The sequence below is a fragment of the Plecotus auritus genome (assembly GCF_963455305.1).
Source record: "Plecotus auritus genome assembly, chromosome: 5".
Taxonomy (NCBI): Eukaryota; Metazoa; Chordata; class Mammalia; order Chiroptera; family Vespertilionidae; genus Plecotus; species Plecotus auritus.
Genome location: NC_137776.1, coordinates 175,921,380 through 176,150,444, shown reverse-complemented (window position 1 = coordinate 176,150,444; position 229,065 = coordinate 175,921,380). Strand labels below are relative to the sequence as shown.

The 229,065-nt window shown below is 55.2% G+C and overlaps 4 protein-coding genes across 8 annotated transcripts; 3 read left to right on the top strand and 1 right to left on the bottom strand.

Annotated features, from left to right (window-relative positions):
- Window positions 1-26,658: 26,658 nt before the first annotated feature.
- Window positions 26,659-153,944, top strand: COL27A1 (collagen type XXVII alpha 1 chain). Of its 3 annotated transcripts, none has more exons than XM_080669168.1 (61): window positions 26,659-26,861; window positions 33,608-33,678; window positions 36,928-38,648; window positions 46,350-46,403; window positions 50,517-50,570; window positions 57,383-57,436; window positions 59,004-59,057; window positions 67,421-67,465; window positions 68,071-68,124; window positions 68,493-68,537; window positions 70,387-70,440; window positions 71,335-71,379; window positions 78,783-78,836; window positions 80,970-81,014; window positions 88,715-88,768; window positions 89,321-89,365; window positions 92,581-92,634; window positions 93,845-93,898; window positions 94,480-94,533; window positions 97,228-97,281; window positions 97,436-97,489; window positions 99,103-99,147; window positions 100,315-100,368; window positions 102,092-102,136; window positions 106,099-106,152; window positions 107,907-107,960; window positions 108,195-108,248; window positions 112,651-112,704; window positions 118,130-118,183; window positions 118,705-118,749; window positions 118,832-118,876; window positions 119,163-119,216; window positions 120,169-120,222; window positions 121,048-121,101; window positions 122,465-122,518; window positions 123,412-123,465; window positions 127,261-127,368; window positions 131,786-131,839; window positions 131,946-132,053; window positions 133,064-133,117; window positions 133,977-134,030; window positions 137,734-137,790; window positions 137,982-138,035; window positions 138,590-138,643; window positions 138,923-138,976; window positions 139,793-139,846; window positions 139,929-140,036; window positions 140,454-140,561; window positions 141,408-141,515; window positions 143,193-143,246; window positions 143,690-143,752; window positions 144,125-144,178; window positions 144,336-144,371; window positions 144,488-144,505; window positions 144,710-144,745; window positions 145,051-145,077; window positions 146,838-146,903; window positions 147,846-148,014; window positions 149,734-149,843; window positions 151,407-151,625; window positions 152,919-153,944. In XM_080669168.1, exons 1-61 carry the CDS (start codon window positions 26,806-26,808, stop codon window positions 153,063-153,065), a joined length of 5,523 nt encoding a protein of 1,840 aa, XP_080525294.1. In that variant the 5' UTR covers window positions 26,659-26,805; the 3' UTR covers window positions 153,066-153,944. The 3 variants fall into 3 exon arrangements, with proteins under 3 accessions (XP_080525294.1, XP_080525295.1, XP_080525293.1); XM_080669169.1 differs by lacking the exon at window positions 26,659-26,861 and adding an exon at window positions 28,286-28,484 and having other exon boundaries at window positions 138,853-138,976; window positions 139,793-139,811; window positions 140,015-140,036; XM_080669167.1 differs by lacking the exon at window positions 26,659-26,861 and adding an exon at window positions 28,287-28,484.
- An 8,235-nt stretch (window positions 153,945-162,179) lies between these two features.
- LOC308248825 (alpha-1-acid glycoprotein-like) lies at window positions 162,180-166,150 on the top strand. Its single transcript, XM_080669170.1, has 6 exons — window positions 162,180-162,687; window positions 163,075-163,217; window positions 163,457-163,527; window positions 164,542-164,649; window positions 164,813-164,916; window positions 165,178-166,150. The coding sequence occupies exons 1-6, from the start codon at window positions 162,577-162,579 to the stop codon at window positions 165,262-165,264; spliced, it is 624 nt and encodes a 207-aa protein (XP_080525296.1). The 5' UTR covers window positions 162,180-162,576; the 3' UTR covers window positions 165,265-166,150.
- A 5,154-nt stretch (window positions 166,151-171,304) lies between these two features.
- Window positions 171,305-174,201, top strand: LOC308248878 (alpha-1-acid glycoprotein-like). Its single transcript, XM_080669328.1, has 6 exons — window positions 171,305-171,531; window positions 171,911-172,053; window positions 172,300-172,370; window positions 173,367-173,474; window positions 173,642-173,745; window positions 174,009-174,201. The coding sequence occupies exons 1-6, from the start codon at window positions 171,421-171,423 to the stop codon at window positions 174,093-174,095; spliced, it is 624 nt and encodes a 207-aa protein (XP_080525454.1). The 5' UTR covers window positions 171,305-171,420; the 3' UTR covers window positions 174,096-174,201.
- A 673-nt stretch (window positions 174,202-174,874) lies between these two features.
- On the bottom strand, window positions 174,875-220,038 carry AKNA (AT-hook transcription factor). Of its 3 annotated transcripts, none has more exons than XM_080669370.1 (23): window positions 219,947-220,038; window positions 219,233-219,314; window positions 213,224-213,627; window positions 209,417-210,471; window positions 207,624-207,698; window positions 202,105-202,261; window positions 201,226-201,380; window positions 198,794-198,853; window positions 196,691-196,818; window positions 195,887-196,094; window positions 193,771-193,925; window positions 193,486-193,668; window positions 192,437-192,680; window positions 191,404-191,510; window positions 190,473-190,684; window positions 188,787-188,946; window positions 185,308-185,484; window positions 184,351-184,466; window positions 183,686-183,832; window positions 180,759-180,854; window positions 179,022-179,147; window positions 178,562-178,757; window positions 174,875-175,989 (listed from the first exon to the last, which is right to left on the bottom strand). In XM_080669370.1, the coding sequence occupies exons 3-23, from the start codon at window positions 213,501-213,503 to the stop codon at window positions 175,716-175,718; spliced, it is 4,311 nt and encodes a 1,436-aa protein (XP_080525496.1). In that variant the 5' UTR covers window positions 213,504-213,627; window positions 219,233-219,314; window positions 219,947-220,038; the 3' UTR covers window positions 174,875-175,715. The 3 variants fall into 3 exon arrangements, with proteins under 3 accessions (XP_080525496.1, XP_080525495.1, XP_080525497.1); XM_080669369.1 differs by having other exon boundaries at window positions 219,960-220,013; XM_080669371.1 differs by lacking the exons at window positions 219,233-219,314; window positions 219,947-220,038 and adding an exon at window positions 218,407-218,470.
- Window positions 220,039-229,065: the final 9,027 nt, after the last annotated feature.

Genomic DNA, 229,065 nt, shown 5'->3' with positions numbered 1-229,065 from the left:
CAGTCCTTCTGTAACTTCTCTCCCAGGTCCTCTGGCTTCTGCTTGCCTATCTCCAGAGCACAGGCTGCTCACCTCACGGTCCACTGCAATAGTAGAAGGTTCTGCCCCGCCCCGGCCCTGTGGCTCAGTGGTTGAGTGTTGATCCATGAACCAGGAGGTCCCTGGTTGATTACCAGTCAGGGCACATGCCTGGGTTGCAGTCCCAATCCCCAGGAGGGGGCGTGCAGGAGGCAGCCAATCGATGGTATTTCTCTCTCATTGATGTTTCTATCTCTCCCTCTCCCTCTCTCTCTCAAAATCAATAAAAACATAATAAAAAAAAGAACACCTCTCTCTCTCTCTCTCTCTCTCTCTCTCTCTCTCTCTATATATATATATATATATATATATATATATATATATATATATATATATATATATATATATATATATATATATATATTAGAATGTTCCTGATGCCAAGCGACCTTCCGAACGACAGAACAGGCTGTTCTTCACCATTCTCACATGCTGAAGAGGAAGAGTTTAAACTGTGACAATGTATTTTTCTGTTTATTTCCTGAGCCCCAGCCCTAGGCTAGGCCTCTGGTCCCAACGTCGAGAGCAAAATAGCCTTGGAGGAGGCCTTTGCGATGACATTGAAGGTCTGTGATGGCCTTGGAGCCGCAGCGCGGCCCGGTGCTGGCGGAGGGGCACGTGCTGTAGACCCGAGGGCTCTGAAATCGCATCGGGCATGCGCATCACCTGGGCGCTAAGACACAGACTCAAGTACCAAAACCTGGACGGAGCGCCCGCGTCCTACAAGCTCTCAGGTGAAGCTGCTGCTGCGGCGCGGACCACGCTTGGAGGAGCGGGTGTAGACCCAACTGACCACGGAGGACAGTGCGGCCCAGAGTGAGTAAGGGGCTGGCCCGGGTCACCTGGCCAGGCGGCAGGGGCCGGGCGGGACCGCCGACTCCCGGGGCCAGGCCTCCCGGGGCCAGGACTCAGGAATTCGCCGTGCAGGCCGCTCAGTGTGCCTTTGTGCGCGGCATACCTGAGCTCACCGGCCGCCCGCCCGCCCCGGCCATGAATAGCGGCCTCTTTCCTTCCTGCACCAGGCGGCGGCGTGCGCCCATGGCCGCCCCTCCCCTGCACACACTCACACACCCCGGCCGGCCCGGCTGCTCTCCCTGTTTGGGGAAAGTCAACAAGAGCATTTGAAAAGTCTTTCTGTGTGGAGAATCTGTTTGTATAGGGGGAGGAAACGGCGAGCTGGCCAATAGGTAGAAATATTAATGAAGCTTGTTATAAAGGGCCCATTCACGGCTCTCCGGGTAAATAGGGCTCTTGTCGGGCTGCCACGTTATCTGCCAAGTTCAAGAATGTGGTTTGAAAAAATAGAATTTAAAGGGGGTGAGGTGGAGCCTTAAATGGCCGGCCTGCTGGCGCTGGAGCCAAATACAGAGGAACCTCGGCTGGGGCTGGGGGCGCTGGGCGCTGGGTCCTGGTGAGGGGCTGCCAGGGCAGGGCCGGGGCGAGGGCCGCCGAAGAGGTGGGCTCAGAGAGTCCTGGCATGGACACTGTGCAGAAGGCCTGGTGCAGTCTCTTCCTCCCCTTGGTGTCTGGCCCAGGGCTTGCAGCTCTATTCAGCCCCCGACCCGGTGGTGGTGGTGCGGGTCAGCAGTGGGGAAAGGCTGCGGGGGGCATTTCAACCTGAGCGCCTCCAGGAATCTTGCCCGGTGGGGTGTGGGTAATGGAGGCTCTAGGTGGCAGGATGAGGGCTTTTTAGTAACTCTCAGTCATCACGCACTGCTACTCCACAAACCTCGGCCATCATCTCTCACCCACCATGTTCTGCTTTGCAAATTGTTACCCAAACAAGACGTGAGAAAGAGCATAGAAGACTGAGACATTCAACCCGCTCACTTCCCATAGGGCAAATTCTGGGCTCAGAGAAGGAGAGTAACCAACTCAAGGTCACCCAGCAAGGCTTTAGCAGAATGGGGCCTTGCTTCCACCAGTTTCCTGTTGGGCCAGGTCCCCAGGACTGAGGATGGTGCCTGGCCCAGGGGCGTGGCTTGGTCACGTCACATGCACGATGTCTTATTTTTAGTCCTGGGCTTAAAGCAACTTATAAGCAAGGGTCCTGTCTTATCCCCAGCTTGCCCCTGGCCAGCAGTGGGGACTTGGGCAGGTGATTTTGCCTCTCTGAGCCCCAGCTTTTCTTTCCATTGTAAAATGGGGTCACCAAGACCTGCTCCTCCCTTTTAGAAGAGGCAGTCAGAGGATGTTGGTGAGGTGCCCAGCGCTGTGCCAGGCTCTCGGTGGGTGGCCCAGGAACAGTGGCTATGGGCATTTCTTTTTCTGTCCCAGCCTGTGGCACAAGGTAGTGTCTCCAGGAGGCCTGGGCTCTAAGCTTCAGGGGGTGGTTCCATTTGGGTCATGGAAGGCTGCCTTGTGCTGAGGGTCACAGAAACTGGTGATCGGGAGTCAGGGGCTCGCCCCGGAGGACAGTAGGCAGCACAGCCACACTGTTGTGTGAACTATCGCGAGGGTCTGCGAAGAGGCCCTGCAGGAGCTGTGGCCAGCAGCTGACCTTCCATCTCCTCCCCAAATAGCTGCTCACATCCACCTCTGACAGACAAGGGTTAACCTGTGTGTGGGGAGAACATTTACGTTGGCTTTTCTTTGCAAATAAAAGGGGGGAAATTCCTATAAAGCAAAAAGGAAATAATCAATGCAAAAACTAAATGGAAACACTTTCTAAAAGGCTTTGCCAGGAGCTTGCTGTGTAACCTTGAACAGTGGGGACTTGGAGATTTGGAAAGCAGGAAGTCGGCAGCATCCCTTTAAGGGGAGGTGATGGGGGTATTGTCACAACCACAGGCTTTGGGACTCACAGACCAGGGCCTCACTGGACCCTGCTCCTCACTGGCTGTGTGACATTGGGCAGTAGAAGGACCTCTCTGGGCTTCCATTCTTGGATCTGTACAAGAGAAGAGAGGGTTAAAGCGTGTGAAGGTCCTGGCACATCGTGGATGCTCATTAAATGTCAATTTCCTTTTCTTTCTGGGCCTCTTGGCAGGCCGAGGGGAAGTGTCTGACAGGTCTCACCAGCCAGACCTGAGAGAGACACAGCTCTGCAGGCCTCGGCGCCTACACAGCAGCTAGGGCAGCCCAATGCTGACTATGTCTTCACAGCCCTTTACAGTTTGCAAAGCACTTGCCTCCTCACCATCAGAACCTCCCAAGAAACCTGTGAGGTGAGCAGGGCAGTGTTTACCACCCAACGCATGGAGACTGGGAGAGGGAAAGGCACTCAGACCCAGAGTTCTTGGACAGGGCCCAACTCTATCCCCATCTCTTCATTTCTTCAGCAAATACTGGCTCACAGCTTGTTATGTGCCAGGCTCTAGCTTGAGCATGGAGGATACAAGAGCGAATAAAACCAGACACAGATGGATGATGGACTGGATGGGTGGATGGATGGATGGATGAGTGGATGAAGAAAGAATGACAAGTTTCTTGAGGGCAACCTCCTTGTCTATTTTTTCCACCACGGGGCCCCCAACAATGAGGATGGCGCCTTGCACAGAGGAGGTACTCACACTTGCCATACAAAGTTATGGGCTCCAACACCAGGCAGCCTTTCTACACAATTTCCTAGCTACTTGATTGGGGGGAAGTTAATTAACCTCTGACTACCTCAGTTTCATCCTCTGTAAAACAGGGATGACCATATTTTATAGGCTGTCATGATAACTACATGAGTTCATATGTGAAAAGCCTGTAGAACAGAACCGTGCCTGGTGCATAAGTAGCAACGAAGCATCAATGATTACTGTTTTTCTGGTTTCCCTTCTAAACTCCTTCCGGTCTCCTAAAGAGGGTGGTAAACCCTCTAAAGGCAGGGCTCTGGGAATTCTGCGGGGGGTACCTCCTAGTAGATGTATCGTCTCAGAGATGTGACAGTCCTGAATCCAAACCGAGGTCAGAGAATCAGGGTGCATGTTCCAATCGGGCCAAAGGCAGAGCCGGCCCTGGCTGAGGGAGGCAGGATGGCAAAACGGTCAGAGCTTTGGGCTGGGCAGTGAAAGGTCACATTGCTATTCTGGCCCTGCCAGGGCCCTCCTCTCGGAGCCCAGCTTCCTTTGAGCCTGGGTCTCCCCAGGGAGACATCAAGGGAGATGGTCTTCTGTGAACCCTTCAAGTCACAGACTAAGACCACATTAATCAGGCAATCTTCGGCTCCTCATCCTCAATTTTCCCTGCTTTGAACGGATTTTTCCGAATCGGAAAAACTGAGTCTTTGCTAGCCTTGGAACACACACGCGCGCTCTCTCCTCTCTGAAATGCTGTGTCAGCGTCAGCTCGTGGTTGAGGATGGCACCAGATGGAGCGCTCATTAACGCCCGCCCCCGAGGAGCGGCCCAGGGTCCCCCCGGGTCACCTCCCCAGAGCACACAGGCTGAGCTTTCTCTCCAGGGCCGCTGGCGGTCCCACCTTGTCCCAGCCCTGCGATTTATAGGAGCCAGTGGTTGACACAAGTTCCCGCCCGGCGTGGGCTCGTGGGCCCGTGGGCTCCATCAGATGCCAAGAGCCACAGAGACAGCTCCCGCCCGCTTGCCCCTCACTCGTAAGTGAGTCACTGGGGTTTGGAGTGGGCCACTCTGGGGGTGGTTCCCTGTTGGAATAAGACAGTCACCCTCAAACAGAGCAGGCAAAGATGGCATGCCAAACCCTTAGCTTGGCAGTGCTTCTGCCCAGAGGGCATAAGACATCTCCCTTCAGCCAAGGAATTGCAGGCACTCGGGCTGGCATAGCCCTCTGGGAGTCAGGAGCCCAACTCCTGCAGGTTGAGAGGGGAAGACAGAGGCACAACCAGAGGGGGCAGTTGACGAGGCCACGGTCACACAGCAAGTCAATGGCAGAGCTAGAGCCCCGGAGACCGGGTTCATGGACCTCTGATGCTAAAGGAAAGGCAGCAGCTGAGGCCCCCTGGCTGCTAAAGCTGACCCCGACCTGGTCTCATGGGAGCCAGGTGGGTGCCTGAACATCTCGTTTTGGGGACAGATTCCTGGGTCTCCAGTTTGATGCCCCTTTTGTGTGACAGAAAGAGAAAGGGACGTGGTATAGGAGAAAGGTCCAGACTTGGCAGTTGGATACACCTGGGTACTAACCTTGGCTCTGTCAGTTACTAACACGGTGATCGCAGGCAAGTTACTTGACCCCTCTGAGCCTCAACTTACTCATCTACACAATAGGCTAACATACCACCTACAATCAGGGGTCCTCAAACTTTTTAAACAGGGGGCCAGTTCACTGTCCCTCAAACCGTTGGAGGGCCGGACTATAGTTTAAAAAAAAAAAAACTATGAACAAATTCCTATGCGCACTGCAGACCCGGGACGAGTCGGCTGCTAAGCAGGACAGGCAGCGGCACCCAGCGGGCCAGATAAATGTCCTCGGCGGCCGCATGTGGCCCGCGGGCCATAGTTTGAGGACGCCTGACCTACATGGTGGGCCATTGGGAGGATTGCATGATATATCAAGTGACTGGCATACGATAGGCGCTTAATAAATGGTAACTACCACATAGCAATGAGTTCTGCCCCAACTGGCTAGGGCAGCATGAGTAGAGGGTGTGGCTGGGGCAGGACCCAGGCATTTTAGGTGACAGGGTCACGTGCAGGGCCACCCTTGACGCACAGGCGGAAGAACCGGAGCTGAGAGCCTGGTGGCCTGCCTGAGTCACCAACTTGTTGGAGAATTACTGGGAAGGTCTCACCACTCTCCAGGACTTCCCATCTGTGCAATGGGCATTGAACCAGAGGACTGAGGTTACTGCAGCAGACTCCAAGCTGTCTCTGCTGTCGGGGCGAGGGCAGCCCCCACATTGGAGCTGTTTCCTGCCTACAGGACATTGTCTGAGGAGGGAGAGACTCAGTGCAGGGCATGTGGGACAGAAGTGGGTGAGTGAGTGGGTGCGAAGGAGGAACCAGGCTGGGCTGGACCTGGCAGGGCACGGCTACTGTCTCAGGCACCCAGGCTGGTCACCCAAAAGGTTGGGAGTGCCCAGTCCTCTTGGGCCAGGTATCCTGAAACGACGTATCCACCCAGCATCAAGAAGAGGGCCCCAGCCCCTCCCTCTGTGCCTGGGTGTCCTAGGCTGCAGCCATCCGTCTGCGTTCCTAGAGCCTCAGGGTTTCCAAGAAGCAGGTGCACTTGGAGAGGCCCTGGGCCTGGTGGGCCAGGCAGCTAGAGGTGTCTCTGCCCAACCACTAAGGCCACACCTCCAGATTCACCCTCCTGACCTGCAGCTCCCAGTCTGCCGTCTCCTCAGCTCAAAAACCCTCAATGGCTCCCCAGGGCCTGGAACCCGCTTCATCTCCTGGGGTATCTGTGGCTCATGGAAGAACTTCCGAGGGTCCCAGAAGCCTCGACATGGGTGCCAAACATTGGGCATACACACTGGTCAGGGGAGAATTCTGGAGTTTCATCAGATTCACATAAAAAGCCACCGCTCCGTGAGCTGAAGTCCAGGCTCTTGGTCAGCATTCAAGGCTTTCCCCACGTTGTCCCGGCCTAGGCTCAGTTCTCAGCATACGCCCTCTTGTCCGCATCAGTCCGTCCACCCATCCCCGTCAGGCCTGCGTTTCCGCCTAAAGGATCCCCTCGACATGCTCGTGCTAGGTCCCTTCCTCCTCTTTCTCCCGGATGTTTTCCCAACTGCTGGCCCTTCTCCCCATCGAGGAGCCTGGAGTCTGCTCCCTCGAGTCTCCCTCCTTTGCAGTCTTTCTCCCCGCCGCCCCTCCTCTCCACCTCGTAGCTTTCACAGGGCTCAGATCTTGCCACCTCCTCCCTGGACCTTTGTAGTGGCCTCTTGTCATCTGCCCTGCTCTCCCCTCCTCCAGGCCTCTTGGCCGACCTCCCCACCCTGTGTGTCACTCTCCTCCCCAGATCCCTTATCTCCTCCCCAGAGAGTGGGATACTAGGGCAGAGGGGAGACAGAGAGGAGGCAGAGCAGGGGGAGGAGGAGAGGCAGAAAGAAGGGAGAAATGGAGGGAAAGAGAGACGTAGACAGAGCAGAAGACAGGCAGAAACAGGAAGAGATACGTGGAGAGAGACTGACAGGAAAAGAAAGGGGAGGGCACAGGGAGGCAGGATACAGAGACAAAAGGACCAGAGAGAGACGGAAACAGAAAAGACTGGGAGAGGCAGAGAAATAGAGCCCACAAGGCAGCGCGGGCCAGAGAGAAGCAAGACAGAGAGAAAATGAGATGAGGCAGGTGCTAGAGAAATGGCTTTCCAGTGCCTTCCATCCCTGGCATCCTGGCCTTCCTCCCCTCCTCCAAGCAACTGATCCTCCCCAGGGAGCCAAGGAGCAGGGCCTGGCACCCGATCCTGCTGCCTGGTGCTCACCCCCCGCCCCGCACTGGAGGCTCTGGCCTGGCTTCCCGTCCAAGCCCCATGTGAAAAGCGCCAAGAAGCCTCACCATCGCCCCCCCATTCCCCAAGAAGTGACCTTAGGCTGAGCCGAGGTGGGAGTGTCGCGGAGTTTTAGAATTGGGGGCTTCCAGGATCAGGAAGTCCATCAGGCTTTCAGATAAACTGTGTGGTACTGGCCCAGAACCTTAACCTCTCTGGGCCTCTGGGGAAGTCAAAGGGCAGATTCAGTGTTGTCTGGGAGGGACATCGAGAGGACTTGTGTTACACCTCCTCAACCTGCCCGCTCCCAGCACCCTCCCAACCCCAGTCTCACTTGAGGCGGATCTTGTTTCGCCATATCTATGACCACTGCTCTGGAAGGCGGGAGAAGAAAGGCTCGGGGTGAGAGCTCTGGCCATTTCGCTAGGGAGCACGCGGCCCAGGGCCAATCTCGAATTCCGGCCTCACCTCTGCGTTGGCCTTCGCCTCTGCATCTGAGATGGGAGTTAAGTTACCCGTCACTAGAAAGAGTCTGGTTAACTGTTCTTTGCCCGGGAGGGTGTGGCCCGGTCCCATGAAGCCGGGGTGCGATGGGGAAGCCTGGCTGAAGTAAATAATGATGGTGATGACGGCGAACCTTCATTCAGCTCTTGCCTACTGCTCTGCCCAGCATTGTGCAATCTGATCTCAGTCACACGACCACGTGACGTGGGCACTCTCATTCTTCCCCTGACAGTTAGGGAAACTGAGGCTCGGGGCCAATAAATGGTGGTGCCAGGATTCAACTCCAGGCAGCCTGACTTCAGAACACCCTTATCCCATTAAAGGACTCAACAAGAGTGCACCTTTGTTGGGCCACGCCCATCCAGGCAACAGTCTTAGGGGCTCAGCCCAGTGCTAGGAACCCAGAGGCAGGGACCACAGCCCCTGCCCTTGGTGCTTGCCACCCAGTGCAGAGAAGACAGTTGCCCAGTGGGCAGCGGACGTGCCCTCCCCTCCTTCCCTTCCCCTCCCCTCTCCTCTCCTCTCTATTCAAGGAGTATTTATTGAGCATCTTCCATCTGCCAAGTTCTGTGCTCAGGCTGGAATCCTGTAACCCCTATGCTGACCCCCGGGGACCAGAGGAAGGTTTCCCGGGCTCCCTCCTGACCGTCTGGACCTGGGGCCTCCTCCCACTTCCCCAGCTGCATCTGCAGAGGGAAGAAAGCATTGATTAGGCCCAGAAAAGTGGGTGGCTGGGCAGGCCTGGAGGGTATCCGCTCAGCTCCAGAGGCCGGTGCCCTGCCTCCCCGCTGTTCCCACTGGCTCTCTTCACCTCAGTGAGAAAGTGCTCTTGGTAGCCCTCAGTTAATTAGGTAAAACGTTATCTAGTGAGGTCTGTGAAAGGACATTGGACAAAAAGTGCAGGCCACGGGGGTCCAGAAAGAAAGCTGATGTGAGGCCCAGGGAGCAGAGGCCTTTGCCAAGTTCTGCTTGGGCCTGTGTGTGTGTGTGTGGGGGGGGGGGGAGGGTCCCAGTACCCAGTGGGGACAGATTGAGCAGTGCATGGGCCAGTCCTCATTCCTGCGGGGGCTGGAGGTATAGGAGAGGGGTTGCCAAGTTCTCCAATATGGGCCCTCTTTTTTTTTTTTTAAATATATTTTATTGATATTTTACAGAGAGGAAGGGAGAGGGATAGAGAGTTAGAAACATCGATGAGAGAGAAACATCGATCAGCTGCCTCCTGCACACCTCCCACTGGGGATGTGCCCGCAACCAAGGTACATGCCCTTGACCGGAATTGAACCCGGGACCCTTCAGTCCGCAGGCCGACGCTCTATCCACTGAGCCAAACCGGTTTTGGCAATATGGGCCCTCTTGACTCCAATCATCTCTGCTCGCTCATCCCGTCCTTCTGGAACCTTTTCAGGCTGGGTTCAGGATTCTCGGCTGGGTTCTCAGATGTGGGTCACTTGTCACAGGGATGGGAATTTCCTAGTCATCTGCCTGCCTCATTCTCACCTCTGGGCTCCCCGCTTCTGTTCCTTTGAAGCCCTCTGCTCCGCCTCCTCCCTCACCTCCTCCGGGTTCTTTTTAAATGTTACCTGCTCAGAGGGCCTTCCCTGACCGCCCCCTCTAAACGAGCCTCGAGCCTCGTGGTAATTTAATAACACGGCTGCAAATGTAATGACACGGCTGACCCCCCAGCCGAGGTGGGGGTCTCCATCCCTCCCTTTGAATCTGGCCGGGTTTGTGCCTGCTTTGAGCAGTAGTGTGCCGTGGGACTTCTGGAGCTGGGTAGCAAAAGGCCGTGGCGCTCCTGCCATTTTTGCTTGTTTCAGAGCCCCGATCTGCTACCGGAAGTGCCCGTGCTGTGAGGAGCTCCATCCACAGGGAGGGGTCCGGCTCTGGTTTTTGTCATCTCAGCCAAGGCACCAGGCATGTTGCATGAGCTTCCTAATGCTGCAAGGACCACAAACCCAGTGGCTGAAACAGTTTATTCCCTTACATTTCTGGGGGTCAAGTCCAAAATGCATCTGATGGGCTAAAGTTAAGGTGCAGGCTGGGGTGCTTTCCTTCTGGAGGCTCTGGGGGAGAGGCTCTGGCCTTTCCCAGCTTCCAAAGCTGCATTTGTTGGCTCCTGGCCCCTTTCTCCATCTTCAGAGTCAACAGAGCCGCATCTTCTAAACTCTCCATGATCATGATCCCCGCTTCCATCGGCGCATCCCTTTCTCCGACTTTCCTGCCCCCCTCTTTCCCTTACAAAGACTCTCATGATTGCATTGGCCCCATCCAGACAGTCCAGGATGCTATCCCCACTTCAAAACCTTCCATTTAACCACACCAGCAACTCCTTTCACCGTGTAAGATAGGATCGTCACAGGTCCCGGGGATTAGGACGGGGGCATCTGGGGGCGTTATTCTACCTACCACCTGGGAACGAAGGTACTTCCAGATGATTTTGGGCCTCAGCTGTTCAAGTCACCCACAGCCACATAAGTCTTCCCAGCTGAGGCCCCAGACTCACCATGATCTGCCCAGACCCCTGACCCACAGAATCCAGGAGCACAAACATGGTGGCTGTGTTGTGCCTCCAAGCTTGCTGTTGTCCTTTAGACAGCGCTTGATCACTTCAGCATCTTTCTCATCGTGTTCAGACCACTTTGCGGCTTCTTGTTTCTTCCCAGGACTTACCGTACATTTATGGGCTTTCTCGTTTGTTTTCTGTCTCCCCCAACTCGAATGCAGGGCCAGAGGAATCAGAGTTTGCCTACCAATATTTTTCTCACCAAATAAATGCATGTCTCCCCCATAGACTATAAGCTCCCAGAGGTTAAAAACAGGTCTTGATAATCACTGGGTCCCCAGAACCCCAGCTGGGCCGCAGCACTGAGCAGGGCCTCAGGGCATGTTGAACAAGTGACCTCTTCTCATCATCTAGGTCTCTGAGAGTCACAAAGTCAAGGGGGGGGGGGGGCGGCTAGAAGGCACCTCAGAGTTTATCTCTCCGGGGCTCACAAACTCCAATGGCCACAGAGCTGGGACTATGTACACACGGGGCCAGTTGAACTCTAAGGCAGTTGGGAGTGCTGAGCCTGTGGCCAAGTGGAAATGGCATGCCTTACCACCCCAGGCATTTTTTTTAAAGGTGGACATATTTGGACAAGCAGTCACAACACACCTTCTCTTCTTCTCCTCCTCTCGGGTCCCCCCAAGTACTCTCTGCCTTTCCTTGTCTGTGCCCCAGGAGGCTACCTCTAGAGGCTGAGGGCCTCACCTCACTTCTGAGTGGCTTTGGTCTGTGGGAGGCACCAGCTGATTGGAAGGCCGGAGGGGAGACAGGCTGGGGTCCGCTCCCTCTCTGCCCTGCCCTAGTTCTGGCAGTGTCGGCTTTCCTAAGGCCGCAGCTCCTGCCTGGCTCCACCAGCTCATCCCCTCGCCCTGGTCCCTTCAAGCTGGGGTGACATGGCTCCTCATGGCAGCCAGCCCCAGGGTGCTTCACCTGCCACGGCTGGTTCCCATCACCCCACCCACTCGAGTGTGGATGCCTTGCTTTGACTATTTCCATTGAGAACTTCCATTCCAATCTTGTATGTTTTATCATTATCAGTAGCAGTGGTATCATTATTTATAAGCCACTTGGCCCGTTTGCCCGGAGCGTTCGATGCTCTCTCAGTTGACCCCTTTGGCGTGGTACTGCCTCATGCCGGGATTCTGAGTGTGACAACATCTGTAGACCTCATTTGGCCCTGGATTCTGACCCAGTCCCCTGACTGGGCCAGAAGTTTCCCTCAGGCCTCTGCCAAGGAGCCACTGATTTCTGCGTGAGCTGCCCCTTCCCCTCCTCTGTCCCCTCTGTCCCCGGACTGGTTGTTAATCCCATCCCATTCTCACCCCACCGGTTGTTTGAACATCAAGTTTCTTTTCAGCATGAGCTGAACTCTCCCCTGGCCCTTCCCCCCGAGACCCCCCGGACCCCATGGATGGTCTTACACAGGACACCCTGTCATGTCCTGGGCCCCAGAGGCCCTCCTATCTCTCGCTGCCCCAGCGCCCCACCTAGACGCACACTGATTTGTCACCCCTGTTGATTTTGTTCCTGGGCCTGGAGACCAGGACGGGGATGGGACATTTCCCTCTTGCAGCTGGATTGGATTTTTTTGTAATATTAACTGAGTCATGTTTCCATTAACAGACAGATTTACTGAGCTTTGGAGATAACTTTCCCATACACTTGGCTTTGATCAATGGTGATCAGTGAGTTCCCTATATCCCGGTCTTATCTACCTATTCCCCCAAGATCAAGGGTAAGGCTGCCAGAATCTCATGATTGTCTATACTGCTCTGCCATGGCCCAGCCCAAATGGGTGGGTATAGCTCTGGCTTTGGTACCCTTTCTGGGTACCTAGGCATCTCTGTCTCTCTCTCTCTCTCTCTCTCTCTCTCTCTCTCTCTCTCTCTCTCTCGGACTGTTCTTCTTTTGAAACAAGACCTTTAGATTGGATAGTTTAAAAAAAAAAGCCAGCCAAAACTGGTTTGGCTCAGTGGATAGAACATCGGCCTGTGGACTGAAGGGTCCCGGGTTCGATCCTGGTCAGGGGCATGTACCTTGGTTGCGGGCACATCCCCAGTGGGGGGTGTGCAGGAGGCAGCTGATCGATGTCTCTCTCTCATCGATGTTTCTAGCTCTCTATCCCTCTCCCTTCCTCTCTGTGAAATATCAATAAAATATATTTAAAAAAATAAAAATAAAAATAAAATAAAATAAAAATTAAAAAAAAAGCCAAAGTCTACCATTGTAATCTACACTGGGCCTCCTTTTCCCTAGCACGTTGTCATAGTGGCAAGTGTCCTTCACACGTGCCATTGTCTCACAGCCACCTCCCTGCTAGACCGTGGCCTGCACGGGGGTAGAAACCTTTGTTTCCTCTAGGTCAGGGGTCCTCACACTTTTTAAACAGGGGGCCAGTTCACTGTCCCTCAGACCGTTGGAGGGCCGGACTATAGTTTAAAAAAAAACCACTATGAACAAATTCCTATGCGCCCTGCAGGCCTGGGACGCGTCGGCTGCTAAGCAGGACAGGCAGCGGCACCCGGCGGGCCGCGGGCCGTAGTTTGAGGACGCCTGCCTAGGTGTTGTGCATCATCTGACAATTGGAGGTGCTCTGTAAATGTTGGTTAAATGAGTGACTGCCTGGTTGAATTTTAAAATACTGTCTTCAGCTCAGCGTGAGTAGAGCCCAGCTCAGCTCTGCAGATCACCAGGGGACTCCAGGCTGGCCCCCAGACTAAAACGAGACACTCGAGAGCTTCCTTGAAAATTGTTAAAGAAAATAAAGACTATTCTTTCTTCCTTGTGGCCCGCTTGGCTGCCAGGCCCCTTTAAATGCCCCAGGAATATTCCTCAGAGGCGGCCCTGGTGGAACAGCCCAGGACTCTGTGAGGAGCTGCATTGGGCTGCCTTCTTTTCCTGCTGCCTCCTAATATTAACCTGGCGCTGGGCCCCTGGCCCCCACGCAGTGATGGGAGGCCCTGGATGGAGCCAGAAAACAGATCCATCTGGAAATAGAAAAATAATCCCAACACTGGCAGTTTTGTCTGGCCTCCCCAGTGGGGTGTGGAGCAGGCCCATGAAAGGGGCTTTGAGGGCCGGTGGGTGAGGGCCGTGGGAGGGAACGCCTCTGTACCCAGCACCCGCTGGGTACCTGTGCCAGGGTCCCCAGGGCAAGAGGCAAATCCGCAGGGCCTGAAGGGTGTGTCACAGCTGACCCTGTGAGCAGCCAGGACTCCACAGTGTGTCCGTCTGAACTTGAATCTATGTGACCTTGAGTGAGTTGTTCAGCCTTTTTTAGGCCTCATTGCCCCAGTAATTCAAAGGGGGTGATAAGACCTACACCTAGGAATTGATCCCATGGCCAGAGCACCCAGCACAGTGCCTGGGGTAGAGCAAGGGCCGGACGAATGGCAGCTATCACAGTGGCTGTTATTTCTGACTTCAGAAGATATGTTGAGCAAAACACTGTGCCAACCCGTGGGGTGACTGTGGACAAGCCCACCGTGCCCCCATCTTCCCATCTGGGCAATGGGAAGTGGCCCAGTGCCCTCCAGTCCTGGATCCCAGTGAGGTGAATTTCAGCAGGACAGAGGTAATGCCTGCCCCCCACCCCCGCCCCCTGTAGAGCACCTCCCAGCATGCCCAGGGCCTGGGCAGATTACTCAGAAGGAGCCACAATCTCCCCACAGCTGTCCCCAGCACCCTAGGGGAGCCTCGGAGTGCTCTTGGGCCTCGGCTGGTGCTGATCACTATTTCTGTAATTCGGGGGCTGGATGCTGGCAGAAAGGTGCTGGTCCCAGAGACTCGAAGGCAAGGTGGAGGTGCGAGTACTGGCAGGTCCTCAGCTTGGTGGGAAACAGATAAAGCCCCCAAAGGGATGTTCCACAGTATCCACAGGGAGGCTGGACCCAGCACATTGGTGTCCCAGCTTCCTATGTCCGAAGTATGCTACCAGGTCAAGAGCCATCTGGTACAGGTAGCCATGGCCACGTGGCCAAAGATGGAAGCAGAAGGACAGAAAGACCTCCCGGAATATGTTATTCTACAGAAGACCCAGGGCCTTGGCATGACCAGAAGAAGGAGAGGAAGAAGTGAAGCGGGGGGTGGGGGGTGGGGGGGCTTGGTAATGACCAACACTGAGCTTCCTGCCCGCACAGAGATACACGTGCTGGAAGCTGGATTTTCGTTTAGTCAAAGAAAAGACAAGAAGGTCACCTTTCTTGTGCCCCGAGTTGTAGGCCGAAATTCCGCCTCTGTGGGTGTTGAATAAATGAGTAAGATGGGACAGAGGCACGAAGGGTCCCCCTTCCCCTCCAGCTGTCATTCCAAGACCTTTATGCAAAGGCCCACCCACAGATGGCATTTCCACAGGGGCGGGCTGTGGAAGAATCTATTGGGAGGCTTATGGACCTTTTAATCACCCAGACGTGGCCGCTCTGGTGCCGGCCAGGTAAATCAGGATGGAACAAGTTAGGACCAGGGCCAGGGACAAGCCTATCTTCTCTGGCTTCTCCAATGCTGAGTCCCTGGAGGACATGCTGCCTGAGGAAACAGAGTTGCTGCCTCCCTTTCTCTCTGCCTCTGGGAATGGATGCTGTGGGTATGGGGGGCGCGGTGGGGAGGGGCATTGGAGCCAGCGGCGGCTGTGGCTGCGGCAGCATCCTTGCCCACACCTGGTGACGCGGGGAGGGGCAGGGCAGGATTTCGTGGGAGCCAAGTGAGGATATGGCCGAGGAAAGGTCAGAAGGCAAGTTGGGCTCAGGGAGCTTCTGGACCATGGAATGCTGCCCATCGCAGACAGAGGAGCGCGCTCATCAGCCGGCCCCACGGGGCTTCTCCGCACGTAATCCCTGCTGGGAATGAATGCCCCCTTGTGTGGTCCTTGTCCGCCCTGAAGTAGGTCACAGAGTTGAAGGATCACAGAAATCAGCCTCAGAAGCACAGAATCATAGAAGCCGAAAGTCGTTGCCAGGTAGGATTCCAGGATTTTAGAGCCTCGGTGCTGGCATCAACAGGCATTAGAAGTCTAGCACTTTGGCCATAACATTTTATGGCTTTGGGGATCTAGGAACCACAGAGCTAGAGGACCTGCACTTGGGACCCTCTGGGGTTCTCATGTCTCATATACATCGAGATGCCGTGTTTCCTTCTAGAAAGTTTCAGAAAGGAACAGTCTTCTTTAGTTAGGCAAGGAGGTTAGTTCCTGCAGGGAAGGGCAGGGCACAGGAGCTTTCTCTGAGGGATGCGCTTAGGAGTCCTGGGTTGGAATCCCAGGCCCCAGTGCCTTTGTCTGTAGCTATCCCAGAGCCCGAAATGTCACCGTTAGCCGTGTTTTCCTTGGATCTTGAAAGTCCTTTGACCTCCGAGCCTCTGCTTTGCCGTAAACCACTTCGCAGTCAGTGATGTTCTCAGGCCTCCTCCACCCGAGCCCTGATAAGCAAGGCCACTCCAGATCCAGATGGCGACCTTGGGCCTCTCTCTGCCCCAGCCCTGGGCCCTCTCCCCACCCCGAACACCATCTCTGGGTCCTCCCTTCCCTGCCTGACCACCCAGCTCCGGCAGGAAACCAGCTGGCTGGGAGATGCAATTTCCCAGCCCCGAGGCTAGCCCTGGTGTACATGCGGTCCCACTTCGCAGCCCACCGCCTCCTGGGGGCCAGCGGCGTGGGCAGCAGCCTGTAATTTGGGGGTGGGAGATGGGACGCCCGGGTCAGCTTTGACCACCCAGTCCCCAGAGGAAGGGAGTGGGCTGGGGGCTTGGAGAATCAAAGCCTTCCTCTCAGCTGCCTTGGTGACCATGAAGATAAAAATATTTACGGACAATTTTCCTCCCTCTGGGGATGGCTGGGCACAGAACAGGGCTGTTTTTCTCCCTTGGCTATGACTGACCCTCAGGATGAAGAGAGCCGGGACAAACACAGGTTGTTTACGACATCCAGAGCGGCCCCAGAGAGACACGGCCACATACAGTTTCCCCTTTTCAACAGGGACGCGCACTTCTGGAAGGATGCCCAAAGGAACAAGGGTGGGTTTCTGTCCTCTGTTAGCTTAGTTCTTGGTGGGGTTCAAGATATTTTTTTTTTCCTCCCTGAGAGATGGGGTGAGTGTGTTATGGTGAATAACATGTTTCCCATAATTTGCCTTTTGAAAACACAAGGAAATTTGCATATGTGGCTGAAGCAGCCCGGGCAGAGAGCCTTCTGGAGAAGCCGGGCCCTCATTTCCCCACCGTGTCGGGCAGCTCGAACTCAATAAACACTTGTTGACTGAATGAATGGGTCATAGAAATGGCAGGCTGAGGCTGGAAGGAAGGCCCCATGGAGACCCTCTGGGCCAGACCGCTCAGGTTTCAGGCAGGGAAACTGAGGCCCAGAGAGGGGGGAGAGGTGGAGGCCGCCTTCAAGGATAGATTTCATAGCTGATGATGATGGTGGTGGTGATAATAATAATAATAAATCGTCTTTTCTGAGCATTGGGTGTTTTTTTCAGCTTACCAAAAGCCTTCCCACTGGCCAGATTCCCAGCAAGTCCATGGAGAAGGCAGAAAAAGATTAGAGTTCCCTGTAACGTGTTTGCGCAACTTGCCCATTTACCCAGAAAGGGGTGAGGTGGGGTCAGCAAGAAATGTGGCTGTGTTCTGTCATTCCGCTGAGTCCCCTGCTCAGAAAGGAGGGACCCGCCTCAGCCTGGGTTTAAATCCCAGCCCTCCCATTTACAAGCTGTTGAAACAGCTCACTGCACTCAGCCGAGCCTCAGTTTCCCTATCTGTTATTTGGGGTTTACACTCTCCATTGACTATGCTGGCCTCCCAAACTGGTAGGAGAATGGCATCAGAGAACGGATATGAAGCCGTCTTGGAAGCTGTCAGCCGGAGTGAGGTCCTGATGCTGGAATTGGATGTATCAGTGCATCCTCCCATCCATCCATGGGAGACAGTGTTCTGATTCCAGCTCCTGAGATAAAAATAGCTGTGAGGGGAGGGGGGCAGCTCCCCGGGATATCTGGGCAGGATAAAAATAGCCCTCAAGAACAGCTGGCTCCTTTTCTCCACTTTGGTATTCACCCACAGTCTTCTGATCTCTTATTTGGTTTCCCAAGTCAACCTACCATTCCAGGCAAACAATCCTCCTTGTTCTGGGGCCAGGTGGTGGCAAATTTATTCCAGGCTCTGGGAGTAGAGGCTTTGGAAGCGAGAAATATGGGTCCCATCCCAGTTCTGTTTACAACTCGCTGTGTGGCTCCAAAGCAAGTCATCCTCAGAGTCCTCATTCTTCCTCCACGCAGCGCTGTCCAATAGAACTTTCTTCAAGAATGGAAATGTTCTATTTGGGCATGCATTGTCCAACACAGTAGCCACTAGCTGCATGTGGCTATGGAACACTTGAAATGGGGCTAATGTGACTGGGGAGCTTAATTTTTAAAATAAATTTAAGAAATGTAAATAGCCACATGTGGCTAGTGGCTGCCATATAGAAGGTTACAAGCTTTGAACATGGAGAAAGCACCTGCTCCTAGTCCTGGGGTGAGGAGGACGGGAAATGTGTGGCAGAGCCCGGCACGTGAGAGATGCCCACGGCCTGTTCTCTTCCTCCCCCTCCAAATGGGGATTTACATGTATCTTTGAGCTGAAGAGTCCTCTTTAGAGAACATGAGCTCCTCTTTGGAGACTGGTGGGAAGGGGCTGTGGTGGTGGGTGGGAAAGAGCCATCGGGGCTTCAGTGGTGAGTGGGCTGGGAGAGCAGGGAGCATGTCTGAAGCAGATGACAAGACGTGGTCAGAAGGACCAAAAGAGCTATAGCTGCTCCTTCCCACCCCCATTTTTTAAATTTCACAGTCAATAATGCTCCAAGGGGCGGGTCTTTCTTAGAAATTCCCTTTGTTGCATCGATGTGGGTAAGCTCATAGACTTTTAGAATCAGGTGGTTGGTTCTAGGTTACAGTTTCAGTTCCATCAATTACCAGCTATGTGACTTTGGGCAAGTTGCTCTCTGATTCCTATCTGTAAAATGGGTAGATTAAGTGAGGATCTTGTGGGTATTAATGAGCTAATGTGTGCATGAAGCTCTTTGCCATGGGTACAACATTATCACGTGCTTAAAAATGGAAGCCATGGACAATCTCCTAGACACAGATCCCTTCGACTCCCACCCGCACCCTGACTGGAGCCCAGTGAGATGCCCATGAGGGGCATCTCCAGAGAAGCTCCTTTGTGGAGGTCCTCAGGGTGAGAAGCGACCGGGCATGGGAATAAGTCCTGGGGCCCTCAGCTGGCGGATGACCCATCACATTGTTGAGTTGGAAGTCATCCTGAAGTTTTTACTGCTTGCATCTCCTTTCCATTGACCCTGCCAAACGACAGTCTCCTGGGACCCATCCAGAGATAGGAACTCTGTTACCTCTTGAGGGAGCTGATGCAGACTGTTAGAAAGTCTTTCCTGGGATCTAAGGAGCAGCTGCCTCTCTGTGACTTCCCACCCTGGTCCTAATACAGTCTCCACTTTCCAGATTCAACTTCCTTCTATCGCTACCCCAGGCTGGAGGCATCTGCAGATTGGCCCTGGTAAAGATACCCAGTGCAGGGGCTGGCTTACCCGGGTCAAGGGCAGGGTTAATCTTTGTTGAGTTGGAAGAGCTGAAACCCAAAACCTACGCCTAATCAAGAGCAGAGGATGTATTTTATCAGCATGTCATTTTGTTGGCAAAGAAACTGAGCGACTGGTCCATCCATCTATTCATTCATTCTCTCACTGGACCCTAGTTATTGAGCACCTACTGTATGCCACGTCCTAGAAATGAATTCCTGGCCCCATGATTCACAACCTGGTAGGGGAGGCAGCTATATCAATGGTAATTATTACAGTGCAACATGGGCTATTACGTCAGGGCCAGGACCAGAGTGAGGTGAGTGAGGCACTTATCTCAGGAACAAAATTTAATGTGGTGCTAAAATTCACTATCGAGATAAATAACAATTGATTGCAATGTTTTTAAAACCAAAAGTAATGCAAAAAATAATGGGTGAACAAAAGATAAAACTTGTAAATGAAGACAGGGTCCATATGACAGATTTTCCTTTTGCCTCAGCCTCTGATATGGCCAGGCCTGGCACTGTATTATTGGGGGCTGCCGTAGGACAGAAACCGCAGGCAGCTGACCCAGCCAGTGGTGGCTGGAATCGATTCCCATCGGCTCGCACATCTCTTCCCAACTTCACACGCAAGGGTAGCATGTCTGTACCTTGAAACTGGTCGTGATGAGGAGGATATCTACATCATGGCCACTGGCAGATGCTAAAAGTCAGGGCTTCCCCCTCCTTTCTTTAGAGAGCTGGATGTTACATATTTACCAGCACACCACAGCTGGATGTTAAATATTGACAGCACTGGTGGGGGTGGTACAAGAAAGGTTTCCCAGACAAGGAGATACCTTCTGAATTTTGCAGACTAAGAACCCAGAAAAGGAGAGCAAGAACATTTCTCCAAACAAGGAACTCAGTGTGCAAAGCACCAGAGGAATGGATAAAAGTGTGCGCGAGGTCTTTACATAACATTTCATTCAACATCGTTTCGATATCACGTTGATGAGATGCCGTAGGAGCTGAACTCTTGTTTTTATCAATTAGCATCTCAATAATATCTTTATGGACCCGGCTTCTTTCTGCCTTTCCTCTCTGTCATCTTCATTCTGTTGGCCATGGACCTAGGGCTTGTTACCTCATTGTGGCAAAATGGCCATAGCCTCTTCAAGCAGCACATCTTCACCCAACAGTGTTCAAAGAGAAGAAAGGGTTATGTCACTGGTCTGTGTCCACTTATAAAGTGAGAAAAACCCCCTCCTCCTCGTCCTCCTCGTCCTCGTCCTCCTCCTCCTCCTCCTCCTCTCCTTCTCCTCCTCCTCCTCCTCCTCCTTTCCTTCTCCTTCTCCTCCTCCTCCTCCTCCTCCTCCTCCTCCTCCTCCTCTCCTTCTCCTCCTCCTCCTCCTCCTCCTCCTTTCCTTCTCCTTCTCCTCCTCCTTCTCCTTCTCCTCCTCCTCCTCCTCCTCCTCCTCCTCCTCCTCCTCCCCTTCTCCTCCTCCTCCTCCTCCTCTCCTTCTCCTCCTTCTCCTTCTCCTTCTCCTCCTCCTCCTCCTCCTCCTCCTCTTCTTCTCCTCCTCCTCCTTTCCTTCTCCTTCTCCTCCTCCTTCTCCTTCTCCTCCTCCTCCTCCTCCTCCCCTTCTCCTCCTCCTCCTCCTCCTCTCCTTCTCCTCCTTCTCCTTCTCCTCCTCCTCCTCCTCTCCTTCTCCTCCTCCTCCTTTCCTTCTCCTTCTCCTCCTCCTTCTCCTTCTCCTCCTCCTCCTCCTCCTCCTCCCCTTCTCCTCCTCCTCCTCCTCCTCTCCTTCTCTTCCTTCTCCTTCTCCTCCTCCTTCTCCTCCTCCTCCTCCTCCTTCTCCTCCTCTCCCTCCTCCTCTTCCTTCTCTCCCTCCTCCTCCTCCTTTTCAGATATATAACTCCTCTCACATCTCAGTGGCTCAACTGTATCTTATGTTCATACCCAAACTCCTCTCTAGCCAGATAAAGGAAACCACCATGGTGGGTTTAGTCCAAGTAGGATTCAGTCATTGAGGCTTGGGAGGGACACAGTCTCTGCTAAAGGATGAGGCCCCTTAGAAGATGATGAGCAGAGCTAGAATTCTGTTAGCAAGGCTGAAACAATCGTGTCTGCCCCTAGGATGATGGCCAACCAGCCCCCAGCTCTGCCTCTTCTCCCTCCCTTCTTCCCCTCTGTCCCTTGCCCACCCCCCACCCCCTTCTTCCTCATTCATCCACCACTTGCCACATTGTGGACCAGTAGTTTTTTTGTTTTTTTTTAATTTTTTAAATATATTTTATTGATATTTTACAGAGAGGAAGGGAGAGGGATAGAGAGCTAGAAACATTGATGAGAGAGAAACATCGAGCAGCTGCCTCCTGCACACCTCCCACTGGGGATGTGCCCGCAACCAACGTACATGCCCTTGACCGGAATCGAACCCGGGACTCTTCAGTCCGCAGGCCGACGCTCTATCCACTGAGCCAAACCGGTTTCGGCATGGACCAGTAGTTTTATTGCTAGCTTCACCCAGTGGCCAGATAAGTTTCTATTGAACGAGTACAAAAAAATGTTTTACATAAATGTTAAAGGTACGCTTTAAAATTAAATACCCATTGCATTTTGAAGTTATTTATTACATGTTCTTACAAGCTAATGTCTTTTTAATATCGTGATTGGCCACAAGCCTTAGAACAAAAAACAGAATTCTCATGATCCGTCCGCAATGTGTTCCTGAGGGCCTACTGTAGACTACCACTGAGTACGTGCCAGGATGGAGTCGTGGCTTTGCGGACCTCTAGTTGAGTATGTATATGAGATATACATATACCCCGGTTGAAATGGTGTGCTGAGTACCAGGCAGGGGGCTGGGTGTGGTACAACTATGGGAACCCAAGGGGAAATCCAGTGAAGAACGACATTCCAGAAAGAGGTGGTCATAGGAGTGATGGCTTGAAACTCTCTCAGGTCATCAACTGCTCTGTCTCCACTCTCAGCTGTGGGGGCGGCCAGAACTCCTCACGGATGGCCTGTTTAGTACAGCCAATGGTTCCAGACACATCATCAGTGAGAGTCCAGAGAGCTTAATGCGCCACAGCTCTCACATCTGGAAAATGGGTCTAACTCTTCCGAGGTCAGCCGAGTGACTTGAAGGATGAGGAGATGGGTTTGACTCTCTCCAGTTAGACATCAACCCGGGAGGCCCAGCTTCTCACTCTAGCCCCTGCACTGCCTGTGTGTGTTTCTGAGCCTCTGTTTTCCCACCTGCAAAATGAAGAAATTGGGCCAGGTGGCTCTGAATTTCTTGTAGGGCCTGAATTTCTTGTAGGGCCCCCACATCTTGGTCTCCAGGCCTGAATTTCTTGTAGGGCCCCCACATCTTGGTCAGTATCGGTGTGCACAAAGTGTGCTTTGGTTATCTCACAGCCCTGGACGCCCTGGCCTAGCCCTGGAGAAATAGCACTAGACTGGGGAGGAGGGGAGAAGGCCCTGGGGAGATGATCTGGGATGCCCAGACAATGGGATCATGTGTCCAGAGGATGCGCCCTCCTGAGTAAGTGGCTCAGGAGCTTCCCCGGCCTCACCCCTTGTTCCTCTTGGTGGAATGATTGTTCTGGGGGTCTCTGCAGCTGCCAGGCCAGAGGGAAGTGGCCCCACAGGCAAAGCCCAAGCCCTAGGAGACAGGTGAACCATGAAAACAGGCAGCGCTGTCTCCAGCCGCCTGCCCTGGAGAAAAGGGCTGGACTGGCATTGCCCGGAGGGGCAGAGGAGAGGACACTATTGGAGGCTGCCTCTCTCTGCAGCCTGGACTTCCATTCGGTTCCCTCTACTGAAATGCTTTATCCCAGGTGCTGGGAACCCAGCCGTGAGTGGGGGGGAGTGTGGTGAGGGCACCTGCAGCACCTGAAGTTGGGCCTGCCACACAGCAGGTGCCCAACTAATGTGTTCGTGGGTGAGGGTCATGATAAAGGAAAGGGAACAGGTGGCAGGGGGAGCCAGCCTGCTCTAACCTGGCAAACTTTACTCTCATTCATGTATTCGTCCCTTCATTCCTTCCTTCCATCTTGCGCTCAGCATTTATGGAGTACTTCCATGTGCTAGGCACTGTGCTTCTCTGGTGCCGGAGCATCAATACAGCAACCGCTCACAGCAGGGACCACAGCTTACATTTGCCTGTGACCAGTGCCACGCTCAGGGTCTGATGCACGGCAGCATCTCTCCAAGTGACCAGGGGATGAATGACTCTATTATTAGACATGTATCATGTGCACACATCCTATGCCCCATGCCATGTAGGGCCCACATATGAAAGGAAGACCCGCCCTAACCGGTTTGGCTCAGTGGATAGAGCGTCGGCTTGCGGACTGAAAGGTCCCAGGTTCGATTCCGGTCAAGGGTATGTACCTTGGTTGTGGGCACATCCCCAGTAGGAGGTGTGCAGGAGGCAGCTGATCGATGTTTCTCTCTCATTGATGTTTCTAACTCTCTATCCCACTCCCTTCCTCTCTGTAAAAAAGCAATAAAATATATTTTAAAAAAAGAAAAGAAAGGAAGACCCATCTTGGTGTGCCCAGCAGCACAGAGCATGGGGAAGAATGGGGACTGGTCTGAGACTAAATCTAAGGTGGTGAAGACTAAGGCTGGGGACCTGAGTTCTTGTCCCAGTTCTGCAGCACCAGTTAAACAAGCGCGATTTGAGGCGGGACTTCCTGACCTGCCGAATCTGTCTGTCTCCCTGCCGGCCTCTGGCAGGGGACCATCGCACCCTGAGGGCAGGAAGCACAGCCTGGTGCACAGTGCATTCTCAGAAAAAGCTTGGTGGAGAAATCGATGGGTATTGATACCTGGGCTGTGTGCAACCCTCTGTTCTGCTGGCTAAGACTTCACGAGTGATTCATCATGAACATTTATTGAGCAGTTACTATTTAGGTGTCCACCATTTAGGCCAGGGGTCCTCAAACTTTTTAAACAGGGGGCCAGTTCACTGTCCCTCAGACCGTTGGAGGGCCGGACTATAGTTTAGAAAAAAAACAAAACTATGAACAAATTCCTATGCGCACTGCGGGCCCGGGACGAGTTGGCTGCTAAGCAGGACAGGCAGCGGCATCTGGCGGGCCGGATAAATGTCTTCGGCAGGCCGCATGTGGCCCACGGGCCGTAGTTTGAGGACCCCTGATTTAGGCTATTGAGATTAACAGTCTCTCTCAAGGCAGATGTGCCTCAGAGAGCAGTGGTCCATGGCTGATCTGTTTGGGCAGGGCATAAACTACACTGAGTGGCCAGATTATTATGATCTCTGAACGCATAATAATCTGGCCACTCAGTGTATGTGGCCCTTGAATCTCCACCAGGCCAGGAACTCCTATGCAGAACTGTCTGTGTCCAGTCACTGGGGCTGTGCCAGGAACCTCCTTAGCAGGAAGGTCGAGTGTAAAGCAGCAGCAGAGGCAGGAAATAAGGTCTCTTCCCAAGATTTCTTATCAGTGTCCATGTCTCCTCCTCCCAGCGAACCATGAGCTCCTTGAAGCACATAAGCCTCCTTTTTTTCCGCACAACCTAGCAAAATGCAGCTAGCTCTCCAAAAGCATCTACTGAGTTGGGTTTATTGTTAAACCACAGTCTCATCTTCCTGAGTTCGAAGGGCCCATAAAGATGATCATTTGATGCACCTATTTTACAGATGGAGAAAGCAAGGCTCTTGAAAGGGACACCATCCATGTTTATGGGCTCTGAGGGGTCTCGCATGAGCCTTTGGGCGGTCCATGATGAAACAGGGCTCCCTGGGGCTCCCCATTGCATTCTCAGGCTTGGAGTGAGATTTGGGAAGGTCTTGGTGCTCAGCCACTGACCTGCTGCCTGACGGTTGAGGAAATGCATCTCTTGCCTGGAAATGGCTCTGTGGCCAGTGAGTCACAGGACATCACCCACACCGGGCAGTGGGGAGAATTAGTTTGCTTCTCCACCGTGCTCACTCCTCTTGCAAAACCTGCCTGGAAGTAAATTTCCTGACCTTTTTGTGACTCTTCCACCTGAGCTGTCTTCCTCCATAGCTGCATGTGTAACCAGCACATCCTTTAGAAGCCAAAGGCCACCTCCTCCTGGGAGCCTTCCTTGGTTGCTCTCGATCCCTTGGTCTGCTTGACGGTTCCATTCATCTGTATCTCCCCGGTAACATCTATCAGATTCTCCCTGTTATCCTTATGTGATTGCAGGAGGTTCCTTGTGGCATGGCTGTGTCTAATGTCTCTCATATAGGCCCTCTTTCCTGCCCCACGTTGCTGTACATGTGTTTGGTCCACATTACAAATATGTGTGTGCTCAGAAAGCATGTGTACATTTATCTGCCTTCACTCCCACAGTGGTGGACCCTCTTCTTCCTGCTTTGCACAGGGGTTTGCACACTGTAGGAGTTGAAAGAGAATCATTGAAATCATCGATGGTTTGAACCTCTTTTGTGCCCCAGGCTCCCCACTAGGTGTGGGGGTCTAACAATGACAATGTGGTATGGTGTGCACTACAATAAGGTGTGAGGCAGAGCTTTGAGCTCCACCTGGAAGGACAGTGAGGCTGTGAACAGGCAGAAAGGGTGGTTGGAGGGAGGGAGAGCCTGGGAGGAAACAGCAGTGACAAGGCCTTGAAGTATCCCAGCTTGTCCAGAGCCTGGGCCCAGGCATCAGAGGGAGTGGCACCCGGGGCAGGGCATGAAGCTGGGGAGGCTGGCAGGGATCTTCTCAGACCCTCTCAAAGGCTGAGATTTGGATCTTCATGCTCAGCTGCAGGAGACAGGAATCAGACGACCTCAGTTCACATCTCATCTCCTCCCTCAGCCAGTCAGTGGTCTCAGGAGAGTTACTTAACCTTTCAGAATCTCCCTTTCTCATCTGTAAATAGAGATAACAGGCCTCCCATAAAGTGACACTTAGCACAGGGCTGCACTTGGCTAGGGTGAGGTTGATGATGCAAAATACTAGGCAATACAAACAAACAAAAACCCCAACCCCTCAATATTAATGCAATACTCTAAAAATGTCAAAATTAATGAAAAAAATCCACGATTAACAAAATGTCAAAAAAATGTAAATAAGGACAGGATCCACCTAGCACAAAGCATTATGCAGCTCAAAAAATGTTAACTATGATCGGACTAGGAGTTCTCAACCTTCCAGAGCTGTGGGCTTCGGAAAACCTGAGGAAAACCCATGGCCCCTCTCCCCCAGAGGAATCCTTAATTCGGTCCACGTGGAGGTTTAGAACTCTGGCTGAAGGTGGGGGTGGTTCCACGCGCCATCCTGCCGCCTGTGGGTTCTTCAGGCCTCCCTCCTGGCAGCCGTGGGCGCTCTGCCCCCTGCAGGAAGCAGAGCACAGCTCTGTGGCTTCTTTTTCTTTCTTGCTTGCTCCCCCCGCCCCCCCCCCCACCCCCCTTCAGCTTGGGACTTTTCCTAAAGTTTGCTGAAACCAGACACCTTGCTCCACCGAGCCCGCGTGCAGCCACGGTTTAAAAGGCCGCCTTCAGCGCACCCTCCCCGCCCCCAGCGGAGACTTCAAAAGGCCCGGCGGGCGCCGCAGCCCCAGCACCTATGAGCCGCCCCCTGCGCCCAGAGCCCGCGACGGAGTCCGAGGACGCAGAGCGGCCGAAGTCCCAGCGCAGGCGGACCGGGCAGGCGGTGCAGCCCCTTGCGCCCATGCCCCTCCCGGTGCCGCTGCGCTCCGAGCGCCCGCGCCCAGTTTAGGGAAGGGGACTCCGCACCCCCGCCCCCGCGCCCGCGCCCGGGGCTGCGGGGACCCATGAATACAAATGCCGTTAGGCGCACGAGGAAGGACCGACCGTCCAGCCTCGCACCTAGGGACTCAGTAAGTGCCCCAGTGCTCCCGGAGTGCTGGGGGTACCGGTGTGTGTGTGTAAAGGTGTGGGGAGGGGGGTGCATATTCGGGGAATGATTGTGTTTGTGCCCACATGCGGTGGGCACTGGCGGAGAACTGTGTGTAAATGGGGGTGTGCCCTTATATGTGCACTAGGGGGTGTGTACATGGGGTGTGTGTGCACGTGAAGGTGTGTGCGCGAGGGTGTACTTAAGAGGATCTGGCTCGGCTAGTGTGCATTGGTGCGCGTGTAAGCACTAGCGTGCATGTGTCTGCGTGTGTGGAGTCTGGTGTGTGTGTCTTTGCACGCCCCCGGTGTGTGTGTCTTTGCACGCCCCCGGTGTGTGTGTGTGTAAGAGGAGCGTGTGGCTGTGTTGCATGTGAATGAGTGGGAGCGTGTCTGAGTGTGGGTCCGTGTGGATGTGCGTGTGCGCACCAGTGAACAAGTCGTGGAGGTGGAAGCAGAGGCAGATGGGGCTTCTGATGCCAGGGCTACGACTGGGGTTGTGGGTATGCGAATTTGCTGGGTGTTTGCCAGGGAACTGAGGTGTGCAGTTCTGTGCTCCAGTGTGGGATCTCAGGGAGCCTCTTTGATAGACTGCGGAGGGGCGGGGGGCGGGGGCGGCGTGTTAAGCTCATTTCTTACCGAATGGAGAGGGAAGAGTGAGCAGGTTGACCAACATTTAACAAGCACACCCACTGCACGCCCGGGAGTCTGTTCTCCAGGGAGTTCTGAATCTGGGAGGAAAAGTGTGTGTGGTAGGAGTTGTCGTGGGAGTCTGGACACTGAGTCCTGGTCCCACATCTGTCCTTGGAACTCCGGGTTTCCTTCAGCATTTTCTGTCCCGTTTCTGCCTCTATCTCCTTCTCCCAACTCACAAACCAGAAGTCCCAAATCTCTGAACTGTGATCAGGCCGGTGAATAGCCTGGGTCAGTGCATTCATCTCCGTGAATCTCAGTTTCCCCATCTTTATAGGGGGCAGTTGTCCCAGCTGGGCTGCAGTGGGCTGGTCCGGGGTGTGTCCCCGGCTGCGGCCGGCAGGGGGCAGCAGGGGGCAGCAGAGGGCGGCCCAGCTTTGGGAGGAGAGAAGGTGGAGAGCCACCGCGGGCCGAGACTTTAAATCGCCTTCATTTCCCCCAAATCCTTCCTTTTCCTCTCCTCCCCCAGGCCGGCGGGGAGGCTGCTTCCACCGCCCTCCGCGCGCTCTCGCCCGGCCTTGCTCTGTCTCCGGGGACCGCCAGCAGCCCGCCTCCAAAAGTTTGATCATCTCTCTCTCTTTTTTTTTTTCTGCTTCTTTTCGGTGGAAGCAGAAAAAGAGTGAGGCAGGGGCAAGCGCAGCGCCGGGACTCCTGGGACCATGGGCCTGGCGCGGGCGCTCTCGGGGCCCCGGCCGCTCTGCCTGGCTGCCCTGGCGCCCCTTGGCGCGGGGCTGTGCTGCGGGTGCGGGGGCCGCGCGCTCTGAGCCGGCCTGGCTTGGTGGGGCGGGGGGTTGGCGGCCCCATGGGGCGCGCCCACACTTGCCCCCCGGGCTCGGGAGCATGAAGTAGGGGCCCGCCATGGGAGCGGGAGCGGCGCGGGGGGCCCGAGGCACAGCGGCGGCGGCACGCGGGGGGTGAGTATGAGCTTGGGGACGCCCCCTCCCCATCTTCCTGCTGCCCCAGCCTGGGGAAGAACTGGGGTTTCCTCCTGCGCCAGCCGCTTCCAATGAAACGTCACCTTCCTCTCCCTTCCTGCGCCCCTTGGAGGCGGGCGGCCAAGGGTTAATGCAGGCTGCGCCCCCGGCCCCAGGGTTGGCGGCCCCAGGGTTGGCGAGCGCTGCCTGCTCTGCGCTGCCTGGCCGGCTCCATCACGCTGGGGCGGGGGCCGAGCCGGGAGGGTCCATGAAGAGCCAGCCCGGGGTCGGGATTGGGGGTGGGTCGTGGCGCCTGGAGGGGGGCTTTTTGGATGCTTCGGGGCGGAGGGGTCTCCAATTCCGCTGTCTTGGTGTGTTCCGTTGTCAGTGTCCTCGGGTCCCCAGCCTGCAAGTCTCGGTTTCTGGCTGTTCTTGGGAAACTGCCCCCAAGTTTCTAGGTTTCCATGTCTCGGCTTCTGCTCCTGTCTGTGTGTGTGTCTTTGCACGTCCCCGGTTTCTGGAAATCTTCGCGTGGGTGTCAAGTCTGTTTGGGTTTGTGTCTCAGTGTTTCCCTGCTTCTCTGGGGTGGGGGGTGGGGTCTCCGTTCCTGTTGCTTTCCCGCGTGTGAGAGAGAGAAAGTGAGAGCCAGCATGTCCGAGCGGAAAGGGCCCTGGGAGAGCACCCAGTGGAAGCCCTCGTTGTACATGCAGATGCGGAGACTGGAGGAGGGAGGGCCGGGGAGGAACAGGGAATTCCTAGGAGGGGCTAGTAGAGCTGGGACCCAGGGGCTCTGAGTCCCGGCCTGTGGAGTAGGAGTTGTGAGAGAGGAAGCGCCAGGAAGAGCCAGTCACTGCCCTGTGGGTAAGTGTGGCGGGGAGTTAGCCTGGAAGGGAGCAGCCCCTGGGGCTTTGTGGACTGTGGCTCATGCTCACGGCCCAGGGAAGCACAGAACTTGCTGGTTGTCTGTCCTGCCCCCAGGACCAGAGGACACTCCCAAGAGGCTGGTCCAGGCTGTAGCTCCGCCCCCCTCCATGCCCTGCCCCTCTGAGCTGGAATGGAGGAGGATGGCCCCCCTTCTTTCCCATGTCTTGGAAAAAGAAGGCTGGCTGAGATCCCCCGCCCCCCACAGCACCACACACACACACACACACACACACACACACACACACACAAGCACACACACACGGCACCAGTAAGCACACTGCTGACTCATTTTCTCCAGAAGACCCCGTGCCAGGGCAGATGCCAGCGGTTGGGTAGAAAAGTGGTGCCAGGCGAGCACCCTATAGTGGGGCCCAAGCTTTGGGCAAGTGGGCAGTCATGCTGCATGGAGGCCCAGCCTCTGCTTGCTCCTGTCTTTTTGCCTCCCTCACCACTTACAGCGCCCCAGATCCTGTGCCCCCTGGTCCCGTGTGCCTTCCAGCTTTGCTCCTCCACACCTCTCCCCAGACCACGGAAGTGCCATGTTAGTGGGTGGTGGAGGACTCACACCGGCGGGAGGCAGGCTGCAGGGCAGAGAGAGGACTGCCACCAGGGACTGTGACAGAATCCTGACACGGCCCTGGGAGCTTGGGCAAGCCTTTCTGCTTCTTGTTCTTCTCATCCACAATAGGGGCATCTTAATTCCCAGCTAGCAGCTGGGGGGCGGGGGGTTGTGAGGATCACTGGGACTGTGCTTGTACAAGGTGTAGAACAGTGCCTGGCGTATCGGAAGTGCTCAGTACACGGCAGCTGTTATTGGTATTAGTATCCACCTCATCTTCAATGGATGTGTGAGTCAACTGGAAAATCCCGGGCTTCATCCTGTCCAGACAGATGACCCATCTGTGTTCCCATGGGAGAGGTAGAAGGTGTGAAGGAAGGAGCCTGGTTTGGGACTGTCTGGCCCCATGGGGCCTGGCTTAGTCCATGGAGGCAGGCGGAACAGGCCCATCGCCCTTTGCTGCTCTGTGTCCTCTGAGCAGCTTCCTTCCCATCTTACCCCTGGAGAGCACAGCCAAGCCCAGGGTCCTCGGGACCCCCTTCCTTGTGTGTTTCAGGGTCCCAGCACCCTGGGTCTCAGCTCTGAGCTTTCTGTGGGTGGGTGTGCAAGCTGGTATGGGTCTCCAAGATCCTGTATGCTCCCAGGTAACGAGGATGGAGGAAAACCATGCAAACCAGCTACACGTTCCAGCAGCCTAGTGGTCCAGGAGTAGCCACATTTGATGTACTGGCAGAGGGCTTTTCTCAGGGGAAATGAACGCCTGGGTTTCCTGAGTGGAGGGCCGTGTGGCCAGGCTGTGTCTCCAAGGTCAGGCACCTAACCCGTGGCTCCAGTTTCGGCTGCCTCCTGCCCTCTCTGGCCCCTATGCTCTGGTTTTCCCGACATGCTGGAGCCCTGGCTTCACCGAGCCAAGGCCCACGAGTCCGTGGTGAAAATAGAAGTCTAGAAGAACAAAGCCCTGAGCCAGCGCAGGCACAAAACATCACTAGCAGTAGCCTACGCAGGATTGGAACGGGAGCAAAAGGATCGGCAGGGCCTCCCTCCGGGAGCCAACTTTCCAGGCCTGGAGCTCACTTAGAGGGCTGTTGGCTCCCCGGGCTGCATCTCTGTTCCTGTTGGTGAAGGCTGGGACTCTGGTCTCTGACAAGTCCCTGTAAGTCTCCGCCTTCTCCATGGGAGGCAAGTCCAGGGAAAAGGACTGTTCCTTGAGCCGTGGAGTCCGATGATATGGTCACTGACGTGCTGTGTAGCTTTGGGCAAGTCACTTCCCCTCTCTGGGCCTCAGCTGTCCATCTCTACAATAAAGGGATGGGACTAGAATTTGGGCTCTAGAAGAACTCGAAGGGCCTTCTCCCACTCTGTATTCCTGCATTATGCTTTGGAAGTTTATGGGTCAAGGGCATACAGAATCCAGGTCTGACGTGGTCAGTGGCATTTGTCAAGGTGAAGGGATCTGGGGGTGGGGGTGGGGGGGAACAAATACTTTTTGTAACAGATTCTGATCCTAGCTGCCCTCTCTCCCCTGCGAGCCTTCTTTCTCTTGAACTTTGGAGATTAAAAACATTCCCTCCTAATTTACCCTCTTACCCTCTGCAGAGCAGTCACCTTGGCATCACCCACAGCAGAAGTGCTGACCGGCGATGCCTTGTGTGCTTGCTGCACCTTCTCTCTGATCATTGGCAAATGCTCTCTGGCCTCGCTTGAGCAGCTTGGGAAACATGCTAATACAGGTGTTAGACTTAACGCAGTGAGACTCGAGGAGCGAGTGCTGGTGCCTGGGAAAAGCTGGGAAGAGAGGGGGCTAGAAGGAAATGGAATGGAAACTGGTGAGGTTCCAGGAACACTGGAAGGTGAGGGGCAGCGTCTTCTGAGGGAGCTTTCTCAGAAAAACAACAACAACACGAGTTCCGTGGTCTGCTGAGAGACAAAATGTGCAGTCCGTTCATTTCAGGACTTCTCAGAGCCTTTGGTGTACAGTGGTGCTGTGGGAACTGCCAAGACAGGGATACAGGAGACAGTTCTTCCCCAATGTATCTGGCCAGCTTCCTGTAACGTCCACCTGGTGGATGGAGGAAAGAGTGCTAGAGAATGATGACCTCAGAGCCTGCCCAGGGTGACCTTGAGGAAGTACCTGCCCTCCCTAAGCCTCAGTTTTGGTCAAACAAAGATGCCTATTATTTCTTTTCAGGATTGATGGAGCTGCCATTTGATTCAAGTGGGCAGATCATACCAGAAGGCCAGCCTGTGCCCTTCTCTCCCGGGCAGCTAGGCACTCTGACCTTTAGTCATTGCTGGAGATGAGTGGATCCCAGCCTGTGTGTCCCAGCCTTGGCCTCCCCTCTTTTCTCCCCACCGCCCGCCCCCCTCCCCCCGCCCCATCACAACTCTCCTGGCCTGCATCCTGGCCAGCCATCTCTGCTTGGCCTGCATCCTGGCCCACCATCTCTGGCCACGTGCCGCCCTCCCCTTTGCCTGCTCGAGGATCAGATGCCCCAGGTAGCTTCGGGTATCACCAGTGGCTGCTCCCACAGGAAGGTGAAATCAGATCACTGCCTCTGCCCATCTTGGCAGGAGCCACTGAACCGAGCGTTAACCCTTCCAGTCCCCGGAGTGCAAGGGCAGCAGAGACCGTCTAAGGCCATGGTCGGCAAACTGCGGCTCGCGAGCCACATGCGGCTCTTTGGCCCCTTGAGTGTGGCTCTTCCACAAAATACCATGGCCTGGGCGAGTCTATTTTGAAGAAGTTTAAGTTTAAAAAATTGGCTCTCCAAAGAAATTTCAATCGTTGTACTGTTGATATTTGGCTCTGTTGACTAATGAGTTTGCCGACCACTGGTCTAAGGGGCACTGGCGTGGCTGGTGGCAGGCCAGGCCCCTGACATGCATGAGCTCATTTAATCCTCATGCCTGGCCGTGCCAGCCATGTTTCAGAGGAGACAGGCTCAGGGAGGCTGAGTGACTGGTCCAGGGTCACACAGCTGGTACGCAAGGGGGCCGGTTGCACCTGAGTCTGCCTGACTCCCCACCGTCTCCTCTCTTTCCTCCTCCCATGTTCTATCAGCGGAAAGCCAGCTGGGCAGCTTCCTTAGCACAATTCTGCTCCTTGCCGTGGGCCTGGTTTTTATCTCTCTAGCCCTTTGAGGATGATGGCCATCCAAACAGACCAGTCTGGTCTTCCTGTTGAACTTTCCGCCCTGGCTGTACTACCCGTTGGGCCTCAGGATCATAGGGCCATCGTACCATGGGGAGACGGATGCCCAGAAAGGGGGAAGGGCAGGGGCCGGCTCCTTGTCCCACAGTGAGTGGGCAGCAGATTTTGAGCTGGACCCTGGGTCTCCTGACACCCAGGGCAGAGCTTCCTGTCCACTGTTTTCTGCCAGTGACCTTGGTTTATCATTCTGTAAAAAAGCAGGGTTGTATGTGTACCATATAAGCAGTTCCTGTCCCAAGAGGCTGTACCTAGAGACCCAGGAGCGTGGATTATTCTGATGGGGTCCTAGTGCCGGCACCTTGCCTCCCAGCCCCCCTGGGCGACACTGGGGTGGGACGGGGCTGGACGATCCACTCCCAACTCCCCAGCCGGATCTGGGCCGAGGGGTGGAAGCTGATGCCGCCTCTGCTTGTGTCTCCTGGTCTCTAGGGGGTTTCTCTTCACCTGGATCTTAGTCTCGTTTGCCTGTCACCTGGCCTCCACCCAAGGAGCTCCTGAAGGTAACTCTCTCTTCTCTTTGTCCAGGGGAAGATGGGGGGACAGAAGGGTTGGGAGAATGCAGGGGTAGGAGACCCTAATTGGAACTCGATGCCTCGGTTTTCTCATCAGTAGAATGGAGTTGATCATTGGCACATTCTCTCTGGTCATGAAAGAATCATGTTTGATGTTTTGTAAGGGGTAGGAAGGGCTCAGTGCAGAAACGTGGAGGGGGGAGCCTTTCGTTCCTCTCCGGGGCACAATTTGGGCCAGCCACTTTGGGCCAGTCAGCCTCCGTTGTCCCTATTTGTCCTGGGACAACTGCGGAAAGGAGACATGGAGGCCACGGCTATGATTGCCCGAGCCTGTAGCCGGCCCGCCCCCTCCTGTGAGATCCTGCTTTTCCCAGCGATCCCTGAGGAGCTGTCCAGGGGGCCAGGGCGGCACTGGACTGGCTACACAGCTGCCCCTTGAAACTGAAACCTCTCCCACATCTGTTTGTCAAGCAGCCACAAGGCCTCTTAAAATAGCAGCCCTTCCCCCTTCCCCACACCCGCCGTGTGCGGGGCAGGCCGCCGGGCACTCCCAGCGCCCCTGTGGCCTGACCTGGCCGCCCGGGCAGGGATTGGGCCCCTGGGAGGGGAGGGCCATGCCCGGAAGAGACTCCTGCTGCTGCCCGGCAACATTTTGTGCAAATGTCATATTTTCCGAGCTTGCTGTTTCCCCCACAAAGTAGGTGAACAGCTGTCCAGAGTCCTGAGTCAGGCACTGGGGGTTGGGGAGAGGCTGGAGCTGTGTGGAGCCAGGTTTATGTAATAAAGGGATCTTGCAGCGGCCAGCTGGCTGGGCCCTTCCATCTTGGCGTTGGGCTGCATTCATTCCCCTGTCCCCTAGCTCCTCAAGCTCTGATGGGATTCTGGATGTGTCTCCACCCTGCGTTCCAACCTGTCTGAGGGCCTCCAGCACAGGATAGCATCGTGGCTAAGAACAAAGACCCCGGAGCCAAGTGGTCAGGGTTCCAGCTTCAGCGGGGCCTTTTATGATACGCTACATGACCTTGGGCAAGTTATTATAGCTAACTTTCCTGACCCTCATCTATAGAGTGGGGAAAACAAACAGTGCCTGCTCCATAGATGATTGAGAGAATCAATCGAGATAAGGCATGTAAAGCACTTGGTACATAGTAAGTGCTCAATAAGTGTTAGTTATTATTAACGACATTGTTTACCCAAAAGTTCGGGCAAGAACAGCCCTCTCTCTCCTCGGTGGAGCCCACAGTGACCAGAGGCTCCGGAAGCTCAGCGGTGACCACCTCTGCCCCAGTGGGAGTTCGGGGCTCCGCCCATCGGGGAGGCGTGGAGACTGGTTGGTGTCAGTGCTGAAACCGACCTTGGCAGGATGATAAGGGAAACCTCATCAGTGCCACCTGGCCTGGCCAGTTGTCATTTTCCCTGGGCGAGTGCAGGTGGCTGTAAGCTGCGGTATTCGGGGGGAGATGTGTGCAGGCCCGGGGGCCTCCTGGGGCTGCTGAGGGGGAGCAAGTGGCTCCCCAACAAGTGGCTCCTCCACTTTAAGTTGTTTATAGTGAACAATACTTCGTGATAATGAAGCGGTTTTCAGTGATTAAAATGTAAAATATGCTGCTACTCAGAGAATCCTTAGCAGTTTGATTTAGCTTAGGACCTGGGGGCAAACAGAGGTGGGAGAAAGGAGGAGTGTGAAGTGAAATGAAGGCCCTCAGGTCCCAGGGAGGAACAGAGGTCTTCGATGCAAGTGACTGAAGCAGCAGCCTGAAGCTACGGAGCTCTTAGAACAGGGCCATCTCCAGGTCTCGTTTCCCATGTCTAACAGGAAGGGAAACTGAGGCCTGGGAATGAGGAAGAGACTGGGCCAGAGTTTCCTGGTGCAGGGCGAGGCGAGGGGGAGGAGATGGGGAAGACTACCTTTTCATCTCCCAGCAGCCCTATGATGGAGGCACTTGTAGCCCCTCTTTACAGAGGGGGAAGCTGAGACTCAGTCCAGACTCATGGTGGTCTTGCCTGGCTTTAAGGTCTGGCCTTCTGCCTCCAGAGCCTGCTGTGCAGCCATTATGCTGCCCTGTTGCCAGCACCCAGGTTCTCCGTTTCTCCCAACCTGTCTAGCTGCCCATCTACCCATCCACCTGTTCATCCGCCTCAGTTGTCAATTGAGAGCCTACTAAGCGCTGAGTGCAGCATTCAGCCCAATGTATACCCGTCCCACTGGGTAGTGAGAGAGAGAGCATTCCACACTCAGGGGCTAGGTGCTGAGCTCAGGGGAGGGGCCCTGAGGACTGACCCAGACCCCAATTCCGAGCGCGGCCTCTCTGCCGGCCAAGACAGCTCAGAGCCAGAGTCTGCAGACACTGGCAACCCAGCTGACTGAAAGCGGCTGAATGGCTCGTGAGAGGCAAGTTCAGGTCGCCTTTCCATAAACACCCTGGAAGCCTCCTCTTGCTCTGGCTAGCCCCGCTGCCGTAATTACTGGGCGGATGTGACCTGGCCAGACCGCGGTCTGCCCGAGGACAGAGGCTGCAGGAGTGCCTCGATGACTTCCCGGCTCCCTCCAGAGCCACACAGCGAGGGCGGTGGCACTGGAACTGTCCTCTCCCTTCCGTGCTGAGAGAACCCCCTCGGAGCCTGCTCCAGCCAGACAGAGACCTCGGGCGTGGGAAGGGACTCAGTAGGTTCCTAAAGATGGACATCCTGACCAAACTCCAGTGGCATGTCCATTCCTGTCACCCTGCTCCCTCACTGATGGGCCTGCTTCCTGGAGGAGACGGCTTTTGAGGCAGAGAGAAAGGGAAACAGGTCTCTGATACTTAGCGCTAGCATTTATTTGGAGCTGATCATTATTTTTAATATTAATAGCTATTGTTTGAAAATGCTTATTTTGTGCCAGGCACTTTTTTTCAAGTGTATTAGCTCATTTAATCCTCACAGCATCCTGCTGCGTGTATTATTGCTGTTATCCCATTTAACAGATGGGAAGACCAAGGCACTAGAGTCACAGGGCTAGTAATGATGGAGCTGGTATTTGAACTCAGGACGTTTGGCTCCAGAGGCTGTGTTTTCTGCCACTATGTGCAAGATCATGCAGCCAGACAAGGAACTGGTTCCAACTCCGCACTCTCAGCCACACCCATGGGGCAGCAGGCAGTGGAGGCCGATGGTCCTCACTGCCCGCGCACCTGCAGGGGTCTGGGCTGGAGCAGGTCCTGACCGTGCCCTCTCCCCTCCGCCCTCCCTCTCCAGATGTGGACGTCCTCCAGCGGCTGGGCCTCAGCTGGACCAAGGCAGCGGGCGGCCGGAGCCCCCCACCCCCAGGGGTCATCCCATTCCAGTCGGGCTTCATTGTTACGCAGCGGGCCCGGCTCCAGGCCCCCACGACTGCCATCATCCCTGCGGCCCTGGGCACAGAGCTGGCGCTGGTGCTGAGCCTCTGCTCCCATCGGGTGAACCATGCCTTCCTCTTCGCCGTCCGCAGCCGGAAGCACAAGCTGCAGCTGGGCCTGCAGTTCCTCCCCGGCAAGACGGTCGTCCACCTGGGACCCCGGCGTTCCGTGGCCTTCGACCTGGACGTGCACGACGGGCGCTGGCACCACCTGGCCCTGGAGCTCCGTGGCCGCACGGTCACCCTGGTGACGGCCTGCGGGCAGCGCCGGGTGCCTGTCCCGCTGGCTTTCCACAGGGACCCAGCACTCGACCCTGAGGGCTCCTTCCTCTTTGGGAGGATGAGCCCGCATGCGGTCCAGTTCGAAGGTGCCCTGTGCCAGTTCAGTATCTACCCTGTGACGCAGGTCGCTCACAATTACTGCACCCACCTGAGGAGGCCGTGTGGACAGGCCGACATGTACCGGCCCCACCTGGGACCCCTCCTCCCCCGGGCCTCGGGCGCACCCTTTGCCTTCCAGACTGACCTAGCCCTGCTCGGCCTGGGGAACCTGACCACTGCCATGCCAGCCCTGGGCTCGCGGCCAGCAGGCAAGGGACTCAGAGGGACGGTGGTGTCCCCCATGCCTACCAAGCCCCTAAGGACTAGCACCACAGACCCTCACAAGCGTGTCTCAGTGGGAGACCCAGCCTGGACCCCACTGCCACCTGCCAAGCTGTCAGCGAGCCAAGAGCTTCCTCCCGTGCCCCGAGCCCCTCCTGCCAGCTCCCCCACACCTGTCCAGTCCTTGCCAAAGAGCACAGCCACCAAAACCCCCAGGAGCCACCCAACCAGGCCTGCAGCCCCTTCTTCTCCCATTGCCCCTGTCAAAAGCCCCCGCCCCACCCAGAAGGCAGCTCTCCCTTCCTCCAGAAAGCCAGCCCCTCCCACCAAGAAGCCAGTGCCACCCACTCTCCACCCAGTCCCTGCCCAAGTGTCCCGTCCCACAGGGAAGCCGATCCAGAGGAACCTTGTAACGCCCCGACCCCCACCGCCCAGCGCCCGGCCCCTGCCCCCCACTGCTAGTGCCTCTAAAAAGCCCTTCCGCCCAGTTGTCCAGACAGAGGCCAAGATGAGCAGCCGTGCCAGTGAGCTGGCTCCCGCCCGCACCAGCACACACAGACCTCCCCAACCCACTGTTTTGCCCCCATCACCTGCCCCCAGTCCTGGCTCTACCAGGACCACTCGGCCTCTAGCCACAGCAATGCCTCCCACCCTCACTCCTGGTTCAGTTCCCACTGGAAGCAAGAAACCCACTGGATCAGAAGCCACAAAGAAAGCCAGACCCAAGAAGCCCGCCCCCCTCAAACCCAGGAAGGCAGCCAGGGATGTCCCCATCCGTGATCCAACCACGGGGCCCAGCCCCAGACAGCCCCGGCCCGGCCAGCAGACCACCCCGGCCCCAGCGTTGGCCCCGGCGCGATTCCTGTCCTCCAGCCCCTGGCCCACGAGCAGTGGCTATTCGTTCTTTCATCTGGTGGGACCCACATCGTTCCCGCTGCTGATGGGATCTCCGGGGCCGAAGGGAGACTGTGGTTTTCCGGTAAGAACGGGGGAGGTGTGCATGTTGCCAGGAGCTTGAGTGGGTAGCTGGGGCAGTTGGGTCCAGTGCTTGTTCCTCAAGGGCGGAGGAACAGAAGCGGCTTAGAGCAGGAAGCTGGTGATGAGCCGTCTTGATGCGAAGTGGGGGGCCCCACTCCTCCACCTCGGCCGTGTTCACGGGTATAAGTCCTGCTCTGGATTCGTGACCCACTGAGCCAGATTCTGGTCAGGTGGAGAGCACCCTTGGGCTTTGGTTGGCCCAGGCCCCAGGCCATTCTTTGCTATGCCAGCGATAAAGGTCAAGCGGCTTAAGGAGAGCCATGAACTGCCTGGCCTGGGTCGTGCAGCCTCCAAGGCAGCTCCTGACTCGGAGCAGAGCTCCTCGGGCCACCAGCCTGCCTGGGAGTCCCACGTGGGTAGCCCTCATGTTTTGTTTGGCACATGCGACATGGCTTAAGCATTTTAACTAAGTTACTCCTATTTTAAAACTGAGAGATTTCTTAGAAAAGACCCAGTGACCAGCTTCTCTTGGAAGGGGTAGAGATGCCGGGGCCCAGGGCCGCAGCCAGAGCAGGGTGGCCCTTTAGGCAGGCCCGGCCCGCTCTTGTCTGCGCCCGTCCCCACGTCTCCCGATTGGGTCTTCCAACCCCGTCCTTTCACCTGTGTGTGTTACTTGCCTGAATCCTGTAGACATTTGATGTGTGGCCCCTAGTAGAGGAGTTTGGGGTGAGGAGGGTCAGTGTGGACCCAAGCAGGAGAAAGAACATGCCCCGTGCAAGAGGCATTCTCAGGGTCAATGCCTCTGGCTTGCCTGGGACTGTCTCCAGGGGCAACGACCTTTCTGCTACGGGAGGCCAATTCCTACAGGCAGGGAATGATGGGATGGAGTTTCCAGGAAGTCTGGGCCTCGGCTCTGTTCTCCTGCCTTGGTGAGGAGCACCATGTGGTTTCCTCCTTCTGGGCTCTGTATTTGATATTAGGGATTATAATGCGGAGACAGTGGCAGATGCTGGGAGTTCCCGGGCCTTCCCAACACACTTGATTATTTTTCATAATCATTAGGAATAATATTTACTCAGCCTCTCTGCAAGAGGACCGAGGGCCCACTTTTATTATAACCATATTGTGGAATGTATGGAAATGGCATGCATTGCTTTGTGATTATGTCAACATTCTGCTCAAGTCCCCGAGTTCTGCAGTCGGCAGGGTAGAGAGTTGGGAGCTGAGGAAATGAGGGATTCTCCAGGTGACCCAGTCTGACTCAGGCCTCACGTGCCTGGGGCCCTGTCAGCTCAGCTCCCAAGCTGCAGGGGGTGCTGGCTCACTGGCTCTGAGGTTGAAAGGGGGTGAATTGTCTCCCTCTGACAGAGGGCAGTGAGGCTCAGGGTGTTTACTCTGCCTAGTGGAGGAAGAACCCTGCCTCCCGAGCTGTGTATGGTGTGGAGAGAGGCCGTGTCCAAGCCAGCAGAACTGCGGCAGGAATGGACTTGTCGGGTGTAGCATCTGCCTTTGGGTCCGGTGGATGCCCGAGCCACACACTTCCCTCCTGGGTCTGGTGATGTGGGTCAGCAGGAGGTGAGGCCTCCTTCCAGATCGCCTGGAGCTTCCCTGTGATCACAGAAGGTGCAGGAGTTGTCCTGTGCAGTGGATGGGTGCTAAGGCCTCATTCTAGTTCACCCCTCCTCAGTGGTCAGGGGAAGAGCCTGGAGACTGTGCCCAGAGAGGGCCAGGACTTACCCAAGGACACACAGCACGTAGGAGGTAGAGTTGAAGTTTATGCCTCAGCTCCAGACTCCAGGGCATCACATCCCCCCTCCTGAATGTCCACTCTAAGACCCCAGGGCCTAGAGCTGGGAGGCTAGGGGTTGCAGAAGATGTGTCAGGCCCTGTCCTTGGCCTCCAAGGAAGAGCTCAATGCTGAGACGTCTGTTTCTATGCCCGCCATGTGTATGAGTTACTTCCACATGCGTGCATTTCCCTTTAGCATCTCACAGGGACTGGTTCAGGATGTGTGTGCTAATCCTGCTCTACTGATGAGGACACAAGGGGGAGAGGGACAAAAGACTTGGCCAAGGGCTCTCGGCATGTTCTCACAGGGGCCGGGATGCCATGGCCCTTCCTGCTCCTCCAGCCCCGAACGGATGAGGGCAAGAGGGAGGACGGCAGGCTGCCCAGGTGCCATCCCGCCTCCGGCCCCATGCTCTCCCTAATCCCACCCTCCCCATCTTGGAATCTAGCCTCACTCCAATAGGAACCCAGTCCTCTGTGTAGCAGGGAGCAGACTGGTCATTTGTATTTCACCAGATGCCAGAAATTATGAAATCAAAGTGGAGACCCGACTGAGTCATGACAGGAACTACTGTACCTTCTGTCCTCTCTTCTCTGCCCCCAACCTCCCTATGCATTCAGAATCAAATCTCAGCAGAGCAGAAGCTGTGCTGCCTGGGACATGGGGCTTAATTGTCCCCAGACGGGATCATGCAGACCTGGGTTCGAATCCCGGCCCCACCCCTTACTAGTTCTGTGGCCCTGACTCCCCTCAGCCTCAGTTTCTGCAGAATGTCAGATAGAGCTCCCAGCTCCTGTGAGGAAGCAGGCTGGATGCTCTCCAGGGCCGCCTTGGAGATCTAGTTTGCTGGGTGACTTGGGAAACCGCTCTCCTCTCTCTGGAACTGTCTCCTCCTGTGACACGACATTGGAAGAGCTTCCTCCTTAGAAATGATTGCGGGACCTTTCAGAGCCCGAGAGGGTGTGTGGGACTGGTTCTGCGTGGTTCCCCAGGGACGTGGGACGGGCTGATGGAGGCTGGGACAGAGCTCTAGGCCTGGGCCTGCCAGGAGTTGTAGCCACTGAGCGAGGAAGCTCTGTGGGAGCCCCAGGAGCGGGGGGAGCATGGAAAAGCTGACTGGGCTGGAGAGGGGTGGGGAGGCTGTGGTTCAGAGGCTGCACAGAAGCTGCACAGAAGCCCCACGCCTGGGAGGAGGCGAGTCAAGGCCTTATTTATTCACTCGCGGGCCGCTGGCATTTGCACGCGCATGCACTTTTTGCAGGCGTCACCTCGGGTAGACCCGGCTGAGGACCTGGCCCACAGCAGATGCTCCATGACTATCTGTAAAGGAAGGAATGTGATCCTTGCAAAAAAAAACAACAGGTTGTCTTGACTCACGGGCTGGGTTGCTTGAGGTTACCCAGATCTTTGCTGGTGGTGGGATAAGGAGGCCGCACGGAAAGTAAAGGCCTACAGACTAGATTTGGAACGACCTGGGTTTGAACCATCCCCTTATCCAGCCATCCTTTCCTTCTTTCAACGAACATTGATCGAGTGCCTTCTTGGTGTCTGGTGCTGTGTGACCTTTGGCAAGTCACTTAGCCTCTCTGAGCTTCAGTCTCTGCCTCTGTACAATGTGAGTCTGGTACCACGTACCTGTCCGGGGTGGTTGTGTGGATGGAGTGCGATGCACCCAGCACTAGAGTCGCAGTCCCAGTGGATTGCTGTGGCCGAGGTGCTGACTGGTGCGGTGGGGGCATTGTTGCACTAAGAGAACCGGGAGGGTTTGGGCACAGGAGGACCTTCCTACTGTTGACGGTTAGGAACTGGAACTAGACCTTGAGAAATTCAGCCCTGACGCCAGTATCGCCTAGCACCCAGGAGAATGGAGGGGTGTTCTGCTGTCTTCACCATATTCCGTTGGAGCGCCTACTGTGTGCCTAGCTCTGTGCTAAGCAATCTGCTTGGTGTACCCTGCGACTCCGGGAGGGGAAGAGCGTCACTGAGGGGAGTTTCAGGAAGGGGCTATTTGCAGAGCTATGGGCAGCATCAAAGGAACCTAAAGAGGCTGGCATCGCACAGGAATCCAACCTGAAGGTACAAGGGGAGGGGCAGGCGATACCAGAACCCAGGAGCGTTAAAACACGACCAGGGTTCTTTGACGGGAGTTGGGACCAAATCAGCACAGCAGGGAGGGAGCAGGGAGAGAAACACCCTGCCCACTCTCTCCTTCTGCGGTGGCCTCCTCTCGGCCAAACCCAGCCAGAGCAGAGAGCAAGGAAGCCTGTGGGTGCAGCCTGCGGGAGCAGCTTCCCAGGGCACAGAGTGGATCTTGGGAGCAAATGGAGAATGACCAGCACACACACCTGATTTTGGAAGATGAGTATCATGCCCCCATTTTACAGCTGGACAAACTGAGGCCTGAAGGCATAAGGAGATAACTTGCTCAAGGCTACACAGAGAAGCCCTGTCGCAGTAGGCCCTTCCCTAGGACAGAGACTGGGCACCCTGTGCACCATTCTTGGGAATAGCCATGAGCTCAGATAGAGATAAGAAGGCCCTTTGAGATCCCCTGACTTCTTCCCCTCAGGCTCTAGGCACTGAGCAGAGGTCCAGAGACAGAGTTCATTGCTAAGGGTCTCCCAGCAGTTAGCAGCACACAGGATAGGACTCAGGTCTCCCAGATCCCAGGCCTGTGAAACCTCTCCTTGCTTGACGCCAGGGGCCATGCCAGTCAGAACTTACTTCTTTCTGCAAGGCTTGGCAGGCGGGCCCTTGCAGCTGGACACAAGGGTGGACTTGTTCCATTGGATGGGGTTCCCCTAGGTCTGGCTGTTGGAGGCCAGGACCCTTGGGGAAAGCCCAGAGTGGGCGCTAGCTTGTTTCCATGGCTCTGTTTGCATGAGCCCTGAGCCCAGGCCTGTCCACCTCCCGCAGATAGGCCAGCGGCCCCCGCTCCCCTCCCCCCAGCTCTGGGCCCTCTCAGAGGCCCCGTTGTTTGCATCGTGGAGTGGAAAATCCCACCCCGGCCTTGTGAATCATCCCAGAGTCACCCGCTCAGGCTTCAGGCCCTGGAAAGAAATGGCAGCGTTTTTCCACTGCATGGAGAACAGGCAGGGTCTCGGATCAGGAGAGAGGGGCGCCCCCCTCACTCGCCCCGCTAACAAAGTGATCGCTAAGTGGGGGAGGGCTAGGCCTGTGGCTGTAGCTGGGCGCGGAGCGGCCCAGGTGGGTAGAGCAGGGCTGGCCGGGCTTGCCGCTGGGGGCTGGGCTGCCATGTCAAGGAGTCAGGCTGTGGACTGACATCACCAGGCCGGCCATGGGTCCCAGCTGGCACTTAGAGTCTGCTGTGCAGATGTTGTGAGTGAGGTCAGGTCCCAGCCTGGATGCCCCCGTTTCTGGGGCAGAATAAACGCCAAGAGGGAGTGTCCAGGCCCTCGGCAGTGGCGGCCCTCCAGGGTCATGAGGGAACTCCACCCACAGATTGTCCCGTCCTGGGGCCCTGCACAAGCCCTTCACCCCTCTGGGCCTTGCCTCCTTCTCTGTGAGATGGGCATGGTCTCACTTTTCCTCTTCTGCTAGATAACCCAGAGGAGGAAATCACCACCCTGTAATGCAGGAAGTGCCAGCGTTGGGAAGCCTGCGGAATGTTCATTTGACTCATGCCCACGGAAGGGAGGGGAATTATCCACGTTTGCACGGCTAGTCAGAACACCTGGCCAAGGTTTTCTGCGTGGAAGTTGCGCAGGGGAGGAGAACACGTCAAGTGGTTTGGGGCGGAATGCAGGTTCTGCCTGTTAGCTGTGCAGCCATCTGTTAAAGGGGCTTGGTGATGATAACAACACCTACAGTAATGCTTAGCCTTAGCCTCTGCATTTCCCTTTAATTCCGGGTTGCATGAGAGAATAGGGCCAAGGAGGGCCTTCTAGGAAGGGAAATCTTTCGCTCTTCCTGAAAAACAGATGTCGAGGAGGGTGGCTTAAAATTTCACGCTGGGGCGGTTCCAGCAGCTTGCTTAGCAGAAACAACAGCTAACTTTTGGGGCATTCACTGTGTGCCAGCCACCAGGATTAGCATTTTTTATAGATTATCTGTCAGCTAGATGCTGTTATATCCTATTTTATCGTTAAAGCATGAAGCATTGGAGACTGGAAGTTGCTTGCCCCGAGCCACACAGCTAGTAAGTGAGGATGCTCAGTGTGAACCCAGGGCCCCAGTCTTACACTGGGGAGCAGCAGGGAGTAGACTGGCCCTGGATCTCAAACCCACAGAACTGGACCTAGGACTGGAGACCGTCCCTTCAACCCCCAGGCTCTGCATGGGAGACTGTCGCCAACTTGGAGGCTCAGAGATGGCTGGAACTTGCCTGAGATCACACACGAGTCCCCCTCTCTCCACCCTGGGGGGACTCTTGTGTGACCTCCGGCAAGTGCTAGCTCTTGTCAGTGACCCTGGGGCCCTGGGGCCCACGTCTGCCTGTCTGGATCTCTCTTCTGATTTTCATTCATGGATGAGCAAGCACGTGGTGTTCACAGGCCAGCGCTGTGAACTGAGGCTGCCCAGCGTGAGGTCTGGATTAATTACCAGCCAAACCGGACTGGGTTTTCAACACTGATTTTAACTCTGGGCAGGAAACCTGGAATCTCTGCTGTTGATGGTTATTTGAAACAAATGAATTCCCCAGGCCTCACACATCCTCGAAAGCCTGGCTTCCTCCGAAGGCTCCGTGTTCAGCTCTTCAGAGCAGGCACTCGGTTAATCCTCACTTGCTCCTTCGGGGCAGACGGGACAGTAACCATTGAGAGCTTTGAAAAGGGGAGCAGCGGAGAGCTGACAGGCTGCAGGGCTTGCACAAAGGCCCCGGTATCAAGTGGCAACACCAGGATTTACACAAAGGCCAGCCCGTGGTTTAGTAAATCTGCTCGGCTGTCCCCCTTCCTGTGTGAAGGAAAGAGGGGTGAGGCCACACAGGTGCTCCCTGAGTACCGTGTGGCAGGGTTAGGCCATTCTCTTAGAGGAAATGGGGAGCTATTAAGTGTTGTTGAGCAGGGGAGTACTGTGGGAAGGTGAACCAGGCTGTGTGGAGGGCTGGAGAGGGGAGAAGGTAGAGGCAGGGAGAAGGCAGAAGGCAGAAGGGGCTGTGATGAAGGCTGGGCCAGGCTGTGGCCACTGAAATATATGAGACATTTTAGTGGTGATGGCTTACAATAATACTCTACTCACACATTTACTGTCTTGCATTTCATCCTCAAGATAATACTGTGAGGAGGGTATTATTGTCCCCCTTTTATAGGCATAGGCTGGTTAAGGAACTTGCCCAAACCTACCCGGTAAGTGGCAGGGCTGGGATTTGAACCCAGGCCTGTCTGATGTGTATGCCCTCTATGCTCCACTGCATCTCCGTGGCGTGAAGATGCTTGGTGTGACTTTGGGCAAGTCCCTTCTCTGCTCTGCCTCTGCAGACAACTTGGCTGAGCTCAGCGGTCTGTTGCTGTATTATTTTATCAAACATTTGGCTGAGCCCTGGGCAGAGAGAGAAGACTCATATCCCATTAGTTCCTTTGAGGAGACTCTGGTCTGGTGGGAGAAAGAGGCTTCTACGCAGACAATTCCTTGAATGATATAGTGGCCTTTAAAATAGAGCGAGAGAGGGAACCGTGGCCCAAATTGGAGGAGGGATCAGGGAAGGTTTCCTGGAGCAGGTGACACCCTAACTAAGTTAGCTGAATAATAAAAGCTGAGAGTGTAAAAGACTGAGAACTCACAGCTGCAAAGGCCTGGAAGCTCCAAAGAGCAGGAGTTCCTCAGGCAGGGGCCTCAGGGAACCACGCTCCTTAGCCGTGGGCAGAGTTCTGGGGCAGGTTTGTTGAATGAATGCTTGCACCCATTCTCTCATCATGCCACTCGGCACTGATGCTATTGCTTTCTCTTCAGGGTCCCCCTGGGCTGCCTGGGCTCCCTGGACCCCCCGGTGCACGGGGACCTCGGGTAAGTGATCGCACACCATCCTGTGGAGCCCTGGTTGGCTCTCTGGCCTGCATGCCCCTGAAATCCAAGCTCTGCTGTGTGTCCTCAGGCTATTCCCCACCCTTCCCTGGCACCCATTTTCCACTTTGTCCAGTGGAATGGACCTGGGGCTCTTAGGGGGCACTATGTGGACAGACATGGCATGGGACAGACATGGCATGGGACAGGGTCTCAGGTCTATTGTAGGTATGACTCTTGCAGCCTGGGGTGGAGAAGGGGTTTCCCCTGAGTCGATGGGCTTTGGTGTTTGTCCAGGAAGAAAGCTGACTTGGGAGGACACGGCCCTTACATCCATCTTCCTATAGCTACAGGACCATCCTGGGGGAGGGATGCTGACATGGGCAGCTAGATGGGCCATGCCAGGGAGTAGGTGAGCTCCAGTGCTGAGAGGTTCAACCGGAGGCTGGAGGATGGCTTGGCAGGGCCGAGGTGGCTGATATGAGCTAGCCCGAGCCTCTGAATAAAAATAGCTCCTATGTGCCTGGCACGTCACTTAATGCTGCCTTATTTGATCCCTTCTTCCCCAGGAACCCCATGGGTCAGTAGGGTCACTCTCATTTTAGGAATGAAGAAACCAAGCATCTAATCAATGGCAGAGCCGGGACTAGAACCCATAGGCTGGGCCCTCCCTCTTGGAGGGGAATCTGTCCCCTTCCCAAGAGGACTCAGACGCATGGCGCCTGGCATCTGTGCCCAGGCTGAATCAACCTTTCCCACGCTGGGTGCCTGGCGAAGCCCAGGCAGAGGTAGCTGCCTGGGGCATATTTTTAGCTCTGAGCCCAGCGGATGGTTCTGGTTATGCAATTACTCGAGCGAGCCCTAGTTCCCTCTAGACCTGGCCCTGTGCTCCCGGGCCCAGGGCTCTGGAATCTGCTGTCAGCAGCAGTGTTTCCTCCTGGATTTGGAGTCTCCATGGAGCACGTGCCCAGAGCTGAGGACCACAGGGGTGTCATGGACACTGCTGGCCTTGATCTTGCAGCCTGGGCCCAGGATGAGGCCCTCTGACCTAGCATTCCAGGCCCAGGCAGTCTGCCCATGCGCCATACTCCTCCTGAGCCCTCCGGCCTCTGAGCTATTGCTCGGGCTGTGCTCTCCGCCTGACACACCCTCTTCTGCAAACTCCTCCTCCATCCATGGCTCAGATGGAATGGCAGCTCCTTTGCTGATGGCCACCCTTCTGGGAGCTCCCGCAGCACTTTATCAGGCCCACTGGACGGCACGGATCACTTTCCAAAACTCCCATCGACGGCTGAACTCCCTTTACTGAGCTGCATATGCGTGATCTCATTGCATCTTCCCAGCCACCCTGAGAAATAGGTTCCCATTTACCCACATTTCAGAGGTAAGGAAACCGGGGTTCAGAAAGGTTCAGTGACTTTGGATAAAGTCAAACATAAAGTAAATCCAGAACCGGGACTTAACCCAGATAGTCTGACTCCAGAGCCTGTGGTTTTAACCATCTAGGTGCTAATTTTCTATCTATTCGGCTGAGCCCCTCTGGGCCGGAGACAGCCTGCTGACCTCTTTTCCTTCCATGACCCCTCGCAGAGTGCCCTGCGTGCAGCAGGTGCTGGGAAATGGTTGCTGATGAGTTCTCGTCTGGGAGTTGAGAACATTTCCACGAAGAAGTTGTGTGACCTTAGCCAAGTCCTTTCCCTTCTCTGGGCCTTAGCTGTCCCAGCTATAAAACATGGGATCATAGTAAGGCATTCCTAAGGTTCCTCCCAGCTCTGAAATTCCACGAGTGAGTGAATGACTCTCCTGACATCCTTCTGTCTCTCGTATGCCCCAGCACCCCTCCCCCAACACACCCCTCATCATTCTGTTTCTAGACTACAAATTCCATAGATCGTAAAATTCCAAAGATAATAGAATGCTGGGATTAAACAATCCCAGCTCCTCACACAGATGGTGGCTCTGGGGTTTAGGGAAGGGTGGGGCCTCATCTGAGGTCAGTGGCATGCCCCTTCCCACCTTCACATAGTCCTGCAGCCCATCAGCCCATCCGCCCATCCAGGGAGGGACGTTGGGGAATCCCTGGGCCCTGCCCCCACCCGCCTTTCTGGGCTGCAGCATTTATAGAATCGGTCTGCTTGGCTCCCACTCAACTATGTGCTTCGTTTCTAGCAAGGCCGTGGCTGGAGAGGGGTGGGGAGTGGGGGCAGGGAAGCAGGAAGCCCCCACCTTCACGAGCTGCAGAGGGGGGTAGCTGAGTGCTCCAACCCACCATCTTTGGAGCAGCTAAGAGCACAGCTGGGGAGAAGTAGCCACCCCTTGACCTCACATGGCTCATGCCTGGTTCTGGGGTACTGGTCAGGGGCCCCTCCTAAAACATTCCCCCGACCCAACCGTTGCCAAGTTCAGGCTGAGCTTGGAGGTTAGACTTCAGGAGCCTGGGCTGGGATGAACATCTGAGATCTTCCAGATTCCTTAGAGACCGCTGGGTCCCAGTCATTGATAGAACAGACGGGAGCCTGAGGCTGGGGGAGGGGAGGCTCAGAGTGGTTTTGGGTCTCAACACTTCCCAGTCCTAGCCTGTGCCAGCAGACAGTATTAGGTAGGATGCTGGGAGGGACTGATTTGTTCTACGGAGGCTCACCCGTGACACCGTGATAAGCCCCCCAGGCTTAGTGAGGTTCTAAACAACGTTCTTTCTAGATGTTTTCAGAGACGGGGAGAGTTCCAGTTCAGACATCGAGGAAGAGGGAGGTGCCTCGGTTGGAATGTGACAGGCTGCAGCTGGGAAGTTGGCCTTGGACAGGGAGGAAGGCAGCGAGTTCATGCACAGCCAGCCAGATGGGTCAAGAGGGGGCAGGGACAGGGCAGTGTGTCTGGAGGCTGGTGTGGTGGGGGGCACGGTGGGGCCTCTTGAGGTGCCTCTCCCCACCCCCAACGTCCCAGAGTATGCCTCCCGGACGAAGACCCTCAGGAATTACCCGACGCCCGGGGCCCTGTTTTTATCATGGGGCTGCAAGGCTGTAGTCCAGGGCGCTTGCTGGAGAAAGTGGATGTAACTGGACCCAGCTGCTGCAGCGGATTTGGATATGGCCTGGGAAAATCCAGTGCCATGAATAAGCCCTGGACTTGAGGCCAGCGGGCCTGGTTCCGGCCCTCGCTTGGCCACGACTCTACTGTGTGACATTGGCCAAGACTCTTTGACTCTCTGGGCCCAGGCTTCCCAGCTGTTCCGTGGACCCTGGGAGACGCCGTAAGCTCAGAGCCTGTAGGAATCCAAGGGGGAACGCTGACTGTGTGGCCACAGGAGGGCTGTGCCTTTGGTCCAGAGAGGCCAAGGATGCCCTTCATTGAACCCTCAACTCCCAGGGCTCATACAACAGTCCAGCGGAGGCTGAGGGTGGACGTATCCTTTAGGCAGGACGAGTCCCCGAGGCTCCTGGGAGGAGGTGGCGTTTGAGCCAGGTCTTGAGGGATGGGTTGGGTTTCGGCTGGAGGGGTTGGATGGCATAGGCATGCCAGATGATGGGAACGACATGGCAAAGGCGGTGAGGGGAGAAAGTACCGGGCTCAGAGCAGGGAAGCAAACAGCTGAGTGTGCTTTGAGCCCGAGGAAGCCAGCTGGGAAGGGCTGAGGCAGCCAGCTGGAGAGAAAAAGGGGGTAAAATTCAGCTGTTAAGGGCTTGTCCACTGAAGTCACATCTGAGGTTGAGATCTAGCTCTTGTCCCTGAGCAGCTGGGTGACCTGGGAAAGTTATAAACCTCTGAACACCAGCTTCCTCATCTCCAAAATAGGAATAATGATAGCACCGATCCGGTGGGTGAGTGGATAAAATGGGAGAGTGAATGGAAAGGGCTTAGCACAGGGCCAGGCATCCAGGCGGCCCTTCGCAATACTGCTCAGACTTGGTGAAGAGAGAAGACGAAGGGGCCCCTCTAAAACATTCTCCCTGCCCAGCCTTTGCCCAGTTCAGGCCGAGCTCTGAGGTTAGACCCCAGGAGCAATACTGCTCAGACGTGGTGAGGGAGAAGGCGCAGGGGCAGAAGGAACCTACAGCACTGCTGTAGGAAGTGGGATGGCCCCTATTCCCCTCACCTCTGTGTTTCTTTCCCTTTTAGGGTCCTCCTGGGCCTCACGGAAATCCAGGCCTCCCCGGCCCTCCCGGAGCCAAAGTGAGTATTTGCTGTGGGATCTGGAGACCGGGCCATGGAGTGGGTGCTGGAATGAGGGCCACATTGGAGTGTTTCCTAGGGGCTCCTGGTGGGAGGTTCTCAGGTCCACCGGGCCCCAGGTGCTCCCTGAGCGCCAGGCCTTGTGCCAGGCTGGGGACACAGTGAGGCTTTAGGAGTTTAGCCTCTGGTTGGGAGGGACTTTGGAGGGGAGGACCACTGGAACCTAGAGCCCTCAAAGGGAGTCGGAGGAAAGATCATTTGATGCTCAAGAGGGAGGGCCTGGCATGTCTGACCAGGGGACTCAGGTCCACTTTGAGCTGGGGAGGGGTGTGGGAAGATCGTGTGTGAGGAAGATCACTGGATGACATGTGGAAGATGGACTGGGATGGGGACCAGAGCAGAGAGACCTGGGTGGTCCAGGGGAGAGAGGAGGCTAGCCTGGGCCAGCGTGGGGCTGTGGGAGGAGGGGGAGTGTGTGTATTCACAATGTGGAAACAGGGTAGGGAGGGCTTGGTGTAGATGAGAGGTGAGAGGCTCCCTGGTGTTAGAGACGGAACCTGGGAACCAGGGAGGAGGACTAAGATGATGATGTGTTTGGACCCTGTAGTCCAGGCAGGTGGAGACAATTCATGGACAAACACTGTAAGACTCAGCAAAGTTCTGAGCTGGAGATAGGACCTTGGGAGATGGCTGGCACACAGATGCCACCCTCCCCAGGGAGCTGCTTGAAATGGCCCAGTTAACGTCCAGATGAGCCCACAGAGACCAGAGCGACTGGTGCTCTGAGGACTGTGGGGAATTCCAGCCTGGAGAGCCTGGGTCCATTCCTGGGGTGTGGTGAGAGAACAGGGTTGTCAGGGCGGTGGGTGGAGTGAGAAGCGAGGGCGCCAAGGGGAGTGCCAGACCAGTGAAATTTAGGTCACAGGGAGAAGTGTGGAGGAATGGCTGGGGACATGGGCGGAGCGGGAGGAAGATGCAAGGCCAGGGAAGCCAAGAGCTCAGCGACCGGGCTGAAGGAGCTCGGGGCAGGCTGGGAAGGGCAGAGGGACTCCTGGTTAGGACGCCGCTCAGCCCAGACCCGTGGCTGGCAAACTGCATCTCGAGCCCCATGCGGCTCTTTGGCCCCTTGAGTGTGGCTCTTCCACAAAATACCATGGCCTGGGTGAGTCTATTTTGAAGAAGTGGCGTTAGAAGAAGTTTAAGTTTAAAAAATTTGGCTCTCAAAAGAAATTTCAATCGTTGTACTGTTGATATTTGGCTCTGTTGACTAATGAGTTTGCCGACCACTGGCCCAGACTATCATGTAAGGGGCAGCCAGGTGAAGAACCTCTCTGAGCTTTGCTTGGCCCAGGCGCAAGGTCATTCTTTGTTAACCCCACTGTCAAGGTTGAGTGGCTTAAGTAAGCCATTAACTGATTAACCCAGGTTGGGCAGTGAGTGACAGCTGGCAGCCTCCGGAGGCCAGTCCTGACTCCTGAACCAGAACTCCTCTGGCTCCCAGCTTGTTGGGGAGTTGGGGACAAAGGTCATACACAGGTAGACCTGGATATATGAGCATATGGCACCAGAATGCTGGTGCAGGAGCACCAGCCTCAGCCCCTGTAGGTCCATGACTCTATGGCCAGGGCAGGGCTGGGGTCCTTCCTTTGAAGGTGTGCATGGAAGCATCAGATGCCCAGTACCTAGCAGCTGCCCAGAGGGGCTCTGGTTTTTAACAAGGCAAACACTGAGGATAATATCTACCATATATTGGACCCTTACTGTGCACTGGACACTATGCACACTCTTTATGTAGCTTATCTCAATTGATCCCCACAAAGATCTATGAGGTGGGTGGAGATACTGTACCCATTTACAGATGGGGAAACTGAGGCTCCAGCAGATGAAGACACTGTTCCCTGGGAGGACCTGCTTCTCTGCTCCAGAAGGGACCTCCTTGGAAGACTTCTGCTTTGTAGCAGCCTCAGGTCTCCCAGGGCATGGGGTACACCAGGATGCTGAGATCAGCAGCTGTTTTGAATGGCCAGGTTTGCTCAGGAATATCCCTGTCTGGTCTGGGAGGTGAGACAGGTCTTCCCAGAGGATGGGAACGTTGAACCGAGGTCTGAAGTGCTGCAGGTAACTAGGCAAAGGGGCAGGAGAAGGCTGCGGAGGGCAGCAGGCCCGTAGGTGGTGGTAAGACTTTTGGACTTTATCCAAAGAGCAGCAGGAAGCCATGCAAAGGTTTGCAGCAAAGGTTTGATCAGATGAGGTTTGCAAAGGCTACTCAGGGTTTGTAAAAATTATTTATGTTTATATATTAAGGTTGTTAAGAGTTCATCTACCTTATAAATATTTTCTAATTTACTGTTTGCCTGCTAAGAGTATTCATGATGATTTTCACAAATCGAAGTGTTACCTAATATATATATATATATTTTTTACTAACAATAATCGCTAACACTGATTAGGAACTTAAAACATGTCGGTTTGGAGAGGGCTCCATCCATATGTGAAATGTATGGTTATTTATTTTTATACTTACACATTTCTTTCCCATCCTAAGATCAGATAGGTACTCACTTATATTTCTAGTCATTTCATAATATCATTTGTACTAAAAAAGTTTAAACCATCTGGAATTAATTTTCAATAAGGGGACAATATGAGGTAGGGCTCTAACTTTATTTTCCCTCCAATAGTTAACCATTTATTAAATAAACTTTCCTCCACTGATTACTGTATGATAGATCAGAGTCTATTTCAGTCCATTGAAGTATGTTTCATTGCTATTTATATTTTTTATGTTAGTTCAAGTACTATTTTATATTATGACATTTACTATCTTTATACTGTGTGTCTTCCCGCCCCTGTTCTTTTAAAATATTTCTGGCTATTTATTCTGTCAGATGTACTTTAGTATGCTCATCTTAATAATTTCCTTATAAAACCCTCTTGGGGTTTTATTGGAATTGTATTAAATGTGCATATTAATTTATGAAGAATCAACATCTTTAAAATATTAAGTCTTCCCATTTAGTTGAGTTTTTTAAATGTCTCTTAGTAACTTTTATTGTTTTTATTGCATAAGCCCTGCATAATTCTTATTAAGTTTATAGTTGGAAATTTTATATTTTGTTGTTGTTATGAATGGAATATTTTCCTCATTATATTTTCTAGCTTGGCTCTCAGCTATTGAAGAGAACTGTTGACATTTGTATTTTTGTACTCTGTTTATTTTATAAACATGCTCTTTACTGAATTATCTTATTAATTCTAACAGTATTTCAGTTAGTTCGCCTAGGTTTTTCTAGACAGGCACTTATCTTTTTTTTTTTTTTTTTTTTTGCAAAGAAGGAAATATTTTTGTCTCCTTTTCCTCAAAGGTTAGTAGTCTTATTTGCTTTTCCTGCTTTATTGCATTGGTCAGAACTTCTAAACACACGCAATAGTAGTAGTGATAGCAGAAAGTCCAGTGAATCTTCAGAGGAGGTTCCAGGCCTGGGGCTAGATCAGATCTCTTCACCTCCCACCCTACCCAGAGGACAGGAGCTCAACATAGTTCCCATTCCTACTATGTTTGGAGCATTTACAGTATGCCTTCCCATCCATCTTCTAGTTGTTCAAGGCTCTGTTCACAAGCCCAGGCAGTTCCCTACACAGAGAAGCAAAGGAGTTTGTCCAAGGTCACACAGGCTCTGGGGCTGGAGAGCAGGCTTTGGTGACCAGGTTCCTGTCCTCACCGGAGTGTAAACAATGAATTAACGTTTACAGAATCCTTATATCTCTTCCTGGGGAATTTGCAGGCGTGTGGCTGGGAAGATGTATAGCCTTTTCCATCATGGAAGTCACACCTTCCCCTGACCAAGGTGCCTGGAGCATCTCTTGAGCTTTAACTTCATTGGCCGCACCCCCCCACTCCCTTGTCTTCCTCCTGCCTTAGCTTAGCTGTAACTCCAGTTAGGGATTTACCCCTCAGTTCTCAACTTCCTCCTGGACTCCACTTGTTATCTGCAGAACATTGAAATGTTAAGAGCGTGAGCTCTGAAACCAGGGTGCCTGCGTCTAAGTCCCACTTACTGATTGTGTGACCTTAGACAAGTCACTTACCTTCTCTGTGCCTTAGTTTCCTCCTCTGTGAAATCGGGAGAGGGGTAGTTGCCAACGCATAGATTTATGTGTGGAGAGCTTAGACCTGTATTCGGTAGATGCTAGGCTTATTATTACCATTACCCGTCTCTCTGGCTTCTCCCTCAAGAGTGTCCCATGGGCGATCCCTGTGTCTCGTCCCCCACTGTGGTGTTCCCTGCAGTCATTGCCGGACTTGGCTCACAGTAGATGGTCCGTAAGGATCAGTACCTGTGGATGCTGTCCTCAGGCCAGGATTACATCCCAAGCGCTGTGCTGCTGCTGACAACCCACAGAGAATCCCATCCATAACTAAAATGCCCCCAGGCAAGAGCCCCCGGCAAGAGAGCAGGGTTATCATCTCTTTGGGCCTCAGTTTCCCCTTTTATAAAATGACAGAGTAGGATACATGGAGGCCACTCGGAAAGCTTTTCCAGCCCAGCTCCTTTACCAGCTGTAGACTGAGGTGGGCAAGGGCGGGTGGGGAGAGGAACTGCCCTTTTTTGGCCATTGGAAACCCAGGGAGCCCTGGGCCTGGCCTTGCATCATGGACATAAAAGGTAGTGGAGTCGGGCTTGTGAGCAGCAGAGGGTGGGAGAGTGTCAGTGAGGGGCAGCCGCCGTGTGAGATCCCAGAGGGCAGGTTCTGCAGAAGTGACTGGAGGGGCCCAGGTGAACAGAGACTTGGGGTCCTAGCAGGGAGGGGCTGCCCTTCAGCCTGGGGCAGCTGAAGGGTGTGGGAGAAGTACCCAGGCTTCCCATTTATAAACAAGAGCTGAAAACTCAGACAGACGGGGGATGAGTCAGACCTAGTAAGACCTTGCCTCTTACCTGCGTGTCACCCCAGGCTGTGACTCAGCCTCTCTGACCCTGGTTCTGCTTCTGAGTTGCATCACAGGGTGGGTGTGAAGAGGACTAATGGAGCTGCTGCATAGGGGGGCCTGGCAGTGTTGGGCACAGAGTGGGTGGGCAGTAGAAGGCTGCTCCCTTCCCTCTGTAGAGCCCTATCCAGTCTGGAATGCAATGATTTCTTGAGAAGAGTGATTGAGTCAGAATTTGGAAGGTCTGGGTTCTGACAAAGAACAGAACCACATGGGAATTAATTGAACTTGGCCAAACCACCCCTCCCATGTGTCACATTCATTATCTCACTGGCTCCTTGCCAAGAAACCTGGAAAGCCGGCAGGTGTACGTGCGTGTGTACAAGTGTGTGTATGTGCATGCACCCATGTGCACATGTGAGGGTGTGTGCAAGTGCCAAGTGCACATACATGTACCTGTGTGTAGGTGTGTGAGCATGTGTGCACAAGCCTGTGGGCATGCATGAGCCTTCGTGTAACTGTGTGCATGCATCTGAGTGCATGCGTGTGCATATATGAGTGTGCAGCCGTGTGTGCCCTTGTGCATGTGTGTGTGCTGTGTGTGCATGCCTCTGTGTGTGTGTGTGTGTGTGTGTGTGTGTGTGTGTGCGCGCGCGTGCGCGCGCTGCGCAGCCCCCATTTTAAAGGTGAGGAGACGGCCTAGAGAAGTGAAGTGACTTGCCTGAGTTCCCACTGTGAGACCCTGGCTTCACCCCAGGACTTCTGACTCAGGGTCCAGCTGGGAGCGGGAGCGTGGGAGTGAGGGTGAGGGACAGGCTCAGGGGCTCTTGGAAGGTGACATCAGGGTGGACCGACTTTCCAAAGGGCTGTTTGCTGAGTAATTTAGCCAGGTTGGGCCAAATGAGCGGGCCCACAGCCAGGAGCGCTCTTTCCAGCCTGTAGGAGACACAGCTGGTGCACTGGCCCGGGGCCCTTTCTCTGAGCCCCATGCTCTCGGGAGCCAGACTCTGCAATGGGGACACTCCCAGATGCTCAACACAAAGGGTGCTTGTCTCTGACGGAGGACCCGCTGCTGGTCTGTTTCTCCCTGAAATACTACCTGTTCTAACTCATCTTCAGGGTTCTCACCTTAGCAGGCCAGCACCTCATCCTGGGGCCTGGCCTGTCTCTTTCTTCTCTCTTGGCCTCCATTTTCCCGAATATGTTATGGGGGTGATAACACTTCCCCTGCTCACTGCATTGGGCTAGCGTTAGAATCTAGTGAGGTGAGGGATATGGCGAACTCTGAAGGGCTATGCACAGATGCAAGTGGGTATTACGGCACCGCCCTGGATAATTAGAGTGCTGAGGAGGCGAACTGGAAATGGAACCAGGGGCGCTTCTTGTCTGTGTCTCAGAAGCTCTCTGAGAGCCCAGGGGGACCACCTGGGAGGCATTCCTAGCAATTCTCAGGTACAAGGTCGTGTGACCCGTACGCAGGCCCAGACTGAGGAAGACGCACTCAAGCTGCATCTTGAAGAATGTTTATGTTTCGCTAATGAGGCCTGTGGCAGGGTTTCCTAGGTGGGAGAGGCCACCTGGGCGAGGGCCTGGCCGCTGGGAAGTGCAGAGCATGGCTGAGGAATGGGCTGTGGTCTGGGGAAGGCAGAGACGACCCTGTCTGTGTGTTTGGCTGGTGAAGGAGAGTCACATCTGGGTAGGATGATTGGGACCAGAGGACACAAGACTTGGGCTTTGTCATCACGCAATCAGTGGGGAGCTATGGGAGGTGTTAGAGTCTGGAGTAATGGAGCGTGTGGGTGAGGGTGGATGGGAGGGTGTTTAAGCGGGGGACAGGGCTTAGAGTAGCGTGTGGGAGACATCCGCGGAATTGTTTTTGTTTCAGGGACAGAAAGGGGACCCGGGGCTCTCACCAGGAAAGGCCCACGATGGGACAAAGGTAGGTTTGGAGGGACCCCAAGCTCAGGGAAGGGGGAGTGAGCAGCAGGGAAACCGCCGGGCCCTGGGGGGAGCCCTCCTGGGCTGCTGCCGGACAAGTCTGGAAAGGTCAATGCTGGTTTGGTTTTCACCGTGAGGTCCTTCCGCCTTTCCCCACACCAAACCCAGAGCCATTTCCTATTGTATTCTGGGGTTGCAGCCAACAAAACCCACAGATTTCCCCAAGGACATTCTTGGTGAATGTCCTTTTGCCTAAAACCCTGCATGGCTTTCTGTAGGGCCTTCTAGGTGTCCCTCGGCATCCATTAGCTTCTTGGTTGCACATGCCCAGGAAGCTTCCGAAAGACATTCAAAGTCCTCTCCGAGGTTAATAGACAGGTGTGTGCTCTAGGCGGTGGGAAGGGAACGGGCCAGGGGGTCAGGGCTCCTTAACTTAGAAGGGCGATGAGACCAGAGGTTTCCCCATGGAAGAGAAAGCACAAGCATTCTTCCCTGGTGTATCCACCCGTCCACTAACCAAGGGACCTGGAGGGAGTGCAGGGCACTTGGGAACAGGGGAACCCAGAACTCCAGGTAAGACCCCCCCCCACCCCAGCATCTCAGAGCTCCAAATCCTGGATGGAACACACCAGTCTGTCTGCCTTCCCCTGGACTCAGCCTAGGAGCCCTCCTGACAGGCAGGACCCTGCTTCCCACCCTGGCCTCCTGTGCTTGGGCACATACAAGTGGCCGCTCCCTTTGATTTCCCCGAGTGACAGGAGGCTTATCCCTTCACATCCTTGCTGATGCGTTTTCTTCATTCATTACACCGGGTGTAGATGTTCACATGCACTCCCATCCGCTCCTCGCTGGAACCTGATAAGCCAGGGCAGGTGGGCCCAGCTTGCAGATGAGGAAACAGAGGCCCCGGAGGCAGGCGGCTGCTGGCGCTCACACAGCGGCCGGGTGCTGAGCCGGATTGGTACCAGGTCTTGTCTCTTGCTCCTGGGTTGTCTGTTCTCGGGTCTCGTGGTGGCAGAAATGCCTCCTCCGGTGACCATCATGCCCGGCAAGGATGAGGAACGCAGAGAGAGAGAGAGAGAGAGAGAGAGAGAGAGAGAGAGAGAGAGAGAGAGAGAGAGCCGATTGGATTGGGGCCGATGAATTACATGCCCCCTGGGGCAGTGATTCTCAAATACTTAGCATAGGACCTATTTCCCACATGGTATTCTATACCAAAGTCCACTATAGGAAATATAGGGTTTCCCCCCAAAATGTATACACACACTTTGAATAATGATAAAGGCAGTGCTTATTAAGATACAGCTGAGCTCTCAGCTGTTAAAGTACGTCTGCATTTTGGGGGACACACTGTAGATTGAATGGAGTGACTGGGTTGTGTGGAGAGGGGCTGGACATCCTGCCCACTGGGCTGCCCTCCCTCCGCTCAGAGGCCCCCAGTCTCTCCTGAGGCCTCCGGGCCTCCTTGAGTCCTGTTTACCAACAACGGGCCGTGAGCGCTCACACTTTGACTTAACACACATCTCTGCTCCCATCCCCCCAGCTCACCCCTTGTCTCTGTTTTGCAGGGCGACATGGGCTTGCCCGGGCTCCCTGGGAATCCAGGACCTCTTGGACGAAAGGTACACCTCGTTTTCGATGCTTTGCCTTGCTCAGGGGGCTTCCCAGCAAGCAGGGTCATCTGGCAGGAGCTGGGAACACCTGCCCTCAACCCCCCGCCCCCCCCCATCCCCGCCTGCCTCTCTTAGCCCCAGCCTAGCTCCCTGGGCACAGGGAACATTGGCGGGAGGTGAGAGAGGTTTGCCCGGGTCTGTGCTTGCCTGGGGCGGGCAGCACCTTGGCTTGGAATCGGCTTCCCCTAACCATGGTTAGTGAGGTGTGACAGGAAGTGGCCCTGGTTCGCTGTCCTTCCTCTAGGGCTGCAGCTATTCCTGGGAGGCCTTTCTGAGGAATACCCAGGTGGTGGGAGGAATATTGTCAGAGCCAGGAGGGTCTGCATTGGCCCAGGGCTCCACCTCCAACCTGCTGAGTGGCCTTAGGCCTGCGTATTACCTCCCCAGCCTCAGCTGCCTCCCACCTGGATAGCCGCAATAACCCCCTCTCCCTTGACCCCCTACTGCCTGGGGCTGTCGGCCTGCAGCAGAGAAATTGGGAGAGTGGACTCTGGGGTCTGTCAGACCTGGGATCTATTCCTGCTACACTGTCTCCCAGCTGTGTGACCTTGGGCAAGTCTAGAATCTCTCTGAGTCTAACCTTCGTCCCTCCCTGGTATGCTGCAGGGAACGCAGATGCTCTGTGAAGGCAATGCGTGCTCTGTGCCTTCTGAGCTGTTGTCATGCTGCTCCCAACCTTGTCCCTGCTTCAGCCAAGCTGGGGGCATTACTTCTCTAAATGCCCTCTCAGGAAAGTCTACCGTTTTCCTAGATGGTGGGTCCCTGGCTCACAGTGTCCCTGGATTTCTCCCCAGCTTCCCAGCCAGGATCCCTCATCCTTCAGACTCAACTCTAGCTGTGCCCCCTCCAGGAAGCGCCCCCGGGGGCCCCAGCCTTCAGGCCAGGAGCCTCCACTCTGCTCAGGGACCCCTGGCCCATCTTAGCTTAGTTATTTTTACCCCGTCCAGCCTTATCAACCGGGTCGTGCAAATCTCGTTTGTCACCTTCCCTACTGAGCCTAGCATGGGACTGCACATAGTAGGTGTCCAGGAAACAGGAGGAGGACAATGCAGGCCAAGGGTCAACTGCTTTTTTGCAGGGAAATCTCCCACTGCTGATGGGTTTTCCAGTAGATACATCGGCATAGATACCCATGTCTTAAGCTTCTACCCTGGCTGGCTGTGAGCTGGGGAAACATGGAATTTTCTGGCTCAGAGAACACAGGGGGACTCCCTCTCCCCACTCACTTCCCCTCGGGCTCCAGCGCTTTCTGATGGATGAGGTGTGAGTGGAAAGTCTCCTTCCAGTCCTGGCTCATAAAGCAGCCCGTGGTGGTCTCACTCTGCATGGCGGTGGGAGTCTAGCAGAGGTGGCAGGAGATGGGAAAGCAGACGGCCCGGCTCCTGCCTGGGCTCCAGGGCTCCCTGCTCTCGGCAGATGTCCAGCGAGGCCAAGAGCCCCCAATCAAGATGGACCAGCTCACCTGAGCAGGGAGGGGTGTCTTTTGTAAATTAAGGAAGAGCTTCCATGTGGTGAAAAAACTATTTGGCAAAGCCATTTGCACCCCTGGGCCAGCCCAGGCAAACAGAGAGGAGTTTGGTGTGTGGCAACCCTGTGTCACCTGCTCACGGAGGGTGGTAGGCAGGGAATGGGGGAGCTCGGGTCCCCAGGGTGGGGAAGGAGGACAGACAGACAGGGTGGGCAACTGCCTGGGATCATCACTGTTTGTAGGTAGTTTCTCCTCCACAAGTATCTTTGGTCACAAATGTGGCCACTTTGTCTGGTCCTGTTGGGGGCTTTTCTCCTTCATCTCACGTGGGAGAAAGCAGACGTCCGGAGTAAAGGGGGAGGTCAGCATGCTCTTTGCCCATCAGCATGTTGAATCTCGGTGTCACCTCAGAGTGACACCAAGAATCCTATTCATTCTTTTATTCGACAGAATTGATTGAATGCCAGGCACTGAGCTGAATAAATAGACAAAATTCTTGTCCCCCAGAGCTTTTATTCTTGTGGGGGAAGGCAGACAATGAAAAGAAAAACCAGTAAAAATATAAGGTGTGTTAGAAGATGAAAAGGCCTATGAGATGAAACAGACAGAGAGAGGAGCGTGGGTTGGGAGGGCTCCCATATTAAATAGTGTGGCAAAGTAGAGGTGGCATGAAGAATTACTGTTCCTCATCACATTGTTCCCTCAAAATAGCCTCCAAGAGCTAAGGCAGTATTATGCCTCTTTAGAGCTGAGGAACCCAAGGCCCAACTACGTCTCATTCATTCATTCATTCATTCATTCATTCATATGTGTTCATTCATTCCTTTGTTCATTCATTTATTCATATGCGTTCATTCATTCCTTTGCTCATTCACTCATTCATTCATTCCACCAATCATTCACTCCACCAGTCATTCATTCAGCAAACATGTACCTGTATACCAGGCCATGTGCCAGCAGTGGCATTGAATGCATTGAGATCATCGAGAGGCCTCGAGGAGCAGTGCTTCCCAGCCGCACCCTGCATTAGAACCCCTGGGGACCTCGCCCACCACAGGGATCCTGGTTCTCCTGGTCTGAGTGGGACCCTGGCACAAGCTTCTCAGGTGCAGCCAAAACAGAGTTAATGGTTTAATGGAAATTAAACCATCAGGGTCACTAAGCGGCAGAGCTGGGATTTGAACCTAGGTCTCTGACCCTCAGGCCCTTCCTCCCTCCCCTACGTGGAATGAAACCACTTCTCAAATAAGAGTGGGCCCACCAAGTAAAAGAGGCTCCCGCCGGAGGCGTGTTTCTCTGCATCCACTGGCGATGCTTGCTGAGGAGCTTTGCTGAGCCGATTCCCGAGAGCTGGACAGGTGCATGGACCACGTCAGACACCTGGATGGAAGCCAGCTCTGTCCCTTTCCTGAGGGTGAGCTTGGGCACGTGGCCTCACTGCACGGAGCCTCGGTTGCTTCCTAGGCTGGTTGGGAGGGTTCCGTGAGCTGTTACATCCCCGGGACCTAACACGGGGTTGGCACGTGGGAGGCACTGCATCCCTATTTGTTAAACGAGTGAGTGAATGATCCCGATGACCTTGAAGGAGAAGCGCTGAAGGTCACCAGAACACCACCTGCACCCTGGGAGGGCGGAGTCCCGTGCTGTCCCTAGTCTGACCCTCCTCCCTTCTCTTCTGTGGATGAGTGCTTCTCAACCGGGGGCGATTTTGCACCCCAGGGAACAGTTAGCAATGTCTGGAGACATTTTTGGTCATCACAGCTGGGAGGGGGTTGCTACGAGCTTCTAATGAGTAGAAGCCAGCGATGCTGTTAAATGTCCTACAGAGCACAGGCCTGCTGTGCCACCCCAGCCCTGAGCCAGCCCACAGGGCAGCGGTACTGGGGCACCTGCTGAGGAGAAATCCTCACTCCATCCAACCCTACATGCCCTCTGGCACTCCTTCCTCCGGGCGCCCCCCTACAGCCCTCACCCTGCCCATGAGCCCTCCGTCTGCCACCGGAGTTGACCACCATCTGTGAGAAGCTGTAATAAATGGGAGGGCAGACGGGCCATCTGGGAATGCTTTGGGGGAGTGTGATTGAGGCTGCCAGAGGCGGCCTCCTGCCTTTCTGCAGACCTACCGCTCTCCCTGCACGTAGCACCCCCAGTTCCATGCAGAGTCCCTACCGGGACCGTTCTTGAGGCTTCCCTGCTGTGGGGCTGCTGTGGGCCTCGGGGCCCACGCCCACTGCCATTTCTGAGGTTCAGTTCCCCTCTGCTCTCCAACCCGCTCTTCCTTCCAACCTCCATGTACAGTGCCGCCTGCTGCTATTGGGCTGTCTACACTCTCCGAGCCTCAGAGAGTGTATTACTGTGTATTTAATACTCAGAACCGCTTCTCGGAGGTGTGGAGTGAGTTTGTTTGGTTCACCAGTGTATTCTTAGTGCCTAACACAGCTGAATGAATGAGCCCTCCAGAAACTGTGCCCGCCCTGATGTCTCAAGTGCCCACTGAGCAGATGTGGTGTCGGAGACCTGGCTGTGCCGTGGTGGACTGTGCTTTTGGAAAAGCCCCACCTTCAGCATCCTGTCATTTCTGAGCCAACAGGATGCTTTGAGAGAGCAGCAGGGGAAACGGAGGTCCGGGAGGCGCGGGGACTTGCCCAGCATCATGCCATGGGCCCCCCACCTCTCGGCATGTTTGTTCCTTGCTGATTCTTTCTGTGAAGTGTCCTGCTGATTGCCCCCGTGTGGCGGGTGGGCTGTGAGGTGGTAGGGAAATGCTAAGCTGTAAAGTGTGGTGAGTTCCACTTCGCTACAGGAGAAGCCAGGACCTTCTGCAGGCTGAGGTGGAGCCTGGGTGAACATGTTGGTCCCCAGGACCCCTGGGCAAGGACAGGACCCCCTCCTCTCCCTGCCCAAAGCTCAAATAGCATCCCAGCCGGCAGGGAGACTGTCTGCAGCAACAGTGAGGTGATGTCTGGTTTCTCCTCGTGCATTGTAAGCAATGATTAATCTGGCTCCCAAATCAAAATATAGACCGCACTGTATTATAAACACGGGTCCTGTGGAGACCCGCCTGCCGGGCAGCTGGAGGCCCTGCAGACTCCGTGGTCCCTGGAGCATCCTGTGGCATCCGCTCTCCCCTTCTGCCGGTCAGGCACCGCTCACACGTGGGGAAATCACTGCCCGTGGGTCCACCTTGCGGTCGGCGCCTGCCCCGTAATTGCTGGGCCCTGGAAAAGATAATGGTTTAGATTGTTGCAGGTCCCAGGGCCCTGTCATTTGAAGCTATTTAGCTGGCCCAGCTTGGTAAACACGGTCAAGGTACTTTCAGGGAGCATACGGCCTCCCACCCACTCCGTCCCCATGCATGGCTGTGCTCCGTCCGCCGCTCCCATCCAGCCAGGAGAAATGGATATCCATGGCAAAGTTCAGGGCCCCTCAGGATCCACTGTTTGGGACAGGTCTGGGAATCGCGGCCTTCTGAACAAAGCCCAGCCCAGCCGGTCCGGAGCCTGGGGCACAGTCCAGGCTTGGTGTAACTTGCTAACGGATCTTGGGGGGCACATCCCTTGCCCTCTCTGGGGCAGTTTCTCAGCCTGCCCAGTGAGAAAGGAGGCTGTGAAATTGATGCCTTAGTCCCTTCCAACTCAGATACTCCAGGGTTCTGTGACTGTCCTCTGGCCCAGCAATGCTGCAGTGATCTGTCCTGGGAGGTGGGTGTCTAAGGGGGTCTTTTCCGGGTGGCCCTGTGGACCTCCGGCCTCGGTAAGTGTGTCGATTAGAGTCACAGGCTAGCACTGCCCTTGGGAAGCTGTGTGGCCCCAGGAAAGTCACTTTGCCTCTCTGAGCCTCACTTTGCTCATCTGGCAAGTGTGCACAGTAATTTCTCCCTCCCAGGCATGATGTCCAGGAGCTGATGAGCTGATGTATTTAAGGCGTTAGTGCCAGCCAGGCCTAGGGCAGACCACGGTCCACGTCCCTGATGGTCATTCATTTCCTTGTAGCTGTGTCCCAGGGGAAGGGTTTACTTAAAATCTCCTCCTGGGATTACGCGGGCTGCGCTTCTCTGATAAAGCATTGGTTTCCAGAAGGTTCCTTTTGGCTTCAGAGGAAGCACCTTTCATGCTTCTCTTGGGATCTTTGCCCTGTTATTGCACTGGGTCTTTGCAGCAACCCCTCAGAGTAGGCAGAGGATGACAGAGTGAGGCTCAGAGAGGGCAATCACCTGTGCCAAGTCACACAACCTAGAGCTCGAGGCTCAGTGCAGAAGTTTTGCTTTTTCTTTCTTCTCTGCAAGCTCCAAATGGAGAAGGATAATAACGGTGATTATATGGATTATATATATATGGATTATATAAAACCACCTCCATGGTTTCTCATCATATTACCCCCCACACACACATGCTCTGGCTTCCTGCTTCGCTGACCACTCCTTCCCCTCTACCTCTCACCCCTTTCTCATTCTGCTCCAGTCACGTGGACCTCATTCTTCCTCAAACCCACCTGCGAGCGTTCTTGCCTCAGGGCTTCTGCACCTGCTGTTCCCTCTGCCTGAAACGCCTTTCCTCTGAGAGCCAGACCCATGTCCAGCGCTCTCACCTCATTCATCTCCTCAGAGCGGCTTCCCTGCCTGCCCGCCTGAGCCATGCCCTCCCCAACATCGCCACTCTGTCCTCTTACCCTGTTCATTTTTCTTCAAGGCACTGGTCACTACACCATTATCTCTTTTTAAAGTTTTATTCTGAATTATGGTTTTAAAAAAACATAAAATGTAGCATCTTAACCATATTTAAGGTTATAATTGCGTTAAATATATTCACATTGTTGTGCAACGGTCACCAGAACGCTTGTAAACCTGCAACTCTGCACTCTTGAAAACTACTCCCCATTTTCCCCTCCCCCCGACATTATCCTTTATGTTTACTTATTTTTATATCTCCTTAATTGGACTGTAAACCCCATTACAGCAAAGGATGTTGTATTCTCATGCACCCCAGGTGTAGAACGGTACTGGCCCATAAAACTTCAGATAGTGTTGGTTTAATGAATAAATGAGACAGGGAGATCATGATGATAACACCAGCCAGTCTTTACCGGGCCCTGGAATTAATGCCAGATACTGTGCTCAGCGCTTTACACACGTTGTTCATGCAATCCATGAGCCACCCGGCATAGCCCAGCTTACAGAAGTGGAAACCAGAGAGGTGACATCAGTGGCCCCAGGTCACACAGCCAGCCCGCAGGGAAGCAGAGCCCAAGGGGTCTTAGCCGTGCTGCATGCCCGCTACGAGCTGTGGCCTGTGCCTCAGTTTGCCCTCTCGGGGAAAGCACGCACACCCATGTGGAAGACTCTTAGCCAGCCGTGTTGTCTCCACCTCCTGGGCCCCGGGTTGAGATGCAATCACATCACTGAGCAGTCTGAGGCATGAGTAGGTGCAGGAGGAATGCTTGTAAACTCCCCAAGCCTCCTGGGTCAGACCGACTCTGCTGTTTATAATTAAGAGTCCCACTTCCTGGGGGCGTGCGGGGCTGCTAAGTTATTTGTGTGTGTGTGCGCTTGTGCGTGTGCGTGTGCATGCCCGGGATGTCTGCAAGGTTCTCTGTGTGGCCTCTGGTGTCGGAAGGACACAGGTTGAGTGTGAACTTGCTGGTCCTTAGCAATGAAACTTGGGGTGAGTGGCTTCCGTTCTCTGAGTCTCCGTTTTTTCTTCTGTAAAATGGAGGTGATAATCTCTACTTACGGCTGCTATAAGGGCTAGAGGAGGTCATGTAGGTGCTGTCCTGGTAAACAGCCATGCATGAAGGAGTCTGCAGGCGTCGTGTGTGTGTGTGTGTGTGTGTACTTTACAGTCTTGTGTAGCACCCTCTGGGGGACCCCAACACCTCCAGATCTCAAATGCCAGAGCAGAAGGGGCCTCAGTTCAAACTCCCTCATGTGAGGTCCAGAGAAAGAAGGCGGTAACCCACCCAGAGTTGCCCAGTGAGTGAGGAACTGTCTGAGCCAAGGCCAGGGCTCCCCGTGTGAAGGGCTCTAATGGAGCGCAGGGCACCCGCCCTGTCTGCCCTGGAAGCCCCTGCTCCCATTGCACAGCAGCCCTAAGCTGATGGAAGCCGGACATCTGGGTTTCCCTTTGGAGAGCTCCCAACTCTTATGAAGTGACTGAGGGTCACCCCCAGCGCCGCCTGAAACACACACTCATTTTGATTCTCTTGACCCTGAGACCTGGCCTTGAACCCTGGCAGTTGGACCCTGGGGACAGGGGGTCAAGGCTGGTGCTGGGATGTTGCCAGACTCCTTCTCCATCAGGCATTTGGGTGCCCTGTGTCCCCTTGGAATAGTTACTAGAACCAACAGGAGGAAGGCAGGTGGCTATTTTGGTGAATATACTTGGTCAGTGTGTGTGAAACCTTTTCATGCTCACGAGAAGGGGCAGGTCCTGACAGAAGGTTCCAGCATCACGGGGTGGTTGGGCGTATCCCAGACCTGAAGGTCCTAATCAGCCCGCCCACCCGTTGAGAAACCCCTCTACCCTGGCTTCTGAGGGTCTCGCCCTCTCTGGATTTGGAGAGAATGGCTGGGGTGCAGCATCACTCTGTCAGTTCAGCTCACAAACCTGCCCAAGGAGTGAACAGTCCCTCGATGCTTCTGGTTGAAGAACTGTTCGTAGCAGAGACGAAAACGTTAGGCACCTGCTAACCCTGATGTACATGGTCCGTTCGGCAAGTGTTTATTGAACACATACTACATCCCCGCCGTGGTGCATGTGGTGCTGAAAAGGCAGGTAGGGAGGCTGGGCTGCTGCCATCCACAGGCCCAGATGTGTCTCCCAGCCTGATGTGGCTTCTTCCCCCACAGGGATACAAGGGCTATCCTGGACCTGCTGGGCACCCCGGAGAACAGGTGAGGACCACGGCCTCAGCCCCACCCTGCCGGCTCCTGTGCTCCAGCCCCTGCCTGTCCCTGGCCTCCTCCCTGGGCCCTGAGCCCTAGAGCCAGGCGGCTGAGCCTCCCGTCCTGCTGGGGCCTCCACCCCACCCCACCCCACCTCTCCCCCAGCCACATCTGCCTGAAAGAGCTGGAGTCCACGCCAGCCTGGCGCTGGCACGAGCTGCTGCACTCGGTTAGAGCCATGAATAGCTGGCCTGTTCCGGGCGATGTTAGGGGATATTATACGCACCGCCATGGGGTTTGCAGGAATTTTGGCTGCCTGGGCCCAAATCAAACAGCAGCGGCTGCCAGCGTGGGGGCCAGCCAGGCCTCCTCAGTGCTGTCTTAGGCCTGGGCGGCCGGCACAGGGGGTTTTGTCCCTCCGAGCTGGTCTGACCGGTTTCGCAGAGCGGTGGGCTTGGGAGCCGGTGGCTTCCCCTTCCTCCCCTTCCTCCCATTTCGTCTCACATTCCCGCCCTTTTCTTTGTCCATTGTGAGCCCCAGGGCCCCACTGCCCCTCAGACCTGGAGCCGGGCAGGGTCTCTCCTTTCCTCATGTTTCTCTCCATTCCTTTGCAGGGGCGGCCGGGACCCGAGGGCAGCCCAGGGGCCAAAGGTTACCCTGGCAGGCAGGTGCAGTATATGGCTTCTGGAAGCTCTGGCCATGGTGGTGTGGAGATGGCCATGGGCCCCCAGGCAGAGAGCGGTGGGGGCTGGGGGCTAAGGAGCTGCACCTCCTGGGTAGGCCCCAAGAGCAGGGATGCTCAGTGAGAGAACAGAAGAGACGAGTTCCGGGTGCAGTGGGGGTAGGTCTCCAGAGGCTCCCCCCACCAGTCTCCCCTTGAGCCACTTCCCTGGGACCCTGAGGTAGCTGGGGCTCAGTTTGAAGACCACAAATCTAACCCATTCCCATTCTACAGAGAGAGCAGCTGAGGCCTGGGTTGTTGGCAGCAAGTAGACTGTCTCCATATGTCCTTGCCCCTCTGTCTTTTATGTTTCAGGGGTTACCTGGACCTGTAGGAGACCCTGGTCCCAAAGGCAGCCGGGTAAGTGGGCCCTGGCAAGTGCCATACAGGGGGGCCCTGGATGGGCATTACCTGTCCCTCCAGTGGGCCTGAGAGAGATCAGGGCTGGGAGGCCTCCACCCAGTGACTGTCGGGCTGCAGCTTCCCTCCTGAGTGCTCTCTGGAGAGCAGAGGGACAGCAGGATGGCCTGGTGATGGGAGACTCTTGAGCCAAGCCTGCGCCACGGCTGGGCAGCCCGGGCAGCAGAGAGTAGCTGGGGGCTCGGCCACAGTCCAGCTGCTACAATGCCCAGCATGTCCCAAGTGATGGGAACAAAGGCCAGGCCACTTTGCCTGCAGTTGGAGTCCTCAGAGGCTTCTCTCCTGCTCCTGACTGAGGCGAGGGGACCACCCTTTTGGGGGCCAGTGGTGGCTGATGGGTGAATGCTGCCCAGGCCTAGAGGCTGATAAAGTATCTATTGTCCTCTTCAAGGAGGAGCAAACCCTGACTGGCCAGCAGTCTCAGTTTACCCATCTTTACAATGGGCGTGATGTCCATTCTGCCTCTTGCATGGTTATGGAGATACCAGGAATTTGGAAGCAAGCCGTGTTTAGGGGGAGCCACCAGGTGTAGGCTCCCGGGTGAGCTGTGGGCTGTAGAGAAGGTTCTGGGGGAATTGAATGGAAGTAAATGGAGTTTGGAAGACGAAGAGATGAACTGGTGGAACCTTCTCTGTACCTCCAAGGAAACTGGGTTCACAGTAGAGACCCCGTGGCCCTTGTTTGCACTGCACAGTGAAGGTGGAGCTAAGATGAGGAACCAGAGGTCCACAGGGCTGGGCTCGCTGCCTCTCAAAGGACGCTCAGCATGTGGGTCACACAGTTCAAGGTCAGGCTAGGTTGGTGTGAGGTGTCTTCCTCTCCTGAGCCACAGTCGGGCCCTAATCCCAGGCCCTAATTATGGCCACGGTCTCGGCCCTAATCCCAGGAACTGACAGGCAGCTGTTAGGAGAGCATCTGGGAGGTGGGCAGGGGGTGGGTGGGCAAGTTCCCCAGGACGTGGTGGTGATGACGACGACGACGATGATGATGATCGTAGTAATGGTGGTGATATGCAGGGGCTGAGGAGGCTCCTGTCCTATGATGTTGGACCTCCCTTAATCCAGCTGTTCCCACAAGCTGTGACCCCAGAGGGTCCCTCTGAACCCAGAGAGGTCTTCTCAGTTCTGCCAGGGTCCCTAATCTGCCAGGAGGTCAGGAGGAAAGAGACAGGCATCTGGGCTGCTTGGTGTTTGCCATGCTAGAGGCATCTTGGGGCCACATATATATAGAGAGAGAGCTGGTCTGGTTCCAGCTCAACCCTGTCCCGGGTCACAAGGCCCTGAGCAGCCTGGGTGAGCCGGGCCATTCCAGCTGCCCTCCCAACCCTGCCATCACTGGCCTCGTATTTATGAAGTAGGCAGAGGGCAAGCTTTGGGGTCAGGGCACCTTTGAGGCCTAGGAGGAGGCACTATCGAAGCCACAGGTGCCCAGCAGGGTCCCTGGGGGTGGGGAGGACCTGGTGACACTCCAGCATCTAACCCAGCTGAGAGCTTCCTTCCTGCAGGTCCTGGAGCCCCGGCTCGGGGCGGGCCTCCCCCCGAGAGCGCCCGCGCCCTTCCCTGGCGTGAGGGTATGTGCCTTTGGACTACATCGTGGAAGCCAGCACCATGCAGTCCATGGGCATATACACTTGCCTCAAGGCCTATGTCGTCGAGGAGCCGCCGGAGCCACCACTGCCGCCAGCCAGGAAGAAGAGCCAGGCGTGGGAGGGCAGTGAGGGGGCTGGGATGGGTCGGGCCAGCCACACCCCACCACTCGGCCCTCTGACCCCCCACCTGCTCTTTCCTAGGGCTACATTGGACTCCCAGGGCTCTTCGGCCTGCCAGGGTCGGATGGAGAGCGTGTGAGTATGCTTTCTCTGTTTACCTCTTACCCACCCCACCCACCCCTCTGCCAGGTGCCAGCCTGGAGCAGTCGTGGAATCCCTTTTCCACAGGTGCTCTCGGTCCATTCTGCCTCTTGCATGGTTATGGAGATACCAGGAGTCCACTAAGGGACAAGGCAAGGCAGGTGCCTTCCAGACATAGGGACCAGATTGTGCAGGGTCAGGGCGTATGAGAACTTGGCAAGTTTAAGAGTCATTCCAGTCCAAGCGCTGAGTGTGAGGTGGGAAGGTGGGGCAGCGGGGAGACAAGGCTGGAGGGAGCGCCTGGGCCACGTTATACGTTACTCAGAGGCCAAGGTCTGGAAAGGGCCTCTGCTCTGAGAGCTCTGGGAGCTTCTGAAGGGCTTTCAGCAAAGGAGAAATTGGTCCATTTTGTATTTCAGACCAAGTGTCTGCAAACCACGGCCTGGACTCGGCCACACTCATGTGTTTAGGCATCACCTGTGGCTGCTCTGCTCTTGGCACAGAGATGAGTAATTATGACAGAGACTGTTCGGTCCACAGGCCTCTGGACCGTCCACTCCATCCCCTCCCTGCCTGAGCCCATATATGGGAACTCAAATGTAACCTCAGCAACAAGAGAACCTTAGACACGCAGAAGGAGCATTTAGCGAGCACCAGCCGAATACCAGGAACATTGGGTACTTTGGGGGGCCAAATCCCCAGTTCAGATCCATGCAGACCCCAACTCTATGGAGTGCAAGGGCCATCCATCCTCTGTGCAAAGCTGGTATCTACTGTGGATGTGGTCTGGATGCTAGGCTCTCGGTGACTTCCTCTTGTGGGTGCTCTGGGGCTGGTGTCCCCTGCTGGAATCCTGTCCTGACCTCTTCCCTGTCTCTTCCTCTACAGGGCCTGCCTGGTGTTCCTGGCAAGAGGGGCAAGATGGGTAGGCCGGTAAAGATTTTCCGTGTCTATTACGCAGACTCTATGGGGGAACTTGACCTCCCACTGGCCATGCTGCCCTGTCCATCCGCGGCCTGGACATTCTCTGCTTGCTTCTCTGCTCAGCCATCGCTGTGCTTTGAGTGTGTGGGCCGGCACGTAGGGCTGTCTGGGCCTCATGTCCTGCTGCCAGAACACGAGTGGCTGCTTCCTGGCTGGGGCTGGGGGCGGGGCTCCTGTGGGCTCTGGGTCCACTCTAGAAGGGAGCCTGTGTGTGTGTGTGTGTGTGTGTGTGTGTGTGTGTGTGTGTGTGTGTGTGTTGCTCTGCCATGCAGTTCTGTGTCTGTGGGTGGGGGCAGGGCGGTCTGCTGTCTGGGTCATTAGTGTCCGTGCTCGGGGACCTGCTGGGACTGGGGGATCTTGGCCTGGCCAGGTGTCGGTGCTCCTAACTCGGAGAACACTCAGTCTCCGTGTTGTCTTGGTGTCACCTGTTTCACCCGTGCACACACAAGGCCAGAGGGCAGTGGGATGCTGGGCAGGTGGACCACAAGGGGGGCTCGGCAGTAATGCCCAATCTGTCAGCTTTGCCTGTGATTCTCCATCGTGGTAGGAAATTGTTTTTCCCCTTGTTTGGGCATCTGTGGGACAGGAAGAAAAAGCCAAGGCTCAGAGAGATTCAGTAATTTGTCCGAAGTTTCACACTGAGTCAACAGCAGAGCCGGGATTCTAACTCGGTTTGTCTCCAGGGCCTCTGATCTCCATGATGGCCCAGGCCCACTGGTTGGAGATAAAATTGTAGAAGTGGATTCCCTCGAACTTTTGCCTGGAGAAAAGTCATTCATCCCAATGCTTTGCTATTCACAAGGGGAAACTGAGGCTCCGAGAGGCAGAGTGTTGTGTCCAGGGTCCCACGGCTAGGCTGAGGGAGACCCAGGACTGTAACTGAGGCATCTTTCTCTCGGGCCCTGCCCCATTGCTGGCTTAAGGCTCCCTGCCTGTGCCTTGCAGGGTAAGGCCTAGACTTGGAACCATCATCAGCTCTGGGTCTGTACCTCCCTTTGCTTGTGATTGATGGTGATGGGATTGTGAGTTAGAACTCGAGAGTCAGCTGGAAGGGAGCCAGGAGCACTCCAGATGGCCAGAAGGGGCTGTCTGTGATTCTGGGGTTGATGGTATGGTCACAGGCACTGACCTTGCCTATGGCAGTATATGGACTTGGGTCCTCTGGGGCCAAGCGGGGAATACAAAGAAAAGCAAGATCCAGGTCGTGGCTGTAAGGAGCTGACAGAGGAGCACCTCACCCTCAGACCTGGCCCCCTCAGTGTCTGAGGTCTGACACCTGACACCCCGATCTGAGCAAGGAACAGCACCTGATGCTCCTGGCTTCGGTCAACGATGTGGAGTCTGCGAGGGCTGGGCTGGCATTTGGATCTGTTCCTCAAGCCAGGTGGCTGGGACAAGGAGACTACTTCATTCATCATTCATTCATTCATTTGTTCATTTATTCATTCATGTATTCATTCAATGAATTCTGAGTGTGCACTATGGTCCAGGCACTGTACTTGGTGCTGGGCAGTGGACAAGATAAAGCTCCCATTCTCATGGACAGACAATGATTGTTTGAGGGAATGAAGAATGCATGATTGATTGTCAGATGGTGCTGAGTATTCAGATAGAGTAGGAAGGGGGGCAGTGAGTACCTGGTGTATAGGCTGTTGGAGAAATTGGTCAGGGAAGTCCTCCTCACTTTTTGAGAAAGCTGAATGAGGTAAGAATGGAGCCCTGTGGCTATCCGAGGAAGAGCACTCCAGGTCGAGGCCACCTCCAGAGCCCCCGTGGGGGCATTGCTCTGACTCCATCCTGGGAGCCTTTCAGAGGGCCAGGCATTGCCACTGTACAGATGAGAAGACCAGTGAATGACGTGGCCAAGATCGTGTGGCTTCTGGGGGTCAGAGCTATTAGAATGCAGCAGCCAGTGGCTTCTTCACCTGCTGCAACCAGGACCGTCAACAGAGCCATGCTTCCGCTGTCCTCTTCCACCCCCTCCTCTACAGCCTCCCCATCCCTTTCCTACTTCCCAGCAGCCCCTTCGTCTGCCTCCTCCTGGAACTTACTTTCTTTTCTTGGAGCTGAAAACCTCCTGCTCACGGCTGGGAAGGCAGCACCAGGTCTGTAAGTGAGATGAGGCCTCTCAACTCATTTCTCAGTTCAAACATTTATTGAGCACCTACTGTGTGCCAGGTAGTAGGGATAGCACTGTAGCCAAAACTGACCCCCTCAAAAGCAACATTTATTGAGGCCCCGTTACCTGCATGGGATTTGAACTGCGTGTGATTCTCCCACTGATTCTTTGGGGTGAGATTGATTTTTCAGGTGAGGAAACAGAGGCTTCCACAGCCAACGCCATTGGCCCCAAGACCTCCAAGGCCTTGCCGACTTGAACCCTTGTAGCCGTTAACTCAGGCCGGCTTCCTCGCTCCGTGCCATTGACTTCCTCAGATTCCATGCTCCACGATGGGGTTGTGCCCTGGCGCTGGGGTGTCAGGTGTGGGTGGGAGAAAGCCCCTTCCCTCCAGTCAAACCGCCCTATGGTCATGCACTATGCCTGAGGCCTATGAAAGCCCCTGAATGCTAGCCCAGCCGCCATGGCCACCAAACAGGCAGGGTCTGCTTTGGCTGTGATAGAATATGCATGGAATAGGACTTCGTATCACCCAGTCTTTTAGCCTTTGTCTCTGCCTTGCTGAGCCTCTAGTCCCTCCGTGCCCTCAGCCCACACTCTCCCGAGTGGTCTTACGGGCCATCCCCTGTTGCCAGGGCTCCCTAGCCCTTGATCTGGCTGCTGGGGTTGGGGATTCTTTTGTGAATGGGTTTTCCTCTTGTCCAAGCCTTGGGCCAGGCAGTTTCTAGGCACTTATTAACAAGAGGAAATGTCAAGGGAATGAGCTGAGTTCCCTCATGCCAGATCGCAGCTGGCCTCATTTCTGGCGGGCCTGGCGGTGATCTTGCTGTAGTCCATCTCTCTCCAGCCAGCAAAACCTCAGGCCCATGCATGTGGCCTCCATGGCGTTGGGTTTGGAAGGAGAATGTGAGAGTCTTCAAATGGGAGCCGAGAAAGAGACAGTGGAGGTCGGATCCCATCAGAGCTGCAGGAACCTTAGTGATGAGCTGGCCCAACCTCTTTGTCAGACCGATAAGCATAGTTTAGAGAGGCCTGGAACTCCCTAAGGTCATACAATAAGGTGGTGACAGAATCAAGACTCGAACCCAGGACTCTTGCTTGCTAGTAAGAATGCTAGTAAGAATCACTTCTCCTGTGCTCACATCTTCAACCTCCAAAGGAAGACTTAGTCTATAGCTCTCATCTTCTCCTCACCCCACCTGCTAGAAAGAGAAATGCATTGTGGTTTCTGAGGGGTCCAGGTATAAGATGTTACAAACTTGGCTGGAACTATGAGCTCTAGGGGGTTTCTTCTGGACTGTCCTGGCTTGTTCGGGGCACGGCCCAGGGACACGCATGGCTGGGGTCCGAGCATTGCCTCTCAGCCACAGGTCTCTCCCCAGGGCTGGGAAGATGCTACAGTGAATCCTGTAGTCAGACACTCTGTGAATTCACCATCAGCGGCTGGAATGCCTGGCCCGGCCAGCCGCCACTCACAGCTCCTCTTGTGGTCTCTGGCCAGGCCTGCCAAGGCGGGTCTTGTGTAGTGAGTCAGGCAGGCAGACCCTAGGACTGAGAGCTGGAAAGGCCCAGCCCTGGCCTCCACTCCCTTGGTGTGTGTGGCTCAAGGACAAGTGGGATTTGCCCAAGGCCACACGCCATCCAGGGCGGGCAGGGCTCTAACTCGGTCGTTTTGGTTTCAAGCTCAGGGCTCTTTCCGGTTCTCCGACTGTGGGGAGAAGGGAGCAAAGTGAGAGGGATCTCATGTTTCCACGTGGGGAAACTGAGGCCAAAGATGAGAGTTTTTAGCTGTGGTCATGCTGTGGGCTGGGGATGTGGTCCTCAGTGTCCCCAACTTGAGTGAGAGCTGTCCCAGAGCTACCAGTGGCTCTGGAATCCTGGTGAGAACTCTACCTGCCTACCTCCTTCTTATTCCCTGGGGTCACTTTTGGGGGGTCTTCCCGAGTGGATTTCAAAAGGGCCGGGTTTAAACATGCTCAGCATCGTGAGAAAGAGTGCTGGGGGCCTCCGGTCTCTCCATGCGGGTGCACATCTGAAAAGAACGCGGTGCTTTGAGATGCAGGTTAGACTTACGCGGGAACTTCCGACTTTGGAAAATCGAAGCATTGCAAAGAGGTCTCCAAGATCCTTCTGCAGGCTCTTCCTAGAGATCATTAAGTATTCCCACTGTTGATGCAAACCCTAACCAGCATGTGGTGATGGCACATTAGAGTTTGCCAGGGGCTGGATTACAAACATCTGGCCTCTTCTTCAGCCCAACTCTGCCAGGTGAGTTGGGCAGGGCTGACCATTTTTCAGGCCAGGGAGCTGAGCCTTCAAGACCTTGGCAGGACTGCAGATCTTCAAGCTGCACACTCCCACTGCCCTTACAGCCCACCTTCTGGAACAGACCATTTGGGTAGACACTGTGGGGAAGTAGGGCCTCCTCAGCCCTCAACATCTTGCCATGGATGTGGCCACGAGGACTGTCCCTGTTTTCATGTCTATCGTCTCATCCCAGAGCCAGCTTCTGTCTTCTCCTGGGCCTTGTTCTGCTCAAAGTACGAGGCGTTCAGTTCCCCAGGGAGGCCTGACCTGGGGAAGTGGAGAAACCATGTGGCTAAGGCCCCGGCAGGGTGCCAAGCTCATTGCTTGGGCCTCGGGCCAGCCTGCTGCAGCCAGGAGCTCCAGCCTGTGGAGGAAGGTCCTGCTGCTGGCCAGGCTGGGAGTGCACGCCATGCACGAGCAGATGCAGCCAGACAGGGAAGCAGGCCATCAGGGGCCCTAGGGCGAGTGTCAGAAATGGGCTGTCACTCAATGGTGGGGGGATGCTGGGGCCTTGGGCATGTGCTGGGCCTCAGTCTTCCCATTGAGGCAATGAAGTGCTGAATGTCAGGAATCAGGGTCTTTTTGTCTCGGGTCATCCGTGATTGTTCCAATCAAAGATTGGTTCCAGCACTTTTTGTTGTTGTTGTTAATCCTCACCCGGGGATATTTTTTCCTGTTTTGACTTTTTTAGAGAATGGAAGGGAGGAGAGGAGGGAAAGAGAGAGAGAGAAACATTGATGTGAGAGAGACACATTAATTGGTTGCCTCCTGCAAGCGCCCCAACCTCGGCCGGGGATCGAACCTGCAACTCAAGTATGTGCCCTTGACTGGGAATCGAACCCATGACTCTTTGGTGCGAGGGTGGATGCTCTAATGTCCAGGGATGTTCCAGCACTTTTAAAGCTCCAGTCTTTCCCCCCAACCATTGTGCTCTTAATTACAAGCCCTAGATTCCTAAAGGTCATCTGCTGGACTCCTCCGAAGGGAGGGAGACTGAAGATGGAGACAGGCTGGGTATTGCAGCCACCAAGCATGCACAAGCAGAACCAGTCCGCAGCATCAGTCATGCCACTCCCACTTGTGCATCAGGCAGGGTTCTCCTGAGCCCTTGAAGAGACCCAGGCTTGTAGTCCTGTCCCTGTATTCAGTGTCCAGTCATAGCCAAGAGAGCGGGCACTGGAGTCAGACTGCCTGGATTCAGATCCCAGCCCTGCTATTCCATAGCTGTGTCACTTTGAACAAGTGATCTAGCCTCTCTGGACCTCAGTTTCCTCATCTCTAAAATGGGCCAGTAATAGGACCTATCTTCTTGGGCTGTTGGAGTTTGCTATTCCTGTCATTGCTGTCCTCTCACTGTCACCTCCCACTGGCTATACTCTGGCTGCATTTCGTCTGCCTCCCTTTGGGATGTGACCATTCTGATGGTCTCTGCCTTGCTCGTGCCTCAGAGACGTGCCCTCACATTGCCGCTGCCTCCGTGTGGCAGCCAGGGCTCGCCCTCCGTGTGACATCTCAGCTCACCCCCTCGGGACTCCTCATTGCACAGCAGAGAGTGCTGAGGCTCGGGCGGCCCGTGGGCGGTGTAGCCAGGACTGGCATCGGGTTTCTCTGGCTGCAAAGCCTCACCTGTCAGCCGGCCTGACACATGGGGCGGAGAGGAGTCCTTGAGCCAGCCTGCAGGGGCTTCTGAGAGAGACCCATGGGTTTGAGACCTTCCTGGGGCCTGCTGGGTGCAAATGTATTGGACGTGGCAGCCAGGATCAGTGCCTGGAATGCTGTCAGGCTCTCCATCCTGCTCCAGGCTCCCTCCTCGAGGCTTCATCTAGCAGGCGTCCTCAAACTACGGCCCGCGGGCCACATGCGGCCCGCCGAGGACATTTATCCGGCCCGCTGGGTGCCGCTGCCTGTCCTACTTAGCAGCCGACTCGTCCCGGGCCCACAGTGTGCATAGGAATTTGTTCATAGTTTTTTTTTTTTAAACTATAGTCCAGCCCTCCAACGGTCTGAGGGACAGTGAACTGGCCCCCTGTTTAAAAAGTTTGAGGAGCCCTGGTCTATGGGTTGGGAAGGGTTCTTAGTGATCACGCACTCCAGCCTGAGCATGGTCAGAAAAACATGAAATTTCCCTGAAAAAACTATGACTTGAATTCAAGGAGAGGGGAGAACAGGCTTCTCTAAGCTCCAAGCTTGCGGGCTTTCTTTTCCTTTTGAAGTGGAATGGAGTTATCCCCTGCCATGCCAGGAACATCCCCACAGCTGGTGTTTGTCCAGGTGCCCGTCTCCCCAGAGAGCATGGAGTAGGGTCAGGGAGGGGGCGGGAGGCCAGGTCTGCCTGGGGTGGCCAAAATGACCTCTCTCTCAGCTGCCGAAACTCACCTGTGACAATGGGCTGCTGTTCACCGCAGTATAACCTTGACACTTACCCTCTCGGAGTCTCTCTATCTGTAAAGTAGGGATCATGATTCCACAGGGTGACTTTTGAAGAGCATGTCACCATCCTACAAGGTCTGAGCTGGGAAATGCCGCACAGGCCGCCCCTTTGAACAGTGGGGAAACTGAGGCCTACAGGGGAAAGGGAGGCTTTTATAACTCAGCATGTCAGCAGCCGGTCTCCAGGCCTAGACCCAGATTCCTGGCCCCCCACTGCATCGGGACCATGCTGCGGAGCCAGGCCCCAGTTTCTTTCCAGAGGCTCTGGGGACATAAGAAGAGGCTCAACGTCCCTGGACCCCACCTGAGAAATTCTCTAGGTGGAGTGTTTGTTGAGGGCTTGGGGTGATCCGGGACCCCACTGGTTGCCCAGATCTCAGAACCAAGGAGTGAGACTGCATGGACATGTCCTGTGTCCCCCCAGGGGGTCTGGATTGCAGCCACTCAGAAGTAAAAACACTAATTCATAGATGTTTGTTCTCTCTTGTGCCCTCAGGGGTTTCCTGGAGACTTTGGGGAAAGAGGCCCACCCGGACTCGATGGAAACCCCGTAAGTATCTCAAGTCTTTGGGACCAGGAGAAAGATTCGGAGGGAACTCACATAGGTTTTAGGAACCCAACTTTGGGGTTGAATGACTGTCAAACCCTAGCCCTGCTACCTACTCGCTGGTGTTCTTGGACAAATTGCCTGCCTCTTCTGAACCCCAGGCTCCTGTCTACTGTGGGTGCCCTGTGACCCCACCCCGCCAGAGAGCCCCCAGCCCTGAGCCTCTGGTCCCAAAGCCCCAGGCCGTGCTCCATCCTCAAGGACTTAGGGAGGCTCTCAGGTCACTCCGCACGGGGGAAGCCAGGGCTACTGCCACCTTACAAAGCACCGGAAATGTTTATGAGATGGCAGCAGCCCCAGGAGCAGAGTTTGCAGGCCCCATGTGAGAGGAGAGCGAGTTCGAAGGAAATCGCCGGCACAGGCCTGTTCATGGGGTTTGTAAATAATCAGAGAAGCCAGGTCAGCTTGCCCTGCGGAGCTGAGCCCTGCCTTCCCCGTCCTGTCCCAGCCTCAGGCTTGGCGGGAGAGCAGGCCTGGGTGGGGGGGCAGGCCATGTTCAGAGCTCCTTAGAGCATCTACCCTGCTCCCCCCTACCTCTCCATGGGGCTTCCCTCGGGAGCCGCTGTGCCAGCTGTGCTTTCTGCAGAGGTGGCTGCTGGATCCGTCCTCAGCACCTGATTCTGTTCTCCTTTCAGTTCCACAAATGCTCCCTGGCCTCAGAGCCAGGTGGACCTGGGTTTGAATCCCGCCCCACCACTTGCCAGCGTGGCACTTGGACAAACCAGTTGCCCTCTCTGGCTCTCAGTTTCCTTGTCTGTAAAACAGGGGGGTCAGAATGCCGGCCTCAGAGGGCTGCTGTGAGAATGAAATGAGAGGGAAGGGGTTTGGCCCATGACCAGTGTTCACCGGTGTTCCTAGTCGGGGTGTGCACAGTTCCTGCCCTCGAGGAGCTCATGGCTGTCTCCCCGTTATCGCATGAAGCAGAGAGTAGATTGGTAGGATCAAGGAGGTGCTGTGGAGGAAGGAGAGGAGGAGGGAAGACTCTTGGGAAAGGTGACATTAGAACTGGGTTGAAGAAAGAGGTGAGGAGACATTCCAGGTGGAGGAAGGAGTACCAGCAAAGGCACAGAGGGGAGGAGCCAGAGCCTTTCCTTCAGTGGATCTGTCCTTGGGCCAACGGTTATAATGTGTGGTGCCATGCCAGGCCCCCTGGGGAGGGGCGGGGTGTCTTTATACTCATGGCCCCGGAGCAGGAAGAGGACCGGAAGTGTGGTCCCAGTTCTGCCACACAGTTGTTGCGTGTCCTTGGACAAGTCACGTCCCTTCCCTGAGCCTCGGTTCTCTCATTTGAAAGCCAAGGCTGTTTCTCGCCTCCTCCTCTTCTCCGTGGTGGCTGGAGTCATGACCTCCGTCTGAGCAGCCCTGGGTGGCACAGATGATGGCAGGCAAACCCCCGGATGGTGTGGGCAATTCTCATGGATAATCACCATTTCTAAAGCCCCCTATTTTTATTGGCATCTTTGCATTTTGAACTTGATCCAAATCCCTCTACCGCCTTCTCTGGGGCAAGCAATTGAAGGTCCATTGATAGAGAAGAGGAAGGAGAAACTTGCCCACGGCTGCACCCAGACACATCTCACTCCTGGGCAAGAGCTCCCCCAGCGTCTTGGAGGCTTGGGAGGCAGAAACCTGTGAGCCTGTGGGGGTCCAGGGCCCCGGGCACCTCCTGGCTGAGAGAGCCGGGAGCTAGCCTGGTGGCTCTCTGCTTGCAGCCCTTGCCGCTGTTATTTTCTTGCACTTGACCTTGAGTAAATCACTTAACTCTCGAGCCTCAGTTTTGCCATCCATAGAGTGAGGGTGAAATGAGACCTGGCTCGAGCACCCTGCACATCCTTATAACCGTGATCAGGATTCGGCGCAGTCCTTCATACTTAACAATCTGAAGCTGCCAGACTTGGAAATCCAACCTCCCCATTTTACAGATGCGGAAAGCTGATGCCAGAGGGGGCCAAGGGTCTTGTTCAAACCTTAGACCAGGCTCTGGAGAATCACCAGTCAGGGATGAGGAATGGTGAGGAGGGGGTGGCCCAGGAGGGAGAAGGGCAACTAACCACCTTGGTCTCTCTTCATTTGCAGGGAGAACTGGGCCTGCCAGGGCCCCCAGGAGTCCCCGGCCTCATTGTAAGTACACAGATGCCTGGGAAGGGGAGAGGCAGGGCACAGGGTGTGGGGGACAAGCGACAAGACCCGCTCTCAAACCCAGGAGGAGCTGGTGTAGCAGGACAGACCAGTCTGGGCAGGGGCCTGAGGAAGGACAGTCATACTGTGTGGCCTCAGGTGCATTACCTACCTTCTCTGAGCCCCTTACTTGCTGCCTGCCCATCGCTCTGGAAGGTGGTGTAGACAGGTGATAGCATGGCCATTTGACAGACAAGGTGCTTCAGGCCCAGAGAAGGAAGTGACTGGCAGAGGAGCTGAGGCTCTGCGCCACATGGGCTGTTGTCTTCATTCTTTTCTTCAGAACACTGACGTTGGAGCCAGACCACCTGAGTTCAAGTCCCAGCTCTGCCACATCCTGGCTGTGTGCCCTGGGCCAAGTTACTTACCCTCTCTGAGCCTTAGTTCCTCATCTTTAAAATAGGGATGGTAGTAGAATCTTCTTGGGGTGGTTGTGAGGATTAAATGAGGCATTGCATGCACAGTCCTTGGCATGGGGTCTACCACTCAGTTAATGTGCAATTAGTGGGAAATATTGTTGCATTAATTACCATTATTACCTCCTGATGTGCCTGGGACTGAGCGAGACCTGTACATAGGGAGGTGGAAGGCAGTCTGACCTCTTTCTCCATGTCGAGGTAGGCCTTCTGGAGTGAGTGGTCCTGTTAGCCAGAACCAGGGCCACCTCTTCAAGGGTGAGCCTTGGCCTTGGGCCTGGCCCCAAGGGCCAATGAGAGACCTGAGTCTGGGAAAAGACTGTAGGAACTTCCCCAGGGTTTGATGCCCCCTCTGTTCTATCCTCAGAGTCATTTTTTGTGGGGTTTGAGTCTGGGGGCCCTTGGGGGTCACCGTAGACTGTTCCTTAGTGCTTCGGCCACTCCAGCAATTTTGCTGAGAAATTCTGTTCAGAGGGAGGCCAGCGCCCCAGCCAGTTTTCCTCAGTGGTTAGAGCGACAGCCTGCAGACTGAAGGGTTTGATTTTGATCAAGGGCATGTACCTCGGTTGCAGGTTTAGTCCCTGCCCCTGTTCAGGGAGCATGCAGGAGGCAACCAGTAGATGTGCTTCTATTGATGTTTCTCTCTCTGTCTCTCCTCCTTCCTTCCATTCTCTCTAAATAACAATGGGAAAAATGTTTTCTGGTGAGGATTAGCAGAGGGAAGCTGGAGAAGGCCCTGGGGAGGGGAGGGGTCTGTAGAGCCTTATTGTTTTGGGGAGGCCAGTCCTGTGAGGAGGGCCCAGTCCTGTGCGCCTGCTCAGATAGGTGGGGTGGGGTGGGGTGGAGGCTCAGATCAACCTGTGTCCAAATCCTGGCCTCCCCTCCCCCGGCTCTGTGGTCTTCTGTTATGGCCTTGCTTCCTTAAACCCCAGGGACCCCGTCTGTAAGGTGGGATCGCTGTGCCCACTCTTGTGAGGACCACAGATACACACATCCAGTCTAGTCCCATGGCTGAGAAGGAACCAGATCGCTTAGGTTCAAATCCTAGCTCTACATTTCATTTAATTGCAATTCTGAGTATATTTTTTCACCTCCTTGAGTCTTAATGTCTTCATCTGTAAAATAAGGATAATATTTGTACCTAACTTGGAGGATTATTTAAAGAAACTAGTACATATAAGATGCCTAGTATATAGTAAGCACTCAAGGAGCACTAGTTATAATAATAGTGGGTGATGATGATGATGATTGTACACCCATACATAGGCATTTTGTCCCTGGTAGCAGCTGTCTAGACTGCTGCACTGAACAAGATTTCAGAGTCACGTTGGAACTTAGTGAGAGAGGATGCTGAGATTGACTGGTGATGCCTGCCTGGCCTGGGATGAGGACGTGGCAACCCTTGAGTCATACATTTGTCACCCGCGCTGTCCTTTGCCGGGCACCTTGGTTGGCACAGGGCACTGACCTAGATGCTTTGGAAAAATAAATCTGTGCGCCGCGCGTTAGAGAACCTGATTCATGGGGACTTTCCAAGGGTCCGAGTCCAACCTGCATGCTAGGCAGAGGTCTCTGGAGCATCTTGGTCATACGGTCATTACACTCCAAGGTGAACACCCTGGTGTTAGACGCGCCCTCCTGTGGGAGCCCCACCACTTCCACAGAGCTCTCATTGTACAGACGTTCCTGAGTACTGAGCCAGGGCCCGGGCCTGCCCCGGGAGAGGCTGCTGGGGATGTAAAGGCGGTCATTGTCTGTTCTTCCCCAGGCTCCTTCCTCAGGCTATATGATCCAGGCCCCTAAAGCTTTCCTGAGGGGATGTTTATGTATCCTGGCTGTCATCCTTGGCACACATTCCTGTTTGTCCTTGTCCTGGCGTCCACTAGATGGACTCCTCAGAGGGGCAAGAACAGTGCCTGGCCGAATACCCACGGATTCGGGAGATGGAGACTCTGCCATCACAGCCCCGGGCCCTCCTGACTCTTTACAGAGCTCGTGGCCACCTGTGCTCCCTTTCTCTCCACAGTTAGCTGCCAGATTAAATACAAGACGCCCAGGGAAATCTGAATGTCAGCTGCAACATTTAGAACACGTTTATGCTAAAATATCCCTCACTGTTTACCTGACATTCCAATTTAACTGGGCAGTCTATGTTTTTATTTGTTCCGTCTGGCAACTCTATTCGCATGGTTTCTTAGGTGAATCCCATTTGACAGATGGGAAAACTGAGGTCCTTGGTCAAGGTCACATAAAAGGCAGGAGAGGATGGAGGCATAATCGGAGGCCATGTCTCCCAACTCCTAATTCAGGGCACTCCTCTCCCTGCTCCCTTCTGAGGGGTCTTAGTTGGGGGTGAGCCCTGGGCATCCCAGCATTTCTCCGATGATGCACCCCTTCATGATAACCCTTTCCAAAGAGCTGATGAGTTTTTCCTTGTGCCTCTGCTGTTTTTAAATTCCCTTTCTGCCACGGTGATGGTCCCTTTCTCCTTGTGGATCACAGGGCTGGATCTGAAACCACTAAGTCACTGCTGCCCGCCCCCCTCCACCCTCCCACCCCCCCAAGCAGAGCCCCCTGCAACCCAAGGTTTCCCAAAGAGTGGGAAACAAAGGAATTTTCTAACCAGGGTTAGAAGGGGAGATGGACTGTGAGTCACCTTCGGTTTCCTAGAGGATGTGGGTTTTCAGCTGAGCACATGGGAATTCCACGTACTGGTATCATTTCAGTGGAGATTCAGATTTATTCAAGGCCTTCTGTCCGGTCAGCTGAAGCCATTTGCATGCAGACTGAAGCCTAAACTTGCCCTGTCCCCCGGGTCTTTGCAGCCGGGAGGAAGGAGAGGAGAGAACAGACAAACATTCACGGGATGCCTGTCAGCTGTGCGTGCTGGGCATACCTTAGGCTGCGGGAGCCTTGAGCTACTTGAGGTGCTGGTCACCCGGATGGGGAGGCTGGGGCCTGGGGTCACCACTAGGGACTTGCAGCCCAGGCCCGTGTGGCCCCCTGCGGCCTCTGAGGTGACACTGCCTCGAAACAGCCTCCTTTGAGTAATTGAAACCCTTTGGCTGGGCCTCAAGAAAAGTGTGCCTGGTTCCAGAATCTGCCCGGCAAAGAAGATTCCTGTCTTTTGCATTCTGAGTGACACAGAAGGGATTTTGGCTCCTCCATTTAATGAGACCCAAAGAATATGTGACCTGGCCAAAACCCAGAATGTGGGGGATAGTAGACAAGTCCACCATATTCTGTCACTAACCCATCATCGGGGTTTGTTTTCTTGTCTATAAAGTGAGGCCAGGAACCCCAATAACTGATATTTGCCAAACCCTGCGCCAAGTACTTAATTATCACAGCAAGCCTCTGAGGGTAGGGGGTGGGATTACCATTGTGCAGGTAAGGAAGCCGAGGCTCAGAGAGGCTGGAGCCCCTGCCCAAGGTCACACAGCTGAGAGGCAGGACAGGGCCTGTGTGCACAGCTCATGCTCTTCACATTACACCCCACAGCCAGCTCCGCACGACTTCTGTGCTGAATGGGGACAGCGGAGGCGTCAGAGCATGCCCTGGGAGTGCCCGGGGCTGTTTTGGGTGAGAGATGGTGCTTATGAAGGTCACCCAGGAGCCAGGACTGGCCACAGCCTCAGGTCCCTGTCCCCAAGCTGGGAGCCCTCAATCAGCGTTTCTGGAAAAGAGGCCTTGTCGCCTTTAAGGCAGTTCCAGGGAACGCTGCTGCAAGATTTTTTCCCTAGGGGTTTTGTAAATAAGAGTTTGAAGGGTTTTTTTGTTTGTTTGTTTTTTCATCCATTTACTAGGCTGCTTTTAGTGGCTCCTTTGGGGCACGGGGTGGGGCGGGGGGGCGGGCGCCGAGTAGTGGCCACATAGGCACACACATTGATGGCCATCAGCGTGGAATTGGCTTGGAGTGAAAGCCATGTCAGGTTCTGAGACCGACAGCAGGGGCCTGACCTGCCTACGGAGTCTGGTCGCCCAGAAGGACAAGTGAGTGTTAACAGCGTGAGCACACGGTATAGGAAACAGTGGCCGAGGGTGTCACAGCTAGAGAGACAGCAGGGCAGACAGGTGCGAGGTGTGTGAGGGAGGGAGGCTCAGCCAGCACCTCACCATGAAGGGCGGGCGTCGGAAGCACCCTGGGTTGTGTCTTCAGGGGTCCCTGGCAAACCCCACGGCGTGCTGCGGGGGGAGCGGAACTCATGCCTGTTTCGCAGCTGAAGCCTGTCCCCAGGCCCTGTCACTTAAGGGTGATGGCGATGAGAAAGGCATCCTTGGACCCGCATGGAGTGAACAGTCAATCGAGGGCTAGTGAGCATGGCCCGTGGGGCAGACAGACAGACAGACCAGGGTTCCGGTTCTGCCTCTGCCCCCTACTCCTGGTTTAGTCCTTGTGCAAATTGCTTCACCTCCCTCATAGCCTCGGGTTTCTCCTCTGTAAAGTGGAATGGGACTGAGACGGGTGTTGACCTCCTGGGGTTACTGTCACCGGGGTTCCTGGCACAGCGTAAGCGCTTGCTAACGAGGATCTGATGAGACTGGAAGTGTCGAGCGTGGAGTCTGGCACACAGTAGGAGCTCTGTAAGTGGTTACAGATGTGGTTGGCTGTGCTCTTGGTGGGAGCCAGCGAGATGAGGGCAAAGTGTGTAAAGCCATGTCTGGGAGCTTAGGCAAAGTGGAAACAGGATCCAAATTAAGGGTATTACTCATTGTTCTTTCCTGTGGGGACACGACATTGTGTGCTGCTCAGCCAGGCTGCCCGTGAGGGTGTCTAGCGCACAGCAGACGGGTGTTCTTCAGGCTGTTCTGGAGAGGAAGTGGTCTTCTCTGTTGCTCCCCCAAATGCGTTGATATCCCAGCATGGGGGTCCCATCGACAGGAGGAAGACCTGCCCTAAGCGAGCGCCACCTCCTCCCCACGTCCCCTGCAGCCAGAGTCCAGTTTCCATGACTCCTTGCCCCTGGGGGGGGAAGCCCACGCTGGGCCCCGCCCCACCACACACAGACCCCTTTGGAGAGGCCTGCAGGGCGGAGGTGCGGTGCTGCGGTGGCTCCCGTGGGCCCACACGGGCGGGCGTCACTCAGGCCTGTGTTGAACCCGGTCCCCTCACAACAGGCCACTTTCAGCCTGGAGCGGGGAAGAAGGAGCCTGTGTTCCTGGAGCTGCCGTTGGTCCTGTGCCCGCCGGGGCCGCGTCGGAGCCAGCGTGCCAGCAGAGCCCGCTGTTTATTTGTGCAGCATGGGGAACGTGGGGCGGGCCACCCCGCTCTTCCTTCATCCAGGATAAGAGAGCGAGAGGAGCCAGAGCGGCCTGCCCAAGTGCCTTTGGCCAGGGATCCGGGCTTCACTCCCCCTCCCCAAAGGGTACTTCAGAATTACCTAGCAGCTCTGGAGACCGACTGACTGCCTGGTGTAGATCCCCGCTCTGATTGGCTCAAGCCCTAACCTCTCAGGGCCTCAGTTTCCCCCTCTGTGTAGTGGGGACTGTAGCAGAAGGGGTCTTTAAGGGCTGGAGTGAGGAACAATTGAATTGAGACAGTCAGGTGTTGAGCACAGGACCTAGCCACAGTGCCGCTTGTGTTACTATTACACCTGTGACTCTGACACCCGCTCCCTCAACAACAAGATTTCTAGGTGGGAACTGAAAGCAGGTTTTCTTCGCAAAGGCTCCACTGGAAGGCCTGGTTTGACCCAATCAGGTGAGGATCTTGAGGGCCAGAGAGGGAAGGTGTTTTGCCCAAGATCACACAGCAGGACCACAGCCAGACTCCAGCATCTGCCTCAGCTAATAAGTCATTCGGGGGAGGGGTCTGGGGTGGCGATTGAGAATCAGCATGGCCTCAGCCAGGCCGAGCCCAGGCTGAGGCTCTGCACCTCCCTCCCTCTCCCCTCGGGGTGCTCCACTGCACGCCCCTGGGCCCTGCTGCAGGAGCCAGGCAGGAATGTGATTTTTCATTCTCTGCCCCGCCTCCCTCCGAGATGTCTCCAGGCAGCTCGGGCAGGAACCGCTTCGCAGCCTGGCTACCTGGGGCAGCCTTTGTTCCTCCAGTGTTTCCAGGGGCTTCCATGGAGCCTGACCCAGGGATGTGGGACACTGAGGCCCAGAGAGGTCAGACACATTGATTGGCTCACGCAGCAGCCAGACATTTAGATCTGTCACAGACGATAGAAAAGGGGGAGAAGGGGGGCTCCCTTTCTCTGGCGTGGGCTTAATATTATGGCTGTGGTTGGTTGACAGTAGTGACAAGGGTGGATGGGAAGTGAGGAGATTTGAGAGAAAGATGGGCCTGTTTAGAGAAAATACAGTCACTCCATGAACCATGGTTTCTCGCCAGACAATTCTTTTTGTGGGGCTGGCCTGTACAGTGTAGAATATTTAGCGCATGCGCGTGCGTACACACACACACACACACACACACACACACACACACACCGCCTCTATCCACTGGAGGCCAGTAGCCCTCCTTTGAATGGTTAGCGCCTCCCCCCACCCCCCACCCCAAATCAATGTGTGGGCAGCAGAGGAGAGATGAAACCAGGTGATCTCCAGCTTATACGGAGGCGCTGCCTCCCAGCTCTCCAGGGTCCAGGGACTTGGCTGTTCCCACTGGGGACAGTCTCATCCGATCTGCAGCGGGGTCTCCAGCCTGGGGCTCAGGATCTTAGGGTTCTCCTGGGTCTTGTCTTCAGCTCTGGGGTGTCTGAGATCGACAGCCCCACACCTTCCTGGCTGCCCTCCCAAGGAGATGGCCCGGTGAGATTCTGGGAAACAGGACGCACCGCCCCCTCACTACGCGAGAGGAATGGAAGCCCCTGTTTGCAGACTTGACCCTTCTGGCAGCTGGCTCAAGGAGAAGGATCCCGGTCCCTATTCCACAACTATTTATGTAGATGGAGGTCCAAAGAAATCAGAGGAAATGCTCCGAGTCCCTGAGCTAGTAAGGGATGCAAAGAATCTAATACGGGAGAGAAAGGTCTGACATCTAAAGCGAAATGGAAAGACGTGGTGGGGAGGGGCAGCAATCAAGAAATGTGTTGGGAGTGGGCCTGTGTGAGATGTGTTCCAGCAATGACCCCAGCGGCGCAAACAGACTGGAGAGCGTTCTTCACTCGAGAGCAGCCCAGCGGGGCCGCATCCTTGGAAAACGAGCCCTGGGGACCTGGGGAACCCAGGCCAGCCTCCTGGGGCACCTCTCACAGCGTCCTCTTCTCTTTCTCTTCCCAGGGTGACATGGGAACATTGGGTCCGATTGGCTACCCAGGACCTAAAGGCATGAAGGTAAACAGGGCCATTCCCTATCCCAGGCTGAGAGGGGGGCAGGGGGGAGTGAGCAGAGAGCCAGTTATCTGTAGGCCCCTCATGCCAGACGTCTTTCTTGGACAGCAGTCCTGGAGCTGAGCATGAGTCTGATCTGCTTCCAGACCTCAGGACACTGAACGTCCAGTGGGGACATCCCTGCGGACACAGGAGCTATAATGGCAAACCACAGAGCTTCATACATCCTGAGGGGCCGAGCGTGCAGGAGAAAGATGGGCCAACACTGGTGGGAGATGTTAGGGGCGACCCTGTTGCCAGTGTGTGTGACACGGCCCATGGAGCCACCCCTCCCCGTCAGCACCCTTTCCCCCTGGACCTCTCCAGTGCGGTGGTTCCTGAGCCCCTTCTCATGCTCCCTCAGTCCACACCACTGCTGTAGGAGCTGGGGCCATCGCCCCTTTTACAGATGAGAAAACCGAGCAAGCGGGCTACCGCAGGTCCCTGGTATAAGCCCGGGCTCCTGACGCCAGCGGCTTTGAGCCGCCCTCAAGCCCGACCGCCTTTGTCTTGCAGGGGCTGATGGGAAACGTGGGGGAGCCCGGACTGAAAGGTGATAAGGTGATCTGAATACTCCCTTATTGCACTGTGTTTTATCTGCATGCAACCCCCCTCCGCCTCGGCTGCTGCTGACCTCTCCAGGTCCACTCCCCTGCACTCCTCCTGCCTCCCCTCTGCGCCCCCCGCCCCCCGCCTAATTCTGTGCTCCCCAGCTTCTCCCTTGTAACTCTGGGTGGGGCTCAGACAGGTGGTTCTGGGGGCATGCAGACCTTGGCAGATAGAGCATGGAGGACAGTTGAGGCACGGGCTGGGAGTAAAGCAAGGCAGGTGTCTGAATTCAGAGTGCAAAGCTGAGGCCAGGGTCCGGCTTTGAGGCCAAAGCCATGGAACGAAGAGGGTGGGGGTGAGGGATAGAGAGGAGTGTTGCTGTGATGATGGGTCCCAGCGCAGGTATGACGTGGGATCCAGACCTCTCCAGGCACAGGAAGAAACAAATTTACATAAACTGTCCCATTGGAACTGGGAACCCATCCCAGAGCCCACATGGTCTGAAAACACAACAGAAAAGCCGGGATGGGCCCCCCTGAGCCCCTGCCCCACTTTTCCCCAGTTGCCACAGGGACGCCACCATTGCCACTTGTCCTTTGCACAGCCCTGCCGCCGAGCTCTCACCGTCTCCCCTGTGTCCAAGCAGAGCTGGGAGTGGGTAGATGGGTCCCCAGGGCCCAGGTGGACAGTACCTGGCCTGGGTCATGCAGGACCTGAGTGACAAGGACATGGGGGCTGTTCTGCTCTGCCCTGTGGCCATCTGCCTCCCTCCTCCCCCTACCAGTCCCTTGACCAACCAGGCACTCCAAAGGGAGTGTGGGCGGGCTTTCGGCAGCATACATGGTCCTAGGAGCCTGAGTGGAGGAGAGAGGCCAGGCTCCTTCTGTACCTGTCTGCAGATGGCTGCTCCTCCTACACCTGGGAAACAGGAACAGGGACCAGTGCAGGGCACATCTGGGTGCTCTGTGGGCATCAACCCATCCATCCTCCAAACCGCCCCCCCCACCCCCCACCCCGTGAGATAGGAAGCTTGCCTGAGGCCATGCAGCTGGTAAGTAGTGTCAGGATTCAAATCCAGGCACCTGCCCCCAGACACCTGAACCAGGAGCATGACTGAGGTCAGAAGGGCACAGCGGATACAGTCCTCAGAGGCCACCTCCTCCAGCACCTGCATTTCACAGCAGGGAGAGCAGATCCAAAGAGCAGAGATTTGTCGAAGGGCACTCGATGGTCTAGTGGGCCCCTGGACTCCTAGGAAGTCGGAACTGCCGAGCTGTAATGGGCATACCCACATTGTCTTACCAGCGTCCCTCCCAGCCCCCACTTACAGGTCACCAGGCGTGTGATGCTAACCCCAGTCCTGTCTCCATCTGTTTCCTCCTCCTCTGTCCCCCACTGCCATACCCAAGCTTCCAGCTGCACCCCCAGCTCCACCCTCTGACACTGCCCTGCTGCCTGCTGACCCTCTCTCCCCCATGGCCCTCCCCCTCGAGATGGGGGAGCTTTCTGTTGGAGACGGGGCCTCCTACAGCTACCTGTTTACCCTGAGGTTGGAGACATGAGCAGCCTGGGGGAAATGGGAATGTGGGCAGTAAGCTTTTTATAGGCAGCGCTGGCCTCCGGCTCACTGTTTCTTCAGGAACATGGAAATAAATGTGTTACGTACAATTCGGCTGGCCTTCTAACTGCTGGTGCCCGAGATGTTTGGAGATGTGAAAGCTCTGGGGGGAAGAAGAGGAGGAAGAAATGATTTTTCTGCCTATCATGTTCAGGACAATTAAATAAATCTTTAGGGTTGAAAAAAGATGGAGAAGAAGAAAAGACAAAGAAGTCTCTTTTCTGCCCCCTTGGCCGGGGAGGGGCTTTAATGTTGGGAGAAGCGGGTTATGATCAGCCCCTCTTCCCCGCACCCGCCACCCTGGCCCTTCCCGAGGATGGTGGAGCCATCACCTCATGTTCCGTGGTCGTCCTGCCTGGAATATTAGATTTTCCATGATCCAGCCTGGCCTCCGTCCCACTTACAACCACTTGGCTCCGTCCGCCTGCGTGGAGGCACTTTCTGGATCCAAGACTCCCGCTCCAGGTCCAGCTTTCTCCAAATCCATTGTCCTGATTCCTTAGGTGCCTTTGCAAATACGCTGTGACCCCCTCACGCCTCCTCTGGATATTAAAGAAAAAAAAAATGTTCCTTGGTTCCTACGACTCTGGGATGCTATACAGGGTTTTCCAAGTTGGAAAAACTAAAGCTAAGTTTAAAAAAAAAATTTTTTTTTTTTTAATTCTGGCTTTTGTTCTACCAAGGAAGTTCTGCTGGAGGTCACAGCCCTAGCTGCATGGCATGGGTCCTGGGAGACTCTCCGTTCTTCCACCTGCTCGCAGGCTGGGCTTGTTTTCTGAGCCTAGGGCCAGCGCACCGCTGGGAATGCCCACCACCACCACGGAGAGCTAGAAAGGGTGAGGGCCGTGCGAGGTGGTTCCGGCTCTAAGGAGCCATCTCCTGATTGGGTTCCTGGATAGCCCGTTTCCCAGGACGTGGCTGAATACAGGGAGCGAGCAGAAGAGACGCCCACAGCCAGAATCAGGGCCACCTCGCCCAGGCAACATACTGTCTTAGAAAAGAAACACAGACCTAACTGGAGACCAGTTGACTCTCTGCAAATGGTCTTAACCAGCCAGGCGCGCTGGTTTCTCAGCCTGGTAGGCTGGTTTAAAGCAGCTCATTAGAAGTAGACGGAAGCGGATTCCTGGCATAGAAACTTCCACAGAAGGAAGAAGTGACAGCTCCCAGCCTGGCGGCGAGGAATCTGGAGCAACAGATGCCAGCACTCGGAAACCACGAAGTGGGCGCCATCGTACAGGCTGCGCTCGCCGCTGTGTGACGTCAGTTGATGAAGAGGCTCAAGGGTCCAGAAACGGTTCCTTGCACCTGCAGGTGTCAGTTCTGCGGGGAAGGCCAGGTGGCACTGGGCAGTTTAGCTCCCATTGATAGAGTTTTCGGCCACCCAAGCAACCCCAGGCAGGTCTGCAACTAGGCCGGCTGGGTCCCCCCAGGGCCTGCCTTCCCCACCCGGGGGCCTGCCTTTTCCTCTAACAAGGCTGCTGCTGGTCAGATGGACTTTGGGAACAGTCTCGGCAAAGCTGTACCTTGCCAGCGGGCTGCAGGTGGGGGAGGCTTCCAGAACCCACTGTGGTCTCCATCGTAACCTTCTTTGCTGGTGTGTATTTAGGGCGAACAAGGGGTTCCAGGTGTGTCAGGAGATGCCGGATTCCAAGGAGACAAGGTAATGGCAGCAGATTCTCGCCCCCCCACCCCCACCCCGCAATCCTGCTCCTCTCTTCCTGCTTCCTGCCCCAGGGCCCATCACAGCCCAGGACCTACCTCGAGATCATTTCCTTCCAAACAGCCCTGTATTCCCTGCCCTCACCCACCCTCAGCATCCCTTCCCTGGACTTTACAGGCCTCCTGAATTATTCCCGCCCCTGCCCCTCCCCTGCCTGCCTGCCTCACTGTGCTCACAAACTCTCCGTGGCTCCCTATGGCTCCCAGAGTGAAGGCCTGGCTCCCCACCCTGGCACCCAGGACCCCAGTGAGTGGGCCCCCCTGACACTTTCATATCCCTCATCCTTATAGCCCTGTGCTCGGCCCCACTGAACGTCCCACTGCCTCTCTAGGCTTTGCACACACTGCTGCCTCGCCTGGCACACCCTCTGCCCGGCCTCTGCTCTCCCAGCCCTGCCCCCTCCCTCAGGACCTGCTCTGATGCCATTCTCTCCATCTGCTGGAGGTGCGGCCGCTTCATTTTCTCAGTGGCCTGAGCAGCCTGTCTGCCCCTAACCGGCGGCAGCGCCTTTCTCCCCTGGTTGATGGGACGTGTGCTCGGCCCCCTGGCAGCCAGTATGTCCCCGGGCTGCCCCGGCACAGCTGGGCCCAGGCTCCTGCCCAGAAGAGTGGACACTGAGGGCATGTTTGAGTGAGTGAGTGAGTAACTGGCCTTCTAACTGATGAACTGAGGCGGCCTGCCCAGGCCAGCTCCTCTTTGCCTGTGTCCCGTACCATGTGGCCACATCTGGACCTCACCCTGTCACTCAATGAGGCCCAGATGTTGGCCAGCTCTCCCTCTTCCCCTTCCCTCTCTCCTGGCTGGCCTATCCTGACCCAGCCTGGATGTCTCTGGGTTGCCAGACACGCAGGCCTGGCTGCTTCTCCTGCTGGGCTCCAGTCCTCAGACTTCCCTGCTGGAGCCCCAGGGTCCCAAGGTCCAGGAAGACTGGTGAGGACGGGCTGCTGTCCCACCTTTGCATGCCTGGGGCCCCACCCTCAGGGGTGCAGAGCTAGTACATTTCCCTGTGTGGAGGGAACGTGAGGGCAAAGCCTATCTTCCTCAAAGGCGGCTGTTCTCCCGGCCTCAGCCTGGCCAGGAGGACCCAGCAGCTGTTCATCTGGCTATTTCTGGTCCTCACTAACCCCAGCCTGCTTTGGGTCTTTTCCAGGGGAGCCAGGGATTGCCAGGGTTCCCGGGTGCACGGGGGAAGCCAGGGCCTCTGGTAAGTACCTTCTATTCTGAGACCCCCCAAACCTCACACCCTCCAAGAGGTCATCCAGGACCTCACTTCCTCCTGCGGCAGCCCTGGGTGATGAGCAGGGCAAAGCAGGAATGGAGATTCTCCCACGTCACAGATGAGGACACGGAGGCCCAGAGGGTAGGAACTTACCCAACATCATAGATAGGCCTCAGTCACTGGCAAGCATCTCGGGCTTCAGATACCTTGTAAATAATAGTAACATAATTAATAATAGCAGTAGGTGTCATTTATTTATTGAATATCACTGAGTGTCAGATACTTCTAATAACCCCAGGGGTTATAGAATTCTTGCTCCCATTTTACAGATGGGTAAACTGAGGTGAAATGACTTGCCCAGGATCCCATGGCTAGTAAGTGTAGGAGGCGGGGTTTGAACCATAATAGCTCCTTCTAATTATCTAGGCAGATGTCATTTGTATACTCCTGAGCTTTCCAACCCACCACAGCCAGGGGGATAGATAACACAAGGGGTCAGGAAAAGGTGAGCCCTCACTTACCCCTGCCTGCCCACCCCCCTTCCCATAATCTCTTCTCTTCCACAGGGCAAAGTTGGAGATAAAGGATCCCTTGGGTTTCCTGGCCCCCCTGGGCCTGAGGTATGTGATACCCTATTTCTCTATATCTGACTGCAAGTGGGACTGGATATTGTCCTTGGTAAACCAAAACCCAGAGGCAGGGAGATATTTGTCTGAGGTCACACAGCAAATGAGAGGTGGGGCGGAGAAGGGAAATTCCGAGGTAGGCGATCTTTTCCGCCTCTGCTCTCGGTCAGTGGCAAGTGGGACAGAAGCTGGCCTCAGGGACCCTCCCTCGCTTTGTGGCCACCTTTACAGTTTTCGGGAAAAATACCAGGTGCGTCCTCTGAGCTCTGCTGCCTCCACCCTTAATAGGAGCTCTGCACAGTCTCTCCCGTCCGCGCCCTGGGACTTTCCAGACACCCTGCACAAGTTCAGGGCTCAGAGCTCCCAGGTCTGAGGAGAGAGAAGCCACTGTTACATTCTGGCATTTGAGTGGAGAATGAGAAACAATGCAGGATGGTTTAGCTATTAACATAATAATTCCAGTCCTGGAAGCAGAACCCCATGGGTGTCCCTCCGATCCCTGTGAGAATTAGCATAGGTATGCTAGACATTCCTCATGAGATGGAGTGAGGCAGCTGGGTGAGCTCTGCTTGCCCCCCTCTCTCTACTTTGGGGACTCGCTCTGGAGAGCAGGGTGAGCAGTGCCAGAGCCGTTGTCTGTTCAGGATCAGCAGCACCCAAGTCCTCTGCTGGTCTCCACCAACCCCGGCCGGAGTCCCACCCGCCCTCCCACCTTGCTCCTCTGCCAGGTCTCAGAGACAAAAGTCTGGCTCTGCCCGGTTCCCCAGACCCTTCCAAAGATCACTCCCAGTAACGCCGGATGGAGGAGGGAGTGTTTCCTGAAAGCTACACGTTCTGACTTTCCACTGTTTTGACTTTGGCCGTCACACCGTCCTATCTTTAGACAAATGGAGTTGGCCTCCCTTCGTGGCCCCGATTCCTTCCCCTGGTCACGGTGGAAAAAGACTCTTCCGCGAGCCCTGGTTTTCCCAGCAGCCCGGCCAGTGCGGGTGGAAAGCGAGCTCCCCGCCGTTACTAGGCTCCGCCTCGTGCCAGGAGGCTGTGTAGCATCTCTGGAGTGAGAACTTGTTGATGTGCCACCATGACCTGCGGGAGGCATTCCTACCACCGGGCTCCACCGGAGGACAGGGAGTCCCAGAGCAGGGAGGGGACTTCCTCCGTGTCCCTGCTTCTGCAGCAAGGAAGGTCTACCTTGGCTCCCTCGCAGGGCCCTGGAAGCCGGCGGGGTCTGCCTCTCCGGCGTTGGGTTCTGTTTGGATTGGCTGACTCCGAAGATGGCTCTGCTCCGCCGAAGACAGGAGCGGATGAGCCTGTCGGCGCCTCCCTGGGCCTCTCCTCCTTCCCCAGGGACCACGGTGGGAGCTGCAGCTCCCCAGCCCCCATCAGTGATCTCTTTCACTCGTTAGTGGGCCCGATCCTTGTGGGTACCGGAACCTAGTCTGTGTCCCCATGGCCAAGTTCCCGATCCTTGTGGGTACCGGAACCTAGTCTGTGTCCCCATGGCCAAGTTCTCCCTGGATACGGCCCACCTCAGGCAGACTTGTTTTCCTGGGAATTGGGACCCCACATCCTTTTGGATGCAGATTTGTATTGAGAGCGTACCAGGCAGCAGGCTGAGCGAAGCCTTGCGTACATTATTACTTCGGGGCTCAGAACAGCCCTGTAGGGCCGGCGTTAGTGGTCACCATTTTGCAGATTAGGAAGCTGAGGCCCAGAGCGGCTCAGGAACTGGCCTGGTCACACAGTGCGTGGAGTTGGTGGCAAAGGAGGATTTTGAGCCCCTCATTTTGAAGGAAAAAAAAAAAACGTGGGGCTTCGGCTACCTATGTTAGCTGCAAATTCAAGACCATTCTTGCCTTGGCCGGCGACAAGGGTGGTGATAGGATGTTTGAGCTGCAATTTAACAGGAATTGCCAAAACGTCAAAGGAAGGAGGAAAAGAAAAGCCACCTTATGAAGGCAAGATGGGAGGAGGCATTTTGGCTGCAGGGATTCATATGAAAAAGGCTTTCTTTGGTTTCTCGCTGGCAGGAAAGTGAGAGAGGAGTGAGGCTGCCCCGGAAGTGAATGGGGTCCTAAGCTGAATTAACAGAGGTATTACACCTAAAACAAAGGAGGAGGAAAGGAGGGGATCCTGCTCCATGTCAGAGAGAAACTTCCACTGCCCAGTCATCCCTCTGGAAGGACTGGTCTGGGAGCAGTGAGCCCCCATTGAGGGTGTGGGAGTCTGACAAGCCTGGCCAGGATGTAGTGGGAGGAGCCAAGAGCAATTAGATCAGTGCCTTTCAAGCTGTTCAAAGTCACAGCAACCCCAGAACATACTCACACCTGCAGGATCCCTGCAATCAGAGATGACACTTCTCAGAGCAGGAGGGGGCTGGCTCTAGGCCCCGGCTCATTCAGGCTCAGGACTTGAGAAATTCTGGGGTAGACACCCTGTGTGTGCTTGTTCCTGTGCTGCGTACATTCCTGCATTGTTTCATTTCCTTTTCTCAGCAACCTTCTGAGGCGTAGGGCTGGTACCGCCATCCCTGTTTTAGAATCAAAATCAGGGCAGTGAACTGCGCTGCCCCGGGTCACGCCCACACAGGGTGGCATGGAAACCCAGGTCGGCACCCCCAGGACGTATGCTCTTAGCACTTCTCTTCACAGTCCCCATGGGTGACCCCTGCTCTCTGCCTCCCCCCAGGGATTCCCCGGAGACATCGGCCCCCCTGGGGACAACGGCCCAGAAGGTGTGAAGGTGAGTCCCTGCCTCGGGCAGCTCCACTGAGGAAGCTGACAGTTCTGTGGAAACCACAGGCCTCCTCGGCTGGCCGCCTACAGGGGAGTCTTGCCAGCCTGTGATGGGGATGGAGGTGCCACCTCAGTGACCTCTTTTTGTTCTCTTCTCACAGGGGAAGCCTGGAGCTCGAGGCCTGCCGGGACCCCCTGGGCAGCTGGGGCCCGAGGTAAGACCATCTGTCCCTGCCCCTGCCCCTGCCCATCCTCCCCGAACCCCCAGCCCACTCTGTCCTGTGTCCTGCAGGCCTTGGGCGCACCCTTCAGCTCATTCCTGACAGCCCTGCTCTGCGGCCTGTCCAGGTGCCCTCTCTGCCCTGGCCTGCCCAGTGGGCCACTCCCTCACTCCGCTACACCCCCCTGCACCCGCCTGTCCTGGGGTTTCTTCCTCGGAGCCACTGCCACTGAGCCTGCTCAAGGTGGCACAGTTTCTTGGGCATTGATATGGGAGGGTAGGAATTGTCAGCTCCATCTTACACGTGAGGCCTAATGACTCACAGGAGTGAAGAGACTGTCCGGTCCTGTGGTTAGTGGCAGGCAGGGCTGGGATTCAAAGCCAGGTCTGCTGGCGCCCAAGCCCAGGGTACCATGACATAGACCCTGTGCTGCTAACTTCCTGCTCCTGGGAGCCGCCTGGGGCGTCCTCAGAGAAGCACGTGACTGGCACACTAGTAAGTGGCAGAGATCTGCTGTTTACTCACACGTGATGAAGGGGATTGACAAGGTCACTGTAAGTCCATTGGAGCACCAGCTGGGCACTGTGCACACTCAGGCAGGCCCCACATTTTGCCCGAGGACCCCGGGACACAGCCCTGGTAGGGGTGCAGGAGGCCAGACTCAGCGCGCCCACAGGCAGGCATCCAGCGGGCCCTGGGTCTGGCGGGTCCCAGCGCTGGCTTTGGGAGCGGCCACATGAGGCTGCTTTCCTGGAAGTTGTGACGGGGCGGGGGTGGGGGGGGGATTGGGGGGCGGAGCTCTGAAGAGGGGCCCTTGGTCAGGCCTGGCAGGCCAGAGGGATGGGTTTGGAGGCTGCCTGTGCCTGCGGGAAGGCCTGGAGAGTCTCCACGGGCCACAAGTGGGAAGCGGGGGTGGGCAGAGAAGAGAAAAATGGCCCCGCCATGTGCTTCCATCTACACTCACGTTAGCGCTCAAGAAAACCCCGGATATGCCTGCCACTTGCTCACTCTTCATCAATTCATTCATCCACTCATACAGTTCCTCTCGTGGCCTCTTCCTCCTTCCGTTCACATCCATGAGACACTGCGCACCCCCATCCAGAGCGATATTGGGGGTGGCTTCACTAAAGCCTAAAAGATTATCGCTGTCCTCCAGGAACGTAATTTAAGCCAGTCATTATACTTGGGGATGATGCACCATTTTACAGATGGGGAAACTGAGGCACCGTGAGGCTAAGGTCTGCCAGCAAGTAAATGGCAGAGCTCAGAACAGAACCCAAAGCTCTGAGCTGCAGGCAGGGCTCTGCTCCCACAGCACAGGATGGGGTTTCACTTTCCTACCCACACGGCCCTGAACCCAGGCGATCACATCAGAGGACACCGAGGGCCCCATCCACGTGGAAGTCCCTGTTGACCCGGCCTCTAGGCCATGACCGGTGGTGCCCCTGCCCGGGGTGGGCCAGGCAGGGCGCCCGGGTGGGCCATTTCTCTTGGGTCCACAAGGACTCTCTTCTGTCCACCCCTTTCCCTTCTTATAGGACAGGTTTTCCAGGAGTCCTCCTGGATTAATTTTCTCCTTTTCCCTCTCTCTTGCCTCCCGACCCCAGGGAGATGAGGGACCCATGGGACCACCTGGCGCCCCTGGCTTGGAGGTGAGTGTTGCTGGCGGGGGTTTTGTTGGCGTTGAGCCTGCTATGCACAGTTGGGCAACATTTGGGTAGCGATCCGAGAGAAGTCATGGGTGGGGGCCTGGGCCAGCCAGAGGGGGGACTAGGACAGACCTTAAAGGAGAGAGACGAGAGGCGGGACACCGACCTCCGTCCTCGCCCACCTGCTGGGTGCTGGTGCTTTTCGCCCATTTTCTCATTCGAGTCTCCCATGAGAGAGGCACCAACCACTTTTCTTAGTTTCACTGGAGGCCGGTGAGGCTCAGAGACTGAGGGTTTAGCGTCTCATAGCCAGGAAGCAGATGCCCTGCCTGGAACCTAACCCTGCATCCCCTGTCCTCGCCACTGCTCACAGCGGCCTTCCGGAAGGTGCTTGTCCCGCCCCTCCTCCTTCCCGCCCCCCATCCCTGCAAGTGATCAATCAGCAGTTCACAAATGCTTTGGTCTAGGACCTCTTGACACTCTTAAACTCTGTGGAGGACCCACAATGCTTTTCTTTCTGTGGGTCACATCTAGCAATATTGGCCATCAAAACTGAGAAATTTGAAATGTGTTACTCCATTTAAAATTAATAATGAACCCACTTCATGTTCACAGAAATACTACTTTAACGAAAAATAGCTATATTTTTTCCAAATCAAAATAATCTCATGGAAAGAGTGTCATCATTTTACTATCTTTAGTATCTTTGCATTCAATCTGCTGACCATCCCACATGTCACGTAGCCTCTGGAAACCTCCGCGGACACTCGTGAGAGCGCGAGCGACGCAGGCAGATGACATCTTAGTCCTGTTATGAAAACGGTTTAACCACACGGATCGCTGAGAGGGTCTCAGGGACCGCAGGCGCCCCCAGACACACTGGCAGGACCCATCCCCCTGGGCCCTTTATCTCCCGTTCAGTCCCCTCCCTTTCCTCGCTCCTGGAAGCAGGTGTCATCTCCTCATTTATAAACTAGGTCAGCCAGGGAAGGGGGCCTTTTCCAAGGTCACACAGCTGCAGACCTTCCCTGCGTCCCCCGAACAGCCCGCTGACATGGGGCTCTGCATCCCTGCCCCGACCCCGGGCACCGTGGCCCTCCCCTGTGCCAGGTCCTGGGACCAGCAGTGCTGCCCCACCAGGCTCCTATCATTCATCTCTTTCTGTTGCAGGGTCAACCTGGCAGGAAAGGGTTTCCTGGGAGGCCCGGCCCTGATGGCTTGAAGGTGAGGGGACTTGGAAGTGAGTAGGCTGAGGAACGGGATGGGGAAACGCCTGGGGAGAAGAGGAGAGAGAGGAAGTCAACATACGAAGATCCAGGGCGAACCCTGGACTCCATGGCCAGTTGTGACGTGGGGATGGGGGTGGGGAATAGTCCTCATTTATCACCAAGTGTTGGTAACCCAAGGAAAAGGGACATAATCTGAAGGTCCTGCGGTGGGATACTAGAGTAATGGGATACAGCGCAGCCACCACAGATGGAGTGGTGGCATTTTACATACAGGAAGTGCCTGTGGGTGTGGTGGTGGGAGGCAGGTATGAATTGGCGCCTTACAGTCTGAGCCTGTGGCAGGGGCCGGGTGCACCGTGCTCCTGGGTACTCAGAGCAGAGGCTGGCATGTGGGCAGGTTATCTCTGGGTGCTGGGATTCTAGATTTCCTCCTCCTCCTCTGGGCCCCTGTATGTCCCCATATGTGCAATAAATGTGTAATACATTTGCTTATGGTTTTCTTTTAAGTTATGAAGAAAGAATTAGCCTGGGTAGGACAGTGATGACCCTCACTCCGCAGAGGGGCAGCCTTACTCCACGGCTTTCCAGGGACTCACCTTGGGGCTGGGTTGTCCTAGCCAACAGGAACAGGGATTGTGGGGCCAAGTTTACAGCTGGGCACATTTACAGGGGATTAGCGCAGAGCGGAGACCGGGGTGGGCGGCAGGCAGGTTGTCCACATTCTCTCCCCTTGTCCTCTCCCCGCAGGGGGAAAATGGCCCACATGTCCGCCTGGTTCCTCTGGTGTCATGAGCTGAGGTCTGAGGGAGGAGCTGGGGGAGGATGAGGCTGGGCCCCGGATTGCAATGAGCCACATGCATCTGTGAGCCACATGCATCTGTGAGCCAAAGTCCTGCCCTCTGAGGTCTCGACCTAGCTCCCTCTGATACCAGTTGGGTTTCTGTGGTGGGAGCGATGACATAGGCCGGGTGGATTTATCCCATGAGTCTGCTCGCCTCTGTCCATCCAGCTCACACTGGGGGGAGGCCAGGGTGGCTGTCGCTGCCTAAGGAGGAGGAGCCACCCCGGCATGGGATCAAGCTGACAGATGAGGCTGTGAGAGACCACCAAGCTGGAGAGCTAGCAACAGCCTTGGAGATAAATGAGTCTGATCTCCTTCATTTTTAGCTGAGGAGGCTGAGCCCGAGCAGAGATGAGACTCACCAAGGTCACCCTGCAGCTGGAGGCAGAGCTCTGGTGGGGTCAGCGTCTAGGACCCAGGGCCCTGGCTCCCTAGACCATCCTCGTCCTGCCGTGAGGGGGCCTGGTGCCGGAGGAATGGGGGTTTCAATCAGTCAGACTTTCCTTCCAGCTCTAGCCCTACCTCCTGCTGGCTGTGCGACCTCCAGCAGCTCACTTCCCCAAGCTTCAGTTTCCACCCCCACAAAATGCAATGGGCTGACCAAGGGCCCACATGCGATGTAGACATCAGCGTGCCCAGTAAGCCGCCAAGGGCCACTCCGAGGACACGGGTGACTCGGGTCATCTCCAGGGCCACAGGGTCTGTCCCAGTGTCCCTTTGTCCCGGCCATTTGTTTGGAGTCTCCAAGGCCAGGCTCTGGTGATGAGGCTGCCCGTGCATCCCCACCAGCAGGGACTAAGGCGGGTCGGGGGGGTGCTCTCAGGAGGCCTGGACTCCTGCTGCTCGTCCCAAGTGATCCTCCTCTGTTTCTTCGCAGGGGGAGCCGGGCAACCCTGGACGGCCGGGGCCCGTGGGTGAGCAGGTAAGTCCGCCCCGATCTCTGAGTAGAACGGCTCTGTATTGAGCACTTACGCTGTGCCAAGCCCTTTGGGAAGTACTCCACATGCACCCCACATTCAGTCCCTTCCCAGCTGCAGAGGTGGGTTCGCTCGTCTCCCTCTTTCATTGATGTGGACGCTGATTCTCAGGGAGGGGGAGTCTGACTGACAGAGCCGTGAGTCACAGTCACAATGGCCATTCCTCAGGCCTGCCTCTGCGGATGTCTCTGGGGCATTTGCCCAAAGGGGTGACGTGACATGGCTCCCAGAACATTAAACCTGGAAGAGGCCTTCAACAGTTCCTGCCTGCACTCGACTTACAGATGACCAGAGAAGCGTAGCCACTTGCCAGGGGTTCTTGGTCAGGCACCCCTAAATCCTAGAGCAAGTGAAATTCAAACCAGGGGCTTTGGCTAGTTGGGAAGCCAGGCCAAGCAAGGTCTAAAGAAGGAGGTTCGAGGACCACGACCTTCATTCACTATCAAGGTCTTGGGCCTTGGCACTGGAGAGGCGCAGCTCTGAGTGCTGGGTGAGCGGACAGGGGGGAAGGTAGCAGTCCCCTCCAGTCCTTTAAGGAAGGGCCCGTCCCCCACACCCTGTAAGGAGGAATGATGTGGGGACCCAGAAGAATCTGTCTCCACCGAGCACCATCGATGGATGGCGTGAGAGTTGGGCACCATGGGCTCCCTCATGCAACATCTGTGGGGGGCGGGGGGGAGAAATTGGAGCAGGGGGAGGACTGGGGTTTTTTAAACTCTTCCAGTGTCATTTGAGCGCATTCTGCGGAAAGCCCGGGAGTTTGGAAGGGCTGCTGCGGCCTGGACGTATTTCCTGGTTGGACAAAAAAAAAAAAAGGCAATCCGATCAGCAAATTTAATTTCATAGATATGCTGATGGTAGGGCCCTCGGGAAATAGATACTCAGAACCCTAGAATGTCAGTGTTCTTTGTGCCTCGGACCTGTTTAGCAGGCTGGTGACGCTCATAGTCCTCTTCTCTGAGTAGAATGTTTAAATGCAGAAAACACAAGGCAAAGGATTCCAAGGAAAATCGATTCTATCCAACGACAGCTATGAAAATATGTCCAAATGTGATCTACTCATAGATATGCTTCTTTATTAATAACGAGATCTAGCATCAGGTCTAATAATGACCTCAATTTCGAAGGGGTGACAAGACTTAAAGATACATCTTGAAGCTTCTGCAGTAATATGTCATGTCAATGTCTGTGACAGTTTCAGCCTCGTAGAGTCACAGCATTGGCTACATTTATTGGGCACCTGTTCGGTGCAAGGCTCTAAGCCAAACACTTTCTACACCATCACCTGCAATTCCGCCAGCAGCCCTATGGGGGGAGGTGTTATCGCCCCATTTTGTGCATGAGGCTCTGAGGAATAACTTGCCCAAGATCTCCCAGGCAGTAACATTACCGTCCGAGCCAGGGCCCACACTCAGGCCTGCGGATTCCCGAGACCTGCGTGCGAGAGAGACTGGAAAACCCTTGGACCTCTGGCCTTCTAACAGCTACTTAGAGGGCAGCCGGCTTGCCAGGCCCTGTCCTAGGTACTGGGGACACCCAGCTGATTCCAAGGCATGGGCCTTGCCTTAGAGAAGCTGGGCGGGGGGGCGGTGGTGGGAGGCAGGCATGGAAACACCTAACTCTGCGATGCCTGGTCCAGCAGAGGACCCACAGCTGTCTCTCCTAGTTGCCTCCCCAGCATGTAGCGGAATGTCACGTGAGAGGGGGGAGGGAAGCAGAAAAACTCCCGTAGCAGACAGTGGCCCTTCATCTGTAGACACTGAGGACCAGGCCAGCTCCTCCCCCAAATCAAGGACTCGGATCCTGCCTGTGCAGTGCCCACTGTAGGTGACAATGCTGCCTCCTCCCCGGTGCCCTCCCCTCCGCCAGCCCGAGAGGAGCCGGCGTGCCCGTGCTGTCAGAGCCGCTTCTCCACCCGGCCCGCCAGGTGGAAGCCCTGGGCCTCTGGCACTGGCCCCCGCCCCCCCCCCAGCCTCAGCCCCAGCCACAGGACGGGCCTGCCAGATGTTCTGGACAGTGCCCCAGGAAGGTCGCAGAGGTGGGGCAGGGGAATGGGGCGCTTGCTGTAAGGCCCTTATTCATTAGGATCCTGTTTGGCTTCTTGTTTGAGGTTTATGACCTGCCTGCCTTCCAGGGCCCAACAACCCATAAATTTAAAGTAGCTATGAAATTTCTCTTTCCCTGGGCCAGTCGGGCAGAGGCCTCCGAACAAAGCCGCTTTTCTTCCCTGTACTCCGCATCCTCTAAATGTCTGACTGCTCCCTTGTGGGGCGCTCAGGCCTCTGTCTTAACCCCGTGCCCTTTTAAAACAAGTTAGAATGGGATCGGGGGGGAACTCATATGTACTGAGTGCCAGTGTGCGCCAGGCATTATCTCCAGGACTCAGAACAACCCCGGGGAAGTGGGCGGGACCTTTATTTAAAGTCCTCCATTCTGTAGAGGAGACTCAGAGAGGCTCTGTGGTTCGCCGGGGCCCACAACCCTGAAGATTCAATGACAATGACATCGATAGTGCTAGGTGCCAGCCATTGTTATTAATATTGCTATCACCTGAAAATGCTCTGATTTATTATTTTTTTTTAAGTACCTTGTTGCAAAAGTCAAATACTCAGTTCTTTTCTACGGCTTATTAGCTATGACCTCATACCTTGTACCTCACTCTCTCACCTCCTGCTTCAACCCCGAAGGGTCTCTGAGCCCCGGGAACCAGGGCCCTTCCTGAGTAGTGATGGTGTCTGTGTGTGGGGGGCGGGGGTGGGGCGGGGGGAGATCCATGCCCTGCTCACAGCCACATGCTTTGGAGGCCCCGATGGAGGGACAGGTGCTGGGCGTTGGAACCACTCGGCCCCAGGCTGCAGCAGCAAGACTCACGTGGTCCTGGCCCGAGGGGCCACTTTGAAACTGGCTCTGAGACCCACAGAGCTAACCCTTTGGAACCGGGTGTCATTCTGTCACTTTACTGGCTGAGGGCATAACTTCTGGCCTATTTCTGATCAGGTTCAAGGTCTCCTCTCTGCATATGCTTTGGGGACAGGGAGCAGACGTTATGGGACAAACCCACTCACCCCTCAGTCTTCCCTAATGCTCCCAGAAACTCAACTCCTGGCTGCAAACCTGGTTCTTCCCAGGGCATTTTGACACCCCCAACCACACAGTTTGAATTTTCCTTAACAGAGAGGAGTGCAGGGTCTGGACAAGGGCGTGTCCCCCTTCCTGGGTGACCCCTCTAGGCGGTTCCCCCTGCTGTGTGCCTGCTCAGGGCAGCAGCCCAGCACGGCCCGCAGCCTCCATGAGGAGCCACTGGAACTCGGAGGCGAGTTATCACCCAGCGGAGTTAAAAGAGCAGCGGGAACCAGTGTGTGTGTGTGTGTGTGTGTGTGTGTGTGTGTGTGCGCCCTTTCAGAGCGCAGAGGAAGCCTTTCACAAGACAGTGAAAAGGCCTCCGCTTCCCAGATTTCAATCGGGTCTCTTGGCAGAGGCTGCTGTGGTATTTCTATCCTGGCCAGCGAGTTGGTTTCTCTCTTTGAAACAGCCCCGGAGCCCCGAAAGATGGGGACAGATTCCTCACAGACAGGCCTCTTCCCAGCACAGCCTCAGGCCTCCCCACCATCGCCGCTCGCGGCCTGATTCTGGCGCGGGGAAGAATGTGCGCGCTCCCAGGGATGCTGGCAGCGGCCCCACCGCTTGGCTCCCAAATGAGAACCATCTGGCGGGGCGAGGGAAGTCAGGACAGAGCCGGGAGAGGTGGCTCGCTCCGCTCGGTGGCAGCCCCAGGCTGGCAGGGTTACCAGGCGCGGGGCAGGGGACTCCGGAGGGAGACAGCCCCAGCGGAGGGATGCCGCGGGAGGTTGCCTTGGAACTCACGTTGCTCCCTCCTGTCCTTTGCTTTCGTAAATGTTTCTTACAGGGGCTCCTGGGCTTCGTTGGTCTGGTCGGGGAGCCAGGAATCGTGGGAGAAAAGGTAAGCTGTGTTGCAGGGAACATCTAAACACACAGAGCTTGTGCTGTGCAATTTTGAAAAGATGAAGGGGCTGGTTGACTGGGGGGGCGGGGGGTTCAGACTTCTTTCTCCTGGGCTGTCCTCGTTGCCCTGGCATCTGGGCCTTCAAAGAACCTTTGTCCCTTTTGCAACAGAGGCTCAAATTGAGGAGGTGACTTGCTCAAGGTCACCCAGATAGGAAGTGGCAGAGCTGGCATTTGAACCAGGTTCAATATCCAAGGCCACGCTTGCCTACTAAGTCACTCTGCCTCGGGCTGGCCCAGGTGGCCCACAGCCTGTGGCTTCCCATTCCCACCCCCCCCGCCACGCCCCCCGCCCCCTGGACCCTGGAGGGCACCCACTTTCCTTCCTGGAGCTTATCTCATCCTCAGGCAGGTCCTCGGAGGAGCTGATGTTACTCCTATTGGGCAGATGGAGAAACTGAGGTCCAGAGAGGGGAAGCATCTACCTTCATCTGACCCCACCTGACCCCAGGCTTATCCTGAGCCGCCCTCCTCAGCACTCCCTGTGTCCAAGACCCACTGGCCGCCACGTTTTCCTCCTCCTCCCCTTCCCCCTCTTTCTCCTCACCCTCTTTTTATTTTAACTTTTGATTTTGAAATAATTATAGATTCACAAGAAGTTGCACAAAAAGAGTACAGAAAGGTCCAGGGCGCCCTTTCCCCTGTTGCCTTCAGCGGTGATGTCTTGCATCACTGTAGTGCAATGTCAAGGCCAGCTCTGCCCTCTTATTGCTCAAATGTCCCACACCCCTCCTCGCCCACAGACCATTGCCCATGCTGTTCCCACGCCAGGTACCCTCTTCCCACTCTCATCCCTCCACCCTTTGTCTAAATGACTCAATTACCCTTTAGCTCTCAGGTCAAGCTGTACTTCCTCAGGGACCTTTTCCCCACCACACCCCTGCACCCAGTGGGTCAAACCCCCTGTCGAAAGGCCTTGGCGCCGAGACCCTCTCCGTCACTGCTCGGCCCCACTTCACATCCATTTTGGCAATGGGTGTCCGTCTCCTCACCACACTGGGTCTCGCTCCATTTGAGCAGGATCTGCCTACGTCTACTCACCCTTTGTCTTCTGGGTCTAGCATATCGTGCTGGTCACATAGTAGATGCTCAATAAATGTTTGATGGCTGGGAGGGTGGACACAAGAAACAGGGCCTCACAAAAACAGCCAGGATTCGAACCCAGAACCCCTGCCTTCCGGCCATAGCTCCGTCTGCTACACTCACCCTCTTTGCCAGTCTGTCAGGATGGGTCAAGAGGACAGCGTTCCCGGCATCTCATCTAGGTTTGGGCAGCGGGTGGGGAGAATGAAAAATGCTTCCATTGCCATCTCCACCTCAGCAATGCAGCTAGGGGATGCCAGGCCTAATGAGGACCACATGGCGTGGGCCCAGACCAAAGGGGACGTGCAATTAGCATATCCTTGATCAGGACGATCCTTGCCTGAGGGAAGCCACCGTGTAGCATGCTGCAGTGGAGCTGAGGCCTCCCTGGACTTGCCAAGAGTCTTCACTTCTGCTGGGTGAAATCCCAGACCCCCACCCCTCCCCTGTCAGCACCCTCTGAGTGATGTGGCCATGAGCTGGACAAGGACTCTCTATAGACCTTGGGCAAGTCCCTGCCCCTGTTTGGCCTCTGGAAAGCCCTTTGCACCTGCACCCTCCAGAGCCACCCACAGCTGTGACCTCCCTGAATTGTTGTCTCCATCACAGGGTGACCGGGGCATGATGGGACCCCCAGGAGCGCCTGGACCCAAGGGGTCAATGGTAAGGAGCAAGTCTGCATCCCTCAGCCCTCTCCGGTCACAGCCATGGTGGCAGCTCTGCTCTCTGCCGCCTCTACCTCCTCCAGACACTCAGGATGGTTTGCTCCTCCCTCCGGGAGGCCTGGCTGCTGCTCTGTGTCCCTGGGCCGGGGCCGAGCCGGCCGAGGCGGGAGGGACTGAAGGAGGAAGAGACACCTTCCACCACCTAGTCCTTCCTTTTCTTCTCTCTGCGTAGGGTCATCCTGGAACGCCCGGTGGTGTTGGGACCCCCGGAGAGCCTGGACCCCCGGTAAGCAGAGCTCTCGTGTTCCTGAGCTCAAACCCACTGTCAGGTGAGGATGAGGCATCCAAGCCTCAGAGTCAGACAGACCTGGGTTCGCATCCCAGCTCCACTGCTCCCTGACTGTCTTGCCAGGGCAGATCACTGAACTCTGAGCCTAAATGGTGCTCAGCTGCAAAATAGAGAAAATAACTGTGGTCACGATAGTGTGATTGCACAGTTAAATGAAACCATGCGGCCAATGTTCATTCATGCCACAGCGATGTTCATTCCATAGTGATGTTTATTACACGGGGGCATCTTGATCATTAGCATCATTATGGCTTTGTTCATTTACTCGGGGAAATACTGTGAAATTTATGCCTGGGGCCTGGCCAGGAGCGGGGATGCAGCCATTAACAAGGCAGAAAGCAGTCCCTGTCTGTCCTTTAGGAGATTCTATGCTGGCGTGAGGGAGAGAGGGAGAACCCAATAAATAAGAAACTATGGGGAAAGGAGGGAAGAAATGGGAAACGCTGGGGACAAATGGGCTGGGGATCAGAGCCGAGGAGGCAGGGGTCCTGGGCTTCTTGTGATGACTGAGGAACCCGGAATATTCCTGAGGATCCCAAGGCAGGGAGGGATGGGAGAGGCAGGAGGGCTGGGGGAGGGGTGTGGTAGGAGCACCCAAATCCAGAGGCCCCTTCTGCTCCTCCTGGGGAGATGTGGGGGTAGGGAGGGCTGGCTTTCACCTAGAACATGGACCTTCTGGTCCCTCTGCCTCTGCTGATGGACAATGTGGAGACTGGCAAGGGTACCCACTTCAAGGCCAGGGCTCGGGGCTAGGGGTCCATCTGGGAGATGGAGGGATGGGCTCCAGACAGGTGGAAAGGGTTGGAGGGAAGCGCCCAGCCCAGTCAGGACCCCCGGGCAGGGCAGGGGGATAACTTCAGGCTGCCCAAGTTCCTCCAAAGGCTGGATTGAGGGGCTCCCTAGGGTCTGATGAAGGAGGCCACGGGAGCCTTTGGAGATTTGAACCCAAGGAAAGTGTGCACACACCAGATCTCTGCGCCAATTAGGGAAGCAAGGCCGGCTCAGTTCTCAAACATTTGCGTGCACCTACTGTGTGCGGAGCCTATGCCCAACTCCAGGGGTGCAAAATGGTAAGAAATAGCTCTGCTCTTAAGATTCTCACTGTCTAGTGGGGATGCCGATTATAATCGTTCTCTCACTCATTAACAGATCTTTACTGAGCACCTACTATGTGGCAGGCAGTGCTAGGTGTGAGAAACCTGGCCACAAGTGACCATCATCCAAACATGATGACGGGCATCTGCGAGTTCTGCCTGCCCCCACAGTCCTTTTGATGAGGTAGAAAGCTCTCAGAGTGCAGAGCTGAGGTCAGACGCCAGCACTCTGGGCCCCCAATGGCATGTTTTTTCCCGGATCGTGGGGAGGAGGAAAAGCCACATTTGGAGGGGCTGTTTGCAGGCTAAGGCACCCAGCTTGGAATCCAAGGGCCCAGCCATCCAACCAAAGGCTACGTCCCACCTCCCTCCCCAGTGTTCACAGGACCTGAGCACCAGGGCCCAGGAAACACTCCTGGAAACAGTGATTCGAACCCATCAGCGTGGGAGGTGCCCAGGGTCAGAGACGAAGTACCAGGATGCTGGGGACCATGATCAGATCCTCACTCTGGCACCCCTGGACTCCGGCCTCCCTGGGCCTCCGTCTCCCCATCTGTCCCGTGGGAAGAAGAAAGCCTTGAAGGAGTTGCTGGGACAAAATGGGAGGCCAGTGGGAGGTGGGCAAACAGTGGGGACATCCAGGGCAGCGCACAGAAGGAAGGTGCTGGCCTCCTCGGAATTCTCCACCTCCGTAGCTCAACGGACCTCCTCCCGCCCCATTTCCTCAGTGCTTCCATCTGTTCAATGGGTTGGCCCAGACTGAGTGAAATCAGATCCCAAGGTTGCCAGTGACCCTTCACTGCTGCAGTCTGGGGCTATCCCTTGGATCTCGTGGGGCCCCTCTGCCAGCCGGCTGCCCCTAGTGCCCCTGGGGAAGCCGGAGAGCACGGAGGTCAGAAAACCGACTGTAGAATCAGACACATGTGAGTCAAATCCTGGGCCCCCACCTACTAGCTGTGTGTTTGTTGGCAACACCCACGGCTTCCCTGAGCCTCAGTTTCCCCATCTGTAAGCCAGCATAATACGACCTTCATTACGAGATTGTTGTCAGACAAATGATTTAGTGCATGACGTAACTGCTCAGCAAACAACGTGCATATACTAAGTGCTTATGAATGGTCTTAGTAATAATAATTACTACTTGTTAGCTACACTAATTACCACGATTATTAATACGACGATTACTAGTAAAGGGATATTTCTGGCAATATTGTTCCCATCTGATTGGCATTTTCTCACTTTTCCAAACACTTTAACACCCATGTTTTTCCGCAGTCCCTGAGATCAGTCAAGATTATACTCCCCATGGCTGGGGGAGGGGACACAGTCAGGTCCTGAGAGCTCCAGTTTCTGGCCTTCTCCTTTAAGAGAGCTGGTAGCTACTCTTTCCTGGGGACCAGCCAGGTCACTGCGTCTTCTCAGCAGCTCTAGAAGCAGAGGCTCTTCTTATCTAAACTTTTTAGTTGACGAAACTGAGGCCAAAGAGTTTAAGTCACTTGCCAAACTGACGGAATGAGTAAGTGGCAGAGCCAGGATTTGAACCTCTGTCTCTGGTGGAGCAGTTGGCCCATGTAAGCACTTGGCTCTACTGCCGCTAAGTCGGAGACTTGGCTCCTGCGATTTCCCAGTGACGCATCGCATGCCTTCTGCTGTCTGAGCTCCCTTCTCACCCAGTCCTCGTGGTCTCCACCGTCCGGGAGTCGGACCTGCCTCTCTGTTGGGCCAAGCTGGTTTCACACCCTGCTTGCTCTGCTGGCCAGGGGTCAGTTGGGACCCAGCCCCTCACATTAGTTCTTCAGCAGCAGCAGCCGGAGGGTCCGCACCCCTCGAGGCCATAGGGAGAGAGAGATGGGAGCTGGAGGAGTTTTTGCTGAGGCCACAAATGGAGCTGGGGCTCTCTGGTATTTGGAGGGGGCTGAGGCCACCCCCTCTTCCTTGTACAAGGAGCACGCCAGTCTGAGACTGGCCGCTGAACTGCTCTATCCTTTTATCCCCATTTTTTAGTTTATGAAACTGGGGCCAAAGAGTTTAAGTCACTTGTCAAAGCGACAGAATAAGTAAGTGGCGGAGCTGGGATTTGCACGTAGCTGTGGAGGGGTCCTGGCCGGCCAGAGGGTGCAGTTGCTGCCTGATGGGTATAGCTGGGGCTGGAACCTGGGAAGAGAAATTGGGCAGTGAGACCGCCTGCTCCCTCTCTTTGCCTCCTTTCTCTCCCTCCCGACCGTCTTCTGTTCTCTTCAGTTGTTTGCGTATTCATCATTCCTTCAACAGATTGCTACCTCCATGCCATCGGCCTGTGCAGGGCCGGGTGCTAGGAACAAAGCCAGCCCTGTTGTCTGTCCCTCCTCCCTGTCTCTATCTCCCGTGCGCCTCTTCTTGTCATTCCAACGTCAAACCAGGATAACTGGCATCCTCCTCAGGACAGTGCCCTTCTCTTTGCACCCCTTCACTACCCCCTTCCCTACCCAGCCTCCCCCGCCCTTGACCCTCCCTTCCCCATGTAAGCCTCCATTCCCCTCCCTCTCCTTGGGGCTGTGGTCTGATTCTCCCCTCTCTCCCCCCAGGGTTCTTTCTAGGCTGTCAGGGAGCTCTCACGTGATAGTTGGGGTCAGGTTGGGGACAGAACTTGGGTTGCCACATTCTCCTTGCTGATAGGGGGAGAAAGAGGAAATGGGCCCTGACTGGTAGCTCAATGGTTAGAGCATCGGCCCATGCATCAAAGGGTCAGGGGTTTGATTCCTGGTCAAGGGCCCATACCTCGGTTGCCGGTTTGCTCCCTGCCCCCTATCGGGGCATATGGGGGAGGCAACCCACCCATGTTTCTCTCTCTCTCTCCTTTCCACACTCTCTCTGAAAAGCAATGGAAAAAATATCCTTGGGTGAGGATTAACAACAACAAAAAGAGGAAATGGGAATTTAAGGAGATCCTTTTTTCAGAAATGTCATGTAGCTTCTGCTTGTTGATTTTGAGATAAGGGAGGAAATGGCTCGTGCAGGGAGGCCTCCCCGAGAAGGAGAGGAAGGGTTGAGGCCCAGGAACCAGACCGAGTCCTGCTTAGCGTTGCAGCTTCTCCTCTGCTTCTCCTAGTGGGACAGGTTTTCCCACGGGACCACAGCCTTTAACATGAAGGCTGCTGAGCCTGGGCAGGGGCTGCTCCCGAGGCCAGGCTTTGCCCCTTGCTGCTCACCCTCAGTGCCGGACTCACTCCCTGACAAAGGGCTTCTCCCAACTCTTCTCCCCACAGGGCCCTCCAGGATCTCGAGGCCCGCTGGGCATGAGGGGAGCCAAGGGACGCCGGGTAAGTGAGGCCCTGCCCCCGGGAGCTGGCACTGGTCCCCTGCTGGGGAGACCACCTCCTGTACCTGGCCCCCCGCCCCCTGCTGAGGTCTTTGACTTTCCCAGCACCAGGCAGGGTTCCAGGCTCACTGTGGGACCCCACCCATTTTCCAACCCATTTCTGAGCACCAGGCCTTGCCATCCAGTGGGCACGGATGGGCTCTGTGGTACCAATGCTTTGTGCGTTCATTTGTTCGTTCAACCACCTTTTGTGTACACCTACTCTGTGCCGGCCCCTCAGACTAGGTCAGGCATGACACCTGCTTGCCTTTTGATTCCGTCAAGTTGGTCAAACAGCCAGTTTAGGGTCATTAGCGTGTAGTTGGCGGAAGCATGGGGCAGCTTGGGAGCCTGGAGGAGGCACCTCACCTGGACAGGGTACCAGGGAAGCTTCAGGGAGAGGGCAGTGCTGGAGCTGGTGCCAGATTCCAGGCCGAGGGAAAGCCCACAGGCAAGAGAATGGTGGCATGTTTAGGGATCCCCAACCGAGGGACAGGGGAAAGGGATGGGACCAAGAATTAGCAGATGCCACGCCAAGCAGGGCCTCAAACACCAGAGCTAGGCTTATGGGCTATGCTCCAAGGATAGTGGGGAGCCATAGAGAGTTTTAAGCAAGGGCTGGTCTGATTACGGTAGCCAGAGATAATCACTAGTACTTCCTGTGTGCCAGACATACATTAAATCATTTAATCTTCAATGCTACCCTATCAAGTAGGTGTTATTCTTAATTCCATTTTACAGACAAGGAAACTAAAGCACAGAGAGGTTAAGTCACTTGCCTCAGGGTGCAGAGCTAGAAAGTGGCAGAGCTGGGATTTGAACCCAGTGGATATGGCTCTTTTGCACACTGAATGCAGCCTGACTTTCAGTCATGCAGGGAGGGCTGATGGAGTGGTTTCCCGCACCCACTGGCGTCCAGGTGCCAGGCCATGCAGCCTGTAAAAAGGAAATGAGATGGCGCAGGTAGTGCAGGCAGCCCGGGCCTGCTATCCACGCGCCATACTGGGGATCGGTGATGATTATGCTTCCCTTGGCTGAATTTCAAGTGGTTTTAAATTTTCCCCTGAACCAGATGGCCTGAGCAGTCAGCCTAGGAAAGGGGAGATTAAGAGGCATTCCTCGGGCCGGCAGGGCCCCTCCCAGCAGCATGTCCTGGGTCTCTGCACATGGACCGAGGCCCATTGACAGCCCACCTGACCTGTGTACCTTGCCTCCTGGAGGCCACAGTAGCTGGAGGCTGAGCTACATTGGCGCAGGCCCTGCCCCCTCGCTCCAGAGGAAGACTCAGGCCCCCTCAGCTCACTGCGCTCCCCCAGCCCGCTCCAGCACCCCTCCCCAGCAGTGGCTGGAAGAATGCATCTCCTGCTTGAGGAAGCCCAGGCTCCCAGCCACATCAAAGTCTCTGGCTGGGAGGGGAGCTTCAGGAACTCCAGTCCCTTCCCCCGCTGGGTTTGGCAGGAATGCAAAACCTGGGGGATCTGACAAGATTCAAAGTCAAACCATTTAAACGTACATCTAAAGGTTTATATAATTCTAATGTAGGTAACATGTCTTATGTGGGACATGGAAGAATGACTCGTTTATTTTAAAATACCTAAGAGCAAATGTAAAGCCCTTTTTAACAGTGAATTAGCAAATCCTGGCCTATTATCTATTTCTAATCTAAAGTCTCATCTTTTCATAGGTGCCTCAAGCTTCTCTTCTGAGGAGCATTTTAATAAAAAATAGTTTATAAAAAACCCTGTGGGGTCTGCCCCCTGTGTCCCCTGCCTAACAGGCCACTGTTGCCCACTTCACAGATGGGGTAGTTGCGGAGGTGGGGGACCTAGAGAGGCACCCGCTGGGCTGCTAAAAAGCTCAGTTCTGAGCAGCTCCCATCCCCAGCCCCTCCCTACGGCTCCGGGTTGGCTCTGTGACCTTGGCAAGGCCTTGCTGCTCTCGGGGCCCCAGTTTCCCCATATGCACCATGGAGAATGGACTTGGAGGTTTGCAAGGCCCTGCTGCTTCCCTGCCCGTGTGCAGATGGGCCCGGCTGCCCACCCCAGTCCTCCACCCTCCTGCCCTGGGAAACATGACCGCTAAGGGATTGAGGCCAGAGGCCGGATGAGGCCCCAGACCTCATCCTGTTCTTGGTAGAATTGCTGACGGAGTTTGGGTCCACGGGGCCCCAGTTGAAAGAGCAGAGGCTCTGGGGTCAGACAGGTAGGTATAGGGGCAAGTCTCAGTCTTCCCAGTTATCAGCTCTGGGACCTCAGTCCCGTGTCTTAACCTCTCTAAGGGGTGGTGGGTGATGTTAGGAGGAAGTTGTAAGGAGCCAGAATTGGAACTCAAGTCAGCTTGATGCCCACTTTTACTCTCCACTACCGGTCACTGTTGATCAGTGTGGGAGTGAGCTCCCCATCACAGGAGTGTGCAGGTCTGGCCTACGGGAGCCTGCCGGGAAGCTGCGTGCTGGGGCAGGGTGCTAGGAGAAGACAGTGGCAGATTCCACTCTCCCTCCACACATCCACTTTGAGGGTGTTGGAGGCTCCTGAGATTCAGGAGCTCTGCTCCGGTGAGTGAGGCTTAGCGGTCAGCAGACCTGAATCCTGACTTCCCCTCTGTGGGCCTCCACTTTTCCCTCTGTAAAATGGGTAGCAGCAGCACCAACCGTGGGGATTACATCCCTTCATCAGTGCCTCACACAGGTCAGCTCCTGGCAGGCAGTAGTGTGTAGCATGTGCTTGGCACTTATTCATTCCCTCTCTATCATCCATCCCTTTTACACAAGAGCTGCGATTGGCCAGCTTTTCTGTCCCAGGCAGGGGCTCCTCCCCACCAAGCCCCAGCTGTGACTTCAAACATCTTCCTGGGAAGTGAGTCCCAGAGAACAGACATGTGGCTTCGATAGAATCCCGGGCCTGCCTCCAGTGGGGTGGGTCAGTCATGCTCACTTGGGGAAGGAGGGTCAGGACGGGGGACCTGTAGGACACAGGACAACCTGCTGAGTGGCCAGAGCAAGGGTGCGGGTATGAGCTGCACAGTGAAGCTGGGGAGGGAGGGCAGCGGGCCCCGTTGCCTCCTCCCTCCTTCTCCCTCCGGACAGGAAGCTTGGTCCTCTTTCTCCCGAGCCAGCCCCGGCTCTGGAGCTCTCTGGTGCTCCCAGGGGATAGCAGAGTCCCCTGGGGAACAGGGGTTTTAGACGGTGTCTTCTCTAACACCCTGCCCCAGTGCAGAGCCTTCCTGGGAGGCTCTTCAAGGCCCTGACTTGCACACCTGCTGTGATGGGGAGCTCACTCTCACACTGATACACAGTGACAGATAGTGGTGGGGAAAATGGGCAACTGGCTGACTTGGGTTCAAATTCTAGCTCCTCTACTTCCCAGCTGGGTGACTAAGGCTGTTTCCTTACTTGTGAAATGAAGACAACAGCTCTCACTGCCATGGCTGCAACTGCTATTGTTGTTACTGTTATTACAGATCGCATAACCTTTCTCCCAGAAAGGCTTCGATTCCTAGGATAAGCAGGGTGCTGTGTGATTCAGGCCCAGCCCTCGGCACTTCTGGGCCTCTGCTCCACTCCCGGAGCTCTCCCTTTCCAGGGAGGTTTATGCCTCAGCGAGAGACAGGCCAGCAGCCAGAAGATATCTCTCAGAAAGGTCCAGATGCCCACCCTTCTGCCCAGCCTCTGTCCTGGCTTCCATGACCCAGGATGCCCCACCCCAATCTGGCTTCATCTCCACTGGAGCCTTCTCCACGAGTCAGGTTAACACATGGTCTGGCAGTGTCCACCTGACGCTGAGGCCCAGAGAGGGAAAGGGGCTTTCCTGGGGTTGCACAGCAAGCTGGTAGCAAAACCAGAACTTGCACCACACACCCTGCAATCAAACGTTGTCTTGAACCTGTGAAAACTCGCAGCCAGTTCTCCACAGCAGGATATAAGCTGCCTATTCTGAGGAAGGGACTGTATGCAGATTCACTGAGCCATCCCTCTGTGCCCTGGCCCTTGGGAGCCTGCCGCTTCCTCTGGCAGAACCAGGTTTTATTGAGCACTTACTACATAGACCGTCTGCGGGGCTGCCTGTGGGCATTACCCCTGCCTTGCCGCAAAGGTTTCTCATCCCCATTTCTGAGATGAGAAAACTGAGGCTGAGCGAGGAGCAGCCCTTTGTCTCTAAGACATAACATTTCCTGAGCACCCTGTGTGGAGCACTGGACCCCCCTGGGCTCTAAGCCTGGAGACGCTGGGAACAACGGCTCCCAGCCAAACCACCCAGCTGCAACCCCCCACCACCCCGTGACCTCCCATTCCAGTTCACTTGGCCCGTGAGACACTATCTAAGGCTGTGGTGTGGAGCTGAAGCATCCGGAACGCCGGGCAGCTGATAAGAGGAATCGTCACTTTTTCCAGCTCAGTTAGTAATTGAAAATTTCCTTGTTCCGTTTTTAAGTAATTTCTTCTTGTTCAGTTTTCTCATCTGTCACCCTCCCTCCACCCAGACACTTCCCCAGCCCTGTTTTGTGGCCAGTCCCCAAGCTCCCAGGCTGGGTGGGCCAGCCTCCTTCATAGGGTCCTCTGTGTCTCCCCAACACAGCCTCTCTGACCCCTGCAGAACAGACACCACAGTTTCTCCATGGGGACCTTTTCCATCTGTGTCCCAACCCATGGAGGGGGACACGGGCAGTGGGTGGCATCCTGGAAGGAATACCAGTTGCTAATGTGCTAAGGGACCTTAGACAAGTCACTTCCCTTGGCCTCAGTGTTCCCATCTGTGCAGTGGGTGCAAGGGGGAATTCCGCCTGCTCTCAAAAGACCAAGAATTTTGTCTCGAGGCTCAGCCCTGAGCCCAGAACTCCAGGGAACAACCGCCTGCCCCCTGTCCTGCTCATGCCCTTCCGCGTGTGAGCTAGGCCACATTAGCTTGTACTTCTGGCTGGGGCGGGAGCTGCCAGGTCCTTCTCTGTCAGTTTCCCCAAGGACTGTGGTTCATATGTTTATGCCCAAGTGCACTCTGGGAAAAGCATGAGACAGCAGAGTCTGAAGACCTATCTGTGGAGACTTGGCCATGTGTTCCTTGGCTCTGGCCCTCAGTCTCCACGTCTGTGAAATGGGTTGGCTGGCTGACCGCCCAAGGTCTCCTTAAAGGGTTTAAATGTACCACCAAGCCCATTCTGGAATGGCAAGGCCTCTAGCTGAGTCCACCCAGGCGAGCCCTCCGCAGAGCCCTCTCTGCAGGCGCACGGCACAGGGGTCGCCCACCTCAGGGTGGGAATGAGCGGGAAATGGGAGGAGGGCACCTCAGGGTCCAGCAGTGAAAAGCCCAAGGCTCTAGGCAGCCCCACCCTCCTGGTTCCCAGCCCGAGGGAGACCCCTGCTGTCCACTGCTAGCCCCTTTTCTCTGTTTCAGGGCCCCCGAGGACCAGATGGACCAGCTGGGGAGCAGGGGTCCCGGGGTCTGAAGGTACGGACCCCTATGGCCTTCCCTTCCTCTCACCTCCAGGAACCTGAGTTCACACCCTCCTCAGCACCAGACCCCTTGCCTTGGGGACAGCCAGGGGCCCCTGAGAGGCTGGGGGGTCGTTCCTGAGAGCTCTCCGGCCACTCGTCCAGCCCCCTCTCCCCAGCGCTGGCACGGGTCAGGGAAATGGAGAAGGAGCTTTGAGGCTGAGAGTGAGAGTGAGAAAGCATGTGAATGAGAGAGAGTGCAGAAGCATGTGAGTGAGGAGGAGTCACACGTGGCCTCTGGCCCCTTCCCTAGGACCCCAAACCCCTCCAGGGCCCCTGAGAGCCCAGGATGCTTCTGTTCCCTTCAGGAGCACCTGGTCCTTGCTTCTGGACCCAGGCACCTACGGCAAGCCAATCCCCTTAGTGTCCCCACTGCACCCTGGGAGTGGGGTGGATCCCATGGAAGGGAATGCGGTCCCTCCTCTGGGAAGGGCCTCCCAGTGCCCTCTCCACCTCCGAGTGCTTTGCTTCCCGCAGGGCCCCCCAGGACCGCAGGGCAGACTGGGCCAGCCTGGGCAGCAGGTACGTCAGGCCGCGGCTGCCAGCCCCTCCCCGCTCCCTGCTTTGTGACACGTGCCTTTAATGAACCCAAATATGCTTCCAGGGTGCAGCCGGTGAGCGAGGGCACTTGGGCGCACGAGGCTTTCCTGTAAGTATCACCAGTTCTTGAAACTTCATGAGCTGGGCGGGAGGAGAGCAGCCCCTTTAGCCAAGGTCCCATCCTGCTGTGGAAGCTCCAGAGGTTCTAGGTGCCCACTCCCTGCCCTGGAGACCCTCCAGCCTGCCTTCCCCTGGGGCTGGGTGTCCCCATCCATCACCCAGCAGAGAGTGGGGGTAGGACCCTCATAAGCTGTGATGGCTTGACTGAGGCAAGGGGACAGGCAGGGTAGAGAAGGCCACCGAGGGACTAAAGTCACCTTTGCTTATCTCTGCAGGGCATCCCCGGCCCCTCGGGCCCGCCAGGCACCAAGGGCCTCCCAGGAGAACCAGTAAGTGCCCTCCCCTCCCCGATCTGCATCCCTGCTCAGGCAGGTGGCATGGGCCAGGGGTCACACTGGAGAGAAGTCGGAGAGGGACAGTGCTGGGCTGACGGGGCAGCCTCGGTTGGTGGAGAGAGCACTGGCTGGGGACCTCGGGGGCTCTGGGTGGGGTCTAAGCCTCCAGCCTCCGTTTTCTTGCTAGTAACATGGGAATAGTGGCTCCTCATGCCTTTGCCATCCTGCCGTAAAGATGACAGGAGAAAATGTGTGTAGGGTGCTCAGCACAGTGAAAAGCCAAAGGAGGGCGGGAGGGTGAGGTTAAACTAACAAGCTGCCTGGGAACTGCAGAGCCCAGTGCGGCTGGAGGGGGAGAGCCAGACACGGGGGAGGGGGAGGGGGAGACAAGGCGGGGAGGGACAGCCAGAGTGTCTGGGACCCACGAGGAGGCTGTGCAGGGGTGCTGCCGGGATGGAGAGGAGAGGACAGAGCCTCCAGGGGCTCAGGAGGAAGAGTCCCCACTGGGGCAGGGGGAGCACAGGTGGCTCCTGTCCCCCAGGCCACACTGCAACCCCACATCTTGAGGGCCAAGCAGATGCCCTTTGGAACAGTGAGTTGGCCAGGGCCTGGGTGGGGGTTTCCAGAAGTGGATCTGAGGTGGAAGGGCATCCAGACAGAGGGAACAGAGTGCGCAAGGCCCCAGAGCTGGGAGGTTTCTGAGCAGGGAGGGCACCCTGGGCTTCAGACAGGTGAACAGGAGTGTGCAGACGGATGGGAGGGGGTGCACTGGAGACACCTGGACCCTCAGTGTGATCCATGGTGGGGCGTGGGCTGCCGAGTTGCAAGTTTTGTGGGTGCTCACCCTCACCTACTCCTCCAGACTGCGTTATCAAGCCTCCAGTCCCAAAGAGGGCCCAGGCTGGCTTCTCCCAACTGTCTGTGTGTCTGTCCATCTGTCTTCTAGGGCCCTCAGGGACCCCAGGGACCAATTGGCCCTCCAGGAGAGATGGGACCCAAGGTGAGTGCTGAGGGACCCTTTTTGTCCCATGATGCTGCTAAGGAGGTGTCAGCCCCTCCAAGCCTACCTCCTTAGGGGTCGCTGCAGAGACTGAAGGGTAGGACCCTGGCAGAGGGCAGGTGCCCTCTAATGGCATCGGGTGCAGAGCTGGACTCCCGGGGGCAGTGGGTGGGATGCAGGGTGCCAAGACACTCGTGGGATGGGGGTTGGCAGTGCCTCTTTTTGGCACCAGAGAAAGCAGCGGTGCCCCACCCCCATCCTGCTGGGACTGCGACCCAGCTTAGGTTTGACTGCAGAGCCAGCCTTCTTAAGGTCACGCAGCAGGAGCTCAGAAGGAGCCTCAGACACCGCTGCCTTATCCAGAGGAGAAGACTGAGCCCCAGGGTTTATGCGAGGGCTGCAGCCATGCCAATGGCGATAACTCAGGGCCGCTTCCCGCCCTGGTCCTCCTGGCCGGCTGCAGCGAGAAGGGCTGGAATCACTCAGCCCTGAGCACAGCAGTTGCTGGCTTCCTCCCCTGGCCTTATGTGAATCATGAAATTTTCCTCCTCGTGCTTGCCAAGGGGCTCCTAATGTGGTAAACCACACTCTTGGAGAGGGAGAGGGCTCAGCATCCTCTGGGTAGCCCCAGCTCAGCGGCCTGAGCCCAATCACCTCCATTCCCCTAGTCCCAGCTCCAAGCTCCCAGACCCCTCTGACTCTCACGCTGTGTGACGTTCAGCACGTCCCTTGCCCTCTCTGAGCCTCCTTCAGTATCGCCTCCCTTACAGCCAGAGGGAGGCATGGCCTTTTCCTCTAGAAGGGACCAATAGCATTTTCTTGCAGGGGCCGCCGGGGGCAGTGGGAGAACCGGGCCTTCCTGGGGAAGCCGGAATGAAGGTGAGGAGGAATGACTCGTTGAAACCAGCTTCCAATCGGTGGCCACGTCCTTCCCCCCGGAGAGAAATGGACCTTTCTTGTGCTCAGGATAATGGGTTCTCCATGCACCTGGCTGGGGATTGGGCCTGACCGTGACCACGGCAGAGGGCCCAGCCGGCCCAGAGCCCCCGCCCTGCAAAGGTTTCTCTGGCACCTGCCTCTACCCCCTCGGTGGGGCAGCCCTGCCTCCTGGCCCCCGATACCTTCTGCATTTCAGCACTGATGCTCCTCATCACCTGCTGGCAAATAAGCGCCCATGGATACCTAGGCTCCGGGGAGAGCTGCCTCCCCGCTCCAGTGCTGGAAGAGGACGCTGCCCCTCAGCAGGCCCCCAGCTGAGGAGCGATACGATGCTGGTGGCCTGAGGGCATTGTGGAGGCAGGGCCTGGGGGGGTCCTCCAGCGGCTGTGGGACCCCCATCTGTGCTTGCACCTCCCAGCCATTCAGAGGGAGTCGGACCAGGCCTGGGACTGTCCGTCTTAGCTCGAACAATGCAGAAAACCACCCCGTCAATAAAACAGATAGATGTGGGACCGTTTGGGTAGGGCTGAGGGCTCAGAGCTGGCTTCCTCCTTGTACCCCAGACACCAGCAGGGAGAGAGTTATAGGCAGGGAGCTTGGAAATCACTGCAGGAGAGAGACCCTTTTGGGGTCCCTTAGAGGGGGTGACATTGACTCTGGCTTACGTAGGGCCTCTTCCTTGTTGGGGTGCTCTTCAAGGCTCTGGGGGAGAGTTAACGCGGTGGCCATCCAGAGTTGCCATCTCCGAGCTGTTACTCCCTGGAGCCAGACTACCTGAACTGTTCCTTCTTAGCCATGAATGCGGGCTGGTTACTTCCCCCCGGGGCCCCTCAGTGTCTTCACTTACAAAAAGGAGATGCCGTTCCTGGTAGCTGTCATGCAAATTCAATGTGTGAAATAAAAATGTGCAGCTGACCTTGAACAACGCAGGTTGGAACTGCACATGTTCGTTTACAGGAGGACTTTCTCAATGGACCAGTGCAGGTGAAACCTGTGTTGTCCAAGGGTCAGATCCGAGGTTGGGGATCTGCGTATGCCAGGCGACGCTAGTTATACGCAGATCTTCCACTGTGCCCCTAACCCAAGCCTTGTTAAAGGGCCCATTGCACTTAGAACAGCCTATAGAAGTGTGAGCTGTGGTGATGGGGGTGGTGGCCAGGGCTCGCTGCCACAGGGGCTCTGGTTGGTGTGATTCAGTTTCTTATTGGTTCTTGGGAATAAGGCGCCCCACCCCCAATCAGAGCTAGTGAGGGCTGGGGCTGGCCCTACCCAACCACATGGAGTTGTGTTTGGTTTCTCCTAGGGTGACCTTGGGCCTCTGGGCACCCCTGGGGAGCAAGGCCTCATTGGGCAGCGGGTAAGTTGAAGCAAATTGGGGTGAGGGAGGGCTTTGCTCAACCTCCCTGAGTCTGTCTCCTCACTTGCAGAAATAGATCATGAATCTCTACAGGCTCCGTCAGTCTCTCTTGGTGGGTCAGTGTCTCCACAGTGTAGAGGTGGGCTTCCAAGAAAAGCATTCTGTGATCAACACGTTTGGGACTCACTGCAGGCTCGGTGTTCCCTCGTACATATTAGCAGTAGCATTTTCAAGGCTCTGAGAAGGCCTGCAACCAAGAAATGGGTTTCTTTTTTATTAATCCGGATCTGGGTATCATGCCCAAGCTTGCTGGCAAGAAAGCCTGAGGGCTGGCCTCACTTTCCTCATCTGAGAAATGGGATTCCACCAAGGAGTTCCGTGAGGACTCACTCCAATTCCAGGAATAGTATCGCCAACAATTACCATTTGTGGCTGCTCGTCATTTTCACATGAGAAAACAGACTCCTGTGAGGGCTGAGTAGTTCGCTTGTGGTCCAACTGCCAATGATTGGGAAGTCCAGTGGGACCATTGAGGCCTGCCTGACGTCAAAGCCTTTCTCAACCACTAAGCCACACTGCCTCCCGGTCTCGCCAACCAACCAGGATGGCTCTGTGACCAGCAATTTCTTACTCGAGACCTCATGCAGCCTCCACCCCAGCCTACTCTGCAGATAGCAGGCTGTGCTTGGGGTCTGCCTCTCCTTTCTTGGAACTGAGTGGGTGCCTCAACCCCCCTGCTCATTCACAAAGCCAGCCCCCACTGTGTGTGTGCCAGGCCCCACTGCCCGGAGATCAGGGGTTGAGGGTCCTGCTCCAAGGAGGGGGAGGAAGGAAAAGCACATGGGGCTCCTCCCCAGTAATGTCTCCTCGTCTTTTCCCACCACGCTTTCCAGGGAGAGCCGGGCCTCGAAGGTGACAGTGGTCCTGCAGGGCCCGACGGGCTGAAGGTAAGTGTCCTTTGGCGCAGGGTCTCGGTGGGAGGGCTGTCCTGGAACCGCCCCTCCCTGTCCTCCCACTGCTCTCCCATCCAGTCTCTAAGTTTTCTCCCAGAAACACCATGTTCTCCTAAAGCCCCGAGAGCAGACCTCAGGCTGTTCCCATTGAGAGTGGGCGAGGGTGAGCCCTGTCCAGGGCCCACCCCCCACCCTGCCCACTGTACACACCCTCGACTCCTCCCCACTTCCCTTCTCCTCAAAAGTGCAGCTTCTCTTGGCTAAGGGTGGTACCTGAACACCAGCAGCTTTGGTATCAATTATCTTCCAAACATCCTAAAAGATCAGGAAAATCATCATCACCACCCATGATCTGTAAGCCACTACCTATGGAGGACTAGTCACGCATGTACCAGGTACTCCGCTAAGTCCTTTGCATGGATCACCTTGATCCACACTATGGGCTAAGTTCTGTATTTAGATAAACAGAGAGACTCAGAGAGACTCAGAGAGATTAGCCAACTTACCCAAGCACACACAGCTGACAATTAGCACAGCCAAGACCCAAGCCTTGGCTTGCTCTGGGCACCATGTACCCACCCTAAAGGGGAAGAGACTGAGGCTCAGAGGGAGGTAGAGGTGCATTTGTCCAGTGTCTGTTGCTGCGAGAGAAGGATCCAAAATTCAAACCCGAGGCTCCTGGGCATCAAAGCCTGTGGGCCTAGCTCAGCCCTGTCATGCCATCTGTCAGCCGCAGGTGCTGGAACCTTAAGGAGGTGCTGGTGCTGCTCTCTGGTACCAGCCCTACCTCCCACTCAGGCCTGTCTCTGGCCTCCATCCCTGACCCAAGAGTGGGCTTTCCCCAGTGCTGACCTGTAACACTGTGTGAGTCTCCCCGACCCCCACAGCCCAGGCTCCCACATGCCATGTCCCGGGGTTCCCTCTGTCATCCATTTATTCTCCATGTGAGCTCAGATGAGCACCCCTCTTCTCTGGGCCTGAATTCCCCCATCCCCCATTCCCTGTCCCCACAGTTGCTCTGGTCCAGAGCTTCCCCCTCTCCCAGGATGCCTCAGGGACAGGCCCCTGCTGGCTTCCATCTACCTGCCCTGTATTCATCTTGCAAGGGCAAGAGCGCCCCCTGTCTGCCTCTCTCAACCCGGCTGCACCTCGGGTGTAAACCAGAGCATCCGACAGCCCCTCCACACCCCGGGCCAAGTGCCTGTTCCCTGTTTGGTGATGTTGAAGAACATTCTGGCTAAAATGCTTTGTGTACCCACCCACCGTGTGCTTGTACCACCTGCCTTAAGAGCTTTACGTGAATGAACACCTGTAATCCTCCCAGCATCCCTGGGAGCCAGATCCCTTAGCATCCCCAGCGCACGGTGAGAAAACAGGCAGGACGCCGAGGCTTGCCCGGTTCTGGGCAGCCAGCTTCTGCTCCTTGGAATCGTGGCTGAGGTGGGTTGGGAGGGCGTCCCAGGTCTGGTGCCTCACACAGTCTTTCTAGCACCTGCCGTGGCTCCTCAGCCCGGGCTGCTTCCTCTGTCACCCCCTCAAAGCCCGTCCACCCCAGTCCCTGGGCCAGAGGAGCCACACCCACGTGCAGTGTCCTCCCGGGTCCTCGCTTGAATCCCAGGAGAGAACTCATTTTCTCTGTGGCGTTGGTTGACAAGCACCGTCACGGTGCAAACAACCCGTGGGAGGTGCACGGCACTTCACGGTGAATAGCGAGCTGACAGCCAGCCTGTCGATGGTGCTGAGGACGGCGGCGGTGACTCTTAGTCACAGCAAGCCTTTATCCAGCTCATGCGTCATTTACAAACCAGGGGGCTTGCCCAGGGTCACACAGCTGGTGAGAAGTGGCAGCAAGATTGGAATGTAGGCAGCGGAACCCCAGAGGTGAGGGAGGTATTGTCCCCCGGGCACTGAGCCTTGGCATCAGAAGGAACCAGTACCCTGGTGCTCGCCAGTGCCCTGCCACTGACTTGTGTGTGGTGTTGGGAAGTCTCTGCCTCCCTCTGGGCCTCAGTTTCCTCATCTGTAAGTGGAGAAAGTTGACTAGGCAACTTATAAGGCTCTTCTGCGCATTGGCAGATGTCCTAGAGCTTTGGGATTCTCCAGCACCCCAGAGCCCATTCTGCATGGATCCACAAGGACTTCCCCCCACCCCCACCCCACCTCCGCTCCGCCCGCCCAGCTGTGTGAGAGCCCAGATGTGGGGGGGGGGGGGGAGCTCTCTGGAGCCAGAGCCCCTGCAGGGCCTGGGCCAAGGCCCTTGGCTGAAAACCAGCTCAGCCACCTGAGCAGGCTGCCTGCCTCTCAGAGCCCGGAGAGCGGGTGGCCAAGGACCACAGGCCAGAGGGGAATCCTGGAGCCGGGGGCTCTGCAGGAGAGTCATCAGGCCAGCCGCTGTCTCCACGCCAGGCCCTGCTTGGGATCTGAGAATCTCAGTGGGAAGGAACCTCAGACAGCAACCTGCCTCTCTCTTTCCTGGCGCCCAGGTCTGCTCCGCGCTGGCTCACACAATAGCGTGGAGTCTCCCTCCCTCTTCTGTGTCATCTCTGGACCCCTCTCCACTGGGAAGTCCTCCCTGCTGAGCTAGAAACTGCCCCAGCAACCCCTCACACCAGCCCCCTGCACCCAGAGCCCCAGCCCCAGCCCCAGCAGGAGGGGCCTGCAGTGCGTGCTCTCCGCGACCCCGTTCCCAGGCTCCGGCTTTATGCCCTCTGCACCCGCTCTTTCTCCAGGACACACCCCAGTTTATCTGAGTCCCTCGTAAAGTGTGGTGCCAGGAAACAAAACTGGCAAAGACACTGCTTCTCTAAGCCCGCTCCCCACCCACCCTTCCTCGCACCCGTGACGTCATACCCTCTCCCTATGGTCTCTCGATAGTCACAGATGAGCCACCTTCAGACCGGCCACAGGTCCCAGCGGGCCTGCCAGCCCCAATGGAGGCAGCGTTCTGCGGCCACTGCCTGGGCTGCACCCCTGGCACCTACTCTGCCCATGGGGCCAAGGGCAACAGCCCATGCCCCCTTCTGGCACAGACACAGCGGGACATGGGTGGTGCGATTCTGTGTAAGTGCTAGCTGCCATCCACTCGCCAGAGGGAGTGTTCTGGGCCGGTGAGAATGAGAGCCACACAGAGCAGACAGCAATGGTGCTCCCGGTAGAGGAAGGTATTAACAAAAGAGCTATGGAACCGTGCAGTCTCATTGGACTATGCCTTTAAAGCTTAGCTCATTGCTACCTGCTGTGTAATCCTGGAACCAGTGTTTCGCTGCTCTGAGACTGGCTCATAGCCATCACAGCCATCACCTCTTATTATGAACATTGTAAACTGTTTGCACATGAACAAAGGTCGAAAATGCAACTCAGAAAAATGGGGAAGTTCTGAGAACCAGAATTGGGTGAATTTTTTTCCTTTGTAAACATTTATTTCAGCTTCTTGTGATTCTTGTCTTCCCCGTGTGCCTACGTTGGAGAGAGAGCCCTAGTCTCCCGAGCCTGGCCCCTTCCTGTGAACTTCATGGGGACGGGTAAGGGGGCGTGGTCAGGGTCTTCTCTTTCCTGAGCCACCCCCTCCCCGGCCCAGGTGCGGACACTAGCAATCGCCATGTCAGGAATGTTCCCTGTGCCACGGGGCCGTGCCAGCACAACCCTTTGACAGCTCAGGGAACGACAGAGAATGCAGGAGCTGGTCAGCTGTGGACGTCTGACTGAGCCCTGAGGTTTGGGCCCCCTGTTGGGCTTGATGACTAATTTATTCTTTTCTCTCTCTCTTCTCCTCATACCCTTCCCACCCAGGGGGACAGGGGTGACCCTGGGCCTGACGGTGAGCGTGGCGAGAAGGGCCAGGAGGGACTGATGGGCGAGGATGGCCCCCCTGGCCCGCCTGGCATCACTGGCGTCCGGGTGAGTGTACATGGCTGCGTGCCACACGAAGGGCTCCTGGGGACAAATGACATGCGTGCCTATTTCAGGCAGTTGGCGGGGAGGCCTTTTGGCAGCAGCCACCTCAGGGTCTTCTGCTGTGGTCCTCCCTCTCCTGCCTAAACCTCCATGGCTCCCCAGTACCATCAGAGTAATATCACTCTCCTTAGCATGAACCCTGCACAAACCTGCCCCCTTCCACCCCACTGACCACATCCTGCCCAACCCCCTCCCCCCATCAGCCACACTGGATTTAATCAGGAGGGCGCTGGCCCCGATTCTCCATCAGGAACTTGCTGTGTGACCTCCCACACACCCTTGCCCTCCTTGGGTCCTCCCCTTGGAATGATGAGGGATTTGGAAGGAATGTGTGCTGAGACCACTTTGAGTCCCGACATTCCAGGGGCCCTTTTTTAGGGAGCTTTTGCGTACCCCAACTGTGGAAAGGGCATAAGTGTGCGGCAGAAATAGCCTCGGACCCGAAGTCCAAAGGTTAAGATCTGGCTCATGACGTTGATCTCACTCTTTGCATCAAGGCCTCTCTCTGAGCCTTGGTTTTCTCACTGATGAAGAGAAAACTTAGGATAGGAAAGCGCTTTCTAAAATTCAACAGGAATATAAAAGATTGCCTTTATGAATTTGGGAAAGGAAATGACTAGAAGCTGGTGGTGGTGGTGGTGATGATGGTGGTGGTGAGGTTATAGTGGTGATGATGATGATAGTGGTAGTGATAGCGGTGATGATGGTGGTGATGGTGGTGGTAGTAGTGGTGGTGGTGATGGATGGTGATGAGGTTATAGTGGTGATGATGATGATGATAGTGGTAGTGATAGTGGTGATGATGGTGGTGGTGGTTGTAGTGGTGATGATCGCGGTGATGGTGGTAGTAGTGGTGGTGATGATGGATGGTGGTGGGGATTTTGGTGGTAATGATGGTGGTGGTGGTTATAGTGGTGATGATGGCAGTAATGGTGGTAGTAGTGGTTGATGATGGATGGTGGTGGGGATTTTGGTGGTAATGATGGTGGTGGTGGTGGTTACAGTTCAGGTAGTCTGGTGGTGGGGATTTTGGTGGTGATGATGATGATGGCAGTGGCAATAGTTGTAGTGATAGTGTTGGTGATGGTGGTGGTGGTGGTTATAGTGGTGATGGTGGTGGTGATGGTGATTGTAGTGGTGGTGATGATGGATGGTGGTGGGGATTTTGGTGATGATGATGATGATGATGGCAGTGGTGATAGTAGTAGTGATAGTGTTGGCGATGGTGATTTCAGTGGCAGTAGTGGTGACCGTGGACATGGAGATGCTGGTGGTGGTGTTGGTGGTGATGGTGGTGGTGGTGGCAGTGTTATGTCCATATTTTGTTGTCACTGGAGCTGGAAAGAGAATCATTGGGGCCAGACTGAGTATGTGTCGGGTGACGGCGGTGGTGAGAACCCTGTATTTGAGTCTCTTTGGCATCAGGACTGCAGGACAAGTATCTCCCACTCTGTTACTGGAAACAGTTGAGTATTTAAAAATAGAATTTTATGAGCCACCAGGGCCTTTCCAGAAATACATCTATATGGATGGGGGCCCAGCGAAAGTCTTCCTTCTGGCCCCGTGGCCTCACCCCACTGGATGTGCCAGCACTTACTTAGGGATTCCCACACCACAGGGATGCTCTCAGCTGCAGAGGGCCATCGGAACAAGTGGCCAGCTGCCCGCCCGCCCGAGGGGTGACTCCGTCTCCCTGGCCCTGTACTGGACGCTTTGGCACTGACTCATTCTCCTTCAGACAAGGAGTCAGCCATTGCTCTGTCCACCAGCAAAGCCCACCAGCCCCTGTATCCTGATTTCACAATTCCCCAACCAGCACCAGCCTGGGCCCAGGGAGACCTAGAAACGGAGGGCTCACGTCTCATTTCTGACCTGGCTGGGTGACCTGCAGACCAGGCCCTCGTCCCACTGAGCCTCAGTGTCTTTAGCTCTAAAATGGGATAAGTAATCCCTTCCTCTGGCTCTATGTTGAGAATTGAATGAGACAAAAGGTAGAGTGTAGACACATTGCCTGGCCATGGTTGAGGCCATGGCCATTGTTAGGATTTTATTACTAGAGGAGCAAGAGACCTGGGTATTGTCAAGTCCATGGCTGTCCGACAGAAACAGAATACAAGCTACGTGTGTGGTTTAAAATGGTCTAATAGTCACATTTTTAAAAAAGGTAAAGAGAAACAGGTGAAATTGATGGTAGTAACATTTTATTTAGCCCAAAATATCCCAGATACAAACATTTCAACATGTAATCGATATAAAAATTATTAATAAGGTATTTTGCATTTTTGGTACTGTGTCTTTGAAACTCAGTGCATAGTTTATACATATAGCACCTCTCAATTCAGATGCTAAATTATTATTGGAAAAAAAAACTGGGTCTGTATTTAGGTTTCATAAAATACACAGTTGAAAATGTAGATTCATATCCCAAGTTGTTCCTAACATACTTGAAAGTTTTCCAATAATTTGTTCGTTTTTTACATTTAATTTTAAGGTCATTAAAACTTAATCAGATTACAGATTCAGTTCTTCAGTCACAGTAGCCACATTTCAAGTTCTCAGTAGCCGTGCATGGATAGGACAAGGCTAGTTCAAGACCTTCGTGGTAAAGGTGGGGAAACTGAAGCACAGAGAAGGGCAGGGACTTGTCCAGGGTCACATGAAGACTCAAGCAGTGGAATGCAGGGCCACTACCCCTTACGGCTTGAGGTCCCCAGGATGTGTGGCTGGCACTTCCCTTTGGCACAAAGTTGTCTTCTTCAACACCCTTTGGCCACGTTGTGTCTTTGAAGCCGGCCTGCCTGTAACTATACTAAATCAAAGCCTGCCTGCCTGTAAGATTCATCCACGGGCCATCCTCAGGGCAGCTGCCGGAATCTGCACCGGGAATCAAGTCCCTCTGGTTTAGCCCAGGTGTCCCCTTGTTCTTCTAGGATCCCCTCTTCCTACCCCTTCTCCATCGCAATTAGTCTGTGCCTCCTTTGAGAAGGCACTTCCTATTCTGAGAGGGGACCATCACCTCCCTCATCCTACAACATGTGCCTCTGCTAATGCAGCCAAAGGGATCGAATCAAACCAGCTCTTCAGTGCCTGCCAAGAACATAGGTGTTCTTTGCAGCTCCCTTGGAGGTGTGGGCCTTCAAGGGACTTTCCTCTGGGGGCAGTTGGGATGTCCTTTCCAAGCCAGAAGTGCTATCTGCCTTACCCGCTATGTCCCAACCCAGTGTGGTCCAGGGTTGGGACTCTCTTCTCCTTCTCTTGCTTTCTCATCTCTCTCACACACACATTCACCTCCCCCACCCCTGCCTCGAACTGAGTTTCCTGATAACTATGGGGACAAAGCCAGATTGCCCCCCATCCCACACACACACACTTGAGGCAGCGCAGGAGAGAGTAGCATTTGGGGTGCCTTGGGGGAAAGAGGCAGCGTGGCCTATTAAAGGGAGTATCCTGGGTGCCCCAGTGGAAGAGTGGGGAAGGGCAGCTGACCTTCCTGGGACAGTGCCCGCCTGTGAGGAGCCCTTTGAGCCCTAGCTCCTGAGAGGGGGGACCCTGTCAGTGGGATGTGACCTCAGGGCTCAGCAGAAGTGACGCTCAGTATCTCAGAGAGCAGGGAGGGTCTAGAACAGCCGTGGGCAAACTACGGCCCGCGGGCCGGATCCGGCTGTTCTATCAGGTTCTCTTGCTCTCCCCTCCGCTCCTTTACTTTGAATTTATATTAGTTCACACAAACACTCCATCCTTGCTTTTGTTCCGGCCCTCCGGTCCAGTTTAAGAACCCATTGTGGCCCTCGAGTCAAAAAGTTTGCCCACCCCTGGTCTAGAACATGTCTCCTGCCTGCCTGGTGTCACCAGCGGGTACCCTGAGCCCTGGACGGGAATCAAAGCCCTGCCGTGGGTCAGCAGGGGCCCCGGGCCGGTGGCTTTACCTTTGGGCACTTCGGCTGCCACCATCTATGGGAGGGAGTCTGGATCGGGCCTCAGGCTCAGGGTCGCTAGGCAGATGGAACAATTCATGGCACATGGAGAGAGCTCAGTGCAGAGAGCAGTTTGCATTGGGACAGCCTGGGCACCTAACAGAAGCCATGACAACAGCCATTTATCCATCACTGACTGTGGACCAGGCGCCTTGTAAGCACGACACTGTATCACCAGGTTGAATCCTCAGCTCTGTCCCCACTTTGCAGACAAATACGCCATCACAGGAAGTTAGGTCATGCTCAAGGTCACATGGTCGTGGAGCGCAGAATCAGCTGGGAACCCAGGCAGTCGGCCTCCGGAGCGAGTGCCGTGATGCTGCGTGGACCCGCCTAGTGGTCCCTCATTTCTCACCTTTTCCTCCCTTCCCCTCCTTCTCCCTCAGGGTCCTGAAGGAAAACCAGGGAAGCAAGGCGAGAAGGGCCGGACCGGGGCCAAGGTAAGATCCCCCCATCTCCTCCTGCCATGACCCACCTGTGGCCCCCACCCTCTCCCCCTCCTCCCACCAGAGGCCTGGTGACGGCCTGTCTTTCCTCCCGCTGCAGGGTGCCAAGGGCTACCAAGGACAGCTGGGTGAGATGGGAGCCCCTGGAGACCCCGGACCCCCTGGCACCCCAGGCCCTAAAGGGTCCCGGGGCAGCCTGGGACCAACGGTGAGAACTCTCTGGGTGGGGTGGGGTGGGTGGTGTCAGTCATGGAACAGAGGGGCCAAGGGCAGAAAGGGAGATCTCCCCACTCCAGCTGTCGGCTGAACCCCTGTTGTCTCAGCCACTCCCTTTGCATCACGGGTCCCTTTGGGGACCTGCGGAAGCTGGAGGAGTGCTCACAACACAGTCTGACGGGTCCTGGCCCCCTGAAGACCCAGACATGAGCCCTGCTTAGTCTTAATCTTAATCCAACCGGACTCTTGGGTGTGCTTTTCCTGAACAAGGAGATTTCCCCTGGAAACAGGTTCACGGGGATCGGGCGAAGCTGCTGCACTCCCTGGGCGGCTCTGACGCCGTCCCGGGCCATCGCTGGCCAGGGGTGACCGCTGCAGCAGGAAGGAGACCCTAAGAGGAGCAGGGGGGTGGGGGGGCAGACGAGGGTGACCCGCATCTCTGAGCTGCCAGTGTGTGTGTGGTCAGCAGCCGTGCTGGCCGGGGCACTTGCCCATGTCCTGGTGGAAATGCTGCCACCAGGGTTGAGTTCAAGCCGCCAACGTGACGTCACGGAATGCGCGGTCGGGGCAGACGCGCAGGGCGCGCTGTTAGCTAGTGTTTCCACCACACAGATGCTAGCCTCCGAGCAGAGGTAATAAACAGTACACTAATTAGCAAGGGGCATTTGGAATACTTGCTGCCTTTGTGTTACATATCACTGAACTGTACATTCACATAGTTTAATTTTTTATAACCATTCTGCTCACAGAATTGGGGGAAGTTGAGCCATCGGCTCTCAGGAACCACTGGAGTTGGGAGAAGGAAGGTTCTGGGGGGAGGGGAGCCTCAGGACAGAGGGGACAATGCCACTTGTTCTTCACCTTGACCTCCAGCCTGGGTACTGGGTGAACTATACGTGCCAGGCTGCTGGGTTAAGCTGGCTGGAGCCTGGGGGACAGAGCGAGCCTGAGTCCCTGCTGTGAGAGCCACACTCGTACCAACACAGTCTCCTCCTCTCGTAGGGCGCTCCAGGACGGATGGGGGCCCAAGGAGAACCGGGACTGGCTGGTTACGATGTAAGGAAATCTCACCTCCCCCCTCTGCAACTCCACCTCTACCACCTCCCCGCTGGGGGCCAGCCCTGCGGCCCTTGGAGAGTCCTAGTCTCACCTGCCCCTGAGAGCACCTGGGCCCACACACCAGGGGGCGCCCATCGGTGGCCAGGCGGGGTGGGGTGGACAAAGAGATCTTCCCTCTGCACCCTCTCTGAGTCCTTCCTCTGATGGTGGGTGCCCCACGTACTTCGTCTCTGCGCTCTGTGGGAGGAAAGAGCCGTGGCCCGGTTTTGCATCCCAGCTGGCATCCCTGGAGGTGGTTGAGCCAAACCCACATTCCACATCTGGGACACCAGGCCTCGGCGCGGCATAGGGCTTGCTCAGAAAGGGAATCGGAGGCTCAGGGATGTTAAGGTGTGTGCAAGGCCTGGCAGCTTGTTCCGTTAGCGGTGGATCCTGTGTGCGTAAGAGGTCCAGCAGGGAGGGGAGGAGCGGGGAGGAGGGCAGGCGAGAGAGGCAAAGGAGATGGAAACTGGAAGAGAGGGTGCTGGGTACCCTCGGGGGAACCCATATGTGCGGTCTGACCATGGACTGGGCAAGCCCTCGAGGCAAGCATTCTGCCCCTGCCCCAGAGGACACACCAGCTCTCCCACGATCTTGTCCCAGGCCTGCTCCAGGGCACGGAGGTCAGAGTCCTCAACCACCCAAGCGGACCCACCCTTAGAGGTGTATCTGGGACCCACAAGGCCAGTCTAGGAGGCCAGGGCCCAGCTGCTCAGCCCAGTGTCTCAGCTCCAAGTCCCTGTCCTTCACCAAGTCCCTCCCGAGTCCTCCCACCCCCAGGCTCTCACCTCATGCCTCGCCTTCTTGTTTCCTGCAGGGACACAAAGGCATCGTGGGACCCCTGGGGCCTCCGGGACCAAAGGGCGAAAAGGTGGGTGTTGGGTTGTGGGAAGCAGCTGCTCCCTGTTACCCGGGCCAGCAGGAGCAAGCCCCTGGGCACTGTGGCTGGGACAGCAGGCTCACCCCCGCTCGCATCACGGCGTCCGGGAGGCAGGAGCCCTCAGACCTATGCCCCACACGTGTACGGGGTATGATCTCTGTGCCCGGCACCAGAACAAAACAGACCCAGTCCCTGTCCTCCTGGGCTTTCGGTCCAGAAGGGAAGTAGACAGCAGTCACGCAATGACTAAAACTACGGATTCCCTCATCCCCATGCACAGGGGAGCTGGAGCCGTGCTGGGGAATGAGGTCACCCAGTGAGAGCCAGGAGGGGGCTCGGGGAGGACGCAGGAACACCACATTTACTGACCACAGAGGAGCACACGAGGCGGAGAGGAGGCACCTCCATCCCCCTCCCTTGGCCCCAGATGCCATCAAGGAAAGGAGCTGTGCCCTAGCCGGTTTGGCTCCGTGGATAGAGTGTCAGCCCATGGACTGCAGGGTCCTGAGTTCGATTCCAGTCCAGTGCACATACCTCAGTTGCAGGCTCAATTCCCGGCCCCGGTCGGGCACGTGCAGGAGGCAACCAGTCGATGTGTTTCTCTCACATTGATGTTTCTCTCTCTGTGTCTCTCTCCCCTTCCCTTCCTTTCTCTCTAAAAAAAATCAATGGAAAAAAATATCCTCAGATGAGGATTAGAAAAAAAAAAAAAAGGAGAGGAGTTGCTAGAAGGAACCTTGCTGATGGTTGTGCCCTGCCCCACTGTGCAGGTGGGACCCCCAGAGGTCCAGGGCATCATGCCTGGGTCAGAACCCACGGCAGCGCCACGCTGGCCCTGAGACCTTCTTTGAGTCCTATGTTAGTGGCTCTAGGTTCCTTCTTCCTTTCCTCCCTCCTCTCCCGGTGGCTCAGCTGGAAGATTCGCTAGCAGGCGGCCGCGCTGTCTCCTTGCCCCGCTGCCTCCTCGGCCCTCCTTCACTTTGTCGAGTCAGCTCCCCACTAACTACATCCCGCTGTGGGTGAATCACCCTGGCCCGGCTTGCTGGCCAGCTGGCCCATCCTCCTGCTTGGAGAAGAACAGATCTGCCATCAGAGTGAGCCACAGGCTCTGACATCACTCGGGAAACCACAGAAAGTGCCTCTCGGTTCCCAGAGTCCCTCCTGGGCCCTCACAGTCTGGTGCAGGAGGAGTTAACACAGACCCCAAAAAAAGGGGGGTGCCTCTCTGCTCTGGGCCATCTACAGCCCCAGAAGTAGTCCCTAAGGCTGCTGAGAGTGGGAACCAAATCCCAAATCTGCTATAAATCTGCTGGGGCCTTGGGTGGGGCCCCTGGATTCCCTGAGCCTTGATTGCCTCATCTGTTAAGTGGGCGGGTACCTTGGGAAGGCTAAGCCAGACATCACCTATATGTCAGCCAGACGCGTTTTCTGACGCGCATGGTATGATCCGTTTGGTCATGCATTGGCCGGCAATGCAACAGGCATGTATGGATTTATAATGATTTATCTAGTGTGGGAGCTGTGGAATGATGCCCTAATGAGGTCAAAAATAAAAATAGTAACATCAACGAATAGTCAACCACAGGCTGGGATGGAAGAGAGAGCAGGGTCCTGAGGAGACCTGCCCTCCGAAGCATAAGAGCCAAGTACAAGCTCTTTCCACAAGATTCTCCCTAATCCTCGTTCTGACCTCGACACGGAGGCATCAGAGTCCCACATGACAGGTGGAGAAACCCAGTCTCCGTGATGCTCAGGGACCAGCTCCGGGTCCGTGGGAGGGTGGCGGGACCAGGATTCAGACTCTGTCTCAGGCCAGACCCAGCTTCTCTAGCCAGAGGCAGATGCTTCGGTGAGCCAATATGCTGTTCACTGGAAAATTCCCTGTGGGATATGTATTTACGCGGTGGCAGAGGGGTTGGGGTGATGGGATGAGACCCTAGGAAGAGAGAGAAGGGTGGCAGGGGCTCCCCCAGCTCTCTGCTGCTAAAAATGCATCCCCAGACCACACCCTCAATGGGGGGTAGAGGGAGAGATCGCTATAGCTGGCTTTGGGCCCAGACTGCCCCTTGGTTTCTGTGTGGCTTTGGCTAAGACCCTTCCTTCCCTGGGCCTCAGTTTCACCATCTGTAAAGTGGGGTAACAGTGGCAGCAGCATAGGGGTGGGTTCTATGAAACAATGTATGAGGCATACCTCATAAAATGCCTAGCACACAGAACTCGCTAGGCGAACACGGCCCCTTCCCCAAGTCCCCCGTCCAGCAGCCTCCCCCTACAGCAGGGCGAGCCCCAGGACAGAGCCATAGAGAGTGGACGGGGCAGAGAGGGCCACCCTCCTGGGTACAACTGGTTCTAGGCCTGGGGCCAAATCCCTCCTGCCTTCCATCTCTGCCCACAGGAGCCACAGAGGCCCCGGGCCAAGGTACTGCCGCCGCCAGCCTGGGGGACTGATTCGTGCCTGGGATGGGCTCCAGCCCCCGGCACAGCTCCCCTCTCTCCTGCCTCTCAGGCCTCCCCCTCAAATCCTTGCTGACAGTGAGGGGGCTCAGAGGTGCCCTGACTTGAGTCCCCTGCCCAGAATGTGCCCCATGGGAGGTGACCCCAGTGTTGTCTGAGGCTAGAGCATTCTGAGGCCTGAGGTTCTGCCACTTGCTGTTCTGTGTACACCTTCCATGTAGCTGGCATGTGGTGTCCAGCCACCGGTCCGACAGGTGGACCAGGTCCCAGTGTGGTCCGCTCTAAACTCCGCTTACATCTATGCCACTCATCATCCTGCTCTTATTATTATTAGCAACAGCAATCTTGCAGCCATCGACCGAGCCCTACTACGTGCGGCAGCGTGCTGAGAGCTACATGAGCCTTTCCTCCCTGGGCCCTCAGAGCAACGCTGCTAGGCGTCACAGTCCCACTGTGCAGACAGGAGTCTGTCTTATGGACAAAATCCCCTACGTTGGTCCCCTGCTGAGTGCAACCTGGGGCAGCCCAGGGCCTTCTCTGGGGCTCCCATCAAGGGTAGCAGGTTCATCCTAAAGCTGGTTATTGGCCCACCTGGTTACAGCAAGGGGCGCTTCTGTTGAGTGCTGAGTAGCTCTGAGCAGCTCACATCACCTCTCTGTGCCTTCGTGTCCTCGTCTGCAGAATGGGGTAATAACGGTGCCTGTTCATAGGGTTGCTGGGAGGACTCAGTGAGAGCCCATGTCCGGCCTGTGGCAGTGCCCACGCACGCCAGCTGTTGGAATTATTGTCACTCCCTACTGAGCATCATGCAAGGATGTCTACATCATTTCATGAAATCCCACCCCCTCCATGGGTATTTCCAATACCCCCTTCACCCCACACCCATTTCTCAGCTGGGAAGAGGAGCTCCAAGGTCCTGTGCAAAGCAGGGTGTGACCACTAGCTCAGAGCTACCTGACCACGAGGGAGCTCACAGCCAGAGGCGCTGGTTTGGGGGTGCTCAGGGGGGATGCTAACAAGCACTCTTGTGTGTGCCACAATCTTGGTTCCACGCTCAGGGCTGGCTTTGACCCCATGCCGGCCCCGTCCCTCTCTGGCCTGTCTCCCACCTGTAACCCTAACAGGCTGGTCTCCATCTCTGAGGAAGACGCTTTCGGCCCCAGTGTGGGTGGAGTGTCTGGAATCGCCCAAATTCACCAAGAGCAGGTGGTTTGTCCTAAAGCTGCTTCTGTGTCCACAGGGGGAGCAGGGCGAGGACGGCAAGGCCGAGGGGCCCCCTGGGCCACCTGGAGATCCGGTAAGCGCCCCCTCCAACTTTCATCCCCTGGACCAAGGCTAAGGTGGACCCCGGCCTCCTGCTGTGTAGGGAGGGGGCGCTGAGCAGGGGCGAGGCTGCTTGGAGCTCTGTAGAGGGCGTGGCCAGTGAGGCCCAGGTCAGGCATCCCCTGCACCTGGAGGCCCATTTTTGCCGTTGTCCTTGTCATTCAGGGCCCTGTGGGTGATCGAGGAGACCGCGGGGAGCCAGGGGACCCTGGATACCCTGTAAGTACCGGCGCCCCCCCCCCGCCCCCCTGCTGGCTGCGGTGGGAGTGTTACAGGGGGCGTTCCTTGGCCCCAGGCCCCTCCCCTGGCATGTGCTACCTGGGGTCAGAACAGCCTTCACCTGGACACCAGCCCTTCCTTCCTCCCACCAGGAGTGCCCAGGCTTGAAGCACAGGCCCCTGAAAGAGGGCTCGGGGTGTAATTCATGCTGAAAGGGGCAGGGCCTGGCCCGAGACCTTTCTGAGAGAGAGAGGGGGGGGGGGACTGTGGGGGAGAAAGACCCCTCCCTGTGAGGGCCTCCGTCTCCCTATCTGTGCCGGACGGTCCTCCCAGCAGAAGCAGGGAGCAGAAGCAGGAGCCCAGCCACGGAATGCATAAGTGAGCACTGGGCCCTTAGCAGGCTCCTTACCCCCCTCCATCCTGCAGGTGGGGAAGCTGAGGCTCAGAGGGACCATGACACGGGCTAGGAAGAGCAAGGGCTCCCCGGGGCTCCTCCGGGTTGAAAGTCGCCCCCTCCAGAATGGTCCCCTCACCTGTCTCTCCTTGATTTCCAGGGACAGGAGGGTGTACCCGGCCTCTGTGGAAATGCGGGCCAGCAGGGCCTTCCCGTGAGTGGTGCTTCCTGCCCTGTCCCCGCTCCTGCCCTGAGGGGGGTGGAGCCGCTATGGGGGAAATTAAAGAATGGGCCCTTTAAAGCTTAAAGGGACCCTTCCTGCAGGAGAGCCTGGGGCAGCCCATTCTGGTTTCTCCTGCCCTGATCCTGGGGGCACCCCCAGAGCCTGCACCCCCAAACCCCTCCCCACCCCTCCCCCTCCAGGCGGAGACTGGCCACCCTCCCCGGGAGAGAATCCTGGGGCTGCCTTGCGTCATCTCACCTTGGTTTGCAGGGGCATCCGGGACCCCGGGGGCGACCGGGACCCAAAGGATCGAAAGGGGAAGAGGTAAGAGGGCTGGGTGTCCATGGGGGAGACTGGGGCCCTGGGAAGGGGAGAGTCTGGCTCAAACACACAGCAAGGAGGAGGCAGGGCTGGAAGGGCCATCACAAAGGGGGGGACCTGGCCAGCAGGGGCTCAGGCTCCCACCAGGAAGCTGCCGATGCCCAGAGCCCCTGCAGCAGCGGGACCAGTGAGAGGCAGGCCCAGAGCCCCTGCAGCAGCGGGACCAGTGAGAGGCAGGCCCAGAGCCCCTGCAGCAGGACCAGTGAGAGGCAGGCCCAGAGCCCCTGCAGCAGCGGGACCAGTGAGAGGCAGGCCCAGAGCCCCTGCAGCAGCGGGACCAGTGAGAGGCAGGCCCAGAGCCCCTGCAGCCGGACCAGTGAGAGGCAGGCCCAGAGCCCCTGCAGCGGGACCAGTGAGAGACAGGCCCAGAGCCCCTGCAGCGGGACCAGTGAGAGGCAGGCCCAGAGCCCCTGCAGCAGCGGGACCAGTGAGAGGCAGGCCCAGAGCCCCTGCAGCCGCACCAGTGAGAGGCAGGCCCAGAGCCCCTGCAGCCGGACCAGTGAGAGGCAGGCCCAGAGCCCCTGCAGCGGGACCAGTGAGAGACAGGCCCAGAGCGGGCTCAGGGACAACCGGCCGGTTCCAAGGCCAGCTCTGCCCCTGGGCCTCCAGGCCGGGCACTCGGGCCCATTTGCAGATTCAGATGCTAAGGTCCAAGAGGTGGAGGGGCTGGGCCCACGATCCGCTCGGTGCCCTGCGTCTAGAGCTCCTGGGGTTCTGCACCTCCAGGCAACCTCCATCAGGTGACCCTTGGTTTTTCAGGGACCAAAGGGAAAGCAAGGCAAGGCCGGGGCTCCAGGACGGAGGGGGATCCAGGTGAGTGACCCACAGCCTCTCCTTTCCCACCCACCGCCCTTCCCTCCCCAGAAACCCTCAAAAGCTTCTTGTGTACCCCCAGGGCATGCAGGGGCTGCCGGGGCCCCGGGGCGTGGTGGGGAGACAGGGCCCTGAAGGTGTCGCTGGACCAGATGGGCTTCCTGGCAGGGATGGTCGACCGGGACAGCAGGTGAGCAGGACTTGGGCACCTCCATTTCAGATGAGGTGTGTGTGTTGGGGGAGGGGGGCAGAACCCACATACCCAGAAGTTCCCCAAGTGAGCAATGGCCTCCTCCCTTGAGAGCTGGGAGCGTGGCCTTCCTGACCATCTCTCCTCCATGCCAGCACCCAGAAGGCATCCCCTGCCCAGTGGATGAGCTTCTGGCTTTTAAGACACCCCCCCCCCTTCCCTACACTAAAGTCCTCAGTTCCTCTATCCCTCTAGTCCAGCCATCTTCACTCAGCAGGGGTGTGACCTCCATGCTGGAGTTTGACCGCCCTGCCTCCAGCTCCGCCTAGAGTCCACCCCCCAGGCTTTGAGCCACCCCGCCTCCTTGGCTGCCTCTCCTGAAACATGAGAGATCTTCCTTGCCCTCTTTCTTTCCAGGGGGAGCAAGGAGCTGATGGGACTCCTGGCCCCATGGGTCCTGCTGGGAAGAGAGGAAATCCAGGTGTGGCCGGCTTGCCTGGAGCACAGGGACCCCCAGGATTCAAGGTCACTTACTAATACACTTATCCCCCCTTCACCCTTTCTGCCGTGGTTCAAACTAGAATGATTTTGACTATAGTGCTGACATGGGCACCCATGTCCCAGGGCCTGTGTGAAAATGGAGTCTACATTGCCCACCTTTCCCAAGGGCTCCTGTCCAAGCTTCCACCTAACTTAAAGGGTAGTTTGTTCAGGTAGCTATAAACACTGCCCTCTCCCGGGCCCTGGCCCTTGAACTGGTTGTTGAGTTGTCCATGGGCGCCCTCTTGTGGGCCTTTGTAGAACAATAGATGTTGTTTGCCACTAGGACCCTCCTCTAAGGCTTCTTTCTAAAAAGCTTCCTTGAGGGATGGGGGGCGGGGGGGTGCGGGGAGCCATGAGTCAGTATGAGCCCAGGGCTAGATATGAAGGAAGAAGATTGAGATGAGTGAGTCAGGCATGGCTCTCACCCTTCCTGAGCTCAAGGTTCAGGTGGGGAGAGAGGACAGCAGGCAGGGGGAGCGCTGGCCTTGGCCCAGGGCAGGTTTAAAGGAGAAGGGGGAGGCGGTTTTCAGGCAGGAGGAGCGGTGTGATTGCAGGTGTGCAGGTGGGTACTGCATGGTCTATTGGGAAGAAACAATAAAGAGGAGAGGCCGTGTGGAGAGTGGAGGGGACGCCAGAGTAAAGAGACTTACTTTCCTCTTAAGGAGGCTGGAGTTCTGAGGCCCCGCCACAGGTGGACCCCACCATTCTGAGGTCTCAACTGACCCTGTGGAGTCTCTGTGCTGTCTCCTAGGTTCCCCCTTCCCCTCCCCTGGAACCACCTGGAACCATTTCCCCCACTGACTGCTCATTTTGGTCTGTTTCCTAAAGGGTGAAAGTGGATTACCCGGGCAGCTGGGTGCCCCCGGTAAGCGGGGGACAGAGGGCGGAACAGGTCTTCCTGGGAACCCGGGGGAGCCTGGATCCAAAGGCCAGCCGGTAAGTGAGCCCCAGGAAATACACGTTCACTCGCTCACATGCACACACAAATACTGACGCTCACGCATGCGCACACACGGACCCAGAAGCCACCTGCCTGCTCCGTGACAGGGCAGAGCAGCACGCTCTCTGGGTCCCAGCTGCCACTCTGCCTCCCCTGAGCAGAGTGGGGGGGAGGAGGCTGAGAGATGAGATCTGAGTGGTCCCTTCAGAATGAGGAGAGGCGGAGCACAGCCAGATCAATGGCCTAACACCCATGGAAGAAACTGAATCTGCAATTTAAAAGCTTCCCTCAAAGAAAACCCTGGGCTCAGATGATCTCACTGGTGAATTCTAGTAAACATTTATGGGAGAGATGATACCAAGTCTGCTAAACTCTTCCCCAAAGGGGAATGCTTCCCAGTGCTTTCTGGGAGGCTAACATCACCCTGATGTCAGACAAGAAATGACAAAGAAAGAAAACTACAGACCAATATACCTCATAAATAGATACAAAAATTCTCAATACAGTTTAAAAACTTGTATTAATTATTTTGAAAGAGAGAGTGACATTGATTTATTGTTCCACTTATTTATGCTTATATGTGGCCTGACCGGTGATCAAACCTGCAACCTAGGCCACCCAGCCCAGGCATCTCAATACAATTGTAGGGAAATGAATCTAAGAATATATAAAAAGAATAGTGCATGATCCATAAAAGGAAATTTTATCAATTTGACTTCATGAAAACTTTTGCCCCTCAACGGGCACTGTTTAGAGAACAAACAGGCCACATACTAGGAGGAGCACAAATCGTATGTCTGATAAAGGACTTATATCTAGAATATAGAAAGAACTCTCAAAACTCAATAAAACGGAAAGAAGCAGCTCAATTAAAAAGCTGGGCAAAATATTTGAATATACATATCAAAAGAGATATACATATGGCCAAAAAAAAGTACATGTGGAAAAAAAGATCAATGTTATTAATCAGGCAAATGCTCGTTAAAACCACAATGAGATGCTACTACACACCTAGTAGAATGGTGAACATTTTAAAAGACTCACCATGCCAAGTGGTGGCAAGGGGGTGGAGCAACTGGAACTCTGATAGGAATGTATATTGGTACACCCGCTTTGGAAAACAGTTGGGCAATCTCTTTCAAAGCTAACGTACACCATCTACTCCAGGCCTCTGAAATTGTTCCCACCTGACCTGGAGCTGGTGCATTCCCCAACAAAATGGCTGTGTGGCTTTGAACCAAGTTCTTGCCCTCTCTGAGCCAGGCTGGTGTGGGACATGCATGTATGACGGTGCATGCACAGTGCCTGGCTCATAGCAGGCCCCCAGCTACTGGGGACCTTTTAGGGGATCATTCCTTGTATGGGTCGGGAATGGTTTGTGGGTCCTTTCATTCTCTTCCTTGAAGGCCTGGGACAGGCGATCCTGAGTGTTCTGGAGTGTTCCTCGTGGAATCCCTGAGCTGGCCTCTGCTTTTTCATCTGACAGAGGGCACAGGCTCTTTCCCCCGGGAACCCAGATTGACCTGGTTTCTAGTTTGTGAACTGTTCATACTCATCTGATCATCTCATGTGCCTGATGTCCCTGGGAAAAGGCAGGCCCAGGGGTCCCGGGTGACTGCGAGGCACCCTTGTCCTGGCCCCACTCACACCATCTCATCCTGTTCTCCCCACAGGGTGACTCTGGCGAGATGGGCTTCCCGGGGATAGCTGGCCTCTTCGGACCCAAGGTACAGAATTCCACCCCCCTGTTCCTGTTGGGGACCCGTCCATCTACCTACTCGTTCATGTATTCTGTCAACAAACTTTTCTCGAGCACTTACACAACCAGAACCAGGCATGAGCATCTTGTCCCAGGGACTCACCTTCCAGCCAACCTGGGTTCTAAGCCCAGTTCCACCATTTACCAGCTGTGTACCTCAGGCCAGTCACTTGGTCTCTCCACGCCTCAGTTTCCTCATCTGAAAAATGGGCATAATAACCATAGAGGGTTGTTGTAATAATTAAGACCAGAGACATACACCACACATCCCTGAGCCTGCACTCCGGTACCTGCTTCATAATTGTGAACTTTGTTACTTTGACAGAGAGGCCAAAGGTTAGCCAGGGGTTGGGGAAGCTGCTGGGGCCCCTGCGTGGCCACTAGACACAGCCAGCCTTCTTTCTCCCGCAGGGCCCCCCTGGAGACATTGGCTTCAAAGGCATCCAGGGGCCTCGGGGGCCTCCTGGCTTGATGGTGAGTCCCCTTCCTCTCTGTCCCAGCAGGAATAGTGGCCCCAAGTCTAAGGCTGGCCAGCCATCAGCTGGGCTCCTTCAGTCTTAAGCCGCTCTGCCCACAGTCTTCCTTTCCACGTCCACACCTTTACCTATGCCGTTCCTGCCAGCTGGGTTGCCACCCTCCCCCCTTTCACCTGCTCCCCTCACCCCACTCTTGTAGCCCACCCCCAGGAATATGGGAGGGGCTCAGGAGGTGCATGGCCTGGCCTTGGTCCAGGGAAGTCTCCATCCTGTTCCCTTGGGACATGCACAGTGCCCTTTACCCCCCTGTCCATGTGACTATTCCCCAGTCCCTGGGACAAGGACACACAAGCCTTTCTCTCTCCTTTAGGGAAAAGAAGGCATCATCGGGCCCCTTGGGATCTTGGGACCTTCAGGACGCCCGGTATGTGCAGGAGGTTGGCCAAAGACCGCTGGTTCCCCTTGCCTTCCTGGTTCCAGTTTGTCTCTGTTCCCCGGGGCTAGCTTGGGCCTCAGTTTCCCCATCTGGGCAATGGGGCTTCCCTCCGAGCCCTCTCTCACGGGGCCGTCGTTTATTGCAGGGTCCGAAGGGCGACAAAGGCAGCCAAGGGAACATGGTGAGTGGATGGGCTGGGGCCCGGGCTACAGGGATCGGGGAGGGGGAATTTCCAGGGATGTGAGCTCGGCTCAGCCAGGTCTCCTAACTCTCTCTCCCGCTTCTGTCTCCATCCAGGGATTGCAAGGTCCGAGGGTGAGTGGGCTGGGGTGTGAGGGCCGGTGGGTGGGGGAGTGGGACTGGGCAGGCACTCTGGGTTCCTGGGCCCCAGTCATCCCATCTGTACCCACCTGTGCCAGGTCATCATTGTCCCTGGGTCTTAGGTCGGCTCCAGGAGTCCTGGGTGGGGGAAGATGGAAGGGGTTTGACCAGGACCTCACTGTTCTCCTCTTCCTCCAGGGTCCTCCTGGCCCCAGAGGGCGACCTGGCCCACCGGTAAGTAACTGCGTGCTCAGTGCCCATTGGACTCTGGGGCAGAGGGTGGGGTTCCTTTGAAGGAGACCCAAGGATTTGGTGGCAGGCGCTTGTCTTGGCTCCGACTTCATAGGACTCATGAGCTTCTTATACTGCACAGACTTCTGGGAGAGAGTAGACCATCCCGGTGGGGCCAGGCCTCCGGGAGAGGGTAGGCCAGTCCGGTGGATCCTCTCCTGCCCTGACAGCCCCTGTAAGCTCCTGACAGTCCCCGGGATCTAGCCCCGAGTCCCCGTCAAATACTGACCCGGCCTCTTCTTTTGCAGGGTCCTCCAGGGAGACCTATCCACTTTGTAAGTCCGAGAGCGTTCTCTTTTGTGTACTTGGGTAAGGCCTGGGGGAGGGGAGGTTGGCAGCTGACCCCGGTTCTGGCCACAGTGGCTAGCACCCTAAGCTGGTCCTGGGGATGCCTGTGTCCTTTTGTCACTCCATATTGGACCCTGGGCCCTGAAGCCACAGAGGCAGGAAACCCAGACGTTAGCTGGGATGTGGCCCTGTGACCCCAGGAAGGCACCCCAGCCACCGGCTCCTGGGTCCTGGTGGTACACCTGGTGCAGATCGGCTGATTGCTGAGGATTCTCCTATGTCAGATTCTGAGTCCCAGGAGAGAGCAGGTTGGGGGCCCCGTGTGCCTCTCTGGTGGGGTCTCGGCCTGTCTGGAAGCTTGAGCCCCTCCCAAGCCCTCTCGTGAGTCGTCCTTCTTTTACCGCTGCGCTGAGTGACTGTTAGATTCAGGCCCTGACGGGACCAGGAAGTGGCCCAGGGGAAAGACTGAAGGGAACAGAACCCTGGGGCCACGAGCCACTAGGAATCTCTGACCTTTGTCACCTCAGCTTCTCCCTGGCCTCCCCCTGGACCTTCCCCTAATCCGTCTCATCAATAGGAAGCCAGAGTGTGGAGATCCAGGGAAATCATTTCTCTCGAAAAAATGAGAGGATTTTGAATTTTTTAACACTTTTAATCAATTGAGTGCTTGTTATATGCCAGGCACCATTAGAAGTGCTTTCCGTGTATTAACTCATTTATTCCTCTCAACACTTCATTATTAGTGTTATTATCATGCCCATTTCCAAGATAACTGAGGCAGAGAGGTTAAGCAATTTGCCCTAGATTATGCAGTTGATAAGTAGCAAGGCTGGGATTTGAACTTGAGAAGTACTAGCTCCAGAGTCCCAGCTCCGGACCCCAATCCTGGGCTCCAGATTCTGCCCCTCGCTGTTTTCACGGCAATCAGATGGCAGCTGTGCTTCTGGCAAGCCCGGGGCGAGCGTTGGAGGTCCAAGTGTATGTTAGACAATTACAGTGTGAGCCAAAGGAGAAGCCAGGGACTGTGGGGATATAGAGAAAGGGGCAGAGGCATTAGGAAAGCATTCCCACTCCAGCTGACATCTGTAGGGTGAGTGTAGGGCAGGACTGCTGACATTTGGGTCTAGATGACTCTTTGCTGGAGTGGCTGTCCTGTGCATTGTATGCTGTTTCACAGCATCCCTGGCTTCTGCTCACTAGATGCCAGTAGCTCCCTCCACCCTCCAGTTGTGGCAGCCAAAACTGTCTCCAGGTATTGTCAAATGTCCACTAGGGGGCATCTTCGCCCCTGGCTGAGAAGCACTGGAATAGGAGGGAGCCAGATGGAGCACTGGAGGGAGGAAGAGGATTCCAGGGATGGGAGCAGCATGTGAAAGGCCCTATGGCTGTATAAAGCATGGCATTTTGGACTTGGAAGTCTGGTAGTGTGTTGTGCACAGAACATACGTGAGAGAGAGGAGAGAGGAGGGCCAGAGGCCACAGCACTCAGACCAGGTCTTACAATCATGCTGAGGAGTTTGGACTTAATCCTGAGGGCGATGAGCTACAATGTGCCTCAAGGAAGGGCATGGAAGGAAGGGCCAGACTCTGTTTGCATGGGGAGGAAGGACAGAGTTCCACAGAGGGCCTGTGCCTTAGCCAGGACCTTGCTGGGAGGGTGAGGTGGAGAGCAGGCGCTCAGACCCTGGGGCTCCTGCTCGGTGGGCCTGGGGGTCCAGGATGCACACCCTGTCTTCTCCCTGCACAGCAACAAGATGACCTTGGGGCAGCTTTCCAGACGTGGATGGACACTAATGGAGCACTGAGAGCAGAGGTACCGCCAGGAGCCCTGCCACGTGGGATCCTTTCCCGGGGGAAACAGAAATAACGTGTGGTCCTTGCCCCACCCACGTGGCCTGCACCGAGCCCTTCACAGCCCTGGCGGGCATCTCACAACCACAGGTGGGGGAGGGTGTGGCTGAGGCTCGGAGTAGATGGCGACACAGCCAAGGTCACACAGCCAGTCCCTGAGCCCTTTTTCCTCCAAAGCCCTCGCAGGGTGTCAGCGTTCTTGCTGGCCCGAGTCAGGAAGAGGCTCACCTGGCCCAGCACCCACAGCAGCTTCCCACGGCTCAGGCCACAGTCTGCCCGGAGCAGGAAGCTCATGGCCATTTCACAGGGCTCTGCTAAGACCCCGGTCTGTGGTCATCTCAACTCCGGGACTCCAGGCTGAGAAGGCTCTCGGGGTCCTCTAGTCAGACCCCTGTCCAGAGCGCCCTCTGCTGCCTTGCCTCCTTCCCCAATGGGGAGCTCACCCCCATGCCCACCAGCTCAGACCTCCTACATGCATTTCCATTTGTCCTGAGCTGGAAGCTTGGAAAGCTGAGGCCAGTCTTTTCTGTGGGGGCTCACAATCCAGGGCAAAGGGCAGCATGGATGAGCCCATTATTTTCCTTCCATGGGGGGTACGAGGGTCAGGGGAAAGGCCTCCCCCCACCCCTTCTGGAAGGATTTGGGGCCGTTCCCCAGTGTTCTGCACCCCTGGCTGCCTTGCTCATGGACACCTGCCCACCCTGCACCAGAGACCAGGCTGCCCTCCGCTCCTCTCAAGCCTCCAAGCCCCCATGGCAGCACCCCCCAGTCCATCCCTGGACCCCAATTTCTTTAAGTAGAGTAGACCCAACACCTGCTCCAACCATGCCCCTGGGGCTGTGAAGGCTCAGACCTCGGGCTGAGCCAGGACCTCAAGGGGCTGATGGCTCTCTCCTCACGACAGGTTTCCAGCCATCCGGACCGGCTGGTGCTGGACCAGGGAGGGGAGATCTTTAAAACCTTACACTACCTCAGCCACCTCATCCAGAGCATTAAGACGCCCCTGGGCACCAAAGAGAACCCCGCCCGGGTCTGCCGGGACCTCATGGACTGCGAGCAGAAGGTGGCAGATGGTACGGGGCCAGTGGTCTGAGGAGATCATGGGACGGGGCAGAGGGGACCCAGGGGGGAGCAGGCCGAGTTTCAGTCAGGAGAGATGGCACATGGCCAGTCACTTACTCAACCAGCAGTTGCTGAGCCCCTTGTGCTTCAGAAGGGGGGTGCAGTAGGTACCCCGAGGAGGGTCCCATCCTTTCGGAGCCTACAGATGTCAAGCAGGGACAGTCATGTCAGTGCAGGAGGCCAGAGCTTTGGCAGGAAAAGCCCCCAAGGGCCAGGAGAGGCCGGTACCGGAGGAGGCTCCACACCTCATCCGATTCCCTTCTGTCCGTGTCAGCTAACGTGGTCCCTGGAAGGACCATGGCTTTGGAGGCAGACAGACCTGATTCGAATGTAGGCCCTGCGAGCTGGGCAGCCAACGCACCGCCCTGAGCACCCTTCCATTCGCTGCCCAAGAAGGCGGCCAGTGGCTGGGTGTTCCTCTTTCAGCTGCGACACCTGTGGCTCCCTCAGAAGCTCAGTGAGGAAACCAGGTGCCAGCAGAGGGGGTGGAGGAAGTGCAGAGGGGGTGGGGGCAGGTGCAGAGGGGGTGCGGGCTGGTTCAGAGGGGGTGGGGGAAGTGCAGAGGGGGTGCAAGCAGGTGCACAGGGGGTGGAGGAAGTGCAAAGGGGGTGGGGGGAGTGCAGAGGGGGTTCGGGCTGGTTCAGAGGGGGTGGGGGAAGTGCAGAGGGGGTGCAAGCAGGTGCAGAGGGGGTATGGGCTGGTTCAGAGGGGGTGGAGGAAGTGCAAAGGGGGTGGAGGAAGTGCAGAGGGGGTGTGGGCTGGTGCAGAGGGGGTGGAGGAAGTGCAGAGGGGGTGCGGGCTGGTGCAGAGGGGGTATGGGCTGGTGCAGAGGGGGTGGAGGAAGTGTAAAGGGGGTGGGGGAAGTGCAGAGGGGGTGCGGGCTGGTGCAGAGGGGGTATGGGCTGGTGCAGAGGGGGTGGAGGAAGTGTAAAGGGGGTGGGGGAAGTGCAGAGGGGGTGCGGGCTGGTGCAGAGGGGGTATGGGCTGGTGCAGAGGGGGTGGAAGAAGTGCAGAGGGGGTGCGGGCTGGTGCAGAGGGGGTGGAGGAAGTGCAGAGGGGGTGGGGAAGTGCAGAGGGGGTGCGGGCTGGTGCAGAGGGGGTGGAGGAAGTGCAGAGGGGGTGCGGGCTGGTGCAGAGGGGGTGCGGACTGGTGCAGAGGGGGTGGAGGAAGTGCAGAGGGGGTGCAGGCTGGTGCAGAGGGGGTGGAGGAAGTGCAGAGGGGGTGCGGACTGGTGCAGAGTGGGTGGAGAGGCATCAGCCCCTTGAGGTCCTGGCTCAGCCTGAGGTCTGAGCCTCCATAGCTCCAAGTTCTCGATACTTGGGGACATCTACGGGTCCCCCAGCCAGCCTAGGAGGATCACTCGCCTCCATGGAGAAACCATTCCATTACATCATCCCTAAATCTCTTGGGCAAGCGGCTCGGCCTCTCTGCCTCAGTGTCACAATGGAAAGTGGACATTTCTCAATAGCCACAGGTCTCGTGCTCAGCTCTGTGCCCCTCCAGGGGCTCTGCTCAGAGATCTGTGGCTCACGAATCCCTTTTCTGCTCCCCTGTCCCTGACGTCATATCCAACCAGAGCTCAGGGATCACAAGGTGGGGGGCCCACCTCAGAACCAAGCCCCGGGCTCCTTCCCACACACATACACCAGCACCCCATTGCTTCCTGCAGGCACCTACTGGGTGGATCCGAACCTTGGCTGCTCGTCCGACACCATCGAAGTCTCCTGCAACTTCACGCATGGTGGGCAGACGTGTCTCAAGCCCATCACGGCCTCCAAGGTACCCGTCTGCTCCCGGCCCCCCACCGGCTGGCCCTCTCTGCCCCCACCCTGCCGGGGCCACAGCCCAGCCAGGTTTTGTTCTGGCTGCCTGGCCTAGGGGAAGGCATCTCCCATTTCTGAACCTCAGTTTCTTCCTCTATAAGTTGAGGATGAATTGTTTTAAATCCAAACCCCTTTGACTCGTCTGATGCCAATGGTTCTCTCTTCAAGTAGGACTTGTTGCCTAATACCTAAACTAGCGTCGTTGGCCAAGCTGGCCTGGCTTGGAGAACCATGAGCCGTCAGCACCAAACAAGTTAGGGTGCCGCTCCCCAGGGACAGCCACCAGAATGGGGCCTGCAACTGTTAAATGCATGTTCACTGCCCGCTTACCAGGTGCCCATCTCTGGGCTGAGAATTTTAGGTGGCTCAGGGCAACTCAGCAATAAGCCAAGGCAGGCGGTGGCAGTGTGACCACTCCCCCACGCAGAGTTAGAGTCTTCAGGAGCAAGCTGGTCAACTAGTTGAGTCCCTACCATGTGCCAGGTGCTGGGATTCAACACGAAACACAGCAGCCTCGCCACTATCCCCACAGCCGGAGCTCACGGTCCAGCAGGCCCTTCCCCCTCTGACTCTGACGTGGCAGAGGGGTGAGGCCGGAGTTGACCCCTGGGTTGGCAGCGTGACTGCCCCTGAGTCTCCACCCCACGGGGAACAATGAACCACTGTGGGGTGCCGGTCTAAATCTGTCAATATCCGATGTTGTGGTTGGACCAGCCCTCGCGGTTTTTATTGTGATGTGAGATGCCCTTTATTGCAAGACTGGAAACCACGTAGTTCACCTGGGGCTGCACCTGGGGTTCTATGGGCTCGTGCTATTGGTGAATTTAAAAACGTAACAGTGGGAATTCAAAGCACAGCAAGAGAAAGGACAGGTGGCCCCAATGGTCAGTTATTGAAAGCAACCAAGAGCCTCCGTGGGGGAAGTGGTCTGGCTCTCACCTGGCTGTGACTGGCCACGTGCTGATCAGAGACGGCGCCTTTGAAGTGGGTAGGATCAAAACTTACGGCAGGTGCTCGCATTACAGACACACAGACCCAGCTGTCAGTGCTCACACTAGAACCACTGAGGCCGTAAATCCTGTCCTATTGTCTGTGGTCAGGTCTGGCGTTTCTACGCCATCTCACCCCTCAGGGATATGGAGACTGAGAAAGGGTGGGAAGGGCCCTGCTCATTTCCTCTTTACTCTGAGAGCCTCTCAATCTTGGGCAAGATCCTCTTCCTCTCCGGGCCTCTGGGTCCCAGCTCAGCTCCAAAGACCCCCGTCCCCTACCATGGAGAGGGGAGTGGGTAAGATTGCATCAGGCCCTTCACAGCGCCGACTCTGGCTTTGGTTCTTTCCTTCCCTTCCTTGCTGCTCCCTGGCTCTGGACCAGCTCACACAGACCACAATTTTCCTATCTCTTTAGTGAGCACACGTCTGGGAATGTGGTTGGGCTTATCCCTGAGAGCTTACCTTCTGAGAGCTGTGGGCATCCCAGCCAGACCCGCCCCCGCCCCACGGCTGTGTCTCCTCCACAGGTCGAGTTTGCCGTCAGCCGAGTCCAGATGAATTTTCTGCACCTGCTAAGCTCTGAGGTGACACAGCATATCACCATCCACTGCCTGAACATGACCGTGTGGCAGGAGGGTCCCGGGCAGGCCCCAGCCAAGAGGGCAGTTCGCTTCCGGGCCTGGAACGGGCAGATTTTCGAAGCTGGGGGTCAGTTCAGGCCCGAAGTGTCCATGGATGGCTGCAAGGTAACTCAGAGCCCCCACAGGCCCTGCACGCACAGACCAGTGGGAAACCGTATTTTTATTATAAAATTGTGTATAACAATTTTATACTGTACTCTATTAGTATGCTACATATAACTTTTACATTTGCAGTTTTATTGTGACAGCTTTATGAAATTGCTGTTATTCACCTTCCTCTCTGGGAACCTTCTGAGGGAAGATCTGGGCTGGTAACATTTTTACAGGCTAGTAGATATGGCACTTATTTGCAAGGCTGCTTATAGGAGGATGTACTTCTACTCTCTGCCCCCACCCTGACCAGGCTAATTTTTTCTCAACATTTTTGGTTATTTTCAAATGCCTAAAACAGAGTAGGTTGTTAGGGAAGAGAGAGATATAAAGTTGTCAAACAAACAAACCAGTGTCACAAGATTAAACAAAACTGGTAATGAGCGTGTTGGTTTTCCCACATCCTCACTAATATCTATAATAATAAAAGCGTAATATGCAAATTGACCAAACGCCTGAACAGCGGAACAACCCGTCCAGACGACCACGCTATGACACCCACTGGTGCCAGGCCAGCCAAGGTGGGTGCGATGCAATTGGTCTGGGGCCTGGCCATTGCCCCATGATTGCGTCACAGAGGGAGGCCCAGGCCACCGGCCGGCAGAGCAATCAATGGGGGGGTGGGGGGGGGCGCTCTACAATCTCACCAAAGAGGGAGGCCCAGGCCACAGACCAGCGGGTGGGCAGGGCCTAGCTCTTTGGGGTGATCGATCGCGGGGCTCCCAGTCTGTGAGAGGGCGCAGGCCAGGAGCCCTCGGGGGATGTCCAACTGACAGCTTAGGCCTGCTGCACTCACCAGCCGTGAGCCGGGTTCAGGGAGCGCACTGACCACCAGGGAGCAGCTCCTGCGTTGAGCATCTGCCCCCGGGTGGTCAGTGTGCATCATAGCGACTGGTTGTTCTGCCTTTTTGTCAATTTGCATATTAGCCTTTTATTATATAGGAGGATATATAAATCCAACGCCTTAGAAATGTACTTATCTTTTGATCCAGCAACTCTGCTTCTAGAATTTGTTCTGTGGAAATAATTACAAATGTGCACAAAAGTTTAGTACAATGATAGTCATTACAGCATTGCTCACAAGAATAAAAGTAGCAGAAGCAATCTAAATGGACCAGTTCAGGGGGGTGCTCTGGGGAAGAGCCATGTGGCCATCAGGAACCGCGAGGAGAGATGCCAGGGAATCATGTGAGATAGACGAAGAGGACCATGATGGGTATGTGTGTCCCCTTTTCCTTCTGCCCTCAGGTCCAGGATGGCCGCTGGCAGCAGACGCTCTTCACCTTCCGGACCCAGGACCCCCAGCAGCTGCCCATTGTCAGTGTGGACAACCTCCCTCCTGCCTCATCAGGGAAGCAGTACCGCCTGGAAGTTGGACCTGCGTGCTTCCTCTGACCTCTGACCTCCTGGCTCCTCTAGGCCTGGAGGGGAGGGAAGAGGAGTAGGAGGAGGCAAAGGGAGGGTACTTAGGGGCAGGTGGGCCCAGGAGAGGCAGCTCCCCTGCCCGAGGATCCTAGGGCGGGCCCCAGATGTCGTCTGCCCAGTAGAAGTGGCTGGGGGGGTAGCGGGAAGTGGGGTGACCCCAACACAGCTCCAAAGACCAACCAAAGAGCCAGCCTGAGCCAACTGGGCGTGCAACCCGCCTGAGCCCTGTGGCCTGTCTCCCAGCTCCACGGCCACACCTTCCTCCCCAGTTTCCTGCCCAAGCAAGAGCCCCACGTTCCAGCCAGCTTGAGGGAAGGGGGCAGCTGGTCCCCGCCAGGGAGCTTTGATGTGCAATATTAGAGAGGAGACATGAAAAAAGGAGAAAAGGAAAGAAAGAACTATATATATTTTATTTAAACAAACACAAAGAAGGTGCGTTACTATTCTTTTCACCTGGCAAAGAGGTGAGAGGGTGAGAGAGAGCAGCCGGGGGTGGGAAGCAAAGGAAGCCGAGGGAGAGGAGACCCTCGGGGCTGGGGGCGCCCACGTTTGCTACCTCCCACTGTGGAATCGCTGGTGCTCGCAATCGTCTCTTAGTGTATGTGATTTTTTTTTTTTTTAAGGAAAAACAACAACCCTATTTAAGATTCTGAAGGTGCTACCATTTTTGCCACAGACTTTGAAGAAACGTTATGATGTGGGCTCTCCTCCACATTTTTCTCTCTCCTCCAAAGGATAAAGTTTGGGGAACTTTTAAATTTTCCTGGTATCACCCTTGTGCTCATCTGGTAATCTGCTAAGGAGGGGGGAATAAAAAAGGGAAAGAAAAAAAAAAAGCAAAAAAACAAACACACACACAAAACACAACCCTGCCAGAAACAGAAGTAGTGAGATTTGCCTTTTAACTTACAGACTTTGAAACGTTTGTCCTCTTAAGCAGGGGAGGCCTGAGCAGGATTCTGTCCTAACCCTTCACGGTCCTGGAGGGGAGTTGGGCCAAGGATGCACTCGGAGGATGCGATCTAGACGGGAGGGTCCTGGGAGAAGCCTTGACCTTGAAGAAACAGTTACAAGAGCAATGGTGGGTCAGGGCTGGCCTTGGAGGTGGAAGATAAACATGGAACCATCTCCTGAAGCCACATGCCACCCACAAAGGTCCTCCCTCCCAGGAGCCTGTCCTTTCAAGACACAGCCATCACTCTTGCTTTTTTAGTCCTTAAATCCCATTGAAACACAGCGTCAGTCGCTCCCCGTGTACATGTGGGCCGAGGAGAAGGAATACCTACGGGAACCTTGAAGTGTGGCGTGATAGGGATATTCAGTGCCACCTGAATCGCCCTGCATCCGCGAACCAGCCAGCACCTGGGGCGGATTCTGAGGTTATTTTAACTGAGGAATTATTGTGATAGAAGGGGAAATTTTATGTGAAAGTCTATTTGTCTTTCTCAAGTTGTGTCTCTTGGGGAATTGGATTTGATTTGCATTATTTAATACCTCACTCTGGCCCACCCTCCCCACTGGTCCTGTCCCATCCTGCATCCCTGGCCCCCGGAGGAAGGGCATTCCGCAGCCGCCCGGGCCTCACTCAGCTCGGTTCCCCACGCTGCCAGTCTCGACCTGGCCTCCGTCTCGTCCTTGGGTTTTTCTGCTGTCCCCATGTATGTCTCTGTCCACATGTCAGTGTTAAAACCCCAGTGGGTTCCGTCTCTCCTTTTCCCTTCTGGATTTTAAATAAATATTTAAAACTGAGGCAATGGAATGACGGATCCGTGGCCGTGTACTTCTTTGAAAAGCCCAGGGAAGGTGTGTGGCAGGGCTGGAGGATGGGGGGAAGGTCCTCAGGGGGCACCCTGCTTCTGCTGCTTCCCCCATTGGAGGGGGGACAGGGCGAGAGCTGTGGCACCTTAGCGGGAGGGCTGGCGCTGAGAGTGAGAGAGCTTGGTTTCTTAGGGCGAGTGTAACACTCCCCCAAACTTGGTAGCTTCAAACAGCAGGAATGTATTCTCCCAGGGCTGGAGGCTGGAAGTTTGAAATGCAAGGACTGGCAGGGCCACTACCCCTCTGCCACCTCGCCTCTCGGGGACATTCCCTACCTGGTCCAGCTTCTGGTGGCCCCAGGCATGCCAGCGCCTCAATCCCCATCCCCACAGCCACAAGACAGCCCCTCTCTATTCACATCTTTGTAGAAGGACAGCAGTCCTTTGGGATGAGGGCCCGCCTGGTCTTACCTGGATTCCTTCTGCAAAGACCAGATTTCCCAGGGAGGCCACATTCACGGGGAACGTGGTTAGGATTCCAACATATCTTTTTGGGAGACACAATTCACCCTGCAACATACAGGATGGAGGTGTGCTGAGTTTAACATGAGCAATTCCTTGTTTTATTTTTAATCTAGTACAATCACACATAACATAAAACTCACCATTAATGATACTCCGTACATTCACAATGCTATACAGTTACAACACTGGGACGTAACCTGTTGGACCCCATGTGTCCTGACCCTCGGTTCAGAGTTTTCTTCCTTCGTTTGTTTCTCCTTCTCAGGGACCTTGGACGGAACAGAACTTTTCTGTCCTTATTTAGGAGAAAGAACAAATCATAAGCAGTTGAGTTCATATCTGGGATTTTATGTTTTAAAAACTAGCTATTGCCCTAGCTGGTTTGGCTCAGTGGATAGAGCGTCAGCCTGCGGACTGAAAGGTCCTGGGTTCAATTCTGGTCAAGGGCACGTACCAGGGTTGCAGGCTCGATCCCCAATGGGCATGCAGGAGGCAGCCGATCAATGAATCTCTCATCATTGATGTTTCCATCTCTCTCTCCCTCTCCCTTCCTCTCTGAAATCAATAAAAATATATTTAAAAACAAACACACACCTAGCTGTAAGTTTCCAGGTCATCCATTTACTTGCAGGGGGCTCTTCTTACCCTCCCCTCCCAGACCCCTCCCCCAGGCAGTGAGCCCGGGCGCTGCCCCGTGGCTCCAAGAGTCCCATCCCCGAAGCCCAGGATTCCTGGTCCGGAAGAGCTTGGAGACTCCCACATCTCAGGTGCACCCTCCCATTGTGCAGAGAGGGCAACAGACCCCAGGGCAGTGCCTGGAGTCACCTGGTGAAGTCACGGCAAAGCTGCAATTCAAGCCCACGAGGGTTGATGGCGCTGTTGAGTGCCTTAGACCAGTGGTTCTTGGACTGGCAACACCAGCAGCACCTGTTCAGCCGCTTCCCAACCCTCCTGAATCACAAACCCTGAGGGTAGGGTCAGCAATCTGAAAGCTTCCCTGGAGATTCGAGTCCCAAACATCACAGCCCTGCCCTATTTCCTAAATCTGGAAAATGCTTTTCCAACATTGGAAAAAAAAAAAATACTTGAAAATGAGATAACAATATTTTCATTTCTTTGACAATATCACAAATGAAGTAGAAACAGAATGGCCCATTTCCTGAGATCTGTCAACCCTCACGGAGTTTGCTTGGCTGTCCGGTCACACTTCCCGTTTTGCAGAGGGAACTTCAGTCACTTTAATGCCTGTTTTTCCCACCGCAAGCTCTGTGCGGGCAGGCATGCACCTGGCGCTCTGCTGTAGCCACAGGTGACGGCCCTCAAACTTGTTCAGTGATGATCCCTCTGCATTTCCTCACCCATTCCTCAGCAGCACCATCCCCCTGTTGAGCTGCGTGTGGGCACGAGAGTAACAGAGATGGGTCTGGCCATATGTCTGGGGGGCTCCGAGTCTGGAGGCAGAGGGGGCGGGGGTTGGAACTTGTGTGGAGCAGGGGACGCCAAAAGGGGGCACAGCTGATGCAATCTCAGCAGGGGGAGGTAGTGAGGAGGTGACACTATGAATCAGGATCATCAGAGAAACAGAACCAATAGGATGTATGTGCTTAAAGAAATGTATTAGAAGGAGTTGGCTCCCATGATTATGGTGGTTGGCAAGTCCCAAGATCTGCTCGGGGAGTTGGAAGCTGGGGACCCAGGAGAGCTGATGGGATAGTTCTAGTCTGAAGGCGGGCAGGCTGGAGACCCAGCAAAAACTGATGTTTCCTTTCATGTCCAAAGGCAATAAAAGGCTGATGCCCATCTCAAGCAGTTTAATTTAACTAAGTTGACCCATAAAGTTATCACCCAAGTTGAGTTGAGAGAAAATGAACAGAGGTTAGCCTGATTGGGAAGGGCATTGCAGGGAGAGGGAACAGCACCTGATGGTAAAGGTGTCGTGCATATGTGGGGAACAGTAAGCGGTCCAAATGGTGCTAAGGGTGTAGGAAGGCCTGGGGTGCTGGCTGGGTATAGGACAAGCCACAGGCTTGCCCAGGAGAGCAGGGTTTGGGTTGGCCAAGCTGGATTTGGGCTGAGATGGGCGCTGGAGCGGGGCTGTCCAGGAGGCAGCTGGCTGAGCTGGGAGGACAGGGAAGAGGTCTGAGCCCCTGCCTGTCCATCAGAGCTCCAGAACCATCGGATCAGCAGCAGCTGTGTGGCTCTGAAGACATGAGAGGGGAATAGAGTCAGGGAGAAGGGCCAGAGGGAAACAGGGGAGTCCAAACTCCAGGAGGGCCTCCCGTGACCTGGCCAGGGAATGCCAGCCCATTCCCAGCAGGGACAGGTACACCTGGACATGGTTGGGGAAAGCAGGCAGATCTCCCGGGTAGGCAGCACCTGCTGTTTCCAATCTCTAATTGCACAACCGAGTGTCAGGAAACAGCCAGAGTGGATTTCCCAGGCCCGGTCAACTCCAAGGGGAAGCCCAGGCCAGTCCGTATTTGCTCTGTCCACATGAGCCCTAGCCATGGACAGTCACACCCCACAGTGACCAGCAGCCTGGTGCTGGGAGAGTCAGGGAGAGGCAGGCCACAAGGGGAGAGGCTGGCAGGTGATTCCAGTCCCAGCTTCCTGATCACTCCCACTCTCTAGGCCTCAGTTTCTCCCTCTGCAAAATGGGGATGATATGCCCTTCCCTGCTTGCCAATCACAGACAGGGCTATTGCTTCATAATAGTAGGGTGAACCATATGAAATGGAAGGATATTAAACAGCTTTTTGACCCAAAAAAGCCTCAGCGTCACATGGTGCAACCCAAGGACAGCACCGTCCAAAATAACAGCAGCTACATTGCTCGCCCACTGTGAACCAGGAGCCGTGGGGATGGGGTGTTTGCAGCCCATGCGTGACCCTCTGAGACACACGTTATTATTACCTTGGCTCTTCGGATGAGGGAGCTGACGTCCAAAGAGGTTACGTAAGGTGCCCCACACCACAAAACAGGTCTTGAGCTTCAGCAAACCTTCTTTTTGGGTATTTCCTCCACCGAACACAAAGTTCCTACTTAGAACAGCTTGCTCTGCCAGTGCATTCTTCCTGGCTGTTCAGGCAGAAGCCACAAATTAACCATCGGACTGGAGCTCAGCCAGGGCCTTGATGAAAACGTCTGGATGAACCGGCTTTCTCAGCAAATGCATTCTTTCAAATGGGTACATTTCCCTGGTTATCTAAACCTCAGCTCTTCACCTGACCTCACTGTTTTCTCATCTATCTGATGAGGGAAAGATCCTCTTTTCTTATTCCTACTATAAACATATTTTTGCATTTTGACATCTTTAGAAGTGGGATGTAGGCCAAAACCGGTTTGGCTCAGTGGATAGAGCATCGGGCCTGCGGACTGAAGGGTCCCGGGTTCGATTCTGGTCGGGGGCATGTACCTTGGTTGCGGGCACATTCCCAGTGGGAGGTGTGCAGGAGGCAGCTGATGGATGTTTCTCTCTCATCGATGTTTCTGGCTCTCTGTCCCTCTCCCTTCCTCTCTGTAAAATATCAATAACATATATTAAAAAAAAAAAAAAGAAGTGGGATGTAACCTACAATCCCTGAAGTAATTATGGAATGCAAGAATCTGTCTTTCTTTCCTCCCCACCCCAGCCTGTCATTAAACTGATGGTGACTGGTGTTAGAGATAGGCGGCCCCTTAGAAGCACATTTGTTTCACTTAACAAGCATTTTACAAATGTGGACTGATTTAATCCTAACAATCCAGGAAGGTGGGTACGTACGTCATTATCCCCATTTTACAGGTAGGAAAATTGAGGCACAGAGAAGTCACTTGCCCAAGGTCACACATCTAGCAAGTGATATAGCCGAAAACACTTCATCCCCATCCTACACTGCCCTGACGGCTTTTCTGTCTCTTTCTTCCCTGTCAAACTTCTCTTGAGATTGTGGCAGGGCCAGATGAAGGGACAGGCTAAGGAGGGCCGCCCAGGACCTCAGTCCATAGAAGTACGAAAGCATCCTTGAAATTTAAGAAGATGGAGAAAATGGCACTGTGTCGGGGTGCGTGCTGGGTGCCCTTGAAGGAACTATTTGGATAGCCTCCTGGGAGGAGAGCGAGGCCTCTAAGGGGCAGCCTGACAACAGTGAGGAGGGGGAGGGGCACGCATCCTTCTGAGGAGAGGCCCTCGATTGTAAGGGGAAATTGGTTTCTCTCTACTCACAATACTGTGGCCGCCAAATGTGCAGATTCTCTCCCACACCAAGCGATCTGACTCTCCAGATGCTAGCAGGGTGTCCTACAATTCAATTCACCGGAATCAGCATCAGATCCCACAGGTTAAGGGCTCAGTCCCCCACTCAGAATCCAATCACCCGTGCTGGTTGTCACCTGTGCTTCTCATCAAACCTGCCTTCGAGTTTGGCAGTTTAGACCTATGAAATCCACAGCTCACAGAACTGGGGATGAGCAGCTTGCTGCCTACATCACCGGCGTATGAAAGAGGATGTAACTCAGGAACAGTCAGAGGAGATGCAGAGAGCGAAGTCTGTGCAGGGGCACAGAGCTTGCAGGCCCTCTCTGCACAGGCACCTCCCCAGCACCTCCGAGGGTTCCCCACCTGGAAGCTCTCCAATCCCCGTCATGTAGGACAGTGGTCGGCAAACTCATTAGTCAACGGAGCCAAATATCAACTGCACAACGATTGAAATTTCTTTTGAGAGCCAAATTTTTTAAACTTAAACTTCTTCTAACGCCACTTCTTCAAAATAGACTTGCCCAGACCGTGGTATTTTGTGGAAGAGCCACACTCAAGGGGCCAAAGAGCTGCATGTGGCTCGCGAGCCGCAGTTTGCCGACCACGGATGTAGTATGAAAGCTTTCTTAAGGCGGCAGGATTGACTCAATTGTTGCGCATTCAATAGTGATCAAGTCAATCTCCAGCCCCAGATCCCTCTCCAGAGGTCAGGAGTGGGGCTAAAAGTTCAACCCTCTAATCACTTGGTTGGTTCCCCTGGTAACCAGCTCCCACCCTGAGCCTATCCAGGAGGCCGACACCGGGCCATCTCATTAGCATACAAAAAGGTATTCAGAGGGTTTTAGATTCAGAGGGTTTTAGAAGGCATGTACCAGGAAACAGAGGAAGAGACCAAATCCATACATTTCCTATATCACACTCCCTGCCCGTGGTTTTGCTTCAAGAGGCACGCAGATTACAAGAAAGACCAAACCCTGCTCTTTGCCTGCGTCTCTAGTTCGCCCCAGATAATTCTAGTTCTCCAGGATGATAGTTCCCTTCCTGGGGCAGGTCCTCTATCCTCAATTCTTTTTTTTTATTTTTTTTATTGATTTCAGAGAGGAAGGGAGAGAGAAAGAGAAACATCAATCACAAGAGAGAATCATTGATTGGCTGCCTCCTTCACGCCCCCAATTGGGGATCGAGCCTGCAAACTGGGGTATGTGCCCTTGACTGGAATCGAACCCAAGACCCTCGAGTCCACAGGCCGACACTCTATCCACTGAGCCAAATCGACTAGGGCTGTCCTAAATTCTTTTAGGCGGTTAGGGGGAAGGTTCGAGGTTCTTCCTGAGCCTCCTGGGCCCAGATTATGTTCAAGTCAAAATAAGCTGCTGAATGGCACATCTTGGGGTGCTTGTTCTGAACCCCTACAGAACAGACAGCATAGGCTCCACCAAGGCTGGCTTCTTTTGCTCAGCATTATCTTTTTGAGATTCATTCATATGGTTCCATGTGTCCGCAGGTCATTGCTTTTCATTGCTAAGTAATATTTCATTGCACAGAAACACTACCATTCGTTTTTCCATTTTCCTGCTGACTGAGCCTTTGAATCGCTTCTAGTTTGGGGCTATTTTAAATAACACTAAAGCCTTACACATGACATTGGCTTTTCTTCCTCTGGAGAGGAGTGGTAATTTTAGAAAGCGATTTGGTCACTCTCTGACACCTGTCATCAGAGGGAAAAAATCACAATGTAAAACGCTATAGACAATTATACCTCAGTAAAGCTGGAAACATAAAATGCTACAGAAAGATGTAAAGAGACAGCCTGATCAAGTAAATTATAATCTAGGAAGTGAATGAAAGGTGATGTGAGCTTTAATAACACAACCATTCACTACAGTGAAACATGAAAAACTATTCAAAATATACAAAATGACCCTAGCTGGTTTTGCTCAGTGGATGAGCATCAGCCTGTGGACTAAAGGGTCCCAGGTTCAATTCTGGTAGGAGGCAGCCAATCAATGATTCTCATCATTGATGTTTCTATCGCTCTCTCCCTCTTCCTTCCTCTCTGAAATCAATAAAAATATCATTTAAAAAAATAAAATGGATGAGCATCCAAAGTTGTAAGCATACCATAATAATACTTTGTGAAAATATTATTTGTATGGATAAAGATTTGGCCCCGTCATGTAGAAATGCAGAAGGGTGGTAGAGTTAGTAATTCCACAGGATTTCCTGAGCACCCACTGTGTGCTGGGCACTGCTCCAGGATTGGGGGCAGCTGGTGAAAGAGAGCAAGCTTTCCTCTTGAATAGCAGAGGATAAAGACAACACAGAATGATTTCCTGTTTCAGATGTTGGAGATGGTTCACATAATACATTTACTGAAAATAGACATTCAACTTAATGCCCCGTGTTCTTTTTGTGTGTGTGTTTTTCTTGGAGAATGTCCCTGCCTCCAGGCCTGGGGTGGGGCCTCTCTGGACTTTTGGTCTTTCACAGTTGTTACCACACTCAATTGGAACTGAATCCATGTTTGCCTTCCCCCACACTCTGCACCCCTCCCCAGCCCATCGCCCCTACACCCCAGGCTAGCCTGGGGATGCTACAAGTTGCCTTCAGGATCTGACTTATGACTAGGTGCCTCTCCAGTCCTGGCACTCAGCTGGGCAGGAGTTGATGGAACCGTGAGCACCTGTCCCTCTATTATCACTAATATCACTCCAGCCGTTTCCACCTTGGCTTTCAACAGCCCGACCTTTGGGCCCTGGTCTCAAGGTCAGTGACCCAAATTAGACCCGAGCTTGGAGCTGACTTTTGGGAAAGGAGGGAAGGTTCTGCACATGGCATTTCCCAAATGCTCACTGGATTGTGTCACAGGGTCCCTAGGGCCCTGCCCACCGCTCATTGTTATAAAGGTCAGGGCCCCCCTCACCACCAGTACCTCCGACCCTAGCGGCATCCTCCTCTGGCCATGGCGCTGCCCTGGGCCCTTGCGGTCTTGAGCCTTCTTCCTCTGCTGGACGCCCAGAGCCCGGCGTGTCCCAATTTCTCGGTGCCGATCACCAATGCCTCCCTGGACCAGGTGGGTGCCGGGCCCTGAGCGCCGTGGGAGCTGGCTCCCTCTCTGGACTTCCCTTCCCCTGCTGGCTTGTGGTCAGCCTCTCCTGGGCGCTGGGTGAGAACCAGGCCAGCCTCCAGCATCCTTCCTGTGCCTCCAAGCTCAGAGCCTCCTTACAAAGTCCCTCAGCAGGGCAAGCTGCACTGGGGGAGGGGCCCCCGGAAGCAAGGAGGGTGGGGTAGGGGGAGAGAGTGATGGCTGATTCCTAGAGTGAGCTCCTGCAGGCCCCACCCCTCCCCCAGGCCTCTGTCTCCTGATTTGCAAAGTGGAAAGATCTGCTGGAGTCTCCTCCCAGCTGACTATCAAGGACTAAGTTCTCAGTCTCCATCACCTGCTCCTGCTTCTCCCCAGATTTCTGGCAAGTGGTTTTATATCGCCTCGGCTTACCGCTTACCCGAGTACAAGAAGGAAGCTAGTGAAATCCACGCAGCCTTCTTTTACTTCACCCCCAACCACACCGAGGACACGATACTGAGCAGAGAGTACACAACCATGTAAGCCCCACACAAGGCCCTCAGCTCAGCCCCAGCCTCAGCCCAGCTTCTGGCTCCTCCTCCCAGCTGCCCAAATACCTGCAGCAAGCCCCTGCCCCCTCCTGGCCCAGCCTTCACATCCAGGGAACGGGGGCGGGGCTGACTCTAATTGCCACCTGACTCTCCCCCTCCAAGACTGTGACAGTCCACTTCTCCTTGATTATCCTACTGTTTTGCTCTCCTCTTCTGTCTGGCTTTAGGCGTGACCAGTGCATCTATAACTCCAGCAACCTGAGGGTCCATCGGGAAAATGCGACCCTGAGCAAACATGGTGAGCCCCCAGGGGAAGGGTTGCTGTGTGGGATGGGGAGATGGCGGGTGGGCCAGCCCAAAGGAGGGGACCTGGGGGCTTTGGGCACAGAGAGCCCGAGAGACGCCCACTTCTTCTATCTCCATGGGCCCGCTGCCTGCACACTGAAGCAGTCAGTCATAGCTGCCAACATCTCTGAGCTCTTACTATGTGCCAGGTGCTGTTTGAAGTGCTTCGTATGAATTAACCCACTTTAATACTCATAAACCACCCAAGGAGGACATTACAGTGACCAGCTCAGGATATGGAGAGACAGGTGCCCACTTGCTCTCTCACTCATCTTGCGATTAGACCTACACTCAACCCGAGGTTGGTTCTAGTCCTGCCTCTCAATCACTCTTTTTTTTGTTTTTGTTTTGTTAATCCTCACCCGAGGATATTTTCCCATTGATTTTTAGAGAGAGTGAAAGGGAGAGAGAGACACAGAGAGAAAGGAAACATCAATGTGAGAGACACATTGATTGGTTGCCTCCCACACCAGGGCTGGGGAGCGAGCCTGCAACTGAGATACATGCCCTTGGCTAGAATGGAACCCTGGACTCCTCAGTCCCTGGGCTGATGCTCTATCCACTTAGCCAAACCGGCTGGGGCTCAACCACTCTTTGTCCTCTGGGACCTAAGGGTGGCAGCCCACCCATGTCCCCACCATCACTGCAGAGAAGGCACATAGCAGGAACACACAAATGCCAATGGAATTGAACCAACACCTGAGGCTCCTCTCTGAACCTCACTTTCCTCATCTGTCAAATGGGGAGAAAGGCCCTGACAGCCACAGTTCACAGGAGGCTCCTCTGATTCCACATCCATTGGGCACAGGGCCTGGTGCCCAGTAGGAGTGAGGGACACATGGCCCAGGTGAACCCCTGGCCCTCGCCGATTGGCTGTGTGGGCCTGGGCACACCCAGGTTGCCTCACCTGTAAGGAGGGACCCACTGTGCCATCTCCATGGTCTCACCCAGAGGCTTTCTCTTCCAGAGAATGGCAGGGAACATTTTGGCCACCTGCTGCTCCCCAAGGACCCCAAGACCTTCATGCTCGCTGCTTTCCCAGAAGACAAGCAGAACATGGGGCTGTCCTTCTTTGGTAAGCACCCGAAACTCCCAACAGGCTTCTCCCAGGGCCACCTGCTCTAGGGCTGGGCCCCTAGACCTCCACTCCTCCCTGGTCTCTACCCAGTCCCCACCCCATCCCCACTCCCCACAGACACACACTGACAATCTCAAATGTCCCTTGCTCCCTCCTGCAGCAGACAAGCCAGAGGTGACCCCAGAGCAAATGGAACAGTTCTATGAATACCTCACGTGCATGGGCATGGACAAGTCGGAAGTCATGTACACCGATGAGAAAAAGGTGAGGGCCAGGAGGACTAGGTGGTGCCCACCTGAGGGCGCTCCTGCTTTGGGCAGCCCAGAGGCCCAGAGGGGGCCATCTCCCAGCCAGAGCTGCACAGCGAGGAGGGGAGCCTGCTTTTCTGTACCCATCTCACTGCGGGGACCGCTGAGTTTCCCAGACCCCATGGGGACTGGTGCCCCAGCCCAGAGCCCACTCCACCTTACCCCAGGAGCCCCTGCCCTGCCCCGTCACTTGCTTTCTTCTCCCGCTGTCCTGTAGAATCTGTGCCTGCTGCTGGAGAAGCAGCACGACGAGGAAAGGAAGAAGGAAAAGGAGAGGTCCGAGACAGGCACAGCGTTGGATTAGGGCCTCGGGAACTTTGGGGGCCCATCCTGAGACCCCCATACACCCTTTGTGCCTCAGTTCTTTCCCTCAGTTGCACCAATAAAATTTCTGCATTTAGAATAGGCAGGTTGACATTGCTCACTCATTCATTCACTCATTCATTCATGTTGAAGCCGGCGCCCCTGGCTGCAGAAGCCCCTGCTGTAACCCCCAGCACACATGGCAGGATGGACGACGGCATGTGGTGTGGAAGCCCAGCACGAGGAGGTTCCTTCTGCAGGACGGGGGAGTCTGGGAAGGCTTCCTGGAAGGGGCATCTGAACCAGCCTAGAAAGATTAGTAGCTTGGTAACACCTGCTGTTCCTGCTGCAAACCAAGGGTCTGAGAGGACACGTTTGAGGCACATAAGGCAGAGGACCCAGAGCGGGAGTTCAGGTGGGTAAGGGGTGGAGAGGACTCGGTCACACGGCACGGTGCCAGGCTTGAAGGACCTTAGGGCAAACATCACCCTGGCCATCTGGGAGGTGAGCTGGGCGGGGCCTGACGAGGTGAGCACCCGGGCCAGGGCCAGGGCCAGGGCCAGGGCCAAGGCCAGGGCCAGGGCAGAGACAGGGGGAAAGTTGGAGACACAGAAGCCACAGACAGAGGCAGGAAGTGTGGGAATGTGCACCCAACAGGTCCCCGGGTGGGCAAGGGGGGATGGCTGTGTCAACCTTCCAACCCACCTGACTTTAGAAACCACAAGTCAATGACATACACCACAAACACCAGAAACTTTGGGAATGTTTTAGGGGTTTTTTGGCTTTTTTTTCTTTCTTTTTTATGATCAATATTCATTCTTCTTCATTTGCCTCATAACGAAAATAGAATTTTCCAATGCCCCAAATATACAAATATCACTGATGCACACACATTCCAGGAACGCTGAGGTACACGCCGCTACGGGGTGGAGGGATAGGACATGGCCTGGTGCAGGGCCAAAGACCACGGCCTAGCAGGTAGCTGGCCACTGGCCAATTTCCACAGGGATCTCCAGGACAGAGGGGGGCCATGGAGGATGGCTTTCTGGGGTGTCTCCCTCCCAGCAGGCCCATGGGAAAGGCTGCTCCAATCACAGAGGAGCTGGGTGCAGGTCATCCTGGGTCCAGCACTCCAAGATATTCCAATGGTCCCAGAGTGTCCCACCACCAGCCACGTCTTTCCAGAGATGCCTACTGCCAAGCGGCAGATCACAGGCAGGTGGCCAGGTTTGTGCCAGAGCCCCTGGCCACGCCCCTTCTAATCTGGCTTCCTGAGGAGGATGCTAGCCCAGGAACACTCCTCCGTTGAAGAACTGTCCACCCGTATATAAAATACATATTATTAGCTGGAGGGGGACACGTGCAGGAGACGCCCAGAGACTGCATGTGGCAGAAGGTCCCGGCCTTGGTCCCGGCACCTCCTTCAGGGGCTGGTGCCCTGGGAGGTGACTTCTCTTGATAAGCAGAGCTCTCCCGTTCTGCAAACACCGAGACTGAGCAGCAGGGCCTGTGCGGGAGGGAGAACTCCTCGTGAGGGGTCCGCAGGGCCTTCAGGGGAGACGGCAGCAGGCTACACACCCACCTGTCCGCCATCTGTCTCTGAACCCCCAGAGCCATCAGAAGAGGCAGGAGCCCCGCAGGCTGTGGGCCTGGCGCAGGTCGGCCGACAGGGAGCGGCTCATGTGCTTGGTGGTGGAGCGGACGCTCTCGGCCGCCTGGACGGCTCGGCTCAGGGCCTTATTGAGCTCCTCCAGGTCCTCCAGGTCCAGCTGGATGGAGCGTCGGTGTCCTCCAGCTGCCCGGGAGGAGGCTGCGGGGGTCACTCGGCAGCTGGTGGGGCTGAGGGGGTGGAGGGGGCTGAGGTAGGTCCTCCTCGAGGCAGGTTGAACCTGAAGAGAGGGAAGTGGGCCGTTAACCGCAGAGAAGGCTGGTTGCCGCTAACTGCCCTCCCCTGCTGGACTGATCGCCCACAACTGCCCTACCCATAGCCAGCCATATTGTGGCTGTGGGCGCCACCATCTTTGAGGGTATGGCAGTCGATTAGCATATTCCCTTCTTATTGGCTGTGGGCGCCGCCATCTGTGTGACGTTGTGAGGGTCAATTGGCATATTCCCTCTTTATTAGATAGGATGAGCAAACGAAGCTCAGAGATGCTAGGTGATGCCAGGCGCTTCCCCAAATCTCAATCCGCTTGTCCATCCACGGAACGCTGGCCAGGCCACTTCACCTTTTCAGAGCTCCGTTTCCTCACCTAAACCGCCTCCCAGGGCTGGTCCAATAGGACAATTCCCTTAAAAAGCCCTGTGAGCTGCCTGGCCAAGGCGAGTGCTCTGTATATGTTGGCTCCCAAGGCCCAGGGTCCCAGAGCTGAGGGGCCAGTCCTGGATTCACATCCAGGGTTAATCAGCACCCACTAGATGCTGATACGTGTCACCTGAACCCAGTGACCAATAAACAAGCTTCTTCAATCCAATTTTCCCCCTCAGGGATCATCTGGATTCATTACTCTGTGCCCAGACACCCCTACCTTCTAAGAATTGGAAGACCAGCTTGGCCTAAGAGTTACCCAAAACTTCCCCCAGGGCAGAAGCCACAACACAAAACCCAACCAACCCTCCTGGCTAGCAAGCAGGGGCTATAAGGTAGCGGACCACCAGGGGGCAGCAGAGCCACATGCAGCTTTCTGAAGGGCGCACAGGCCTCAGCCTCTGAGCATGCTCAGTCTTGCAGCTGGAGAACATTTAGGGCCCCATCAGCCCAAGTTGCAGCAGCTTTAGAAGCACTATGTCTCCTGGGCACCCTCTAGGCAGTATAAGCTGTCCATACATTTATTAGTTCACTTAATCCTCACCACAGCCCATGTCACAGGGGAACAGTGACCTGCCCAAAACCATGACATGGCTATGCTGCCAGGGCTGTCGGGCCCTGAGCCCGGGGCCTTTCTCCTCCCCCCTGGCCCATCCACGCCTGGGACAGCACGCTGGTTAGTTCTGTCCACAGGTCTGAGCCTGGAAGGACAGGGAACGGCCGCAGAAGTAGAGACCCCAAGGTTACAGCGGGCACTCTGAGTTTCTGCGGGGCCACCGAAGTCCAGGTGAAACCGTTCCTGCCCAGTGATTGGGAGCACAGGCAGGGGTCTCCACCTGTGCCCGAGGCCTGAGCACGCAGCACGGCCTCTCACAGTTGCTGGAGCTGAAGGTTCCTGAACCACTTGCCCAGACTCAGCTGAGAGTGACACTGTAGCCGGAGCCTCATGGGGGCTGGAGCTCGATGGTGCCCTGCGCCTCTGCTCCCGCCAGCCGGGCACATCATACACGCGGGAGAAGGCAATGGGGAACATACGCCCAGGTGCTGACACGGGCTCCAGGCTAGTTATTAAGTAATTCAGACCGAGAGGCCGGGAGGGTGGGAAGGGGTTCTTACACAGTGGCTGACGGGTAAGGAATTAAGAGAAACAAGGAGATTTATGCAAACTCGGGAGAGGCTGGTCCCGAAGGCACAGCAGCCAGATACCACAGTCCCAGGGGCAGCGGGGACGGGGGCAGGGAATCCACCCGCTTGCTCCTCTGCTTGGGGCTGCAAGCGGAAGGGGCGTTTCTCCTTGTGGACTTTCCTGCCCCTGCCAGGGAAGGACACCAGAGAGACAGTATGACCGACCACCTGGAAGATCTAGCAGAGAACAGAGGGTCCGCCCACGCCCTGCCCTGTGAGAGCTGAACATGGGGCTGGCTGTGCTGGGAGTGCCCGGATTTGGGAGGCGAACCCTGTGCCCAGTGTGCTCCAGAACAAGGGAGGGGAGAGAGGTGGAGAGCATCCACCCTGCCCACCCAACACAGGCCCCAAGCCCCCATGGCAGAGCTGAGGGAGGAGCCTCAACATCTGTCCCTACCAGAGGTGGCTGGGTCTGGGCCGTCGCCGTCTGTGGGGGATCCTGGGGACCCAGCTCAACCACACAGGGAACATCGCGGGGCATGAGTGGGACATGGTCCCAGTGGGTCCCTGGCAACAGCACCACCTGGAAGACCAGAAAGAGATGTGGGGTTGGGGATTGTCTGAGGCATTAGGCCTGGAGCCTCCTAAGCAGACCCCCAAAGCACTGAGCTTCCCTCAGGAACCGTGCAAAGGAGACAATACTGATGGCAACCATGACAGTGAGAGGCCACGTTGAATGAGCGGGCTGTCCGCTCAGGGCCTTCATGCATTATTTTATCAAGTCCAACAAGCCACTGGGCTAGCTGCTGCCGTCACTCCCACCTTACAGATGGGAACGCTGAGGCTCTGAGAGGTTGAAGAATTCGCCAAGGTCTCAAAGCAGCGGTCCTCTGTCTGACCCCGAGCCCAGCTCTCCTGACTGCAGCCAGTGCCTGTGGTCCTTCCTCCACCTGAGACAGGCCCCTCCTCCATGTGGGAGCGGCCCAACATGGTCCCGGGCACCAGAAGGTCAGCGGAGGCCTAAACTTGCCCAGTTAGCAGGAGAGTGGGTGCCTTGTTCTCTCCCAGGCAAATCCTCAATGCCCCCTCTGGGTCAGTTCCAGGGCCAGTCCACATGTTCTTCAGGCCTCAGCTCCACCATCGCTCCCTCTGGGAAACCCTCCTATACACGTGGCTGAGTTACGTGCTCCTCAGCCACCCTGTGCTGCCCCACCCCAGCTCTGACCACACCACTGTGTCATTGTCTGGAGTTCCTTGGGGACAGGGCTCAGGGCCCAGTACTGGAAGGTGGTTCGTGAATGAATGAATGAATGAATGAATAAACGAGCGAATGGAGAGGGCTATTGGAACTCCAACAAAGGAAGAGGGACATAGTAGAGTGTTAGGGCTCTGGAGTCACAAGGACCTGGGTTCAAATTCCGGCTCTACCACTTGTAAGCTATATGCCCCGGGCAAGTTCCTTGACCTCTCCGAGCTTCCCTACTCATAAAATGGCCACAATAACAAAGCGGGCAAAACCTACATCATGGAATTTCAAGGATTAATGTTTGTAAAACCCTTAGCATGATGCCCTGTATACCGAAGGGGATTAATAAATGTCAGCTCCATCATTATCATTATCATCATCATTGCTTGAAAGGCCCCAGAGCTCATCTTCAACCCTTTCATTATGGATGTGGAACCTGAATCCCAGAGAAGTTAAGGAACTTGCCTAACGTCACACAGCATGCAGGAAGGAGCCATTCAATGATTCTCATCATTGATGTTTCTATCTCTCTCTCCCTCTCCCTTCCTCTCTGAAATCAATAAAAATATCATTAAAAAAAAAAACAAAAAATAAAATGGATGAGCATCCAAAGTTGTAAGCATACCATAATACTACTTTGTGAAAATATTATTTGTATGGATAAAGATTTGGCCCCGTCATGTAGAAATGCAGAAGGGTGGTATAGTTAGTAATTCCACAGGATTTCCTGAGCACCCACTGTGTGCTGGGCACTGCTCCAGGATTGGGGGCAGCTGGTGAAAGAGAGCAAGCTTTCCTCTTGAATAGCAGAGGATAAAGACAACACAGAATGATTTCCTGTTTCAGATGTTGGAGATGGTTCACATAATACATTTACTGAAAACAGACATTCAACTTAATGCCCCGTGTTGTTTTGTGTGTGTGTGTGTTTTGGAAAATATCCCTGCCTCCAGGCCTGGGTTGAGACCTCTCTGGACTTTTGGTCTTTCACAGTTGTTACCACACTCAATTGGAACTGAATCCATATTTGCCTTCCCCCACACTCTGCACCCCTCCCCAGCCCATCGCCCCTACACCCCAGGCTAGCCTGGGGATGCTCCAAGTTGCCTTCAGCATCTGACTTATGACTGGGTGCCTCTCCAGTCCTGGCACTCAGCGGGGCAGGAGTTGATGGAACCGTGAGCACCTGTCCCTCTATTATCACTAATATCACTCCAGCCGTTTCCACCTTGGCTTTCAACAGCCTGACCTTTGGGCCCTGGTCTCAAGGTCAGCGACCCAAATTAGACCCGAGCTTGGAGGCTTTACCTGGGATGACTTTTGGGAGAGGAGGGAAGGTTTTGCGCATGGCATTTCCCAAATGCTCACTGGATTGTGTCACAGGGTCCCTAGGGCCCTGCCCACCGCTCATTGTTATAAAGGTCAGGGCCCCCCTCAGCCACCAGTACCTCCGACCCTAGCGGCATCCTCCTCTGGCCATGGCGCTGCCCTGGGCCCTTGCGGTCTTGAGCCTTCTTCCTCTGCTGGACGCCCAGAGCCCGGCGTGTCCCAATTTCTCGGTGCCGATCACCAATGCCTCCCTGGACCAGGTGGGTGCCGGGCCCTGAGCTCGTGGGAGCTGGCTCCCTCTCTGGACTTCCCTTCCCCTGCTGGCTTGCGGGCAGCCTCTCCTGGGCGCTGGGTGAGAACCAGGCCAGCCTCCAGCAGCCTTCCTGTGCCTCCAAGCTCAGAGCCTCCTTACAAAGTCCCTCAACAGGGCAAGCTGCACTGGGGGAGGGGCGGCCAGGAGGTGATGGGCTGGGAGGGGGTTATTGGCTGATTCCTAGAGTGAGCTCCTGCAGGCCCCACCCCTCCCCCGGGCCTCTGTCTCCTGATTTGCAAAGTGGAAAGATCTGCTGGAGTCTCCGCCAGGCTGACTATCAAGGACTAAGTTCTCAGTCTCCATCACCTGCTCCTGCTTCTCCCCAGATTTCTGGCAAGTGGTTTTATATTGCCTCGGCTTACCGATTCCCTGAGTACAAGAAGGAAGCTAGCAAAATCCATGCATCCTTCTTTTACTTCACCCCCAACCACACGGAGGACAGGATACTGCTCAGAGAGTACATGACCATGTAAGCCCCACACAAGGCCCTGGCTTGCCAGCCCAGCCCCAGCCTCAGCCCAGCTTCTGGCTCCTCCTCCCAGCTGCCCAAATGCCTGCAGCAAGCCCCCGCCCCCTCCTGGCCCAGCCTTCTCATCCAGGGAACGGGGGCGGGGCTGACTCTAATTGCCACCTGACTCTCCCCCTCCAAGACTGTGACAGTCCACTTCTCCTTGATTATCTTACTGTTTTTCTCTCCTCTTCTGTCTGGCTTGAGCGAGGGACAGTGCATCTATAACTCCACCAACCTGAGGGTCCATCGGGAAAATGCGACCCTGAACAAACATGGTGAGCCCCCAAGGGGAAGGGTTGCTGTGTGGGATGGGGAGATGGTGGGTGGGCCAGCCAAAGGAGGGCACAGAGAGCCCGGGAGACACCCACTTCTTCCATCTCCATGGGCCCGCTGCCTGCACACTGAAGCAGTCAGTCATAGCTGCCAACATCTCTGAGCTCTTACTATGTGCCAGGTGCTGTTTGAAGTGCTTTGTATGAATTAACCCACTTTAATACTCAAAGCCACCCAAGGAGGACATTACAGTGACCAGCTCAGGATATGGAGAGACAGGTGCCCATTTGTCTCTCTCACTCATCTTGCAATTAAACGTACACCCAACCCGAGGTTGGTTCCAGTCCTGCCTCTCAATCACTCTTTTTTTTGTTTTTGTTTTGTTAATCCTCACCCGAGGATATTTTCCCATTGATTTTTAGAGAGAGTGAAAGGGAGAGGGAGACACAGAGAGAAAGGAAACATCAATGTGAGAGACACATTGATTGGTTGCTCCCACACCAGGGCCAGGGAGCGAGCCTGCAACTGAGATACATGCCCTTGGCTAGAATGGAACCCTGGACCCCTCAGTCCCTGGGCCGATGCTCTATCCACTTAGCCAAACCGGCTGGGGCTCAGCCACTCTTTGTCCTCTGGGACCTAAGGGTGGCAGCCCACCCATGTCCCCACCATCACTGCAGAGAAGGCACATAGCAGGAACACACAAATGCCAATGGAATTGAACCAACACCTGAGGCTCCTCTCTGAACCTCACTTTCCTCATCTGTCTAATGGGGAGAAAGGCCCTGACAGCCACAGTTCACAGGAGGCTCCTCTGATTCCACATCCATTGGGCACAGGGCCTGGTGCCCAGTAGGAGTGAGGGACACATGGCCCAGGTGAACCCCTGGCCCTCGCCGATTGGCTGTGTGGGCCTGGGCACACCCAGATTGCCTCACCTGTAAGGAGGGACCCACTCTGCCATCTCCATGGTCTCACCCAGAGGCTTTCTCTTCCAGAGAATGGCACGGAACATTATGGCCAACTGCTGCTCCCCAAGGACCCCAAATCCTTCATGCTCGCTTCTTTCCCAGAAGACAAGCAGAACATGGGGCTGTCCTTCTTTGGTAAGCACCCCAAAGTCCCACCAGGCTTCCCTAGGGCCACCTGCTCCTAGGGCTGGGTCCCTAGATCTCCATTTCTCCCTGGTCTCTACCCAACCCCCACCCCATACCCCCCCCCCCCCCCAGACACACACTGACATTTTCACATGTCCCCTTGCTCCCTCCTGCAGCAGACAAGCCAGAGGTGACCCCGGAGCAAATGGAACAGTTCTATGACTACCTCACGTGCATGGGCATGGACAAGTCGGAAGTCATGTACAGCGATGAGAAAAAGGTGAGGGCCAGGAGGACTAGGTGGTGCCCACTTGAGGGCGCTCCTGCTTTGGGCAGCCCAGAGGCGCAGAGAGGGCCATCTCCCAGCCAGGGCTGCACAGCGAGCACGGGAGCCTGCTTTTCTGTGCCCATCACACTGGGGGGACAGCTGAGCTTCCCAGAGGCCCATGGGGACTGGTGCCCCAGCCCAGAGCCCACTCCACCTCCCCCGCAGGAGCCCCTGCCCTGCCCCGTCACTTATTTTCTTCTCGCGCTGTCCTGTAGAATCTGTGCCTGCTGCTGGAGAAGCAGCACGACGAGGAAAGGAAGAAGGAAAAGGAGAGGTCCGAGACAGGCACAGCGTTGGATTAGGGCCTCGGGGACGTTGGGGCCCATCCTGAGACCCCCCCCCCCCACCCTCTGTGCCTCAGTTCTTTCCCTCAGTTGCACAAATAAAGTTTCTGCATTTGGAATAGGCAGGTTGTCATTTGCTCACTCATTCATTCATGTTGAAGCCAGCGCCCCTGGCTGCAGAAGCCCCTGCTGTAACCCCCAGCACACATGGCAGGATGGACGATGGCATGTGCTGTGGGAGCCCAGCACGAGGAGGTTCCTTCTGCAGGAGGGGGAGTCTGGGAAGGCTTCCTGGAAGGGGCATCTGAACCAGCCTAGAAAGATTAGGAGCTTGGTTTCACCTGCTGTTCCTGCTGCAAACCAAGGGTCTGAGAGGACACCTTTGAGGAACATAAGGCAGAGGACCCAGAGCGGGAGTTCAGGTGGGTAAGGGGTGGAGAGGACTCAGGCACAGGGCACGGTGCCAGGCTTGAAGGACCTCAGGGCAAACATCACCCTGGCCATCTGGGAGGTGAGCTGGGCGGGGCCTGACGAGGTGAGCACCCGGGCCAGGGCCAGGGCCAAGGCCAGGGCAGAGACAGGGGGCAAAGTTGGAGACACAGAAGCCACAGACTGAGGCAGGAAGTGTGGGAATGTGCACCCAACAGGTCCACGGGTGGGCAAGGGGGGATGGCTGTGTCAACCTTCCAACCCACCTAACTGACTTTAGAAACCACAAGTCAATGACATACACCACAAACACCAGAAACTTTGGGAATGTTTTGGGGTTTTTTTGGCTTTTTTTTTCTTTCTTTTTTATGATCAATATTCATTCTTCTTCATTTGTCTCATAACGAAAATAGAATTTTCCAATGCCCCAAATATACAAATATCACTGATGCACACACATTCCAGAAAAGCTGAGGTACGCGCTGCTACGGGGTGGGGGGATAGGACACGGCCTGGTGCAGGGCCATAGACCACGGCCTAGCAGGTAGCTGGCCACTGGCCAATTTCCACAGGGATCTCCAGGACAGAGCGGGGGTCTCGAGATGAGGTACAGAGGGGGGCCATGGAGGATGGCTCCCTGGGGTGTCTCCTAACCAGCAGGCTCATGGGAAAGGCTGCTCCAATCACAGAGGAGCTGGGCGCAGGTCATCCTGGGGGCCGGCACCCCAAGATATTCCAATGGTCCCAGAGTGTCCCACCACCAGCCACGTCTTTCCAGACATGCCTACTGCCAAGCGGCAGGTCACAGGCAGGTGGCCAGGTTTGTGCCAGAGCCCCTGGCCACGCCCCTTCTAATCTGGCTTCCTGAGGAGGATGCAAGCCCAGGAACACTCCTCCGTTGAAGAACTGTCCACCCGTATATAAAATACATATTATTAGCTGGAGGGGGACTCGTGCAGGAGACGCCCAGAGACTGCATGTGGCAGAAGGTCCCGGCCTTGGTCCCGGCACCTCCTTCAGGGGCTGGTGCCCTGGGAGGTGACTTCTCTTGATAAGCAGAGCGCTCCCGTTCTGCAAACACCGAGACTGAGCAGCAGGGCCTGTGCGGGAGGGAGAACTCCTCGTGAGGGGTCCGCAGGGCCTTCAGGGGAGACGGCAGCAGGCTGCACGCCCACCTCTCCGCCATCTGTCTCTGAACCCCCAGAGCCATCAGAAGAGGCAGGAGCCCCGCAGGCTGTGGGCCTGGCGCAGGTCGGCCGACAGGGAGCGGCTCATGTGCTTGGTGGTGGAGCGGACGCTCTCGGCCGCCTGGACGGCTCGGCTCAGGGCCTTGTTGAGCTCCTCCAGGTCCTCCAGGTCCAGCTGGATGGAGCGTCGGTGTCCTCCAGCTGCCCGGGAGGAGGCTGCGGGGGGGCACTCGGCAGCTGGTGGGGCTGAGGGGGTGGAGGGGGCTGAGGTAGGTCCTCCTCGAGGCGCGTAGAACCTGAGGAGAGGGAAGTGGGCCGTTAACCGCAGAGAAGGCCGGGTGCAGCTAAGGAGCGCCGGGTTTTAACCAACCCCGTTCTGAGCCCCAGCTAGGCCGCTGGCCTTTACGCTCTAGGTCTCAGTTTCTTCACCTCTAAAATGGGAACAACAGAGGCAGGCCTTGTGTTCTGGAGTAAAGCGTGTGAGAGAGAGGGGGCTAAAGGAGCATTTCGCTTAAATGAAACAGGAATGAGTTCGCTGGCTCCCTGTGAGCTCTGGTCTTATTCCCGATCCTCCACTATCTAACCTGCATCGTTGTGCAGTGTACAAAGGGCTTTGCTGGCATCTGAATGGACCTCTCTCCAAAGAAGATACGCAAATGGCCATCAAGCACCTAAAAAGATGCCCGGCATCATTAGCCATCAGGGAGAGGCCAATCAAAACCACGTGAGGTGCCACTTCGTCCAGTTCACACCCATGTGGACGGCTAACGTCAAAAAGACAGGGTAAGTGTTGGCATGTGTGTGGGGACACTGGCACCTGCACACTCTGCTGTAAAGTGGTGCCGGCACTTTGGGAACAGTCTGACGGTTGCCCAAACGGTTAAACAGTGCCCTGCCCGGGACCGGATCCTCATTCTCAGGACCCAGGTGCCAGGCTCGGAACAGGTGCTTTATCAGCACTAGCTCACTCACTCTCTCAGTCCTATGATGCTTATTTCACAGACTAGAGGCCCAGTGCACGGAATTTGTGCACTGGGGGGTGGGGTGTCCCTCAGCCCAGCCTGCATCCTCTCCAATCTGGGACCCCTAGGAGGATGTCCAACTACCGGCAGTCGGACATCCTTCTCACAATCTGGAAGTGCTGGCTCCCAACCGCTTGCCTGCCTGCCTGCCTGATTGCCCCTAACCACTTCTGCCTGCAGGCCCAATCACTCCCAACTGCCCTCCTCTGCCTACCCGATTGCCCCAAACTACCCTCACCTGCTGGTCCGGTTGCTCCCAACTGCCCTCCCCTGCCGGCCCGGTTGCCCCTAACTGCCCTCCCCTGCTTGCCTGATAGCCCACAACTGCCCTCCCCAGCTGGCCTGATCACCCACAACTGCCCTCCCCAGCTGGCCTGATTGCCCACAACTGCCCTCCCCTGCAGGCCATCATGTGGCTGTGGGTGCCAGCATCTTTGAGTGCGTGGCAGTCAATTAGCATATTCTCTCCTATTGTCTGTGGGTACCGCCATCTGTGTGACAGTGTGAGGGTCAATTGGCATATTCTCTCTTTATTAGATAGGATGAGCAAACAAAGCTCAGAGAAGCTAGGTGATGCCAGGCACTGCCCCAAATCTCAATCCGCTTGTCCAGCCACAAAATGCTGGCCAGGCCACTTCACCTTTTCAGAGCTCCGTTTCCTCACCTAAACCACCTCCCAGGGCTGGTCCAATAGGACAATTCCCGTAAAAAGCCCTGTCAGCTGCCTGGCCAAGGCGAGTGCTCTGTAAATGTCGGCTCCTGAGGCCCAGGGTCCCAGAGCTGAGGGGCCAGTCTTAGATTCACATCCAGGGCTAATCAGCACCCATTAGATGCTGATACGTGTCACCTGAACCCAGTGACCAATAAACAAGCTTCTTCAATCCAATTTTCCCCCTCAGGGATCATCTGGGTTCATTACTCCGTGCCCACACACCCCTACTTTCTGAGGATTTGGGATCAGCTTGGGCTGAGAGTTACCCAAAACTTCCCCCAGGGCATAAGCCACAAACACAAAACCCAACCATCCCTCCTGGCTAGCAAGCAGGGGCTATAAAGCAGCGGGCCACCAGGGGGCAGCAGAGGCACATGCAGCCTTCTAAAGGGCACACAGGCCTCAGCCTCTGAGCATGCTCAGTCTTGCAGCTGGAGAACATTTAGGGCCCCATCAGCCCAAGTTGCAGCAGCGTTAGAAGCACTATGGCTCCTGGGCACCCTCTAGGCAGTATAAGCTGTCCATACATTTATTAGTTCACTTAATCCTCACCACAGCCCATGTCACAGGGGAACAGTGACCTGCCCAAAACCATGACATGGCTATGCTGCCAGGGCTGTCGGGCCCTGAGCCCGGGGCCTTTCTCCTCCCCGCTGGCCCATCCACGCCTGGGTACAGCACGCTGGTTAGTTCTGTCCACAGGTCTGAGCCTGGAAGGACAGGGAACGGCCGCAGAAGTAGAGACCCCAAGGTTACAGCGGGCACTCTGAGTTTCTGCGGGGCCACCAAAGTCCAGGTGAAACCGTTCCTGCCCAGTGATTGGGAGCACAGGCAGGGGTCTCCACCTGTGCCCGAGGCCTGAGCACGCAGCACGGCCTCTCACAGTTGCTGGAGCTGAAGGTTCCTGAACCACTTGCCCAGACTCAGCTGAGAGTGACACTGTAGCCGGAGCCTCATGGGGGCTGGAGCTCGATGGTGCCCTGCGCCTCTGCTCCCGCCAGCCGGGCACAGTGTACACGCGGGAGAAGGCAAAAGGGTAGACACGCCCAGGTGCTCAGCTGCCTGACATGGGCTCCAGGCTAGTTATTAAGCAATTCAGACCGAGAGGCCGGGAGGGTGGGAAGGGGTTCTTACACAGTGGCTGACGGGTAAGGCATCACAGGAACCGAGGAGACATAGGCAAACGCGGGAGGGGCTGGTCCGGAAGGCGCAGCAGCCAGATACCACAGTCCCAAGGGCGGCGGGGGCAGGGGCGGGGACCCCACCCGCTTGCTCCTCTGCTTGGGGCTGCAAGCGGAAGGGGCGTTTCTCCTTGTGGACTTTCCTGCCCCTGCCAGGGAAGGACACCAGAGAGACAGTATGACCAACTGGAAGATCTAGCAGGAACAGAGGGCCCGCCCACGCCCTGCCCTGTGAGAGCTGGACACGGGGCTGGCTGTGCTGGGAGTGCCCGGATTTGGGAGGCGAACCCTGTGCCCAGTGTGCTCCAGAACAAGGCAGGGGGGAGTGGGGGAGCATCCGCCCTGCGCACCCCACATGGGCCCCTAACCCCCACTGGCAGAGCTGAGGGAGGAGCCTCAACATCTGTCCGTACCAGAGGTGGCTGGGTCTGGGCTGTCGCCCTCTGTGGGGGATCCTGGGGACCCAGCTCGACCACACAGGGGACATCGCGGGGCATCAGTGGGACACGGTCCCAGTGGGTCCCTGCTGACAGCACCACCTGGAAAACCAGAAAGAGATGTGGGGTTGGGGATTGTCTGAGGCATCAGGCCTGGAGCCTCCTAAGCAGACCCCCAAAGCACTGAGCTTCCCTCAGGAACCGTGCAAAGGAGACAATACTGATGGCAACCATGACAGTGAGAGGCCACATTGAATGAGCGGGCTGTCCACTCAGGGCCTTCATGCATTATTTTATCAAGTCCAACAAGCCACTGGGCTAGCTGCTGCCGTCACTCCCACTTTACAGATGGGAACGCTGAGGCTCTGAGAGGTTGAAGAATTCGCCACGGTCTCAAAGCAGCGGTCCTCTGTCTGACCCCGAGCCCAGCTCTCCTGACTGCAGCCAGTGCCTGTGGTCCTTCCTCCACCTGAGACAGGCCCCTCCTCCATGTGGGAGCGGCCCAACATGGTCCCGGGCACCAGAAGGTCAGTGGAGGCCTAAACTTGCCCAGTTAGCAGGAGAGTGGGTGCCTTGTTCTCTCCCAGGCAAATCCTCAATGCCCCCTCTGGGTCAGTTCCAGGGCCAGTCCACATGTTCTTCAGGCCTCAGCTCCGCCATCGCTCCCTCTGGGAAACCCTCCTATACACGTGGCTGAGTTCCGTGCTCCTCAGCCACCCTGTGCTGCCCCACCCCAGCTCTGACCACACCACTGTGTCACTGTCTGGAGTTCCTTGGGGACAGGGCTCAGGGCCCAGTACTGGAAGGTGGTTCGTGAATGAATGAATGAATGAATAAACGAGCGAATGGAGAGGGCTATTGGAACTCCAACAAAGGAAGAGGGACCTAGTAGAGTGCTAGGGCACTGGAGTCACAAGGACCTGGGTTCAAATCCCAGCTCTACCACTTGTAAGCTATATGCCCCGGGCAAGTTCCTTGACCTCTCCGAGCTTCCCTACTCATAAAATGGCCATAATAACAAAGCGGGCAAAACCTACTTCATGGAATTGCGAGGATTAATGTTTGTAAAACCCTTAGCATGATGCCCTGTATACAGAAGGGGATTAATAAATGTCAGCTCCATCACTATCATTATCATCATCATTATCATTATCATTATCATTATCATTATCATCATCATTATCATTATCATCATCATTGCTGGAAAGGCCCAGAGCCCATCTCCAACCCTTTCATTATGGATGTGGAACCTGAATCCCAGAGAAGTTAAGTAACTTGCCTAACGTCACACAGCAAGTCAGTGGGGAGAGCTGGGACTAGAACCCAATGTCCATATTCTCAGGCCACTGCTCTTTCCACGACTCTTCCCTGTTGGTTTTGGGGGAAAGAATGGGAGTGGAGGGAGCTGGGAGGGGAGATAAGATGGAATCGCTGCTCTCAGTCCCCCTGCTGGCCGCACCCTCCGAGGAGGACTCTTCAGGAACTGCTTAAATCATGTCCATGGTTTCTCCATGTCAAGGTCAAGGAGGGTGGCTTTAGGCCGCAGCACCTGGAGCAACAGGCGTGAAGGCAGGACACCTTGGGTGGCTCGAGAATCCCAGGTAAATCCGGTTCCCTGGTCTGTATCTTTGACCTGCCTCCAAGCTCAGGGCAGGTCCACATCTGGCCGGACATTACCCTCCCCTCTGTGCCCTGGCCGCTTCCATCCCTTACCTGTGTCCTGGGTCCTCACAGGCTGGCAGTGAGGACAGGAGACTGTGCTATTGCCTCTTGGGATAATCTTGGGGGGCAGAACATGGTACTCCTGGCCTGGGGGCAAACACAGAACAGTTGGTGTCAGCTCTCTACATGGCTGCAGGTTTGAGTGGATTTAGTATAATGACCTCTCTGTCTATTGTGTGGGCACACATGATATATGTGCATAAATATGTATCCTATATAATAAAAGCCTAATATACTAAGTGTCCAGTCGTCCATTCAACCAATCAAAGTGTAATATGCTAATGATATGCTAAGGCTCTCAAATGCTTGCTATGACATGCACTGACCACCAGGGGGCAGACACTCAATGCAGGAGCTGCTGGCTGATGGTCAGTGTGCTCCCACAGGGGGAGCACCGCTCAGTCAGAAGCCAGGCTTATAGCTGGCACTCGCAGCAACTGTGGCAGGAGCCTCTCCTTCCTCTGTGGCAGTGCTAAGGACGTCCGACTGACGGACTGACGGTTTAGGCCCACTCCCCAGAGGAGCGGGCCTAAGCCATCAGTCGGACATCCCCTGAGGTTTTCCCAGACTGTGAGAGGGTGCAGGCTGGGCTGAGAACTCCCCACCCCCAGTGCACGAATTTCGTGCACCAGGCCTCTAGTGTACACACACACACACACACACACACACACACACACACTGAGTGGCCAGATTATTATAATCTCTGAATGCATAATAATCTGGCCATTCAGTGTAAACTGACCACAGAGTTGGGATTTTAAAATAAAGTTTTTCCATGTATAAGAACTGCATTGTGGGTAGTTAGAGAGAAGCAGAGGGCTTACTAGCCAGAGGCTGGGGCCACTATCTCTTGGTCCCTTGACATATCAAGATTTGCAAGCTTTTCCTTATACATAAGTACACTGAGTGGCCAGATTATTATGCGTTCAGAGATCATAAAAAATCTGGCCACTCAATGTATATATACTAGAGGGCTGGTGCACGAAATTCATGCACTGGGGGTGTGGGGACATGTCCCTCAGCCCAGCCTGTACCCTCTCCAATCTGGGAACTCTTGGGGGATGTCCGACTGCTGACAGTCGGACATCACTCTCACAATCCGGGACTGTTGGCTCCCAACTGCTCACCTGCCTGCCTGACTGATTGCCCCTAACTGCTTCTGCCTGCCAGCCTGATCACCCCCTAACCACTCCCCTGCCAGCCTGATTCATGCCTAACTGCTCCCCTGCCGGCCCGATTGCCCCCAACAGCCTTCCCCTGCTGGCCCGGTTGCCCCCAACTACCCTCCCCTGCCAGCCTGGTTGCCCCTAACTGCTCTCCCCTGCAGGCCTGGTCCCCCCCAACTGTCCTCCCCTGCTGGCCTGATTGCCCACAACTGTCCTCCCTGCCAGCCATCTTGTGGCTGTGGGCGCCTATCTTTGCGATGGCGTGACGGTCAATTTGCATATTCCCTATTTATTAGATACGATATGTTTATGTATATATACACATGTACATAAAGACACATTGGTCTTTCTGATTATGGTGAGCTCTCTGAGATTTGTTTCATCTCAGATCCTACTTAGGTACCACCTGCCTAGTTCTCAATATACAGAAGCAATCAAGTAACCCAGGCTCAGTTAGGATCCGAGAGCAGGTCAGGCAGACGTGACAAGCAGTGACAAAGAACGTTGTCACTCTCCCCAGACCCGAGTGGCTGGCTGGGATGCGAATGGCTTATGCATGGGGGTCATGCAGCTTGGGGAGCAGGTGGAGCTAATCCCAGACCCACCCTAGGGTACTAACAGCTTGTGAATGGCTTGTTGGGAGGACTGAGTGGGGCCCTATCCAGGAGGCAGGCTGCCCAGCGCCTGACAGATACAAAGGACTCACTGTTATCGGAACGTTGGTCAGACTCTCAGATCCTGACCCATCCCCGGCCCTGTCCATCTCGGAGTCTCAAATAAGATCTTCTGAATATTGCCTGATTCCTCCTCCTCCTTCTCTCCTCTGCTGTATGGGGTGTCACACTGGGGTCCCCTAGACTCACTGTTGCTCTCACTTCTACCTCCTTGGCCTCTGTCCACTCCACAGGGCAGGGCACATGTCCCTTGTTTCCTGCCTTGTCCCCAGCGCCCAGCATATGGGTCTGAGGTTCACCCCTCTCCCTCCCAGGGAGGTGAGGGTGAGAGCCATGCCTACCACTCACTCACTCACTCACTCACCATAACCGTCAACAGTCCAGGGGTCCTCAAACTTTTTAAACAGGGGGCCAGTTCACTGTCCCTCAGACCGTTGGAGGGCCAGACTATAGTTTTTAAAAAAAAACTATGAACAAATTCCTATGCACACTGCGGGCCCGGGACGAGTCGGCTGCTAAGCAGGTCAGGCAGCGGCACCTGGCGGGCCGGATAAATGTCCTCGGCGGGCCGCATGTGGCCCGTGGGCCGTAGTTTGAGGACCCCTGGTCAACACACTTGCTGTAAATGCTTGGTTTGTCAGTGTCTTCTCCACGGGCAGTCAGATTCATGAAGGCCGGCGCCCTATCCATATTTGTTCTCATGTTAAGCACTTGGAACTCCTACCATGTGTCACCTCAAGCTTTACTAGGTGCCGGGTGCCTAGCTTGTAAGAGGAGAGGCCCCTGGGGAGTCAGACCTGAAGGTCCGCCTGGAGCAAACGATTCAGGTCCTGCAAACAGCAGGCGCCTCATAAACCTCTTTACCATGGACCCAGAACCAAGCATGAGCCCTGGCAAAGGGGAGGCCACAGAAGCTATTTGCTGAATGAACGAGTGGACAAATGCACTGAGATTCAGAGGCGACGCTCCCTGAAGTTTTCTGTATCACAGGACTCGTAGACATGTCATATTTGAACGGCTAAATGGCAGAGGAGACCATCCTGGGGGCCATACCCCCTCCGCCCTCCCTTCTGCTCACCTGTATATTGACCCCGGAAGGTGACCCTGTCTGGCCGCCCGGTGCTGCGCATGCCTCTCGTTTTGTCCCGAGCTGCCCGGGGGCTGTCCTTGGTGGTCCTGCCCTTCTGAGAGGACAACCGGGGGGAGGTTGGCTCAGATTCGGAACCTAGGGTGGAAAGAGGGGCATCAGAGGGGGCAGGCCGTGGGGCTCATGCAGCTTATCCAGATCCACCCTTAGTAATGACAGCTGACGCATTCGGACCCCTGCCTTGGTGCTCAGCACTGGTCTAGACACATACAGTGTCCTGCACCCCCACAGCAACCCCAGGAGGCAGATGCTATCATTCCTGCACTGTTAGCTGTCCCTTTAATTGCACGGAACAGGTAAACAACTCGGTCAAGGTCACACGGCCAGGAAGGAGTGACCTGGGGCTGACCCCGGCCACTGATTCCAGAGCTGTGTGACTTTAGGCAGGTCCCCTGCACTTCTGGGCATGGGTTTCCTTATCTGCAGGCTGTAGGTAAAAGGACCTATCTTGCAGGGAAGGTGAAGTGAGATTGTCTAAAACAGATACACAAAAGCCTTCTCCAAGTTTTGTCTAATCCTGTTGCTATGGTCCCTGACCACTGAACAACAGGCCCAGACTGGCCTCCAGAAATCAGCCCTGGCAGGCGGTCACTTACTCAAGGACAGTCGGGGCACCTCCCGCGGCACCGAGGAGGACCTGGCTCGCCGCCTTCCTGCAGGGACAGGTGTCTCTGAACCTCCAGGCTCACTGGACAATCTCTCTGTGGATTTACTAGCAAAAGAGAGAGAGAGAGAAAGAGCTGATGTCACCGGATGAGGTTTTATGCAGTGAGAAGGCCAACCCAGAGAAATATGTGTAATGGGAGGAGGAGAGCACAGTCCAAACTAAAGACCCTGCAGTTAGAATCACAGAAAGTGGCTTGATCCTCAGTTTCCTCATTTGTCAAATGGGAATAATCAGAGCAATTACTTCAGAGGGTTGTTAGAAGGATTAGTGAGACAAGGTCCATAAAATCCTTAGCCTAGAGCAGGGGTGGGCAAACTTTTTGACTCGAGGGCCACAATGGGTTCTTAAACTGGACTGGAGGGCCGGAACAAAAGCATGGATGGAGTGTTTGTGTGAACTAATATAAATTCAAAGTAAAGGAGCGGAGGGGAGAGCAAGAGAACCCTCCGCTCTTTTGGCTCCGCAGGCCGGATAGAACAGCCGAACGGGCCGGATCCGGCCCGCGGACCGTAGTTTGCCCACGACTGGCCTAGAGCCTCCCAGAGAAGCATTCAAAGTTAGCTGGTTTCATGTTATCACCAGGAATGTCTGCTGAGGCAGTGGGCGAGAGTCCTGAAAATATTCACCAGTTAGGTGGTGAGTTCAGGGATATTCATTGTATCACTTTATTATTAACACATATATTTACTATATTTTTATGCATCAAATATTACATAGTAAAAAAAGTAAGAGTGAATGAATGATTGAGTGAATGAATGAGTAGATGAGTGAGAGAGGGGTATGGCTGTGGCTGTGTCCACAACTCTGGGGAGAGCCAGAGGTCAGCCATGTCTACCTTCTGCGGCTGCCGCCGAGGCACTGGGGTAGGAGTTTGGGGGTCACCCACCTGCCATAGTGGATTCTCCAGGCGGCTGGGGAGTCGGCTGGCCGGTCCCGAGCCTGGACAGGGTGGTTGAAGGTGGCCTCTGGCTGTGTGGGGCTACCCTGGGGCAGCTGGTGCAGGCTGTCCTCCAGCCGGAGCCGGAGCCGGGACACCTCCTCTTGCAGCTCGCGGATGGCCTGGCTGGGGTGGGGTGGAGATAGCAACAAAGGACAGATGCAGATGAGGGAGCTCAGCCACCCCGAGTGCTGCCCGATGGAGCAGCCTTTAGAACTTCCCTGTGTGTTCACTTTTCCTGCCACCATCTTTTTTTTTTTTTTTTTTTTTAAGAGAGAAACAGAGAGAGAGAGAGAGAGAGAGAGAGAGGCAGAGAGGAAGACAGGCAGAGGCAGAGACAGAGAAACACTGATGTGTTGCCCCACTTATTTGAGCATTCATTGGCTATTCCTGGTACGTGCCCTGACCAGGGATCGAACCCGCAACCTTGGTGTATTGGGACGATGCTCCAACCAACGCATCTACCTGCTCAGGGCCTTGCTGCACGTCTCAAACCTCTCTGAGATCACGTCCTGCACATTCAGTGAGCAGAGCAGAAATGTCTCTGAGGTTCACTGGTCCTAACATGCAGGACCTCTGAGTGGCAGTTCTGACCACTGGTGACCAGTTCTCGATAGAAACAAGGGTGCAGAATTCAGAGGGCATGGGCTGAAGTCTCCCTTTAACATCTGAATTCTGACCAGCCTCAGGCCTGGGCTGCCCTCCCGCTTCCCACCTCTCTGTAGAAATCCTCACTATTCGTTCAGGCCTGGCCCCGCCCCGCCCTGACCCGGCCCCTCCCTCCTGGCTTCCCCCAGATGCTTCCTACGTGGTCCAAGCCCATCTCTCCGCTCCTGGCAGACGATGCTTGTCTACCTGCCTCCCCGGCCAGATAGTGGGCCATGGCAGGCAGGGAGCAGGCCTCCTGTCTCACAACCCAAGACCCTTACACCGCACAGGAGCTCTGGGAATGTTACTGACTGGGACTCGGGGCTCCGAGAGGGAGCAGAGCAAAGGGGCTGCTGGAATCCCTGAGAACCCCAAACACAGCGCACCTCTTATCAGAAGGCGTCTCAACAAGCCCCCAGCATCTAGGGAATAAGTTTGCATTTCTCTCCAACCAGTCCCCGAATCTCCAATCTCGCTCTCAGGGTGTCACTGGCACCCTGGCAGACAATCCCACCCAATATTCCCACTCCCTCCCACACACGACCCCCCTCCCCACTCCAACCCCAACGGAGTGTCAGAGTCTGGTTCAGTATGACCATCCTCCGGGCTGATGCGGGCTCCCCTCAGGGTTAGCACTTGCCTGGTGGCCCCTGGACCCATGGGTGTCTCCTGGTGCCACCGCCAGCAAACATCAACTCTCAGGTGGGTGAGCGGAGGGAGTGGGAGGCCTCTCTCCAGCTCTTGCTATGACCCCGCGGTGCGACCGAGGGCAGCTGGTCTCCCTGGCAATCCCCAGGGAGACGCTTGTTGGGGTTTCCAAGGCCAACTGTGAGGGTGGCGGCTGCAGGAGAGCCAGACTCTGTCACCAGTTAACCCCTGGGAGGCAGGACCAGGGCAGCTCCGGCAGCCTGCCCCTGCCCAAGGCCGCTGAACCAGGGCCTGGGAGTTGGAACACCCATCTGGGTATTGCTCTCTCTGGCTTCTTTCTATCAGGATCTCAATTTTCCTGACAATTTTTTAGTGACTCAGCTGACCCTTAAATTCATCTTTCCCTGCCAACTTACTCCCCCTCATGGGGTCCCCATCTCCATATTAGCATCCAACTGTATGGCCAGCCAAAAATCGGGAGTCATTCTACACCCTACTCCTTCCCTGAACACCCCCTAAAGTTACCCACCTACCAAGTCCTGTGGGCCCAACGCCTAAATATCTTTTCTCAGATGCATCTCCCACCCCTCCCATCCCCATCCATCACCTCTCTTCTGGGTGAGGCAGCCTCTCAGTCCCCGGGCCTCCATTCTCACGCATGTAGTGGCCAGAGAACTCTTTCTAAGACGTCAACCTGACCACACCACTCCCCTGCTTAAGACCCCCTCACTGTGCTCAGGTGAGTCTGTATGCATTCATGAATATTCAGTGAACACCTCTGAGCTGAGCCACCATCCAAACCTCTAACCAAGGCATCTGAGGCCCTCCAAGATCCCCCACCCAGGTCTCCCCATCAACCTCTCTGTCTTTAATGCTCAACACCCATCACCTCTCACTCACGGATCTGGCTAGAATGAACATTTGACTCCTCAAAGATGATGGTGCCCTCTCACCTCGAGTCCTTTGCACATGCTGTTCCCTCTGCTGGGATACACTTTCATGACTCTTCCTCTGGTCTCAGCTGAGATACCACTTCCTCCAGGAAGCCCTCCCTGAAGCCTCTGACTGAGCTAAATGCCCCTTCTCTGTGCTTCCACAGCCCTTTGAGCCTCTGCCATCACTGTACTTACCACGCTTAGGGGGGTGACCACCTGTTTCTTTGTCCATCTTACAAGATGGGGAGCCTCATGAGGCCAAGTACAGTGTTCCGTCCACTATTCAATTCCTACGCCTCTAATTCCCACGCTAATGTCAGGGAGACCGCAGGGGTACACTTACTAAACTCAGGCCTGGAAGCCAAACGCCAGCAGCTGGACCTGACTTTACGAAGACAACAGGACACATGGCCCCATGCTTGCACACGCCAGGGAGGTTTTGGGTGGTTACTGCACAGCTGTCTCCCCGGTGCATCCCGGATTCTGGGGCAGACGCCCCGTCCTAGCACAGGCATGAGGTGGATCACTGGGCCAAAACCAACTCAGAGGAGAGCTAAGAAGGCTGACCAACCTATTTTCCCGTTTCTGCTCCAAACAAGGAACCACTTTCTTAGTAGAAAAGTTGTGCTCAGATTAAAAAGAAAAGAAGTGAAAAACAGCCTCGCCCGGCCAGGGTGTCTCAGTGGTAGAGCATCAACCCACGCACCAGGTCACTGGTTGACTCCCGGTCAGGGCACATGCCAAGGTTGTGGGCTCGATCCCCAGCGGGGGGCGTGTGGAAGGCAGCCTATTGATGTTGATGCATCCATGTTTCTATCTCTCCCTCTCCCTTCCTCTCTCTAAAAAAAATCAATAGGAACATATTTAAAAAAAAAGAAAGAAAAAGTCTCTTCTCAGTTCATACAACGAATGCATAAACTGCAGAAAACATATCCCTGGCTAGTGCAGACATATCTTGGAGGGAAGTGTTAGGGGGCAGGAAGAGAGGTTTCAGCACCAGAAAGGTGACCCTCCACGTCATTTCCCACTGGTGGAGACGTGTCTTCAAAGTCTGCGTCAATGAGGCCCCACAGCAATCGCCTGGGAGGCGGGAGCCACCGCTGGATGTGAGGGCTGAGCAAGCCCCTTTCTCCCTTGGCATCACTCTCTGGTCTCTATGACGACCTTGAATCTGCAGTGCCCAATCACCTGACTTACTCTCGCCCTGTCCTGGTGAGGAGGGTTGAGGTGGTGTCTGCCGGTCCGTGGGGCAGAGCCGCCACTGCAGAGCCCTGGGTGGAGGCTGGGCTGCTTCCCGCGCTGGGGCGGAGCTGCTCCGAAATCCGCTTTCGCCCCTCCAGCTGCGAGCCAGGGACCGCTGGGGAGGCAGAAGGAGACCAAAGTGAGTTATGTGGAGAAGACGCTCGCTGTGCAAACTTGTATGGGTGGAAGAATGGGGGGTGAAGAGAGTGCCCGGCTGAGGTCACAAATGAAGTTCCTGGTGAGGTCAGTGACCTACTAACCTCAAAACCAGAAGACGTGGTCTCTGCTGGGAGTTTGGAGCGCTAAGCTCGGCCTGCTAAGCTCCTTGTAATTAGAATGCCCCTCACAGCCCACTATTTCGGCATCAGATCCAAGCCTGCAGGACCCCGCCCTCTCCCCTACAAAGAGCTCATTGTTCCTCACGTGGGTCCCCCAGACTCTCACTCGTTCTGGAATTGGCTTCGGAGCCTCCACCTCTCTCTCTGAAATGAGTCACACCTTTGCCCACGAGTGTGTTTTGGGGGAGGACGTTCACCACTTTAGCCTCCCAAAGGGATGGGCGACCAGGGGTTAAGCCTAATCTGGCCCACGCGTTAACAGCAGTGAGCCCTGGGAACAGGTAAAGGAACAAACCACAAAGGACAGGTAAACCTTCAGAGAGTCATGCAGAGTGAAGAGGCCAATCCCAAAGGGTATATATTACATAACATTCTGGAAATGACAAAATTACAGACAGGGAGATCAGATTAGTGGTTACCAGGAGCTGCGGAGAGTGGGAGGCGGGAGGGAAGTGGGCGTGTCTATCAAGGGGCGTGTCTATCAAGGGGGCGTGTCTATCAAGGGGGCTTGTGTGTGGAAGGATCGGAGGTGTCAGGATCTGGCTGTGACATGGGGAACCCGGGCGAAGGGCACGTGGAATCTCAATGTATGACTTCTATAATTAATTAATAAAACTTAAGTTAAAGTTTCATTTTAAAAATTGTAAATGATGAACCTTAAAATGAGGCCAAGCTAATCTGAGGTTTTAGACGGCGGAGCAGTGGCTCCCGTTGGGAGGGTAGGAGTGATGGAAGGGCTGGAGGGGGTGCTGAGGCTCTGATCATGCTTCGTTTCTTGGTCTGTGTTCACTTTGGGAAAACACACCCATTTGTGTTCTTTCCTGTATGTTTTATTTCAGTAAAAAGCCCACATGCATTTTTAAATGTAAAAAATAAATTAGATTTGATAGACATGGGAAGTGTTCATGATCCAGTGATTAATGGGGGGGAAAAGGTTATCAAACATACATGTATAATATGATCCTATTTCCATTTTAAGTGTATGTAAATCAGCACACACCCATGCATGCATACACACACACACACACACACGCATGCACACACACATGCACGCACACACACACTGGCATAGAAAGCAGTCCACAGGTTCTACACCAAAATGTCAGCACGGACAGTTTTCAGCATATTTTTTTCTTTTGTTCCCTTGTGTCCTTCCTGCCTGTAATTTCAAATTTTCCTACAATGAGCCTGTATGATATTTTGTATCTTAGAGGGTAATGCAAGTTTTTTGTTGGCTTGAAATTTTTAATCCAGGCAATGCGGCCACCGCCAGGGCCTGGCCAACCCAGGTACATCCACTCACCCATCTCGGCTGCCACTGCCGGCTCCAGGAGGAAGCTGGGTGCCCTCTGGCGGAGAGGACTGTCCCGGGTGGAGGGGTGCCTCTGGGCTCGACTCCTGGGCGTTCTTGGCTCAGTGGCTCTTCTGGGGACCGGAAGACCCCTGGTGTGGGGGTGGGAGGCTGCATCCCGGGGCACAGAAGCAGTGAAGGGCTGGGCTAATGTCCCTGGGGTACTAGGGGATCACGGAGGGAGAGACACATTGAGGTCACGTAGAGAGAGGCCACAGCCTCCGAGCCCCTCCACACCCTAAACCAATGGCTCCGGACTTTAGGACTGTGCACCCCGGAGGGGTCTTTCTAAGGACGTACCCCATTATACATGCCTTTATCACCTGCCAGCTGCCCACCTGCCCACCCATCTATGCCAAATTAAAAAGCTCAATTTTATTTTTGGAGATATACAGAGAAGCAGAATTTCTAATCCTTTCTTCCCCTGCAGCCCCAGTTGCCATGTGGGTCCCCGTGGGGCCAGCACCTGGCTCTGAGGCTCCATCACTCACCTTTCACCTGGGTCCCTCCACCCTCTCTCTTCCCTTTGGGTTCCAGGGGTCTCTTCCCCAGGTAGCCATCCCAACTGCCCTTTGTCCTCATCTTTTGCTCACCTCACGCCACCCTCCCAGTTTTTATTATTCATTCACATTCGCTCAGTTATTTGCTCGACACATCCTTATCTCCTGTCCTGTCGCTAACTGGCTGAGTGACTGCAAGTCCCTTTCCCTCTCTGAGCCTCAGTTCCCCCCATCAATAAGATGGGGGCATTGTTGGGGGGATGAGTGAAGGCTCCAAGAAGGCCCAGACCATCAGCCCTTGTTCTGGGCTCACAGGTCCCTCGATTCCCAGGCTATCCCAGGTGTGTGGCACTGATGGGACAAGGGTGGGGTCCCCAGGGTACCTGATGTGGGAGAGCCGATGCTCTGGGGTCTGGGTTAGGGGCGACACTCTGCTGGTTTCTGAGCCCACAAAGCCACTGTCTGTCTCGGGGGATGCCATCCAGGACTCCTGAAAGAGGCAGTGTCCCTTTAAGTCCCAGGAATGTGCCCGAAGCAGACTGGGAAGACTTCCGAGTCCTGGCCAGGGGCCTCACATTCCAGAGGCTGACAGATTGGACTGGGGAGACTGGCCCAGTTCCCAACAGCCAGGCCCAGGGGTGAGGGTCCCCAGGTGTGGAGTCCCATGAGCACCAGTCCAAGAGCAGGGACGCCACACCCTGAGAGGACCCTGAGGGAGTCCCCCTTCCCGGAGGAGTGGGAGCCACGACCCTGGGGAGGGGCACTGCAGACTTCCCGAGCTGAGGAATAGAAAGAGGAGAAAGCAGTCCCATTTGGGAAGGGGATGCTCATTTTTGGGTCGCCTGGCCTGGGCCTGGACACCATGGTCCTCTCTGACTGCAGAAATGCCCAGTGAATCGGAAAAGGAAATCCATCTAACTCCCTGCACACCCGGGCTCACATGGAAAGCACAGAGCACACACCGAGTGAGCCAGGTGCCTGCCCTCACGCTCTAGTGCAGATTCCTTCCCATGGCGTTAGGACGACGTGTGTGTGTGTGTGTGTGTGTGTGTGTGTGTGTGTATGTGTGTGTGTGTGTAAGATTCTCTGGGAATAAGTCACATTTTCATAATGATCTGTGACCCCTGTTACAGTTTAAAATCCCTGCTCCAATGGCACACACAGGGCATGGAATCCAGAACAGTCCCCCAGCTGTGCTAAGTGGGCTGCAAGCTCAGAGGAGGAACTGGAGATGCTGGCAGAGGGACAGGGCTGGGGGAGGACAAGGCAAAGAGGTGGCATGGCCTAAGCTCTGTCTGTTGGGCAGGATTGTGACTGGCAGTGACAGGAGCAGACATTCCCAGAAGGAACGGTGTGAGCAAAGGCCTGGGGGCAGAGAGCTCCCTGAGGCTGAGCCCGTGCCCCCTGGACACCTACCTCCAGGTGACTACCAGCCTGGCGTAGAGACTTCGGTGCAAGGCGCTCGGAGATGCCGCTTCCCTCCAGGCTGGTCAGACTGCTCTGGTGGGACGCCGCCGGTTTGGTGCCCCGAGAGTGGGGTGGCCTACCAGGGCCTGGGGGAGCTGCCTCGGCCTTGCTCAGGCCCAGCTGGTGCCCATCTGCGGCCATGGATGCACGGAACCCTGCTGGTTTCATGGACACCGACTGCTCCACAGCCTCCCTGGCAGAGAAGGAGAGGATGTCAGGCCCTGGCGTGAGCCGCAGCCCTGCCCTGGGAGTCAGCAGTCCAGGGCACAAGCTCTGGTCAGACACCGCTGGATGCCCACTCTGGCTCTGTCACCTAGCTGTGTGACCTTGGGCAAGACACTTCCCCGCTCTGAACCTCTTTTTTCCCCAACTGTTAAATGTGATGCCAAAAAAATGCACCCAACACACCGCAGGGGAAATAGTGTGGAAACAGATGAGTGAAAAGCACCCCATCTTCCCTCTGTCAGCCATGTCCACAAACGTCAGTCTACTCAGAAAGACTTTGTCCCCATTATAAACGGAAGACCGATATTTTGTGTTGCAAATAGAAACGAACTTTAAAATAAACAGGAAGACAGTATTGTTGTATTCTACCTAAATAGATCCTGTTGCCTGCTGAAGGCTCAGGCCTGAGACCTGCGCGCGCTCTCTCTCTCTCTCTCTCTCTCTCTCTCTCTCTCTCTCTCTCTCAAGGAAGACCAAGAAAGACATGCCAGCACTCACTGAGACTCTCCTGGATGCACTTCGATGGTCAGACCGACAAGGAGAAGACTGCTGTTTAATGCTGCATCCCACCTCCTAAAACTCACACCCCACAACCCAAAGCCATGTCAGGCGCTGTCACTGGGCACGTTCCACATTCCGGAGAGACGCTGAGCTACAGGCCAGGAAAGCCATGTCTACACCGTGAAGAGCGGTCTAACTCACTAAGACAGTCAGCACCCTTGTCGTTTCAGAGTGGGTCTGGGACAAGTGCGCGGGGGAGCTCACAGACATACTCGAGGGGGGTCCCGTGACTTCTCTCCGCCCGCACCGGGAGCTGCCGTGAGGGAAGCCTGGTGGTCTGTGCCTTCCCCGGAGCTGAAGCTGACCCGTCCACTTCCAGGGTTCTGCCCTGCTCCTCCTCCTCCCCCTCCTCTTCCGCCCTCATGGCTTCTGGGAGGGACTTCACACTGAGGTACCTGCAGAAGGACACACACGGGGGGCATGACCTTTGCCCAGCAGGGACAGCCAAGATCCAGCCATGGGGCCCGATACCCGGCTCCCTCCTGGTGGGCACTCACCGCTCCAGGAGCCCATGGAAGTCTTGCTCCACCTGCAGCTGCTTGTGCCTGAGCGGGGCCGGGAGGCCCAGCAGCCTGTCCTCCACCTCGCTGCCTGCAGGGCTCACCTCCATGTTCACGTGCAATGCGCAGGGGTCAGTGCTGGGAGCCTCAGGCTGGGGGCCAGAAAGGAGGAGGGGCAGAGATTCAGCAGATACTGAAACATTACTTTTAAAAATATATGTTTTTATTAATTTCAGAGAGGAAGGAAGAGGGAGAGAGAGAGAGAGAAACGTCAATGAGAATCATTGATCAGTTGCCTCCTGCACGCCCCACACTGGGGATCAAGTGTGCAACCCACGCATGTGCCCTGAAGGGGAATCGAACCGTGACCTCCTGGTTCGTAGGTCGATGCTCAACCACTGAGCAATGCTGGCCGGGCTAAACTTCACTTTTTTTAAAGGACCTTCCTCATGCTGGTGTGGAAGAGCAAAAAAGAGGTCAGACTCACCACCACCCTTTTTGTGTGTGTGCAAAATGTAGGGTCTGGATCATATGATTCTCAGCAATAACTACCATTAATTGAGCACCTACGACATGCCAGACACTGTACAGGTATCACCTCACAACAATCCCACCAGTACATACGATTATTATGACCCATTTTACAGACATGTAACTAAGGGGCAAATGATTTGCCCAAAGTCACACAGAAGGAAGGGGCAGAGCTGAGATTTCAACCCAGAGTTCCTGCCAGAAGCATCTCTCCTGACCCCCCTCCATTCCAGGATGGACATGCAAACCCCACAACACCTTCGCTGCGGGAGCACCAAGTTCCTCACGCACTAGGGCTTTTACCAGCAAGTACAAGAGAGAGCGCCTCGTATAGTTTCCTACCAACTGGGGCAGAGCACAATGTGAGAGAATTTCCCTTAAAGCAGTGCCCGCCCTCCACCAGCCCCCGCCCCACCCAGCAGGCAGCATCCTCCTGCTCCAATCCCCAACAGAGATGTTCTTGCAGCACCGGTGGCCAGGAGCACAGACCGTGGCGAGGCAGAGACTCCACCTCATCACCTGTGCGACCACCGCAAAACACAGATCGTGATCGCCTCTCAGGGGCTGTGACGTGGACTAGAGAAAGGTCTACAAAGCCCCTTCCATGGACAGCCCTTGTCCAAGGACGCCTGTCTTAGTGAACATCCCCAAATCCATCCGGTGCCAAAAGCTGGAAGCCTGGAGGTCATCCTTGGCTCCCTCCCCTCTCAGTACCATTCCGAGTCCAGTCAAATGTGCCTTCTGAACCTCTCAAGTTCACGTGCATCTTTCTATCTGCTCTGCCACCTCCCCGTCTCTGACTGGCCTACCTGCAAATCTTCTTAGGTCATGTCCTGTTGGAAAGCCTAGCAGGTTAGCCGTGGCCGGTGGTGCAGTTGGTTAGAGCGTCGTCCAGCTACATCAAGGTTGTGGGTTCGATCCCCGATCAGGGCACATACAAGGAGCAACCAATGAATGCATAAATAAGTGGAGTAACAAACTGATGTTTCTCTCTCTCTTTCTCTCCCTCCCTCTCTCTCTCAAGTCAATAAATAAAAATTTTTTAAAAATTAAAAACCTGGCAGTTTAGGACCAAATGCTTGATGTGAGCCACCAGCCCCTACATTATGGAGCCCCTGCCTGGACCTGCAGCCACCTCTCTCAGAGGCCCCTTCACTTCCCATACGCTAGCCACAGGCCCTTTGCACAGGCTGTGTTCCCTGCTGGACAGCTCTTCTTCTTCTGCTCCTGGCAATTCCTCCTCACTCTCAGATCTCACTTAAACATTACTTCCTCAAGGAAAGTTCCTCCGACTCCCTCACACTCATTTATGTTACCCTGATATCTATTCTCATAGAACCCCATAATTCTCCTTTAGACCACTGATCAAAATTACAATGAAATGACTGTGTAATTGGTTAAATTAGACAGAAAACTCCATGAGGGTAGAAGCCACCTATTTTTGTGCTTCCCACTGGTTTCCCACCATGTGTCGTGGGTCCTGGCATAGGGGTGCACACTCCATAAATATGTAGGAAAGAAGTCAATTAATGAAGAAATGAATGAAGGATGGAACGGACCAACACGATGGGCAAAGAGATACCTCAAGGCAGAGGGTCTGGATGGCCGGCGTGTGGGCTTGTCCTGAGGGAGAAGGCAAGCACGTTGGCCGGTGGCGGGAGGGCGTGGCCAGGGGGCTGTCCAGAGGTGAGTCTGACCCGGCTCGCTCAGGCTTTTGCTGGTTCTGTTCCATGTGGTCCTTCAGTTCTTCCAGGCGAATGCCCAGCTGGAATATTTCCGCCTCCAGCTCCCTGGAAGGGGAGACACCTCTTTGGGCACTGGGGATGGCAGCTGTATCAGGCACGTCTGGGAATCAAGAGGCCTCAGCCCGAGTCCTCCTCTGCCACCAGCAGGCTATGGGACCTGGAGTAAATCCCTCCCCTCTGGCCTCCGTTTCCCCATTCTCCAACGAGGGGTTACAGTTCCTGTCTCTAAGGTCACTTGCCACTGTAGGGAGACCGGAAGACACAAATCTCAGCCTTGACTAGTCACCCATCGGAATATGTGCCTAATTACGATAGGACTTGGCTGTTCCCCTAGTGCAGTGGTCGGCAAACTCAGAGCCAAATATCAACCGTACAACGATTGAAATTTATTTTGAGAGCCAAATTTTTTTAAACTTAAACTTCTTCTAAGGCCACTTCTTCAAAATAGACTCGCCCAGGCCGTGGTATTTTGTGGAAGAGCCACACTCAAGGGGCCAAAGAGCCGCATGTGGCTCGCGAGCCGCAGTTTGCCGACCACGGCCCTAGTGTATACACTATGAGAATGAAGTGTGCCCCCTCTGGTGACCGAGAGAAGGGGGCCTGCCCCCTCTGTCCTCCCGGGCCTCCCTCCCCAGCAGTACCTGCCAGGATCAAACTTCCCAGGCGGCCCCTGGGAGCCGGCAAGCTGCTGCGCCGGGTGCTGCTCCCTGCAGGCCTTCAGGTATTCCTCCTCCAGGGCCGAGTGGGCAGCCTTCAGCTGCTGGAAGACCTGAAACCACACCAGGTGAGGAAGACCTGCATGCCCAGCCCCTGTGAACTCCCTCCCTGCAGACACAGAGGGCAAGACCACCCATGGAAGGGCCATGGGACTCAGCCTGGGCCTGCGGAGGCCTCTGGGCCCGAGTCCCTGGCAGGTTGCGGTGGGGACCCTCTGGAGCCTGCCCGCCCTGGTTGAGCTATCTGCCATCAGGCTGGCGCCACAGAGGCATGGCGCGGAGCCTCGGCACCAGCTCCAGAGGCACCAGTCCCTCCTGGGTAGAACTATGAGAACCCCAATGTTCCATGACAGTTGTAGTGTCAAATATGCTATCACAGTGTCCCCCTAAGGACCTAGTACTTGAGAGACTACGGTCTTCATTCTTGATTTGCCACACTGTGGGTTTTGGAACTTTAGTTACTCTTTCCCACATCCTTAGAGATTATCATGATGGATGATGTTATCATCACGCCTCTAATAATGATAAGTAGCATCACCGAGCATTGAGGCCCTGTGCTAAAGCACTTCCCATTATCCATTTAACCTTAAACAAACCCGAGGGAGAGGGCTATGTTACCCTCTTCGTTTAAAGAGGGAACAGGCCCAGAGAGGTTATTGGCGATGGTCACACAGTGAGCAAGTTGGCCATCAAGATTTGAACCCAGGCCCTCCGGCTCCAGAGCTCATGGGCCTAACACTTACGCTCGGCCCACACAGTAAATGTGATAATAGCTAACACATGGCTAAACCTACGGGAGGTGGGCTCCATATCCCTGACTCAGTGTCATCCCCTTCCACTCACTCTACGCTGACGACAGACTGAGGCCAAGGACAACCTAGTCCCCATCGTCCCCAGTCAAGCTTGATCTTCAAACAGCTCCCAACCTCCCTGTATCTGGAGGAATTAGGGTAGAGGTAAAGAAGATGGGTGGTTTTCACATTCAAGGTCCTTCATCATCCACTCAATGAGATAACATAATACACAGCCTACGTTCATAACTGGTAAATGCATATGACGTCTCCTCAACACCAGAGCGGAATACCCGCGCATTATGTTTTCTACGAACCAGGTGTGTTGCATCCGTCCCTCCTGGCCCTCTCTCTCCCCATCCTGCTCTGTGCCTCGAGCTCCCTACACGCTGGCTTCCCGTGGGGTCTGTCCAGCAGGAGGCACACATGAGAGGTCACAGGACAAGAGGAGAGACCCGGGAGGGAACGGTTTCGCAGCACGGTGCCTGGCAGGTGCAGGTCGCTGGGCTGCCCCGTTCCTGGTCAGGCCCCTGACACTGCCACAACCCTGCTAACTGCCCCTTCATTGACACCCCCTCACCCCCCACCCCAACCCCAGCTCTGAGAGCTCTGCCTGCTCCTTTGGGATGCTGGCAGATACAGAAGAAACCCGTTTTACATAGGACAGCTACCTAGAAATACCAAAGTCCATAATGGTTAGATCAGGGGTCTTCCCCATCCCCCTGCTCCCCAGCTAGTTTTCAGTTTGGGGCAATTACTACTATAATAAAGAAAAGAAAAGGCCTCTTTCTGGTGGCCAAGAGCGGGATAATCGGTGGGAAGTCACTCAGGGCAGTGATGATGACCCTGGACGTGGGAATGAGACAGACCAGGCTCTGCCATCTATCAGCTGTGTGACCTCCAAGTCACCTCTCTGGGATTCGGTTGCATCCCAGTTACATGTTGGTGAGGACTGTAACTGCCCTGCTGGGTTTTTATGATGATAAAATGAAATCATGTACTTAACCAGCTTGCCACGGTGCCTGGCACACCACCACCGTTGCTTAATAAGTGGTAGCTATTGCGAGATCATGATCATTATCATGGGAAGCTAAGCAGGGGCCGTTTCTTCTGAAAGGAGACGCTGTGTCTGGATTCTCTGGCCCGTCTTGCGGCAGATGAGGCTTCCGAGGCTCGGAGATGGGGGACAGAGCAGTTATCTGGCAGCTCTAAGGGTATCTCCCCAAGTGGGTGGTACCTTGAGCTGATCCTGGGGCGTCAGCCGTCCTGCCTGCATCAGGCCCACGAAGGACTCCACCTGCACATGGGGAGGAGGAAGCACGCTCTGTGAACCCGGGCCCTGGAAGAGGAGCCCTGTGGACTCCTGCACGCAGCCATTCTCGCTTTGGCACGAGGAGCTGGGTCCCGCCTCGGGATGTGGGTTTTCTGCCAAGCCCGGGGAGGCATGAGCCAGAAATTGACTTCATCCCTGACCTCGGCCATGGCACCTTGGGAAAATTAAAGGAACCTCCAGGAATTTATGGACAGCAGAGCACACTCATGTGTACGAAGACCTATGAGGCAGGATAGTTGCTGCAGTGTGGTCTGGGTAGGAAGGGGTGGGCCGGGGGGTGGGGAGGGGGACAGTTTAAATGCCTATCTGTGGAATAGTGTGCAGACAAGAAGAGGAAGGCACATGTGTATGTTCTGATGTATGAATGTCTCCAAGACCAGGGCAGTGTTTCTCATGTGCTACCATCTGTACAAAATATGTGGCAAATAAAAAAGGAAAACTATAAATACAATTGTTTGTATATAAGCTCTCTCAAGAAGGATGCAAGACACGGAAACATTAATTACTTCTGGGGAAAACTGGGTGGTGGAAGGGCAGGGATGGGAAGGAGGTTTTCTACTCTCTGCCTCCTTCGAACTTGGAACAGAGTGAATTTATTGCCAATGTGGGACATTAAAAATGTCAAGGTACCCTATACTTGTGTGACCATTTCTATAAAGGCATGTGAGCGTGTTGAACATTTTTGCTTGGAACGAAGGGCAAGGGTGAGAAAGACTTTTCACTGACTACACCTGTGTACTGTGTGCATCTATTACTGTTACAATAAATGTTTTCATCAGAACACACACACGTGCCTTCCTCTTCTTGTCTGCACATTATTCCACAGATAGGCATTTAAACTGTCCCCCCCACCCCACCCCACCCCACCCACCCGGACCACCCCACCCGGACCATGCTGCAGCATACGATGATTCGGGGATCATTTCTGGAAAACCTCTATCTAGATCAGAGTTGAAAAGTAACATAGAAATTTATATAATATGATTATATCATCAAATCTACATAACAAAAGTGTAATGAGAACTACATATCTAATTTTAAATTTTCTAGTAGCCATATTAAAAATGTAGAAACGGGTGAATTAACTTGAAGAATATATTTTGTAAACCTCAAATATTACTTTGACAGGTAATCAATATACAAAATTATCAGTGAGATATTTTGTGTTCTTTTTGTCACACCGAGTCTTTGAAATCCAGTGTGCCTTGCACTTAGAGAACACCTCAGTGTGGACTGGCCACAGGTCAAGGACTCAATGGCCATGTGATCAGTGGCTCCTGGACCAGACAGCACAGCTCTGGATCATCAGGGCTCAGCCGGCACCCCAGCTTCGGATCGGTGTGATGCCCTTGGCTTTGCTTCACCTTACAGCACACGGGACAAGGAGAAATGTTACAGGACCCAGGCGGTGACGTTTGTGCTGACAACAGGGATGAGCCTGAAAACATCACGCTAAGTGAAAGAGCCAGACTCAAAAGGACAACTAGTATATGAAATGTCCAGGACAGGCAAACCCACAGAGACAGAAGGTAGATGACCAACCACCAGGGGTTGGGGCAGGGGGCCTGGGCAGTGACTGCTTCATGGATGTGGCGTTTTCATACGTCTGATGAAAATGTCCTGAAGTTGATTGTGGTGGTGGTACATGACTGGGAATATAGTAAAAATCACTGAAGCATTCCTTTTAAATGAGTCCATTATATCTCCATAAAGCTGTTACCAAAAGAAGAAAAGAATGCTGGTGTGTCTCTGAAGAAATTAGTTTTCTGAACGTGGTCATGTATGTAACCACTCCATTGCCCTTTTCGCACTGACAATCAGGAAGCTCAAAGCCAAACATGAATCCGACAGTGTTCAGGGTCCAACAGAATACTTTGTTTACTCATTTCGCCCTAAGTTCATTTTAATTTTTTTCTACCCTTTCTTCCCCTTTGCCCCAGTTTCTCACTTCCGTTTGTATAATGTGGTTATAATGCATGCATTTGCTAACTGTTTCTGGAATAAGGCCAAGGGTGTTCTTATAAACAGACCTGCAAACGATTCACTGTTGTTTGGACTGCTTGATGAAAATATGAAGGCCCTTTGAGGGGTGACTGAGAACTGATTTCTGCAATGAAATGAACTAACAAGCTGGGTGATGTGGGAGTGAACCCTGGCTCAGGGTGACAAGGAGGAGGCTGGAGCCACGTGGCCTCTAAAGCCAGGGGAGGCATGATCAGGGTCACTCTGCAGGGGAGGGACAGTGAGCCTCACAGAGCCTCTCCACTAAGCAGGCAGAGGCCCCACTCTCTCCAGGTGACTTATGTCCCACATGGCAAAGCTGGGCTTCCACTCACCTTGGCCAGGAACCGTCTGGCTTGAGAAGCCAGCGCCTGGGTCCGCTCTGCCGAGGCCTGGTCCGGGGCGATGCCCGGGTTCTCCGGAAGACACCCTGGGGTGGGCGCACTGGAGGACGAGGAGGGGCTTGGGTCTCCTTGAGCTGACGACCCCCCTGGAATACACAACCACGGGACACTGGAGCCAAGGATGGTCCTTCCTGGGGCTGAGGCCCTGATGCTGCACATCCAAACCACTGCCTCCATCACCACTCATCTCCTGGTCACACCCTCTTCACCCAGGCCCACTGGAGTGGGCTGGGCAGTGCTGCTCCCATCGACCGGAGAGAAGGTCTGGTTCTGCCTCGCATCACACAGCTGGAGCCCAGCCAGGCTCGGGGCTCCAGGAACAGCGTGGGCTCTCACTCAGGAGGATGCGGGTTCTGATCCCACCCTCCCCTGTGCAGCCGTGTGACCTTCAGCACGGGCTCGCCTCTCCTGAGCCTCGGTCTTCTTAACCGTCAATGGGTAACACCAGCAGGCACCCAGCCATGGAGATGAACGGGGGATTAAGTGGGATCATGCATGGCAAGGCTGAGCACAGGGCCTGGTCCCCATATGGGCTCCCGGTGACAATACTCTTTATTGTCATGCAACTCGCCCAAGATCACTCCCAGCTGCCAAGTGGCAGAGTGAGGGCATCCCGGCTGCTCCGGCCTAAAGCGAGACACTTTCCACATCTCCATTGGACCTCTTCACGTCCAAGGGCCCAGGGAGGGGCCGCACATTCCTCTCTCCCGGGGCCTGAAGCCAGCGCCACGCGAGGGCCAGCCAAGTGCCCCCTGAGCAGAATCACAGGCAGAGGGAGCCCTCCGGCCATGACTCCTCTCCCAGACTCACCTGCAACCTCGGGGGTCTGTGGGGCCTCAGTAGGCCCAGGCCACCGCTCCACAGAATGGGGGTGTGGGATGGTGAAGGTCAGGACCTTGGTCCCCTGGGACACCATCCCTGTGTGGATGCTGTGGCTGGGCTTGGGTGGGTCCGAGTACAGGTTTACCTGTTAGGGAAAGAGGCACAGGCAGGACCAAGTCAGGATTGGGGCAAACCCACGCTAAAGGTCTTACCCTCATTCACACCGTCACGCAGACACTCAGCAAACATGCATTTGTTATTCCCTGTTAGTGGAGCTCTAGGGTAGGGAAGCCAAACAGGGGGCAAAGGGCTTACATTTCATTCCCTCTTGATGGTAGTCCCCAAAGGGAAGCAGGGCAGGGACCATCATCCCAATTTTTCAGAAGAGGAAACTGGGACTCAGAGAGGTTAAGTCATTACTCAAAATCCCCAGCGCATAAATCCTTGGGCTGGGATTAGAAACTGGCTTTGACCCCAACGTCCATGTTTTTTTATACTGATAATTTTAAAATAATATTTGTTATAATAATTTATACTATAACCATAATAATATATTAATATAATACTTAACATAAAGTATAATTATATTATAATTATATAATATTTATGAATAAAAACTTTCTAATAATAATTATCAGCAATTAACGGCTGCTTTGAGTAAATGAGTAAACCAACAACTAAATGAACTGTTTTCTCCGTTGCAGCAGATTGCCATCACTGAGGATAAATTCGACGTGGTAAGTAGCCCAGTGTGTGAGAGAGAAGTCTGGAGTCAGGCAGCCAGCCAAGGAAGACTTTTGAAGCTCAGAATTAAAGGAGACCCACGCACCATTCAGTCGTTTATAGCTAGGTTGGCAAACTATGGTGTGTTGTGAACACGGTTTCAGTGAGCACAGACATGCTGATTTGTTTAGGTGTTGTGTCTGGCTGCTTTCATGCTACAACGGCAGAGCTGAGTCGCTGCCATGGAGACTGCGTGGTCCACAAAGCTGAAGATATGCACTGTCTGGCCCTCAGCAGAGAAAGTTCGCTGATCCCCGGCTTTGCCTAGAAGCTCTGCAGAGCCTGGGTTCACGTCCACCTTTGAGTCCCAGAGCAGCTGACTTAACTGACCTCTCTGTGCACAGTGAGTGTTCAGTGAACTGCAGCCACCACCTTCACATTCATCATCACCTTCATCACCACTGTTACCACTGTCACCACCCTGGTCACCATCATCACTATAATCCCCATCACCATTGCCATCATCATCATTAGCACCATCATCATTCATCATCATTAGCACCATCATCATCACCCTGATCACCATCACCATCGCCATCATCACTGTAATACCTATCACTATGGCATCATCACCATTAACACCATCATTCATCACCATTATCACCATCATCATCACATTCATCACCATCATCACCATCATCACCATTATCCCCATCATCATTATCCCTATTATCACCTTTATCATCGCCATTATCCCCCTCATCTTATTCATCACCATCAGCACCATTATCACCATCATCATCATCACCTTCATCATCACCATCATCATCATAATCACCATCATCATCATATTCATCACCATCAGCACCATTATCACCATCATCATCATCACCTTCATTATCACCATCGTCATCATCACCATCATCATCATATTCATCACCATCAGCACCATTATCACCATCATCACCATAGATCACTCCCTCTCCAAGGCAGGTCTCTGGAAAAGCTACTCCCCTGTGTTGCCTCAGTGCCCCCTGCTCCTCAAGACCTCAGGCAGCGTATCTTACTTCCCTGTGCTTCCCCAAGGTCAGGAGAGGGCTGTTCAGGGTGGGCCTGGTGGAAGGAGCTCCCCAGCCCCAGGCAGCCTCTCCCTGCTTAAGCTGCTCTTCACGTCCTGGCTGTGGCAGAAAAATCTGCTCCAAAGTGAGGGACAATGGCCCTGCATCATCACTTGGGCATACTCCCCCCATCCCACACCCCACACCCCACACTCCACACTCCACCTCCAGCTGCCTTCTCCTCTTTCAGCCCCAGCCTCAAAGAGAACAAAGCTGGATTTTAATAATCCCCTCAGCCATCTGCTCAGACCCAACTGTGAGGCCTTGCCCACCAGAACCCTTCTCCTCCCAGGGTGACCCAAATCTGGGGGAAGCCCAGCCCTCCGTGCCCGCCCCCCATCTCACCTGTCCCTCCCCAACCTCAGACCTGGCCCACCAAGGCCCAACCTGAGCAGCAACAGGCACTGAACAGCTTCCAGCATGAGGGCCCATTGTTTGGGGGATCAGAGGAGCTTGAAACAGAGGGGACAAAGGCTTGTGCAGATGCCCTGGGGCGGCGGGGGGGAGTGGGGAGCTGAGGTTGGCGTGGACAGCTACTGAGCTGTCTCCAGAGCACAGCAGGAACCACCCCTGGGCTCCAAGGTGCCCCTTAAAGCCTCGGTGTCCCATGGTGCTCCCCCAGGCTGCACTCCCTCACTCAGGGGGAGTTAGTCGGTGAATGGGGAATCAGTGAATGTGGGAAACATTGGGTTAAATAACTGACTACACTCTGCACAGATGGGTTTCTCCCAGCCTTTAAAATGCTAATGGGCTTTATGAATGGGGTGAAGAAGGGGAGAGAGTGAGAGAATAGGACATGTTTCCTCAATTCCTCTGAACATAGAAACCTCTCTTGCTCCAACCCCCACCACATCCCACCTCCACCAGGGGCTTTTGGACCAACTAGTGGCTCTCAAACCATACACTTTAGAGAAGGCAGTTTTCCGCCATCCCTGCATTCTTTTGGGGGTTATTTCTGGTCTCCTCAGCCTCCCAGATCCCCCAGCAGCTGAGAGGCACTGAGACGGGGGACAGAGGCTGCAGGGAGGTGGCCACTGGACATCGAATATGTGAGGTCACCATAAACTCTGGCTCTCCGCTGGTGTAGAGAACAGAGCCAGGCAGTGACTCCTGACCACCCGGGCTCCCTGCCCCCACCCAGTCCCGATCCAGGGATGGTCCCAGGCCTGGCCATGGACTTCCGGGTCAGCTCCCCAGCTGTAGAAGCCAGAGCCTGGTTCTGCTAGACAGCGTGGTGGTAGACATGATCTTTGGAACCAAATTGCTGGATCAAACCCCAGCTCTGGCACCTATTTATTGAGTGATTTTGGGCAAATCACGTAACCTCTCTGTGCCTCCGTTTCCCGCACGGTCAATTCCCTAGGACGGTGGCCATTAACCTCACTTATTATTATTGCTATTATCACTCCATCATCATCATTCTGTCTGGCCCCACATGTCTGCCATGTTGCTGGGCTGTTGCTGGGCTCCCCCAGCATGGGAAGAAGCACCCACTTTGGAACAGGCAGGCTTAGGGTTAATCCCCAGCTTTTAATCCCTTCCAGCCGTGGGGTGTTGAGCAAACCCCTCCGCCTGGCTGAGCCTCGGTTTCCTCTTGGCACTTTTCACTGCTCAGCAAAGGCAGTCTCCTCCCCTGGGTCCCCACTGTTGCTGGCTACCCACTGCCAGGCCTGGCCTGCGTGCCCAGGGCAACATCCCCAGCCTGGCCCCCCCTCCCCCCCACATAGGTCCAGCCCTCCCCAGTAAGACTTGGAGCAGAGGGAGGGGCTCAGCAGGCCCAGGGGAGGTCACTGGGGCTGAGGGGCCCGAAGGAGCAGGAACACCTCCACCTCCCTGCCCAGGGTGGAGTCTACGGAGCCCTGGGTAGAGCAAAAGCCTGGCTAGAAGCTCTAGGCCCCGTGGTGGGACCTGGCGAGTCCCCTCCCCTCCTGAGCTCCGTGTCCTCAGCACGCTGGGATGGAGAGCCCTGCCTTCCTGCTGCCCAGGGCAGCTGTGAGACTGGGTGTCCAGCTTCTAGAAGGCTCCAGCGGGCAATGCCCACCCTTCTCTTGAGGAGAACCCACAGGCCAAGGAGGCCTTTTCCCAGAAAGTGGAGCGGGTGAGCTGGCACCGAACCACCCCAGCCTCGCCCAGCTTCCCTCCTGATGGGTCTCAGGCACCAGAGGGGACCGCATACAGGGAGACCCAGTCCCCACTGGGTTGGGGATGAGAGGAGGCACCATGGCTGTGCTCCCCCTGTGTCCACCCTGCCCGTGTCTGTGCTGCGCCTGGCATCTGGGCACCCAGTACACACCTCCATAGTGACACTATTCATAACAATAATATTCCCTGTCTCTGTGGAAGAATTGGCCAAGTGCCAGGTCCCTATACCGACTCCTCCCTTTCATCAGTAAAGGACAGAAGGAAAGGCGGGAGGGAGGAGATGCCTCGGACCTCTGGCCCTGACCGTGACCTCTGGCAGCCTCTGCCTCTCCTGGGGCCCCAGTTCCCCAATCTGTAAGACAGGGCACTGAGGGTTTGCACAAGATCACAGTTCCTTTCCGCAGGACCTTCTGGGGTCTGCAGTCATGAGAACGTGGCCCCACTCAGCCCCTCTACTGTCCTCCCAGCACCCCTCCCTCCCACCCTGAGTCCGCTCAGAAGCTCAGAGCTGTGAGGAGGCTTAAGATACCGGGTAGAGCCCACTGGCTGCCCAGACAGGTCTGAGGAACCCCCTGCACAGACGTGTCCGAGGAGGCTGGGATGGGAAGGGCCTGCCTGTGTGTGAGGCCGGTGTGGGGACAGAGAACTGTTCCAGGACAGGCCCCTTCCGCTGTCTCATCTGGCTGCTTCCGCCCACACTCAGAGCACTTCTAGAAGGCTGAGTGCAGCCCTGTGGCAGGGGGAGGGCCCGGAGCATGTGAGGGTCCGGAGAGGGGAGGCCGGGGAGGGGAGGGTCTGCACCTCTGCCCCTCAGCTCCGCCCCCTCCTCCTTGGCTACCTGATGGGGCAAGAGGTGGGAGGGGGAGACAGGAAACCACAGGGCTGCCTCAGGTCTCACTTCCTGCCTCACCCCAGAAAAGGGGAAGGTCCCACAGCCTCCTCCCAATTGGGGTGGGGGCTGGGCGGGCTGGCAGCCAGCTCTATTTGGGTGGGTGGGTGGGTTTCTCCCTCTATGCTCCCCTGCCACACACTTGGCACTCACTCAGCATTCAGAGGGGGGTTGGGGGGGAGGCTGTGGTCAATGGTGGGGAAGAAGGAAGGCAGAGTGGGGACCCAGGGAGGATCAGGCCCAGGAAACAAGCACCAGGGGCTGAGAAGAAATTCTGAGCTACTTCCTTGAGGCTCAGAGAGCCCAAGGGTCTTCCTTAAGGTCACACAGCTGAGCAGTAATGGGTTCAGGAATTGAGCCCAGGCGATCTTAACCCAGAGCTCATCTAGCAGGAGAGAGCTTCTGGTGCAGTCCCTGGGGACCCTGGAATCTAGGATTCAAGAACGTCAACTAATAAAGGCGCCTGGGCCTGGAGACCTCTGGTCAAGGTCACAGACCAAGTGACCTTGCGGTAGGACAGGGAAGGGCTGGGCTCCACTATGGCCAGGAGGCAGGTCTCGGGAGGCAGGAGGCAAACTGTGGGAAAGGGTCATCCCCCAGCCGACAGGGCCCACGCCTCCCCGACCCAGCCGTACCTTGGCCCCCAGGCGCAGCTGGTCGATGGTGTTTTCCGCCTCCGCATACTTGGTGAGGAGCTTGTGGTAGTCCTCCTGCAGGGCAGGGACAGCAAAGTGGTCACGGCCCAGGCCCCCACAGGGAACCCACCCCCAAAGGGAGACTCTTTCAGGCTCACGTATAATGCAGACCCCTGTGGCCAAATTCTGAGGTGTGAGAGGCAGCAGGACAGCTTAGCCAGCAGCCCTCCCACCGTCCCGACAAGGAGTCAGGGAGGAGGGCCCCTGGGCTGTGGTACCAAGCATGACATACCCCAATCATGGAGGACCGTAACACTCGCATCCAGATCCCCCGCCCGTCTGTGTGCTCTGTGGGTAAGGCCCACTCGCAGCTTATGTAGTACGTGCTTAGTAAGTACATTTTAATGGCTGAATGAATGAACGATCAAGGGTTCCCTTGGTAGAAAAATAGAGGACTTGAAAATGGTGGTTGATGCCCTGACCGGTTTGGCTCAGTGGATGGAGCGTCGGCCTGCAGACTCAAGGGTCCCAGGTTCGATTCCGGTCAAGGGCATATACCTTGGTTGCGGGCACATACCCAGTAGGGAGTGTGCAGGAGGCAGCTGATCGATGTTTCTCTCTCATAGATGTTTCTAACTCTCTATCCCTCTCCCTTCCTCTCTGTAAAAAAAAAATCAATAAAATATATTAAAAAAAAAAAAAGAAAATGGTGGTTGCATCTACTCAGAGTCACTATTTTCCTTAAACAAAACAGAAGAGCATCATTAAAACAAGTCATGCTAGAGGGGAAAGCAAAAGCAGACGTCACCGGTCACCTTTGCAGGATGCTAGGGAAGTGACGCATTGTTCTGAAAACTGGTGATGAGGGCAGAACCAAGCATCTCTCCTGTCTTTCCCATGGGAACAAGACCTTGGTAACCAAGTAGTGGATGAGGGAAAGTTTTACTTTACAGAAAATTTCCATCACATAAACACAGAAGGAACGATAGCCTGAGGCTGCCACCATTTGTCACCCCAAGTGAAGGACTTGATCAAGGCAATGGCATTGGTGGCCACTCACACCACAGCCCAGAGGCCAGCAGGCATCCCCTGCCTCCTGAGAGGACCACCCATGGTGTGTTCTTGCCCCAAACTCCCTACCCGTGTGGTGCTCATGGTCTGGAGGGGAAATAAACAGGTGATTACAACCCGAAAGACTCACTGGCCAAATGCAATAGATGAGCTGTGTTTGAATCCTAATTCGAACCCACTAAAGCAAACAAGCCATTTATGAGACACATGGAGAGCGCTGAACATTGACTGGGTATCGATAATATTAAGGAACTGGTGTTAACTTTTAGCTCTGATAATGGTATTGTGGTTATGTTTCAGGGAGAAGCCTTATCTTTCAATGTAGGTACTAAAATATTTTTGAATAAAATGATCTGATGCCTGAAATTTGCTCCAAAATACTCCAGTAGAGTGAGTGGGGGGAGGGGGAGCCATAGATGAAAAAGGTTGCCAGGGGCTGGGTGATAGGTAAATGGATGGCAACTGGGTGATGGAGATGGGGGCTCATTTCACTATTTTTACTCTTGTATGTTTCAAATTTTTTCACAGCAGAAGTTAAAAACAAACAAACACAGACCATCCCTGCAGCTTGAGTGTGATCACTGCTCTTTCTGAGCAAAGGGCTTGGGATGATCTTCATGGATCAGGGTACAACCCTCTCTCCAGCAGCAGGGGCCCCCCAACCCTCCCAGGCCAGCAGCGGGTGCCTTGGTGACACGCCTGCAGACATGCGTCCAGCTTACCTGGAGCTGATGGACCAGCTTGGTGGCTTGCTCAGGCGTCTGAAATTCTTGGGGTACCCTGGTGATGGGGTGGGCAGGAGGTGGGTCCTTTCCCAAGCAGGCTTCCTCACTGCTCAACAGCACCTCCCGCACAATCTCGGCAGGTGACTTGAAAATCAGGGGTCTGATGGGGTCCTGAGGCTGCTTGCTATGCCTCCTGGCTTTGGGGGGGTGGTAACTCTCCTCTTTGGGGAACCTCACCCGGGGTCCCACCTTGGAGAAATCAGGGAGCGGGTAGTTCAGCCGCCCCCGGCCATACTTGGGGGCATCAGAAGATGAGTGGCCAGCCACAGTGGCTCCCTGCCTGGGCGGCCTGTCCTGCCGGGCTGGCCTGGGTGGAGGACTCAGGCGGCTGATGGAGCCAGTGAATCGTGAAGGGAGCGCCTTAGGTGATATCCGTGCACGCTTCCAGGTGTGGTTCCCCGGCTGAGGGCAGGAGAGACTGGCCGATCCTCTCCTCCATCTATCTGCAGGACCCTGGAGGCTCTGGGCTGGGGGTACTGAGGAGTCCTGGAATTCCGTGGGCGTTGCCAGAGCAACGCTTCCTCCAGTTCTGTCATCTGGATTTAGGAGGTGGTGGCTGGGGCTCTGTGGTAACGTTTCCTCTAGGGCAGTGGGTTGGGGGACATCCGTCTCTCCTTCCCAGGTAGAATCAAGGCTGTCACTAGGGTGGTCGAGGCTCACGGTCCCACTGCTCCAGGACTTAGCAGAGCTGAGGTCAACAGTTGGGTTGACCTCAGAATGTTCTGGAAGTTTGTCTCCACTGGCTTGTTTGCCCAAGGCCATCCAGCTTGTGGCCTGACCCCACCCCAGAGCCACGGGGCTGGTGGTTCCATTGTCCCCGGAGCAGAGATCAGCCTCATACTCCGACCTCGGGGGGCTCTGTCCGGCTTCATCATCTCCTCTGGCCTCCTCTGCCTCCTCCTCAGTCATGCCCGGCGGAGGGTCCTGCTGGGGGAGCCTGTCGAGAAGCGAGTTGGAACTTTCTGGGCTGTCTACATCCTCTGCTTCAAACTCTGGAAAGACAGATCCTCTCTGAGCACTTTCGGGTCTGGACTCACCATGGAATGTTGCCTAAGTCATTTCACCCCTCGGGCGTTCGTTTCCTCATCAGTGGGGATGGCAAGACTCCCAGAAAGCCCCCACCCACCTATGGCCGAGTACTTACCTCACCTCCTCCGGTGTCTTAAAGGTCCTCCAAACTCAAACCTCAAACCTGTCTCAGCAAATGGCAACACCATCCCATCCAGTTGCACAAGCCAGAAACCTGGGAGGCATCTTGCCATCGCCCCCCCCCCACCCCATAATCCAATCTGTCTCCATCACCTCCTATAGAGCTGTCAACTCACCCACTGTTCTGAAGTCCGGCACCACCACCTTCACCCAAGACAACCTCTTACCTGAAGCACTGCAGGAGCCACCTAATCGTCTCCTCAGTCCTCACCCCTGCCCAACCCCCCGCCCCATCGGAAAACTCATCAACACCTTCCTGTTGTTCCCAGGGTAGAGCTGAGCCTTTATAAGGTCCTCAGGTCCCTGCCTCCAGCCCCATTAGCTCTCCTGACCCATCTCTCTCCAGGATCCCCCTGTCTCTCCCTGCTGTAGTCCTGCCACATCCTCTCCCACCACAGGGCCTCTGCACATGCTGGTCCCCCACCCTTTCCCTCCCTGGGCCTAGTTAACTCCTATTTGCCCTTCAGGCGTTAGCTCAACCTTGATCTCATCAAGGAAGTCTTATCACCTCTCCCTAACTAGGTCAAATTCTCCCTTCATATGTGTTCACAAGACTGAACACCTTTACTTTGAATACTTATCACAGCTGCAGCTTTGCACTTACTTATGTGGTTGTAGCTTTAACATCCCCCCCACACTATACTGTAAGCTCCATAAGCATAAGAAGACCCTGTTTTTATTTACTGTTGCATTTGCAGAGTAGGTGCTCAATACTTGTTGACTTAATGGAAAGAAGGAAAGGAAGGGAGGGAGGGAGGACAATAAAGTATGCAAAGCTCCAGAAAATGGACAATTGTTGTCACTGTTACATAGTAGGTGCTCAAGAAATATTCACTCATCCATCCACCCATCCATCACCCACTCATCTATCCATCCACCTATCGACCCGGCCACTCACCAATCCATTACCTACCCACCCATTCGTCTATACATCATCCATGTAGTCAGTGTTTATTGAGCACCATCTCTGTCCTCGATACGATGAAAGCCTTTGAGATAGAGCCAAAGCTCCCTGAGACACAGTCTGTCTTCTGCCAGGCACAGACTCTCTGCTCTGGTTAAGCACCTTTGTCATAACCCTTGTACCACTCTCTGCTCCCCTATGCTCTTTCCCCTACCCTTGGAATCTCTACATCCTTCAACTCCTTAAATCTCCTTCAGCAAGTCTCTCTTGTTTACAGCAGCACATGCCAAGTCCAGAGAGGTTAAGCATCTTGCCAAAGATCACACAGCAGTTCACAGCAGGCCTGGACCTAAAACCCAGGTCTCAGCCATGCAGGCAAGTTAGCTTCTGCCACTGGGGGTCATGCAGTGAGAGAAGAGAGTGGGCTTTGGAGCCAGGGAGCCCTGAGTTCGGTCCTGGTCCCTCAGATCCCTTCCAGGGGGCCATGGGCAAATAGCTGACTCTCTGGCAGTCCTTACTCAGACTAGAGGCTGTCCCTCCTACCTGGAGGGAATGAGACAAGTCCCGGGCTGTGCCTAGCCCAGCACCGGGCACACAGTAGGGGCAAAGGACATGGCAGCTGCTGTTACATCATAGCAGGGGGTTACCATGTGACCTCAGGAAGAGATGCCTCTGCCCTTTCCTCCCAGTGCATCCCAGTCACCGTCCCGAGGGAGAGCTCAGAAACAGATCCTGAGTGGGTAGCTCTGGGCAGATCTGGCATGAGGAACTTTGGGTCATGGCACAAAAAATCCACTACCAGCCTAATGGTTCCTCTACCACCCACGGGGCGCGGGGGGCTGCCTGATTCGCAGAATCCTAAGACAGGGGTGTCTCTTTCATACTTAAAGTCTAATAGATCCCATGCGTCGAGCTCTTGCTATTCCCAAGGGCATTATTACCCCCATTTCACAGATGGGGAAACCAAGACTCAGAGAGGAGAAGGAGCTTGCCAAGCCCTTCTTGGCAAGTTGGTCTCAATGCAAAGGGAAGACTTACTTTAGAAAACAAGGGGTGCCAACATTCCCACTGCTAAATGGGATTTTACAAAGTCTTCAAAATGGGCATAACCCCTGGACCAGGCCATTTCAATGACCAGGGTTATTATCAAAGCGATGTGCAGAGATGTGCTAATGATACCCATCTCTGCATGGTTTATAATGGCAAAAACTAGCAGCGACCTAAGTGCCCAGCAGCAAGAGACTGGGCCAGCATATTTCAGAATATCCACACCACGGAATTCCTAGTCAGCCACTAGGAATGACTTGCGGAAGACTATTTGATGAGCTGGGAAAATGTTCATGTCTATTAAGTTACAAAAAAGCAGGTTACAATATAGTCATATTACATTTGCATATATAGACACATAAGGAAAAATTTATCTGGATATGTCATTTTTAGTTTTTCCTCTTTTTCTATTTTCTGCAATAAACAGTATCACTTACGTAATTTAAATCTTTAAAATTTTTAAATTATAGACTTCATAGATTTCAATTAAAATAGTTTCTAAAACTCCCACCCACTCCCCGCCTCCCGCCAGTAGGTAGGACATTTGGGGGACACCAGTGTGAGGCTGGGGGAGTCAGTCTCACCTTCCTCGGCAGACTCTCCCGATTCGGATTCGGATCCTTGGTGCCCATCAGGCTGCGGCTCTGAGTCCCATGGCCGAGGCTGCAGGAGCTGCCGGGCCAGGCAGAAGTCCTCCAGGAGCTCGGGGCTGGTGGCGCTGGGAAAGGGCTCCTCTGCTCCCCAGCTGTGTGGGCCGCCCCCACAAGCATCCTTTTCCTCCTTGGCCCAGGTCCAGCGCCGCCGCTGGGGCCCCTTCCCCAGGCCTGGCTCGGACCAGTGGACCTCTGTCCCCGAGCTGGCCATTGGGCCTGGCCTGCGCTTCACCTGGACCGCTTCACCTGGGCCACTTCATCTTCAGTACATGGAGCTGCCGCTAAGGGCATCAGAGTCACCGGCTCCTCTCAGCACCAGCCATCCTGCCTGCAGCCTGTCGGGGACACAATCGAGGGACAGCATTAACCCTCAAGTCCCCTTCTTTCTACAGAACCACAAGTTAACAGCAGGAACTCTGGAATCAAAAGCCCTGGTTCAGCTCCTGGCTCCATCCCCATGAAGCTGTGTGACCCTGGGCAAGTCACCTGTTTTCATGTTCTTCATCAGTAAAATTGGGATAATAATTCCATCTCCCTCAAGAGTTGGGGGGAATGACCTGAGATACATGCTAAGGGGCCCAGCAGCCAGCACTGGCAGGTGTGGGATGAGTGCTAGGATTGTTACCAGGTGCCAGGCTCCGTGCATGGGCGCTGGGCACAGGCCAGAGCCTGGGGGGCAGGGGCCCAGCCCATTTAAAAGCCACTTCCTCTCGGAACCTTCCCTGACCCCCCTCTGGTAAGAATTCAAATCGGGAGCAGGGGGATGGAGAAAAGAGCATTCCAGGACCCCAAATAATAGAAAACAGATAAACAAATATACATGCACACGCACGCTCACGGCAGCACTACTCACAGGAGCCCAACGGTGGAAATAACCCAAACATCCATCAACGGTGACTATAAACAACCATGGTCTAAACATACAATGTCCTATTAACCAGCCATAAAAGAATGAGGTGCTGATCCATGCTACAGCATGGATGGACCTGAAATATTTTGCTGAGTGAAAGAGGCTAAACACCAAGGCCACATTGACATGAAATATCCAGACCAGGTAAATGCAAGAAGGCAGGTTGGTGGTTATCAGGGCCCGGGGGACTGGGGGATGTGGGGGGAGGGGCTGGGGAGTGAATGCTTAATGGCCACAGGTTTCTTTTTGGGGTGATGAAAATGTTTTGGACTAGATAGAGGTGGCGGTTGCACAACATTGTGAATATACCACAAGCCACTGAATTGTTCACTTTAAAATAGTTAATTTTATGGTATGTGAGTATCACCTCAATTTTTAAATAAAGCATTCCAGGCAGGGGGACCAGCGAGTACAAAGGCCGAGAGGCAGGAGGGGTGACTGGTACAAACCACTACCGATTGGATGGCAGAGAGTATGGGCGGAGGGGTGGTGGCCAGACTCAGGAGGGCCTCTGAGGTCCTGCTCACGCCCTTGAAGGGCATCCCGGATCCGGGAGAGCACACCGAGGTGTGGCTCAGAAGTTCCTCTCTGGCTGCTCAGGGGGGATGAACCAGAAGTGGGGAGCCTGGCTGCAGGGGGACCTGTGGCAGCAGAAAGAGGACTCCTCCCCACCTGCCTTCTATCCTCTCCTCTCCCTCCTTCCCTCCCTCTCATCTCCTCTTGCCTCCTCTTTCCCTGCCCTCCTGCTATGGCCAGCACTCCCCAGGCGCCCCCTCTGGGAACAGAGTCCTGGGAACAGAGCTGACAGCAGCAGGCAAGGAGCTCGGCGGGGCCTCCAGGCCTGGCTCTACAGGTGGGCAAACTGAGGCCCAGAGAGCAGAGGGGCCTTGCCGGAAGCCACACATCAGCCAGGACCAGACTGAGGTGAAAGGTCACCTTGGAGCTCAGGTCAGGCTCCTCCTTCCATGCAGTGGAGACGACTGAGTATAAAAACCTCTGGGCCTCCGAGGACAAACAGGTCTGTGTTTGTCTCCGCAGCCTCGTGAGCACTTGGGTCTTGGTCAGTCTGATTTGCACGGCTGAGAAAAGTCAGCAGGCAACTATTTCTGGATAGAAAGCTCCCCTGGGAACATGCCGCCCAAGAAAGGCTGCGGCCTTCAGCCTTCTCGAGGCCTGGGGTAGGGACAGGAAACAACATTCTCCCCTCTGGCCGCAACCCTGCTCCTTGGACAGGGGCTCATGGGCCTCCTCCCCTCCCTGCCTCTATCTTCCTCTGTCCCCCAGAATGTCCTCCAGATCACCCTGTGAGTGACCCCGGGATCCCACTCCCCAGGCTTCTCTTCTCTTGCCGGCCTGGGCTCAAAGCTTTACCTGTAGGTTCTCAGGTGAGTGGGTCCCGGGAAAACTTCTTTTCAGATGAGAAAACAGAAGCTCAACATGGAAGGGACTTGGCCAAGATCACCCAGCTGCTTAGTGACGGAACAAGATGTGAAAGTGTCCCCTTTGAAAAGCCCAGTAGTCTCTAAAATTTTTTTTTAATCACACAGCTCATCAGGAAAAATATAAATTTGCTTGTATACCCTATACATAGGGTGGGGCAAAAGTAGGGTTACAGTTGTGAGCATGGGAAACAGAGTTTATTTTGTTAATTATTGTATTACTTTCTATATGGACAACTGTAAACCTACTATTGCCTAACCCTGTATATTTCTTATAACTTTATAGACATGTAGTCTCATGCTAATATATTACATATATTAGAAAACATATATCAAAGATGCAATAGAAAATAAATACTATAAAGGGACATTCTAATCCTTTTCCCATACCCTCTGGGGTGTCTATATCCCTCTTGGAAATCCCTGTTAGTGGGCCTTAAACCTGAGTGCTCTTAAGAATCCTCTAAGAATGTAGACTCCTAGGCCGACCCAAAGAGCCGGAGTTGGTGGCCCTGGGGATAGGGCCCAGGAGTCTGCGTTTTCAACCAGCATCCCCGGCAAGGCCAGCCCTTCAGGTTGACTAGACCTCCCGCCGCCGTTACTATGGCAGGTGTGACAGGTGCTAAGAGCTGTTGCTTTTCTATTTCTGAAACATCCGCCTGAGGAAGGGGCTGGGGAGGCGTGTGGTTTTTTGACTTTTTCAAGGGCTTTTTGCTTGCCGTGCCACAGAGCAGCCTGCCCAATCACAGAGGCCGCTGGGGCACAAAGAGGAACATCCTGTCTCCCGGGATGACTCAGTCAGCTCAGAAATCTCACTGTGACCAGGGGAGGCTGCACGTCCGAGGCAGCTGCGGTCACTGGCTGGGGGTTTGCACAGGCACCCCAGGCCCTGCAAGCTGTGAGCCTCTCTGAGCAGGGACTCTGTCTTCCATGCAAGTCCCAGCCCTTGGTGCCACGGAGCTCAGGACCGGCCAGCCAGCTGGTCAGTGAACACACACAGGAGCGCCAACCACATGCCAGCCTCAGGCTGCACAAGGACACGGGCTCACTGGGCTGCTGTGAGAGAGAAGCCAGCTGGGCATCGGAGACCAGGTTCAGTGGTGAACCGCTGGCGGGTTTTCCTCACTCTAAAATGAAGCAACGCCACCTGCTCTTGTCACCACCAGGCGGTTTGGCCCTGGGAGGTGGGCTGGGAGGTGGCTAAATGAACTTGGGGTTCCCGCTTGTCTCGCTGGCTTCTGAGGGCAACAGCCTCAGAACTGCTATGTCCCCCCCCCCCCACTTTCTGGGGTCCTATTTCACTGTCACAAAGATATATATTGAGCAAATTAACTTTTAAACAAAACCTACGACCTCCTACTGTGTGCCAAGCATGACCCAAGACATGGGAATACAGAAATGAACAGAAGCATTCCAAAATTTCACATGAAGGCAAGGTGGGGGAAGACAATACAGAGAGTTATGGAAGAAGCATCAAGCTGACAAAGAGGATTTGGGCGAAGAACAAGAGGGAAGGGCATTTCAGGCAGGAGGAACAGCATAGGCAAAGGCACAGAGGGGTGGGGTGAAGGCTCTAGCATATGAGCTCGGGCCTGAATCCAGAAAAGCCCTGTTAGCATTAAGTCCCCCCAAAAGTCCCTGCCAGCCCCACAAGGAAGCACCAATCACTACCCCCTCCTTTTGTACATCTCCCCCACTCCACAGCACCGCCCCTACCCCTAGCTCTCTCAAACATCTATGAGACCCTGTGGCCTCTCTCTCCAGTTCCCGAGTGGGTCAACCACCCCAACTCAGCGGCTCCTCTGCCCCCTCAGCTGCTCTGAAACTCAGGATCCTTCCCTTTCGGTCCCCTTCTCCCCGATCCTCTTTCTCTTCTGCCCGCTGCAGCCACACAGCCCACCTCCACCTCCCCATGCCTTCTCCAACCAGGGCTGTCGGGGGGAGGGGGAGCACCCCCACCCTGACCCTGACATCTCCCAGATGTGAAACGGAGCAAAAGAGAGGCTCTCACCAGACCCCGCAGCTGGAAGTGCAGCCTGGGATTCAAACCCAGGGCATGAGACTCTGAAACCAAGTCCATCACACTGTGGGGTAGGGGACAGGAAGGAGGGAAAAGAAACCCCCGATATCAAGTGGCTGGGCTCCTCCAAAAAGGCTGGGCTGTTGGGGTCAGAGCCCCGATCTTGGCCTCCCTCTCTGACCAGCGGGCAGGGCACCAGCCACTCCCCACTCCGGATGTCCCCCCTCCAGCCCCCAGCTCTCTGGAGAAAGAAGAAAGCGTGCTAGCTGCTACAGACGCTCATCCCGCCAGCCCGGAGCACTGCACTGGGTCTGCTGGACCACCCCCGGCTCCTCTCCGTGCCCTAGGGCAGCAGAAGGGGCCCCTCTCTCTGGGGACCCTCTGTTGCCTCCTGGCCTGCTCCTCATCCGTGCATCATGCCTGAGGCCCTTAGCAGCTGTGGGACTAACTCTTCATGCGCACATGAGGAACCTCCAGCACAGAGAGGAACCAGCCCTTGTCCAAGTTCACAGAGACCAGAAGCAGAGCTCTGACTGGAATCCAGCATCCGAGGCTTGAGGAAATCCCCCTAAAATCCACTCTTGCTGGGGGGCCGGGCTCCCCTCAGCCGGGAGAGAAGTCATACAGCTGTCGCAGCAGCTGCAACTTCCTGGCTGGGCTGGTCCAGCCTCCCGGACTGTCCCGAGTCTGTGACTGGCCTGTCCGGAGGGAAGGCGGCCTCCCCGGCCCTCCTCGGCTCCCTTACCTCTCCCGGGTTTCACCATCCTGCTGGCCCAGGCTCAGAGGACCTGCGTGGGAGGTCTTTGTTCCAAACCTGGGGAGCCCCCTGCCTCCATGGCGCCCTGGCCCGCCTCCAGGCCGCTCTGCCAGCCCAGGCTGCTGCTGCTCACAGACAAGCATCGCTCCCCACCTCTCCCCGCCCCGCTGTGGCTGAGGCCGCCTCGCTGAGGCAGGAAGCGCCCAGCCTGATTTCCTACAAGTGTTTGTCAGAAGGAGGGGGTTTGTCTGAGTGCAGAGTGAGACAGAGCAGGAGGAGCTTAACCCCTTGCGGGCCCTCTGTGGGTCTCTACTGCCCAGGAAAGGACTTATGGGACCTTCCGATGTCAGGGCTGGGGACCATCACAGCCAAAATACAGACTGAGGAGACTAAAGCCCCGAGAAGGTCAGGGGATTGGCCAAGGACACTCAGCATGCAGAGACTGGAAGGAGCTTTGTCCACTGCGCCTACCCTCTAGGGCACCGCCTTGGCCAAGGCCCCCTCTCTCACTGGGCCTTAGTGCCCACCTATATATACAATGAAGGTCAGACTGGATGCTTGCTGGCATCCTTCCAGCTCTGGCTCTCCATCCTGTCTGCCAACATGCAACCCCACATCTCAGCGAGGCTGCAACGATTCCTGCCATCCCACCCACTGTCCTTGCCCCGAGCAGGGCCTATGGCTACATGGGATTTTCCAGGCAGCATGCAGGTAGGGAACTGGCTGATCAGGTGAATTTTCCCTGTTGTTCCCAGGGCTCACTGCCTTTCCCTAAGCCCCCCTCATTCCATTCATTCATTTGTCAGGTACTTACTGAGCGTATTTTGTGTGCTGGATGCTTTTCAAGGTGCTGGGAATATAGCAGGGCACAAGACAGGCCAAGCTCTGGCTCCACTCTAGTAGAGGGACAGACAACAGAGTGGGGGGGGGGGGGGAAGAGAGGGAGAAAGGTGTGAACAATACAGAGAGGATAGGATGGAGCAGTGATCCACATCCCAGGCTCAACAGAATCCGTCTCTGGGCATCAGAGATTTTACAGGGTCTCAGTGACTGTGATGTGTGTCCTGGTAGAGAACCCATGGGTCAGAGAGTAACAGGTTGGGAGAATGGTATGGGGCTGGCCAGAAAGGTCTCCGTGATAACGTGACATCTGATCAAGGCATTGTAAGAAAGAATGGGCAGGAGCAAACCACGAGGAGGGCTGACGGCGAGTATTCTGAAAGGGCAAGTGCAATGGGTAAGGTGAGAACCAGCTGGGCTTTCCCTGAGAACAGCAGGCTGTGTACCCAGAACAGAGAGAACCAAGGGGAGAGGCGGGGAGAAGCAGGACCAGGGTGGAGGGGCAGGCTCAGCATCCAGTCTGGCCCTGCTTAGGATCCAGAGATTCTGACTAAGGAAACAAAGGGAAAAGAGGGGGTGGGGGGGGGGGGCGGGAATGGTCTCTGCATTGTTCAAAAACCCTCCCAGGTACTTCTGATGAGCAGCCAGGTTTGGGAACCACCAGTGCGGAGAGAAAAATGAATCTTACGGTCAGGGCAGACCTGGGTTCACATCTTTTGCTGGCTCTGGGATCTCTGAACCTTCATCTCTCTAAGCCTTGGCTTCTTCACCTTAAAGCATCCAAGAGGAGAAGCCTCCCCACAGGGTTGCTGCCAAGATCCAATGAGGTAATGTCTGCAAAGTGCAGAACCAGGAGCCTGGAACATGAATGAATGAATGAGTGATTGAATGAATGAATGAACTTTCTCAAGATCAGCCTTGAGTATATGGCAAAGCCAGGCTAGAACCAGGTGCCCTCATTCCAGTTATCACCCTCCCCCCCTCCTTCCCTGCCTTTTACCCACATCTGGGTGATGGGGCACCCAGCCTGTGGAGCACAGCCAAACCCTCATGAGGCCCCCTCCCTGCCAGCTCTGGTGGCCATGTGGCCCATTGTGCGAGGGGCGGGCTCCCCTGACACCCTGTCACTCATTCACTCTCCCTCCCCAGTCATTAACCCGGCAGCACCGCTATCAACGCCAGGTGGCTGCCACTGCCAGGCACACCCCGTTGCCCCTGGATAACCCTAAGCCCATGTTAGGGGCATCTGCCTAACACCCAGGAAAACACCCTCTCATGTACTCTGGTCCATCTCCTTGCCACCTCCAAGCCTCCCCAGACTCCCCGCTGCCTCTGCGCATGCAGTGCCCCCCCCTCTCACAAACCAAATTAACCAGTGCAACCGAGCTCATTCTATCCCACCCTCCAAACCCAAGCCTCCCTAGTTTGGTCCCCCTTTCAGCCAGGTGCACATCTTGGACAGTTCCCTCTCCCTCACACCTATAACCAATCTCTCAGCAGCTCCTGTTGATTTTATTTCCTTGCTCTCACCAGAATCTGTCCCCTCTGTATCCCCACGTGGCCTCCTGCAAGAGCTCTTGGTCCCTGCAGTCCATACCCGACCCTGCACCAGAGGATCTTGCCAAAACAGAAGCGTCCACACCTGGTCCCTCTGTGTGTAAAACACTCCTGGCCCCTCTGTGCTTAAAACACTCTGAGAAAGAAACTGAAACTCCACAGCCTGGCCGCTGCTCCTGCTTCTCCTCCCTCTGCCCCCCTCCCCCCCCCGCCCCGCTCCCTCGGGGGCTCCTGCCACGCAGGGCTCCTTGCTGTTCCTGGGACAAATGCTCTGTGCTCCGGGACCTCACCCAACCCCATTCTTTCTCCCTGCCAACTTCCAGGCACCCTGTAGGTCTCAGCCCCATGTGCCCTCCTTGGGGACTCCCCATATGGAATCAGAAGTGAAGTCTGTCTCTGACAGTGGAGTGGGGTGCTCAGCAGTAGAAGCACAGTAATATACAATGGATGAGCTACCAAGTCTAGCCAGTGGCCCAGGCCTGGCTTGTAACCCTCACAACAACCCCCTGAGGCAGGTGTGACACCCTCATTTTACAGGTGGGTAAACAGAGGCCCGGAGAATCAAGCCACTTGCCCATGGTCACCGAGCAGGTGAGTGCCGGTAGAGATTCAAGCACACGAAGACCCACCTCTCAGTGGCTGTACTCGGTGCTCTCACCAAGGCAGCCTCTGGGGATAATGAGTGCCCTCGGCACCATAGAATCAGGAGTGCAGCTTATTACCAACTAACTGCAGTTCACCAAGTCCAGGTTCTGACTGTGGAATGAGGATCTAGTTCTGCACAGAGCCTTTCTGTTTTCTTTTTTTAATATATTTTTATTGATTTTAGAGAGGAAGGGAGAAGGGGAGATAGAAACATCAATGATGAGAGAGAATCATTGATCGGCACACCCCCTACTAGGGATCGAGCCCACAACCCGGAGTGAACCAAAAAGAATGGATGGAAGCCTGGCTTGGGAAGTAGAGACCCAAGTTCCAGGCTGAGTGACATTGGACCAAGTGGCTTCCCCTCTCTTAGCTTTGAACCTTGGGCTTAATGAGATTATCCCTGAGGTTATCAGAAATGACCTTCTAGCACTAAATCTCCTGGGTTCTTTGATTGCACTTGCCCACACAGGCAGAAACGCCATGTATATGGGAGGCTGCAGGGCACAGGGGTTTGGGAACATAGACTTTTTGGGTAGTCAGACCTCCAGGTTCTCTCTTGAAAGCTGTGTGCCCTTGGGCAAATTGCTTAACCTCTCTGAACCCCAGATTCCTTATCTGTAAAGTGGGGATAATACTGACTTTATAGCATCCTTGGGATGATAAATGAGACAATGTGCCTAAAGTTCTGGCCCAGGGCCCAGCTGGCACAGAGCTCACCCATAAATGATTCTGGCCATATCCGTGAAACGCCCAGATGGCCTGCTCCCTGCAGGGCTGAGTTTAATTTTCCTGGCTCTGGAGCTTCCCCAGCTCTAGTTTTGGGTCCTGTACACAAAAAAGCAAAGCCATACCTCCCAAGTGGAGAGAAATGCTGCCATCCCCCCATGACCCTCTCCCTGTGACCCCCAAACCAGTTCTGGGGTCACTGACACAGCTAGAAACTGTGTCCCCACCCGGAATACTTAAGAAGAGGAGGAAACAGGCCAACTGAAACATGGGTTCTGAGGAGGGTGTGGCCACATTGAGGAAAAGACACACACACACACACACACACACTCCCAAATTCATGCCACATGAAGAGTCAAACAAACAAAAGTGTGCATGTGCCAGGAATGCACTGATAACAGCACACTTCACTGAGCACCTATTATGTACAGGCCTTTCTATAGGGTAGGGTCTCATGGTTCAATCTTCATACCAATCCAAGGAGCAGGAATTACTGTCCACTTCGCAGGAGAAGAAGCTGGGTTTGAGCCAAGCTGTCTGGACCCAGAGAGTAAATGATAATCACTTTGCAATGAACCTCGAAGTAGGTGGAAACAACCGCAGTGTCCAATAATAAGAGACCGTTAAGTTAAATTAGGATATTTCCACTCAATGGAATGTTATGCAGCTATTGACCGTCATGTAGTAGAAGAATATGAAGTGATATAGAAATGTGATATGTTAAGTGGACATGCCAGTTATCGGAGAATATGTATCTAGCTTGAGTCCATTAAAGAAAAAAACACAGTAAAATATGGAGGAAGGGAAGGGGAAAAGAAGGGAGGAAAAGGGGGAAAAAGGAGAGGGGTTCTCCAAATGGTTTCAATAATTATTTCTAGGTGGTAGAACTAAGGTCAGTTTACTCTTTTTACTTACTGTATTTTCTAAAATAACAGTTGAGTTAAAAATAAGAGTGAAAGGAGCATTTACTATTCTTTTTTAAAAATATATTTGTATTGATTTCAGAGAGGGAGAGGGAGAGATAAAAATATCAATGATGAGAATCAATGATCGGCTGCCTCTTACACACCCCCCACTGGGGATCGTGCCCACAACCCCAACATGTGCCCTTGACTGGAACTGAACCCGGGACCCTTCAGTCCACAGGCCGACACTCTATTCACTGAGCCAAACCAGGCAGGGGTCCTCAAACTTTTTAAACAGGGGGCCAGTTCACTGTCCCTCAGACCCTTGGAGGGCCGGACTATAGTTTAAAAAAAACAAACTATGAACAAATTCCTATGCGCACTGCGGGCCCGGGACGAGTTGGCTGCTAAGCAGGACAGGCAGCGGCACCTGGCGGGCCGCATGTGGCCCGCGGGCCGTAGTTTGAGGACACCTGACTAGGGCAAAAAAAAACAAACACACAAAAGCCTCCACCACACATCTGTAGTGCCTCATTCTGATGAGACCTTGGGTCTGCCCTCCTCATGCCCCACTGCCCCACCCTCTGCCCCGCCCATGCAAGCTGGGCAGAGTGGGTGGGCTCTCTGAGGTCCTTTGCAGCTCTGACATTTTGTAACTCCCATCCCACACCTTCTCTCTTCCTCTTTTTAAGCTCATACTATGTGTTCTTTCCTGCACATATAGCCATTACACAACATGTAGGAATATGTGAAAATCACAAAAAGGAAAGGAAGCAACCCCAGCCTTAACCACTCAACATTGTGGGCCATGGCATGTGTTGTCCGATTGGATCCTCATAACCAGGCATTTACTAGATGAGGAAAGGCACAGAGAGGTTACACAACTTGTCCCAAATCACACAGCACTTTAGAGGCAGAGTTGGATCTGCACCCATAAGTAAAGCATTACCCTCCAAATGAATCCCTGACGGGGAGGGGCTGAGTACAGTCTCCTGGACACTGATGCCCTTCCTGATCTGTGGTCCTTGGCTGTGTGGTCCCAAGATTCCAAAAGACTGACAGGTAGGCATCCCACTCTGGTCTTGATCACGACCCCTTCCCCAGAATAGGCTCAGCCTCAGGGGAGGGTCGGGGGAGGGAGAATGATGGCTAGGATCTAGAGGCCGGTGCTGGACCACCCCTGGGAGCAGGGGGTCTCTCTCCACAACCATGGTGGAGTTTGGCTGGCACCTGGAAAGGACTATCAGAGCCAAGATGGGACTGTAGGTTAAAAGGGAGGAGGGACCGAGAAATTAAAAATGCAAAGGTCTGCCCAACCACGTGGCTCAGTGGTTGAGTGTCGACCTATGAACCAGAACCAGGAGGTCACGGTTCGATTTCCAGTCAGGGCACATACCCAGGTTGTGGGCTCCATCCCCAGTGGGGGGCGTGCAGGAGGCAGCCAATCAATGATTCTCTCTCATCTATGAAGTTTCTATCGCTCTCCCTCTTCCTTCCTCTCTGAAATCAATAAAAATCTATTTTTTTTTTTAAATGCTGAGGTCTGGGGGCAGGAAGGCCTGGCTCCAGATCTGGTAGCTCTGACCTTTAGATATATTTCTGAACCTCTCTGATATCTTCATCTACAGACTGGGGTAGCACTTTCTTCAGGAGCATGAGTGTAGAGTAACAGCACAATGTGCTTGCTCAGCTTAGCACATGGGGGTGCTCAGAAAACACAGAAGGGGATGCCGTTAGCATCTCCTGGCTCCCCTGTCATTCAGAGCCTATTCCCATTCACCCTGCCCCTCCAATCCCTTGGGCACATGCTGCCGGATAATCTTCTTTGAGCATCATTCTGGTCAAGCCTTTCCCTGCTTAAAGACCATGATTGGTGCTATCACTTTAAGGTTAAAGGTCAGATATTTGGGCCTGGAATTCAGGCTTACACAGACCTGTTCCCAAGTCAGAGGGTTGCTATACTGCACAACTCACAGAATAGACTAGGACAGTGGTCGGCAAACTCATTAGTCAACGGAGCCAAATATCAACAGTACAACATTGAAGTTTCTTTTGAGAGCCAAATTTTTTAAACTTAAACTTCTTCTAAAGCCACTTCTTCAAAATAGACTCGCCCAGGCTGTGGTATTTTGTGGAAGAGCCACACTCAAGGGGCCAAAGAGCTGCATGTGGCTCGCGAGCCGCAGTTTGCCGACCACTGGACTAGGAGCCTCATCCAGAAAAGTTTCCTTTCCAAATCCACCCTTCAGGGGATCTGCAGTTGAGTGCAGGCATTTTGACCTGGTCCCCGCCTGGCCAGGAAGTGATATAATACAGGTGACCAACAATGTACTAAACACTTACTATGTGTAGGGTTCTGTCCTGGGCACCAGGAAGGTAACTAGTGACAAGATAGACAAGGGCTCCCGGCTTTCTGGACCCCAATCATTGCAGTAAAACCCTTGGCACAATGGCTAGAATACAGCACTCAATAAGCATTAGCTCAGTGGTTCTCAACCTTTCTAATGCCACGACCCTTTAATACAGTTCCTCATGTTGTGGTGACCCCCAACGATAAAATTATTTTCGTTGCTACTTCATAACTGTAATTTTGCTACTGTTATGAATCGTAATGTAAATATCTGTGTTTTCTGATGGTCTTAGGCGACCCTGCTAGCGGTTCTCAACCTGTGGGATAATCTTCTTAGAGCATCATTCTGGTCACGACCCACAGGTTGAGAACCGCTAGCAGGGTCGCCTAAGACCATCAGAAAACACAGATATTTACATTACGATTCATAACAGTAGCAAAATTACAGTTATGAAGTAGCAACGAAAGTAATTTTATGGTTGGGGGTCACCACAACATGAGGAACTGTACTAAAGGGTCGTGGCATTAGAAGGTTGAGAACCACTGCATTAGCTATTATTACCAATAATATTAATGCTGCTATTCCTTCCTTTCTCTGGGCTTCAGTTTCCTCATCTCCAGACTCAGAATGTAGGCTGCACAAAATTCTCTAGGATGCCACCTCACTTGAGCCTTAAAGTGGCGCTGAAGTGGGCATTACTGTTCCCATTTTACAGATGGGAAAACTGAGATGCTCAGAATTGAAGCCAGGCTGAGGATTTGAACCAACTTCTTTTAGCTCCCAGTCTCCAGATCTGTCCCACATCCCAGAACTGAGGAAGCATAAAAAGGATGTGGAATTCAGCTGGTGATTCAGCTGGATGCCCTAAAACATTTTTTCTTCACCCCCTCCCTCTTGGAAATGTCCTTGGTATGTACCAGTTTTCAAAAAACACTCTCAGCTCTCAGCATGACAGCCTCAGTGCCTGGACCATTCCCAGGCTCTCTGGAAACCCCAACCCTGGCGCCCCTGGTGGACGGTGCAGGCTGGTGGGAGCTGATGAAATTTCCTTGCAAGAAACAGCCCAAATCACATGTTTCAAATGCAAACCATTGGACTTTGGGAGGCAAAAGCCACATGAGTACCTTCTCCCTCCTGCAGAACTGAGACAGTTCCTGGGAATAAACCCAAAATGGTCCCACAACACCCTCAGGTCCATCCCCCTACTGGTAAGTAAGCCAGACTTAGACCCCCTCAAACGGACGGGCAGAAATTGTTTTCTTGACAAAACAGGACCAAGGGCCAAAAAGTAAAACCCCTGAACTCTAGAGGAGGCGCCTGGAAAGTTTTCTTGGGAAGTCCCTGTAAATATCTAACCTCAGTCCTTCATGCTTCAGTTTCAGCCATTTCTTTTCCTTCTGTTCTAGAGGACAGGAACAATGTCTCTTTTCACTGCAGCCTGTCTCAGCTTCTCTTCTCAGCTCCAAAATAGCCCCAGTTTGTTATCAACAACTTTCCTTTCCAACTTTCTCACTCAGAAGCAGAAGCTTTTTAAACGTCGGTAATGATCCGCTCCACTCTGTCATTTCTCTCAACAAAAGCCGGGCAAAGGAGTCTTATCCAGGTCGCACCAAAAAACTGGCTCTGGCTCTGCCCCCGCCAGCCCCATCCCACTGGGGAGTTGCCAGCTTGCACCTGCCCTGCTGAGCTGTGCCCCATTTCTGAGTCTCAGTCTCCCCATCTGTGTACCAAGAGGGGCTGGTCTTACATTTCCGCAGTCCATTCCAGTTCCTACCACTGTCAGAGCTGCGCACCCCCATGCTGGCCCTCTCTCTACCTCTCTCCCCGCCAAAAAGAGGAAAAGAAACTTGCGTTGGGCGTCTGGGGAGGGCGCGAGGCTCCGGGTTGTCAGGGTGCGCGGTTGTTGCCCGGTGAGCGAACCTCACACAAATCCCAGGACAGAAAAGTCCCACCTCCCCGTAACCACAGCTACCCGGCCACGCCTCTAACCCAAACACAGCCCTCGGCCGGGCCAAGGACCACCTCCAGATTCCCGCGGGACCCCTCCCCTCCCTTTGACCCGCGCCAGCCGCAGGCAGTGAGAAAAAGCCAACGCCCCCATTGTGCGGAGGTGGAGACTGAGGCCGGAAGGTGGAGACTGCCGGCTTTGGACTCGGAATGGATAGCCTCTCCAGGACTCCCTCCCACTCCCAGAGCGGCGATGGTTTCCACGTGGGAGAGACCGAGATCAGCACCGTCCCCGTGGACCCAGGCCCATCGGCGCTGCCCACCCTCCCTTCCCATTCCCCCGACAGAGAGACTGAGACCCGGCGAGGGGCCAGAACCCGCCCTGGACCCACCGCGAGCCCCTCCCCGCTTCTCACCTGCTGGCCGCCGCAGCGCGGGGTGGTTTCCTGGAGTTGAGCGGCAAACAAAGGCCTCCAATCCGGGCGCGGGGCGGGGCGGAGATATTTTGCATAATCCCCGAGGCCGGCCTCTGACGGGCGGGGTGCGGCCCCAGGAGGCGGGGTCTCGAAGTTGCACCAATCATAGAGAGGCGGTAGCCTGCGGCCCGCCCTCAGGGAGTCAGACTCGACTCCACCCGGGAAAAATCTCAAATCTGGGAGGTTGCGTGTACTAGTACCTCCAGTAACCCGTTCGGCTGCAGACGCGAGATTGAAGCCTGGAGTTAAGACATTTGTGCAAGGTTGCAATGAGGAAGAAATAACACTTTCATAGTGGAAACGAACTGCTTCATAACAGTAGCAATAATACTGTAATAAACTTTTCTTGAGCACTTATGTGTCAGGCACTCTTGTAAGCTCTTACTATGGACCCATCCTCTCCTATGAGGTACGTTGGTATTATCATGAGTATATTCTAGTCCAGAGCAAGTGGGGAAACCCAATCTAGGAGAGAAACAAGAATTTGCCCAAGGTCCTGCAGTGAATATGAAATGCACCTTGAAGAATGGCTGTGTACAGTGTCAAACTGGCCTAGGCACTTGCCCCAGTTCTGCCACTGGCTGCCACTGAGCTTCACATAAATGGGATTTGTAGCTCTTGCCTCACAGTGTAGCTGATGAAAATAAACATGGCATTAGAACTATCTATGATAATAAAAGCATAATATGCTAATTAGACCGAACCGGAGGAAGCCTTGATCCCAGATACCAGAGGGAAGCCAGGGGAAGGAAGGCCTACACTTGCAAGAATTTTGTGCATCAGGCCTCTAATAAGAAATAAAACAATGGACCTAATTTAAAGAGTTCCTAGAAGAATCGTACTTCACAGGGGAGATTAACAGGCCTGGAGACGGGAAGTGACTTTCCCAAGGACTTGCATCCAGCTATGCTGCAGCCCAGTTATCAGTCCCCCCAGGTTGCCAGTGACTCCCTGTACAGATCTCTAATGGGAATTACAATAGCAGCTTCTATTCACTAAAGGCCTCCTCTGTCCCAGGGAAAATTTTTAGCAAACCCTCACAATAATTCACAAGTTAGGTTAGTATTATGCTTCCCATTTAAAGATGAGAAAACTGAAGCTCAGTTTAAGTGACTTGCCCACTTACACAGGCAGAAAGTGGTGGAGGTAGAATATGATGCCAGGTTTTAGACACTAGGGTGTGCACCCTGAGTTGGA

Bases quoted from the DNA above. Each gene is read 5' to 3' on its own strand.
- LOC308248825 (XM_080669170.1), top strand. From the start codon at position 162,577: ATGGCGCTGCCCTGGGCCCTTGCGGTCTTGAGCCTTCTTCCTCTGCTG. The intron at 162,688-163,074 runs GTGGGTGCCGGG...GCTTCTCCCCAG, and splicing joins CCAATGCCTCCCTGGACCAG to ATTTCTGGCAAGTGGTTTTA. The intron at 163,218-163,456 runs GTAAGCCCCACA...GTCTGGCTTTAG, and splicing joins AGCAGAGAGTACACAACCAT to GCGTGACCAGTGCATCTATA.
- LOC308248878 (XM_080669328.1), top strand. From the start codon at position 171,421: ATGGCGCTGCCCTGGGCCCTTGCGGTCTTGAGCCTTCTTCCTCTGCTG. The intron at 171,532-171,910 runs GTGGGTGCCGGG...GCTTCTCCCCAG, and splicing joins CCAATGCCTCCCTGGACCAG to ATTTCTGGCAAGTGGTTTTA. The intron at 172,371-173,366 runs GTGAGCCCCCAA...TTTCTCTTCCAG, and splicing joins TGCGACCCTGAACAAACATG to AGAATGGCACGGAACATTAT.
- AKNA (XM_080669370.1), bottom strand. From the start codon at position 213,503: ATGGCCAGCTCGGGGACAGAGGTCCACTGGTCCGAGCCAGGCCTGGGG. The intron at 207,699-209,416 runs GTAAGCTGGACG...CCTGCCCTGCAG, and splicing joins AGCTGGTCCATCAGCTCCAG to GAGGACTACCACAAGCTCCT. The intron at 191,511-192,436 runs GTAGGTGTCCAG...TGCCTCTTTCAG, and splicing joins AGGCTGGTAGTCACCTGGAG to GAGTCCTGGATGGCATCCCC.
- COL27A1 (XM_080669168.1), top strand. From the start codon at position 26,806: ATGCCGTTAGGCGCACGAGGAAGGACCGACCGTCCAGCCTCGCACCTA. The intron at 38,649-46,349 runs GTAAGAACGGGG...CTTTCTCTTCAG, and splicing joins AGGGAGACTGTGGTTTTCCG to GGTCCCCCTGGGCTGCCTGG. The intron at 127,369-131,785 runs GTGAGTGTACAT...CTTCTCCCTCAG, and splicing joins CTGGCATCACTGGCGTCCGG to GGTCCTGAAGGAAAACCAGG.